This window comes from Anopheles moucheti, chromosome 2, assembly GCF_943734755.1.
Source record: "Anopheles moucheti chromosome 2, idAnoMoucSN_F20_07, whole genome shotgun sequence".
Classification (NCBI taxonomy): domain Eukaryota; kingdom Metazoa; phylum Arthropoda; class Insecta; order Diptera; family Culicidae; genus Anopheles; species Anopheles moucheti.
This window is the reverse complement of record NC_069140.1, coordinates 48,094,137-48,377,545: the sequence shown is the minus strand read 5'-3', so window position 1 is coordinate 48,377,545 and position 283,409 is coordinate 48,094,137. Positions and strand designations below refer to the sequence as shown.

The 283,409-nt window shown below is 43.4% G+C and overlaps 28 protein-coding genes across 37 annotated transcripts in view; 12 read left to right on the top strand and 16 right to left on the bottom strand.

Annotated features, from left to right (window-relative positions):
- Window positions 1-2,235, bottom strand: part of LOC128309012 (GATA-binding factor 3-like) — a 15,711-nt gene extending 13,476 nt beyond the window's left edge. For 2 of the 3 annotated variants that reach the window (XM_053045543.1, XM_053045544.1), the window contains exon 1: window positions 2,149-2,235. In XM_053045543.1, coding sequence (XP_052901503.1) covers window positions 2,149-2,222 — 74 coding nt within the window. In that variant the 5' untranslated portion in view covers window positions 2,223-2,235. Of the gene's footprint in view, window positions 1-1,959; window positions 2,090-2,148 lie in introns of those variants that run through there. The other variant, XM_053045545.1, reaches the window with a different exon arrangement.
- Window positions 2,236-6,429: 4,194 nt separating this feature from the next.
- LOC128310368 (box A-binding factor-like) lies at window positions 6,430-27,715 on the bottom strand. The gene is made up of 8 exons (XM_053046992.1): window positions 27,694-27,715; window positions 17,195-18,902; window positions 12,211-12,412; window positions 11,991-12,138; window positions 9,745-9,929; window positions 8,329-8,493; window positions 8,104-8,233; window positions 6,430-7,988 (listed from the first exon to the last, which is right to left on the bottom strand). Exons 1-8 carry the CDS (start codon window positions 27,713-27,715, stop codon window positions 7,258-7,260), a joined length of 3,291 nt encoding a protein of 1,096 aa, XP_052902952.1. The 3' UTR covers window positions 6,430-7,257.
- A 2,491-nt stretch (window positions 27,716-30,206) lies between these two features.
- Window positions 30,207-32,297, top strand: LOC128297744 (thialysine N-epsilon-acetyltransferase). The gene is made up of 3 exons (XM_053033436.1): window positions 30,207-30,423; window positions 30,508-30,725; window positions 31,909-32,297. The coding sequence occupies exons 1-3, from the start codon at window positions 30,340-30,342 to the stop codon at window positions 32,213-32,215; spliced, it is 609 nt and encodes a 202-aa protein (XP_052889396.1). The 5' UTR covers window positions 30,207-30,339; the 3' UTR covers window positions 32,216-32,297.
- Window positions 32,298-32,447: 150 nt separating this feature from the next.
- LOC128297247 (uncharacterized) lies at window positions 32,448-33,376 on the bottom strand. Its single transcript, XM_053032857.1, has 3 exons — window positions 33,131-33,376; window positions 32,847-33,044; window positions 32,448-32,778 (listed from the first exon to the last, which is right to left on the bottom strand). Exons 1-3 carry the CDS (start codon window positions 33,215-33,217, stop codon window positions 32,551-32,553), a joined length of 513 nt encoding a protein of 170 aa, XP_052888817.1. The 5' UTR covers window positions 33,218-33,376; the 3' UTR covers window positions 32,448-32,550.
- LOC128297246 (zinc finger protein 616-like) lies at window positions 33,368-35,227 on the bottom strand. Its single transcript, XM_053032856.1, has 4 exons — window positions 34,350-35,227; window positions 33,920-34,276; window positions 33,788-33,846; window positions 33,368-33,720 (listed from the first exon to the last, which is right to left on the bottom strand). Exons 1-4 carry the CDS (start codon window positions 35,187-35,189, stop codon window positions 33,510-33,512), a joined length of 1,467 nt encoding a protein of 488 aa, XP_052888816.1. The 5' UTR covers window positions 35,190-35,227; the 3' UTR covers window positions 33,368-33,509.
- A 407-nt stretch (window positions 35,228-35,634) lies between these two features.
- On the top strand, window positions 35,635-39,599 carry LOC128310585 (trafficking protein particle complex subunit 10). Its single transcript, XM_053047266.1, has 3 exons — window positions 35,635-35,721; window positions 35,810-39,010; window positions 39,099-39,599. The coding sequence occupies exons 1-3, from the start codon at window positions 35,697-35,699 to the stop codon at window positions 39,332-39,334; spliced, it is 3,462 nt and encodes a 1,153-aa protein (XP_052903226.1). The 5' UTR covers window positions 35,635-35,696; the 3' UTR covers window positions 39,335-39,599.
- Window positions 39,600-39,969: 370 nt separating this feature from the next.
- Window positions 39,970-52,327, top strand: LOC128308079 (rabankyrin-5). 2 transcript variants are annotated; one of them, XM_053045456.1, is made up of 7 exons: window positions 39,970-40,108; window positions 40,659-40,979; window positions 41,047-41,462; window positions 49,101-49,235; window positions 49,303-49,541; window positions 49,623-51,782; window positions 51,859-52,327. In XM_053045456.1, the coding sequence occupies exons 1-7, from the start codon at window positions 40,105-40,107 to the stop codon at window positions 51,992-51,994; spliced, it is 3,411 nt and encodes a 1,136-aa protein (XP_052901416.1). In that variant the 5' UTR covers window positions 39,970-40,104; the 3' UTR covers window positions 51,995-52,327. The 2 variants fall into 2 exon arrangements, with proteins under 2 accessions (XP_052901416.1, XP_052901417.1); XM_053045457.1 differs by lacking the exon at window positions 39,970-40,108 and having other exon boundaries at window positions 40,652-40,979; window positions 49,107-49,235.
- LOC128308102 (uncharacterized) lies at window positions 41,465-46,871 on the bottom strand. Its single transcript, XM_053045458.1, has 3 exons — window positions 46,264-46,871; window positions 41,999-42,231; window positions 41,465-41,934 (listed from the first exon to the last, which is right to left on the bottom strand). Exons 1-3 carry the CDS (start codon window positions 46,334-46,336, stop codon window positions 41,719-41,721), a joined length of 522 nt encoding a protein of 173 aa, XP_052901418.1. The 5' UTR covers window positions 46,337-46,871; the 3' UTR covers window positions 41,465-41,718.
- A 93-nt stretch (window positions 52,328-52,420) lies between the features above and the next one.
- Window positions 52,421-53,302, bottom strand: LOC128308118 (cytochrome b-c1 complex subunit 6, mitochondrial). Of its 2 annotated transcripts, none has more exons than XM_053045460.1 (3): window positions 53,251-53,302; window positions 52,983-53,113; window positions 52,421-52,866 (listed from the first exon to the last, which is right to left on the bottom strand). In XM_053045460.1, exons 2-3 carry the CDS (start codon window positions 53,070-53,072, stop codon window positions 52,693-52,695), a joined length of 264 nt encoding a protein of 87 aa, XP_052901420.1. In that variant the 5' UTR covers window positions 53,073-53,113; window positions 53,251-53,302; the 3' UTR covers window positions 52,421-52,692. The 2 variants fall into 2 exon arrangements, with proteins under 2 accessions (XP_052901420.1, XP_052901421.1); XM_053045461.1 differs by lacking the exon at window positions 53,251-53,302 and adding an exon at window positions 53,211-53,232.
- An 897-nt stretch (window positions 53,303-54,199) lies between these two features.
- Window positions 54,200-60,843, top strand: LOC128297379 (histone-lysine N-methyltransferase SETD1). The gene is made up of 3 exons (XM_053033010.1): window positions 54,200-54,471; window positions 54,540-59,985; window positions 60,070-60,843. Exons 1-3 carry the CDS (start codon window positions 54,200-54,202, stop codon window positions 60,241-60,243), a joined length of 5,892 nt encoding a protein of 1,963 aa, XP_052888970.1. The 3' UTR covers window positions 60,244-60,843.
- A 130-nt stretch (window positions 60,844-60,973) lies between these two features.
- LOC128297586 (mediator of RNA polymerase II transcription subunit 21) lies at window positions 60,974-62,262 on the bottom strand. Its single transcript, XM_053033258.1, has 2 exons — window positions 61,684-62,262; window positions 60,974-61,612 (listed from the first exon to the last, which is right to left on the bottom strand). Exons 1-2 carry the CDS (start codon window positions 61,723-61,725, stop codon window positions 61,235-61,237), a joined length of 420 nt encoding a protein of 139 aa, XP_052889218.1. The 5' UTR covers window positions 61,726-62,262; the 3' UTR covers window positions 60,974-61,234.
- Window positions 62,263-62,698: 436 nt separating this feature from the next.
- Window positions 62,699-65,534, top strand: LOC128310508 (protein claret segregational). The gene is made up of 2 exons (XM_053047161.1): window positions 62,699-64,445; window positions 64,533-65,534. The coding sequence occupies exons 1-2, from the start codon at window positions 62,799-62,801 to the stop codon at window positions 65,175-65,177; spliced, it is 2,292 nt and encodes a 763-aa protein (XP_052903121.1). The 5' UTR covers window positions 62,699-62,798; the 3' UTR covers window positions 65,178-65,534.
- Window positions 65,535-66,064: 530 nt separating this feature from the next.
- Window positions 66,065-66,780, bottom strand: LOC128310091 (uncharacterized). Its single transcript, XM_053046644.1, has 3 exons — window positions 66,681-66,780; window positions 66,337-66,597; window positions 66,065-66,262 (listed from the first exon to the last, which is right to left on the bottom strand). The coding sequence occupies exons 2-3, from the start codon at window positions 66,589-66,591 to the stop codon at window positions 66,065-66,067; spliced, it is 453 nt and encodes a 150-aa protein (XP_052902604.1). The 5' UTR covers window positions 66,592-66,597; window positions 66,681-66,780.
- Window positions 66,781-74,156: 7,376 nt separating this feature from the next.
- LOC128297802 (uncharacterized) lies at window positions 74,157-98,212 on the bottom strand. Its single transcript, XM_053033502.1, has 7 exons — window positions 98,192-98,212; window positions 79,276-79,363; window positions 77,518-79,189; window positions 75,828-76,001; window positions 75,463-75,643; window positions 74,466-75,174; window positions 74,157-74,352 (listed from the first exon to the last, which is right to left on the bottom strand). The coding sequence occupies exons 3-7, from the start codon at window positions 79,171-79,173 to the stop codon at window positions 74,157-74,159; spliced, it is 2,916 nt and encodes a 971-aa protein (XP_052889462.1). The 5' UTR covers window positions 79,174-79,189; window positions 79,276-79,363; window positions 98,192-98,212.
- Window positions 98,213-157,927: 59,715 nt separating this feature from the next.
- LOC128310550 (ubiquitin-conjugating enzyme E2 G1) lies at window positions 157,928-162,098 on the bottom strand. 3 transcript variants are annotated; one of them, XM_053047216.1, is made up of 4 exons: window positions 161,974-162,098; window positions 161,005-161,397; window positions 159,819-159,921; window positions 157,928-159,138 (listed from the first exon to the last, which is right to left on the bottom strand). In XM_053047216.1, exons 2-4 carry the CDS (start codon window positions 161,048-161,050, stop codon window positions 158,784-158,786), a joined length of 504 nt encoding a protein of 167 aa, XP_052903176.1. In that variant the 5' UTR covers window positions 161,051-161,397; window positions 161,974-162,098; the 3' UTR covers window positions 157,928-158,783. The 3 variants fall into 3 exon arrangements, with proteins under 3 accessions (XP_052903176.1, XP_052903177.1, XP_052903178.1); XM_053047217.1 differs by having other exon boundaries at window positions 161,929-162,039; XM_053047218.1 differs by lacking the exon at window positions 161,974-162,098 and adding an exon at window positions 161,492-161,859.
- Window positions 162,099-163,025: 927 nt separating this feature from the next.
- On the top strand, window positions 163,026-188,299 carry LOC128299841 (zinc finger SWIM domain-containing protein 7-like). Its single transcript, XM_053035959.1, has 2 exons — window positions 163,026-163,125; window positions 187,909-188,299. The coding sequence occupies exons 1-2, from the start codon at window positions 163,026-163,028 to the stop codon at window positions 188,268-188,270; spliced, it is 462 nt and encodes a 153-aa protein (XP_052891919.1). The 3' UTR covers window positions 188,271-188,299.
- LOC128299839 (WD repeat-containing and planar cell polarity effector protein fritz) lies at window positions 163,798-170,482 on the top strand. Its single transcript, XM_053035956.1, has 7 exons — window positions 163,798-164,210; window positions 166,052-166,793; window positions 166,874-167,080; window positions 167,163-167,985; window positions 168,056-169,761; window positions 169,839-170,013; window positions 170,099-170,482. Exons 1-7 carry the CDS (start codon window positions 164,128-164,130, stop codon window positions 170,188-170,190), a joined length of 3,828 nt encoding a protein of 1,275 aa, XP_052891916.1. The 5' UTR covers window positions 163,798-164,127; the 3' UTR covers window positions 170,191-170,482.
- On the top strand, window positions 170,764-171,754 carry LOC128299842 (ribonuclease P protein subunit p21). Its single transcript, XM_053035960.1, has 2 exons — window positions 170,764-171,000; window positions 171,065-171,754. Exons 1-2 carry the CDS (start codon window positions 170,801-170,803, stop codon window positions 171,279-171,281), a joined length of 417 nt encoding a protein of 138 aa, XP_052891920.1. The 5' UTR covers window positions 170,764-170,800; the 3' UTR covers window positions 171,282-171,754.
- Window positions 172,503-186,527, bottom strand: LOC128299840 (3'-5' ssDNA/RNA exonuclease TatD). 2 transcript variants are annotated; one of them, XM_053035957.1, is made up of 5 exons: window positions 186,413-186,527; window positions 184,067-184,432; window positions 173,459-173,807; window positions 173,242-173,353; window positions 172,503-173,129 (listed from the first exon to the last, which is right to left on the bottom strand). In XM_053035957.1, the coding sequence occupies exons 2-5, from the start codon at window positions 184,197-184,199 to the stop codon at window positions 172,818-172,820; spliced, it is 906 nt and encodes a 301-aa protein (XP_052891917.1). In that variant the 5' UTR covers window positions 184,200-184,432; window positions 186,413-186,527; the 3' UTR covers window positions 172,503-172,817. The 2 variants fall into 2 exon arrangements, with proteins under 2 accessions (XP_052891917.1, XP_052891918.1); XM_053035958.1 differs by lacking the exon at window positions 186,413-186,527 and adding an exon at window positions 185,176-185,280.
- Window positions 188,300-188,316: 17 nt separating the features above from the next.
- Window positions 188,317-189,319, top strand: LOC128299838 (cell cycle checkpoint protein RAD1). The gene is made up of 2 exons (XM_053035955.1): window positions 188,317-188,466; window positions 188,537-189,319. Exons 1-2 carry the CDS (start codon window positions 188,317-188,319, stop codon window positions 189,317-189,319), a joined length of 933 nt encoding a protein of 310 aa, XP_052891915.1.
- Window positions 189,320-189,745: 426 nt separating this feature from the next.
- Window positions 189,746-191,107, top strand: LOC128297098 (RNA-binding protein 7). Its single transcript, XM_053032662.1, has 2 exons — window positions 189,746-190,014; window positions 190,083-191,107. The coding sequence occupies exons 1-2, from the start codon at window positions 189,931-189,933 to the stop codon at window positions 190,791-190,793; spliced, it is 795 nt and encodes a 264-aa protein (XP_052888622.1). The 5' UTR covers window positions 189,746-189,930; the 3' UTR covers window positions 190,794-191,107.
- Window positions 191,108-191,729: 622 nt separating this feature from the next.
- On the bottom strand, window positions 191,730-193,607 carry LOC128297097 (tetraspanin-33-like). The gene has a single exon (XM_053032661.1). It carries the CDS (start codon window positions 193,244-193,246, stop codon window positions 192,413-192,415), a length of 834 nt encoding a protein of 277 aa, XP_052888621.1. The 5' UTR covers window positions 193,247-193,607; the 3' UTR covers window positions 191,730-192,412.
- Window positions 193,608-193,961: 354 nt separating this feature from the next.
- On the top strand, window positions 193,962-196,742 carry LOC128310264 (mediator of RNA polymerase II transcription subunit 31). 2 transcript variants are annotated; one of them, XM_053046864.1, is made up of 4 exons: window positions 193,962-194,146; window positions 194,888-195,361; window positions 195,735-195,824; window positions 195,903-196,742. In XM_053046864.1, the coding sequence occupies exons 2-4, from the start codon at window positions 195,331-195,333 to the stop codon at window positions 196,562-196,564; spliced, it is 783 nt and encodes a 260-aa protein (XP_052902824.1). In that variant the 5' UTR covers window positions 193,962-194,146; window positions 194,888-195,330; the 3' UTR covers window positions 196,565-196,742. The 2 variants fall into 2 exon arrangements, with proteins under 2 accessions (XP_052902824.1, XP_052902825.1); XM_053046865.1 differs by having other exon boundaries at window positions 193,962-194,236.
- Window positions 196,743-209,826: 13,084 nt separating this feature from the next.
- Window positions 209,827-210,165, bottom strand: LOC128298635 (uncharacterized). Its single transcript, XM_053034405.1, has one exon. The coding sequence runs from the start codon at window positions 210,163-210,165 to the stop codon at window positions 209,827-209,829; it is 339 nt and encodes a 112-aa protein (XP_052890365.1).
- Window positions 210,166-211,796: 1,631 nt separating this feature from the next.
- LOC128297812 (structure-specific endonuclease subunit SLX1 homolog) lies at window positions 211,797-213,391 on the bottom strand. The gene is made up of 4 exons (XM_053033513.1): window positions 213,207-213,391; window positions 213,071-213,122; window positions 212,810-213,004; window positions 211,797-212,750 (listed from the first exon to the last, which is right to left on the bottom strand). The coding sequence occupies exons 1-4, from the start codon at window positions 213,389-213,391 to the stop codon at window positions 212,115-212,117; spliced, it is 1,068 nt and encodes a 355-aa protein (XP_052889473.1). The 3' UTR covers window positions 211,797-212,114.
- A 489-nt stretch (window positions 213,392-213,880) lies between these two features.
- LOC128310604 (DDB1- and CUL4-associated factor 12 homolog) lies at window positions 213,881-217,499 on the top strand. 2 transcript variants are annotated; one of them, XM_053047288.1, is made up of 4 exons: window positions 213,881-214,142; window positions 214,232-215,354; window positions 216,192-216,380; window positions 216,444-217,499. In XM_053047288.1, exons 2-4 carry the CDS (start codon window positions 214,317-214,319, stop codon window positions 216,600-216,602), a joined length of 1,386 nt encoding a protein of 461 aa, XP_052903248.1. In that variant the 5' UTR covers window positions 213,881-214,142; window positions 214,232-214,316; the 3' UTR covers window positions 216,603-217,499. The 2 variants fall into 2 exon arrangements, with proteins under 2 accessions (XP_052903248.1, XP_052903247.1); XM_053047287.1 differs by having other exon boundaries at window positions 213,881-215,354.
- A 5,835-nt stretch (window positions 217,500-223,334) lies between these two features.
- On the bottom strand, window positions 223,335-245,834 carry LOC128309724 (GTPase-activating protein). The gene is made up of 7 exons (XM_053046184.1): window positions 245,679-245,834; window positions 230,836-232,901; window positions 229,757-230,004; window positions 229,125-229,130; window positions 228,020-228,218; window positions 225,257-225,411; window positions 223,335-225,193 (listed from the first exon to the last, which is right to left on the bottom strand). The coding sequence occupies exons 1-7, from the start codon at window positions 245,731-245,733 to the stop codon at window positions 224,566-224,568; spliced, it is 3,357 nt and encodes a 1,118-aa protein (XP_052902144.1). The 5' UTR covers window positions 245,734-245,834; the 3' UTR covers window positions 223,335-224,565.
- Window positions 245,835-255,543: 9,709 nt separating this feature from the next.
- On the bottom strand, window positions 255,544-267,640 carry LOC128301920 (adenylyl cyclase 78C). Its single transcript, XM_053038599.1, has 11 exons — window positions 267,241-267,640; window positions 265,525-265,919; window positions 265,073-265,399; window positions 263,169-263,361; window positions 261,757-261,983; window positions 260,559-260,720; window positions 258,466-260,493; window positions 258,096-258,392; window positions 257,800-258,025; window positions 256,499-256,644; window positions 255,544-256,424 (listed from the first exon to the last, which is right to left on the bottom strand). Exons 1-11 carry the CDS (start codon window positions 267,638-267,640, stop codon window positions 256,296-256,298), a joined length of 4,530 nt encoding a protein of 1,509 aa, XP_052894559.1. The 3' UTR covers window positions 255,544-256,295.
- Between the last annotated feature and the right edge of the window lie 15,769 nt (window positions 267,641-283,409).

Below are 283,409 nucleotides of genomic sequence, written 5' to 3'. Positions count from 1 at the left end.
AGCTAGCGCCACGCTCAAGGAACTCCTGGACGGTGGTAAAACAAACCGCCATACAAACAATGACACGGTAGCACTATAAACATTAAAGCCAACCAAGCAAAAAAAAAGCATCACAGCAAGCAAGCAGATCAACCTTCGCCTTTATGATCCCCAAATGTGTGACAAAGCGATCGGAATCTCATTGATATTATGTTTAATTCCACTATCAATTTCACTATCTCCATAATTACGCTGCGTGATAAGATCCAGCTGGTAATCCACTCAAATTAACTCAACTGGTTACACGATCGCCGAACGGAATATTTAACCCTCGGTAAATTGTTTGCCTACTTGCACAATGTGTTCTTTTGCTTTAATTCTTGCCTAAAAATATCCACGTGATGGATCCATCTTTTAGCATCGATTGTATTGAACAAGTAGTCGACATACAATTGCACCTATTGTTGTGCTCCTCTGCTGACAATGAGGTTATTGATCGATCGGCAGAAGAAGAAAAAAACCAGCAAGCTTCTATCAATCTCTCATCCACTCGGCTCGCATCCCTTGGCAAGTGGAATCCATTTCTTAGCTACCACACCCTTTCCACGATCGGGGCTTATTGTTGGCAAACCGAAACGCCCAACCTGCCAACCGACGGGACCAGGACCGTTCCTCCATCATGCAGGGATCCGAAAAGGGGGCGCGAGATTAAATATTCTCCCGCGGATTCCTTCACCTGCAGAAAACTGCGCAACTTGTTTGTGCCGGCGAGCGAACGGAGGTGTTTTGCTGGCGGAATTGCTTCATTTAAGGTGGCCCGTGGTCTTATCTTCGCTATTGCAACATTTACGCCGGGGAAGCACTACGGCACCGACATATTGCAGAAGGCCGACTGTAGCGACAAATGCTCATTAGGAAGGGTAAACATACACACACACACACACACACACACACACACACACACACACACACGCACATGATAATGACCGGCGGTGGTGCCGATGGGGCACGATGGAGTGTGTGATAACACGGGAACATTACCGGTGCCGGTGGCTTCGCGGGTTGGAGCAGCATGACGATACGTGTACTAGCTCGTTTTTCGTCGTTGTTGTTACCCCGTCCGACAGTCAGCCGTCGATTCGATTGGGTAGCCGGCCATGTACTTATCAACGGGTTTCATCGCCTCGAACCCTATGCGAAGCTGAAAATGGCCCTGTGGTAGAGCCCCGGTGACTCGGCACAAGTGCTCCATTTTGTGTGGCTGAAGTGCAACATCGCCCATCGCTTGATTGGATCACTCCGCACTGGAAGAGGCCAGTGCAGAGGAGTTCGTTTATGATCAGGGCCAGGGCAGGGCACTCTGCCACCCGTCGCGCACCCGTCGTGCGACTTATCAATCGAACTTCTGAGGAATGGCCATGGGGGTGAAACCGGTACCCGATAAAATGATATCAGTCAAACAGGTTGCCGGGAATCACCCAGCTACCTTCTCGCACACCCTGTACAGTGCTCCCTGTGATGGCCACTCCATCTACCCCATCCACGTCACCGTACGACGACAGTGCCTCGCATTGTCAGGCGGCCACTGCTAATGCATGCGAGCAAAAGAAGACACCCTAAAATCCCTTTGCTTCAATTAAGTGATACCGAGCACTGTACAGCGAAACCGTCCGTGGAAAATGAATTATATGACACGGCTATAAATTTCGATCCCCATGGCAGAACTCAACGCGCACGTCACCACTATCGCGGACCGACATCTTGACAACGTCTACCGCAGCACAAAGCATTCGGTTAAACTTTTCCACCCCGGCGCACACACTCGCGTGGGATTGCTCCACGGCCATATCATCAAACTACATCGGCGTGTGATAATTCTGATTGTCTTTACTACCTCGCGTTGTAGCGTTTAAAACAATACATCACAACACCATGATCACTGTCTAGATTGGTTGTACACTTGCACCGAATTTCACTCACTCTGTGCGCCTGCCCTGTGTGGTCCAACGCTCAACCCATGGCCTCCACTACTGTCGTTATCCTGTCGATAATCGACCGAACCACCCGCACGGTACCGAACCGACTATACCGAACCGTACCAATGTTGCCCACCGGAGTGATGCTTCAAATATTGTGATAATATAATATAATATAAAATTTAGCACTCACTTGTGGGCCGTTTTCGTACAAAAAAAGTTATATCTCAGTACAGATAGTGAAGTGTTGCGGTGATAAGTTAACATATCAATTTGTTGTACCTTGATTTGCACCGTTTACGCTTCGCGTACCCGATCACGGAAAGCGCTGCGGTCACGTATCGGGTGTTGGCACCAATCTTGCCGGTGCCGGATGGTGTGGTGATCCGCTGCCGGGCACCCGGTGCCGGTAAGAATCCTTCGTACCGGACGCCATCGGAACGAAATTTGTTCGATGCCGAAATGGGGGCTGTATTTTGAGGGTCGGAAAACTTTTGTCTTTAACAGGTGAGCGGCGGCTCTAGGCTGCACGAGCGCAATGAGCAAACCATTCGAAAGCGATACCTTCCTCCGGCCGGCGGACAGTTATCTCCTATCATACTAACCTTATTATTTCTTACATGCAAAAGGATGATAACTCCCTATCTCTGACAACAGTTTTATCAACCTATATCTGGGTGGGCGAAGTGGCCAGATAGGCACAATAACTATATGCTACTTCAAATGCGTCCCCAACAAATCAACGCTAGTGCACTAGACAAAGCGATCCGTTGCACACAGGATGCGGAAGTAGTGGTGGGAACAGAAATTAGCGTGAAAGTTTTGGAAAGTTGCTGCCTTACTTCACTGAAGGGTAAATAAACAGATTAGTGCTGGTATAGTACAGCTGGGAATTAACATCTCACTACTTACATCTCAGCCAGGAGCAGTGGCGAATGTAACGGTACGGGGCACACGACAAGACCGGCTAAAAATACCTAAGGCTCTGAAAGAAAAATGTGCATAATAATGTTTGTGTGATCAAAGTGTGCAGAGTGGTTAAAGTGGGACAGAAAATGGACCAAAACTGCAAAAACTGAGGACTATTACCGCATTCCAGTGTGAACTCCCTGTTGCACTAAAGCCAACTTGAACTCCACCTTTATTCTACAGTTTCTGCATCTTCATCAACCGGTCCTCAGAATTGGATATTACATACAGAAGGATTCATAAAGGACCTTATCCGTAAAGGATAAGTGGACCCTCAAAGCATGTAACACGTCCTCCTCACATCAGCAGGAGCTCAATAGCTTCGACGTTATACCTACTAGTAATTGGCACTCAATTTGCATACCGCCTTGCATAGAGACCCAAAGGGCACTGATCACGAGTCCTTTGAATCGCTCATAGTCAATTGTTGTTGTCTACCAAACCATAAATCAGACTTTTTAAACAATAATTGGTATATTGGTAAACTTTCAGTCAAAGCAGGCATGTTGACCACAGCTGTATTAAGTCCACATTGTTTTTCGTATAGAGATTAGCGGTAAACTAATTAACCACACCAGGTTGTCTCCACACCTATTTGGTGGCTTCTCAACATTGAAGATATAAACTGTTCAGATTGCCATTCTGTGTCAAGCATCCTTCACGCGTTTCGAATCCTTCCCTGACAAAATCAATATGTTCGGCCATTTCACAACAGAATCAAGCTTTAGATGTTTTAGGCGTCTGTCGTAACAATATACCGTGCATGTTTATAATAGTTAGCTCTTAATTGAAGAGAATGTGCTACTAACTACTAACTACTCCAATGAAGAGATAGCGTACAGTGTACTAGCTACCATCAATCAATTACTGACAGAACCATCCCCGGATTCGAATGTTCCATGAGTATGATGAAGTTGTTGAGCTGTTTGATTTAATGTTTATCTCTGGTTTATTCCTGAGATCCCATTCCTGGGTTCCTGGTACTTCTATGTCATGTTTAATATCTGACTAATCGGGACTCACGGGTGTGTATTTGGTAGCGGCGACAGGAACGGTACGACCTCCCATCCAAACCATTCCTATCCAGCTACGAGTAAGTAAAATTGAAATAGCCAGAAATGGCAGGTTGAAGTTCCACTGAAGAAGGAAAGTATTAGGGAAGGAAGGATATTAATACTATTCATTATCAGTCATTCATCGTCAAAAGTTAATGAAGCAGAGGTAAACAGTTCGGCACGGGATTTGATATCGGTCCTATCGTTTAGAGCTTTGACTCCGCTGGCAGAAAATTACCAAGCCGTAGTAGTAATGACATCCACTAGAACCACTTCTACCCCGTAGTCCGTTAGCTCATTTTTGTCACAGAGTGAGGGTCAGCTCGTATGAAATTCTAATACGCAACGATCTTCGGTGTATTATACCATCCGTTGAGTTACAGCCTAGCGTTTCATCGATTCAAGTCATTGGGACCTTTTCATTCGACTCCTTAGTAGAGCCAGTCTGCTCTCAATCAGATAACGAACAATTGTAACTAGTACTCAAATCCTTGTCCTTATTATTCATGGTAAACTAAAACAGTTAGTTTAAAATTATGGCATACAATAAGGGACAATAAGCGCTATAAAAATTCAACAATAACAAATAACTCGAGAACGCAACCATTCTCGACCTAAAAACACACGTTAACTTCTTCGAATAGCTTGATTACGCTCAAACTTTGTCCTGACAGTCTTCAACATTTGGTCTCGGTTTCCAGCTTTGTCCCCTTTTGCGCAAGGAAAAAATTATGACATTCAACCGCTTAAGTTCGTCTGGCTTAATCTAAGTTTCAATATTTACCTTTCCGCTGGAAGGCCATATATTCTCGGAACACGGGACATTGCTTGAAGATTCCCATATGAAAGGAGTTAGCCAACGTGCACTACTTCATATTTACCCCGATAACCATTCTTCACGATGACGTGGATGCATCCATCCAAATCGTACCGTGGAAAAAGTGTTTGATTCGTATTTTGTACGTGGTTTTTTCTTTCTGTCGTCTATGAGTGGCTTCGACTCCTGCCCGTTTCGTTGCAAGCCACAACGAACCGAATAGACTCCGCTCGTTTGTGTATTCTAGCCTTTCCTTCTGAGCCGTTCTCTCCCATACTTTGTTCTTTCACTCTTCACCTTAAACCGAGATATAGACAATCAGTGTGATTGTACGGCAGATAACCGCCAGATAGAAACCGTTCATATCTGGCAGATATGGTTTTACCAAAGGAAACCGGCCCACTCGAGGCATTTTGTCGCCTGTGCAAACAGATAAAATCGCATGCGGACAACCGGCAGCAAGCCAAACCTAAGACGAAGTGTTAGTTTCGGCCTTGCCCGCGGTGCAGTATGCGGCAACGTATGCTATAGTAAATAACATTATCAAACTTATTATCTTATAATATGATTATCGCAGATATTCATTACAATTTTTCCTGTCTACTTCCTGGCGAGTGGCTCTATCGGGCGTACCACAGTATCAGAACATCAGTTTTTAACTGCGCGTGTCAGTTCGATTACGGCAGGAGACCCAAAAGGGTCCCGACATTTTAAATATTTTACTTTTCCGTTCATAAGAATTCACAATTTAGAATTGCATCGAAAAATTATGCGTATTTTCAAAAGCTTTACGTCAAGCTGCCGATCGCTGGTGGTGGAGCTAGATTGGTGGAATGTATTGGATCGTGAAGCAATTGTTGAAGCCAACCAATGCAATTGTCCAGTGGCAGTGTAAAACCCTGCGAACCGTGCACCCTGGTAACAATGGATAAACGCAGTGATGAAATAGTGATTTTCTTTTTCTTAAAACAATCAAACCGTCCCCATTCTGCTTCAAGAGTTTACAAGTTTACAAGTGTGATTTATGGCAAATGAAGAAATTTCCTCGTCAGAAATTGTAGAAACGCTGTTTTTTAAGCACTTCACTCGCTGCTTTGAAAATTGGTCCGGTAAACCGTGCTTTGCTCAATCTCTTAGGGTTCAATAAAAATACTTTATTTAACTATGTTCCGGCGCAATTGCACCACAATCACACACACACATCAACGTTCGGAATGTGTGAGACCGTGTTAGTTTGTAAATATGGTTCTGACGGTATATAAGCGTTATCTATATCACGCCCCATATCAAAATTTCTCATATTCGCTGGCGTTACAACGCCAATGATAGAAACCGTGGTACCCACACATATGTGCGCAGCTATTCCGTATGGCAACGATGATTACAACGATGATGGCAGTGACTAATAAGAAGAATGAACAAAGGGCTGCGTTGAAAATATTTTAGGCAGTTTCAAAAAGTGATTTACTACATGCTGAAATACATTCTTCATTCTTTGTAAACCAACACTGAACGCCCCAGTAATCGAACTGAATGTCATTTAGATGCAGTGAGTTGCCGTGAAACAGATTGCCTTTCAGCCGAATCTCCTATGTTCTATGAAATTTCATCAATTATACCATGTTGTGTACAAGCTTGCATTTATTTAATCGTTGCATATCTTTTAGTTCTAAAGTTATTACGAGTCATTTTTTTTTTTAATCAAACATAACACGCATATTATACAAATCTTGAGGAAATGAATCGAAACAATCATATGATACAACATTCAACAAAGTTTCTACACCATCGTCAACGCGCTAATAATTTCAGATCTCAATTTAGCATTAACACTAGATTTCTTTATGCGTCTAACCAATTTGGAACGATTACGAAGTATCCAGAGAGCTGATTATTATGTACAATTGTTCGGCTAACCTCTGCACAAGTTGAGTGAACATTATTTACAGCTACTTATTAGTCTGCTTGCTCTATCCAGGAGCAAGCGGGTTGTACTTATGCTATATTCAATCAGATCATATATTTTCCCTCCAATATCTTAGGTTCTGATTTCATCGATACATTAACATGATTTGACATGATTTCATTAGATTGGTAAAAATTATAGCGTTTTTTTCGAAAAGTCATGGCCATTTTCGTGGGTTTCTTTTTACAATTCTACGTAATAAACGGATAAAAAAAACTATTGACAGCTCTCATCCCTTCCTACCGATATGCTCTTCCTATCAATCCACATAAATTTGCACTAACCCCAAAATGTTCTTTATGCTAGTGCAGTATAAACTATAATAACCTAATAATCTAATCGCTTAATATATGATTAACATTCGTCGAGTCTTTTGTGTTATTCAGTTCATTTGGTATCATAAGCATCCCTGAAGGCAGAGACAGCTAGACCGAAGCAAAGCCCTATGAGATTCGTTCGTCTGCATTCGTGAGGATTTTTGCACATTTATCCCGTCTATCTGGACATTGATACCACGGTTGGGCGGTTGATGTTGTGTTTACTCTCGATAACATCCTGCTGCCCGTGAACCTGCTCACTCTCATCATCTGCCAACGAAGGGCTGCGGCTGTGATTGTGTGCCCCTGATGATCCATGCTGATTATGTCCCAGCGTACCAACAATTCCATCGTGATGTAGTGTTTGCTGATAACCGGCGTAGTGACCTCCACCCAATGGTTCCATTTTGACAATCGTGGCCAGGGAATGTTGATCGACGCTACCGTTTACATCGGCCGGTAGCATATCGTAGTACAGCATGTCCTCAGGCGACTGCGGTGGACTATGATGGTATTTGGAGCTTACCATAGATCCGTTATTATTGCCATGTCCAGTACCGACCCCAGACATGCTATAACCCACAGGACTCAGCGGCCCGCCAGAGGATTGATGGTGGTGATGCTGTCCGGATACACTACCAGTGGGACTGCCTACGAACATGTTCATCGGTGTGGGCGAAGGAAGTATAAAAGCATTGCTCGCCTTGCTTTGCTGGTTGTACTTGCTGTTGTTAACTATGGCACCGCTTGATGGGGTGCTAGTGATTGGGGAAGGCACTTGCGGAGTGTAGCAGATCGGTGACATATGATTATGATGCACGGGAGATTGGTTGCTACCCTCGCTTGACGGTGATGACGGAATAAGCTTTTCAAAGGTGGAGTTTTCCCCAATCTTCATCAGTTTCATACCTTAAAGTTGAAAAAAATTCATAAATTCACTGTGAATTCGTGCAGCGACCAAAGATATTTCGAGCAGATCAATCCGAAATGTTGCCCCTAAATGCATGCAATTCGCACTGCTTACCTTCTTGCTTCTTCGGTGTCTCGGATATACTGCTACTGCTCGAATTGTTCTGGCGGTTGCTCGATGCGTTACTTGCGTTACTCTTGCTGCCATCGCCGTTCTTACTTCCCTTCGGTTTACGCTTACGAGACTGCAACAATAAATTCAAATGCCCATATTAGTTATCGTCCTCAGAATTAATAAGCAAAACAATGCTTCGCACTACTGGTCACTGTAATACTTTACCTGTATATTATCTTTCTTCATTGCCAGTGGTCGATTTACATTGTGCAGCTTGTAGTACAATCCACACGCATTGCAAACCGGCTCTCCGACCTGATTGCGACGCCACAACGAAGTGTTGGTTGTGTTGCAGTTAGAACATTGCAGTCCTACTCGTCTTGCAGAGCTCTGAGAGATGATACAAAAAATAAATGATTAGCATTGGCCCATTCTCTAACCAGTCGACCACAATAAGAAAAAGAAAGATACTTGTTAAGGGACATTAGTTAGGAAGCTACGGGACGATGAGTTGGTTAGATTAAAATATTTACTACAAAACTGAAAAAACTATATAATTTAGTACGTGTTAGGAAGAGCGATACTGTATATGTGTGAAACAAAATATTTGAAAACTAACTACTGGATTCGGGGTGGGACAGTGGGTTCCAAGCGACACAACAAACACCAGCTAAGGCTCTATGAAATCCGTTCCAAATGAAAAGTCCAAAGAAAAAACCTACCATCCGTCGACTTTGCTTCTCCTCGGTGGTGCGAGTGGTCAAGTTACTGAAGGTATAGTTGTTCTTATAGAGATCCCCGCCCTGTTCTGCGGCCACTGGAATTACAATTTTGGATATGGTAGACTTTGATTAGTTCCTCACAAACAATACAAAAGACGAGTACGATGCGACAAAAAGGAATCAATTCCAACAATGTTAAAAGACACCAATTTCGAGTACGATCAAGGTTCGAAACTAGCAATCTCCGTCGTAAGGGAGTTACAATCATAATGCTTAAGCACAACATACAACCACCAAAGAAACGACTAATAGTCTATCATCTATCAACCATTAGCATTGCAAAGTAAAACAGCTGACAGCATTGCTAATGCGTGGACAGTGGTCTCCAAATTGGCCGGGCGGGGTACATCTGGTAAGCTACTACTAGTACAAAACTGATATCCTTCTGTTGATATGACCTTCCAAGTTGGAATGGATTTCGGGGGAGCATTAGAATGATGCGACGCTTTCACCCTGTTCCCCCCTCAAATCAAGGACAAACACACACACACACATACATATATATATATACAGCAACTCATTCAAATGCAGCGTATTTTTTGGGGAAAAATTTACTAATGCAAATGTTCAAAATAATGTCCTTTTTAAACTAATTGTATCGCTGATTTTTCAATATCTTTAAAATGATCAAAATGAGAATTGACAAACAACAATAAAACTTTAAAGTAATGCAATTAGATCAATTGTCACAAAAGAAGATTAAAAACATGAAAGCACTATGAGAGCTTTAGATAAAATACGGTATGTTACGATAAAACTGGACAGGAACAAAAAAAGAATAATCAAGACGAGCACAAAATGAGCTGATATAGACGAAAAGGGAGCAGGGTAAGAGAGTAGTTAAGAAGCTCTGGTTTACAGGATCTTTTACCAAACGTCTTGGTTGTTTCACCAACGGACGATTCATGCCGTTCATCTTGTGATAGAGTCCACACGCGTTACACAAGTAGTGGCCAGTTCCGTCGCGACGCCAGAGGGGCGTCTGAATGGCGCCACAGTTGACACACTCGCGTCCCTCCGTAAACAAGTCCGCATCCAGGCCCACTGGGGTGAAGTTAAACAGGATTATTTAAGCGTGAATAATTGATGTTGTTTTCAAATCTGTTGCAACGTAACAATGTGAAATTAAACTATAACAAAAGTATTTTGCAGGAGTTTGTTTCGCGTACTTTCGTCTTTTAACGTCTGATTTGCTGTGTTTCGTTTCATGGTTGCGTCGTGTGTTTCCAGCATGCATTACTTTGCTCCACTGGCAGTTGGCGGATTCCGTTCATCAAAGGGAACAATTGTTTCGATCGCAGCATAAATTACCAGGTATACTTTGCGATGCAGAAAATTGCTAAACGTTAAGCGGTAGAAATTGCCAACCGGCCACTAATAAATGTAGCATGATGCATCATTTACCAAATGCCCTTTTGCCCCAGTCGCTGTAAAAAGCGGTAGCCCTTATTCCACCCACGGAGTTTCATGCCCACATTTTCATCTTTCCCGATCCAGTTGGGAACCGTCACGACCCGGTTCCGTGGCAGCTTTCACCGTTTGTCATATATCACGCATAGTTTCCACTACGGTGTGGGCCACGGTGAATAATTAGCGACAAGACACCATCGTCGCGCCCCAGAAGGTGTAATGCTCGTAATTCTTCGTCATGCTCCACAGAAACGCATTTCCGTACGCGGGTTGACAAACTTCTCCGTTCGCGGTCATCAGTTTCCCATCATTTTCTGCCGTCCCATCGTGTCCGACCGGAAGCTTCGTCGCGCTCGTTCGATCCCGATAAGCGAGGCGCACAAATGGAAGAACGAAACTGAGCAGTGTGAAGGAGGAACGAACGTTAGGTAAAGAAGGTCTCGAGGTTCCCGTGCGTCTGCAACATTTGCAGTTGACGAACTATACTTCATTTGAAGATTCATTCGAAAAAAAAAATAAACCAAACAACTCACAAGGTATACCTTGATCATTAAAATGCTGACATTCTTCCGGTTGACAAAGTAAAACGTTTACAATTCTTGTGCTCTACCTAGCATCAAGCAGTAACGCTGGCGGACCCGCATTTACGAATAGAATAAAAAGGCTTTCGGTTGATGGCTCGCTTGTCCTGGTTTAGCGTAACGTACAGAAAGAATGTGCTACTTCTACGGACTGCCATCAATCCGTGCTATAGATATGCAACCGAGGGGGCGTATAAATCTGCCGCACCGTGATCGTGTCGTCTGTTTGTACAGGGAAGTTTTTTTTATCGCCTGCTATAGCATTTGCTGTACGTGCAGAATGCCACAAATAATGTTCGTCAAACCACGTAGAGCTCCCGTTCAGCTTCAATACGACAGCTTGTACTCCTTTTTACACAATATTAACTCTACATAGCTAAATTAAACTATTGAAGCTAAATATGCAATTCGATCTTCCTCGTGACAACATTTAACAGCAATCGAAATCATTTTGATCGCAGTACAGAGTTCCACAACTTGTTAATTCATACAAGCTTTAACATATGTGGAAAACTTAATTAACAAGCTAATAATGCTTCTTTTGGTGGACTCAAGGGACAACCCTGCAGGAATGCATCACCGTCGCACGGTGGATGAACCACAACAAAGAAAAATAATACAAAATAGCACCGCTTCCGTTGTGTTTGTTGCCAGCAAACGAGGTAACATGTTACGTGATGATTAAGTATTGGGTAAAATTCAGGTTTTACTGCTTATCGCACGGCCCAAAACATAAACCCAAACTTGGGCCGCATCCTGCGCTGCTTGGTGTTTCCATTTGCTGCCCGTAGGAAGCGCACACCAAAAGAAACATAAACACTCACACACCAACCGCGGGCTGCGAAATGGGGCGAAAACGGTCCACTCCAGCAAACGGGAGCAGGAACATTCCAAAACATCAAGCAACAAAACAAAAACTCCGACCTGTAACGTTCACACGCCAAAGACTTTAGGGCGTCCTGCAAACGTTGCAAATCGGTAAGTGATCTCGATCGGGGCAACACAAACTCCAACGCTCCCAAACCACGCGCAGTGATGTAGCATAACAATGAAGTAATAGACTCCCAATATTCGTACTCCACTGTTGCTTCGTGGCAGATATATGTATGCTTACGTGCTGTAAGGGAGGCAGCCGCTGGGAAGTGAGTTGTGGTGGTCGTGGCTGCTGCCGCCCGCCTGTTAACCGTTGCCGGGGTGGTGCTGGACGTTGCCACGCTGTACGCAATGGTGCTGGCGTCGTAATGCTGCGACCATGTATCATTCTGCAAAAGAAAATGCCAAACATTGATTGTAAAAAAGACCCGGGGACGCAAGCGTGTTGGCTACTGAGCTACCTGTTGCGGGTAGGATGACGAGACGGTACTGTAGGGATTGGCACGCGACGTGTTAGTGCCGGAAACGATCCGCTGGAAGCCAGGAAGGGCCCCTTTCATGTACTCACTCTCCATACCGGAAACGCCGCTCGACCAAAGATGATCGGCGGAGGTTCCGTTGAAGTACTGCATGCTCGGGAACGAACAGCGACCGTACGAAGGACTGGAAGAAAAGAGAACACGATCGAAACAATGATCAAGGTTAAGTGTACGACAAGGTTACATCAATGTCTCTGGCAGACAATCCTTATTTCCACCAACTTCCACTCTGTTTGCTATTGCCGTTCCTTGGAGATCCTTGGTGGACATTGATCAATTAGAAGATATGATATGTTTGTTTGAACATTTCTGTGCTTCAAAGTGCTTTTTGTCTGCTTATTCACTTCCAAAACCCTCAAGGAATGCGAAATGAAGAGACTTTTTTACAAGAACCATGATGGAAATGACGATCGTTCCGTTCTGGATTATGCTACCGTAGTTTGGACACCAGCTGGAGTGACCGCTACGCAGAGACGCGAGAGGTTACCGAGCAATTCGCTGACGTAAATGTCCTACCGGGCCATCCGGCATAGGTTCTGAGACTTGATGAGTTGTTAGTCCGTAGGCGCTCCGGCGAATCGGGCAGTTCCCTGACTGTGGTGGTTCCTGTCTTAACAGGCATCCTTGGCAAGGATGTGAGTTCTCTATGAAGATTCTCTCCTCTGACAATCCAAAAGAGGTTACAGAGCAAATTTTCGCGACTCGCTACATGGATATTCCATCTCGAAGCCCTCGTATTCTCGTCCGCTACCGAATGTTGGGCTTAGTTGACATTGAATTCCGCCATTCGCACGCACCTGTATCGTCCAAATTCGACGTTCCCTATCTTCTATCTTCACTACCTCTATATGTCTGCTTGATGGCCTGTCTGTGGTTAAGGGCCTGTATGATCCCTGGTTAAGGGCATGCTTTCAATTGAACAGGGCTCATCTCATTCCCGTTTCCATATGACTCCATTTCCTAATTTATCCTACTCCCCTATATTTAAGAATATTTTGTTTAGCCCCTAGTGGCAGACAATTTAGACGCAAAGAATAAATAAAACACTCATATACAGCCGAACATCTTTCAGTTTTAACAATCTCTAATAGACACATTCAGCCCTCAAGCTATTACACACCAGGTTTCGTTACAACGCGCACGCACTATTCAAATTCCTTACTCATCTTCCATCAATCGACACCACAAAAGGAACGATTCGATTGCATTCCTCGCGGTAAAAGAATTCCAACTTTGCAAAGCCACTTGTCCTAGCAGAATAACAATAGCTTTCGCTGACTAGCCTCATCGACTAGGGGTGGATGTTGCGTTCAATTCGAACGTTCTGCCACTGACTAACGCTAAAACCCCCGCCCGTATTGCACATATCATCACACCCTTCTGCTGTGCGCCGACGAAGCAGGGAAGCTGTGTTTGCGCTAACGGCCTGTTTGTTTACAAACCAGCAGCCTGCAGCGGAAACCGCGAAACTTATTCCACCACCGCCCACCCATGATCATGCGCCGCACACAGGCGCAACTGCTCATAATATTGTTTTCTTTTTTTGTTTTCGTCTGCAAATTCACAAAAACCGACTGATGGTGCGCGGTTCGGGTGCGCTATTCAGCATAATTTGGCGCGAGTACAGTGGCAGCTATGAATCGATCGCCAGCCCCACACTTACATTCGATAATTCATTGCTTTGCTTTACTGCTTGTTTGTCACACGGAACAATATCACTACGGGTGAGCTTAGGCGGACCGCGCATTGATCAATCCTTCCGCTTCATTTTGCACACACGCTATGGTCAACTTATTCACTTCCACAAAATTGGGATACTGCCAAGCATTTGCACTTGATCAACGTCACGTAGCGGCACAAATCAACGCCTGGTGTTCGTCGCACCATCTATCGATGGCGACCGTCGACGAGCGAATATCAACCCGAACCTCGGATACACTGAACAAAACTCAACCATCGACCGTGCCTGCACCGGGATGCCGGACGGCCAAAAAGGGTGGGGAGCGCACTTGACCACTGGGTAAAGCGTAACTTTCGTTGTTGTCACAACTTCTGCCACCTTTGATAAAGCCAGTACGCTACCGCGGGAGCGTGACATCGCGGTGGTTTCTTTGTGCCGCCACCTGCTGCACTAATCGGTCCCATACCTAACGTGGGCGGTAGTAAAACATGGAATTTGCGTAAGGCTTTTCCCAATCTCGCCACCCAGCCCCCAAGGTGGGGGTTTGAATTCTGTGCTAGAACGCTTGCTTGAGCGTATTTTTTTTTACTTCCCCCCTATATAGAAGTTACACCTGCTTTATGACACGAGCGATTTCATAACGATCATATTTTTTAAGTGAACTTCTCAAAGTTACTAACAAAACTAGCTACCCCTTCCAAGGGTTTGGTGAAATTAAACAAACTTAAACTTATAAACAACAACGTCACACGTGCAATCATTCGAATGTGGGAGACCACCCTACGAAGAAGGGTTGGTGAACGGGCGGAAGGCAAAACATTACCACGCAGAAAGGGTGCGAAAAAAAAGTCCCCAAAGAACTAGATATGAGCCGGTTTGTCATCCACAAAAAGTCACCACAAAACCGCTCGCACACACAGTGCCCCGCTAACCAAAACAAAGCCATGACATTAAATAACCCGCGACAAATAGGGGACGGGGGGGTCTCGCGTATCTTACTTAACCGATGTGCTAGCACGTGACTGCGAGAATGGACGAGCGAAATTCTTGACATTGCTCCGATCCGATGCCATCAGTAGATGTGTTTGAAATTTGTTAATAGAATATTATGAATGAAGGCAATATTTCGCAGTACATCAGTTTTTCATCCATCATCTAAATCATTTTTCCATTATCATAAATACATTAATTTTTTAAAGTCTTAACATCATCATATGTCTTTATAATGTATGGAAATTGGGTGATTTTATAGCAAATATTTTTACCATAATATTAAATCCTCGATTTCACATCAATATTTCAAAATCAAAATCCTTGGAAAGAATGCTCATCCATCTGAAACATGCTGTACTCTCTCTCTTTCGCTCTCTTTCTCTCTCTCTCTTTTCTCTCCAGTTACGTAATCGCGATCGCGACCCCAACTGCCACATGCCGATCTCATTCGCTAGCGTCCGCGAAAAACTGCCCCAAAGGCACGATCGTTTGCAGTCGTGCCTGGGAAGACCAAATTTGTCACAACCCTTTGGACCGGACCGGAACGCATCACCGAACGGGGCAACGACGATTTAGGGTAGAGGTGTGAAAGCACAAGCACACCGCCCCAAAGGGCCTGGCGGCACGCGAAACATTGCGAGGCTTCTCGCAACATCTTCTAAGGCACGTCTGTGGCTGCGGTGTTTCGTTTCCAGCGCACTATTTTCTGTTTTTCTCTCGCCCTGTTTTATGTGCTGTGTGTGTTTTTTTTTTTTTTGTGTGCAACTTTTGCTCAGCGGGACACCTCTAGTTACGGTGACAATATTGTCGTTTTTTTGTCTTTTCTTTGCGCGGTATCATTTGGTGCAGTAATTTGATGTGATAAAGCAGTAGCATGGGAAAGGTAACGTTACTATGCACGTGGATTTGTCGATGGGAAATGGCGACCATGTGGATGTATGGGGAAAGTAGGTACATTTTAATTAGCTTTCATAATTTCAGTTCACGCTCGTACAGAGCTTGTTTGCCAGCGTGTTTGCTGTTCCCCGCAGCTCGCAAGGGCCAAACATAAATAAGCATGATATTTCACTTCTGCCCCACCGTAATCTTAACAGCCATTTATGTTCAAGAATAGCACATTTTACCGCCTGATAACCGTTTTCGGGCAAGTAATCGCAAACCCTCTGTTGAGCAATCACGGGATCGACTACACGATCGACCTCTGCCAGGTTCGGGGCTTATCAATTTCGGCACTCCCGGCCACTGCTGACTTTTGACAGATGCGATTGATGTGTTGCTACAAGGGCACGCAAAAACACACGCTAGCTTCATCAACTTTCGTACCTATTTTTCAAGTATTCCCCCCGTATTCAAGTCGGACAAAATTGCCGAAACATTGCATCGATCGAACATCGACAAGAACATGTATAGAACACATATCCGATTGAAGATTCACGGAATATTTCGCGTTCGTTATAGCACGAAGCCAGCAAAATAACTTGGCAACTGACTTAGCAGCAACGAAAATTCGCGCTCCCGGTCAGTGCACAAGGTCATGGCAGCTTTGCCAGATATGGAGCACGCTATGGGATCCGATCTTCCCCTACCTTAGTTGGCGGTCGCTATGGAAACGATCGCTCTACGCACATCGCACATCGCTACCACCATGGGAAGGGGCGAAACCATCCAAAATCAGTTTGCACCCGTACATTCAGCGCTATATTTCTTTTTTCGTCAACCGCTACAATCGAACGCTTTGTTTTCGGTTACGATGACATTCCATAAGGTTCGCCGGTCGAATGTGTTCGCTCTGGAGTCCCCCGCCAACCCTCCCTCCCCTCCCCCATCCATTTCACCATCAAACTGTTGATGGAGCCAGACAATTTCCTGTCAGCCAGTTTCAAATTTCTTCGTTCACAGCACCAGAATCATTCGAACTACCCTATATGGAACTAACCCTCTCGCATGGCGTAGGATCCGGCATGTAGGGAAATTGGATGCCGCGTCTAGGAATGTCTTTGTGCATGTTTTCTTTGTTTGAAGCAATATTGATCAAGCGATAAAACAAGCTATCATCTCTTGCAAAACAAAAACGCTTTCATAGACAGAATTCACTCATTTCCGAGGCAAAAACAAGTATGCCAGTGAGAAAATTTCATTTCTTCACACTCTGCTCGAGACACACAAAAATGTACTTTATAAGCAATCTTTAAAAAAAACGAATCAATTGTAATGGGCAAAACGTTTACTTACCCGCCGGAAAGAACGCTCGTGTTGAGTGTGTCGTACAGCGAGAGGCTGCCATCGGCACCGGCACCGGATCCCGGTTCCTGGGCACCATTTCCAACCGTGTGCAGCAGCACAGAACCGCCCGCTGTTGATCCGGCACCGCCTAGATGGCTCAGATGTTCGGAAGGGCCGGGCGAAGAGGTGGTCGTTGTCGGCGTTTGGCCACCGTTCGATGACGCGCTGGCTGCAACGGCCGCTGCAGCCTCGGCTGACAGTTGGTGGCGGTGGTACATCGACGACGCCGTATCGCTCGCTCGAGACACATTAATCAACTGAGTGAAGCTCTGCAATCCACCATCGTACTCGTCATGCGCGTGCGAATACTCGGGACTGCGCGACTCGCCACCGCTGTTGGTATGGGTGTGATTGTGTTGCTGCTGCTGGTGATGCTCCGACTGCAGCTGGTGATGCGCTGCTACCGTGGCTGCGTGATTATAGTTGATGACACTCTTGTCGTTGTTGTTGTGATAAATGCTGGCGTACTCCTTCGCTTCGTGCATCCCATGGCCATGCTGCAGGTGATGTTGCGACAACTGCTGGTGGTGATGGTGATCGCTCACCATGGCGGGCGTAAGGTAGCTGTCCACGATCCCGCACTGTTCGTCTTTTAACGTGTCCGCAATCATGTCGTCGATGTTGGGCTGTGGCGCGATCACTTCATGATGATGATGATGGTGCTGCGCGTGATGATGGTGATGATGCTGCTGTTGCTGCTGCTGCTGCTGCTGCTGATGATGATGATGCAGATGATGGTTAATCGCAGACATTTCGTCGTCTCCGCGAAGGTGTGCATCTTGCACTTGCACATGATGCTGCAGGACGGTCGCTTCGTCCATGTGGTCATGGTGGTGCGGGCCACTGCCTAGCGGAGACGCATACGAAGAATACATCGAAAGTAAACTTCCGCGCATTCCGCTTATTAGCGAGGGATCGGTCGAGCACACCAACGGGTTTAGATGGTTCACCACAGCGAGATGCCCCGAAGGAGATGAAGACACTCCCGCGTCCGGATCGCCTATATACACTGCCCTTGGAGGGGTTGGTTGCTGACGCGTAAGCTCTCCCGAGGAAGGTTCACTCGGCGGGGAGCTGGCCCGTTGTTCCACTGGTTTGTAGCTCAAATCGCACGGCCAAAGATGTTGGTACGGGGCATAGCCTGTTCCTCCGCTGCTGTTGCTAACCGTTTGCAGGGTAGAGAAACGTGGCGGAGAACTGGAGCCGGGGCTCGCTTCCTGGTGGTGATCCGATCCGTACGCCGACACCTTCACCGGATCCGACCCGAACAGTAACTTTGAGCAGGAAGTTATCACGGAGGGTGTGTTGCTGCTCGGCGGAGTACCGGCTTCTGTTGTGTTCCCTGGCAAGGCGTTCTGTTCGTGTAACGTTCGATTTATATCACTCTCACCAGTTTCCCTATCACCAACTTCACACGCACGATCGCCACTTTCTGCACGTGATACCAGCAGTGCTGCAGGAGATGCCGTTTCTGACGTAGTTCGTCCGATGTTGCTGTCCGGATCGCTATCGTTGGGTTGCGATCGCGATTCCGACTGTTTACTTCCGTTATCGATGCTTTGCTGTTGGTGTTGCTCCTGCGAGTGTTGCGTGCTAGCTTGCGGGGACACTACTACTGGCGACTTGTACGCACCCACGATCGCACCAAAACTCGGCTCTGCAGCGCAAGAGTTGATGCAGACGCGCATGCATGCACAAGAGCGAAAGAGAAAGAGAGGAAATGAAGAAAACAAATGAGAAAAGAAAAGTGACGGTAAAGCAAAGATGCGTAAGTAAATACAAAGCAGACCGCAAGAGAAGGCAACAACGAGCGCATTATGCACATCCGTCAGTGCGAAAGAGAAGCCAATAACAACAAAACGAAAACCGCAGCTAAAAGAGAACGTCAAATGGAACGTGGCTAGAAAAAAGAGAGCACGAGAAAGGGATGAGAAAGATAGATTTATTGTTACAGAGACGGTAGCAATTTTCTACACTGCAGCACATTCAAAACAGAACGGACGAGACGATGCAAATTGGAAAAAAAAAAACGACGAAACAAAACAATGCAAAAGGGACAAACAAACAAAAGCAATAATCTGTTGAAAAGCAAACACCTAACGCAATAGTTGAGTTGTCCCAAAATCTTTGGCCCTTCACGATCGGGGACCGGTTCGCTGCCGTCCCGAACAACAGCCTCATCCACGTTCGATCCTGCCCCTGCAAGAAGGCAATCCAACGACGATCGCCTCGTAACCAGCAGCACGAACGAACGAGCAACATTACTTCAGTAAAGATGCGCTTGACAAGCTGAAACCAAATCAAACAACAAGAAACCGCTACGGGTAATGGGTAATTTTTCACTACCCCACTGTTAGGTACTGCGCGAAATCCGTACGAAAATTGCCTACCCCGATCTAGCGTGACTCATCCGACAGAACATGTACCCGAATGAAACAGGTCAATATTATCTTACCCCCTAATCAAATTGTGTAACGCAACGGCACCACTCATAGCGAATGCAATATGTTTGTGCATTAGAAACAATAAATTATGCAGCCGTCGCAGCAACGTGCTCGATTTCGAGTAGTTTTAGCTCCGCCCCTTTATAATTGTGATTATAAATTGCTCGCATTAATAAATGGCGCTTTTCTCGCTATGATTTACAACGGATTGCTATGCGTCGCGCATGCAATGGAGCAGGTTTTGGACAGCGGAGAGAATACCATTCCTTGTTGCAATACAGGTTTTGTACGGCGGTAGAGTTTTTGCAAACATAAGTCTTCAAAAATACGACACTATCAGTGAAACGGACGAATTTGCGTGCCCGATTCGGTGATAAAACGGAACAGGATTTGTTTGTTTGCATAACTTTCAAGGTGCAAGGTTATCGACGATCATCCATAATGTGGCAAGCGCCATTTTTGGAACCATTGCGTTTTGAGCAATTTGCATAACGACCTACGGTCGGCGCCTAACACGCGCCTGTTGCAGCGTTCACCTTTGGCCAGCAGATTCGTCCTCGTGTACTGCACACGTATTCCACGTTGCAAAATATTTATGCATTCTTTTATTTCTTCTCGTTTCTTGTACTCGTTCCGATTTCTGCATTCAGAACTGCCAGAACTGCACAGAAGTGTGCGAACGTTTAACAACAGTTCAACAAACTTGTCAAACGTTCTTGTTCTATTGTGTTCGTTCAGCAATCGTAAGCTTTCCACAGACCCATGGTGGCAATAACCGTCCCACAGTTGCGTATAAAATGCCAACTCTTCACACACGGCACCTACGATAAGCGTACGCCAAAATGAAAACGGCCCTTAAAAACGAACGACGAAAGCCGCGTTAATAAGGGAGCCACTAACTGGTTTTATAGTGGAGTGATTTTCATGCTCTACTTACATAAATTACTGTACAAGCTAGTGCACACAACCACCCCACCCATGCCTAACGACGCCCCAGGAAACATTGTTTACCGTCTGTTTTAGCACAGTGCGGTGCGAAAGAACGCGTACTAACTAATTTCCATTTCCAGCCCGGTACAAAAAAGCCTGCTTAGGTCTACAAGTTTTCCTATCAAACCAGAACCTTTACTCTGCATGAAAATGGGTTCATGAAATTATTAATTTCACTGAAACGGAATGCTCGTTACGCCTGTTCAATGTGCTGGTACGTTCACCATGTTCACATAATGCTGTCGTGTAACGAACGGAAGGGTAAAACACAAAGGGATTGCAGGAGTAGAGCAGGGAGGGGGCCAATTACACCCATGAGAACCGGTGTAACAGAATTAACACGAGGTAACTTATGGGAACAAATTTTTCAATCCCACAACGAACCGACAATTTGTAGTTGCGCATTTTGTGCTTCAGACCTTACGGTCGCAGTATGGCCAGCACACTTAGGATGCAATTTACCATACCGCACCGTCCGCTGTTGGTAGTTTTCCACAGCTTCGCATTTAAAAAAAAGCGGCCAACAATTTCGCTGCAACGTCTACACCAGACAACAGCAAAAAAACGGCCCATTCAAGTGGTACTTGCACGAGATGTTAGAATTTTCACACCATCCACAGCACACAGCCGCACTCGAAGGATGGGTCCGTGCTTCGTCCTCCCGAATGTCAGCGCAAGCACCGACCAGCACAAGCTTGACTCAAATTTCATCCGCAACATAAAACAAACGGCTTTCACTGGTCGCCCAGTCCGTCTTCTCCTGCGGGACTTTCTCCGGGTGCGCGGAGGTCGCATTGTGAGGATCGTAAGGATAATGTGCTGGTTGTTTCCCTTTTTTTTTCATTCCGTCCTAAACACCAATAAAGAGCGATCGAAGTACACAGCATTACAGCACTGTTCGATTTCGTATAAGCTCCAGGAAAAAGAAAAAAAAAGAAGGATAACGAATGAAATATTTACGAGCGAAATTGGGCGGCCTGCGACAAGTGTTCTGCGTGTACTCTTCCGTTCACATGCAGCGGCGCACAGAAATGCGAGTCAAATCGGTGTTCTGGCGTTTCACATCATCTTCCGTCATGAGGAGTGATTTATTTTCCCGTCCGGAAAGAGATAATTTTATGGTTGAATTAAGCAACCACAGGCTTGAAACGAAAACATGTGGCTTTGTGGTGTCTCGGACATCTCCCGAATATATACTGTCTAATCGACATCTTCTAATGAAGATGTTTACCGGTGGGCGCAACCTGCAGCACCTAAAAAATTACTTTTTGGAAGAATAGTTGGTTGATGTTCTTTAAACGATCGCTGTGGTTTAGTGAAAGTTTCTCACTAATATTGCACTGTGTCGCCTTCTCTGTGATACGTTCCAGAGTCGAACCGGGCAACGCGGGCAAGTGTCAGAGCGACAAACGCATTATTTACGACAGGTTCTCGGGTCAAGAACAGCTCGTCCCGTACGAAAAAAAAAGACACATAAAAATCACTCTCGCATTTCAAAAGCAGATCTCCGTTACACTAAACAGCCATTGCCGATAGTCGAGGAGCGTCCAATAGTTGATGTTATAGCGGTTTTATGCATTTTCGGAAATGTGCAACCGAACACACGGGTTTCGTCTGGAGTTTGTCGTTACCATAATGTCACTGTGTCTTTTTTTGTCCTTTCTTCAGCTTTATACGAACGGATTGCGGGCATTCGTCTTCCTGCCGATATGCATCATTTGCCGGTCAAAACAAATAAAAAAAGTAAACACCACATTTCCCGATAGTAACCAGCGCCGTATGTATCGGTTTCATCGATTGGGTTTGGTTGTTCGCCCTTTTTCTCAGCACCATTATTTCGAATGCAATCCGATGCAGCAGCATGATTTGTGCGTAAAGAGTTGTACGGGTTGTATTCCCGCAGGAGAATAAGCTGGTGCCATGTTCCACTATCACACTGACTGGGGCTGATAAGAATGCAGAAGATTTACGGTCCATCCGAGATACGGAGGTCATAGGGCCGAGGTAAAAGAAAATTAAAACGGAAAAACAGCAACTAATCACATACGGGGTTGTTTCGGGGTTTTTTTTTGTTTTGTTTGGTTTTTGGTATGAACAAGTGGGAAAACATAGAATATTACAAACGGCCCAAATTACCGCACTGGGTGTCTTATCATGAGCAAAGTTTGTTCCCATACGTCCCATGAGTAAGTTGGTGCTGACGTTAGAAAGTTGTTCTCTAATTAATAGCAACCCTACTTTTCTGATCATATTTCACTGCCAGTCGTCCTATTTGCCGTCCAAATGATGCACAATTTCACTAATATGCGGACATAAATAAGAGCCACAATATATTCCACACCATTCGACCCATTCATTATTTGCATGAGTCATCGCATCGACCAAAGGCAAGATAAGAAGTGTTTAGCACTTTTATCACCTCCCCCACAGAGCTCGCTGTTGTTTTTGGTAAAGCCCTCAAGACCGTTTCTACATTTGGCAGGACACTGACACTGTACCCAGCCTCCGCTGGTGATAATTCCCATGGAGTTTCGTTTGAGTCATAGTTTTATTTGGTTCAAAAATTTCAACCCAAAAACCGAGTGCCGAAATATTATGCTGTGCCGATAAGCGGCAAGCAATGGGAAGGTGGCATCAGTGTTGAGGTTCGACACATAATTTTAACATCTGGATCTGCGATGATCAGTTCCGTTTGAATTTCCTTCATCGTTTGGGGGGCGTACACTGCCACAGCTCCACGTGTGAGTGTTAAGCGCCTGGCCATTTGGCCCCGCGTATTTAGCAATGTGTACCACCCCATTTGCATACTTGCTGACGTCCCGCTGCTCGTACCACCCACCAAACAACCAGGCACACGGTGCATATCACATTACGGGTGGGTCTGGTTACGATGCGCCGGGATCGCTGCTGCATGCTGTGCAGCCTGAGCCCGTTGATGATCCGCAAGCTATCCTGCGAAGCGAGCAGGAGCGACATTGGCAGACGGACCGAGCATCGCTTTTCCCTTTTCCATGTTCGCTCCTTATTGTCCCCGTGCGTGTTACGTTCGGAGGTATTTGAATAATCCGCAGAACCGATGTTTTGGCAACTGAGGAAACACGCTTCGCTGCATCTTCCGGGCCGACCGTGGCTATCCGGTTTGGTTCGGCCGATAATATTTACGATGGGCAATAAATCATTACCATTTTGTCCGGTGATCATGATGTTTGTGCTTCGTGTTTTTGTTGGTCTATGCTTCTAGATGGTTTTATATGTAAGATAACGTTATTTTCTTAATTGCAGTAATAATTTTATCATCTATTTCGATATTTGATATTTGATCATCCTGGAACTACTACAGAGGCGCATTTTCTTGAGCGGCCGCGGAGGATCCCGACCTGAAGGGGGAATTGTAGCTGCAAGACGTACTTCCAGAAAGCATTGCATTTCGATTTCATTTTTTAAGTATTTGTTTCAGCACATATCAACAATGTAAAAAACATTTTTTTTGGTAGAAATATTGAAGATTGTATTTGGCCTGTTTGTGAAAAATTAGTTAGTGCCGGTTTATGCAATAACCTTATTAAGTAGTGCACATCCAAGCCTTAAAGATCATAACGAGAAATATAGTTGCGATACGAAGGGATATGTTTTAATTTGTGAGGGTTTCTAAAGGAAGCTGTTTTATCAAAAAATTGCTTTGATATTAATCAAAAAACAAATAAAACACACAATATAGTATTATATCAAAAAACACATAAATATTTCCTCTCATACTCCAAAGCCTAAGACAGTTTTGCTAGAGGCGTTAAAACTAACAAATATGTATATAAAACAGTATGTGTAATATTTTGAACCATTTTTATTATATAAACCTAATCACAATGTAAGTTAAAATATGTTTACTTATGCCCATCATTGGGGTAGTCCGACGGTATAATTGTTACAGGCGTCGGTTTTCTCACGAAAGGACCAGTCCAAAATCCCATCTGGGCCAATCCTCCGTAGCAAGGGCTGACTAGATCTCTCGTGGTTGTTGTTTCAGTAAAGCAGAAAGAAGAATACCTATCTTTTAATGTAGCAGAAGCACGGTCACTGTTTGCAGTTACATACTAGAGACGTTTAACTACATTAGGCTAAGTATTATAGCATATTTTGAAGATTCTAATTTGCGTAAAAAATTAAATGATACTTAATAAGTCTAAATTGGTTTATTTATACATTTTCAAGTATTACTGATATTAGATTACATATATTATGGAAGACGGATAGGGGCCCCATTAGGTACCACCGCTTGGGGTCCCGAAAAGGGTAAATCCGCCTCTGGGCACAGGATCCATTATAGTTCTATAGCTTTCTATTATTAATTGCCCACAAAATAAAGACCATCGCGCAATTGTAGTTTTTAAACAAACAAATTTGTTGTTCATTAACCATTTGAAGGGACAAAAAACACCCTTATTCGAAAAGCCGCAGATTTAAGGTTGCACAAAGTGTTTTGTTTAATATGCTCCTTCTAGAAATTTGACACTGTTATTCTGATCCACACGTGCCGCCCGTGCCAGAAAGGATGAAGGACACCGATGCCACGCTTTGAAGGGCCTGTTTGAAGTGTACTTTACTCTCTCAAGTATGAACATTTCCATTTTGTCAACATACTTCTCCAACGCGTGGAATCGGGAGAAAAAGACGCAAAAACAAAACCGGAAGATTACATTAAGGAATGCAGGTTCGTCAAGTATGTAATACACGTGTATGACGAAAAAAAAAGGAATCTACTCCGAATCCAAAAAAAAAACACACAAAGACACTTCCGTCGCATCCATGACATGATTTTGGTTAGTCAGGGGTTTCGTCGCAAGCCTCAGACGACGACGACGACGAAATATCTGTAGGGAAAAAGCAGGAAGTTGCTGACCGGTAATGTGCATCACGTGTTTCGCTCTTTCCGCTCGTTTAAACCTTACCTTTCCCACCCGCTCAAAGCCTCACTTCTTTCCGCACCAAACGGTGAAGCTATTTTCCTACGTCTTTATTGCACCCACTTTTTTATTGCCACACTATTTGCGTGGCCACCAGCGGGATACGGACAGTCAGACTGGCTCGTGGAACGCATCATTCGTATATGCGAGTTCGAATAAAAAAGAAAGCAAACGTTCCGATATCCTTTTTTCCAGCTAACAAATGGTTTACAAATTTTTAACAGTCTTCCAATGTCGAAACCTTCGCCTACCTGGGTCAATCATAATATTTGCTGATGCACCATTCGAACCTGTACCAACAGTGATCAAATTTCCATCCTTCAGAATGCATTATGTTGACCTTGCAGTGCAAACAAGTATCGTAATGCTTAAGCTTAGCAACGACTCCATAAACGTGACTAGCTTTGGAATTGATCGGATTCTCTATTTTCTTGTTGGTACAATTTTAGATAACTCATTTTAAATCCACAATATTGCAATTATGATGACGTGAATTGTGAGCTTAACTGTGCGAGTTGTTGAATTTTATTTACAGGAATACGTTTCAGGGTGAAACAGTCTTTCATTTCCAAAGTTTGCCAGCGAACGGAAGCAATGAAGTTTTGAACACACATAAAAATCGATCACCCAGTAAAGTGCACACAGTAAAAAAAAATGCATAACAACGTTTCAGCCCTGTTGCATTTCTTCCCCTCTTTTCTCCGTACGCTCCGCCGCCACTTAAAGTGCATAACACAACTTTTACGACTCCGCCAGTGACGGCAAAAAGGCGTTCGTTGCAGGTTTAGGTACACTTTGCGGCTGTTTCGTCGTCGATTTACTGACACCGTCTGAGGATCATCTCGTTTGTGCGAAGTGTCCCGTCGCACATCGTAACCAGCACAGCAGCCGTTACCGCTCGCAACCCCACTCGTGCCAAAAGGAGTGCGCGAAACAAATACCATACCAAGCGTCCAGAAAACCGTGACGGTCATCCAGCATTTATGACACCTTCCACTGAACCGACGCATGGGAACTTGCGCGTAGCGAACGACAGCTTCGACGGCCACGTGTTGTAGCGCGACCGGTGGAAAGTTACATCGGTAGCGCAAAGCGCAAGTTGCGCTAGGTCCGAAGCATACGAGGCCATATTTTCCACAAACACAAACACCCGCAGACGCAGCCGTCCGTTTGCGCTCGAAGGGGCCATGCAACTGTTTTGAACTTTTTCGATTCGCCACGGCCAGCAAAGGCGTTGCCAATTGCGCTTAGTGCGATTCTAATTTCTGCCCTGCAAAAACATCAGTACCGCGCAGTAGCAACTGTAGCGCTGGAAGTAAAAATTAATATTTCCATTTTGCAACAACGTTGATCGACGGTCTGATGACGATGGGGAACCTACGTGCAATGTGCAAGCTACACGCTTCAAATGCTGCCGCAGTGCTGAAGGTGAGCCGTTTTTGCGTATCTGCGCAGCGTTTTGTAAGCTCGGTTGAAATTTAAAATTTCAGCCTGCTAAAATGCCGTCTTCACTCGATCAAATCCATTGCGGAACTGCAGTAGGATCGTGCGATCATACGCACACACTTTTTTCCAAAATCCGAACCGGAGCTTATCATCACCGGTTGTGTTGGAAGGTTTTGATATTGCTCGGAAATCTGCACGATAACACACCCAAGCTTCCCACGGAGCGATACCAAAACACGAATAGCGTATCGCGTGGTGGCCAACGCACGAAAAACCGTACAGCACCATCTCTAGCCCGCTGGTAGTACTGTGCCGATTCACGATCCGATCGTCACTGGTCACCGGTAGACGGTTCGGGTACGGTTAACCGCTCCGGTAATTGTTATCAGCCGGACGGCAGCGTTATAATCGAAGGAATTCCCTTTTTCCGAGATACGACCGTCCGTCACAGGGCGGAGGTGCAAATTATGGAGCGTTCGATAACGGAACGTCCGTTTCCGTGCGGAACGAAACTACTACCAAACGATGCAGCTTGAACACTATCAAGCTTTTAACCAACCACCGTATCACTGCTGTTTGAAAAGAACCATAACCCTTCTTTACGTACCATAACAATCCTTTCCCGGCATATTTGCACTTCGGAACGTTGCTCCAAGAGATTGGGGCAGATTTTTGGGATTTTTGACACTAGAGCACACAGCTAACAACAACACTCAATGTTTTGATTATTGATCTTGTTTATATCGACCGGGTCGAACGATGTACTAGCTAGTAGCAGCGTGTGAGCTACTGGGCAGAAACAATCACAACTATCGCGACGCGAAATACTCGAATCGCACGTAAAAGGATTCGTTACGCGGGCAAGGCAAAGGACACATCGATGTCCGCAAGCAGATCCGCACACCAACGGCAAACGGCGACGACGTCGACGGATGGAAACTACGCTTGCGCACTAATCGTTCAAACTGAACTGATCAACACAGCCGCTGTGTTGATCTACAACCCCCCGCCAAACGGTACAGTGTCGGTACGATGACGACGACCACGAACGCCGGAACTGCCACAACTACGACGCTACGACGAATCGCTCATGTAACGACCAAGAGCCATACACATACACACACACGTCGTCCCTTATGTTGTGCAGCGGTCTCGCTTTTTTGCCCCCCAACCCCACTGCCCCCCCCCCCCCCCTTTCTCTCTCTCTCCCCCCACCCCCACGTCATGATCGCTCATTACCTCCCCACAGCCGTCCAACAGGATGCGCGCCATCGTTCCCGCGTGACCGTGGGTCTTAGGCACTGGCCGAGCGCAATCCGTTGGAAAATGGGATGGAGAGTAGCGGCGATGCAAGAACCTACTGAAGCACTGGAAGCAGCACAACAAAAGCAGTCGAGAAGGCAACCTGAACACCAAAGTTCAAACTGTGGCAGTTGGGAGTCACCGTTTGAAGGACATCGTTCGATTCCGAATATGAAGACGGCATCACGAGTGCAAAGCAGAGCAACGACGAGCACGCGATTGGTACGGTTTTGTTCGAGAACATACAAAATAATTCGGAACCAAACGGTGCTCGGTATTCGGTATTCGTTTCAGCAAGAAAAACCAGCGCATCGTTTGCAGGAGACGATTGATCAATTTTAATGACGCCATTTTGTTAATGCTGTCCGGGTTTATGCGGAGCAACAGCACTAGAATGAATGTCTCAACAAACAAACAAACAAAAAAACTCAATCTCTATTACACAAATCTTCTTGCGTTGCATTCAAGCATATTGATAACGTTTTAATGGTTTCAAATTTCGACATCCTCCAGAGCGCGTTTCGAGCGTTTTTTTTTTTTTTGGTAGCCGCTTCAGAAAACGCTGTGTTATTATTTATGGTTTTTTTTTTATTCTACCGCGACCTTTTCGTAAACCTTCGCCCTATCACCACGTCCGTTCCGACGGCAGCAATATTAAAAAGCACAAAATTCCTTGCGCGTACAGATCGATCGTCCAATTAATGTTAAGGTTCAGCATCTTCCCCCCCACCCGTCACTAGTTGTGTTTGGGGCATGTTGTTCACATGCCGGCAGCCATTAAGATAATGATGAAGTGAAGGAATATGATGTTTTTTTTTTAGTTGTTTGAATCAACGCACGGACTCGTCGAGCACATTATTCATAGCCTGGGTCAGCTAGTTCAAAACAAGGCGCTTTCTGTAGTAAATTATATATATATATTCTTTTATATTCGGGAATCGAAGTTAATACAATCGCTAAAATATCCTGCTAAAATGTGTTAAGATCCCGGTGCTATCATAGAAATAGCTTAAAATGCTTGAATGACAACGCGTCCACATGATTGATGATGCGACAGTTCCTAAATCGAAGCAATCTCCGAAAAATGTTCGCCGACAACAAGCCAAACAATTGCTGTTTCCTCAACTCTTTTACAGTCCGCAGAGGGGCTGGTATTGGTTTTTGATAGTACCCTTTTGCTGATAGCAGCCAGAGCAGGTGTGATAAGCTATCGGTTGCATAACTTGTGCCTCCCACTCCCGGCCATATGATAAGCTTCAAATGTTGAACTTGAACCATGACTGTGCTACTGTTACACACTTTGATAGCTTGCCCATACACCCCAACCTCCCTCCCGGCCGCCACTGAGGATCGCTCCCAAACGGGCTGATCGCGTCCCGTGATCGAGTTTGACACATCGATAACGAGACACCCGGTGCTCGTGTGAAGGAAGTTGGCAAATTTTCCGGCCCATTACCGTGCAAACGCTGGTGCTGCTGAATCGTGGCGCGAATCGCACGTCATCGAACAGCTGTTGATAGGCTAACATGGTTCTGGTTCTGATACCGCACGGTTTGCCCTATCGGCTGGGCGGCCGGTGCATCTGCCAGCAGGCGTCACCAAAGACGGCAAACCCTGGGCTGATTAGTAGCCAGCGGGCGTACGTGTGTATTTGTTAACCGGCGGGTATGGTGGAACCGGCGGCGCAAACGGGGAAAAGCGCGGCCGCGTGCACTGATAAGATAAAATTTTAATTTACAAACTAATTTGATAGTACCGCTCAATTCAACCAGTTATCAACACAGCGCCAGTTTCGTCGGCGGCTCTTGTGCAGTTCAGTCTTGTGCCGTTCGCAGAAACGGCAGGATCTGGCCAGCCGAGCTAGAAAGGGATCTCCCCGGAACGGAAACGTAGTTTATTGCGCTTCCGCAATTACGTGCCGGGACCCGGTAGCCGGTAACCGGACCGCGCAATGGCGACGGCCCACAAGGATAACGGTGTGATCGTACGGCGGACGCAGAAAGACGATCTGCCGGAAGTGATCGCTATGATACAGGTACGGTGCATCGTTCGGTGTGGTTGTTGATTGCGTATCGGCTGCTTTTACTGAGCAAGAAGACACTTCACTACTTCGCGCTAGGAGTTGGCTGACTTCGAGAAGATGCCTGACGGACCCCAGCTGACCGTGGGCGACTTGATGCGGGACGGTGGATTTGAGGAGCGGAGCACAGCGGACGGTGCACCAGTGTTTCATAGTTTTGTGCTGGAAGCTCCTGCCGACCCGGAATGGCTCGCTAATCAGGAGCGGCTAACGTCATTGCAATCGGTCGATCCGGCAAACGCGAGACCTCTAACCCGGTAAGACGTTATTTATAAATACACAGCGCGCAATATGGTACCGCGCGCTGATGATTTCAATTCCAGTGCCCAAGCAGAGCGCAGCAGTTCGGTACGGGATGTTACAGTGGGGGTACCCGCACCGATGGACCGAGGACCGAAGGCAATAACTGTGGCCGCCTCTTTTTCATAAAGTTTCCAACAAGCGGCACCAGCTCACCGATCATTGGGCTGTGCACAGTAATGAGACGATGTGTGCGATGGTATGATTGCTTCGTGCTAGTTCTGTTTTCTGTTGCCACTGATAAGAGATTACACTACTGCCCGGCTCTGTCTGCCCGTCAGGAGCACGATCCGGAGCTGCCAGTGGTGTTTTGATTTCCAACAGTCGTTATTTCTTCTCGCTTCCTAGCCCCGCTCAGGTCACCCGCGGTTCCAGTCGTATCCCGTCTCGCCCGGCTCGGTCATGTCCTATCAGTTGGGCTTTGTTTGTTTTCTATCGTTCCCTACCCGCACCGTGATCGCGCGCTGCTGCAGGACCCGGCAACCTTCGATCCTTTCGCCTTACCAACGCCAACGGCGGCTGGTGGGCAGACGGGACGACGGTCCAGCCATAATGTGCTCGATTAGTGGTCGGTGTTTGCATAGCGTCGTTGCATTGAAACCCCATGCGAAGGGAAACTGCCCTAGGGCCGTTCAACTACGGCAACGGTCTCGGGATTCGAAACCGCACAGCTGTAGATAACAAACATGGCTTCGATGAATTTTCTCCGATGCTCAGAGGGCGTTTTGGGCGTCATTGCCGTTGCCCGGCCCGTCGCCGTTGTCAACATTTGCGCTGGACACAGCTACTTCACGCACTCGTTAGCGAAAGTTGTGAGAGAACGCGCTGGAAAACGGAGAGCTGCATGGAGAGGGTTGCATTGCCTTATCTTATCATTAAGCATATTTAACCACAATTCTCGTCCATTCGCTTCTTTCACACACACACACATCATGGTTGGTCTTCTTGCGCGTTTTTCGAATGATCGACAAGCGGTGGCGACTTTACAATTGAAGGAAAGTCAATCACAATTTTGAGATTATTCATTGACGGCATGGAACCAATTATTACTACATATTCTGCCGCTCCACCCATCGGGCACCGGTGATACAGACATTGGGTAATGCTTTTTTTTCATTCTCTTTTGTTGTATATTGATAGGAAATTGATTGGATACGCTATCTGCTACTACTCGTACTCAACATGGCGCGGAAAAACTCTCGCACTGGAAGATATTTACATCCGTCCGGCCTACCGTGGTAATGGCTATGGAGAGCTATTCTTTCGTGCCTTAGCAAAACACGCGCTGGATAATCGGTGCTCGAGAATCGATTTCCATGTGCTGAACTGGAATCCCGCCACAAAGTTTTATCGCCGAATGGGTGCGCTGGATTTAACGGAAACTGAGTGCTGGCACTTTTATCGACTTCAAAAGGATGCCATTGAACAGCTCGCACGTAATGCGTGATCGTGCCCTGCTACTGCGGGACACATTTATTGAAAGTATTAAAGACACACAGCAAAGTTAATTAAAGACAACTTGATGAACATTTAAAGATTAGTCGGCTGCATTACTAATTAAAACCGCAACCGAAATCATCTCCAATGCATTTAGATAAATAATAATCGAATATGTATTCACAGAATTCTTAACTTGACGAAAGATATTTTCCACAGCATATCTATGCTTATTATGCTATGCTAAAGCCTGATTCGCCACTTATTTATTTTTACATAAATTTACAATACATTTCACCAATAATGCATAGAGCTTCTGTATGGCACACTCACCCAAAAATTAGATTAATGCGGTAAATCTTGTGGCGGAGAGATGATCGATTTCGTATGCTCTAGCATTAATTGACACTTATTTTCGGCTTCTTTCAGCATCAGTACATTGCCGACGAGGTTTACTATGTACACTGCCACAACCAGAAACATGGATGTGTTGTACAGACAGTTGAAACAACTGGTAGGAAGAGGTTTGCTGCATCTCAACCATCCGCACAGTCCCATACATCCGTGCATAAACTAAAAAGACAAAACAGATATCATTAATCCTACGTATGCGTCACGTAATCGTAACATTTGCTACTTACTAGCAATATGAGTGAGACACCGAACAATCCTAGCAGAAAGTAGTACAACCATCCTAAACCTGGCCCAACTTTAAGGATGTAGCATATTTGACAAAAATTAATCGTTATTAGCGTCATATCGAACATACTCTGGACGAACATATTGCCCTGTGGATTTTTCTGTTTGATGTAATCGTTACGCGCCAAAGTTTCCTTCGTCTGATTGCAAAGAAAAAGCAGATAAATATATCATTTGTCCACCTTGTAGCCAGCGAAGCACCACACAAACATTTAATCTTTCTTACCTCGGGAGCTTCGGCAATTTCCATTTGGGGAATCGTTCGGTAAATTTCCGTATTCCAATCACTGTCCATTATTTTACTGTCACTCATTTGCCACGCCCTAGCCTCGAAATCTGTGTCTTGTGCCCGTCAGTGTCCTTGCAGTACTGTGGAACGAGCTGAAGCATGTGCTCTTATCATTGTACACTTATCGATACTGATTAATAGATAGATAAAACGCATGAAGGCAGGTTTTTTCAGCAAGGTGCTCTACTGTGACCAGATTCTAGCGAGAGGAACAGTAGCAAATTTTATTAATTCGTTCTGAGGACCATAATCAACTGTGGCATACGCATAAACACACGCTTCCAGTGCCACTATTAGGTCACCTAATTAGCTCTCATTAGGTGGTTGCAATTCCGTCCCCCTGCTTCATTTCCTCCGTCGCTTTAGAACATTTTAACGTGCTCATGTCTTTGCCGTGGTGTTTCAACATATGTCTTTTCATTAACGTACTGCGACCGCTAATGTAATCGCAAGAGGTACAGTTAAACGTTTTGTCGGATCGCCATTTAATGCCTTTGTGTGTTTTCTGGTGTTGCATCATGTTGTACCTAGTATTACGATGAAATAAATAAAAGTTCAACTATAACCAACAAATGTATTATGACTACAACATACCTTTGCGAAAACTTTTGATCGCATACTGGACAAGCAAAGGGCTTCTCACCGGAGTGCGTCTAAAAGGGAACAAACAGGGTTGAATTAGTTACCAACTGTGGCCTTAAAATAAGCGTAATTAATTAGACTTACCCGCATGTGTCGTTTCAAATGAGAATTTGATCGCAGCAAAAATCCACAGATGCTGCACTTCTTGTTACGTACGTTCTTGTGCACCAGTTGATGCATATAGAACGACGAATAGTGAAGGTACTGTTTTCCGCACAAATCGCACTGGTACAACTTCTCTCCCTTGTGGATCGCCATGTGGCGCTGCAGAGATGCTCTTTGGGTGAACTTTTTGTCGCACAGTTCGCACGTTAACTGTGTTTCCCGAACGTGCTTTCCATAATGGCTTGCAAGTGCCGCTCGGGTTTTGGTGGAAATGCCACACACTTTGCATATGTTTCCTTCCGTTCCACTGCTCGGATGTTTCGTTTTGAAGTGTACCTGGAAGTATGTGAACGAGGAAAATTGAGCTATTTTTTACTTTTACAAGTTATATATACACATTGCTTCTTACCCTAAGATTATGTTTACTTTCAAGCTTGGCTTCACAGATAAAACATTCAAATTGTACAGCCGTTTGCTCACTTGGTTCCGAGTCGTCATTGTTTTCCGATTCCCCAGCATTCGAGTAATATTCCACACGTGCTTCCTCTTCATCTAATTCCGCTTTCACTATGCTGATAGTGTAATCCATGTAATCGTCAGGATCATCATCATCAAAATTAACTGGGGATGTACCTTCCGATTGCACCGTCTCAATGACAAGCGTCGGTGAAGGTACTGCGGATTCCCTTGCCCGTTCATCCAGTTCCTCCACTCCGTTCGCTTCATCATGGGAATGTAGTTTCATATCGTTTATGTTGTTAAATAGTTCTCCGCATACGTTGCATTTCATAGAAACGCGAACAGTTGACAAACCAGCAATAGAGAATGTTGATTTTTTGTCGCCAACCACACGAGCCTCGCTAGGTTGCTCCAGATGTGGAACCCATTTGATTTCGTTAGCCTTGTTCTCGTGCTTGCCCTCGTCCACACATTCCTCTAGCAGTTCCTGCACGTCTTCAAGTATACGCAAGTTACCGTTTTGCAACAGATCCGTCAGCTCTTGCTGTATGATTAGTGATTTCGTGTAAGCGGCATCGTAATCGTTCAGCTTGGCATAGCAATCGCTACAAGCACCGGACTCTACTAAGTCGGTGGTTCGATGTGAAAGCTTCCGCTCAGAAAAACGTTCCAACAACTGAAATACCGTGGTGCTTGAAAACTTCGTCTTAACCTTCATGAGGTTGCGATATAAGATGGGCCTTTTCGTCCCGCAAATTCCACAAATTTCTTTCTCTGCAGACGAATTCATCGTGCGTCGCTCGTTTTGCCAACTTGTTTGTTTGTATACAATACGATTTCATGGAGTTTTGAGCTGTGTTGACGTTCGGCACAATTTGTTTGACATTTGATGTCGAAGCTGTGGACACATGAAGCGAAAACACATCACCCTGGAAAAGGTGCTATTTGAACAATTGTATTATAGTTATCCAACGATATGGCGAAGCACACTGCTCGTTAAATGATTACATTAATTAAACTGTATTTTAAAGTGTGCATTATATTCTGTTCTTGGTATTGTTGTGTCAACATAATTTGGTCGAACAGCGAGTTGTGTATCCACCCCACTGTCAAATCGCTTTGGTGCAATAGTTTATTTACATTCCTGTTGGACAGAAAGTGTAATCGTCGCAGTCCGTACGTTTGGTGTTTATTTCAAAATGTTTGTGAACATTAGGTGCTGAATACATCCGATCTGAAACAAGAACGACATCATTTCTCTCTAGCCTACTTTCCAAAGATCATTTTGCGATATAACATGAACTGTAAACCAATTCTGACGTGTAAGTAAGGGCCGTACTGGTTTGGGGATGACCACGTAAACAGAAAAAAATACATTACGTGTTTCTACTCTTTCTCATCCGACCACAGATTCCGGCGATGGTCGGGTTTTTAAAACACTCGAACCGCACATTGTGGCCGCTTTACCATCGGACACAGCGGAATGGAAACGATCGTATGGGCGTCCGGTGAAGAACGTTCGCGTCGAAGCCACCTTCAAGCCGTTCGATCAGAACGTACTCGAAAAGTACAAGGATGGCAAATGGAACATCGTGGATCACCCGGTACTGCATATATACGTGACAGAATGTAGCGACATCGAAGCATACCGGGCATCGGTAAAGGAGGAAATCGACCAATGGCTCAAGGTGCTTAACAACTATAACGTAACCGATTGGATGATTCTATTGGTCGAAACGTTGGATATGAAAAAATCTAAAAACATCCTACCCCGCACAACGGTGCTAGATAAGATACGACTAGACTTTGCCTCGAAGAATGGAGACCGATGTTTGTCCATCCTGAATCCTGCCAAGTTTGAAATGAAAGCCACAGAATCGTTTCGTTGCTTGCTGCAGCGCATTCGGCATCTTATGCTGACGGGCTACAACAGAACCATCGTCAAGTACGAAGAACTTATTCGTACGAACAGGGAAAACCGCATACAGGAGAATTGGAGTTTCATCGACTATTTTGTACTGCAAGAACAACTGGCCTTTGTACTGGAAATGCTCGGTCAGTACCCGGAGGCATTGGTACAGTACGACGAGCTAGACGCAATGTTCTCGCAGTTTATTCTGAATTCCGTTTTTGGAGAGAAACAGAAATGGCTTCACATCTTCGACCAACCACTGTACGCGTTCCACGGCATCTCGCTCAATCCAGCCAAAATGATGGAAACGCGCGAAAAAATTATCTCCTGCAATGTAACGCTGCTGGAATTCCGCAGCTACCTGTTTGAACGGCAGTGTATGTTGCTGGATGCCGCCGGTAAACCGTGGGAAATAGCCGAACGATTGCTTCCTTTTCTATTTTCCACACTGCGTGAAATCGATGCCTTGAAACTGGATACTCCACAAGGTGCTCTTGCGTGCTGGGAATTTATTTGCGCACTGGAGGTGTTAAATCTGTGCGACAAAGTTCAGGAATCGAAAGACATTTACAAATGCTCCCAGTTTTCCGCTCCGATTTGGAACTTGGCTAAAGAGAAGCTGTACATGCTTGGCAAACAGTGCGGATTACTGCCCGGATTTGTTCCCACTTCGGAGCAACTGCACACCGTGGTGCACTTGTCCGCGGGAATGGGAGACAGTGTGCCAGAGATGGGAAGCAGTGGAGGGTTACGAAATCTCGAGCCGGAAATCAGCGATCGCACAAACACTAAATCCGCCCACTCGCCGGCTAGAAAACCGAAAAAATCTGCCACAGATACGCTAAAGGAAGCACTCGGTTCTAATCAGGCATTTACAAAGCTTTACCTCGAGCTGAGTGAATTGGCTATCAGCACGTACAAGCATGTGTCACGCTTACGATCAGCCAGACTGGTGGGACTGGATCTCGGAAATTTCTACATCACGCTCAACGAACCACAAAAGGCGGTAAACTTCTTTACCGATGTTTTGCGCGAACTGAAATCGGAAAATTGGCACTATCTTGCAAGCCAGACGCTTCTCGATCTGGCTTCATGCTACCGAAAGATGGAGGACAATGTGAACTACACGAAAACATGCAGCACGATCGCATGCTGTCAGGATTTGGAGTTACTAGTAAGAACATTCTACTTTGACGAATTTATGAAATCCCTTAAAACGCTACAATCCGTGCGCAATATGGATATAAATGCGCTCAGCGTGATCAGCACACTGGAGGATCATTTCCTTGTGGTGAACGTGCGCCTAGATAGCACATCTATCGTTCAGGATGATTTCATACTTGTTACACTCGACTTGGAAAGTAACTTTCCACGCGAACTAATAGCTGAACAAGTGTTGCTATCGTTCGAGATGAACGCAAAGCAATCACTTGAACCGACGGCAACACCGGCAACGAACGCGTTAAGGGAAGTTGGACCAAAATTGCCCATAAAACTGCACCTCGATCATAAGCAGGACAATACGTTGGCGGGATCATCGGTGGCATGCGACAATCGCGCAAAGCAACCGGTGCGTCGAAGCAGTAGCACACGGCGCAAGATATCACCGACACAGCGGTCCGACTTCACCAACTGTGTCTGCAGCGAAACACGGCTCGTTTTGCAACCGGGTCGTAACACGGTTACGCTTCAAACGAAAGCTACACGCGTTGGAACCTGGAGTTTCCGGCAACTGTCAATACAAGTAGACACGGTAGAGTTTCTATCCGAGGCACTGCCATGCACGATCAATAGCTTTGAAACTATCACGAAGGCGTCCGTTGCCACAATGAATTTTGTGAACCTTGTCGCTGGTGTGGAGCAGCCGGTAGAATTAGTCATTTCGGCGGGCAGTTTCCGTTTTCCAAAGGATGCCACGGCGACCATACGCTGTTCAAAGAATCTGAAAATGAGGCTAACGGAATCTGTCGGCCTCGGAGCGGAAGAAACACGTCAACCATTCGAAAAAGAATTGGTTGTACAATTGGCCGATTTTGCTCCGTTCGAAAAGCGAACCATTGCTCTAGAAGCGATCTGTGATCTTCCCGGCAAGCGGGAAGAACGAGCGATCGAGCAAAAGGTATCTCTTCAAGTTCCGTGGAGTCGGAACGAAATAACAATTCCGCTTCACTTCATGCCGGCGCTCATAGCATCCTGCCGGTTACATTCGTCCGGTGATCGCAAATTTCTGCAAGTCGTTCTAAAAGGTGTCAGCGACTATCGGCTTGTACTGCGCGATGCACGCATGACATGTGCGGCCGAAGGAGTGACTATCATCGATATTAATCCACCCGAGCAGCAGGATACGGTAATGAGCAAAGCGCTGTCGATTTCGTATCTGTACGAGTTTCAGGTAGAGGCACTGAAGGCGGAAACCGAACTACCGATTGTAAACGTGGACTTCCGGATGCGATTTGCCGATGCCACTCTACCGGAGGAAAGCCGGAACTACCTTCCGTACAGTGTTACGTTCGACGTGATGGACTACACTACGCTGTTCACTATCTGCGCAAAGGTAGAACCGCAAGAATTATGCCGTGTGAACTCCGTGTGTCACCTAAATCTGCGCATCTCGAAAGTACATGACAATCCGTATTCAGATCTGATGTACGAAGTTCTAACCGATCAAAACATGTGGGCAGTTGTTGGTCGAACGGCAGGTAAGCATAAAGTTCTCCATTGCTCATAGGAGTCATAGAATTTCTTAACACAAATCCGTTCACTCTCATTTCACCGTTTGTCTTACAGGAGTCATATCCATGGAAGAAGTTGAAAGCCACAGCATTACTTTGGATGTGCTCCCGTTAACGGCCGGATTTTTGCCACTGCCCAACATTCGCCTGTCGAAGTACATTTCGGCGAACAAATCCAAAAATGATACCCACTCTCGTTTGCAACCGTTTCCGCCCGGGCAGATCTACAACTCGACCAAAAGCATGCAAATCCATGTCCTTGCCAGCACGAATACTGACCAGCCCCAGTAGCGAAGCGCGATCGGTGAAGTCCGAGCGATATAATAGACGTCCTACGGGGAGTGCTGTAAAAGCTTCTACATGACTCATTCCAAACATCCTCATTTAATCAATGTTTGCCTATTTATTCTGTTACATTGTGTACCAGCTTTGGTTGATTTCTGATGATTCTTCCATTTTTGCTGATGATTCTTCTTCTACATAAACGAAAATGTATCCTTCACAAAGTGAGCTAAACATGTTATCACATTGTTTGAATAAAGGAAACCAGTGTTATTTATCGAACCAGAAGCCAATGTACGGATGAAGTATATTTTGGAATCTTTGCGTTTAAAACATAAATGCACTGCAACCAATTAGGTAAATAACGAACCGATGAGCCAATGTTGAAACGTTCAAGTAATGTATCGCCTTACGTAATTATGATTAAAATCATATATGAGCATAGATTATATTAATGAGTTCTTTTCACTTGCTCCCAGCATGAAATGCAACGGCCAGATTGAAATGCTGCATCTGTCATCGATTGATTGAAAGGAGCTGTCATTCTGCTATGTTGATAGAAAGCCGAAAGTCAGCCAGCGAATTTGTGTTTTCTCATCCGCTTCAAACAAGTGTGTGCCTAAAAAACGTAGTCATGTTATTGTAGTAAACTCGGCGCCCCTCTGTACATAATTGTATTGGCATCTTTATTTCACTTCCTCGGCATTAACCCACTCGCATAACGTCCTCTCGCAAGGTGAAACCGAAGCTTTCGTGCTGTGCTCCAAAACGCCGATACGATGGGTAGGTAGATAGAATGTGTACTGGAAGTGAATTCTGTATGTGGGGTGGGTTTCTCTGTAGAAGATTCCTTCCTGCCGAATTGCCATTGCAAGACCTAACAGGTGTCACACAGGTGAATCACAGCAAAAAATAAGAAATTAAGTACCGGAAGTGATGATTGCAGTTTGTTGGACAAATGCACGGTGTTGGTGTGTAGAGAGAAACTCGCGGAAGAGTACCGGAGAAGTGAAGCATCCTCCCAGTTGACGATGTGGCATAGAAAAAGTAGTAAATCGCAATCAATGAGCATAGCACAAGCTCCGCACAATCCGTACATGCAGCAGAAGGGCATGGGAGAAACGGTGCGTGGAATGCAGAAAGGGCGTTTCTCTGTTTCCAAATTAACACCGATGATCGGATGTAGTGTTATCAAGAATAAACAAACCAAGCAGCGCTGCTAGCGGTAGACAATACAACTAGCACGTTGCACGAACATCTTGCCGTTATGATTTGATACATTTTTAAACAAAACAATAATCTGTTGATTTCTCTCCATTACATACTATGGCAGCTGCTAGCAGTGACACGGTGAAGCTGGAGAAGCATCTGAAATTGCTGAAGGAGGAGTACACGAAGCTGCAGAAGAGCTACGCCGAACTAGAGCGTAAATACAGTCAAGCGGCAGCGGCAAATGAAGATCATGATCTGTCCGGCGAGTTTAGCAGCTTCATATCGCGGCTGGTCATGACGGTGGCCACACTCTACGGAAGAACAACCTACTCCGATATTACAGTCAAACTAAAGGAAAAAACGATGCCCGCCCATAAGTTTGTGCTGAATGCTCGCAGTGAAGAGTGGCGAGAAGAAGTGCTAATGGACAAGAGTGAATTAGGTATGATTTCTTACATCATCTATAATTGACGTTAGTACTAATCGTTTCACCAATCCTCCCGTTGCAGATTGGTCCGATATGGATGCGGATGTAGGATATGCACTGCTACGCTGGATTTACACGGATGTGGTTGATTTGCAACACGATTCACTTGCACTGGAGCTGCTTAAAACGTCCCATCGTTTCAAGCTGCCCGGCCTGATGGGACTTTGTGAACGTGCGCTCGTATCATCCGTCTCGGTACGTTCCTGCGTACGGTTCTACTGCGTGGCGGAGGAAGTGGGTGCGGCGAACCTGTTAGAATATTGTTCCGGTCTCATATCGACGCACTGGGACGATCTAACGCCCCAAGACTTCGAGCATATGTCCGGTGCGCTGCTGTATAAAATGCTTAAAAGCAAAACAAAATATCCACTCCATGCTGCCGTCCGGTTACTTCGGGAAGATGTCGTATTTTTGTGTTTAGTGGAGAACAACGGTTCGGTAAGTGCATCACGCATTTTGTTTTTATTCCATTCATACCTATTACCTGTATACACATTAGTCCGTATTAGCAAAACTCGCATAACAATACAACAAATCGTTTTATTTTTGCCGCACTTAGAGTCAAGGCATAGTTTTTGAAGCATTGTCACGTGGGACAGCACTTCAGTATCACATTATGATCAGATGTTGAAACCTGTCGATCACTTACTGTCTATAGTTATTATTTTGTTTCCCTTTTCCGTTCGCTCAGTGCTTAGTGCTCTATGTTGCGAATGTATTTCATCACGTTAAACACAAATATAACAGCCATCGCGTCCGTGTGATAATTGGCTCTATCTGACACTTTCGTGGCCGAATTGCAGAGAGACCCCCGGCAAAAACAGTACATTGAATCGTCTATCGTTTGGCAACCCTCCGTATACGGCTCCTCGATATTGTGCTGCGGCGTCCAGGAACCGGATTTGTAAACCTAGCGAAAGTGAAAAATATGCATTATTGAAACGGACGATGTATTTCAGTGCCAGTTTACTTACCTGTTCCGTGTTTTTCTGCTGGGCACAACCACGGCTTACCGTCTCTTGTTCGCCTTTTAGTAGCTTCAGCTTAAAAATACGCTTCATGCACATGGTGGACCAAGGGCAGTCTACCTCATAGTAGCTGGATTCGTCGAATTTGGAGCATAGCTGCGTTTTGGTGTTATTTTGATGCCGACTCGGAGGTGCCACGGTGCAGTGGTAACATTTTATCCCCATCACATTTTCCACTTCTGTGGTCGAGTAGAAGAAAAAAAGATAGAAATCGGAAATTTATTTCATTTTAAGCGCAATCTAATTATGGACGGTTTATAAAAAATATCATTTTTGAACATGTGTTATTGTTTATAAACTGAATTTATTACTTCGTTATGGATTCATTGGTTTTAAGATTACTTTTTTACAAACTACTCGAAATCGCTCGTCGAGCTACTTTCGGAACCTTCTCTATCTTGCCGCCTTTCATAAGTGGATCGCTTTTTCAAACATCAAACTCCTCTTTGATTATTTTAACGACTTTCATATCAATCGTTGATGTTCTAGCACATGTTCTGAACCTACCGTATTTTTTTTTTTTTGCAATCCAAACATGTCTATGACGCTCTCAGTACGTGATTAAAAAGTGTTTAACGCTAAGCGTCCTCAATCGAGAGACAAAACCCCTTTTTTCATGGATCTCCACAAGTAATTCCTTGCTGGCCACGTGCGTGTTCATGCATGATGTTACAGAGGATGCAGCAAAACACTTCAACTCAATCCCAGGCAATCCCAAAAGAAGTGGACCTGTCTGAGAGAGTGCATTAGAGCAAGAATTCAATGAATGACGATTGCAGTTTCCTTTCTTTCCCTGTGTCCAACTGTAGTTCTGGAATCGCTACAGCTGACATGTGCTTTCATATGCAAGAGCCAAGAAACGTGGTACGTGTACAGTACGATAATATCAACATTTCCGCCCGGAGCACGCACCCAGCACTTTGTTTCGTTTAGTTTAGCTCGAGTGTTTCCTACCTCGCCAAGATGCCCACTTTTCCCACCCAGCACTTTAGTTGTTTGATTCATTCATGGATGAATGATACGACGTTAGAATTCTGACACACACACACACAAATTCTATTCGTCATCTTCGCGTTTATGGTTCCGGTGCATCGATATCGGAAGCGTGAGAGATACTTCGTACTAAAGTTCCACACGCTCTCTCGGGCGTATAAGACCACTTCTCTCGTTAGTCTAATGCTCTGGTAAACGATTCCTACCACTTCCGGTCTTACCAAAAGCCGTGGTTTCGAACGACTCGCCCTACCAAGCGCGGTTGCATGTAGCACTTTCTCAGGCGAAGACGATTGGAAGTCTCTGTTGGAGTAGAATTGAGGATAAAGCACGTTACATAGTCAGACAGGCGACACAAAGCACTTCACTGTTAAGCCCCGATGCTCGTACACATGTCGTGGTACGGGCTGTGAAGGGCTGCTGCATTTAAGGCAGTATGATAAAGCACCAGAGTATGTGACCATCCAGTACGTACGCCCATTTGGACCGAGCTACGTTATCCATCGGGTGGCTAATGATTCGGAATCGAACGTATGATGGCCATAATATTGGCAATAATGTTGCTTTTGGGGGGAACCATTATACAGTCGGTACTGAATCTCTAAAATATATTACAACAATTATTGCTTCGATCTTTAAAGCTAGTCCTTTTAAGTGCTTTAATAGTGGTACTGCTTACGCATGAGGCTAATTTCTCGCCAAAACTCATTATTTTTAGAAACCGATTTTTGCTTTCTGCTTTACAAACTAATGTTCGCCGTTGCCGTTTTTAGTACAATACAAAACAACCATACGCAAAACTTCACACGTGTTGATCTAGGTCGTCACTGTACTCGATCTCGCTATTCGGCAAGCTTCTATTTTAAGCGACTCGTGTTGCTATAAAGCGTACGTGTTGCAACCTTTTCGTGTTATGGATAGATCGCCCTCTAGAAGTGATCAAATAAATTCACTACGCGATCGAATGAGTGTGACTTTGAGGCAAGCGTCACGAACAGCGTCAAGTAGCATGCTGCCAGTTGCTATCAATGTTACGGCTTATGTTTCCAGAAGGTTATCGTATTCGGTTCCAACCTGCCCCCGAAAAAGGGATTGGTGTAGAAAAATCGTCGGAACACGCAGCATATACACATTTGCCACTCGAAATGGAACGTACATGGCGTACACTGTGATAGTGAGATGGTGTTTCCGTTCTTTCACTGTACGCGCGTGTGTGGAGTAAGGAAGGGTCTGAGTTCAACAACTGTGTCCCAACACAATCACTCGCCGCTGGCTGACCGTAGCCATGGCGCCTGATTAAACATTGTAATAGGGAACAGGTCACAAACCATCGCATACAAAGTGCCGCGACACTAGGTTATACGCGGAGCACAATGCCGCACACAAACAGGTTATGACCCAATTCCCTAATTGTCCCAGTTGAAGCGTGCCAAATGGAAGAGAGATGCATTTCGCTGCGGGATCGGTCATTGATTGTTCAAAGGAGGTTGCTTCAAGACGATCGATGTTAGCAACGATTGGCCAGTCTGCCCCAGGGGTTTTAAGTCGATGAATATCGAATCAAGATGTACACCTCTTTGTATCCCTCGAACTGCGACACAGTGATCCCTTTTAGTTCCCTTCACGTTTGCACCGCGCAGGAACCGAGTTTGCCTGCCGATCATGGATGATGGCTTCCTGGTTCGAAAGTATTCGTACAGTCCTGCTCACGGAAACCTGTTTTGGCCGATACTGCTTCTAGTTTGTGAACTCGTTTCCAGTGCATTCAATCACTCGGCTGACCAATGCTTTCGCGGTTGCAAAGCGTTCGCTCACAGTAGTGCAACCTTCCACTTTATCGCCGTCCAGCATCTCCATAGAGAAACATCCATGCGACAGTAAAATACGCGGAAGTCAGGGCTGTAGTTCTAGAGGAATTGCAAGGCCAAAGTTAATAATTACCAAGGAGTTTGTTTCGACATTCAGATGCTTCGGTATCGTTTTCTGTAAATTTGGCTAACCAATGATATAATAATTCGCTAGCCAACATCCAATGTGATCAATTCTCGACGGAAGTTGAGCTTGAAGGTTGAATAACATTTCTGTATGTGCTTTTTTAATGAATGTATATGTCTTCCCACGGGTGCGGCTGAGGATAGCTTCCTTTTTGGTGACATGCCTTGCGTGATGTATGCCGCCGACCAGCCAAGCGCTACGCTGATTCTGACTCATTGGAAACCCTCGGATAACACCCACTCTTTTACACATGCCACTGTTCCGGGAGAAGTCTTGAGATAGGGTTGTTAAGTTAGCTATAGTTTCATGATTCACCACATCTCAATAAGTTAATTAAGTTCCATTTAAAGTATAATAAGTGGTCATCTGTTAGTATTGATTAATGAAGCTTTTGAGTAATCTAAGTCAAGCTGTAACTATCTTTGGCCAAAAATATTGTGTATAAACAATCCCGCTAAGTTTGATTTTAGCACATTAGCAACTTCCCATTGATGAGTCATCAAACTATTTTTGGTTTTGGTACTGTACCACTAATAGCGCCCCATCTGCTGCATATTGTTTGAGATACATTGAATGTGCAACATTACGTTCGATCTTCAAAATCAAACACGATACATCTCGCGGAACATCAACAAAAGGTTGAGGAGAAACACGCTGGGATGCGTTTTGCGGGATCACTTTCTTCCCCTTTCACAAACATTACATTGATGATAAACATGGCCAAGAGGCACCACGCATAGAAGCTCGGTCTAAAACAACCGGTCAACAAACTGAACCCATCCCACAGCATCGCGACGTAAAATGGGAAAGATGAGGAGGAGTTAATTTGCATACCATCTTTTAACTGGCCTCGTTGATTATTGTGGTTGTTTTTTTTTTTGTTCGTTGCCATCATGTTTCATCACTCCCCAGGGTGTTTGGGGCAAGGAAGCTTTGATCGTATCGTAGGTTTGATAACATTGCTGTTTCCTCTACTGTTTCGATGGTGTGATTTCCATTATGCACTTAAAATTAAACAAAAACTTTTAATTACTTGCTCACTTTTCTTATAGATTCCTACAATTCAATGCGCGCACCTATTATTGCACGTTCAACGAGCAAAACTTATAAGTTATTTCTAACTGCAAATAGTACCGTTTGCTGTGCGTCTCTGCAGTGACACGGCGAAATTTGACGCAACAAGATCATCGGATTCGAAGAAACACGAGCAAAGCAATATTTACCTGCAATAAGCAATAGAAGTAACGCTACGAATACCACCGGTCGGCTGCCGCTCTGTCTGCTAAACCGGTCCATTTGGAGCACGGGCAATGTGTTGATATCAGTAGTGTGACCTGCGTTTGTCTGCCCTTACTTCCGTCTCTAGACGCGTTCGCAACCTTTGCAGCCGAACCACTGCAACGGCAGCCGATGTTAAGACACGATTTTGCCGCTCCTGCTATCGTCACGTAACGTAGAATCGTGCTGTTTTGCAGTCTAGATATTTCAAAGTACTTTGAACGAAACCAGCGAAGCAAATGGCACACGAAAATTCAAAAACCAGCAGCGGGCGGCGAAGAGCATTAGGAGAGAAATCTTGGCGAATGGTTATTGTTGACGCTTAGTGTTTTCTTCTCGCGAAGATGCGCAGCGACCCGTTGCTAAAGCCGCAATATATAACGTATTCCCGTTAGATTCACCGGTCGCTGGGTTTGCTGTAGACGCCGTTATTCGGTAAAACAATGCTCCATGCTGTATATCCAAGACTGAATCCGCGTGTCTGTTCTTTTGCAAAGTGCACCGCACGGACGGTTTTAAAATTAGAAGAACCGTGTGTGGAATGTCGCTGACGGTAAGGGTGATCTTATTTCCCCACGCCCTCAAATCGTTCGTCGTATAAAGCTCGTGTTTGCATTCGCCACACGTTTCTAAACTACATCCGCTGTACGAAAAATTTGACGTGTTCCGATCCACTAAAGCTGACGAAAGGGCATTAATGGGATGGTTTAATGATTGGTGTTCCTTTGTAAACCATAACAACCATTTAAATACCGTCACCACAGTATTATATGCACGCGCGTGGTCCAAACACACCCAACCGCTGCTTTATACAATTTCTGGGTTCCGGCGCAAGGAATTCGGAGGAAAACAGTTCAACCCAAACAAGGTCACGGTCGGCACTGCACCCGCCACCACCAACCGTCGATGTCGTGCCGCGTTGTGGCGTTGTGTGACCAGTGGTAATAAAAACAAATAGCAACCTCGCAGTGACGTGCGGTCGGTCGTCGATTTGGTGCGATTTCCTTTCTTTTTGTTTTGTTTTTTTGGTTTCGTTAATTATAGACGTGAGTTTCCAGAGACGGGTTTGCTCAGCACGGACGAGAAAAAGTATGACTAATCGACCACTATCACACGATCGATGGTAGTTGCGGGATTTTTATGCTGGCTGGTTCGTAATTTCCGCAACACTTTCGGCCACTGAGTATTTCAAATGCTTGAGTTAGACGGCTTTAGGTGTACCGTCCCGATATCAACTAAAAGACACACAGGCACAGTTACGGGTAAAACGAAATCGGCAACCGTTCGAAAACGTTACCGTCGTGCTTCGTTTCGATGCTGCGGCGATCCAACCGACGTGAAAGTCAACCATCAACTGAATCGGAATCATCTCCTCTCATAAGCTGCTACCCGGTGCAAGAGAACCGTGACCGAGTGTACGTATATATTCGTTCGCTTGGCTCTGCCCGGCACCCGGCGTCGACGTCGAACCGCCGGAGAGCAAGACGAGAGAATGCCACGCTTTGGCGTGTATGGTGGAACAACCAAAAGGCAAAAATGTAGCGAAAGGCAATCGAACAAAACAAGCACCGATAGTGGTGTGTAACGGGCGCATAAAAAAACGGACTCCGAAAGGGAGCTGTACGGGCGGCTGGATGGAGTGCTGAATGAATGGGCTTTCATTTCGATGTCGGCTTTCCCGTGCTTAGAAGCTACGTCGGATGCCCTCAGCGCCGGTGCATTGCACTCTCAGCTCTTGCCCAGCACGGAAGCGCAACATGGGTGGGGTAATTATGTTTTGAATCTTCTCGCATGGCTCCTTCCGACGGCCATCGTCACTGCCGACACACCGGACGCATTTTGGAGAAGCAAAGATGCCGTTGTCCTTCGAGATATCTCTACTATCCTTGACCCTAGTCAACGGACTGGTAAAAATGAATTATTCAAAAACCGCTGTTAGCCATTTAATATCGTGTAGTGATCATATGTAAATTCCGTTCGAGGATAACAGTTGAAGGAAGAAAACTATACCGAATGTTTGGATTTAGAAATGTTTTCCTATTGGGAACCGTTTTGAGCTGTTGACGGATAAGCGTTCCTGAACGTCGTTTCCGCATTTGGCGAGAAACTTTGTATGTTAATGATCGTTAATTTATCACGTTCTGGTTTCGATCGTCGAAATTGTTTGTGACATACAACACGCTGCCAAGGCATATTTGTTAATTGATCGACAAACAATTACACTCGATTTGGTGTTTGTTCAAGCAACATTGCCACCATTGTCGAATGGAACACCCTGAAGTGAGTGAAATGTTTCAATAACTGTTTGGTACTGTTTGTATATTTAATAGATTTTTAGCATAACATGTGTACAGTTGTGTGTTCGATGGACTGCTTTCATCGGCCCACAAGGGGATGACACATTTAAAGCATACACGTGAAAGCGTAACGCACGCACGCTTTCCAACGATTGTGCGTCTTTGTACAATTGAACCCATGCGTCGTATTATTATCATTTGGTTTGGAGTTGGGAAATATAACTGAACGAAAACACGCTTAAGCCCGACAGCATACCATGAACGAAAATGTGTGCCATAGCATAACAAATGTTAATGCTTATGAAATTAGTTTATCTGTAAATAGAAACACCAGATTAAAAAAGGTTATTAATTTAAAACACATTTAATTCGTTTTCACTGGACCGAGATCTTTCAATAGAAAATGTAAACTCATCGACTCATCTGTAAATTAAAATGGAATAAAATTAATACAACTTTGTTTTGATCGTGGTTTCTACATGCAGCTACAGGAAATTGTAAACAGCCTATCGCCACAGGGTCAGCTACCGTTAGGGCTGGCACTCATGGGTCGCAGTACAGCAATTGCACAGACACTGCTCGAAACTGGTGGAGCTGATATTAACGCCTATACAACTGAGGTAAGGTAATGCGCCTACGTCGTACTGTAACGTAATGAAATGCACCGTACTCTAATGTGTTGTTTAGGGAAATACGTTACTCATCGATGCGATTAAACGTGGAGACAGTTTTACGGCACAGTTTCTGTTGGAAAAAGGCTGCAACGTAGATCTGGTCACGAGAGACACGTCGGATACGGCGTTACATCTGGTTTGCACATACTCGGAGCGCAGCACGGACACGGAAACACATCGTGAAATGCTCAGCATCGGACGACAGCTGTTGAAGCAGCAGGCCGATCCAAACATGCAAAATAGCAAGGGCTGGTAAGTGATCAGTGGCGATTGAATATTCGTGCGGTTATAATATTGCTATAATTTTTCATTATTTTCTTTCACACATTTTAGCACACCGCTCCACGTTGCTATAATGTCCCAGCACGTGGAAATGATAGACGAATTGTTGACGGAAACCGATGGCTCGTGCGTGGATACGAATGTGCGAACGAAGGATGAAAAATGTGCCTTACAGCTGGCACTGATGCCACCCCACACTGATGGGCCACCGTACGAATTGGCTCGCCGGCTGCTGGAACGTGGTGCTCGTTCCAGTGTCATCCATCCAGAGACGGGCGACAGTTTGTTGCACATCCTAGCGAAACAGCAGCTGGAGGATGCCGCCGTCTTTCTTACCGAACACTGCAACCTTAGTCATATCAATCGGTCCGGATTGACTGTGCTACACGTGGCTGCATCGCAGGGTTTGGCAAACCTTGCCCGTGCCCTGTTGGAGAAGGGTGCACCGCCGAACGCACAGTCCGGCGTGACGGAGCTGAAAACGGCCCTGCACTATGCCGTCGAGGAAAACTATACCGATGTGGTGGAAGCGTTTATCGAATATAAAGAATCAAACCCGCCGGGCACGGTAGATTTCAACCTAAAAAATGCATTCGGTGATTCACCGTTGAGCTTAGCGTTGAGCCTTGGATACAACGAGCTGGTACCACTGTTGATCAAGGGAGGAGCAGATGTAAATGCACGCAACGGTCAGGATATGACGTTGCTTCATCAGGCCATTTTGAAGGAAGATTCAAAGACGGCCGTTTTTCTGCTCAGTCAGGGTGCCGACATGAACGCACTCACAGCAGATCAGGAATCACCTTTGCAGCTCGCCATCCACTGTCGTTTGGTGGACGTTGTCGATGCGCTCTGCTCCCGTGGAGTATCGCTTAGCGCACCGGATAACAAGGGTGACTGTCCGCTGTGGAGTGCGCTGGAGTCGGAACAGTTCGAAATTGCCTCGGTGTTGGTGCGGCACGGTGTCGATACGGACTGTTGGGGCCCCGGACCGGACGGATGTTTGCAAACCCTGCTGCATCGAGCAATCGACGAGAACAAGGAGCAGGCGGCCATGTTCCTGATCAAAAGCGGGTGTGATCTTGATTCACCTCGGCAACCGGGTCCCCAGGGACAGGGTGGTGATGAGGCAAAGGATAAAGCATCCCCACTGCATCTATGTTGCCAATGGGGTCTTCGTAATGTGCTGCATACGCTCATTGGTCATGGTGCCAACGTGAATGCGGTAGATTGTGATCTTAAGACCCCACTGCACATTGCGATAGAAAACCAGCACGAAGAGATAATCGGCATTCTGTTGTGCCATCCGGGTATCGATCTGAAGATTCGCGATAAAACCGGCAACACTCCATTCGCAGCAGCGCTACAAGTGCGGAACAATAAGGCGGCTCAGAACATTCTTGAGCGGTTGCCGAACGCGGCGGAACAGATCGATCAACGTGGACGCAATTTTCTGCATCTGGCGATCATGCGAGATGATCTTGAATCCGTATTGTTTCTGCTATCGATTCAGGTCGATGTAAATTCGCGCGTGCACGATGTTAATCAGACACCGCCGCTTCATTTGGCGGCCGCATCCGAGAAGGAAATGTTGATACGAAACCTGATCCTGGCCGGCGCTCGGTTAAACGATCGTGATGCTACGCAAAAAACGGCATTGCATGTGGCAGCCGAGCGTGGTACGGTGGGTGCCGTATCGGCGCTACTGCAGAACGGTGCTGATTTCGATGCCGTTGACGGAGACGGTAATAATGCGCTACACATTGCAGTCCGCGAAGGTCACATTGCGGTCGTGCGAGAGCTGCTTACAGAGTCAGAACTGAACGCGGAAGCGGTTAACATGAAGGGCTGCAATCCGCTGCATGAGCTGTGTCGCTGTGGCAAGGATAATACGGCCGCAGCTATCTTGGAACTATTCTTCGAATGTATGCCAAAGTATCCGATCAACAGTCCCGATCTGCAAGGCAACACGCCCCTGCTGCTAGCGTACATGCGTGGTCAGGCACAACTGTGTCGCATATTGGTGAAGAACGGCGCCTGCTTAGGAGCGGAAAACAAGGAAGGATTAACGATATTTAACTTTAAACTAGCCACCAATCAGCTGTTGCATCGTTTGCTGGACGAACTGCCGCAAGAATCCCCCTGGGCTACGTCAGAGTTGTGCCAGGAGTGCGGCACCAAATTTAGTATCACCATGCGGAAACACCACTGGTAAACAATAGCGAAACAAGACCGCTGGAGTTGGACTTCGATGGTAACAATTTTCATTTTTTCTGAATACTTTTAGCCGTCACTGTGGACGAAACCTTTGTAGCCGATGTTCGAACAACGATGTGCCAATCATCAAATTTGGCATTAATAAACCGGTCCGTGTTTGTTCGGTCTGCTTTGAAGTGCTTCAAATTGGCAGTGGTGCAGTTTGAAATGGTAGTACATTTCAAATGCGAATTACTGCTGACGCATGTGTGTCCCGGCTGCACCATAAGCTATGGGTATCATTGTACGGACTACCGGTAACGTAAGCTCCAGGACAGAAATATCCAGACAGGACAGAAATAGCGATCTGCTCGCTGTTAGTGCAAAAATCCTCTTTAGTGTATTTACAGTGGTCATCCAGAATCGAGAGCATTCTTAGCTTTTCATTATATTATATTTGTTATTTTGGAAATTATCTTTTTGTTATACAAAAAAAGATTATTTATACACGCATGTAACACACGAAAATGAAGATGTACCAGACAACAATATCCATACGTACCAGATATCAGCATTGATATTTTTACTGAAGTTTGGAAAGAACGAACCTATCTATGGCCTGTAACGATCATTTTTAATCCAGAAAACGTGACTCGTTTTTAAAACTCAATTTTATTTACTATTCTCCTTTTGAACATAAACATTTCGACGAGGCATTGTTAATATGCATGTGATTTTAAGATGCATATCTAGATTAAAGCAATTGATAGCGAAACAAACAAGTAGGATGTTCTGGTTGCTTCTGCCTTTGCCCTCATCAGCACACTATTTCAAGGCGTATAATTTACTTCATAAACAGGATAACGCCACCGAAACTGCGCGTAACACCACGTCTCGTAAATTTTGCTTCATTATTGTAAGTGCCTCACTTCAACTTCGAAAACAGGGTCTTTGAAACGCAGTGATCCAATTCGTGCAAGTAATCGAACAGCTCTTCGACGCAGGTCTCTGCCGTTTGGGAACGGCTACCGACACGATCATTGCATGCCTGGTATTTTTCCCACAATTGAGTATTGTGTCCATGTTTAGCGCACTTTTCCTGCAAAGAACAATAACACACACGGTGTAAGTTTGGCAGTGGGATAGAAACACATCCAGTCGTGAGGTGCTGTAATTGGAAGTATGGTATCATTTCGATTTCTTTGCTACACATACCCGCAACACCGTCTGTGGATCAACAATGTCTTCCTCTTCCTGGGCCTTTACCGTTGGGAAAAAGGATGAGAACCATTTCCTAGCAGCCATCGTGTCGGCCTTTCGATCGCGTTCGATATCACCGAGCAAGTCTGCGAATGTGACGAATAAAACACATATTTACTCGATAATATGACGCTAATCATTAAACACGGAATGCACTCGTAACATGCATCAATAGAAACATACTGCTAATCGTTTAGTTTAGTAGCTAAAATATTGTATTTACCAAAAATTGCACAGGAAAGCTGCGACCAGAGGATGATATAACTTTTGACAAACTCTTTTCTGACTTTTGGACCAACTTGGAGCAAGAAGAAGTGAGGCAGCAGCGTAAGAAGAAGCAACTTGACGTTTTACGCCATGTTTTCCAGCAATACTTTCGGAAGCAGCTTGAATTCGAGCAGATTGTTTTGAAAAGAAGACGTGCATTTATTAATTTTTATGCCTAAAGACCAAGCATTGCTGCCATTGTTTAGTTTGTACTATTAAAATACACATTTTTTAACTCAAAACTTAAGTTATTCAAGTATCCCTGTCAACAAATGTCATCTTACATGCTGTCCGATATCTTGGAGGCCGACCAATGTGCATGGCTAGCTGAAAAGAATCCCTGACGTACGTGAAGCGACTCTGTAAATATTTCCAACTTTAAGTCGATTTTGTAGTTTATGTTCGTGTAAAAACTCATCGTTCCCATCGGCGGAGTAGCCTTCAGTAAGTGCCAGCAAAGACCGAAATGTAAGGAAGTAGCAAAGGATAAAGTATACACTAATGTTTTGTTTCTTTGCAGTTCTGGGAACTGGTTGTTTTGATATGGACCATGTTTGTACGATGCTGAAACGGGAATCCGTATATACGGTACTGCAGCGACTATTGATGGTTTAATCGAGTTCGAGCGAACGCAACCTTAGCTGCGGTACGAATTCCAACTAGCTGGGAGGTAAAATGAGCCAGGCCAACAATAATTCAGAGGGTTGGTCTGGGCTAGCAAAACAGTTTCCGTTTTGACACTTCGTCCCTTGCTAGGTGCTGATAGTTTTGTGAGGTTAGGAGGCAGGTGGTTTACTCTTGAATGTTGTGCGCGCGTTCCATGCTCAAAATGATAAACAATTTGTTGTGCCTTCAATGATGTCGGGGTTGAAGCTTTATAATGCGGTTTTACTTTCTTTTTAGCAATGAACGGAACGGTAGAAAATAATACCATGGCAAATACTCCGCCCGTGCCTGGTGCATCGGCTGCAGGCAACATGTTGGCACAGCAAAAAGCAGCTCGCAACTTTAAGCTGCTGGTTGATCCATTCCTGCACAGGGGCACTCAAAAGATTTATCGCTACGATGGTGTTGTGCCGGGAGACCCTTCCCATCCGCCGGTTATTCCTCGCGATCCACGGAACCCATTAGCCCGTATTCGATCCCGTGTAGAACCGCTGGACATTCCTGTTCCGAGGTTTGTTAAGAGAAAAGATCATGCTGTGACAATCATAATGATATCGAACGCTTTGATTACTATGATAGGTTTAAAATTGATCAGCACTACGTCGGAGAACCACCAGCAATAGAAATCACCATAACGAATCTGAACGACAACATCGATAAGCCATTTCTATCGGACATGCTGGCGAAATGCGGAACGTTTACCGAGCTGTACATTTATTATCATCCCGTATCGAACAAACACCTCGGCCTGGCGCGTATCGTGTTCGAGCAGGTTCGTTCGGCGTTAATGTGTGTGGACAAGTTAAACGGCACATCCGTAATGGGCAAAGTGTTGAACGTATTCAAAGACCCATTCGGAGAGCATTGCAAGCGTTTGCTGGAGGAAAAAACCTCCGAAAAGAAACCACCACTGCCGCAGCCTCCTCTTCCACCATTACCTCCTGCTAGTTCCAATCACCATTCCCTCCCCAACCCGTCAGCGAGTGATCCCCTTGGGCTGAAAGCGGCGCTAAATTCGAGGCCACCCTACCGCAAAGCCCCGCCCGAACCGGACCATGTGCCCGAATCATGGGAAAAGAAGGGCGTTTCTTCCCTTGGGGAAGATACGGAACTTTGGGATGCCGACGATTTTTCTGGCAGCGCGGGCAATAGTCAGGATTCGAATTACTATAGCAAGGAGAAAAGCACTAGCCGTAGCCAATATGGTGGCGAATGGGATGACGATGGACGCAGCCGGGATGCGAAATACTACGACGATAAGGATCGTAAACATCACCATCATCATCACAAGAGTGATCGTGTACGAGATCGGGATCGCGAACGGGAAAAGGATCGTGATCGTGATCGATATCGGGATCGGGATCGTGAACGGGAACGCGAACGCGATCGAGATAGGGATCGTGATCGGGATCGTACACGCGACAGACATCGGGATCGTGACAGAACTCGAGAACGAGATCGGGATCGTACGCGTGATCGTGAATATCGTGACCGTGAGTGGGATCCAAAAAAGAGAAGCAAAAGCTATCGTGATTCGTGGTACGGTGAAGCAGACGGCTATCCCACAGGCAGTCGGTACGAGGCCGGATACGATTACTATTCTTCCTCGTACCCGGGAACCTCAGAGTACGGTATGTACGGTTACCCGGCGTCCGAAAGCAGCTACGGTACGTCTTCAGTTTCTGCAAAGTGGGCTCCACCGCAGCCACCGCTTCCGCCACCGCCTCCACCGCCAGAAGAAAATTGGGACAGTACTTCGAAACCGCCCGCACCGCCACCGCCACCGGTAAGCAAAAACAGTACCGGTAGCAGCGGTAGTTCTGCTAGCAAAACGATCATGGACGATGGCGAAATGTGGGACATTGAAGCCGTTCCGTCGGCCACCGGGTCTAAGCCAGTGCCACCGCTTCCATCAGCGTCACCTACACCACCACCGGAACCTAAAACATCAAAAGTACCGGGTGCAAATGACGAAGACAGTGGGAGCACACTCGATTTGGACACACGGATAGCACTGCTGTTCAAAGAGAAAACTTTTGGTGGAAGCTTTTTGCAATTAAGTGACGATGAGGACGATGATCGCAAACCCGAGATTAGCGGTGTTGCTGCACAGGAAACCGCAATCGTTGACACTAGTCACTTGAAGGAAGAACCCATGGATACTGAGGATGTGCCGATTACCCGTCGCCCACCAAGTCCTCCCCCACCCGTTGAATCTGCGCAACCTCCTCCGCCAATGCTTCCACCAGATGAGGATTCGAATGAGCTCAAGATTCCGAAACGGGAACCGAAAATCGAATGCCTGAAAGAGGAAGGCGCAAGCGATATTTCTTCGAGCGACGACGAGATCCTGGCAAATGATGATGATATTCCTGACGTTTCGCCACAGGATGAAAAGAAGCGGCTAGCGACGGAGAAACCTCCGTTGCCGGGATCGGATGATTCAAAGCTCGGTTTGAAATCAGCGGCACCTCCACTTCCCAGTGAGCCTGCTCCGGCAGTTCCTCCGCCTCCGGAACCGACCGAAGGGGGCAGTTTTTCCTTTCTGTATCCAACCAACAGTTACTATAACTATGCCGCACAGCAGCCCTCATCTGCCGGTTCTGTCTACTACCATGGCTATCCCACTGGGTTCCCCGGGGCACCTTTATTTAACACGTACGGCATGCCAGCATCTACCGGGATGTACTATTCGTCGGGCAAGCAACCAGGTTCTCATGGGCCCGACGATGGGCATAATGCTTTTATCGATGCTGGTGTAGCCACGAACCTGAAGGATCGAGCGCGCGGTAGTAAACGAAACCGGTATGAGGTGGCAATCGATTCCGTTGTGGAACGCGTAGTGGCAGAGCTGAAGCAGATCCTAAAGAAAGATTTCAACAAAAAAATGATTGAAAACACCGCGTTCAAGAAGTACGAAGCGTGGTGGGATGAAGAGGAGCGTAAAAACAAGGGCGACAACAAAAGGACGTTGCTGCACGGAGCTGAAATGTCCAGTTTATCGAGTACCGGCGGACTTGGTGGCGCTGGTACGGCAGCGTTGAAAATAGAGAAACCGCCCGACATTAACCATTTGCTGAGCCAAACGTACGACAACCTGGACAGCAATGGGGGTAGTTTTGTGGGTCTTGGATTGCGCGCTACCATACCCAAAATGCCCAGCTTCAGGCGTATTCGCAAACAGCCGAGCCCTGTGCCCCAGGACGAAGATTCGCGCAAGAGCGATCAGGACGATATGGTGCGAGGATCGGATTCGGAGAAAGAAACATCGAGCGGAACTACAGCAGGGCCGTCCACCACTACCGCAGGCTCATCATCCTCCGGTAAGGGAGGCGATGCTGGCGAATCTTCACCATCCACTGAGACCGGTGGCCGGTCGCGAGGAACAGCAGATGGCAGTGAAATAGCGGGTCCTTCCCGCTCGGCGGAGAAGCGAATGCCTAGCGTGTCATCATTTACCTCCAGCAGCGAAGAAGAGGACTCCAGTGCGACCGATTCGGACGATAGTCTTGAATCGGGTTCACTGTCGGACGTGGACACGACGGTCACCGCCGCCGGATACGGTGCGAAGCGGGCACGTGAACGGCGTGACAGGGAAAATCGTATCTATTCCGACTCCGACAGCGACACCGTCGATACGCATCCGACTAAACAGCGTGCCGGAAACAGTTTTGGCTCGAGACGGTTGAAGGATGGTGGAAAGGTGGTGGGCAAAATATACTCCGATTCGGATTCGGACGATGTGAGTGTGCCATTGCGCAAGGAGGTGCTTCCGGCAGTATCCACCGAGCGAAGGCGCAGTCACAGCCGCAGTCGCAGCCCACAGTACAGTGGGCTTCCGGGCGTAAAATCATCGGCACAAAAAGCTAAACCATCCGCTGCAAGACCACCCGTCGATTCTTCGCTACTGCCAAAGCTTTCGTTGCAGGAACTGCACGAAGATTTATCGCCTAGTTCTGGCGATGAGATGTTGCTGATGGAGGATGACGAGCAGCCGCCGCGTACACCGGGCCGTGAATCTCCAACCAAAGCGAAAAATGTCACGAACAATAGTGGCACAATCGACAACAACGACAGCAATCAGCACAACCACCAAAAATCGTCTTCGTTCGGTATGCTGGATCGGATCTACAGTGATTCGGATGAGGAGCGCGAGTATCAGGAAAAGAGACGCCGTAAGGCGGAATGTCTACAGCAGATTGATAAGGAGTGTGCGGAAGAGCTGGAGCGGATGGCTAAGGAAAAGGTTGCCCGGAAACCGGCGACCGAAAAGGATAAAGGAATGGTGCCGGTTCCAAAATCGTTGGCATTGCTGGATCATAAGAAATCGACCATGTTGTCGTTTACAAGCGGTAAACCGTCTAGTCTGGAGGAACCGTTAACACCGAATCTTTCGCAACCGCCTCCCACACCAGGTGCGGGTCTGAGCGAACTGCGAAAGAATCCGCTGAGTTCACTATTTGCCAGCAGTGATAGTAATGGTGGTAGTGGCGGTATTGCGGATACTGACTCCTCAACCCGTGAAGATCATCCGAAAAGCGAGCAAGCGTCACCATCGACTAGTGCGAAGAAGAGAAAGAGTGGTGGTAAAGGAACGCTCGCCGGTAAATCACCCAAAGGCACCTCCCGCAAAGGATCTATCAAGGAAGATCTTAATGGTTCGGAGCACGCTAATACTCTACCATCGTCGAGCGGGCCGACGGTACCGGGCGATTTGGTACGTTCGGATGACTTCTTTATGGCGGGCAGCGATGAGAACGTTCGACGAGCGGCCAAAGCGTCGCCGGCCTCATCGGACGGTGGTTCCAGCCAGGCCAGTCAGGTCGCACTCGATCATTGCTACTCGTTACCTCCGTCCGCGTCACCATCCTCATCCTCACCGCAGCAACAGTCCGATTCCTCGACGGCCAACACACAGACAAACAAATATGCACCTACGTCCAAAAACGTGCTTGCCCACGACCATGGCTATACGCACAATAACGATGGCGTACAGCCAGCTGCAAGTAATCTTGCTACGCTGCCGATGGTTTCCGATGCGTCGAGTAATGTCATCGTTAAAACCGATCCTTCGGTTGCTCCGAACGCTGGTCCGAATCCGGATGGCAGTGATACCATTGTGATGAAACCACCGGTCCAAACCAAGCCAAGGATTGATCGTAAGCGACCGGATAGGCAATCGCTATCCTTCACCGAATTCGATCCGACAGCGGAGGGCATCCAGCTGGAACGGTTTGTCCCGGTGCCGAAATATCGACCGCGCGAGCTGGCCAACGAAATGGGTCTGCTGTTCGATTTCCTTACGCGAGGCATCGACACCGAAGACATTCGGTACATTCGGCAGAGCTACGAGCTGTTGCTGATGGACGATGCAAGCAGTTACTGGTTGAACGCGACGCACTGGGTTGACCACTGTGGCACGGATCGTAGTTTCGAGCCGGCACTGCTGGTGCCACCGCCGACGAAGCGGCGCAAGAAGGATAAGGCGGGTGGCAGCGGTAGCTCGCTTGCCGACATTAAGCTACACCGGACGGGCAGTGCCAGGACGGAAGGATACTACAAGATTGATCCGCGTGAAAAGGCAAAGTACAAGTACCATCACCTCAAAGGTACGGCCGCGGCGAACCACTTGAGCAACCTGGAACTGGCGAAGGCGGTCACGAAGATGCAAGGCATATCGCGGGAGGCTCGTTCGAATCAGCGCCGGTTATTGAACGCGTTCGGGGCAAGTACGGAGTCGGAGTTGCTGAAGTTCAATCAGCTCAAGTTCCGCAAGAAGCAGCTCAAGTTTGCCAAATCGGCCATTCACGACTGGGGACTGTTTGCGATGGAACCGATCGCGGCCGACGAGATGGTGATCGAGTACGTCGGGCAGATGGTGCGCCCCTCGGTGGCCGATCTTCGCGAAACTAAGTACGAAGCGATCGGTATCGGCAGTTCGTACCTGTTCCGGATCGACATGGAAACGATCATCGATGCGACCAAATGCGGAAATTTGGCGCGATTTATTAACCATAGTTGCAACGTAAGTGTGTGAAGCGCGTCCGTAGTTGAACATTAACTAATCGTTAAACCCTTTCGTGCTTTTCTTCCCCCCATTCTTCTTTAGCCAAATTGCTACGCAAAAGTGATTACGATTGAGTCGGAAAAGAAGATAGTGATCTACTCAAAGCAACCGATCGGGGTCAATGAGGAAATTACGTACGATTACAAGTTCCCGCTGGAGGACGAAAAGATCCCATGCTTGTGCGGTGCACCCGGTTGCCGTGGTACTCTCAACTAAATGCGTAGATTCCTTCGGATCACGCATGCTGGGGCAACGGAATAACAGCGTGACATCGTCACTAGCCCCCAGTGCAAAATCATTATGCGCTTTGTACATTTCTTGTATCTGTATATATCTACTTTCATTAGACGAAAATGCTCATCTGCACATGCAGGTACCGGGTCGGAGCGATTCTGATACACAACTCACTCGGCTAGGCGAAACACGTACACTCTTGTTCATTTTGCGCTTGCTTTTGAAAATGTATGCTTATATACAGTAGTTGATACGGTAAGAGCAATAGCGTACAGTGCGACCATTAAGTTAATGTCATTGTTGTGTCCCTTTTTCTTTGCGATCGCCTTTACATTTATCTTCTATTTTTTATATGTTTTCGATTCCCTTCGCTAACTTTGTTGGGGAATCTCAAAAGGTGTTAATAAGATGAGTTAGTGTAAATCTTGTGTTGTGGTAATTAAAAAGTTATGAAGAAACTATGCAAACTAACAGGAGATTTAATCTTGATCATACTAGCTTAGGAAATAAAGCGTACGATTAGTAAAATATTATTAAAAATACAACTGATGAACAAAAAACACACACACACACATCCATAAGACAAAAGCCATCTAACGAGTTGTTAATTATTGCGTGTCAAGGAAATTTTTAATATTTTTGAGAACTTTTATCGATGCAAATAGAAGCTAGTACGCATTCATGTCATATATATCAATGATACTTTATTTGTTTACTTAATACGCTACAGGGGGTATATGGGGGTTTAAAAAGACACACATAAAAGGTGTTCAAATATCGTTTTCCCAATCGTTTGGTTACGGCTGATTGATTGAGAGTGTTACACATCGCACGGGGCATTTTGATTGAACCGCATCACACATCGCAAAGATGAAATCCTTTGCCACCTCGGCTGGGAAATTGTAATCATCCTTGCATCATTAACTATCACCAACCTATAGTACCGCTGCCAGTACGCGCTGCCAAGGCTATTTCATGACGAATACTGCATGTCCAGTTGGGACTGGGCTATATCACTGAGCGCGGCTTGAATTTTCTCCAGCAACAACTCGCCCTTCCGTACGATTTCTTCCAGCTTTTCGGCCGATTCTTTGTTTTCGGCTTCGAGTCGCTGAAGTGATTGGACCTGCAGCTCGATCGAACTTTCCTCGCTGGGCAGAGATTCGATAAGGGTGTCGATGTCTTTCGCGCATCGGGAGATCAGGGTGGAGAATAGCTGCGGGTAGTCTTCCTGTTGCTGCTGCACTTGTTGTTGAGGCGTTTGGGATCCGGTACGCTCAAAACCGGCAAACTTGCTCGGAATCGAGCACTGCTGTAGGATACCGATACTGTTACAGAAGTGTTCCGCTTGCTGGTGAGAGATAAGAGATTAGCAGTGGTATCATCCCGCCTATGCGGCGTTTTTCTTTTATTCGCGCTTACTTGATTCACCGTGTCCTGTAGCTGAGTTAGTCGGTCAGCCATCGCTTCGAAGACTATTGAATAATCCAGCTTTCCGACAATTTTGAAGAAAAGAAAAGGGGGAAAAGAAAAAAAACCAAAGAAGGCACACAACTAACGCTAACGAGCAAATCCACAGCCCGGGTAAGGTTCGATCAGACGCTTCGGGATGAAAATAAGGGGTCCTCCCGTACCAGACAACTGAAAACGGAATGACAATCAAAGCTCCCGCAGGGATTGAGGCCGTGTTGACGAAGAATGTACACCGCGACAAAACAACTACCCCCAGCACACAGCTTCGTCGCTTGTTCCGGAATCGAGAACAACGGGGATTTGCTGCTGTTTTGTGCCACACTCAAGCGCACCGAACAGGCATAGCTTTGTTGGCCTCGGTCTCCTGTACAGTGCTAATGCGGCTGGTTCCCGACAGTCGGTGACGTGCGGCTTCTCCGGGGATCTGCCGGGAAATATGGTGCGTGTGATCCGTTGATCGGAACAGTAGATTTTCGTGACTTTTTCCGATAAAAACAATAAAGTACAACCAATTCAGAACAAGTTGCGTTTGTTTGGTTGGTTGTTTTTTTTTTACCGCGTGACAGCTAGGAGCTGTCACTTTGTTCTAATTTCGAAATTTTACGAGCCCATTCGAATGCACCATGAATTGTGATTTAATTGATTTTGGTGGTACTATTGCAAATATCAATTTATTTATGTTGAAAACCAAATGATCTAGTAGAAAAAGAGCTTAGAAACCATATCGATCCATTTTATTTCTTTCGCAAGCATCATATAATGACCTTGGTTTGAATCGACATTCGATTTGCTTTCGAGCAGCTTATCGCGCAAGCTGCTCGATTTGGCAAACGTTCAAAATTTAACCGACATTGCGCTTCCTTCACTTGTCAAAAACGTTGAAAAACAAATTTAGCAAGCAAACGGACTTGCAGCGTTCGGTGAAAAGAATCGTGGTGGTAAATAGACAGAAAGTGTAGTGCACGACACGTAATTCCGTGATAGCACGATAACGAACACAAACTGTGTGCTAAATTTCGATTAACCAGATTATCAAACGAGGGCGAACTAACGAGTTGCAGCTGATGTTGGGTATGGATTCCAAAATTCCTAAACCTGCGTTCCTGAAAAAACCTACCGGGCCGTTAAGTTTGCCCGGTAATGCTCGTCTACCGTTAAGCAGGGATTTGCTCAATCTTCCGTCAGCAAATGCCACTATGTTTGCTAAAGTGCGTGTTGCTTCGCCGGATCATAAGAACACTGGTGGAGTGGTGAACCGTACCAAACTACGCCGCAGCCGATCGGCAGCCGAGCTAAACAGAATGGACTTTCATCGTCCGAAGTATCTGTCCAACCTGGCACCGATATCGTCAAGAGCAGCAAATATAAATGCCACTACGGTGGCAATGATGGCAACCAGTAATCTGGTCAAACCGCTGGCTGATACCAACGGTGCAAGAACGCATCTTCGCAGGAGTCGTTCCGCCTGCGATATTGCAATGAAATCGAACATGTCCTCTGCTTCTTCGACCTCTTTATCTTCAGCTAGCGGGGGGTCATCCCTAGCCGGGTATAAGCGCCAACCACCGAGCACTGGCCTCAACTGCCGTGCAGGTGTGCCAGCTAAGGTGCCAAAAATGACTACAATTCCACCGAGAGTGGCAACAACAGGATCTAGTACATTGTTTACGAAATCCTCATCACAGAAGCCAACCATTTCTACGACTACATCAAAGAAGGCGGTTCCGCCAATGAAAAGCATTCTAGGCGTTAAAACGACAGGCAGTAGCGGTGGTGTTTTGGGCGTTAAAAAGACCAGCGTGGATGCACCGAAAGCGAACGGAGTAGGTACGAAAACGGTCGCTAAAACGATGAACAAACGCATTCCGCCGTACGATTATAAAGCACGGTTTGCAAACTTAACCGAAAAACACAAAGCACTGGTCGATAAGCATGAAAAACTGCTGGGAGAACATTCCAGCCGGGAAGCGTTGCAGGAGTTGTACGACGACTGCACTAGAGAGCTTGGCAATCTGAAAAACGAACATGCGCTGCTACAGGCGGATCTGCGGAAGATAAGCTTGGAGACCGAAGAACTGAAGCAAAGCAATCTAACGCTATCCACTGCCCTTGAACAAACTGAGTCGGAATTAAGCAAATATCGAGAAAAATTCACCGTCGTTGATCGAGAAAATGTTGAGCTCCGAAAGCAACTCAAGGAGCTCGAGGAGCGGTCGGCATTTTTGGAGGAAGAAAATCTTACGTTACAGGACGCAAACGAGCGCAACGCGGAACTGCTGTTTCATGCAAACATCGAGCGGAAGGAGCTGCACAACATGGTTATGGACCTACGGGGCAACATTCGCGTATTTTGTCGTGTGCGGCCACCATTGTCTACGGAGGCGAATAGAATCGAGTGTGGTTGGAAGTATCTGGACGAGCAGTCAATCGAACTGCAAGCCATGGACGGTACTAACAAGCGAATGGACTTCAGTTTCGATCATGTGTTCCATCCCCGTACTACGCAACAGGACATATTCGATAACGTGTCGCCTCTGATACAGTCCGCTTTAGATGGATACAACGTTTGCATTTTTGCGTATGGTCAGACGGGAAGCGGCAAAACATTCACGATGGATGGTGTACCGGAGAGCTTGGGCGTCATTCCTCGCACAGTCGATTTGATTTTCAACGCAGTTAATGATTACAAACGATTTGGATGGGAATATGAGGTACAGTTTGCGATTTAGTTCTCTTTACATTATTCCAGTTCATTATGTTGCATAAACAGAACTTTTTATTTTTTTTTGCTCCTTTAGATCCGTGTCACATTCCTTGAGATTTATAACGAAATATTGTACGATCTGCTGGACACCTCTGGAACGACGAAAGATCTGGAGATACGTATGGCAAATGCGAAAAACAAAACAGAAGTTTACGTTTCGAACATAATCGAAGAGACGGTAGAATCGACCGGACGATTGCATCAACTGATGAATATTGCAAAGATGAATCGTGCCACGGCAGCAACCGCCGGCAATGAGCGTTCCTCGCGGTCCCATGCCGTCACAAAAATAACCCTGATCGGTACGCACCAGGAAAAGGGTGAAACGTGCGTGGGTTCAGTAAATCTGGTAGATTTGGCCGGGTCCGAGAGTCCCAAGACAAGCACACGCATGGACGAGACGAAAAATATTAACCGATCGCTCAGCGAACTGAGCAACGTTATATTGGCCCTGGTGCAGAGGAACGAACACATCCCGTACCGCAACTCCAAACTAACACACCTGTTGATGCCAAGCTTGGGCGGCAATTCGAAAACGCTGATGTTTGTCAACGTGGCACCATTCCAGGACTGTTTTATGGAAACGGTCAAATCGCTTCGCTTTGCCTCGCAAGTCAACTCGTGCAAGATGCAGAAGGTGAAGAAAAATAAGGCCCTGAACAGTTCATCGGTCATATAATGGCAAGTAAATTTCATGTGCTAGTTAAATATGCTTTTCGGGATACTGTTCATTTCTATATTAAACACCAAAATATATACCTTTTACAAATCTATGAACATTATATGTATGGGGACGCTAAAATGTAGGGTTAAAACAAACAAAACAATCTTTTCGAACGGTACAATTTTCCGACTTATGACAAACGATGGAAAATATGTCCAAGCGGAAGAACAATTTTATTAACTTTGTTTACATCTGTAACTTATAACACGGTTTACGACAAAAAGCAACATGCTACCGTTGAGCTTCGATGTTCGTCAACATTTATGCAAAACTGCTACACAGCGTACAATAAATTCGTGTGTTTTTAACTATATTAAATACTGCTTTCCCGCTTGCCCTTTTCATTATGGATAAGCTAAGTAGAAATATCACAAAGTAAGGAAATTTCCCCAAAAACCTGCAGCACCAGATTAATGGATAACAACAACAAGTGCATCGCAATACTAGCATTTACCTTATGCATTGCGTGAAGTAGAGCAACGTTAGGCGATCCTGTCCTTCGGTGCGCTGACCATACTTGAATCACTACATTGGCAATCAGCAAAAGTCCTGCCACGAAAAGGGCTGCTAAAGCACTGCCAAATAAAATCCATACGGTAGGATCGGTTGAAGTGCGGATGTCATGTGCTCGAACGTAAATCACGATTTGTGTCACATTAGCTGAGAATATAGTTGCGAGCATAAGAATATAGGACACATCAAAATATCTTCTATGCTTTGGGCGTGGCTGTGGATATAAAATAGTAAAGATACTTGTAGTAGAATAGTTTTTAATAATTACTAACGGTAACAGTTGGTTGATCTATATAACATCGGCCTACCATCGTGTACGATGCAGTTGTTCAATTGGTACGATTGGGTGCGATTGGTGGCAATGGCTGATTTAAAAGTACTGTGCATTGAGCATTCAAATCGTTGAAAATCTGCAACGTTAGGTTGATTGTGAAAATGATCACCATCAACACAAAACTGGCCCAGTACCGTCGCGGCGAAGGTGTATAACCTTCACCTTGCAGCATTCGCAGAACGAGCAGTGGGTACTGTGGGTGTGAAACAGTTGACGCACTCACGATTACTAGTTAAAGTTGCAGCAGCGAGAAACTCAAGTACTTACCACACACACCACAGAAATAGGTATGAGGACGATGTTCAACCAGTACATAAATCCCAAATCCGCACCAACTTGCACCACGGACTCTAGCTGATGAATGTTGACAGTCAGGATCGTGATTAACCCGGTAATGCTGTGCACATCGATCGTGGGTGTACGGGCATCGGTTATGCTCGTATCCTCACTTGGTTCTTGTTCTTGATTTATTTGTCGATGTCGCACAGTTTTATGTTGTTCTTCTAACGGAATCGATTCCATGCTGTCCTATCATAAAGAAATTATGATGCGTTACGTTGTTCAAAGGTCCAATATCTATACAAATTTTCAACTCGCTACACTGATCCTACCGTTTGAAATACAGTTTATCAAATGTTGCTCCAACCTTCAAGTGCAATGGGCTGACTGTGAACGAATGAATGAACGAATCACTACTAGGCTAGACGGAATTTGTTGCAGTTCCGATTGCATTGGGGTATGATAAGACACATAAAGGTTTTCGGCGAAATCGAACGGGTAACGAATCTTATCAAAAATTGCACTCGTATTAGGAGAATGTCCGTTATCGGTGAGCGAATGTAGGTCATTTTTTTTTTTGTTTTGGATAGATAATGCACCAAACAGTGCAATGCCCCGCTTATGCTAGACAACACTTTCGCAACAGTCTAGACCAGTGATGTCAAACTTAGATTTAGGCTCGCGAGTCGGTTTGCATGTAAATTACCGACCTCGCGTCGGTTTAGGGTTTTTAGAAAAAACTGTTTTGTGAACAACCAAAACTTTATTTCCCTGACCGTTCGATCGGACTGCTACATCAGAACTAACTATTGTCTGCTGCTGGTGTTGCATCGTCGATACCGTTTTGCACACCGATTCCCACGATTTGGGTAGATTCCGCTGACCGTGCAACACACGTGTCGATGGTGTCATCGTCCGATGCACGCGCTGTTGCTAGGTCCACCAAGGTGCACGCGTAGTTACCCGATGCTTTTGTTGACGCGGTAACTTGCTGACGCGGTAACTTGTATAATCTTCCTTGAGGGCCGGGTTCCTTGCAGTGATGATTAGCATGATTATTTCGCATTATTGTTGTTTATGTTGTCTTCCTATCGGGTTTTGCAAACAATTATAACAAGCTAAACCCCAAAACCAGGAAAAGCATCATTAAGCAGCTGGAAATAGAGGAGGAGATCTGAGACGAGCACGAAAGGAGCACACACTAAGATGGAAAACGATCAAATAGGAAACGGAATGTTTGATAGGGACCTATTTTTGACATGTCTGGTCTAGACGCCCAGTGGCGGATCTAACGGTGGGCGTAGTAGGCGGCCGCCTAAGGCCGTTCCGTCTGGGAGCCCCGAAAACAGCTGTTTAGTGGTAAAAGGTGTATGGATTATTCCCCCCAGAAGATGTACCGAAAAAAAAGCAAAAGGCGCAGTAAATAGGGGCATTACAAACATTTTTTGGGGCCTCCAACACGTCGTGGCCCTAGGCGACCATCTACTCCGTCTACCGTTTGATCCGCCGTTGATCCCTTTTCTCAACTCAACCACGAATCCGAAGATCGAACTAATAAATAAACTTTTAATAAACACACAAAAACACTGTCCACAAAATACTTCATATAAACACGTACGTACGTAAAAGCGTTTAGAAGAAAGCGTCGCCACCAGCAGATGCTGATCGCGCCTCATAATTGCATGCGGTTATGTACTGAGTATATTGTTTGCATGAATATACCGGCGAGTAGAGCTGTGCCGGTGCCCGAAGGACGTGGACACCGCTCAGCATACGACGATACGAATAAAGAGCAGTACAATAGATGTTAATATCACATATATCAGCAGATTAACTCGCGGTGTTGTTTGCCTCCCACATTCCCACGTGGTTATTCTTCTTCTTGATGACAATCTTTGTTGGGGGACAACAGAGAGCAAAATGGAAAGAATTAATCACCGTTAGTGTTTAGTGTCCAGCTCACAAAAGCTAGAGGAGCGCACGGTCATCTCAGTCGTCATTGCATATTATTTTGAAGTGCTTTTCCTTTCGTCGAAGTCTCCGCGCGCATGCGATCGGAGCCACCAAAAAGCGACCGGTTTTGTGATTTCTGACACCAAGAGAGCATCCACGAAAGGAGATAACATCAATCTGATCCGCACAAGGATCAGCCATGTTTGTAAATGACGCTTGCTCACGATATCAGTCACTGTGATGCTATTGATCAATTAGAGATCTTCTACGATTGGCTATTAGTTACACATACTATCAAACAAGGGCCCTCTCGGGAGAGCGATCGATAGAGTAAATAGCTCAGCTACTGTGGGGAGAATCCTGCGTCTCGTTTCATCCATCCAGTTCCTACAGTGCGTCTCATAACTGTACAGAAGTTCAGTTTTTTAATTATTAGCAGTAGGAAATGTGCAGTGCCACTATTTCCGAAGACATTTTGTATTGTTTATTGTTCGGTTATTTTCCAACATTCATATCTCTTGTCGTCATGGGTTTAGAAGGATGCCATACATCAATATTTTCCATCAATATTCCATATAGTTATTTGCCTAAAAATAAACTTGTGTACAATTATGGTACGCGCTGTACTGATTGGACGAACGGAAAGAGATGCAAGATCAGTCGACGGATCAAGCGCATGATCACTAGAGGGAAGGGTACAGCTATATGAAATGCTACCACGTGGTACGGAAATTTGTGCTACCGCTTCGTTGATCATGCTCTCTTGGTGTCGGAAACCAAAAATTCCATCGTTTCTGAGCGTTTTCGACGGACGGATCGGCGCCAAATACGAAAGAGATGCAGGATCCGTTTTGCCTTTTCCCCCTTCACTCTAATGCGTTTGATAGGAATGTGAAAGGAATGTTCTTTTATAAACCTTAATTCTCACATTCCGGTCACCAAAGAAATTGAATTTATGGGTATATATGGGTATGTGCCTTGCCTTGTTATCACTGACGACTATGAAAGTAAATAAACGTGAACATGGTTTGTTGCTGCATGCTACTCAGTGCCAATGCCAATCTTCTTATCCAAATTGCTGAGGACATTTGGATTGGTTAACATTATTTGTTGCGCGTACGACGTGTTTACCGGATACTGTGCGCAGCGTCACTACGCGCACTGTTTCGTCCTTGCCAGGATGAACCGAAATAATACGCCCCATTTGCCCTAGGCGACCGCCTACTCCGCCTTCCGTTTGATCCGCCGCCGGATCGTTAAGTACCACGATCGATCGTATCGGGCGTATAATTATGTTTAATTTGACAATCCAAGCAATCGCCAGTTATTGAAATGCGCGACAGCACAATAGGGTAAATACATTGATTATAAAACTTGGAGGGAATTTTCGGATTTTTTTTATTTGAAATGAGAATACTTTACCTGTACGATTGAAATCAAATGTTCAGTTTATAATGCATTGCACAAAACCGAATTGAACGATCGCGTTCGTTTCTGGAATGTTATCTCACTGACGAGGAAGAAAACAACCCATAAACGATTTAAAATAGAAAAAACGAATGATTTATTTTATTTGGATCAATCTTAACACATGTCAGGCTTTGTAGAATCTAATATATGTATATATCATTTTCTTGCATGATCGATTGTATATCTCTTTTATATTTCGTTATTCATTTCCTTTTTGTTTGTTTAGTACTTAGCTAGAAATGGGAAGTTGGTTCTGCTCGTAGGATCTACACGCGAGATTTTCAATTGTAAATTTATCATTTTTTTTCTCCTGTCTCTTGCTAACTGGCATTAAAGGGGGTCCCACATCTAAAAGCAAAATAACGGAGGAATAACGTCGCGTATTGTGCCAAATGTGACGATGTTCAAATAGTGCGTGTGAAGCGTGTTGTACGCTATGTGACTAGGACTTATCGCTTGTGTCTTCCCGCCGAATTGCATAAAACTGTCCTTAATAAACATTGCGCTTGCTTGAAGAGACATTAAAACCCAAAGCCCAAACCATCAATTCCGTTTTCGGTAGTAATGTTGCTTACCGCACCTTTGTTAGAGTTTGTCGAAAACAAGTAAACACAACTTAATTTTGTCTTTTCAAACACATGTAAACGTGTGTAACATCGTAAACCAACGTGATTGTCTGGTTACAACGCATAAGAACCGTGTTCATATCTCGTACGCATGAATTGAGTACAGCTAATTGTACGCGTTGATGCCAGCCAGTTTTAGATGGGGATTTTGTTGGTATTAGCAGGACTGACTGCCCGGACCTTAAGCTACCTGACGGCGCATCTACACATGCACTCTAAGGACCGCTAGTTAGGATATTGCTGTTTAGTTTTCATCATTAAACTGACGAGCTTAGAACGATTCGCTTAACTACTAGCAAAATTTGAGTAAAGTGGAAAAATAGAGACTTTTTTTGTTTTTGTTTTGTGCGCTTGAGCTGTGCAAATACGTATAGAGATAGTGCAGATATAAAAGTGTGCCGATATAGCTTCCGTTACTGTTAGCCTGCTTTAGTAAATGTAGAAATGTTCAAATGTTCGAAAAGCGTTTATCGAATTTCAACTAGCTTAAAATTTTGCACGTGGCGTTACGTTTAGCCTAGTAACGGGATAAGGGTGTTTATCAATAGTAGTAATTGTCCATAATGTGCGCTCATGACTATTGTTACGACATTTTGCTTTTGGCATTTATGCTCTTCACCACGGAATCGTACAGAAATAGGAAAAGATGTATATAAAAGTTTAGGAGCCTGTTGCTTTTTACTGCTTTCTGAAGCAAGTTCTGTTTCGAACGTGTCTTACCGTTACATCGTGTGCGTTTTATCATGTTCAGCACATGTTTTGTGTGTATGTGTGTATGTGTGTGTGTTTGCGTGTTATCTCTGCATTGCATGCTTTTTATCACCAGTGGGCTGTACCGATCTGCCATCTATGCCCGTATGAGCTTTGTTTGACGAATCACGTTGCATATCGACTCATTCGTCTCATGCAAACCGTCATGCATTCTGTCTGTCTGTCTGTCTGTGCGTGTACGCATGCTGTAACTCGTAGCCGCTTCAATGATATGCTTCAATAGGTAGGTTATTAAAAAAGCGATATAAAATGTCGTCCTTGCTAAAGGTTTCCTTAATTTTGCCCTACCATTTGGCGATTTCGATATTTAACTGGGGTTTTTTTTTTATTAAATGTTATTTATCATTAACAACGTTGCCTAAACACAGGATCACAAAACCGAAACAGTCAAACAACTAAACTACACCACATCTCCCACTGGTGCGGGTTTCGAAGGGTTCGTCAAACAATTGCTATAAGTTTTTAGTTTTATATACAAATAAACTGCAAACCATCTCCCTGGGTTCGGGTACGCTATAATTTGTTCCAAACGATCCTTACGCTTCTTTAGTTTCTCTTTTCACACATGCTTCCCTCCTTGCGAAAGGTACACTGACTCTAGTTTACAAATGCAATGCAATAACTACTTAAAGCATTGAATTTAGTACTAATGCTTGACGCGCCGTGTACGACTGGATGTAACTATAAAAAATGGTTCCCGTGGTTCATTTTGTGTTGCTGTTGTGGCTGCCTTCCACTTGACTGCCGCGTACACTAACGTTGTAATCTAAACTTTCCGTAACAGAACAAATCGCAAAACACGTTCTCGTTGTATTGTGATCACTTTCGGGGTCAAAACATGGGCTTGTATGTCAGACCGCATCGGATTGATTATTGCGTGTAGCCTTAGGTACATACATACAAAGGAGAACAGCAACTAGTGTGTGCAACAGTGTGTGAATTTAATCGAAGAGACTGTGTCTCCTGGCGTGATTGCATCTTGGAATGAAGGATACAAACACAACACTGCGTAAATGTATGGATAGAACGGGAACAATGTAACCATCTCGTGTAGTAAATTAGTAATTGGATTCTACTGTTAGCATGACTTGCGCATTTTAATTGTTCGCCATTTTCTTACCTTATGCGCTCGAACGCTCCTAGTGCTACTAGTGTATTGCTCTGGACACTTCAGTCACTTCACGCCTAGCGCCTAACCCTGCAACAAGGGGTGATGCGTACCCCTGCACGTGACCTGATCGTCACGCGACTTCCTTTCAACCAACATTTAATGCAAAAACAAAAAATTATAAACTTTAACACTAAAACCCGTTTCTTTGGAGGAAACTCGTCTGATTAATTAAAACTCTATCGGTTCTCTAACGCTTAAATATCGCTAAACTGCATTGGTCAGATCTATCATATGATCATATCGAACAGGTTTGCCGCACCGGGTTTCAACGTGCACATCGCAAACTTGGGAGATTATGAAGATGAGTATGTGCAGTTCGCTACAGTGTTCACGGTCCGATTGTAAAAATTACCAAATCGTCATGTAATCTTCAGTGGATGCGCGCTTTCGCTGTGTGCCATGCATGAACGAACAACCGATGTACCGTTTTACTTTCCTAAAAAAACACACTGCAAACACTTGCTGATCGGATCGAATGATCTCGTCATGTGAGTGTGACTTCTTACCATATTTAAAGCGTATTCAATTCTGAAAGTAAGACGTCTTACGTCCACGTCTGTATGGACCGTCTTGAAATGCTGTATTTTTATATGAAGTAAGATTTTATAGGAAATTGAGAGCAGAATGTTGGACCGTTTAACGAAAATCGTCTAGATGCTGCAGTAATTACCTATCATTATCAACCAGCAGATCATCAGAATCATCGTATGGAAAACAGAATAAAAGGTACGCTTTACCGTGCGCGATAGCAGATGATTGTGGCGCGTACACACACGTTGTTGTGCACGCGAGAATATTATAGTAACTCTGATGACTTGTGCTGTTTACAGCGAGTAGAAACATGGTGCGTTTCAAGGACTGGTTCTTATAAAATAATTAACTATCCCTCCGCCTGTACCCAACGCTAAAAACCATCATCCCCAGGAATGTGTTTCTTTTGGGTCGCCTATTGCACAGTGGTTTCCGTTTCCGGCTGCCTAGCTCTAACCAATTGTTCCCTTCTTTGTGCACGCCTGTGGCGTTCCTTTTTAACAAACTAAGTGGCGGTATGTCTAAAGTAAGCGTACCTTTTTAAAACTTGCCAAAGCAATGTACGTCTCCTTATGTTACTTTTGGCCCAATAATTGTGTGTGTGTGTGTGTTTTTTACTTCTTCTTAGAATTGCTCACATTTTCTCCCACGGTTCTAAGCTTATTTTCTGCGTACTACCATTCTATCGCTTAAGTAGTTAGTTGTCAAATTGACAGTTGATAACTCTAGCTGTCATAGCTGACGTTACTGTACCCACGTTACCCACCGTTACGCAATCGAGTGTTCGCGTCGGGTTTAGTGGGGAGTGGGTGGACTAATTTGTGTTTGGCATCTCTATGAAATGCGGCGCTTCCACTGTACCCTATCGACGGTCGAGGAAGCCTTCGGCTGTTGATGGCGCAGCTGGAAAAAGGCAAGTAAAGCTAAAGCAGTACTTCGAAGTAGGAGGTGCTAAGTAAGGACTAGAAATAGGAAGAATTGTAAACCATCGAACGCGAACGGGAACGATGTGAATTAGATGAAAAAAAAATAAACGAAAGTGGAGAAAAGGAAAACCATAACAGTAAAAAGGTTAGTGAGAGAAAGAGAGAAAGAGAAAAGGGAAAAGAAATTGAGAGTAGATAAGATGTTTGTGGTTAGTTTTGAACAGGAACGCAAAAACTTCGCGCTAGTGTAACTTTTCTACCAAAGCTAGTGTTAAGCATGTACAGAAGCTGCAACGGCATGCGGCTTTTACGCCGGCGAACAGCTAAGAAGCGCCACTACTTTGTGTCTACGGCAAACGGCTACTCTGGCGGAGTGGTGATAATTGTTACCGTGGTGGTATCGTTGTCGGTGCTGGACGATGGATTGGACATGTCCGACCGAAGCGTGAGACTGTCTAGCTCGGAGATGAGGCTGCCGGTAGTGGGATCCGGGCTGCCCAGTGGGCTTGTCACACCTTCGGTGACTGACGGAAGTAGCGATTCGTTGGAAGGTTGTCTGAAAGCAAAACGATTCCGGGAGTAAATACATCTGCAACAAGCCTCTTGGTACGTATGCTGGAAGGTTGTTTTGTTTTGGAATGGCAATGACACGTAGCGACAAAGACCTACCGTTCGGAGGTGTGGTAATCACCAGGGGCTGAGTTGGAACGCCCCGAGCGACAAAATCGCTCCAACCGCGAACCACCCGCCTGCGGAGCCCGCCCCGATATGCCTTTGGTGAATGGATTCTGGAACGAATGCTTCTTGAGCATGGTCTTTATGAGTATTAGGGTGTCCAGCTTCGGTATGCTTTTGACCACGCTGTTCATGTCCTCGTCGTTGATCTGCACCAGCCGGCAGTTTTCTTCCTCCGTCGGAATCCGGACGCTCTCGTGCCTGGTAAGCCATGTGTGCTCCTTGATCTGTGGCAGCGTGATGCGTTGCAGTGGATCCTTGTCCAGCATACGGCTTATCAGATCACGTAGCTCCTCGCTGATGCTGCTGCTCGCCGGATACTCCAGTGGGTCGTTCTTTATCTTCTCGTACACACCCGGCACCGAGGTGGCAATGAATGGCACATTGCCGTGCACCAGCGAAAACAGTGTGGCCCCAAGCGCCCAGATGTCGGCCGCCTTGCCATTGTAGAAGTGTTGCCCGGGCAGCAGCGTTTCGGGGGCCCGGAACGCCGGTGTCCCCGCCGTCGATCCGTTGTTCATGGCCGCATCTTCACCGAGAAACTCGTTGCAGACGCCCAGGTCGGCCACCTTCACACTGCCAGAATCGGAAAGTAACAAATTTGCCGGCTTCAGGTCCCCGTGGATGATGCGCTGATAGTGTACTGCAAGAACAGAAAAGCCGGCAGCATTGTTTACGAGCAGACGGGACAAAACAGATCCCCCTCGGGTGCCCCGGGTGCACCAATTAAGTGGGGGATAATCGGATCCTCGGTGTTGATTGTTTTCCGTGCGTGATTTGAGCGTCCAGCAGCAGCAAAACAAAAATCTACCATCGCACCGGGAAATCAATCACCACCGGGCGCATGGTCACCGTAGCCGGGCGACTATCCGTAACCTACCGACACCGATCCCAGGGTCGCAGGCCGCAGGCCACAAAACACATTACTTACGATATTCGACACCCAGCAGCACGTCTCGGAAAACATTCCAGGCACGTTCCTCGCTCAAGGGAGTGTCGGTCGGTATGCTCAACACCTCGCCCTGTTGCACCAATTCGAAGACTAGATAGAGCGAATCCTCCAGCGGATCGTCGAGCACTTCCACCAGCTTCACCACGTTCGGATGGTCCAGCTGATGGGAAACGCGAGAACGGCAGCGAAAATGGGGGATAAAAAGGATTGAAACGAAGATCCCAACGGCAAAAAGAAAAAAATAACAGGAAAAAAGGACAAGATTCAAAATCAACCCACAGAAAAACAACACCTCCGGTGAGAGAGAGGTTTGCTGGTCAGTTCGGATGTCAAGGTTCTCTTACCTTCTTCAGTACGGCAATCTCACGGTAAACCCGATCCAAGGGCGAAGTACCACGCTTCGGTCCCCGGCGCATCAGACCCGCCTTTCGGAGCAGTTTTCTTTTCGACAAGATTTTCATCGCATAGTGTGTGGAGTCTTCCTCCGAGTACGCCAACTTCACCAAACCGTACGAACCCTGAAGGAAATGGGAAAGCAGTTCAACGGGGTAATCAACTTGTGCAAATCTGCTATTCTACTGCATTAGGTTGAAATCTAATTTGCTCTCGTGCAATGGAGCGTAATCTATGGTAAGTGACACGAAAGCAGTTTTCCCGTGAAAGTTATCTTATTGGTCGCTTATGTATTATCGATTATCGGTGTATTTGAAATCATTTAAAGAGGAAGCAATCGCCTTCCTTTGTTTCAGTTATCATTAACAAATGGGACGCTCCTTTGGGTTTCATCTTGTAAATTTGAGCATTAACAATACGATGACGATAAGAAATGGTGTTTCTCGTAGTTTAATACTAATATGAATTATATCTGATTAAAGCGTTCTTCACATTAACGATTGCAGGTTTTAGTCTGGGTAAATCTGATTCGGATTCATTAATCTGAATGAATTTTTGAACTGAATCTGAATCTCTATTCCTAACATTTCCATGGCAACCTACAAGCTCCTTGGAGGATAGAATTTTGGATGGTTAAAGCATCTTAGAGGATTCATTCTAAGATGCTTTAACCATCCAAGATTCAAGACATCCAAGGAGCTTGTAGGTTGCCAAGGGGACTCCAAAATGTTTAATCTTCCATTGCGCATGAACCTCATGAACTTTTTGAGAGTAGATTCTTGGTTTGAATGACTCCTCGCAAAATTTTCATATAAATGACTCTTCTCAAAAGGTTAATTAAGCACAACATTCTTCTCGTCCAATCATTTCAATGTTAAAAGATTTTAGAGTTTCAAGGGTCTTTATCTTCCAACTCATATTTAATGGGACTCCATCACTCCATCTGAAGTTGGTATCGATTTAATGACCATTTTAATTTTTAATAATATTACAACAGTAAGGTGATCGAACAACTCGTAGAGTTCTTCATTGTAGCGGCCTGTATCATTGCCATTACACACATCCGAGGCCAACTATGCTCCGGAGCTTGTTTCTCGCTAAAAGGCTGTCATCAGTTTTGGCTGTCATCAGTACTAATACTGAAAAGGAATTATTATTATTCTGTTGTAAATAGTTGGTCTGTTATCACCTAACCGTTGGCCACAAACAGTTACAAGGTTGCATCAGGACAACAAGCACATCTGATTCTATGATAATTTACCAGAAAGTCTGGGAATTTTGAATGTTTAATTCATCCACCATATGGTCCGACTCTGGCACCTAGTGATTAGCATCTTTTGCTCGCATTGCTGAACTTAATGAGTGTTAGGAAGTTACCATCAAGAGAAGATTTTGGAATTCAGTTTTTTTTAAATATTTATGCTAATACGGACTAATAGAAGCATGAGATTTCTTTTGCTACCTTAAAAAAGGCAAATGATCAATACAGATAATCTGGCACAAGTTAAATGAAGTCTATAAATTCACGCATAACTAATGGGCTTTGCTCGAACTTTATTTGATGTTGTGTCAAAAAGTTAGAAATTATTCCTGCAAACAAGCAACAACGACGCCATCAATTATGCATTTTACCAAACTCACCTGTCCGATTTGGTCCAACAGTTTGTACTGGTTGAGCTGCAGGAAGCTGCCGGACTGTTCGATCGAAACGCGCCTCGATTCGCGCAACGGTGTCCTTCGCCGGCCACTGCGCGGGCTGCCGTACGGACTGTTGTACGGGCTGTAGGGCACATTCGGATAAATCGGCCGACTCGTTTGATCAAGCGTCTGAAGCTTCGGCAGCACACGCCCTTTCAACCCGGGCGGCACGATACCGGCGGCACTAATCTCGAGCTGCGATTCGGACCGGTTGGACGCTTCCAGCATGTCGTCATTATCTGCCAAATCGAGGGATTGAGTTTTGGGAAGGATTTTAATGTGCTGCGTCATAAAGCGTGCACTATGCGACCGATATGTGCCACCGCCGGCCACCATCGATGTGGTAACGGCACCGCCACCACCAACACCACCAGCCGCGGACTGGTTTCCCCGTGCGGATGGGCCGTCGGTGGAAATCTGCTGGCCGTGCGGCTGGTGGTGGTAGCTTTGGTAGTGCTGCTGGTAGCTATGGAGAGGCGGTTTACTCGATCTTCCCACCATCCCGGTGTTAGTGATGGACATGGCGTTGGAAATGGTGACACCAGTGGTGGTGGTGGTGGTGGTGGTGGTTACGAACGGGTGGTAAAGGTTGCCGACGGATGATGGGACGTTAGTAGCTTCGTCGCATCGATCTGCATCGAGCGGCACGTTAGTGGACACGGAAGGCATAACAACGGTTGTTGGATTAGAATGATGGTAATGCTGATAGTGGTAGTCTTTATCACAGGGTTTGGTAATGGGGTCCGCTTCTTCGCACGGTTCATGCACGGTTGTTGGGTTAGTACGGTTAGGGTTAGCAGTTGCGTCATCGTTATGGTCGCTGATGGTTATCATGGGATGGTAATGCAAAGGGTCACCGTCACCGGGTGCGGTATTACAGTGGGATGGTTTACTGCTGGAGGAAACAGCGGCCGCCGCTGCAGCTGCCGCGGTCATCGCCACAGCCGCCACGGCCGCTGCTGTTGCGTAGCGGAAACTAGTACCTGTCGCCGTACCGGGCTCGGTCTGGATCGTGACGGGCTGCGGGATGCTGGTTGACACGCGCACCACATCGGCAAATCCCCGAGCCAGCGCCATCCCCGGCTGCGACGCAGCAGCACCTTCGCTGACCACCACGGAACCGCTGGTACCCATCTCCCTGCAGCTAAAGCTATGATTGACGAATTGATTACTCTTTGCACTATCTAATGGTGTGGCCGTATCCTGACCACCGTCTCGCGTTCCGGTCGTTCCCGTCGCGGCCGTCGTGTTCGTCGGCGAGATGCACCCGCCCGCAGACGCATGCGAATCGCGTACGGATGGGGACGATGGAGAAAAATTGAGACACTTCATACTAGCACTGTTGTTATTGCGATTGCTGCCGGTTCCCTCACGGTCGTCCGCAGCATTGTGGCATTCCGCATCGACGACGCGGATGGTAACGTTGCCCGGCGCTTGCTCGGGGTGGAAGGTGGAACCCTGCAACCTGCGATCTTTGCGATCCTCCGACACGGGGACGTCCACTTCTTCAGCTGCTTTGACCGCTACTGCCGACTCGATGTCCGCTTCCGTTTGTACCGTTGGAGACATTTCGTTCGTGTGCGGTACTCTGCTTGCCATAGCAAATGGCTCGTGCCTGGCGGTGGAATGGTGTGGAAAAATTGGATTAAAATCAATCGCCAGGCTGTACGTATGTGGTAGCAGGGATGGAACCACACTCACCCGTATCTGGATACGAATGCAATTTGCTGAGTACATTGACATTAGCTAATCGTTTGATCATTCCAGTATGTCCTTCGGGGGCTGTAATCTGTAACGGAGAACGGAGAAAGCACGATGAAGTGATGCTGTTGTTTTATTGATGGTTTCCAGTGGGGCACACAAAATGGCACAACAATAGAGGTTTGGGTTTAGTATAGGCGCCATCGTAAATGGATTTGTCTCGAACTCGGTTTTTCTCGTAACACATCTTTCAACGTCTGGGTCTTTTGCTATAAATGCAGCACTCATCGGTGTGCGGCAGAGTGTAATTGATTTACCTAAAACAAATTAAATTTCACATTTTTATCCCAACGTGAGTTCTTGCTGCTTTCCCAACACAATTGTACTTTGGATATTTCTCACTGCCACCTCCACGCAAAAGTGCTTGCGCATGTAGAAATATATTCGAAAATCTTTTCCATTCCCATTTGTGCTCACTTCGCAAACGTTTTTTTTTTTTTTTTGGGCAGGGTTTCTTCCCACGGTACGCGTCTCGACAGTCCCGGCAACATATTTGCTGTGCCAATAAATGGGAAGCAAGCGCACAATCTCGGTATAGCGTTTTAGCTTTTATACCTCAGCCGCTCTAATTGAATTCATTTAGGAAACGAATCGAGAGCGCGTAAACTGCGCACTGTTGCAACGTAGCCGTGGTTCGGTGTGTTGGCACTAAAATATTTACACCCCCCCGATTCGAATTGGAAACGTCAACAACCGGAATGGGGGGATGCTCAGCTGGCGCATTGACAGTCGGATGTTTGAAATCCACGGTCACACGCGAGGCGTAGAAATGGCGTAAAAATGCGAATTCGCTACGGCACAGCAGGATCTAATTAATATGCTGTGCGATATTTGTCTTGCTTTCGGTGACTATTTGTCTACGTCATTATCAGCCAACACGCGGGAGAGAGATGAGCAGCGTTCGGGATGTTGGAGCAGCAAAATGTGGAAGAATAATCGTCTTAGATGTTACATTTTGGGATTATACAATCACAGGCGGTCTTTGGCCTTCCATTTCTGAGCTGTATGGCATGTAATTCTTATTTATTTGGGACAGGAATGGTGAAGTGGAGGGCGCCCTTGGTGGTTCAGTGATAGTGGAGCCGGGTTCTTACGCTAAGGCTGGACCTGTACTAAGTCCCATCTGGAATGTTGCACGGTACGCTACGTCATACGGATAAAAGAGAGTCGAGCTGAGCAGGAACTGTAAGGTCAAGGCTCTCGAGTTTGGTCGCCCACAAAGAAAACGAGTGGTCAAATCTGCTGTGTACACAAAGGCAACACGAACAGGGAACAGGGATTTGGTACCGGGAATTCGTCGTGCGAAAACCGATGCACAAATCATTGAAATGCTGTACTATTAAAAATAAAAAAATCATAAAAAAAAGGATGTTAATGATCGCACTTTTGATCTGACGCCTCCCATCAGGCTCAGCACAGACTTGTCCCGAACGATTTACGACACTTTCTTCCAGTCTTTTTGAAAACTGTCGATGTCCTCCGCAGCTTTAAAATGCTTTCTCAAGTGTGTCTTGGTTTGCGCCTCAAAATAACTCAATCGGTCGGGCTTCAGGGCAGTTCGGGGGATTCATTTCTTTCGGCAAGTACCGTACCTCATGTTCTTCATACCATGCGATCATGTCTTTGGCATAGTGGACAGAGGTAAAACCTAGCCAAAACAACACTGGACCAGCATGTTTTCGTATTATGGGCAACAAACGTCGATTCAAACACTCCCGGATGTCGGGATCGGTTCTCATCGTCTCCGTTGTCACTAAACGGTTCGGACATCATCCCGCATTCGCAAATGGCTTGCCACACCATCGCCTTTTTCCGAATTTTTCGGAAAAAAATATAGATTTCTCGGCTTCTTCGACGTCCTGGCTTTTAGGCACGGTGTAATATTGACTCCCCGGAAGAGTTTTGTAGTCAAAATTTACGCACGACTCATCGTTCATCACGATGCATGAGGATTGGCGACACAGCAGCTTGTCGTACAGCTTCCGAGCCCGATATTTAACGCATGAGACCTGCTATGTACTCCGTTTCGGTTTTTATTTGGTTTCTTATACCTTTTTAAATTCAATCTTGCCTTGGCTCGTTGGATGTTACTTATTGATGTACCCAGTTTTTGAGCCACATCGCGAATGGAACTTTCCTTTCTTTGCTTGAACGCTTTTGCTATTTCCCGGTCCAACTGTTGACCGATAGGACCAGGATTTCGTCATACGTTTACTAGATACGTCGAAATCGTGCTTATACTTTCGGGGGCTCTCTTTAGGATTTAGCATGTCTTGTACCAAAGTTTGTTTTTTCGCTTTCCGACTCATCAACTGGTGTTTCTCTGTCTATTTGCCTTTTGTGCGCAGTTTAAAGAAAAGAGCATCTAACGACGAGCAAGAGTGCGAAAGATACGTAACGCACCGGGCAACTTGAACCGTGACCACTACACAAAGGTACAGTGGTGGATCAAAGTAGACAAATCCCACTTACAGGCACCCGGCTCTTGCAACTGACAGTGTACATGTGCCGTGATATTCTCGCTATCCCAGTGTCAGCAGCTTCATGCGGCCATGTTGCCACCGTTTTTGGTTTCACGTTGCACTATCATTGATCGTCGCCTTGCAGGAGTAAAAGTGTTTGAACTTTCGTACCAAGTGCATGCAGGGGGAGTTCGAAAGCGAAAAAGTTCACACTGGGGTCGGTAGTATGGAACATTGATCCCGATCCGTATCAACCCGCTACGCATCGTAGTAGCTCAGTGGTGTGAAATCCAAGGTGTTTACAGATAGGAAAAGTTTTTTGTTTGACAGGAGCGAAAGAATGCACGACATGGATGCGTAATAAGACACCACCCTCATATGGGGGTTGCTAGGAGCCACGCGTGATAGCAATCGTAATTTAATCATACATTTAAAAGGTGTGTTAGTGAATCACGCTAACGATTGACGCTTCGGAGCAGATTTGTCGCTTGGAGTACTACTCACAACACGCATCCGGAGACTACTACTGTTTTCTTTTACTTCTTCTCGTGTTCCTTCTATATTTACTCCCAAAGCCATTGTTGTGGTACCGTATCGCAGGACACATTTATTCCGCAATGTGTTGGGCTTCACATTGCACACTGCCAATGACAACGTGTGAAGCAACACAAAAGAATTAATCGCTTGCCACTGACCTTTACAACCTTTTTCATTAAGCTGAACTTCACAAAAAAAAGCAAGAAACTGATTACATTGTGCCAGGTCAGTGAACAAATGCTACTACTCGCTTCTGTGTGCTTTATAGAAATTAAACCCCTACATCCTCAGGATAAATGGTCCAGGAATAGATCAATGAGTATCGTTAGGTTGGCTTTAGGGGACGCCTACGAAGATTGGCAGTCCATTTCTAGCGATGAAGTGCGTCCCTATCTTCCAGGTCAGTGGGTTTTTTTCCACAGATGTGGTGGCCACATTTTTCCTCAATCCGTACCCATGCTTCCCCGGTGCAGATGTTAAAAAAGTGTCCGTTGATCCATTGCACATCAAACCCGAACGCCTGTTGAGCATGGCCCCGGAACCCACCCGTAATGGAAAACGGCTTGGACAAGTTAATCAAAACGTTCTACGGCACCTGATTGGATGACGGCGATTCGCGATGGCATGAGTTTAATTTACGGTAGGATGGGTTGATTAATTTGTTTTCCATGAATGTAATTAGTACCCTCAATCAGTAGAGCGCATTTTGTTTGTGAGGTGCAACAAAGTCACCACACTGATCGATCTGCTGCAAACTTACCAATCAAAAGTTATTGCGAAAATATGAAAAATAAGCTATATGCAGTGTTATTTTTCACAGTTCAATTCCACCAAACTTCATTTAATAAAATCTCGGTTCAATGTCTTGCACATTTTGTACAGTACTCAACGCAAGCGGCGTTGATAAATCGCATGTAAGGCGACTGATATATGCACATACGCAGCGGCGGATCAAACGGTAGGCGGAGTAGGCGGTCGCCTAGGGCCTCGCCGTGTTGGGGGCCCCAAAAAATTTGTGCCGATTGTGCGATTTTTGAAAATTTTACAACAAAGTTAATTTATAGCAAAAAAATTAATTTACAAGGTAAAAAATTTATCGAAAATATCTTCCTTGGTTATATAAAACATTTGTTTCTATGCGATAAATTAAATGCAGAGAAGAATATCGACTTAGTGACTTTAAAGTATAAACGAAATTGTACCAGGACCAGGACACTAATTTTCCCGTTGGTCGAGAAAAATTTCTTCGAAAACTACCTGTTTCCGAATGTATAATACCAGGAGAGCATCCACGGAAGAGGAAGCACATAGTACAGCAATTTTGGTCGAAAACCACCGAAAGGTATGCAATGTTTAAACATTAACTTTCCCGTTTTTCGTGAAAAATTTCTTCGAAAACTACCAGTTTCCGAATTTAAAGTACCAGGAGAGCATGCACGCAAGAGGTAGCTCCTGGTACTGCGCCGTAAGGTATGCAAAGTTTATACACTAACTTTGCAACCAACTTGCAACGCAATACGCCGTAAGGTATGCAATGTTTATACACTAACCTTGCAACCAACTTGCAATGCAAGTTTGGTGCATGCAAGAAACTTGCAGCAAGATGGCGCGCAAGATGGCGTCCAACTTCGTACTTGCATGCAACAAACTTGCATGCAAACTTGCATGCAAGTTCTTGCAAGCAAATTCTTGCCTGCAAACTTGCATGCAAGTTTGTATGCAAGTTTGCATGCAAGTTTGTATGCAAGTTTGCATGCAAGTTCTTGCAAGCAAATTCTTGCATACAAACTTGCATGCAAACTTGCATGCAAACTTGCATACAAACTTGCATGCAAGTTTGTTGCATGCAAGTACGAAGTTGGACGCCATCTTGCGCGCCATCTTGCTGCAAGTTTCTTGCATGCACCAAACTTGCATTGCAAGTTGGTTGCAAGGTTAGTGTATAAACATTGCATACCTTACGGCGCATTGCGTTGCAAGTTGGTTACAAAGTTAGTGTATAAACATTGCATACCTTACGACGCAGTACCAGGAGCTACCTCTTCCGTGCATGCTCTCCTGGTACTTTAAATTCGGAAACTGGTAGTTTTCGAAGAAATTTTTCACGACCAACGGGAAAGTTAGTGTTTAAACATTGCATACCTTTCGGTGGTTTTCGACCAAAATTGCTGTACTATGTGCTTCCTCTTCCGTGGATGCTCTCCTGGTATCGGCAATCTGAAAACAGCTGGTTTTGTATGGAATTTCATACCAGCTAATGGAAAGTTTGAGCGAGATGAAGGATGCTTTCCGTTTCATCCATCTTCCGTACACTAGCGATCGCTCTCACAGGTTTGGTAGTATGCAATAGCAATAGTGATGGGCAAATTTATTCCACACTGCAGGTGTCACCTCTTGAAAAGCATGCTTTCCTGATTTCGCAAATCTGAAAACAATTGTGTTGTTCATCGCCTAAATCTTCAACATGAGCCAAACAGGTTTCTAAGAAATTTCTCTGATTGTTTCCGTAAAGTAAACCGATTGAAAACTGTACCTTAGGCGAAAAATCGTAGCAGGCGCTGGACTAATCAGGAATCGTAAATGTACGTAAATCGTAGAAAATGTGATCCAAGTAGTGGCGTTATGGTTCTCCTTAGCGCATACAAACGTTTATATATATAGAGTAGCTTACTAGGCCCGTTTACAGGGCTACGCAACAGAACTCTGAGATGTACGCAAGGGAGCTTTCTTTCCGAGACTTTGCTGGTGTTGTTAAATCATGTTTGAAGTACATCTCCCTAACACCGATAATGCCGTAGCAAAATTAAAGGCCCCGCTTTAAAAATTCCGCCCAGGGCCTCCAAGGGGATTGATCCTCCACTGCACATACGCACACTGGAATTAAATCTGGAGTTAAATCTTATTAGATATCAACTCAATTAGATGCTTGACGTAGAGTTTTTTGTGAGACATGTGTGAGTTAACTCTCTTACAGGAAATTTACATATTTTCTGAGATATTTAGCTTTTGAGTGAGTTAATTAAGAATGAGAATGAGTTGCTGTAGGTTCTTCTCACGGCAAAAACTACCATCTCACGCATTACATCTGATGAGTAGAAACGTTTTTTGTCGTAACCATTAAAATAAAAGAATTTCGATAAAATTAAATACTTTTTTGACCGATACAGTGCTGTGTTGTCTTCTAATTCTACCGCTATATTACTTTTTAATTCTTTATAGTCTTTTTTAATATAGTGTTTTTATTAAACCTTAATAGAGGTCTGTGATTCAGGTCTGCATGCTTTGCAGGTCTACGCACAGAAAATAGTCGTTGGGACCAGGTCTGAAAAATATGGTGGATACGGAAGCAATTCGTACCCAAATTCGTGCAGTTTCGCCATCAATTTATCGCACGATGTTTTTGGTCGATTGTACGCGGTTCCCTCTATGCGCAAAGGCTTTGGATGTCCAAATGTTGGTGAATAATATTATTGACACGTTCCTTCGATAGCGCAAAAGCTTCTGCTATCGCGATGGATGTTGTTTTACGGTTACCGAAAACCATTTTATGGTCCAAAGTCCATAAAAATAAAAATAAAAACCAAATTTATTTACTGCCTGACGAAAGAAACCTGTTTTGAACTTTTAAACTCGCATATCTTATGGAGTTGGAATGCGATAATACCGAGTCCGGGTAGCACTTATCAAGTCAGTGTTTGGTTTGAACACCTGTTAACTATTCAAGCAGTAAGTTAAAGAAGTAACATAATTATTGTAACTTGCTACGAGCTCATGCACCATACTGAGTGAACCTTCATTAGTTTTGTGATGTAAGCAATGCTAAATGTTCATTTTATTTAAATCGACTTCCGGCAACCGACCAACGAAAAAGATTAATTTTTTGAACCATTTGCAATAACAATTACACATTATTCGAATGAATAAAGTATTGCAGCTGGTGTAATAAATCAAACAAAGAAGGCTACCTGTACCAGTCACGCGCAGGACGATAAAATTCTACCTTATCTACAATACAACACAAAAACAAATATTAAGCAACGAGATGTTATAATTAATCTTTTTGTGCCCGCGTGGATATGTGCCAATATAAATACATTTACATTGACATTATTGAATATGAAGTACCATTCCAATACACTGGGGAAATGCAAAATACGTTTGCAGCGGGGTCCCACAATTATGCACAATGGTGCATCACAGTTCATCGATGTTTTGGAATGCAATTTATGGTAACACTGTGTTACTTATGGCAAATGTGATAGGGCGATAATACTAAATGAAAAGGTGATATATCAGATTGGAAAAAGCTGGTACAGTGGAAAAATAGTACCAAGAAAAATGTGCCGCTGACGATCGTTGACTGTGTGAAATGAATATAGACTTTTATCAGTGGAGCTGTTCTCTGTTCAAATAAACCCCAAGTTATTTGCTGTTAGTCGTCGTATGATGAGTTTGCGATTGGAAATTAATATTCGTTCGATGTATGATATCAAAAGGAAGAGACAATATGACTCGTGTGTAATATGTAAACAATGTGTGGAAATGTGTGAAGAGAAAACTCCAATATTCATATTTGACTGATTACCAAAAGAGTAATCTGTAAAACTGACTCTAATTATATTTAGCCATGTAACAACGTATATTGTGTCTTGTCAGTCTATGGTCTACTGCGCAATAAAGCGAAATTGGTCCAAGCTTTTTTGTAGTTTCACGGGTCTGCTGCAAATATACGAAATCGGTCATCAAACATCAGTGGCAAAGGAACATTTTGTACTTCAGGAAAGTAAACATACTTGTTTGTTCGGTGCGGAGTTTCTGTTGCACTGTACATGGTTTGTGTGATTTAAGATCCTAGATGGTATTTGCTCAGCAAACCTTAAGCATGATGGTTTTCGACAGTAAATACGTTTGAGGCGAATGATAAAGCGCACAATAGACGCTACTACAGAAATAAATATCTGAAACGCGGTTATTATATGCGTCCCAAATCCATCAACATACATTCCCTAGCGTATGTATTACAGTACAATTGAATGAGCTTTTGTACACAGCTTGGGATTATAGAGTAATCTTTGAAAAAGAACAATGAAAATGATGGAAATTTTCGTTTCCTCCTTACCTTCGCATCATAGGAGAGAATTTTATCCGTAACGAAGACTCCTTTTGCTTTAATTCTGTATATTCCATTGCTTTTTTTGTATATTCGGTATATTTGTATATTGTATATTCGGACAGCATGTATTGATTAACTTCATCAGGGAAGATTGCTCCTAGGTAATGAAATTTTAGTGTACTGGATAATGTCCTTATCCGTTCCAGCGGAAGCTTTTTTGTTTCACTTGCATTTTTGCCTTTTTCCAACTGTTATCACAAGAACATTAAACAGACATTAATTCCAATGGCCCAGGAAAAAATTGGACACATGAGCACTTCCAGAAAGAACGAAAAGATTATTACGGCCCATGCAAGGCGAAACTAGTGTAATGATGGTCTGAGTTTAAAGGATCTTCAATGTTTTATTGAAATATTGATTTCCTTAATGCAGTTCTAGTTTAATGAAGAGCAGTATAAATTATCTGCTTTTCTTAAGGCGTATCACATGACTATAGTTGTAGTAGTTAGTCCTCTCATGTTGTAAATCAACGTAACATAACATAACATAATATATCAACATTGTTATGTTATGTTTCAATTTCATTGCCTTTGTTCGTTCTCTGTAGACTGTATTATCGAGCTAATAATTATATTTTTAATAAATGAGTTGGACAGCTAAAAATGTGATTATGCATATGATATATGCTGGTTGAAGAAAATATGTTTGGTGTACAAATAAGTTTCTAGAGTTTAATAAAAGCTGACGCCAATTTCATATGTATATTACATGTAGGAATGTTGTATATCAGGACCATCAGCCCTTAAAAATGATCCATTATATTTGGTGAAAGGTAGATTTGCAATTCTTCTTCTTGATTACACGCTTCTTTGCAATCGAGGAAACCACACATTGGTCAGAATCGTTCTGAAGCACAGTGAGAATTTGTTGTAGTCAATCAATTACAAATTGCCATAAAGGATTAAAAAAAGTATGTAATTTTTGACAGACAAATCTTAGAGTAACTATACCGCAGTTTATCACAATAATTCCTCAATTTTTGTGGAAATAATATTAGAAACTTACTGGCACACGGCATACCTATTTCCAAGCATTCCAAACAAAACCGTGGGAGCGTAGCTGCTCAGTGTTAAGCGGTGATAGTAAAAATACAGCATTTCCATCATATGATACGGCGTTGTTGTAGCTTCCACATCTTGCGAGCTCCGGATTGCTTCCCATGAGCATAACAGAACTCGGGACCTGGCTACGAGCAGATTCCAATGGAGGTTCGAGACTAATTTGTCATTGGCACGCCCGACGGACGAGACATTTTACACGTTTAAAATTGTTGTCCTGCCTCAGCATTCTACGCAACGGCTTGCTGCGTCACTTGAATGTAGCCGCAGAGCTGCCCGACCGCTGGTGGTTTTGCTGCATCGCTGCAAGTGGTCAAACACGACTAATACAGTTGTCTAGTGGTTAAACGAACGGAGTGCAAACGGTGAGTTGTCTGCGAATACTCCGGAGAATAAGTTTAGCAGTCCGCATTTAGGTGATTTCTATTGCTGGCTGCAGCCCTATGATCTATGTCCATTGTGGGAATGCTGTCATTCCAACAGCAAGCGCAACCATGTACGGGTGCTGATACACAGCCGAATTGAAGGCACAGAGCAACTTCACCTACCAATTATAGCACGACCCAGCTGAAGAAACTTAATTGAACAAACTTTTCCACACACTCACACACCGAGGCGGTAAGGGGGAAAAATGCTGAAAATGCTTACCCCCAAATGATTTTTAAAAACATGGTACCAAAGCAAAATGGCAAGCGACTCGACAAGCAGGTGCGAGAATGCCGAGACTACATGGTGCTACTTGGTGACACAAGTGAAAGCTGCCAATCGCAGTTGGCGTTAATGTGATTTTAATCATTGGGGCAAATTAGTGGCCCTAGAGTGGCCTCCCATAGATATTTATGTCCAGTTTTCTAATTGTGGTCCTTTATTACGAAGAAGTCGAAAGATTGTTCTGAGTAATTGACAGGCAGCGTGATTTGCTGCTCGTTTCCTGCTTCTGTATTTAGTGATGAACGCGTCCTCAAATGGATGTATTTGCTGTCTCACCCACAATATTGTTCAAAACCTTTTTGTTAGTAGTATAAAAATTGTGTATGAATTGATTCAAAGAGAAGCTGTTATTTTTTTCGTTATTTAAAAAATATTATCAGTAGACCAGACCAACAATTGCTTACCCCACATGCGAACATTGCTTACATGAAGCGAACAATAAAGAAAGCTTTGTGTAGGGAGCATTGTTAAGGAAAATTTACACAAAATCCATTGTGCGTTGCGTAAAGACGCACTGTTGAAATAAAAAAATGTCCAACATAAGTTTTGCTACATTGACAAATTTGTCGCTGCCGTTCTTGAGCGTCTTGAGCTTGAGTTTCGGGTCGGCAGAAACTGGAATTCTAATCGAGATTCTGAGAAATGTTTGCACAGCGAAGCATAGCAAAGGATCTCTTGATAGAGCGTGGGTTAGAGATACAGCGGTTTCAGCTGAACGCTGGTATCAGCATTCAAATTCTATTGTAGGAATAACTCCCACAAAAGAACCTTGCATGTTTGCAACAAACTCACTGGAATTAGATTAATTTAGGCATCATGACAGAACATGATCGATACAATAATTCATATGAAAAAAATACTTTAATATAAGGTCGTTCCTTAAATATGTATTAATTAAAAATACATTATAAATAACTAAGGTATTTCAAGGAACCGTTTGGTCTTACGCGGTATACACAGTAACACATAACTCCCTTTACTCGTTTCGGTTCATTTCATTCAAGGTCCTTTTTCGTGAAATTACGCCCCAAGGTTAGTGTTCTTTGAATTGCGCTGACCAGCACCGTATGGCCAGGTCCGGCACGGTGCTTTCTCACAGCCGCTGCTGGCAAATGAGGTTCGGAATCAGCAAATTATGTTTCACTTATTAAAATAGATTGCCATCGGACTATTGCCCTTTCCTTGCGCCTTGTCCTACGCCTTCGTGTTCGTCAAGCATGCAATTGGCTTTTCCGTGTTTTGTTTTGTTTTTTATTATTTTACTAAATCCGACGCGGGTAATGGGTGTTTCGGTTGTTTTTTTTTGCGACGATTTTTCCCTTCGTTTGAGCACCTTTTACGAAAGCTTCCAACGGTGGTTCCACCCTTTACCGACCCTTGAACCATATAAGAGACCTGTCACGTTCAATGTGACCTCCGAAAGTTGATCGGAAGGAGATTGCGAACTCTTCATTCACTTTCTTCTCGCCCCCAACACCAAAAAAGAGCGTACATTTTCATCAAGGCATTGGCCTCTTTTTTTTTTGGGAGAGATTTTCCTGTGCGTGTGTGATTCACTACTTTTGACCACTTTAATCAGAAATCATACGTTTGGCCCACTCCCCCGAGGGTCGACACGCAACGAATGTTTTATCGACCGTGTGGGTGGGTCGGGCCAGCTCCGATGGGTGACCTTTCCATGCAGCTTACCGTTTGTGTTTCCATCCGACATCACTTGACTTGTAAGTTAAGTATTCGAATCAAGCACCCAAAAATGTATTCCATCTTGAAACTATGCACTGTCCAAAGCGCTTATTTCCATTCGTAATAGCTAGGTCGTGTAGTAGTTTGGTTTTTGGTGTGGTAAGGGTTGCTTTTATTTCGGTGTAATTTGAAATTTAAAGTGAACCACTCAGAATTCGATCCCGTCTCGGTTACACGTAAAGTTGGGAAACATGGCAAATTATGCAAAATCCACCAGGAATTGGAACCATCAAATTTGACTGTCCATTTCTACCGTACCGGTTTCAACGCGCGTGTATTCAGATCATTTTTTGTGGATTTTTTTTTTATTTTAAAAACATTCAAATACTACTGCTTGGTCCCATGGGAGACAACAGTGTTAACGACGAAACATGATTTGAATTTTCGAATGTGAACGTTATTTATGCTTTTCGTGCAGGCTACTTTTAAACCAAAAATTAATATGTATGTTTTGCTGAATGCTTTCGTTAAAATTAAATTTTTTACTTTTCCTTATAAAACACCAGGCGTCTCCTTTTTAAAATATAAAACACTAAATTTATTCAAACCTTATATTATTTCCTTTATATTAACATTCTTGTTGTATAGAATACGAAACAAACAATTATATTTTAGATAACCACCCTTCTAATGCTCAACTTTAATTATATCATATTAAAAATTGTGAAAAGGCTTAACGATGCCTGTGGGATTAGGCGTGCCATAAACAGGTAGTCCCCGAGATACGCGGTTCCTCTTTTACGCGAATTCGGATTCTTTTAGAAATTTGACAGCTGAGTTAGTTTATAGCAAAAAATCTTAACAAAAAGATGAAAAATTAGCTAAAAATACCTTTCTTTGCCATGTGCCGAGAGTTTAACGCTGTTTGTGATCGTTTTGAACCTGACATTTCGCGTTTATTATTCTTAAATTGTATTCGTTCGGTGTGACCAACTACGTGTTAAATGTACTTTTATACCCCAGCTTCAAATGGGCCATATGAGGCTCATTGAATAAATAAATAACAAAATTAAATTAAACTATAAAACATTAGTTAGTTTTAACTTATTTTTATGAATTCTTTCTAAAAATCGCCTGATTTTCTGATTAAAATAAATGCAGAGAAGGAAGTCGACTCTGTGACGTTGAAGTATAAACGAAATTGCACCAAGATTCGACTAATGCGAAAATAGAGATAGCTAGCGATAGCGTATCTCGGAGACTGTCTGTAATCGCTTTGTAGACTTATTATTTCCACGTAAACTGACGGTTAGTCTTTGCTGAGGCTATCCAGATAACTAGAAAATAGATCCATGTACTTCGGTGTATTAGATCGATCTTCCCTATTACTGTAAACTTACTAGGTAATACTCGTAGCTTATCTAGATTTATTACCATCATTAACATTAGTGCCAACTTTGCGCATATTCGTAAGTATCACCAATGGTTTTAATGCAATATCGTATAATTTGTTATTTTTTTAATGCTCTTTACTTGTATATTACTTACGAAGGGTTTCCATAGCATTATTTAATAAAGCGATAACAAACCCCTTAAGCGAGGTATATATTGTGCTGTCCTGCCAACAGTGAGTGCGTATATGTTTGTGTACAAATCGAAGAATTTGTTCAATCAGTCTAGCCAAGCGCATAATAATAAGCGTAAAAACGTTCCATTAGGAGGCTTCCTGATGAAAGTTCAATGCAGTAAAACGCTGACAACATGATAAAAAGCATAAGACAAACTTCGTTGCCATTCCGCAAATGAGGAACGCAAAGGCACATTACACGCGCATAACAACTCTTCTAAGCTTGAATTTCTCGCCGATGCAAAATTATGTCAGTTATGCGGGCGTTCTTTAGCTTGCCGTTCTGCAGCGATTTGAAGTATGTGTAAAATTATTAAATATCCTCCGGTAGCCTGGTCTCGCTGTGTGGAATAAGGCAAACAAAAAAACAACGAAAAAACTTTCCAAAGAATGTTACTTTTCAAACTCTCTGTAAGCATCCAGCACTTGGAACGTACTCTGCTATGGCATGCATTACAGTGATTTTCGCCGGCAAAGCATACTATGATGGCAAAAGTATAGCAGCATGTTAATGTGCAGTATCTGGTTCGGCTGAAATGTTATTCTTCCACTGCATTTGTGACCACGGGTTTAAAACATTCAAAACCATTTAAACGCATAACTTTTGCCCTGAAAACACGCATAAGATTAAGTCAAAAAGTAAACATGAAAATTACCAACATTTCTTATGCATCACTTACCACCCAGGATCGAGTTTATTGTAACATACTATTAAACCCCCCCCTGCAAGTGATGCTGCCTGTCGGCTAGTGAACCGGTTAGATTTGCTAATTAATAACTAACAACAATCATCACGTATACGCCCTCCGGTTTGTTAATACAAACATTGACAGCTAAATTCGCAAACGTACCGATGCTGCCCGTTATGGCTGTCCGGTAAATCAATTATGCAAACAGAAGAAAACCGGGCACTACTGTGCGCGTATTACACTGCATTCGTATATTTCTCGGGTGCACGGGTCCCAGGTGTGGGGAAAACATTAAAATGTTGCTAAGCCTTTCCAATAATCTAGTGGCCCCACGAGGAGAGCGAGAGGGAGAGAAAGACGCGATTTATTCATACCCGCCAGCCATACACGGATTAAACACAAACTCTTAGTCGTGAGGTGTGTAATTAATCCGTCGCAAGGTTCGGAAAGTGATCGTTTAATTTTAGTGCCCTGTCCGTACGAACTCTCATTCCCTCCCATTCCTGTGCAACGCTCTGCAAAACTCTTTTTGTTTTATCTGATCCGATCTATCGTCGCTCGAGGACTAAATACACGATGTTTACATAAACTGGCATGTGAAAGGAGTCGCAATCACCGCCACGAAGATTGTAAAGTGATAAAAATGGTACAAATAAATTTCCAACAAGCTATTGTGTTTCTGCCATCACCGAAAAGCAGTGCGTGTTAGACGTAGCTTTGAGTTTCAATCCAACCATTAGCCACCGATACGGGGAAGAAATAAGAGAACAATTAGCCGCGTATCATGGCACGAACGATCATGCGTGTGGGGTGTCTCTATTATCACTTGACGGATGGCGTTTTATGCTGGACGGTGTGCCTCATTGCTTAGCAATTTATGTTCAACGACCGCGGTGCAACGGTAATTGCATGTGATTGCAATTGCATTCATGAGTCACACCTCCTCGCGATTGCAGCTGCCACGCCGGACCAACCGGAATTGAGCGGCCGCAACTTGAGTGGCCATCATAAAACGTACCACGCGCACATCTTGTCGGCAATGGTCGTGCGAATGGCTAATTACCGGCATGTGTGGCCATTTCAATCAACCAATGCAACAGTGATCAACAGAGCTTATGTGTCATAATATCTTTGTGGTGGCAATGAGGCGCTATGCAATTGGACGATACCGTAGATGTCATAATTAGTCGTAGTTTCGTTCCTGTGCTTCTGACTCTAATGCAAACTGAGCAGTTTGGTCAAAGGTAAACAAATGAATACCGAAGTAATGGGATGGTTAAATTGTTTCGAATGATTCACGGTGGGTTGAGAATAATAATAAACCCACCGCGAATAGAAAACACCGGCAAAACGAAGACGCTTACCGATTCTCTTACCATGTTCATCCGGCTTTTTATGGGAAAATGTAAATTTAAATCACTTTCGGATCGATGCTTACAGTTCAAGCCGAGCCGAGCTAGATCATGTGCTTTTTTTGCGCCGAGCTTCTTGTGCTTACGCACCTTGAGCAAAACATATCTGTCGGGTGCATGTTTACGACAATCGCCAGTAGAAATGATAGTCGCCGTCGCCGAGAGCACGATGGGGTTAAGGAAAAGAAAAAGCTTCTATCACCGTGCGTGACAACAAAAGTGCACTGCTTTAGATTTCAATTAAGATTAAGCGCATCTGGGGTACCGCCACCGTCAATGTATTCGCAGTTCGCGGCCGGCGATCATCGTACGATCGTGGACGCCCGTCCGTTCCTACCATAACTGCACATTGCATCCGTTCCTGGGTGTGACAGATTTCGTGCACCGGGCGAGGCGGCGTCTCGGCGAAACGCCCGTTTCCTTGGTGGCAGTTTGCAGGTGGTGAATCGGTTCGATCGTCGCCCCGACGCTTCGACTGGCCGGCCGGCCGGTTCGTGATGTGTCGATGCGTTCGACGTTTCGACCAGTCGACAGCACGCGATCCCATGACGGTACGGCGACGGTGGGATCGCGTCGCTTAGCTAAACCGGATTAACCAGTCCGCGGGTTGAAGAATCGGAGAGCCGCAGCAAGGCCGGTGGAATCGGAATCTTCGGCGCGTTAAGTGTTTTGCAGTGCAGGAGACCAATTTATGAGACTGGCTTTCGTTTCTGAAGCGGGCAAAACAGGAAGATATCAAGATGCGTGACATTTTTTTACGGCAGCCTTTGCCGAGCCAGCAGTAGCGTGTGGGAATGCATGTGGCTGAAAATTGCTGCCGCTAGTAAATGCAAATAATTGCAGGTTTTAGGATAGCATAGGCACAAAGTGTTTCCTATTGATTTTGTTGTTCATTTTAGATGCGTGTTAAACTATCGATGGTTAGTATGAAAAATTGGTTTAACTGCTCGCTTCATGATTGATGCGAATTCTTTTATTTCAGCTGATCTATAAAAGCGATATCAGTTCTATTTTGCATATAAGTATGGTGATATTGTAATTTGCAACAAGTAGTTTTTTTCCAGCAATTTGTAATTGTAATTGCCTTATTTAAGTGATTCTAAAAACACTAAAGCGTCTTGCTTCTGGAACTGAAGAATAGTTAGGCTATGAAAGCAGCTTCGGCCTAATATTAAATATTCAGAAGCTACCATCATAGAAACAACCTTTTATATGCAATAGTAGTTGGGCAATTGGGGCAAACAAAGGTATCGCAGAGGTTTTAACAGAATGCACGTAACTTCCACGCATCGAAGAACTTATGAATTTACGGAAAGCTCATTTACTAAATAAAATCACTAAATTCAATTCACTAAATAAAATCAGAAATAATATCTGCAAGTAACATAAGATATCTATCAACCAAAAACGTTCTGAAGCTGTTTAGGAGCTTTTTAGTAGTTAAGTTTGTTTAATATTATCAGTTTTTATTCATAAATTACCTAGAGCACCTGTTTTCCATGAAGTCCAACTGCATGCTATTATTTTTCCCACTTCAAAATTGCAATGTTTTGTGATAACATAATAATTTTTTGTCGTTGTTTATTTGTGTTCTTTTATGCCCAAAACGTATACTGAAAGCTCCGATTTGCCTTACCTTGCACTAACAGAATGCCAAACTCAAAGCACATCCACTTCAATACCTTTAAACAAGCATAATTATGGTTTCCTTTTACGTACGAACGCTTGAATGGAAACCTTTCGTTTCGTCTTTCAGATTACAGCGTAGCTCCGTATCAATGTTAAATGTGGGCGATACGCACTGTTGTTCTATTAGGTGGCTGTGATATGTACCATCAGTGATCCATTTCTTCCCACCAAGTGAGAACACCGCTCAGTAACAAGCGGGTTGGGTTCGGTTTGGGCTGACAACGACTGCCGCATAATTTGTACTCATTTCTGGCACCACTCTAACTAGTATGCTAGGGCGGTATATAGTGTCGATAAACATATTTGCCGTGCCATACGACAACCATGCATAATTAACGCAACGACCGTAGGATGTGAATTCATTCCTTCCGAGCGGTTTTCCCACTTTTGGCATGCGGCTCTTATATACACATCTCTCCGCATGTTTGTGTGTGTGTTTGTACCGGTTTTTGGCCTGCGGGCTTAACCTCGTGAAGCATCTCCAATTCGGGGACATCCGTGCGGTAAGGAAGAGTGGTACTCTTCCAAGAAGGCTGCACCATGCTACGCATGTTCCAGATTGATAAATATTGAGCAGAAATTACGCCCACAATGACCACGACGATGACCCGTTGGTACTGTGGGTTCTTGGCAAACACGTGAATGTCCGTATGGGAAAGTGCGCGACAAATTGAGTATGCATCATGGATATTGCTGCATAAGCATCGACATATTCGCCCTGTGAGATTTGATGTAGTGGGGTTTTCAAGTAAGTTTCCAACAATTCTCAAAAGTTGATGCTATGGGTACATTTCACGCTTGAATGTAAGATCTCACTGGTTGAACATCTGTTAGTAATATTGAAAGGCAAAATTCATTGATAAATCAACGTGTTGTAGTGGGATGAAAATCCATATTTGAAGCAGAAGACTAAGAGACTGGGACCCTTCAGAATGAATGAGGTTCCGACGAAATATTTGGACGTCACATAACAAGCCGTTTTCCTTCTGTTAAAAGCATTGTAAATCATTCAACAAGTTAAAAATTGGCTGCATGAGTTGAATATAAAATATAAAATAAATCAAAAATATTAATTGAGTAAACAAGTCTAAATGTGACGCTGCATATCACTCACAGAAAGTAATGCTCAGCTTATGGTGCTACCAGAATACCAGTCTGCCTCAGAGTGAGCAAACCATCGATATCTGTATCGGAATCGAACCCTGCTAATTCGTGGAGGCGAGTATTGAAGAAAAAATTACCAAAGTATAAGAATGGGCACAAATTAGCAATTGTCTACCATCACAACGCCCGTTTGTTACTCGTCCACACTTTGTAGTCCGGACTTTCACCACCATTCGAATTACATTCAAATTTCAACAAAACAGTCACAATACCGTTGACTATTCGCATGCCGGATAATCGATTTCCACGGATAACAGAACCTTCAGCTGTGTACGCGACATAACTGAAGATGACTGATGGACTGATGGATATGATTTTAATATTAGAAGTTATTGCCTATAAACAATATGGAACACTTTCTAGGGAGTTTAGTTTGATAAACTCTTTATAAAAAAATTTCACGTTCCTCCCGGCCAAAATTAGTCTACCAGCAGTCATTTCTTAGGTCACGGATAATCCGACCACCGGTTTTATCAGGCGCAAATTTTGCAGAAATGATCCTGGAACCGTACTTGTGCACCCAATTCAAATGCTGTTTTCATTTTTTGTAATTTTCGAATCTCGAAGCTCATCATGATGTTGCTAATTATTTGTTTTTGTTCCATAGTGTGCATAGGTAAATATATTTAAATGAGCATCAACAGTACTAACCTGGGATTCCCAGAAGCTTCTCTACGCCTGCTTGTTGCTATCTCGGTTTAAGCAAATGGAGCTTTCCGTTTTCCCATCGGCATTCAATGCTTCAATGTTCAACGATCTGCGAATGGTAATCAATTACATAATTAAATTAGTTTAAACTTTTACAATGTAAAATGTTAACATATTCATATTATAAGTTTATTTATGCTCTTTCTTTTCCTTCCAAAAAATAAAATAGAAGTTCTTCTGAAGTTTAAAGTGTTTATGTTAAAAAGTTTTACTAAGAAAAACGGCCTTAATTAATTTTTCTTGAATAGAAAAAAAAGTTTAACTAACACAATACAGGAAAAATGAAAGGTGAATTCAATGTTCTTCTTTTTGTAATCCAACAGTATCTTGAAGGATGGCAACCAAAAATAACTGAAAGTTTATTCCTTCGTAGAAGTATTGCAATTTACTCTGAATGCATAACCACTCATGTGAAACTTAACACTAACCGACAAATCCCGCTATTGAGACAGATCACGGATGAGTATGGCGGGGTAAAGGTAGCAAAAAGATTGTTGGAATCCACTAAGCTTAACGCTAAATGCAAATAAAGATCCGTCCTATCGCTTTATGCGCTATCGTTCCAAAGCCACGCACGGTGCTGAACGACGGTTCGATATGTCTAAACATTTGAGCATTTCTTCTGGATGGATTTCGAGAGCTGTTCAAAGTTACGAACATCCCTTCATTTTCTATTTTTTGGTTTCGTTGGAATTTTACCGTTGTGGACCGTCGTTTGCTAGTGCTGCTGCACGGCTTGTTGAACTTTCAGCCAGCATGTAAAAGTTATTCGTGGCCAGTGGCAAAGGATGCGTTTGAAAAAATATTCGTGGTTGACCGAGTTTTCCAATCGGCAACCCGTCGTCGTCGTCGGGGGTTTCCACATCAATACATTCGAAAAGTTTTATAGTGCTTGTCGTACGACGCTTGGCGAATTTGAATGAATGCAGCAGTTTGGTAATCGTTGTTTTATTCGTACGGGGTTAAGCAAAGGGTGAGTTATATTTATTCTCACGACGTCCATTTGAACCGTTCTGAATGTTGCGTAGTAGTCATAATAATACTTATGTACTGATTTAACATGTACTAAGAGCGCTGCATTGAATGTGCCAAAAAACGATTACATTCTACCCGAGCTCGCGTTTCATGCTGCAATTAAATGGATTGCTGGAAAGAACTCTTCCTGCACGGTAAAATCGTACAGCAGCACTGTAAAGCAAACACTGCCACCACAAAATCCAACATGTTTGCGATGGTTGAACTTGAAGGAAGCTAGAATATTGCTACATCTTTACTGCCCTCAAATTTCAACCAGCATTGGTAACCGAAATGTTTGTGCTACCGGACCGCAAGCTTTCACTACTTGCTAGCTGGCGCTCGTTATGCCCTATGGTATGGATGGTACCGGTGCTTCTTTCTGCTATGCGATCTCAATCGCCTCGTTCTGTGCAGCACTCTACAGTATTTAACAATGTTAGAATGATTTACTGCTACGCAAACAGTGTACGTATTTACCGTCCATAACTCGCAGCCGTCAGTTCACCGTAAAAGCAGTCGAATATTTGCACCAAGCAGCACTACCGTACACATTTCCAAGCGACTCTGAGCACTTTTTCGTCCGTGGCTACAAACCTTTCAACGATTACTAGAATAAAAAAAAAACCTCAAATATTCGCCTATTTGAGAACAGCGACAATGTGCTGGAGGTGAAATATGGTTTCTCGTAGATCCAAAGGCTGTAAATAGCTATTTATACTTAATTTATATAAGGATTGTTATTTATATCGTGCGAATATTTTCTGGCTCCGTACTTTCATTCAACGTTTTCTTCATTAGAGAGTTCCAAGACAACTCAGTTTGAAAATGTATTACTTGTCCATCGCAAGCAATGTTTGCTCAAGTGAAATGCGAGTGGAAAGCACATCGTACGATTTTAATTTGCCCACAAGCGCTCAAGAATTCGACATACCAAACTTGGCCGAATGCAAAATCACCCAACCAAAGCTAATTATTGCACGAGCCAAAGTTTCCCCCAAACACATTCGCAGGAACACAAGCAGGAAGAGCGCTAATAAATTCGTTTCCATCAAACTTACCAAGATGGTCAACGGAAGGAAAGTTTTACCTTTTCTTTTTGTCTGCTCCGAAATTGGACTTTGCGTTGAATGTTTTTTGTGCCCCACTGCTAAACCACACTCGATATGCAGGGGCAGTTCATATTTTATGTGCCGTAACCATACAACAGTTGTTTGTTTGCCAGTCGGGTTGTCGGTTTGATAGTTGAAGCACCTGTATCGTGAGAATCGTTCCATGTGCTCCCAGCTTTGCTGTCCGGAAGCATCGTAAAAGTTTTTGACAGTGAAAGCTTAGGCATCTCACAATTTGCAAGTATGATTAAATTAACTTTCTGCAAAATTTTCTAACGAGTATCGGATAACGAGGGAATGTGGCGGGTAAAGCACATGATTTTCTGTTGGGAATTGCTCAAGAAAGCTATGTCCTAATGTAGCCAACATCCAGCAGAACACCAACGACCGAACTATTTCGACATGGTATGTTGAGCTTGTAAAATAAATTTTAGAAAAACTTATTAATCCATACAACAATTGTAAGCATATTTACAAGAAAAGTGACTCTTAGTCTAAAAAGTAGCCAAACAAACAAGAATCCGCTTGATTATCAGCAGTTAGTTGAGTACATGGAAGATTCCTTCTTCTCTTAAAGCATGTGTCAAAGTACTATTGACCCAAGCATGTTGCAAAGATGTAAACAAACCGTGTTTGATCATTCAACCTATGTCCAATTACTTTCTATAATTATTAACTGATGCAATGTTTTATAAAACTTTCTTATAGGAAAAGGAGCTCACGATACGAAAGTTCACTCACGTATCAACAAGAGCTTCATGTAACCACTGTTTTAAACATATAAGTTTAAAAAAGGCATTTAAGCATGAATGTACGTGGCATGGCCATAAAGACCTAAATTAAAAATTATTTATTTAGATTTAATCCTCATTAAATAATTACAGGGTTTTTTTCATATGGAACGTTCCGGTTACACTACAAACAAATTTCAGTTAAAAAGACTAAACTTTGTGTGTGTTGCCAGCATAACACTCTTGGCATATCATTTTATCTTAAAAATTAAAATTTCTGGTAACAAAGTTTATCCTATTATCTTTTTTACACTCTGCTGGAATATTATTTTCGCTTCAACTTACTTTAATCGTTTATTCCTATCATTCGATATTCATCCATTCCCATCGCAAGCACCAACTGTCAGGGGTCCAATTTTCGCGCATTGTAACACTTTTCCAATTAACTGTGACCAAAGCGCGGAAGGGAGACAGTGAAACAGGAGGACTCTCCGTTACATATTTTTTTCCGAACCGACCTGGCCGGAAGTGATTCCAACTTAAACTACTTTACCAGTCCAAAGCCACGGAAGTCAAATCGAGCTTCTATTTTTAGCTATCCACCCTTATTGAATTTATCTTCCCGGCAGCTGTGCACTACTGTCATTCTATCCCATCCCCAGCTGATTGGTTCCGGTTCCTTTACGGTTCCCGCGGGACAGCTCTTGTCAGTGCGAACCTTGATATTGTTCGCGTTTCACCTTTTGCTTCGCACTATTGTGTGTTTGTATGATACAATCGTATCATCGCGAGAAGTCTGTCAGAAACTAACTTTCCGCCACGTAACCAGCAACAGTGCCAGAGAGCAGACAACTTGAGTAAACTTTTGCTCAGTGGAAATAAAAGTTACATGGACATAACTGCTTGGGAAAGTAAGCGAGTGATTCGACAGGGCGTGATTATTAGGCGTGTACCACAACAAAAATAATAATGCCCTACCAATCTATATGCAATCACCTGCTTTCCGCTAGCACTGGCTAGATGACAAAGTTTCCTCTATCCTTTGGGTTTACCATTTACAACGGAGCGTAACAGACGGCCTTTGTTTAAGAAGGGGAGTTTTCCCAAGGAAGTGCGATACAAATTTGGTAAGAACTACTTTTTTCCATCGGACATTACCGGATTCCGGTTGCGACTGGCGTCACGCAACGCATAAAATGTTTCCATGCTGCTGACTATCAGTACCACCGTTGCCATGGTTGCAAATGAGCGTGGTAGGAAGTAGTTCGGAAAGCTGCTTTACCGCTTCATAAACTATACCGGACGGTTCATTTCTTCAACATCGCCGTAAGTGTAGAGGTCATGGTACCCGCAATCAAATGAAAGGGAAAATATTGTCAATAACCACAACGTGGCTGGTGTGAAGTTCACCCACCCAGGCTCTACATGATCCAATGACGGGTACAGCGAAATTCGTGGCATGGTGCATTGAAAACGTCTGCTGGAAAAATGGAATGTAGTACACGTAACAGTCAGACACACAATCACAAGCGGGAAAACTACTTCCAGTACGTGGGTGACAAAGATTAGCCGCATGATGGCGTATTGGCACGATAACGACAGATGGTAGATGTTTATTATACCGAATACAATAAAACGGACATACGATTACGAACCAGAGTTGTATGTTTCATTCTTAGTTGTGTGCTTCCTTTAAATAGTCTTATATATTTTTTCAATATATTTATAGATAAAGAAAAGCTCAACATATGGATAGTTAATTCTTTCAAATCGTTAGTAAAGTTATGTTGCTGCTTAAGCGTCGTATGATCACAGTTTGGGAAAACGTGTTATTGTGTGAATATCTAACCGAAGTGAAGTCGATCTCGTCCCACATTTGGTTTGTTGTAACTTAAATTAAATTAGACTTCTATAAAATTCCACCCTCACTCACATCATAACTCGTAGAAGACCTTTCAATCTCAAGACCAATCACTACGTACGTATTTGTGTCAACTGTCAGCCATGTTGATAACTGCTGTCAAAACGCTTCACTAAACGATCTTACTACTACGCCGGCGGAGAACCAAACTTTTCAATGCATCAATCCAACCATCATCGTATTAGCCAGATCGTGACCATTGTCGTAGGTCACGTGAAATTGCGCTACCTATCAGCTTACCATGTTTCCGGCTGGCATTTCGAGACGGAAAAGATCAAGATCAAGATTAGACTACTGGCAAGCCAGACAATAAAAGTGCTCGACGAAGGGCAAACTCATGCGAGACGGGGCCTATCGAACATGCAATTGGTGACACGCGACCATTACAACCATCAGGCGGAGAGGGCATCACGATGAATGTTGGAAACGATGATAGGTGAAGTAGTCAGCATCAAATAGCTGACCGCATTCGTCACAATATGAGGGAGCATACTAAATCGTCAACATTAAACAACAACTCAGCAATGATGAAAATGATGGGAATAATTATTTAAATAAGCCTTTTTTGCAGAAGTTTAGTATTATTGTTTTATCTTCCAGTGACGTACAATCCAAATGCTTAATACAAATATTTGTGAAAAAAAAAACACTCCGAGTTGCTAAATTGTTCAATCCGTGACATTCTGTTTCACACACCTGCGTTTAGTGTGGTAATATATGAATGCTAAACAAAAATGTTTGAAAAACACCACTAATGAATTTAACACTTCGGTGTGCTCGTAATGGTCCACGTGCGGTGTAAATTAGCGTAATTCACTGACGGGCAACAATGTGGTCAGCAAACAAATAATCATTTAACGCACCACTTACCATGGCCCTACCATTCGATATCAATACACGCTTGGGGGCTGTGGTTTTTGACATAATTTTTACATATTACCTTACCGGATGATATGTTTGAGATTGGCATGTTTGATGCATAAAGCAAATAGAATTTAAACGAAGTTTTTTTTTTCATTTTGTAAATCTAATGCTTCAGTTATTTTACTTATTTAAATTGTTTATTCACTAGCTAATGGACAAATTAATATTCTTTAGTTTTTTAGAATAGTCGTATATCTTGCAAGCTTGAAATCGAACATAGCAGATTAACTATTTAATGTAAAATATATTTTTTCATTAGTTTATGGATGAAATACATCTCGTGGGCACTGTAGAAGACGATGGTCACCGATAGCTCCGAATGGTCACCGACAACCGACAGTGATTTATTAACCCTAGGGGGGTTTTCTTCGCATGCAGTACGGTAGAATCCTCAACACATTGACTTCTTAATTTGCTTTCCATAAAGCCAATACTCCAAGAGGCTATGGGATGAATGCTATTGTAGTCTTTTATCATTCTTATTGATACTTCCGGCAGGGTTCTACAAGGGAACAGACGAAAGAAGTCAAATTACTAGCAACAATCATTGCTGATGGGACGGCACACTTAACCAGAAAACGTACCAGGTAGGCGGTGAAGGATGTAAACTGACTAACAACGAACCGGAAATGCTCACTTGTGAGGTACGAGAGGACCTTGGCCCATGGTTACCATTCCTGATACACGGTTAATGAAATTGCCCTCGACCTAATTTTACTGTCCCTTCGTACCTTTATAAACAAGCTCCGTGTTGGAAAATTCAACACCAAATTCAGGCCGAATAAACTCATAATGTGCTTTAGATTTGGAGCGTGGGGATTACTGTTTAATTTGTTTTATATTCGTTTGTAATAACTGTGTCATTGCACCAGTGTGACTGGCGGTAGAACATAAACTCATTTCTTATACAAGTTTTCTGTTAGACTTTGTACATTCATACATGGTTTGTATGTTGGCAATTCTCTTCATGTTTTTCATTATTTTAGCTACTTTATTTCCCATACTGATCTAGCATTAATTAACGTTGCTCTCAGACAACGGTGGTGTGGCGCTGTAATCTCGAATAAACACTGCACAACGATAATCATCTGAATGTGACACTAGCAAAAGTACTTGAGTTCAGTTTTCTATGCACACTACAGCTTGTGAGATCGACAAACGGGAGCAGTGAGTGCTTGAGAATTTCACACTCAAACTCACACTTCATCCCGGTCGTTCTCGTAAACAGATCACTTATCAGTGATGTCTGCTGGACTGTTTCTGCAAAGGTCAGCCCCGGCATGGATGGCAGCTGTAGCTCGGTATCTGGTGGTACCGGTGTTTGAACTGGAAACCCCAACTGAAAGAGCCATTGACGAGAGTGCAGCTGACGATGAGACTTTTAACTAAGCGCAAGCACTGTAATGAGATATCCGGTGCCGTCGATGAAACATTGGTGAACGGTGTAATGTTGGTGTTGTTAAGCTATGACGGGAAAGCGGATGGACTGGTGGGTTAAAGCTTCAGTTGATTCAATATCATTTAATTATATTTTCCAATATCACTGTACAGATGAGATGACTAGCTACGATTTTCATTATTTTTATGGCGTTAGGCAAATGTATCTTTCGGGCACAATTTTAAGAGAATACAGGCAGTCCCCGAGATACGCTATTATAGCGGACCGCTATAACCCGGGAAAAATCCGCGTATCTCAAATTTCCGCGTAAGTCGAATCCTGATGCAATTTCGTTTATACCTCAAAGTCGCAGAGTCGACATCCTTCTCTGTACTTAATTTATGCCTGATTTATCTGACGAGTTTTAGAAAGATTACAATGAAACAAGTTAGAAAGAAACATTTTTTAAGACAAAAAAGGTTATTTCATCCAAATTTTAACCTTTTTGCTTAGATATTGTGCTATAAACTAGCTCATTTGTTAAATTTCCAAAAACCGCGTATCTCCGAACACGTGTATAAGAGGAACCGCGTATCTCGGGGACTGCCTGTATAAGCGTAAGTTGACCATACTTCACGGTTCACAACACTAATTATAAAACATTTATATCAAACCGAACGGTTTAAGTTATAACTTTACTAATACTTCAACATATTTTCTAAATGTTGCGTTTCAAAATCTTTGAAACGTATCTGAAGCACGTGTTGAAAACCAAGTGGCTTTAGCTTTTTCTGCCATTAATGCCTTTTGTCCGGAATATCTCAACTTGAATTTCATTAGTTGAGCTCGTAACATGTAGTTACGGTGCTCCATTTACCTATCTGAAGTTTTATGCGTCTCACGCTAACTGGTGGATTATTAGAAGTTATATTCCTTTCGTGCAACACTGCTACTGACTGATTTCCATATTTTACACTCGATAGTGCCAGCGATTGAAGTTGAGCATGTTTACAGTCGTTACATATTTATCTCCCAAACTCATTCGTGTATATTTTTTGGCATCATTCTGTGCCGAAGTTTTCGTAGATAGTACTAATAAATTATGGCTCCATTTTAAGCGTTAGCTTAATGGTTATCGCCGCCAGGGCTGAATTCCTGAACGTGCACAAATAAAAACTATACCAGCATAACTCGGTCGGTTCGTGCCCGGAAGGGCATATTTGAAGCTCATAAAGCAGGCGGGCCAGAACCCCCCGGTATGTGCGAGTTGCCGGGGACCTTCATTTTCAAGCTGCCGCCACGAAGAGATGGCGTTCTTCCGTGCGTCGATGCCGCACGTCGAACAACTTTATTCTTATGCTTCGGGGCATATTACTTACGCTTCTAATCTTATTGGACAGCTCCATCGTTTACAGTACGTTGATGGGGCGCACTCTTCATTTGGAACGTGAAAGCGAACACGAAGCAAAGGGATAAATGAACGGTGGAGATTTTTGGGTTTTTTCTTGTTGCTTTTTGGTTTTGTTTTCTTTTTATGTTTTGTTTTGCAATGTCGCGTCCGCTGGTACGTCGTGTTGCACAGATTGTGTGCTAGCAGGACCAGGGTGCGGCACAATTTCTGAACGCATTCTTTAAACAAGGGTACGTTAAGTGGATAATCTGTTTATACCTGACAAGGCAATTGCTTATAAATTATCTTTTTTATAGATCTTGTAAAAGCTAATCACGCGATACGGTCAATCGATGAAGGTAAATATTTTCACAATCATTTTAACCTTGATGCAAAATACAGATTGTTTAAACAAAATCGTGTAAGCATAACAAAGAGCGTTATTTAAAGTAATTTCGATTGAGGGTGGTCATACTGATCGTTACATGCAATCTCATTTAAAATTACTCGTTCGAACTTTCCGCGGTATTGAAGTATTTTCCCCCGAAACCCTATTGTTATACCAAAACCACGGTTCCGTGTGTAGCACCGTGTTTTGTCCATAAATTAGAGCAAACTCTCACTGTCTTCCTGACAACACCCAATTAGGCTTTATCGTTTCACTTACTTGTGCCGACCGCAACCGAAACAAGCACAACGTACGGTGCAACTAATGGCTTGCAGGCCACACGTAACAAGGCTAATTCTAGGTGCATGGCATGCAACATTTAAATTAATCTTCTTACGAACGGACTTATCGCGGCTCTAAGCTTTCAGACCATTGTTATATCTTCCTTTCGCAGGTGCAAAAGGGTAGAACTATTGTTCCCTATCGTCGTACCACCTGCAAATTAGCTTCCAGCCCCGGGTTTAGCGCCATCATGTATGCATGTTCACGTACGCCTTGTTGCATGTGCTGTTCTGAGCTTTCGGTAGCAATATTTGTCTGATCATGGCCAGGAAGTATTATGAAGTAATTTAAGCACATTATCTCCATGCCCCGAAGCAACATGAAAATAACTGCTCCATTCGCTGGTGTGCCCATTTCATTCGTGCTTTTGAAATGCAAATTTGGCAGAGTAATATTGGATGGCAACAGCAACATGCAACAACTAACGCAACCGTGACATTGTACCGATTTTTTTCTTTGTGTTGATTTATCAGCTATGTTATGAAGCATATTTTCGCAAATTTAGCAAACGGCCAAATATGTAGCAAATTTATTGTAATGGAAATACATAATGCGCATTTGCATATCGGTTTGCAAATAAAAGCGAAATTCAACGTCGCACAATGTGTGTTCCATCCAGTCATTATGCAGAGCACGCAATCGATATGCAACGTGCGAGATTAACGTTTCGCGTTCAATAATATCAAAACCGTCTAAATATTTCAACCTGCTTCATCGAGCACCAATTTTGTTGGCGTTCGAGTTGTGCGCGCGTGTGTGTGCTTTTTCGTGCAGCTTTCGCAGCGAACCGTTTTATTGCCTTTTGTTTTGCGCCCCGGGCGACTTTGATCATCGTTGCGAGAGCGTTTTTGCATTAGGGGCTGAGCTTGCCAGTTTCGCATCGTATCGACACTCATCGATCGATGATAACGTTGAAATTTAATACCCATCCTAGTGATCTGGTTTACTCAAGTGGAACAATCATTTTCGAACACTCTCCCACATGCACAACCATACGAATGGTTTCTATTTTTGGAAAAATAGAGCTGGAGGAGTGTTATGCATTTGAAGCAGCCATACGATTACAGGGGAATCAATTGCATAAAACATTACTTTCCAGGTAGATGCAAATTAAGGTTTTTAAAACATTAGAAAGTTTGAAAATTGTTTAAAATTTATAAAATTTGCCGCTAGCTTAAGCGGATACGCTTTCCACACTACTAATAAATCAAAACAACTAAACCACGGTATCCGCGCTTCAAAATTGTTTTATAGCATGGTTTCCTACGGTACCACCATCCTTAAGATCATCCTGCGACCGGGAAGCATATAATTCCCACTCTCAAAAACAGCTGCAAACGGTTTTGTTTAGATGATTGAGTTTTCTTCCCGCTATTCGCCAAGGGTATTGCCCACATCCGACGAGGCTTTGGTGGGAAAGGACATCATATTCCGAACGGTACCGGATGCTAGCTGTATCCGTCGCTGTCCGTTCGATCATCCTGCGATGGCGCCCGTGCTGCTATCCGCTGCTAGCTGTTGCGCTCCATTTATTTTCTCTTCAAATCCAATCTGAACCACTTTGCCACGCTGCTACCACCAGCTGACAGTGTAATTTTCGCTCAACCTTCACATAAACAGAAGCGTAGGATAGTGGGACGAAAATGGCAACTTTCATCCCCGGGCCGAGCCGCGCTGACCTTTTATATTTCACAGTTTTTCACCGTTCGCATGGGTTCGCATGGGCTATTGGTTTTCAATTTCCCTTCGGGCAAACGTTGCACCCGGGACAGCTGCGACTAGGACTCCATTTCCTCCGTAGGCTGTACGGCTGTATGGGCAAATAAACTTGTGCCATATTATCAGCCGATGAACTTCGAAGCACGCTGTAAGCGTCATGCAGTGTTAAGTTGAAAACTTTGTTGCACTGTTTCAACGCAATCAGGCTGTACTTACTAATTCTTCTAACAACTGCTCGAAATTCACCGCAATAGCTTCATATTCCCAACGAAACATGGTCATCTTCTGTATTGGAAAAAAAAACACGCACATCATCGCGTAAATAGTAAATTACTTTTTACCGTAGATGACACCATCGGCTTCAGCACCGCTCACAATGCAGTACCATTGCCATAATGTGTCGATTTGTACTGCTTGTCGCTTCCTTGCTGTCGATCAGAAAAAAGGGGAACAAAGCAAACTTAAGGGTCAAAATGACTTTGCTTCTTGTGCAGCTTTCCCATCATTTGCGCCACCCTTGGGCGATCGAGGCTATTTTCGCAGCATGCTTCTTTGTTGCTGCCATCGGCCGCAAGCAGGCGTGTCACCTTGAATGTGTCCCACGGCAGGAGATTGCGAACGGGTCATTCTGTTCATCTTTTGCTTCTCACTTTTACTTCAGTAGTCAAAAAGTCGCTTCTTTCCACAGCATTTCAAGCTATCGCCAAGACGCGTTTATTCATTTGGGGCGTTTCGGGCACATCGGTCAGTAATAATTCCTTAAGCCCGCCAGCCAACACGCAATGGCTGCTATGTGTGCCAATGGCGGGTAAGATGAGGACAAATTAACTTGTTTGTATCGCTGTTTTCTTCACCACAGCACAGCTTGACTTATGGCACTTCGCGTACAATGTTTCAGTTCAGTGGTCGCTGAATGTTTTCCCTAACTCCGGTTTCTAGCTATAAAAAACGCTAACAATGACAATAAATTATGACACGAAATCTGCTTGCTTTTTAGTGTTGTCAAGCAAATGGGTCGAATTGATGCTTTGGATAAATTATGGATTCTAACAAATTTGAGGAGCAATGAAACATAAACACAAACTTTACAAACGGAGGCGACCGATAATACCGGCATGATAAGCGGTAATGCGGTAACCTTAGATGTCGGTAACACAGAAAGACCCGTACTAGAGTTAAAGACTGTGGCAAAGTTTTTAATATATCTATCTGCAGAGTTAACGATAGCCTTCCGATAGCGTGAGAAACCATATTTAGTTGGCTAATGTACAGTGTACTCAGCTTCATTAAAATGCGTAAAACCTGAACTAGTTCACCGTACTCAAAACTGACGTAAATATCAAGTAATTGATGTTTTGCGTTTGAAGCAAAAATAAAACTTCAGTTTTACAATGCTGCAACACATTCAAAACAGCACCGAGCGCAATGACGTTAACCGTCGCTATGGCAACACGTACAATAGAAACAAACGTTGTATAAAAAAAAATACAACTAAACTATCTATCGCTTTCTTCTGTTATCGCGTTGGATATTTTTGATTCACTGGTGGTGTTTACGCTACTAAGCGTTACGATATTTGATACGGAATTGAAATGTAACACTTTTGCTATCAACGCAAATTGTAGCTGAACAATTGATCAAAATCAAATTTAAGAGTCCATAAAACTGTGTCTATTTTTCGCCCATCTGTTGATCGATGTGCGTTGTGTCGTGAAAAAGACAGTTGGTACACCCAATAAAATACATTGCCATGACGTTTCCATGACGTTCAGATACTGTGCAAAGAAATGCAATAAGGTTACATTTTTGCTTAATTGCTATGATCTCAACTCATTGCAGGTTGAGTAGATAAATGGAGGCTCGTGAAAGTTTACCGTTCTTATATTGAGTGTATGGTATGCGGGATTTAGTAGTTTCTTCTTTTTTTGTCGGCCTAATAAGCTCAAAATATCTACACCTGTCGTTTTTGGCCGGCTTCGATTTTATCCGGCATAATTGTAACCGATTCTTGTAGAATTTTCAAACTGCATTTTTTTAATTTCTCAAATTTCATTAAATTGAGTTCAAAATTTTTAAATTACTACTTATTTGCATAAATATTTTTTGCTCTACTAAACTGATTTCGGCTAATGTACTGTGAAAGTGTCTTTTTACACATTTGCAATCTTTTCAATGTTTCTATCGAGAAAGCTTCAAACAAAATCAGCCTCATTTTGTGCAAGATCCATGACGTGCGAAGCATTCCAGATCTAGCTCGGCGATATTTCATTGCATTTTGTACAAAACCAAGAAAAGGCTTGTTTATTCTCAATTGCTTTAGTGTAGACGACGCTTATTGCTTGGGTGTTTCGATAGGTCATGTACGTGGGCAACATGTTTCAACAATCAACTGGGCGCCTCCATCGCCTTGACAGTAGATTTTTGCATATGGAAATCATTCGAAATAGCGTGGTCCGTTGATGTATTTTTTTTAACGTGGTCAGACCCACGTGAAATAACCGAGACAAAATCCCATCCGGACCGTTTCCGCGTAGCAAGAATCCGCTACGGCTACGTTCGAAAATAAGTCGATACGGCCGTTGCAACGAAATAACAAATTTCAAACGGTAATGGTTACTTACCCTTTGCTCAGTGCTCAGTTCGATTGATTTCAATATGAATATTAATTTGTATAATTATACACACTAGGCGGCCCGGAGGTATTATTAATAGCAGCGCCGTTTTTGAGGTACGTGTCTATAAAGTCAAAACAAGCTAGAAAAAGCAGGCCTATACCTCTTGGGGGTATTGTGCCGATAAAGAAGAAGATATACGCAAAATGCCAAATGAAAGATTTTTAATGGTACGCATAAAAATATTTAGCATTCCTTTTGTTTTGTGGCTGTACTATTAAAAAATTGTTCATCCAATGGTGTGTTACATAAATATTTTTTGGAATTTACTTTAAATCATTAGCTTCAGCTATTTAATTGTTATTTGAATCGCGCTCATAGGCATAAGTAAAGTGTATGTAATTATAATTTACAAACCTGCAAAAAATAAACAAACTCAAACATTCTCTCGTAATGAAACGTTAGTCAAATAATTATACCGCACATGCAGAACGCAAATAACAGTAGCCCGTAAATGCAGTATTCACGTACAAATACACCCACGAAAGATAAACAAGGAAATGCATAGCAAATATGCAAAAACCCTGGAAATATGCGCTCGGAAGCCATCGAACGGAAACGACTGTTTTCTGCTAAAATCGTTGCAATGGTTGAAACTTCCTGCTGGGTGCCCAAATGTTAAATGAAACATAAATTTACCTTAACTCATGCTGAGGTAGTTGTAGTTGGTACGTACACCGATACGTCGTTCAACCGTTTCGCCCACTTGTTCCAATGCGAGCAAAATATGAGGCAAAGTGAGGAAATATAATTCTCACCATTCATGGTTATAATTTTAAACGGATACGTAGCCCTGGCCCGGATACGGAAACGGATACGCTTGGGGACGGATGTTGGGCAAACGATGGATGCAAACGTTGCTGCTGTTCGTTTCCTTCGAAGCTGCTGGCTCAAGTACAGCAGTAAATGCGCAGCGCACGGTGCAAAAGGATTTACAATTTCGTTTGCAAGCAATGAAGGTATGCAAACGGTGCTAGACGATGTAGTGCTGGAAATGGTTCAAACACATGAATTTCCCTCGAAATCGTAGACAATTCGTGCACAAACACTGTACAGCCATCTCAATGTTTAATGCACTCGTGTGAGGAACGATTCTGCACCGGCGCGAATGTTTGTTTCAACTGCACTGTTAAAATGGCGGATCGGTTTAATAAATTTGCCTTCAAACTGCTTGGTCGCATAAAGTGTCTTTAACTAGCATTAAGAAACATTATATGCAGGCAGCTTTTAAAGCGCCATAAACTGTGCAACCATTAAAAAGTCGTATCCAACACACGGATTACGGCTCTGCTTAATTTTCGGAAATTTCGTTAGGTTAATCACCATATTAATCTTACGAGCGCAAATATATAGGCATACTCCGTAAGAAGCGCTTCTCTTGCTTATCTCGTATCTGAAGCGGCCATAATTTGACACATGAGAGTGCTGTATATTACTCCCCTATTCCCTAACGCATAAACAACGTTCGTGGGGTAGGACACGAAATCATTCATCCCGTGTAGCTGGCTTGCCACTTTGAAACATTGTAACGTAGGTATACGAAGAAACAACAACAAAAAATGCCACCAAACCACTTCTAGGTCTACCTGGTCGCACACATCGTACACGTGCTGCTGCATACGACCGATTCCGTCGGGGTCTAAATCATTCCGGGTGAGTAGATGACAACATTTCCCATCATTAAGCTTTAAGCCCGGTTTCGGATCGAGCTCGTTAGCGTGCCTTTCCTGGGCAAACGCGGCAAGTGGCGAGGAAACACCGCGGTATGATTGTGAATTAATCACATTTTAACTGCACTCTCGTGATACAAACTCGGCAACATTGATGTTCGACGGTCAGCTATCACAGTCAATGCAAAAATGGGAATGATGTGGAATTTATTATAAACATTTCTTCGTTTCTGGTCCTCAGACACAGCTCTCCAGCGGATAACTTAATGGATGTAGGAGCTTCCTTGGGGGAGGGCAGGATGGGAAACATTTCCATTTTATGTGATGGTAGGCGGAGCTCACAACGTGATCAGTCGAGTTGCTCTTGTGCTCTTTTTGTTTAATAATAATGACACGCGCAATGACAGACATTCGCAAGTTGATGCGTTCGCGCTCGGATAAATGGATGCCATTATCGTAAAGATGTGCAGTTTAGCAAAGCGACAGATTTTATTAATGGACTTATCACGAAGCCCACCTCCCCAGTGGTGGGTGAAAACATAATCACGAATGTTCATTCCCAAATGACACCTTTGAGATATGTACATTATTAGGGAAGTTTTGCTTTTTTATTTGGTTGGGTTGTTGATGGTTTTGACATGATAAACACGGCATTGTCCCATCTGATGAACGGTTATGTTTCAACTAAACTATTTTTTGTTTTTTTTTTGTTCCAATTCAATTAAAAAAAACAATTCAATTGCATTCTCTAGCGTCAGATACAATGAACTGAGAATCAAACCATTTAAATACCCAAACAGTGTTGGGATAGGTTGATCCAATAAATTAATTCCAAGAATTAATTGCTAATTCGCCGGAACAAAAATGCACACAACACACGCTTCCATAGAACCAATTAACTTTATTGGTTGCTTGCTTATTGATTGATTGTTAATTTCCGTCAGGCACACTACTGCATTGCTTTGCAATTACAGCTGCCTAAAACGGGCAGACGATGTGAGATATGCACTGGCAAGAGTGTGGCACTAATCAAAGCCACACATTTGCCAAATTCAAACAACCGCTTACCATGCACGCTGTCGAATTAAATGCATTACTTTGTGGAGTTCACGGTACAATATCGTGCCCTATTGAATCATTACACCACGCGGTAGCTTCCGCTTTGGGCCCCGCACAATCCCTCCAGCGCATCGGTTGGACCACGTGCTGCGCCGAGCACCGGTAATTGCAAGTGATTGGAACTACATTCATGTGCCACACCTCAACGCATCTTGCGCTCCGGCTCCCACACGTTGCAGGCTTTACGGAGCGGCCATAAAACGTACCATACGATCTGGGCCACCGGTGACTTGGGCAAACGAATAATTACCAGCATGTGTGTGGCCATTTCAATCAACCGAAGGTGGAATCACGTCCCTAGGTGTAATTTTATCAATCAACCTATGGCCGTCCGCACTCCACACCGGGAGCGTTCCAGCGTGCACGGAAAAATCCCTTTCATTTAAATGGATCCGCATTCTGCAACCCATGCCGGCGCACATGTTTGCCGCAATCGCGACCGACCTTGAGCAGAGCAATCGATTGAATGCATTTACGTTTTTCCTGTCCAACCGCGAACTGTGGGAAATCTGAGGAACCGCAGAATTATTCTGCTAATTAATGTGTCATAATGTGAAAGGCACCACTATGCCGTGAAAAGTATTTGCCATACCGATAAAACACATGGTCAGAAACATGAAGAGAACATATTTTGATGTGGATAGTGATTAAATAATTGGAATTATTTTCAAAGGAATTAATTATTTTTGTGTATTTTTGTATGAGTGTCTAAAGCTTCAAAAACACAGGGTTTCTCAACAGATGCTATACAATGAACTCATTATGCTGAGACATGTAATTCACAATTACAACTAACTTTACTTGCAAAATTAAGCATCGAATTCCCAAGCCCAGTTGAGTAACAGTTAAATCGTTAGCTTATTTCCAAATCTTTCATTATTATTCATCATTACCAATTGAGAAAATCCCAAGATATGTTTTGGCACATTTTAGTTCAACATGACTATTGAGTGAATTATTGCACTATAGCGGAATTGCTATAAATGGTAGCGAGCTCGCCGACTAGCGATTGTAAACAGTCGCGTACCAATGTGTTTGTAATTATTGAAATAAAGTGAAGAGTCGTCTAGTCAGCTATACTAGAAAACCCTGCAAATTATAACGGCATCACATGTGTCATACTTGTCCACCTTTTTCTACAAAGTTTTTCGGTCGTCTGTCACAATGAATGTCGCCTAATTAATTATTGACCGATCTGAAAGCTTACTAAAGTTGCACCAACGTAAAGTTCAGAACGCATGCGGTAATGGAGACAATTTTGTTCACGAGTTGTTCCTCGCACAAATCGAAACCTAATGACTTAAAGAAACTTTTACATCGTTTCTCGGTCCAAGTCAACATTGTCGCCGTTGATCTCAACGGCGTCGCTTTCAATGTCAACTTGGTTCGACACTTTCTTGCACGTTGTAATTGCATCCATATTTTCAACTATGTGTACTTCGATTTGTACTTGCTTCATTGAATCTAATAGACATCATGTTTGGAACGGCTGAATCGATCTGATTTGTGGCAGGTTGTTACCGTTGATGTAATTGTACATACTCATATATAACTTTATACAATTTGCTAAGCTGGGTGTGGTGGTAGGAAGTACTTCAATAATAGAGATCAAATTGTTTTTATTTAATGTTTATGTACTAATTTCAATGCAATGGCTGCTTCTTTAGGTGTATTACAAAAAATTTCATCATTAAATAGTTATTAATATTAACTTAGTTCGTTATTAATATTAATTATAGTTATTAATATATTAATATATTAACAAAACTTGTTGCATTCAGACCTATTTCATTAGTCTAAAAACTCGATTGGAGTGTTTGGCCTGCAGCTTCAGAATTGTTTTTACTTTCTGGCCCTAATCGTGAAAGGTGCACCGATCACTGGTTGACAGAATGTCTACGAGATATACTATTATGGTGGATCTCCTGTTGATTACGGTGAACATATGTTGAATAGTGCGACAAAATTTCTACTTTAATATTAGTTGGCCTCACGAATTGGTTTGTAATTGGTGTTATTTTGTTTAACATTTAACGCAACATGTCCCAACAAATCGAATCGAATTTTAGAAAAATAATCCTTACTAAATCCTTTCGCCTTATATTGTACAGCGAATAATACTCGTCTGATTCCGGTGTCGTCTGATTCCGGTGTCCGGCAGAAGGAAGAAGAAGATCATGTCATTAAAACACATGGACAGTTAGAGGCGTAGTAGGCACGAATTGAGATGGAGTGATAGCGTGGATGAGGCAAACATCGACATTTACGTCATAATTTACTCGCTTAGAATTGCTTGGAGGTGTAACTCGCTGCATGCTTTCAATACACTCCAGGTGGTTGTCCACCACTTCCAAGCCGAATCAATTGAAACCCATCCTTAACCAAAAGCTACACGTTACCACCGAGCTGTCAAGTACTGTCACCGAGGCTTGCTAATCTCACCGTCGAAGCGAAGTTTAGTGCACATGATAAAAACAATCCGACTCGAGGCAAATCTTCCCTACACCCGGGGACACGTTTGAATGGCTTTAGCCGCGCCCGTCCCGCCTGCAAGCGTTAAAATTGCTTCCCAACACACACCGTTCTGACCATTCTGGTCCAGACAAATGCTACCGGGGGCTTGCAGCGTAAAAGAAACGAGCAGAAAAATGCACGAACGAAGCAAAAACACACACAACTTCTCCCGCAAGGCAAGGATCGCGTTTCTGTTCGGTACTGCTGCTGGCCCGCTGGTGCTTGTGCGCCCTCTTATCCGGGTCAGCAGCGGCTGTTATCCGTAATACATGGGCATTAAAAATCAATTACAGACGCGTGCTCGCCCGCGTGCGTGATAATTATGAAATGCGTGAAAGTTTAATGGAGTGCGAGTTTTATTTGCTTTATGCAGCCCGGAACGATTAACTGGCCGGCCCGATCCCATCACGAAGGTGTCGATTTGAAGCTAGATGGTTCTGTTTTGCAGCGATACCGAAAGCATTACTTGGGGTGGTTTTGTAAATGGTTTAAGTGTGATCGTTGCTAAACTGAAGTAAACGGAGGAATTTTGCTTTTGCTCAGGAAAAACTGAAAAATATTTCGATTTACATTAAAGTGTGTAGTAACCACCGAAAATGTCACCACAGACGGCTATCACCAATCATAAACATGGAACGAAACAAGCAATTAAACTGCAATTAAGAACAAAGCGCCTACAAGCGCCAATAGAACGACAACTTTGCCACGAAACGTGATTCCCATTAAGAATTCCTCTCACGAACATGATCTGGACCAACAAAATTGATCCGTCCGTCTGTCTGCGTGGTGCTGTCCGTTCTTGTTGCTGCTTTTTCATACGTGCCGGTATCGGAACAAACGATAACAAACATTTTCCCGACCATTTCCTTTCTAAGGTACACATGAGAAAAAAAAGAACGCTCCCTGCCAGCTCTGGCAGAAATTGCCGGACTAATTATGAAACAATGCGAGCCGTGCAACAATTTGCGTCGCTCGTATCGGTCAATCTGAAGTGTTTTTAATGATACCCGGGTAAAGACAAAGTAGAGTTGGGCACATTAAGATTGATTTTCTTCAGGCAGTGTACCCATCCCCCCGCTGTCGTGATCGTGACCACCATTAGTGACGGTTGTAATGGCGCAAAAGGGCAAGAAAAGGACCTGCCCAGTGGTTAAACTTATTGGCTGCGAATCAAATATGGCAACAAGGCAACACACAAAAACTGCATCGTAAAGTGATGATAGATTTGTTTATCTCTTTGTTAGCTGCTCCTTTTGGGTCGCGGGAACAACTTCACTTCTTCCCACATGGGTGCCGGTCTGCCGCCGAACAGCCAAACGCGAACACCGATTGGTATGCGGGGACCGTCAACACGATACAACCAAACACGGATCGTGACTGCTGGGAGCAGTTTGTAAGATTGTTATGCGTGTGTGTTGGTGTTTTTTTTTTGTTTTGTTTTTTACCTTTCTCAGCATCTCCTCGCCGTCTGTGAGTGGCGAAAAAGCGAACGGATGACCCTTGTGTCCGGTGGATGGGGCGAGCAATGGTTCGTGGCGCATGAATATGCTAGCATGCTAGCATGACCGACCACCGTCATCCACCTGAAGTTACGATGTGCCGGGCATTGTGTGCGCCCGGTGAATCCCATCTGGCTTTCCGGGTTTGGATATCGAGATGGATCACCATTTTAATTAATGCCTTTTACGGGAACACGTTCGGAATGGCGCACAGTGGTGGTGTATGTGTGTAATTGTGAATATTGTGTGGGTTTTACTACGTACCTAACGCTCTGCCCCGGGCCACGTTAAACAATACGTCCGAAGGTGCAATTTTAAATAATATACGATCATGCCCATATACGTTCTTCCCCCTGTTCCCTCTGCAGGGGTGATTACGGTGAAAGGCGCAAATGGTTCCGTTTTTTTGTTTTGTTTATTGCACCCGTAAAGAGGAAATTTTTGGAAAGTATTTTTATGCACAAATATTCATTTGCTAATCTCGGTTGATCATCTCCTTTCATAAGCCATTAAAAACCTCTTTACTGTGTCGTTAAAATTAATACAGCGACTGCGGGGCTTTCACACACCGCAGAGTCATGCCATAACTCCAACTCCACTTTTGGCTATCTTTTTAAAGTCGTTAACAGTTTTTTTGCTGTTGGTTTTGTTTGCCGCGCGGCATATCTTTATAAGGAAAGACTTAAGCTGTACTTATGTAGCATAATTTATTTTAATAGCGAACCGATAGAGTGCTTTAATATTTCTTTTCGTTCCCATTTTGTCGATGAACCATCAACGGCCATGCCAGTAGCCAACGACAATGCAAAACAAATAGTGAAGGGTAAAAGAAAATGGAAATTATTATTTCCAAAAGAAAAGACCAAAAATTATCGATTGGTCCATTAGGTTATTAATCCTTACCATATCACATAAGCTCAATACATCGGTTTATCTCACAGCTGGGACGGAATGTGTTTCTCGCCCTCCACTTCCTCCTTCCCTTCCCAAACCCACTCACTAATGAGAGCAAATAAACGGAAAGTATCAATAAATTAAGCAACGATCCGGGGCAAACAGGACCGGACTCGGGACGCAAGATTAATTGAAGCACTCCGCAACTTCCACATGGGCGCGAGCGGCGAGCGGGCAACATGCGAAGTTCTGCCAACAATTAAGTTACCCTTCAACCGAACTGCCCCCTCCCCTCTTCCCATTGAAATTCGTCACCAAATCATCGGCGGTATCGGTGCGGTGTGAAAATAGCGTTCCATTTGTCCGCGTCCCCAAAGCATATCGATCGGATCCGCATGAGACGCGCACGGAACCCTTATGCTTGCGTGCGGTTTTCGAATGCTTTTACGCGGTATATAGAGCGGGTGTGCTAGTGTGGAACATTGTGTGCGCAACACAAATCACAGGTTGAATTTAATTAAAACCAACCCATCAAAAATCTACCGAAACCGAACATTACATTACGACTCCCCTCGGTGAACCATATTCGCACTCTCGGGTTTGCTGGAGTGATGATGGCCCAAAGTTTCGCATCACAAGTTCGCGCCAGCACCAGCCGGGGGCCAGCCCTGGAGAGCAGACGCAAAAAAGGGGAAACGTAACGGCTGCACCGAGCGCACAGGGTGGTGTAAATCGTGAAAATTTATGGAAATTTATTATTCGTCCCAAAAATAGCGCAGCGAAAGCGTCTGGAAAGGCGACAGTGGTGGGAAGGTTTTTTTTTTCATTTTTTGAGTGTGATTGTGTTTGCTCCAGAAATGGGCCGCGAAAGTTTCGCCTCCTTCAGTCATTCATAAATTTAAACTGTCGAGTGCACGATAATTCACGATTTGCGGCAATGAAAATATGGCATCGGCAAAGTCGTGCCGCACTATTCCGGCGAAGGAACCAAAGTTTCGATGGTGTGTGCTTATGGTCGTTATGGCCTTTTTTTTTGTTTGTTTGTTAACTTTTCAAAACTATAATTCTACTACTTTCCCCTTTTGAGACGGTACGATATGTGAGCAATCAATTAAGCGATTCTTGAACCCATTACCTTTGGTCGCGTCTTAACCGTTTAAAAATCGCTTGCTTAATCCCCGCTTCGTGTGACCCCCCTATCCCAAAAAGCGATGCACACTCGATCCCTTACACCTTTGCAACAACTTAATAACACTCAATGCACGCGCTTCACCGTAAGCAAATCGTGCCAACGCAATCGAAGCAATCGCACACGAAAGTAAGACTTTGCGGTGCTTTTGGTTTATTCTTTCCGTTGTTCTGTGCTATCCGGTGAAACCAAGTGAAATCGATCCGACCGCCAACGGAAGCGGTGCGTCCAGAAGCGGTTCACGCTCTGTGTAATCACCCAATCACGCGATATCAAATCAAGTTCACACCGTCATTGGCGGCGGCCAACGTGAGACGCGCCGGGTGTAGGATCAATGATGTAATTGATTGCAAGCTTTTAATAAAGCTTTTTTTTTAAGTTTTGCCGAACAGAGAAAAATGATTATAGGAGGAACGACGTTAACGGGACGATCGTGTCGATGGACAAAAGGAGGTTAGCATATCTATGTCGTAATGATGGAGCTAGTGCAATGTAATGTAAATGGTTACTGTTTGTTGAACAAACTTGCTCTACACCTTGGGACCATGTGCTTGTTTGAGTGATGGGAGATTACAGTATCATTTTTATTGTTTAAAGTATTACGTTCAGATAGCGCGGTCCGGTAGTGTATTGGTAGCGACGCCGGTCTTCACACGACAGGACCGAGGTAAAATCTCATCCGGAGCAAACCCCTGAAGCAAGGATTTGACAATCCGTTTACGTGGTAAAAATAAGTGGATGGTTGCTGATAAACATAAAAATTTTAAGGAAATATTTAAGGAGATGAGAAAATATAACAGGTGGGCTGATAATTGTTTGGCCTATGACAGTAAAACACTTTTTTTTGGCCAAATTTTTTTTTGTATTCAACATACGTCCCTTCACGGATGATTCACCAATTATAGCGGTCTTTCAATTTTTCGATACCATTTTTATAGTAATATTTGCACCTTGCCTCAAAAAACGTCTTTGTTTCGGCGATCACCTCTTTATCCGACGAAAATTTCTTCTCAGAGGACATCCTTTTGGGATCTGAGAAATGGAGTTAGTCACTGGGAGCCACATCTACGAAATACGGTGGGTGGCGAAGAATTTCGTGGCTTATTTCATGAATTTTTGCCATTGTTTTCACTGATTTGTGGCACGGTGCGTTGTCTTGATGAAACAAAACTTTATTTTCTTCAAATGTGGCCGTTTTTAGGCGATTTCGCCCTTCAAATGCTCTAATAACTTGATATAGTAGTCGCTGTTAATGGTCTTTCCTTTCTCAAGATAGTCGATGAAGATTATTCCTCGCAAATCTCAAAAAAATTGACGCCATAACCTTGCCAGCTGATTGTTGCGTTTTCCCCCGCTTTGGAGTCAGTCCGCGTCCAGTCCACTCAGATGACTGTCTATTGGACTTTGGAATGAAGTGAAGAAGCCAATACTCATCCATGGTAACATACTGACGCAAAAACTCGGATTTATTTCGCTCAAATAGCTCCAAACACTGCTCCAAATCATCAAATCGTTGTTGTTTTTGGTCAAATGTGAGCTCACGCAGCAGCCATTTTGCACAGAGCTATCTCATATCCAAATACTCGTGAACGATATGTCCAACACGTTCCTTAGACATCTTTAGGGTGTCAGCTATCTCGATCAGCTTCACATTATGGGTGTTCTTAATAATTTTGTGTTTTTTTTTTTGTTGTTTTCTGTAACTGTAATGTTTTCTTCTGTAACCACCTCTTTTGGGCTTCCACTGTGTTCACCGTCCTTAGGGCTCATTTTACCACTTTTAAATTTAGCATACCAATATCTGATGGTTGATTTTGGTAGAGCAGAGTCCGAAGACTCTTCATCAAGCCAATTTTTGGCTTTAACTATATGTTTCCCCTTCAAAAACTAATATTTTATTATCACGCGAAATTCCTTCTTTTCCATGATTACTCAAAGCACAAAAGTTGCGTCACACAAAATGCTCTAGCTCATTAGGTTGTGGTCCGAGTGCTGTCAAATTTGGACAGAATTTGTTTGAAGGTTGGTACAAACGAAATATGATATGGATAAAAATCTTCTAGCGCGATAAATGTGTTAGGCCAAACAATTATCAGCCCACCTGTTACTATATGATAAAATAATAGAAGGGATATAATAGATAGATATAGAAGATATAAATTCGAAAAAAATACTAAAAGTGATTTTAGATTATTTTCAAGGTAAATTATCTCAAATATTAAGAGTATTCTCATGTGAAAGTCTAAACATTCATGAAAACATGGGAACAAAATTAGAAACATTGCAGAAATCAATCCAGGATTGTGGATTGTGGAAATCAATCCAGGAAATTAATGCCTTTTCATAAAAAGAAATAAACTACGAAAAAAGTACTATCAAATTAGACGGAATAAACTATTACTTAGCGATGAAATGTTTTAAATTTCTAGTTTTGATCAAATTCCATCTCGGAGCACATCATCGACACTAACCCATTTTCTGAAACTAACGATGGATTTTTTGGGGCGGCCCGGTGGCATGATGGTAGCGGAGCCACCGGAGTCACACGAACGGACCGGACCAAAATCCCATCCGGACCAATCCCCCGAAGCAAGGAGTGACTATCCGGCTACGTGACTAAATAAGTCGATAACAGGCCAGGCCGTTCTAACGAAACAAAAAAAAACTAACGATGGAACTAGAAATTGGGATGCACGAGAAGATTACACATGGAAAACTATTGCCGAGAATGAATCAGGCATCTACGACCTGCTTAATGCGCGACCAGGTTGTAACCCTACCGCATAAATTTTCCAAGCGGTCTAGAGAATTTATGCTATGAGCATATTGCTTCCACAAATGGCAGACATTGATTCTGATTTAAATGTTCTTTATAAACCTTGCACATCATCCTTTAATAGTTTTGTGAAACAGAATAAAGGTTGTTGAAAAAACGATACTGCAACTCGTACGTAAACGCTCTTTAAGGCTAAACTGAGGCAGCTTCGGCAAAACATATCTGTCGGGTGCATGTTTACGACAATCGCCAGTAGAAATGATAGCCGCCGTCGCCAGTAGAGCATGATGGGGTTAAGGAAAAGAAAAAGCTTCTATCACCGTGCGTGACAACAAAAGTGCACTGCTTTAGATTTCAATTAAGATTAAGCGCATCTGGGGTACCGCCACCGTCAATGTATTCGCAGTTCGCGGCCGGCGATCGTCGTACGATCGTGGACGCCCGTCCGTTCCTACCATAACTGCACATTGCATCCGTTCCTGGGTGTGACAGATTTCGTGCACCGGGCGAGGCGGCGTCTCGGCGAAACGCCCGTTTCCTTGGTGGCAGTTTGCAGGTGGTGAATCGGTTCGATCGTCGCCCCGACGCTTCGACCGGCCGGCCGGCCGGTTCGTGATGTGTCGATGCGTTCGACGTTTCGACCAGTCGACAGCACGCGATCCCATGACGGTACGGCGACGGTAGGATCGCGTCGCTTAGCTAAACCGGATTAACCAGTCCGCGGGTTGAAGAATCGGAGAGCCGCAGCACACTCGGAATCTTCGGAGCGTTAAGTGCTTTGCTATGAGACTCAATTAGGGGTAGAATCACTCTTGCGCGTCGAGCAGTCGGGAAACAAGCATTTAATATACAACAACTTCAAACAACTCTCGAAGAATGGATTTAAAATGTCGTTGCAAAAAAACCGAAGAAAAGCATTTCGATCTGAATCTGCTCGGTGGATAATTTTGTTATCCGATGGTTGTTTAACCAACATGCCTACACGTTGGGTACGTCGGTTTCTTTAATTCACAGTGCTTTGTCCATTACTGTACACCAGTACGAATAATAACTATGGAAGCACACAGAGCAATTGTTAAACACAGCCTCACACAAAGCCGCCCGTAGTTTTGCGCGAATGGCAAAGAAACACACCAAACGTCGCGCGGAAACGATACGGGTGAAGCTATATCGTAGGCGAAATGCGGCTCCAATTTAACTACTTGCAGCGAACAATATAACGCCGATAGTCGTCACATGATATTGGCGCACATTTTCCACCGGGGCAGACCCTTTCACACCGGCATGTAGCACCGTACGGTATCGTCTTGCCGTGGCCGCGTGCCAGGATCATGTTTGGTGGTGGTGCCCGCGTGCATAATTTATGTTTCCGTACTTTCCGGCTTTTGTTGCTGCAGTGCGGTTAAACATATTTGCCTTGCCATTCTTCGGAAATGCATAATTAAAGATGCAGTGGTCGGGGCAGGCCTCCGGGCGGATTCCCACTCGCGGCCGGTTTTACTCGACGGGTTGGCGCGAGCTTTCATTCCCACCCCACGGCGCACTGTTGCGCACCGAGCACTAGCCGTACGGTGTCGATGAAACACGTGCCACAGCCTACTACAGGACCACCCACAGTTCGTCAGGACCTCGTTCGCCCACACCGCCCAGCACTAGTCTGAGATGAAAGACGAATTATTCACTGTGAGCTTAATTGTACGCATGGTTTGTGATGAAGAAAAACATCACTCACAGTGTATTGAGGGCATGCCGGATGAAGCCACTGCGCGGTCCTGCTATCCTGCACGGAAAGGAGAGCGGAGAGCTGTTTATTTAGCGGAAACGGTGTGGTGAGAATTTTCACTGCTCGTACGAGCAGCGATTCAATAATAAACACATCTTACTGTGCTGTAATGCAAATTACACTAATTCAAAACGGCTGAGGTTAAAAATAACGCTTCAACTGAGGGAAAAAGTAACATCACGAAGAATGGCAAATAAAAAACGTTTTACTTTAGCAGGGAAACTTTGTGCAATGCAAGAAACTGTAAAAAAAAACAAATGCACTTCTTAAGTTATACACATACACCTCACATAGAACATAATCCTTGAGGATGTATGGGCAATGTCAGTCGAACTTTGACCCAACTTGCAGGCAGTTCTGCGTAAAACTCTTCGCCCAAGTACTTCCCAAAACCATTCTTACTCTTGATGGAATGATGTTGGTGCCGTACACACACAAACATTCCAAAACTCCGAATCGATAGTATGCAGTGGTTGGAAACTGTTTTTTCTTGCCTTCATGGAACACTCAAATTGTTTTTTTAAAATTTGAACAACAAAGTTATTTGCCTTTTTGGGTGTGGAGGACATTGCGCCCACCAGTTCATACTTTGCTGTTAAGTACTTGTGAGAGTTTATTGAAAATTCTTTTCAAGTTATTTTTTAACTTAATTGCTGAAAAGCTCACTCACGAGCAGCAGAACTAATTATTTTGCTGCTTAGTCATTGATAAGTATTTGAAATCCTAAAGATCCTCATCAGTAGGGACCTTTTTTTTTCTCGACCCCTTTTTTCTTTCATGTAAAACAACACAAAATTATCCTGGTTTGATATCATTCATTGTGCACTCCCTTCGCACTTCGCACTAAATCCTCTCGACGGAGCAACATGCTTATCTTGAATGTGTTATCACCTCACTACATAGCCGACACCTTTGCAACTTCGGCCACATTACCACTCCATCTTCCTTCCGTGTGGCTCCCAGTGGCAGGAACAGGATTTATCATCAGCATGTGCATGGAGCATCCTTGTCTACCTTGTCTCATTGCTGAGGAAGCGCGGAGGAATGCACAGAAAACCCGCATGCAGGGACTGTTTGTTACTGTTAAGAGCCTTTACGTTCTGCGCACCACTTTACGGTGTGTGCCTTTTTGCAAGCAGCATCAGAAACGGGGAAGGTAATGGGGGAAAAAACCCAAACAAAAGTGAACAAAAAAAACAACAAACCACTTGCTCTGTTTGTTTTCTACACATTCCATGCTTTGCAACCATTTCCCTGTGATGCACGACAGACACGAGTGATGAGTTCGTGTCAGCATCATGAGGTGCTCCTGTCGAAGCTGAAAATGGTCATTGTTTTGATGTGTTTATAGACAGCTGCAGCAGAGTGGCACATTCATCGCAACGAGTGTGTTGTAAAGTAGGCAGCGTTAAAACGGTTTGTACAGAATGAAACTGCATGTGTATGGCTGTTATGCAAACCGACTTGACAGTGCACTGCATAGTTGTGAGCGTAAAACAAATGTCAACATCAATTTTCAAAGAAAAAGGCTTTTGTTTGTTCACTTGTCGTTTTAATGCTGTATTTTACAGAGCAGGATAATCTTAAAATGGGAAACAATCATTTTTCACTGCGCACTAATGAAAATGTCACTTCATCATATTATAATAAGTTTAAAATCTGGGTTTTGTTTTTAAAGCTTATCCTTCAGCTTAAGATTGAGCTTAATGAATTGAAAGAAACACACACACACACAAACACACACACGCAAACAAACCTCTGTCGGCATTTCCCGTTCATTCTTCACGCACCGTTTGCCGTTGCGCCATCTCGAAGACGTTGGTGAAGTAATTTCCTTTAAGCAGGGATATATAACGAGTTTGAAGCGCTAACAGCACAACAATCACAAATCCCATCAATTACCTGGAATCGAAAGACGGGAAGAAAAACATCAGGATTAGTTTAACGTTGAGCTGGTGCGGGGCGGATGGGGCCAACCACCCAATCGAAAAAGTTGCCCAAATTGGATACATTTCGCACATTTTCACTGAACCGGCGAAACAGCGAGGTAGAAACATTTTGGAACCACTCGCGTGAGGGGGAAAGGGATAATAAAATGATCGTCTCACGAAACGAAGAAGGGAAGACATTTCCTTTCTAGCAACCCACGGCATTTACACACACACACACACACTCACACTCACTTACACAGAAATGTCTTTTGTCTTTTCCAGATCAAATCTCTACAGAATTCCATGCTACACAATCAGATTTAACCAGATTGATGCTTCCAAAGCACTGCTGCCGGGCAAAAAAAAAAACCGGAACTGGCGCTGTAAAACGGTGGAATAAAATTTTAGGCCGCTATCATTTAGGCTTTTCCGTTTATTTCCTTCCCGAATTGTGTTGCAATCGATCCGCAAATCACGAAAAGCTTAAATTTCGCATTCGGGAACGAACATTTGTTTTTTGGGAAGTGGAGGAAGTGGGAAATCGTTCATAACGATTCGCATATGAAGAGAAATGAAATAACCGTTCTTCATTATTTATCTTGTCTATGCGCAAAATTTCCCAACATGTCCGTTCGATAGACAACAGCTTGGGTATGTATTTGAAAAAGATAAAGAGAGATAGCGATACAAAAACAAATCAATTCCAAAATGATGTGCTGTACGTGCTCGATCGAATGAAAACAGCATTTTATTGGATTTGAGTGGGCAATATAGAACTCTCCTGCCTGTGCCGTTTTCCATGTTGGGAAACTATTTCTACGTTCCTTTGGTGAAGCTTTTTAAAGCGGGAAGAGATATGCGAGTACATGAAGGGAACTGGCGATTATTGGACGTTAAATATTAACTGTTGTACGGTTCATTTTAATATTGCAATTGATTAGGAGCGCTTTTAATTATCTGCGTACTGTTTGATTTGTTTATCCTAGAGCATGCTTGAAAGCACACATATTAAACTAGTTATTGCACTCAATACCTGAATAGTTGTTTTTCCTTTCTTTTGTTTTACACTTAAAGTTGAAACACTAAGCACCGTGATCGACAGCAACATCTGCTCGTGCGCTTTATCGCGTACAAAACAAAAACGAATAAATATTGACACGGGGATGAAAATGACGCCCTGCCACACATTCAGCCGTTATCAAGCGGCCAACGTTCTACACAGATTTGCTTTCAATTTTTCACTCGAATGGCTTTTCATAGCGGGAAAGGTTTTTTGAGTGACAACAACAACGAAAATTGTAGGATAAAAACCACAACCCAAACACGCACTGCAACACATTGTTGCCGTACCCATCGACAGCAGAAATCATCGACCACCGACGGTACCGGTGTTCAAAATAACATGTTACTCGCGACAAAGGGACGAGAGAAAAAAACGCCTTTCTTCTTCTCCCTTTTCTAATCATCACAAACATCAACCGTAGAAACAGGTCGCGACAATGGAACCAATCTTCGCTCCTCTCGTCGGGCGGTCGCTGCCATCCCTTGGAGACGATTTGTTGACAAACCAACCTGAAATCTGTTCGAATGCGACGCAGAAAATCGATCGCTGACATTCATCATTTTGCCATTCCGTTCAAGACCGTTCCGAAGCGCCCGAAAAATATTCAATACCCTGCTGCCGCCAACGCAAAGGAAGCGTTGGGCCCAGCGCTTGAGGGCAAGTCCACTAAAACTGTACCATCGAATGAAGGTTTAGTTGTCCGTTGTGGAAAGTTTACTACAATTACGGTTGCGATTGTTCGTTACTTTTGTGAGGTTGTTGAAAGAATATTGCATTTCCTTTTAAACATAAAATGGTTTAATAATTTCAAATGATTCAGAAGCACACAGGGTAAAGCAAAATATATACCAATGTAGAAAATTGAATAGAAAGTGATAGTTTATTTTATTTTAAGGAAAACTAACTCTTACTTTTTACTAAAAATGTTTACTTTTCGAACAGTACACATTTCAAATCATGTAAAAACATTGTTTTATTCACGAAGAACGGCCAATCAAGGCTCTGACCCCGACTAGGTACCTTAAGCTATGGTACAATTCACGTTAGTTTGGTAACTTTTCCTTCTCCAAACAGCTTATTCTGTGACTGCTCGGCCGTAAATCCAGTTTTTTATAACACAAAATTGATAAATGATACAAAAAAACTGACGTTTCTTCGAAAATTCACATCGCAAATTTGAAACATCATGAAATAAGATACTAAAAACGAGGTTTTGAATTTATATAAGTTAAATAAAATAGTTCATTGCATGTACGAGTACCACTATCTGGTGAAAACTTCAAGATCGGATTTAAATTTCAATTTTCTACCGGATTTAGAGAAATTCAGCTCATCATTTCCAAAACCATTGATTTAGGAAAAAAAACGGGCTTTAACATAAGGCATACGCGCTGGCGGATAGCGTTAAATTGCGTCTGGTAAGCTTTAATGTCGTTATTGATTTGCAATTTTACCCAGCTCTTCCAGAAACATCAAGTTTCGAGAGTAACAAGACATTTTAAGTTGATGGACTGTATTGAGTTACTTGGAGCATTTTATTGCTTGATTATGTGCGTCATAAAATTAATTTTCAAAACAAAAGAATGCATTAATGAAGATTTAATAAGCTAATGCTCCGAGCAAACGTGCAGTAATGGTCTTAACGCAGCGTAGACTGTGTTTTCAACCAGCATAGAAATAAACAATAATCTCCGAGTGTCAACAATGGGCAACCAACTAGAACCATTCAACCATTTTTACCAACCGACAACCGGCATGTTGCCAATACAACAACCTCAACAACAACGAAACAAAAAAAAAAACATAACAATACAAAAGCAGCAGCAAAAAGCTACACGATGAATTTTCATCTCCGCTTCCAGGAACAACAATAAGCCCGAATCCTCACCAGGCAATTACGGAACAGCAAAAGTACCACCGGACCAAGCCAACATAATTATCCCTTGTTTCTGCCGACAACTCACCCTACCCTCCACGGTTGTGGCTTTCTCGGGGCGAAGGTTTTATTACGATTTCTTATTTCCGGAGCCCGTTCCAACCGCCAACCGCTTCATGTCCTTTGCCGCTAGACAAGTGGATGACATCCGTCCACGGGTCCAACAGCAAAGGAAAAGCGAAGTTTATGTTCTTTGGCATGGGTTAAAAGAATTGTTAAAAAAATACTAATTACAGACACACATTTCTTTATTTATCTTATTATTTTTTTAACCGGACTGTGTGGAAAACTAACTCAAAACCAAATCTAGTTCGTCCCCAAGCATTACAACTACCGAAGCACTATTTTTAGAGCTACACTTCATTCTAATTGGATAAATTTATGGAATTAAACAATTCTACCATTGTTGATGCATTATATTTGATATTTATACTATAGTTTATAATAATTATTTCTTCGTACATTTCAAACAACTAACCATATGGTTACCCCTAGCGCTTTAAAAAAACGCTTAAAACGCTTAGTAGCTGCAGTTTTGAAGAGCTTTTGAATTTGCAACTCTGCTCTAGCAGCACGCGTGAAAAGAATATTCCCAGCCTAACCAGCAATGATTAACGTAAGCATTATTATTAACTCGAGAATAATCGGAAGTCGGTCCGGGCTCTTAGCAGGCTGAAACATGTTTTATTTACATAAAACCGCGCCCTATCTTATCGCACCGGTAATGTTACACTCGTAACACGTAAAACAATCACCGGCAGTTTGTAACTCTGCTATCGAAAAGCACATCTTGTCTGTGCTAAGGAAACAACATCGTTCCCATCGTATGCTGTCTTAATTCCCCCTGTCCCTTCCTAGCACCGCACATATCCTAAACGGACGGGTCCTCCCCCCCCCCCCCTCCCCTCCCCTCTCCTCCGGTCGGTGTCACAACATAAAAGCAGGTTATTGCCTGCTGGCGGCGTGTAACGACGGAAATTCCCAGCATTTTCTACTACGCCACACGACCGACCGACGCTTGGTGCTAATATATTCCAAACCAATCGAGCGCACCATTAAACGGGAAATCCAACCGGACCACCGTACGGTTGCGTGTTTTATGCGTTTGACCCTGCAGACCCCGATAGGATTGGTAGGGAAAAATGTGAAAAACGCCGTGTTTTCACTTCACCCACACCGACCCAAGTGCGCGGAAACCATTGCGCGCGCGTCCCCTCCCCCGCCCCGGAGAATGGAAGGTTTGCGATTGATGTTGTGTTTGCTGAAACTTTTAACCTAAAGAAACAACCCTTCTTGTAACGAAGGTGTTCACTAATAGCAGCGCTAGAAAGCACAGCAATCGGAAGCGCATAATCTGTTAAGGTGATTAGGTAGTTTCGTAAGTACTCAATGCGTAAGAGTATGTGTTAAATCGAAACAAAACAACAGCAAAAAAACACAAACAAACAAGATAAAAATCTTTACCAAAGCTCAAACCAACACAAACGAAAAGTAAGGCTGAGAAGGATGCGAAAGCAACGTCTCAGAGCAAAAGGTCAGAGATGGAGTGCATATACGCTAAAGCTCATGCCATGCCGGCATAATCCAGTAGGCTATGCTTTCACGTCAATTGATTAAGTGTTCGTTTTGACGTGTCGTATACGCAAGCACACTGCAATAAAAGCTCTCCTGTCGCTGAGGTAACTGCAGTGTCAGTAGTGTGCCAGACAGACTTTCCCGGCCGTGTATGGTGCCTCGTCTGGTTGACAAGGCAAGAACTCTTCGTTTGTTTGCTTTTCTACTGTCACAAAAAAAAAATCAGATGGTATGAACTTGGCAAAGAGTGCGAGAAAATGTGCGCATATATCAAACATGCTTAGGGACGGAGTCACCTGACCGTGCAAGAAAGGCCAGGAACGAATGACAGCCGTTACATTCATTTCCGGTTCTAGCCTAGCCCAGCAGTGGATGCATTTAAAGATTACGCGAATGTTCGCTGTTCGCTTGTCTTAACATAAAAATCGTCCCGCTTATCGTCTTTTCGTTTATGTGACCGTTTCTTTAGTGTGGGACGAAAAAAGCAACTACACCCACATCAAGACTATTGGAGCAAACACAAAAAAAGGAATAACGCAATGGAACGGATGGAAAACACATTTACACAGCCACATCTATCGGCCGAGAATAGGCAAGATTTGTGGCTTTCCGTTCGGTGGGCTAATGTCTCCACTGGTCGCCAGCGTTCACCCGGCCCCGGAACCCGTTTGACCCAATTCCGTGCGTGCATTTCTGGGCGGGCTGGACGGCAAAAAGGTTTCCAATCCCTGCCGATCGTTACCCTTCCCTCTGGCGCCAGTATTTACCGGATCGTTACCGGAGCCATGGCGGGGAAAATGAATGGTTCTGTGTGTTCGTGGAATTGAGGGAAATGTTCGAACACGACCGACAGAAAAATACTCGGAACGATCCAACAATATATTCAGGGCAAAGGAAAACCCCATTCAGGGAAGCAAGCATTTTCCGACGTACCTACATACCAGATATGCCAATTACTCATTTCATTGTGTGCAGTTCCAACGCTTCCAACAAATGTGCAAAAATAAGAAACAAAAATCACCCCGGCAGTCCCGTGTCAGACAAACAAAACAAAAAAAAAAAAACAGCAGAAAACAATTAATCGAACCCATTAAACCGAGGACGACATGCTGTTCTTACGCACGCATTTAATCAACCCGCAAAACAGCAGTTCACTTCACGCAAGTGTGTTTAGCTAATTAATTTTACAAATTTGTTACAAAGCACCAACACCACCACCGGTAAAAGCACTCAACCTTTCGCCGGAAGGACCAGCACCACCAGGCATCCGGGCCTCTACCTACGCACTACGCACCCGACGGGTGTGCACCCCGAGTAGCTTTTCCGATTGGGGAATAAATTACGCTCCTATCTGTTTTGCTGTGTGCATTTGCGAGTTTGAATTATTAACGAACATGTTAATATACACCTCCGGCCACCTTCACCAAAACAATATCGCTTAGGGGCGGTTGGAAAAGAGGGGACCGTGCTTTACATGCTAATCGTAGGCGAAGGGTTGTTGTGGTGATGCCCGATGATGCTTCCCACGAACCAAAGCTCACCAGGCGGCGCTAGGCGAAACTGTTCCGTTTTACCACCAGCCGAAAATGTTCATCACATTAATTCACTTTTTCACGGGATGGACCGGGGTGTGGAGAGATGGTTGCCAAAATGGTTGCGCGCCCCCGCCAAAGGGACAAGAAGTTTTAATTTTTTGACCGAAATAAAGCTCGTCCAGATCCGCGGTGCCACAACGTGCCCTTTGAAGATGGACCACGCGCTAAAGTTGACCGCCCGAAAGGAAACCCTTTTTCGTGCGTCTTTTAGCTTTTGGGTTGACAGCGCAAAAAAAGGCCAGGACCAGCGCTTCTAAGTGGTGCGAACACATCGGGTCAGATGCGTTCTCCATCTCTTATAGCGCGTCCGGTTGCGTTTCCAGCATTCCGGTGCCGCGAAGGTGCGGGGAAGCTATTTTTCGCGCGAATTAGCACTTTGTTTCAGTTTGCTTTTTTATTTTTTGTTTTTTCGTAGCCAAGAGAGAAAGCTCTACTGCACGAAACATCTCTATTTGCTTTGCTCTCTGCCGCCTTGATCAAACATTTGCCCCCGAGCATAATTCACTAAAATGTCAACACTGGGTTCGCAAAGTTTGATCGTTTGAAGCGAGCGCAGAGACGACAGAAAAACAGTGACCACCCACAGGCGATAAAAAAGCAAAAACAAAACATTGGTGGCCCATGGGATGATGTCCCATCTGCCAATTTTGGGAACTCAGCATGGTACACACAGACACTCGTTTCCCCTTATTTTTGTTGTTGTTGTTGGTGTCTATCATCATCGGTTGCTTTTTCAACTGTCACCCGTGAGCGAAGTCATTAGGTGGCATCATCAAACGGTTTATTAAATTAAACCAGCATTCGAGTGTAAAAGTTTGAGCGCGCTTTAATGTTTTTTCTTCTTCTTCTTCTTTGTTGTGTATGTGTGTGTGTGCCTGTGCCAAAATAGAGTCGGTTTCAGGGCATTGGTCCCATCCCTTGTGCGGGCGCTTTAGATAGAGCGACCGGTGAAAAGTTGGATCGTTTGACAGTTTTAAACGAGGGCTGAGGGCTATGCATCGTATTCTTATCTATCTCGCCCTTCGCCCAGTCCAAGTAATAGCCATAGTTAGTATCATGTTCTTTGAATTGCGGAAAAGATCTATCTCCTGGAGTCGTTGGATGTATGACGGGCTGTTTTGCTAGTGGATTGTGTTTCATAAACGTATAAGTTACCTTAAATCCTGAATATTTCAAAACAGATTATGATACAGTACCAACAACTGTAACATTGCTATAATTTATGTAATCTTTCAAGAACAGTTCATTTAATCCAAATAAAATTTGCCCAAAGTTTGTTGTTATAAATATTTATATGAAAAAATAAAAAATATATCAACCCCGTACGGCGCAACTATAACCTGTAATCGTTTGCCCATCTATTGGGTTTCTATTTGTGTTCAACTGTCTGTATCAGCGTCATGTGCGTCATGCGAACTCTCGAAAATCAGCATAGCGCAGCAACGGTCGTGACATTACTTTGTGGGAGACTAACACACACAAAAAAGCAAACAAATTTTGCACACACGCAAACACGCGAAAAGCAGCGTTCCATAACGTTAAAAAGGCTTATATAGATTAAACAAACCAAAAGGAAGACGGAGCCTTAAAAAGACAATCTTGCCAATGTACCGGCGGCAAACATATCGTTACACCGGCCATTATCGTCAATATTATTACATCTGCCGGTTCACTGTCAACCGAAACCAGTTTGCCCGCTAGCGCTCACGCTTCTCTGTCGCTAGAAAAATGGCTGGCTGGCTGGAGCGGTAGGGAGGTTCCCACTCGGTCTCTTGTCATAAGCAGCACCGTCGCTGTCTACATTACGACGGTCGGTTCGGTTGCGCCGAGTTTGCATTGCATTACGCCGTTCGTGGCAACTCGTGGCTCGTGGATGCGAGGTTGCCCTGCCCTTCGTCGTGCTAAGGGAGATGCCGGTACGCGCAAGGTACCTACAGGGAGCTGCACGGTATTGTCACGTTATTAAGTGCCGTAGTAGCAGAAATTGATTATGAACATACTCGTAGCCATTTATAGCACCCACTGCAACTTGTTGCAAAAGGGGGTCCCAAATATTCCTCCATCCAATTCCAGTGTGGTTGTTGATGTGCCATGGGTTAAGGAAAACTATCACCAAAAACAAAAGTGTTGCGTGAGTTTTTCGTTTTCCTAAACTTTGTTCACCAAAAAAGCTGTTGAAATGTTTTTTTACGATTATATTTTCTATCGCTGATTCAATATCTTTCATACGCCAATGGGTTGGCAAACACTGGTGTGTGTGTGTTACACCACGGCCCGGTACAATATGGTACGAGCAAGCAAATTTGGTTTTGCGAGTGAACCTTTTTAATCGTATTATCAACTTGCGCAAAACTTTTAACGCAACACACGCCCTAACGAGCGATAAAATGGTATTTTTGTACACCCCAACAACCTTCGCATGCATGACCCGCATAGAAATCGAACAGAACCGTAACCAACCAGCAAAAAAAACCTCTTTAATTGGCATCAAATGTCAGTCCGGTGGTGGTGGACATTGCATTGTCAAATCGGGTCACACATATGGTTCCAACATAAATCACACTGGCCAGTAAGTTACCAACAGATTCTGCATGCGCCATATTGCGCCATATTTGACATTTGAAAACACACATGTTTGGTGTTGCCGTTTGTTAAAAGTGCAGAAAACAAAAACATTTCTCTCTATTTTATTTAAGCACTGTCTAGTAAAACAACGTCCTATAAAACACATCGGGGGCTACAACGAAACGAAAGAAATATTTAAAAAAAACACTATTTTGCCTTCCATACCCTGGAAGCATCTCATTTTGCAACGCTCATAAGCACATCGCCCATTTCCTCGAGCGGGTTGTTTAACCACAATGACATGAAACGAGCGTTCCGGTATGTTGCACTGACGACGTTACATATTTCTAGGCTCAACAAACAACGCTTCAACCACAGTATGTAACGCATCTTGAAAACTCCGGAGCATCCGGCACTCTCCAACCCGCGACCAAGAAGCATCTGATAATCCACTGCTACTTTGAAGATGAAGCAGCAGAGCACTATCACTTCGTTCGCCTGCTTTACAAACAACAGCAATTCATTCAAAGGAAATTTATTTCCATCCTAACCATCCCAAAATCCGGAATCCTTCCGCTTCCAACCGTCCTCAGAGCAGCAGATCGGAAGCAGAAAATGAAACTACTCGCGAAGAGTAAAGTTATTTCCTAGTTAATATCACGTAATTATTCAACCAGACTAACCACACACACAGAGAGAGAGAGAGAGAGAGAGACCAGAACTTCTCGGACAGCTTATGATGAGGAGGCATACTACATTCGCAGTTTACCATACGGGCGGTTTGGAGTTTGCTTCGTGATGGAGCTTTGCGGGCGAAGAATTTGATTGCCGGGAATACCGCAAGCTCAGCCAACCCGTGCGCAAATGAAATTGCAACTCGGTTCCCACTTTGGGCTTATCGCATTCAAAGCACTTAATGAAGGGGTTGGATTTAGGATGTTGGGTGGTCTATACGATGACAATTTAACTCCATTTCTTAATCCTACAGTTTAGAAGAGCTGTCCAGTAGCTGTGTTCACTGTACTGTTATAACTATACATAATCGTTTGTATGCATAAAGAGTAATTGGTTAAATTATCAGTATGAGTCAAATAAGTCATAACAGGGCACGATAAGATACGAAATTAAATCGATAGATGCTGTTGAGTCATGTCAGAATGATACATCTGTCCGAATACGCTCACTTTATACCCGCTTCAAACATTACCGGTGAGGCCCTTCCGCGATATCTTGGCCCTTTTGGCGATCGGTTTGTTTTATCGACAACCCTAGATTATTTGACCCTTTCGCTTGCTAATTTTACGCTTGAGAACCGTTTCATTATAGTACCTTTTAAATGAATTCCTTCATTTCCGACTTTGAGTACAACAACCATTACTTCCGGTAATCGTTAAAGGCAACATAAAGGTCCCCCCAGGACATCGTTTCAGTTACGTGAAACGTGAAACAACTATCCATTGCCTTAAGCGAATCGAATACGAAATCATTCGGAGCGTTTTATTTGCAAATCGATTTCCTTCCATCGATCACCTCATTCATTTCGCGCCAGCGTCAAAAGGGAGCGTCCCAGAAATCGTTTCTCTTACCAATACAGTGACTGTAATGAATACAATAGCGGTGATAAAAGAAATTCCATTTAACAAAAAAAAAAGCCAAACGCAACACAACATATCATGCGCCCCCGCAGCTTCACTGGCCATCATATTTCGTCACTTTCATTTGCGGAGCCTCATCGGGCCCTCAACCTTCATTCATGCGCTCATTCGACCAAATGTCTTCTAAAAACAGCTCAAGCGTAACGCTCTCGTTAGCTAACCATAACAAAGGGCTTCCGTTCCGGCGTTACCCGTGCCCGGTTAATCAGCTTCTCCAAACGGCTCGCCCAATTCTCTTGTGCGCTGTTTGTACTCCAATGACTCCATTTAATTTGCCCACATTCAATCTCACCGTGCGCTGTTGCTTTAAGATTTTCATCAAGCTTTTCCACGGTGGCACAACAACAACACACAAAAAACCGCCCCCCCCCGGAACCGTAACCGAACATGACCCGGCCCCAGCGCGCGTTCGACCAGCATGGCAGGAAGTCGAATCGATAATCTATTTTTAGGCATCACCTCGCATTGCATCATCTTTCTTCCTGTCCTGCAGCAGGTGCTGCTGCCACAGTGAGGCCAGCACTTCCGTTGACACACTCTGTTCCGGTCGGAGAAGGTCCTTATTCTCGCGTACGCTTGATATCTTTCTTTGCCTTCCGCAAGCGCGGAAACAGCGCGGCCGTGGTGGAGCACGACGCTGCCCATGTTGGCAGTTTCCGTTTTTCCGTTGGATTGTACCTTGTCCGGGTAGTGCGGGTTGCGCTACCTTTTGAACTGTCAATCGCTTCCGCTAATCTGACAGACAGACACAGCGTCGGGGGAGCAAACAGAACGCGTTTCGGATACCGAAATTACTCCCAAAACAATCACGGCCGGTTCGTCCCTGATTTGCTGCCCCAGCCCACCCCATCATCGGCCATCAGCAGGAGGGTAAATTATGTAGGGCTACCCTTTTTCTTTGATGTTACGGTCCTGGAAAATAAACAGCGTTGGCGTGCTGCTGCTGCTTCCACCGCTATCCTTTATCGTGGGATCATCCTGCAAGCATGCAAGCGATAGTGCGCAATGTAACCCTGACCATGGTTACCATAGCAATGGCGAAACTGATGGCTCATTGAACATAACCACACTGACACACCGCAGACATTTGGCGGGTATGTGTTCGTGTGCAGATGTGTGTGTGTGTTGTGTGTGTTATTTGTTTGGTCAGCATGGTGAAGAAATGGTAAGTTAGAAGAGAAAAGATACAGCAAGCTTTGCACAAGTTTGATTTGATTTGAAGTTTGTATAGAAATATATATTTGAACTATTAATATATAATTTGAAATAGAAAGTTTGTATAGAAATATTATATCATTATTATTATATTTGTATTATGACATGCATGGTGAGTAGTGTTGGGATCAGATTCACGAATCCTCTAAGAATCATGAATCAGCCAAGATTTGCTTGTCCATCATGTAACCACTCCCTCCTACCCCCACATCCCCACCCAAAGACTGGCACGGCATTCTGCTTCAGACATCCAAGGAGCATGATTCGCCATTTGTTCTGAGGATTCATGCATCTGATTCCTGATTCCTGATCGATTCCTGATTTGAATGACTCACTAAAGAGTCATAGAGTTGTTGGAAGGATTATAGAGACTTTGAAACATTAGAGTTTCTTTGATTCTTATCTAAAGATTCATTAAGTACAACACAAATGTTAAGATGTGTTTCAATAATATTTGTTTTGTGTAAATTATATTCTTTGCTCCATTTTCTATATCTCATGTACGGATAAATCTCCAACTATTCAACCATTTACTATTGCTGCGTCAGCTCGATAGCAATCTACAACAGGAACAAAGCGCCAAACACAGAAAAAAAAAACCGGTAACATTCGCCGGTAAAGAAGATTGAATGCAAAGAACATTCATCTATCAAAACGGTCGTTACCAGGTCGGACCAGTCGACAAAATGCCACCGATAAAATCAATCCACGGGCAGGAGAAACAAAACGGGATCTGTCAAATGTAGCAAGAGCCACCGCGTTCCTATCGCCATTCCTATCATCGCCCGTATCGCGATCGTGATCTTCATGGGTCACGTACGATACGTGCGCACCTCTATCCTGCCTTTCGAGCTATCAATTACGGCCCACCGGTGGAATGGTGTCTCTTTTATGTTTGCAAAGATCAAGATTAAACCGTTTCCGTGCGGTTGCACTCCGACGACTGTCGATGGCCGTGCGGATAGGTGGCGTAGAAATCATTCATGTGGTTTTTGTTCACGGTTCACTTAACGTCACTCCAACCGAAATCAGTTACGCGGTGTGAAATAAATGCTAGAAAACGCGGGTGCAATGTTTTGCATCTTTCAAATACGAATGATTTTTATTGTTTTATTAGGGCGCCCTATGGATTTATTTGCTGATTGAGAGACAATTTCTTATAGTTCAAAATTGTTTTCCATTGCATCAAACACGATTCTAAAGAATTTAATCTTCTCAACGATATGTTTGTTGATTGTTTTCGTTTGTTGATATTCTTTGATTGTTCCACTTTTTTTTTCATCGGAATGCGTTGATTGTGCATTCCGAAATAGGAAAATTTAATTTAAAAACCCCCGTGCATCAATGCCTGCCAAAACAATTCTCGCATTCGTTCGTACGGCGTTATCTGGAGCACACTCCGCAGAGGTCAGCGGGCTGCACACACTTATCAGCGCTGCTGGGTCAATAAAGGGCATCAGCTGTCCGGGAACATCAGCTGGGGCATGGGGCTAGTCAACCCGGACATGGGGCTCCCAATCAAATCTCACCGCTCGTCGGACGATGTTGTGAAGCTGCGGCTGTACTACACGACGATCGTTGTACTGTGTGACCTCAAAATGAAGCACATGGGGTACAAAAATAAAATACGCACAAAAGCAATAGTGAAGATTGCGTCATGGACGATGATGCAAACACTTAATAAACGTTGCTTGAATTCGTTTCGGAAATTTAAACTTCGACAATGAGAAAGTTCTTCCAATTATTCTTATTTCACACAGAAGGTAGCTTAGTTGCTCTGGAAAAAGGACTTTTTAAGCATGACGTAGTCTTTCCACCATTTTGTTACTTATCCGTCATACGGGACGTTAAAATTTGTTTCATTACATCCCATTTGTGGCTTTATTACATCTCGAAATGAAGAAACAGTACGTGAGATATCATTAAATATGAAATGCTTTCATCACCTTACCTTCCGTAAACTAATATCATAACTCAATTTAGATACACATTAAACCACACTGCCACCCAATCCAATGGCCCCTTCCAACGCGTACGACGTGGTGATAGACGAAAGGGATAGTTTACCAATAAAAATGATACGGTATCGACACAATTCCTGCAACCGGCGGGACTGCTACACCAACTGGCAAGTAATTAATATCATAGCTCCCATGAGAACCGCTCGATTAATGGACACCCCATTCCGTTCATCCGTGCAGCGGGACCAGCGGGATAAGGGTAGGCTCATCAGCTGCATAACCCGACAGCTCCCTCCCGGAGAGTCTTTCAGGGCCGGGGCCAATGCCACCGATCTAAGTGAGACAAATAGACCCCATCAATTACGCGCGAAGGTTACGCGAAGAAGTTCCGCCAAATATGGCGTCCACTATCACTACCCCACACCCCCGAGGGGGGTGGGGGGGTGCAGGGTGTAGCTTACGGCCAAGGCCCTTCATTAGCATCGATCGGCTTCTAGCTTCCACATCGTTGTAACATTGCGCAGCGGATAGCTTACACGGTTCTTAAGATTTAAAATTATAAGCCCATCTGTTTTGCGCTGAGTAACCCATTATTGTACCCGTTTGGACATTGCGCATAAAGGTGATGATAAAGCTATCATAGCGACAACGATTCGATAATGCCATTCTCATGTTCTAAGTTTCGTTCGCAATCAAGCGTTACTTTGCGTTACTAGCAAATTAACGGCCGATATTAGTGCAACCTTCTCCACGTTGCTGATGCTGAGTTGCGATGATGCAACATTTCGCCGCACTTTAAGACACGTGTACGGCGCTGCGAAGTAGATCGGGATTGTACGCCGACGGCTTAGAGATCGGTCTTTAGCTAATATTTATCACAACGATGAAATACTCCGCCAGCCCCCACTCCGGACCGATAATTTATTCCCGGATAAATTAAACATTATGCCAATTACGACACGCTCATCAAAGGAATATGCAAACGAGCAGCAAATGAAAGGCATTACAATGCATTCGAAATAAACTTTTGCCCAACAGGCACGGACACGGTGAATACTTTTCAGCGTTAATTTATGAAATGATGAGCAAGACATTAAATGGAAATTTGCTCGCTACATTTCATTTGAAGCAACATTCAGGGTAAACGCTGTTCCTCTGATGGTTGAACAATTAAATGGAAAGAAATCTGCAGCATCAGCACCGGAGGACCTTCCCTTGGGACCAGTATGGACCGTAGGTACATGTGTAAGCTTGTATAAGGAGTTACGGGAAAACATGCAATCAATTCTCGTCCCGTCTTCAATCTGTTTGCGTCCGGGGCGGGAGTGATCGCGGTGACCGTACAATATGGAACGAAATGCGATCTCCCGGCGAGTGCAGCGAGGCCAAACTGATGCACAAGAAGAAGATGACACTAAAGGGCATAATTGACCGCCTGAGCGTCTGAGTTCTAGATTACGCCGTACGGCACGACGTTTGCTTGCCCAACAAACGTCGCATATCAATTGCTGCGCATCATGTTCATCACGCGGACGGAATGAACGTTCCCGAGCAATTGAAAAGAATCGTCGCAAGATAAGGGGGGGTGGGCCAGCCAGCGGGTCGTATCGTTTCAATTCGTCAATTAATACAGAACCCGTAATAAATGGAGGGAGCTCGCCCGGGAGCGGTAAGTTTCCATTGAGCTCCGGTGCACCAAACACTCAACCGTTTCGTGCCGACATGTTATCTTTTGCCCATGCCCAATTGCTGGGTAGTGCCCGTTTGGCACTTTTGGGGTAAAGAAGTGGCGTACATCATGCGGCTTATTAAGTATTCAGATCGCTCACTTTTCGCACCAGCATGCACACGGTTCCAAGCGGTTCCGGCAGCTGGAGTGGATCTTTAACGTTTGTCTATTTTTAACAAACGGTTCCCAGCTGGAATCCCCACCCTACAACCACCACCGCAGTGTCTCACTTCCTTCCTTCCCTGGCTTCTTTCTACCTTCGCTCAAATATTTTTAGATCCATCCGTTTTGTGGCGGCAAGCTGATTAAAGGTTTCCTAGGCATGAGCGCGCTCAAACGGTAAATGGTATACCGTGTCGACGGCCGTACGGCACAATTTACTTTCTAACAAGTTAATTTTGGGTTTTTTTTGTCGTAGAAAAAGAAATATTTTTATATACAAGTTGCGCAAACACTAATCAGTGCGAACATTTGGCTAAAGGTTATCGGGGTTGAAAAAATAACCTTTCCAACATGCCCCAAGAAGATTAAAATTCAACAATGCTCACGCACTTCATGTGTTGTTCGATGGATTTACTGCATAACATTTTGTCATGGTTATTACACCGGCCATCATCCTTCAAACTCACATTTAACGGCCAGAAACTCTTACTGTGTGAAAACATGCACTCTAATATGTAAACGTGGCCAGGTTGCACGTCACTCAACTGTAAACGTTTGAACATGATTATTACCACATGTTTCGTATCAAAAAGTTTAACGTTACCAACTGCCCTGGTAACTCGCTGATACCGAACCTGAGATCGAAAATTCTGCACTTGCTCTCCCTCCCGTGTGTGCAGCTTTTAACTCTCACTCGTTTACTGGTACGTTTTGCTGCAACCTTTCTTCGACGATGATTCGATTTTGATGAACTTCCTAGACCCGCCAAGACGGTACGGTTTCGCGGGTAGTAGCTACTCGCTTTTATTGCTTCCGACAGTGTGGAGTGTTTTTTGTGTGATAAAACCCACTAGCAAAATGAGTTTTCCGTTTGCAGCAGCCCCTACAAGCGCAACCCTTTTTGCAGCCAGCAAGGGATGGAAAACACGTCCACCCGCGCCCGCGGGTTTACCGGGGTCGCTGTCGCGCACAATTTATCGCTATTAATCATCGATCAGGAGCAAAAGGTTACTGCATCCGGATGGTGAGAGCCGTTAGGAGAAAATTCCCGTCGGTTTCTTTCGTTTTCCTTTTTTGCTCTTCTAACCTTTACAGGGTGAGCTTCCCTTTTTTTGCACTCGTGAGAAGCGGCTCGGGAGGAAATTAATGAAAAAAAAAACCCCACCCCAGTTGATAACCAATGCCATGTGAGCTGCATGTTGAACCTTCGACCTTTCTTCCAGCGTTTGTTGATAGCAAGTGCAGTTGTCGCTTTGTGGCTGTACAAAAACGCTGTTCAATTATTTCGCTCCATCCATCACGGGGGTTGGATCACGGGGATTGACTGCACCGTGCATGGGAAGAAGAGAGCGAGAGCGCAAGCGAGAGAGAGAAGCAAAAAGAAACATCACATCCGAACCCGATCGACTAAAACAACAAATCCCATTAATTGAGTTAGTTGCTTGAAACTGACTACTGCCGATAGTGTCCTCTCGTCTCTGTATCTTTTTTTTTTTTCGTTGTCCAAACAGAACAATTGATCACCCAACGTGCACAGAAATGCGTCCAGTAATGGTGAATTGTTCGTAACAAACACACGATGCAATGTCGTCACTGCTCATCATAGCAAACAGCGCAATAGATTGAAGATTTGCTTAACCGTGTTTTGTTGCTCGAAAGCTACGTCCAATATTTGCTTAACCGAGTGTCGTTCAATCTCCGCAATAAAAAGAACGGCAAATAGTGTCATGACGCATCGAAGCGACATTTAACTGTCAATTGATATCTAGTTTTGTCTGTTTGAAATCGTTTTTTTTTTTTTTAGTGAATTATTTCACTTTTGACGACGGTCAGCGTTCGGATGCGGGTAAGGCCGCACTGGTGCAAAAGCTCTCTATTCTACGTACCACCTCGAACACTGTCGAACAATCTTCTTAAAAATAGTGATTGCGTAATTTCGAACGCTATGAATCGCTAAACACCGGGTAGTGTAGTAAATGCATGCCGATTCTTTCATCAGATAAAATCCTCACGTACTTTGGCGATATTTCGTAAGAGAAAAGCAATAATGCACGCGCGTGTTAGATCTTCAAATATTCTAAATGACAAAATACCTGCCAAACCGGGATTGGCGACCCACAACTGTCGTCCATTCCTCCAGCCTTTCGAGCTTTTCACTTAGCAGCACCAACGGCCACAGCAGGCCGGCGAGAGTATCCTTGAACGTGGAAAGTATGCATCTACGTGCGGCTAGCCGTGTCCTTGGAGGATGTCTTTCGAGAAAAATCTTGCTCTTCGCTTGCCGCTCGAATGAACGACCTGTACACCTTACACGTCGGAGTTTGTTCGTGTTTAACGAGATTATCGGGAATTATTTGCCGCACGTGAAACTATGAGCTCCGGGTACACGCCGGGTTTTGTCGCGTGCCGCGTATCTTTGCTGGTGGCGCCCACAGTCCACCAGCATTGCGCTCGAGGCGTACAATTGAAGCAATCGAAAACGGGATGCACAAAGCACGGGCAACGACGGTTTTTTTTTTGGTGCAAAATGGTAACGAACAACTTTTCCGAAAAGAGCTTGAAATCCCTGCTAGCTTGACATCCTTTTGTGCCATGTAGTAGTGCGATCATTGTCTGGTAAAGATTATTCCACGTTTGATCTCGGAAACTACTACCGGTGGACATGAATCATGTACCAAAGCAATTTAGGTTCCCTTTTGGGAAGGAAATCTGGCAAACCAGGAAAAAAGCAATAAGCTACTGATGGATGGATAGTGTCGTGTACAAAAGAACAACCGAGGACGGCTGGTGCATGAAAGAAAACAGAACGAACCACGATGGGAACGGTTTCTATGTCGGTACAGCTTTTTTGTATTTTTTTTAATTTTGCCGCTTTATTTGAATTTTGCTAGAAGAGGGACAGTATGTGCGAGTAGAATATGGCCTTTGTCCTTTTCGAATGAATGAAATCCGAAGAAATTTTCTCGGTAGTTGAGATGTCGTTAGTAGTCATGTCGAAGCTCGATCTTTAGTACACGAGGTTTTTGTACTAAAAAAAGGAATGTACAAAAGTTAATAAAAAAATATACCCGCGAGAATGAAGTAGTCTGAGTCTGAGGAAACTTCTTCACTCAAAACATCTGTCGCGATGAACGAAGCTATAGAACTTATGTAGCTCCAGTACTCACATACGCCTCTGAGACATGGAATTTGTCTAAAACTGACGAAGATCGAAGGGAAGATGCTCAGAAGGATTTTTGAACCCGTATGTGTGGAAGGAGAGGAGCCATTAAAATTACGAGCTGTATGAGCTGTACGGCGAACCCCTTGTCGTACAGCGGAGACTCGTCAGGATCCGGTGGGCTGCTCACGTCACGAGAATGACACCGGACAACCCAGTCTGTAAAGTCGTCCACATGGACAGAGGAGGCGTCGTAGGCCCAAATTGAGATGGAGTGATGGCGTTGATGCGTTCGCCAGAAAGGCCGTGATAATGGATTGGCAGACGTAGGCGCTCGACTGTAAGGTAGCGCGCTGTCAGTCCTCGAACAAGACAAACCAGATCTCACGATAAGAACAAACCCGTGTAATCATATGGAGGTGCACTGTCAACTTCGAACATCCCACACAAAATCAGTTTGGTTTTGTCTGGGATGTTTTTGACCTTTATAAACATAAATAAAATAGAATAAAAAATAGTTGTACTGAAATTTTAATTAGTTCGTTCGCAAAATGGTTTTATACAAAAATTAATATAAAACGTAATTAAGAACGCCTTTGATTATTTGACAATATTTTGATACATTATTTTAGAATGAAAATGGATAACCAATCGAGTATGCGCATACATTTGTGCAGTATTTGCTTCATATGCATAATGATATATTTAAAATATTATTTTTTACTGCAATATCATGTTTTCCTACCAGTCAAACTTGTTCCTTTTTCTATCTATCTATTTTCTAGATCTATTATTTTTTGGCTCTCTTTATGTACAAGCATCCTCTTTGATACAAACATACTGAGAGTATCAATGTTTAAAAATTTAAAAAAATAATATTGTCCCGGTCCACTTCGTCCACTGTGGACTGTTTGGTAGAGTGACAGTTCGGCTTCGTGTTTGTCGTGTTTGTTTGGCTCTTTGCAGCGTGCTGTCTGAGCGGTTAAGAGGACTCCTGGGCAAGTCAAGACCGCGAAGCGCCGGATAAATAAGTAAGTAAGTAAGTAAGAGGATGAAGTAGACAATATTAAAATCAACTTGGTGCAATTTAGTATAAAAATCTCGACAGCAATGATAATACTAAAAATCAATTAGAAAAACACGCGAAAAGTAACAGAAACCTAGTTATGGAGCCAATAATACACATTAAGATAATGATTCCACGATTTATGATAGAATACACTGAATCGCGGCAAATGATAGCGCCTTCACATGATCCCCATGTTACGTAAACTCACCTGCAGCAATCGTTGCCTTATCCGGTTGGTTTCTCGCGCTCATCACCGAACAGTGAGATTAGCCGATTAGCACTTCATTTGCTGGATTTGCCGTTGCTGATGCCCGGGGTGGTCTTCAAAAACACTCCCCGATCGGGTTTGGTTTTCCTTTATCGTACGGTGCTATTGGCGGCCAAGCCCGTTTAGTCGTTCGGATATAATCACTTCCTGATTCGCTTGCAGCTGGCCGGACTTGCTTGATGTTTCGCTTGCACGGACAACACCAAATAGGATGAAACGCAAGGGCACGAATAAAAAAAAAACAACCACACGATCGAAAATAGAAGCCCCGGGGGGGGCAATATCGAACCTCTGCACTTCTGCACCAAGCCCCTATTCACATTAACATCAAATCAATACACCACAATTGCACTACACTGTTGCTGCAGATTTACCGCGGACCGGTATATTCTTGCAATCATTTGCTTGATTTGCCTTTTTTTTGCGCCACTTTTCCTAACGGCCCCGATGGCGATAGCTCGCGTTGCTTTCTTTACTATGAAACATTCAACATACTAGCCCGCGCCCGCTAGCGGTTCTGGCACATTCTAATGAGGGTATTCCTTGCCTTTTTAATCAACACTGCCTTGCTTTGCGCTGTAAGCACTGGCCTATTTCTGCGATAGCTGCGGAATATTGATTTCTGGGAATAGAAATAAAATTAAAAATGAACGATTAGCTAATTAATATTGACAAATGGTATTGGTTGTACGCTCATGCATTTATCTTTACATTCATTTCGATGGTATTAATGTTTACATATACATATGCGCGTCGTACAAAGACGACAAAATGTTGGAAAGCGTACACCTTTTTGCGGTATCATAAACCGGATTAAACAACCGGGGCTCATTTCCATGTTCGATCGCATTTTAAATTATTCAACCCACAATCGATAACGAACACATCGCGGAGCTCGCGTTGAAATGGGGCTGTGTGTTTCTGTGGGAAAAGTACGGGAACAAAACAATGCACTGCATTGACCGAACACCTGGTACCGTGATGCAACAGGCGTGATGGTACTGTGAAGTAATTGTAACCATTTTAATATCGCTCAGTTGATATACACCGCGTGTATACGCACTTCCGAACCGCGCTATTCGATCTTGTCGTACAGTGCAAATCTGTTGAATAGTTCAATATATGTGCAAAGTGTATTCCAAGTGCTAGTTTAATTATAAATGCCTTCAATGAAATGACAAGGGCAATGGAAGGAATTTGAGAAGCAAAATAAGCGTGTTGTTTTGTGACAGTGACTATTTATATTATCTTAATTTTTCATTTTTCAGCTTGTTGAAATATCAAATATTTGGTGCTCCTCCTCTTAAGACGGGCGGTGTTTGATATTTTTCCACCGTTATATTTTCTTTCCAATGAATTTAATTCATGGTCCATACCAACAACGACTGTGTTGTTAGGTCTTCAATGGCCTAAAACATGCAGTTTTGCCATGCTGGAAAATTTATTTTCGTTTCTTTCATTCCCCACAACTGATATAAGAACATCCTCTAGCCGTTTGGCATAATTCTCTTAAGTAGTGGCGTAAAATTGAACAAAAATAGAAAGTCTCGATGCTGTATATCTCTGTATACTCTACACTGTGTGCCTCTCCAAATTTGAGGTGACAACGTGTCAATCGAAATTTCGTTACTACCGTTATGGTTTCTTTCGTGTTTTGTCCAGAGCACGCTGTCTACTAAAACCTACAAATTTATTCTTGATATTATTTTTCCTACCAAGATTAATATTTTTTTGAAGCCTAGAAATTGATTAGTCTAATTAAAAGATATAATTTCACCTATGGAATACATTCCCCGTGAGTCAATTTGTATTGCATGGGTTGACTGGATACACGAATCATGATAATAGTCCTTATTTCTTATGAACACAGCTCCTCGTTTACTACAACTCCTACACGTCTACATGCTTTTGTGTTTGAGTGATCTCTTTTATGTTAGTTATGTGCAATATTTATTACTACTGTTTATAGTAATCTCAAGTTGACAAATTAATAGTTCTTGCTTATAAAAGATCCACTATGAAACCATCCACCAAAAACCAAGAAAACAAATAATATTAACAATGAACCAAATTGATAACAGCTGATCGATTTACTAACGAAAGAAATACTAATATATTGTACCGCAATTTTTACTTTTGGACTTTATAGATTATTCTTCTAATATGCTTACAAATACAACATTTTGCATACATTATTTGAGTAACGATTAGCTAAAACATTGTTCTGCCTCTATATTTATGACCACCAGTGTAGTTTCATTTAAATTTCCATATGACCGTTTCGGAACCGCATGTACTGAACCGGTGGTGCTATGATGCAACAGTTGTTGCTTTTTTCCGTGTACAAGAACATTTATTCGATTTTTACTTTTTTTTTTTAATCAATAGGCCGACAAATCATTCCCATTGATCCCAAATGACACTCATCATTACCGCCGTCTCATTATCATTTGTACGAAAAGTGCACCTAGCCGGGCCGAAAGGAGAAAGGAAACAAATAACGATTAGCACCGTAACGTCCTTTCGTACGCTATTGCATGAAACACTTCCAAACCAACTTAAGCTTCATTAGCTCGCACGTTCCAACTGATTAGATTCCCGCAAAACCATCAGCATCGGCTTTGACCCCGAAAACCTGTACACCATAACCATTCGATCCGGGTGGGCCTTCGGATACAAGGAGAAAGAATACCCTAGCCGAACATCCTGAGATGCCAACGGACGGCAACACTCGATGGTAACGACGCCTGCACTAATGCTTCATTAGCTCGTTTCGGTGCGAAACCATTCCAAGAAACATTTACGGTCGGTGTGAATAATGGCGTATGCCGGCGATGATTTACAGCATGCACATTCTAATTATCTTGTGCGACCCCACCGCGTGGGGTAAGGGCAATGCGAGCCGGGTGGGAAAAAGGGGAGAAAAAGTTTGCCTTCCCCTATTTCCCCTCCTCCCCTCCCGCCGGTCGCTCCATGTGGCGCAGGGAAGGGCTGCGTACGGTACGGTGTGTTGTAATAGTAATTACAGGATTCATGTACATGCATGCCGCCATCGGCGGTGGTTGCTAAGCGATGGATACGATGACGAGATTAATTTTGCGGCCTTCAGAAGACAGGCTGACATCTTCAGGTTAACAGCATCTTTCGAACGTCCAAACGGTGGTTCGTTTGTTTTATTATTTGCTTATTGCATCATCTTTAATAAGCTAAATGAATTGCTTGTGGGGCAACACAATGCTGAAAATTTCCTACAACAACAGGTCTGATCTAAGGGAATAACCGTGTTATATATGTTATATATGTTATTTCAAACCGCAAGATATCTACACAGGGATCTATACAGAGAATTCAACTTCATCATCTTTTCGAGCATTCAGTAGGTTTCCGTTTCCGATGCATTGATCATGACTAAAGGTCTACTAATATTGCTTACAGCCATTGAACACTCAAGAACGATCATTACTATGAGTAAGTTTTCCTAAAGAGGATAGTCTATTTCACCTCTTTCGATTCAATTCAACGTAGTGCATTAAAGCTATCGCTAGACTCGCTCTGGGGCTAGATAATGCTTCTGAGCTAGCTCGTTGACTTGTTCTCTAGTGAGTTGTTTAAATGCACCACTAAATGTGAACAGTTCCAAAACACTCACCCAATCCTATACCTTCATCAAAAATTATGTGTATGTCGAGTTGATTTCGCACACTATTGGCAAACTAGTTTGGCAGCATCAACCTTGCATGAGATGCCGATGGAAACCCAGCAAAGCTTCCTGTCAGTATACCATTTACCTGTGAGTAGTAACATGTACCGTATCTCTCGCAGGCGTTCTGTAAACTCCTGTGCTGCCTTTCCAACGGAACATCCCTGTCAGTGACAGGTGTTTTTCGACAGGTTGATGGAAGAGTGGCCCAAACCTAATACATACTCGCAAAAGTTAGTGGTATAATTTGCTAATGCGCAGGCACTTTTGTGCAGCAAAGTGTAATACAATACATATCCATTCCATTGAAACAATTTGAGTGGGGAAAACCATTCAAGAATTAAGCAAAATCATGATTTTTTTTGTTGTTGCATAAAATAATACAGCATCATCATACAGGAAACTCATCAAAGTCAATCACTGCACTGCACTTTACATCGGCACCCTTCAAACGCGATTGCCGATTCCGCCCTCCATCCCTGATGTAATGCTAACCTATCGATCATACACTCGTGTTATGGTTTTTTTCTTCTTTTGTTTGCAAAGCGCTAAAGGTAAGATTTATTGACGTCAAAAATAGAACCTCAACGCAAAACAAAAAACAACATCTTTAACTTCTTTCCCACTCAAAATTCCTTCACCGTACACAGTTGGAGTATACAAACCCCTGATTTGCTACCGAAAACCGCTGTAAACACCACCGTGGTGGCACACACTTCATTCTTTGCTTCAAGTCGATCACAATCAAAAACCATGATGAAGCAAAATGGCACTATGGGTGTCGCGTAGCTTGTGTAGATAGTTTGAAATGTTATGGTAAGTAAAGGTTGTGGTTATGTTTTTTTTTTTACGTTAAGTTGAACCAACGTCAGCGATGTTTCTTTTCCTGCAGTACAATGCGATGCTGCTACTCGATAGCGGAGGAACAAATTTTAGTTCATTCTTATGAAAAGTACTGAAAAGCTCATGGGTTAAAGCTCACATGAAACCAATTTACACATTCATTATATGGTTACTGCATATCATAGTGTTCGCAATAAAAAATCCGATTTCTAGCATAAAAATCATTATTCGTGGGAAATGTAATATTTTGTTTCTAAAAACTTATCGGAAACAGATTAAATAGTCTTGAATGGTTCCGATGCCTTGATGGTAATTTCGACGTTGTCGTTGACTGTCATCGTGTAAGAAGGGCAAAAACGTTCAAAGACGATGAGCTGGTGGGATTAGATCGGTAAATACTAATATGAGTTGTTGTAAAACGCTAGCGAATTGAACTAAAATTATTAAACCGAACGATACACAAATTATAATAGCATAAGAAAGTGATTCTACAACACGACAACTCTGGTTCTTTAAATCACAAACCGTTTCGATGTGCAATATTCACCTATGCCGTACAAGGACACATGTTCCAGACATGAGAACGTAGTGGAAAACTGCTTCAAAGGACGAAGACCATTCTCGGAATTCGGGACTTGACAAGAGAGACGCGTACATTAAAGTCCCCATGAGCTTCTGTTCCGAAGAATGTAGCTTTCAACGATAATTTTGGGAAAGTATTAAACGAACTAGCCCCGTATGGTCATTAATGGAAAGCGCTAACGTGCTTTCCGGTAGGCGAAACAATCTTGCTGTGTTCATTGTCAAAGTGAAATAAGTAAATGAGTGTTTTTTTTACGTACGTGGTGATTGTACTGTACGTGACAAAAGTTGTAAAGCTGTTGACTTTCTCACAAATGTATTTTTAATTTCTTGGCCACACTTTCCTTAACCACAGAGACTATTTCCATGGATATGATGCCTTCTTTTTACATATTTTTATAAACAGTGGAATAAAAATACCTCGCCCTTGTATTAATTAAAAGCTTCATAGTTCTTAAATGTAGTCATTCTTAATACCTTAAAGCTGCACCAAGGGCATATTCGTGTGTGGATAAAACCCTATTTCTAGAGTAAGGTGGTGTGACGTATCCCACCCTATTGTATCGACTTATTTCTTTATTCATACCCATATATGCATGCTCTGCAAGCTACGTGGTTCTATGCACATATCGTATCCGCCGCACTGATACGAAAGCAGTCACGAACTATGGCGCTATGTATGCTGCCTTTGGCCCGGTTCTTCAGCAATGGTAAACTTTAAATTTGTGTCACGAGAATCCACCGTAGAGAACGGAGTGCTGCTGTACTCCCACCACACAAATCATGCTCTTTTCTTATTATTATGCGAAACTTCACAAACGATCGCACCGTACAGCTGCACCGTGGAAATAAGTTTGCATGCATCTGGAATTAGTTGTGTTTGATTTGTGTGCCAGTGCTCGGAGAGAAGAGTGTCAAAGAGAATGCTTCGCGTTCGGTAGAGTGCAGCAAACGCAAAGAAAAACATGGAGTTCAATTAAACCAATGTGTGGTTCGTTCACTCGAGTGTTCTATGACCGAAAAGAACCCTTAAAAAACTACATCAGCAAAATATCTATCCCTTCCCACGCAACAAAAGCCCCAAATGTAGAGATGACGGTCTGCGGTCTTCTGTGTGATGACCGTTGGCTGCAACCTTCCAAATGAAGTTTCCGTTGCTTGCCCGATCACCATAGAACAACCCCACGCGGTCAATTGTAAAACTGGGTCAATCGATTATCGTAGCAGAACGGTGCTGGATGCGAGAAAAGTGCACTGCACTGCATAGAAGCCAAAAGTCGATCACTTTACACCCGGAACCACCATCGCCACCCGTGTGTCACACGTGCGAAGCGAACACAAAAAAAAGGCCAAAGACTGGCGAGGATGCAGTCTTGAAAGCATGATGCATTTCATAGCCCCGTTCCAATATCGGGCGACGTCCTTCGCACCGTAAAACCACCACTATCCGGGGGATTTTAAGCAAAAAATAATCTACTCCGAAGAAGCAAAAGAACATCCGTGTATCAAAGGAACCCGATACACCCCCACCGATGCTGTGATTCTGTGCTTGGGGATTTGTGTGTGTGTGTGTTTTTTTTTTTTTGTTCGCCACCCTGTCATGCTTGTGCTCTGTGTGCTGGTATGTGTGTTTTGGGTATTGGTTGCTTTGGTGAAACGTAAAATTGAGCATTCTAACGCCACTTAAACGAGAACGATTAAATTAGGTCACACTTTTGCTTCGCGTTTTCGCCTGTTTGGCTTGGCGGTTCGTTTCGATGGGAAAATTTAGCAATGTTATCCTCAAAACTACATTCAGTTTGACGGTTACCACGTTTTTTTCGCTGTCAATCCTGCCACACAACAAAATTAGAAAACCATTTAATGATACACACTAAAAGAACCATTTTTCCCATCTTTACGCGGGAATGTTTGGTCATGGCTAAATGTGTTTCACATTTAGCCGCCATTTTCTGCTAACACCTTTATTGGTGAGCAACAAACAAAAGCAGCGGTCTTTTTGGGCAATGTAATAAAATACGGATGGAACGTCTTTGGGCACCTCTCGCGGGAACGGTGATCAATAACTCAGCAAATTCCCAGTATATTCACCATTTGCTTCCCACACCGGCGCCGCACACGTGAAATCCGGCTCCGGTGGCAACGCACCCTTAACCGGCCGTGGCAAGAGGTAAAGCTCGCGCGCGCACACATGTACACAAATCTCGGACCGGCATCGAAGGCCAACATCTTCGAGGTCATCCCGCGCGAGCGGCGGCCACCGGCACAAACACGAATCATATGGTTGACGCAGCGCGTTGTAGTTTGTTGTCAGTTTTCTCTTCACCGGCCGCTTGTTACACGTCTGTTTTCTGTTGCTGTTTGCACAACTTGCCTGCCTCCATTCACGCGGGGATGTAGCGCACACCACAATAACGCACCCCCGCTCTCATCCCCACGGGTATCGCTTTTGCAATCAACCCGCGACTTTAACGTTGACGATCGGGTGAAGCAACCACAATATCCCAATTCGACTCGGCACCTTAGGCTCATCCGTGTTAGGTCGGTGGAGCCAACGTTTTGTTTTACGCGTTTTTTTCTGTAGGTTGCTTTTCGTCTTGCATTTGAACGACTTTCAAAAGCTTGACGCTGTTCGGTTTCTATTTGGCCGCAGTCGACAACAATACGCAGCAAACGGTGGAGCGCCAAGCATGAACCAAAACAAAACAAAAACGAGAAGCAACCTTAAGACATAAGCGCGGCAGCAGTCGCCAAGATCGCGCCAAGAACAAGAACGAACTTTTTTTTTATTTTCACATCTTCTCTACGCTGTTCACTGCATCTACCTTTTTTGCCGGGTGTTTGATGCTGGGAGATGGGTGTGTGTGTGTATGTGGGGAGCTAATACACTGAAGAATGAAGCACGATGGAGAGAAAACAAAGAACCACAAACCGTCGCTTTTTGTTCACCCACCCGGCTTTGGGGTACTAGTTACCTGTGGCAGCCGGTTTTGTTCGCGTCTTCCGCACTCTCGTTGTAACACGTTCGCACTCGCGCGAATCTTGCACGCACGCACGCACGCAAAACACACGGACCCGTAGCGCGCGGTTTCGAACGTGGTGTTGTTTGCCGCGAAGCCAAAGCTTGTTTGTTTGCGAACAACGGTTCGACCAGCTCCGTTCAGCGGTGTAACGATCGCGCGCGTGCGTCCCGGCTTTGAAGCATAGCATTACGCGCGCCAAAAGGGAGCGAAAGAGACACGCTACATTCGCCCTCATAAACCCGAACCCCGAAGCAACTGAACGAGCGAGATGGCGAAAGATCAATCAGCATTCGGCTGCTGCGTTCTCTTTTTCGTTCGTTTGAACGTACTCTTTTGCCCTACCGGCACATCGTGGAAACGATAAGTTTTCGATCGCTGCTTGTAAACCGAAACCTAAAACAGAAGCTTTCACGTTTGAAAGCTCTTGAGACCAGCTTACATGGAAAGCTTTGCCACGGAATAATTGTGGTGATCTTACCAAATAAAGGCATTTAAAGTTTAAAATTCACTTTTCAATGTTTCATAAATATTTCTACAAGGGTTTTTTTCTAATTTGAGTGGCTGTAACAATTGGTAAACGAGTTTTGGGTGACAATCGAATACCCAGATAGCCAAAAAGTGATATTCGAGCCTCCTAAGACCAATTTAAGGACGACATGCCTAACGGGTCGCCATCCAACACCTTCCTGGTGGTAGGGCTCGCTCACGCAGCCTTATCTCGTTTCCATGCTCTTATGCTTCAGCCATCGTTTCCGGGCTACAGTTCAGCTGCCTCGTTGTTCATTCTCTTTTTCTACACAAATACCACCTCGAAAATGGAGAATCCGTTCTTCACCCGTATCGTCCAAGGCTCTTGGTCATAAAGAACTACCGGAGTACGGTATATAGTGCATTTCGTATTACAGTTGAGTCTTTGGCACCGTAGGACTTTATGCAGCCCCTAGTAAGCATGTTTCTCGATAGACATGCGCCTCTGGATTACGGTGCTTGAGTTGTCGACCGAAATTACGATCGTACCAAGGTAGGTTCCACAACTCCTTTGAATTACTACCTTTACCCTATGCGGACCCTATCCGAAGCCAAACGTTTCAATTGGGTATACGCTTAGTATAGCAGTAATACCCCACTGAGAAAACATAGGTTCTTCATCCACCCCAACCTCCACTTAATACGTTCACGGCGTACAGAAAGGGAACATGTCTCTCCAAAACTGAGCTTGGGCACAAGTAGAAGGCCACCCCATGGGAGGATGGAAGGATCTCAATCTATACCCATTGCGATAAACCTCTGAAACTAAATGGTTCTCTCTTAAATCGTATCATTCAGATGCAGATCTTCTTTATTTGTATTGAATTGTTTTACAATTGTCTCACTTGTACGCCCGATGGTTCTTACATGCCCTTCGCAGTGTTTGGGAAGGAAGCTGGTAAGGAGTGAAACAAAGAGTTTAAGTAGTGTAAGAATGTATTGCGTTCGGTCAAACATAAAACTTTTTCTTCTGTAAGGAACTAAACCGAGAATAAACCGGAAGAAACTAACTAACTAAGACACATTAGCTTAGCACTCATTTCATTGTTCGTTCCGATCGTTATGCTGTAGCCAATACCCTCTGGTTTCCTTTTCACTTTTGCTACTTTTACTATTAGTTGCTATTCGTACGGGATTTTGCACGGGATATAGTGCATTCTTCTTGCTGCGCTTCAATTGCTGAATCCACACATTCACACAATGCCAATCATTTTTTTTTCTTATTCCTAACTAAGCTGCCTTTTGCTAGAGTGCATACGCATAATATTACTGCACCGTTTGTTGAAACAACATTCGTTGTACAAACGGCACTCTGACGACTGTTTGCATTATTCAGTACCAGTACACCTTTGCCCTACTGCCGTTGGCAGTATCTTCTCACGTAGTTAGTAAGATTGTGATTATTGTGAAGTTTATGTTGGTAAGATCACATGGCTGTTTCTGAAAGCAGCATCATTAGTGGGCCAATTACGATTTCCCTACTCCTGAAACGAGTCAACTGCATTAGCTTTCCAAAACCCATTGCAAATGCCGCGTGTATTGTATTCAGCCAATACTATGGGATCGCTAAAATTCTTGATTAGAAACTGCCGCACTAGAAGTTACTTTTCCTAGCTTAACCACACACACTCACACACATTCAGCAACTGGTAATTATTTTAGGTTGGGTCTGACTTAAGTAAAGCAACATATTTTGGGCGGATAAATCAAAACTTGAAAACACAAACAAACGATGTTGATCCGATGTTTGATCTTGGCTAGGATTATCATAATGATATGAAGGTATGCTATTTACAATATAGAAGCGACAGAAGCTCTCTAAAGCATGCCAAGGAACGGCAGAAAGGTGCAGAAGGTGATCACCAACATAAATCACGGTTGGGTAAATCCAATTGTACCCAAATGAACATCTCAATTTGAGCCTAATTTCGTCACAAATCATCATTTGACTACAATAAGAACTAAGCAAATGATAAAGAAAGCGATTCCATAAATCTGCGTTAGATTCGTTGATTACGAGAAGTATATTATTATTTGTTCTGTCTTTTGTTATGTGCCCTAAACAAGCGCCACACAAACTAGCATCATTGCTCGCTCGGGTTAAGCCTGTTTGTTTTGTGTGTTTTTTTTTAATTCTTTCGCATGCACTTCGCTTCCCGCCGTAAATGTAATAAGTTGCCGTAGTTTAATGTTCCTGAGTATCAAATTTTCTTCATCAAAACGGTATCCCATTCGCACGCTTAAAAAAAAGTCTCAGTCCGTAAGCCAGTATAAGACATTCCCAATAGTTTCATATCAAACGAGCTAGAATTTTGAAGACCGGATGTAACGAGCAAACTGAAGTACAAGGAACAAATTCATGATCTTTAGCGCAATCATTGATTTCGACCATATGGGCTAAGAATCCTAAGTTTGACTTCGTTTCAGTACGAGCCTGGATCTAACAGTCAATCTGAACACTCACTGTTTGCTTTTATATTGGATTAGTTGCAAATGTGAAGCTTCATCTCATCAATCACAGTCCACTTAATATTTTCGATTCATGCACAGTTTCCGGACAGGGCAGCATATATTATTTCTACTACCCTTGTTTCTCTCTCCGGTTTTTCTCGTATCGTATTTACTTATACTCAGGCTTTCAAAGACTTTGCTCTCTTTGCACAGACGTGTCACACCAACGTTATTTGTTTAATAACACTTTCTTACCAAAGCTTCACCAAGCATGCCCGGATGAATGTAGGGGTCGTTTGTAGGAGTAGTAACAGCAGCAGCACAGATAACGGTAGTGATAGTCAATAGAAGAATAAGGGACACTAGTAGTAGACGGTACCGATACTTGATCCTTCAATGTGTTTCTTTCGTTCATTTAAGGTAAGTGTAATCGTACAATAATTAATTAATAAATATAAGACAATTTAAAAAAAAGTATTATAAATGCTACTAACAATCTTCCTGACTCTTTCGAACACACCGGGCTACCTTTCGCTTAAATTCGGGATACGCCTCTCGCCATTCCTTTGCCGCGTCCACGTTCGCCGGTGACTCATCGTTCGGATCAGCCAACATGGAAATGACCGATATTAGAATCGTTTCAACCGTATGCACTGGTAACCAGCGCTCCGATGCCTTCTCGTAGCCCCATTTATCATCACCCGGTTCGTGCAAGATGCTGATACAAACGTCTCCGTTGCGATCGATGTTCGGATGCCAGATCTCTGTCACGAATTTCATGCGTGGTGGCCTTAGAGGATACTCCTTAGGAAAATGTAGATGCGCCTTGAAGAATCCGCCCTCGCTAGAAGAAAGAATTTAAACGTGAAACCATTATTATACACAATTTAGACCAACTTTTCATTTGCTTTGCCAATGAAAGTAATTGCTCGAACGACTGGACAATTTTTAGACAGTTGAGCGCATTCGCAAGTGTGATTGGCAATGTTTTAATGTGGTTAACTATTTTGTTACAAACTTGTACCAAGGTGTATTACCTTATTTGTTCATTTTCCAACTAGTACGAAGTTCTCTTTTTCGCTTAACCAGCTTCTAGAGGTCATACCTGCCATTTCTGGCTTTCTAGACTTAATTTTACCACGTCTGGATGGGATTTCGGATCGGTCTTGTCGTGTGAAGATCTGCTCCGCTATCAATACACCACCAACCGCCCCAAGTTGTCATTGACAAGCTACGTAACTCGATTATTACCGGCGTTACAAAAATCTTCATATAACTCCCTTTTTCCAGTTCAATTGTAACTCATTGCTCTCAGTGTACTATAGCACGGTGAAAGAGGCCAGCAGCACTATTGGAGCAACGTTATAAATGATTTTCCTCATTTTAAGCACACTTGCATTCAGGATCTCGATAACAAGTGCTTTCTAATGAGGTTTAGGGCAGTCTCTTTACTCATTTTTTTTTTCAATAATGTTTTCCATCTTAATTATAGTGTGTTTCATAATGTTTGCAACATGTACTTACTACAGAGTATCCGGTGGTCCTATGATTAGCACTTCCCATCGAAAGATGTCGTTATCGTCGATTAAACCGGCCGAAAACCCTTCCACAGGATTTTTGCTCAGCTCTAAAACGATAGGTTAAAAGAATTTGTTAAGTGAAAACATTAAAACTGTTCATGTTTTACTACGAGTGGTCGACGGATCGTGTCGTAATGGTTTACAATATGTCATCATACAAGAAGCAATATTACGTAAAAAATGATTACAATCATAATATGTATACCTAATAAATCTTTTGGCTAGTGCAGTAATAAGTGCAATTTTTGTTTGCACTGCATGTAAATATATGCAATAATATTTGAAAAAAAAAAAAAAAACTTCCCACTAGTATTAATTCATGCCATTTTCATTAGCTCTCTCCCCAGCCAGCAATGGGTTGTGTTTCATCTTTTCATTCATTTTGCGTTTTCGTTTCACTTTCACGAAGGTTAAAGCGTAGCGAAAAGGGCAATGCCTTTGATGCCTGACCCTACACCCTACTACTATACTGTCAGTGGTCGGAAAACAAAGAGACAAGTCACATCATTCGCTCTTCCGCAGAAAAGAAACTGGCTTCTGTCAACAACACACAAAAAACTTTAATGCATTAGAAGACGCCGAAGACGGTCCCGAAAGAAACGTAAGCTCAGGTGTTGTCCATCTTAAGCATGCCGGTAGGGGATCGAGCGAAAGAATACGTAGGACATAATCTGACAAAGTTCAACGACGCACCGCACCCGCACGCACGCGTCCTTCCCTCGTCATCTTCCAGGGCCCTTCAACTTGTCAATTTTAAGCGTACGCAGCAGAGCTACCCGGCATTGTGGCAGAAAGGCGTCAAGAAGCCCCACCGCAGCTTGTTCTTCGGGGCGACCATCACACGTTCCAGGCCAGCGGACAAAATAAATACATGATAATTTGCTTATCGATTTACAACCCCGCAAGCTTGCATAGCTTGGCCCTACAATTTTGCAAGGGTTTACAATCAAATGGCTTACTTTTGCTGCTACCACTGCGGACCATTTACACCGGCACTTCCCATAACGGGAATTTTAAACGCACCACACACCCAGGACATCAACGAGGACTTTCCGTCTGGAAACCCCCGTCACCCATCACACATGCACACGCCCGATCCACCCACCACACCACTCTACTTCACTACTCACCCGCCAGTTGTTTCTTGAGCAGCAGGGACGACTGAGGTTCTGACATTGGATGTCCGGGATATTGGGGTTGAAGAACTGCACCGCTTCTGATCCGAAAGTTAGTCAACGAAAACAAAAATATTGCACTCCGCACAAGTATATTTTCTACAATACTTTAGGTAGCACAAGCACCAGCAGCAGTTATTGATGTTACTTTTTCTCCCAATGTTCAATCGCTTGAGCAAGCGTACTTCGTTGCCTCTTTGTCTCGCTTGGCTACTTTTCTCCCTTTTTACCTACAGCTGGTGGATTGCCTTTTTATTCTCACCACACCGCGCTCCCACCGACCCAGACTCGTTTTGTTCGTTCCACACGTTTTTCCGCACTCGACCGCGTTTAGCGATTCCCGGGCCCCTGTAGCAAAATTAACAAACAAAAATTAATATACTATTACCATGTTGCTCAAAAACAATACACAGCTTCCCCAGCGGTGGCCTACGGTACGCACTACGATATATCGAACCGAAATTACCGGTTCCTTTTCTTTATCCGCTCTGTCTGTCTTTGTCGCACTAGCGTTTGTCTCTTTTTCGCACACTTGCTGCTCTCGACCAGTTTAGCAAAAAGCTATTTTATTTCCAATTTTGACAAGTTTATAATTAATTAACGTCTCTCGAGTACCGCAATACCACACCATGCCCACAGAGAGCAGTGTTGCAAAATGTTGAAATTTTATATGCAACTTCTAGACGCTTCTCTTTAACGATTGCTTGCGCACAAGACAGCAACAATTCCACAGTAAAGCCGCTATGAGCGATTCGGAACGGCCGATATAATCAGACAGACCATCCGGAATGCAAACTCATGCAACTTTTTCAATTGGTGACAGGACAGTAGCACAGCAGACAGACAAAGGGATAAATGAGCGAACACGTGCACGTGTACCTATTGCCGAGCCAGGTGTAAAAATTGGCTGAAACGGATCCGTACTATTTGCTAAACTTGAACCAATTCAGGGTCCTGTCTGATGAGTACGCAGTCCTATTTCGAGCGAACACCAAACGGAAGTGAAGCAATTCTGACACCAGTGCTGCGAGACGGTTGCTCTCTCGCAAACCCGCACACTGGAAAGGCCATGCACAAAATCGTGGTCAGCAGTAATATAATGTTTCACAACATTATATGTGGGGCTTTGGGGGGTGCCGAAATGGGGGCTTTTTGTTTTCAAATTATTCCCCTTGTTATCTACAGCAACAGGAAGCTTTTATGCATCTATTATGCAGTAGTTGCAGCCAAACAATATGTAACAAAAATTAGAAAAAAGTTCATACTTAAGCACTTATGCAAAAACGTTTTATTGGAGCAAAGCACAATACCAATTTATGTAATATTCGCTAATTTAATTTTTAAAAATTCACATTTTAACCGGAAGTCGAGTTCAGTGCTGCCAGCTAGTGCGGGTTTTTCAAATTACCGTCAAATGTCAGTTTTCTGCATGTTTGTATAAATCGCTTGCCTGCCTGGTCGACATTGCCGAGAAATCTCCTTTTCAAAAAGCAACAATTGTGCATCGTAATTTAGTAGCTACAAAACGATTGCTTTTATAAATGTGGTTTAGCAAACAGCATTTTCATAACAAAGTAACAATGTACAGATAATAGGTGCGTTGCCGAACTTTGACTGGAAGCTGTTTTCTCCTAGAATCACTTGAACTTTTAGTGATCGAAGAAACTTTTTGTCTTTCTCCAAATGTTTTAAAGACAGTTCCACGTTTACGATTAGTTGTGCAGTTTTGCTCAGAATTGAAAAGAACCTTTCCCAATCGATTGCGCATCGTGAGCAGACGTTCGAAACATAAACAAACAATTTTTGAACGTGACATTTGTTTGACATCCAGTTGCGCTTTGGCGCTCATTTATTTGGAACATCGCCGATTGTATCGTACCAAGTTTGCAGGTTTAAAGTTTGTGAACTTATCCAACAACACATACTGTGCAGTGAAATAGTGTACCTAAGAACCGAAGTGCTACAGCATAACGTAAATGAGCTCTTTTATGCTGTTCGATGCAGTGGAGTGTTTGTTTCGAAGAATCAGTCAATCGATACGCGCCAACCAGCAAGCCAGCGTTGAATCAGCTGATCGTAAGTGTTTACATTTCACAGGATGTAGATCGGTAACTAAAGAATGTGATGATTTAAACAAGCAGTATTACTTTGTCAATGTTTTAGATTATCTCGAAGCGTATAGTTTTGTAGCTATAATTTTGGCCGGCAATGATTGTCGCGTTGCTTATGTAAACAAACACGCCGTTCTATGCTGCGGCGAAATGATCAAGGGATTCTATGCTCTACTTAGCATATGTATCACTGCATAATTGTTCTTGTTGTGCTTATATGCAAGCCTTTCGCATCCCAAAGCACCGACCGTTTCTGTCTAACATAGTTTCAACCCCAACTCGACCTCACGGTATAAACGCTTTGTATGTGTTTGCTGCCGCTGGAAAAAAAATTACGAGGGGGCGAGCGAAGTCCGCGCAGCTCGCGATCGCGATCGTAAAACGCCAAACTGACAGCGGTGTAAAGATGGCCCCCTAATTGAGTCGCGTTCGGTCACAATCAACAGGTTGCCCAAATCCAGTCCGTTCTATTTTTAGGAGTACCTTTAGTGTTTGTGTACACACGATCGTCTATGATCAACTAAAGCTAAGTGAAAATGTGTCGTTTGTCCTAGTGTACTCGAAAGTGATTTCCCATTTCCCAAAAGCATCCAAGTGTTGTGCGTCGATGGTCGGATGTGTGTGTGTATGTGTGCTAGTGCTGCTTACATGATCGAATAATAATGATCGCCAAGGGCCACTTGCTGCGGTTGTTTCATCGACGTCAGCGAAGGTGCTGTCGGTGGCTGTAGTGTACGTGAAAAAAGCATTTTTAAAGGGCCTTCCTATTCCCCTGCCCGAGACCACTGCTAACCCTTATTGGCATGTTCGAGCTCGTTTCGAATATTAATAAGCAAAGCCCTATCAGTGCTACAGCAGCAAAAGCTTCACAAATGAGGAGTGGAAGTTGAAACGACGGTGCAGTGCGAGTGCAATTGTTTACATACGATCCCGTGGGGGTGGTTGTGCAAGGTGAAGCAATCGCATCATGTTAACGCTACTGACGGAACTGCGATTTTGGTCCACCAGGGAGGACATCATCATCCAGGATACAGATCTCGGAACGACAAAGTAAGCCACGCGAACCAGAACGACCATGCTATGTGGGGGCGAACCACGGCAAAGGAGGATCACTTTGCAACGCAAACGCAGATTTCCTAATCGATTACGCCAGCAAACGAGTCGGTCACCACCGTCTGCATAATGTTGACGTTTTTTTGTGAACTTTCCCATCGCATCCATCCAAAACTGCGTCGTGCATTTTTGCATTAATTCCAGTGCTTCACTGTGAGAGAAAAACGCGCCGAGGGTGCAGTGCTTTTAATCTATTGTCTTTGTGAGATGTTGTGACGGGTCGGGTTGCGGTTTTGCTAACCTCCCTCTGGGGTAGGGTGATGGTTTCATTCCACTGCTCCTACTTTGCTTACTTGGAAAGCAACATCACCCTCCCTGCGATGAGAGTGTGGGAAGTAAACGGCTTTTATGTGTTGTAACGCAAGCCCAACCTAACAGGCAGAATCATAAAAGAGGAAAAAAAGCTGTATGCGAAAAATCAACCACGAAACCCAAAATAGCAAGGTACAAAATCGGCTTTAACGATGTGCCGCCCAGAAGGCGGATCACCCACTTAAAACAAACCAAACCCCTCACAGACCGTGCTGCATAAGGGTGCTAGGAAAGGGTGGAAATGAAAGCAAGGGCTGGGAGCATATTGTTTTCGCCAACCAACAGACAAAAAATAAACATCACCATCTGTGAGCTATCAAGATGGGCATCATTTTCACTACACGGAAAGCAGATATCCATTTGATATTTTTGGATCTAGAACATGGCTGATGTTCAGGGGTTATTCTAGTATGTATTGTATAGCTTCATAGCTTCAGCAAAATCATGTCTCAAACTCATGCCCAATTAGTCCAGACATGACAGCACCAACAATTGCTGTTTGTATATTTATATACATTTCGAACATACTTAAAGACAATGGTTGTAGCAGAAATCATTGATAACCTGCCAGAAGTGCTTTTAATTTGTAAGGATTCTCAAACTATTCAATACAACTTAGATGTGATAATGTTCGGAGAGGGGCGCCATGCGCCAAGACTCCCATTCACGGGTAAGTGAAACCCGGGGTAAATAAATTTATGCTAAATTGCAATATCAATCAGAGCCTACCAGAGGTTGCGAGTCTGCCCTGTGATCAATTCAGTTTAGCAGAAGAATGTGTACTATGTTTGCTCCTTAATGGTGTCGCTTCGACGTTATGATGTACATACCATGAGCAGAGCAACAAGTGCACAACTGCCTTGTCGCGTACGGTGCACCCTTCTTTGCATGGGCGCCGATGCGGATGCGTGCGATCGTGATCTGCAATTAAAATGTACCGTTCGTTCATTATTACACCGCCGGGATGATGGGCTAGCTCGGTCGTCGGTGGTTGCTCGGTAAAGGTCATTGCGAACGACGTACAATCATGATGTTGGCGCACGTAAGTTGCTCTCCCTGAAAGAAGCACACCCGCCTATTTTGTTGCCGCTGGCGTATTATGAGCGCCAACATGAGCGAAGTACATTGTTGCTCAATTCACATACATATTTTATCGTCGTGGGTGTCTGCGAGTTATTAAATTTGGTCTATATTTTGGCGATCGTACCTTTGCTATTGATTATTAAGTACTACAGTGCAGGAATCCAAATCTACTCTGAACACTGATTAGTACGATAACACTTCGCATGTTTAAAGTCTTTTCATGAGCAAGTGAACGAACAGCAGGATGGATGTGACCGTGGAAGATAAGAATAACAAAAAAAAATTACTGCAAAATCATAATTTGTAGACCCTAACCTTAAATGGTTATCGAATGTCTCATGTTTAACACGCTGCATCACACCGCACGGCGGCTTACATTTTAGGTATTGTGAGAAAAAATCTGAATCCAGCCGAAGTCTTCTCAGCGAAGGAAAACGTAGCTACTGCGAATCGAGGGGCCTGAAATGGAGCCTGGATAACAAAAAGCCAAACAAACTGCGACACTCGCTACGGCTGTTGGAGGACGAACTTCGCCAAAAGCGGCTCGTGTATTGCAAATGGAAGAACAACGTACTGCTACAGCTAATGCTCGCGAACGGGCTACTGGTGCATTTGTCGATAAATCCATTCACCGGCGATATCAATCGGATCTACTTTGATAAGTATCTAATTGGAAAGCTTATTTCGGAACACATTACCGATGTGGTTATTACGCAAAATCACATTCTGGTGGCGTACAATGAAAATCAGATTACCTTCGTTCAGCTACAAAAACCGACCGCACGGAAAAATAATCTCGAAAAGATCAGTCTGATGGACCCGAAGATTTACAATGTGCTGCTGAGCGGTACGGGCTCAACGACACGTAAGGTCCCGAAGCGGTTGGTCTGCAGCAGTAGCCTGAATTTGGTTATCGTGTGGACGAAATCATCCCAGAACGAGGTGTACCCATGGCGGCCAACGGTAAAGGATCAGGATCGAGCTAACCTGCACGTGTACAAACTGAACGGTGCGCGTATGGAACTGCTCTGTTATTATTGGACCGAGTACGATCCGATTTCAGTGGAATTTTCACTGATGAACGACTATCAGGTGCATTGTGTGGAGCAAAAAATTTCCAAAAAGGTACGCGCAGGACTGTTTTAGCATTCAGATTATCTGCGAAGAGAACCAAATTTACTCATCAACTTTTACTTCCACCGTAGGGCGAAGTAACGATCGACAGCTGCATCTACCAGATTAATAAAACTAAAATGCGTCGTGTAGCCGTCACTTCCATTCCCTTGCAAACGCAGGTTTGCTGTAACGCACTGAGCCCCGATCATGAGAAGCTCATGCTCGGTTGTATTGACGGTTCTATCGTACTGTTCGATGAGGGCCGCGGTATAACACATCTCGTAAAAGCCGCTTTTGTAAGTGTTGGAGCTAGCTTCAGGTGTTTCTGCTGTAGAATACGGTTTGATTTTATTGCTGTTTTTATTACCACCCTGACAGATTCCCACGTACGTTGCCTGGCACAGTGACTCATCGGTGGTAATGATCGCCAACGAAAAGTGCCAACTGCAGTGCTTTGACATTGCACTTTCCTGCGTGCGAATGCAGCTACTCAGTGAAACGCAAGACGGCATCCCGTCCGGCACGTCCGATTTGTCCAACTATTTTCTCGGCCATCATGCACCATCCATTCAGTTGGGACGACTCAACTGGAGCAAAAAGCCGGAACTGATTAACCATGGAGAAAAGTACGCTACTACGGATTCTTTCCTGTTCTGTGCCTTTGAGCAGGGGCCACTGGCATGCATTCGAGTGGTGGGTGGGTCTGGCTTGAAAGGTGACGTCCACACTTCCGGCCTCACGGCTGACGTTCTCGTGCACAAGTACATATCACTGAATCAGGTGGAAAAGGCGATCAACATTTTGCTCAGCCTGAACTGGGATACGTACGGGGCCATGTGTTTACTTTCGTTGCATCGGATAGCGAACTATATTTTCAAGCAGCCGCTGGGCATGGAAAGGGAACTCCAACTGCAAAAGGCACTCGGAAGTTTTCTCATTCCAGTCAAGTCACTGTGCTACGAGACGGAGCTCGAGTTTGGCGATCAGGTGAATGATATTACACTAAAATTCTTCCATTATCTACTGCGCAATAAATCGTACAATAAGGCGTTCAGTTTGGCCATCGATATCAATGATGCGGATCTGTTTCTTAAACTGCACGACAAAGCGAAGGCGGATGGTGATGTGGAGCTGGCCAGGGAGGCTATTAGGAAGGTAGAAGATATCAATCGGATATGCACCGATCGGAGCGATAGTGAACGTAAGTACCGTGTATGTGTCGCAAATTCAACATTGATAATCAATGCATCCCATACTTTTTCATCTTTTAGATTCTCTATGTTCAAATTCGTCCTGTTCCTTATGTGCGGACAGTTTCGACGATGATGACGAATACGAGGATGATGATCGAGAAAACCGAGTTGATGATGAAGAAGCGATTGTCGATGACGAAGATGAACTAGAGGAGGAGGAAGAAAACAGTAGTCGGGACGAGGCAACACGTCGTGTTAATGGTTTAAATGGCTCTTACCACCAGAACAAAAGGAGCGAAAGATGTATTTCAGAAAAACCAAGGCTCGATGAACTATCGAAACAACACTTTAACAACGAGGTTCGAGACAAAAGTTATCGAACGTTCTCCACTTCCTCCGGTTCGTCAAAGTCCTCACAGATACAACGATGGAGCGTTGATCATAACGATCGCACAAAAAGTAAATCAACACTTGCACATCCTCCGCTGCCGAAAACAGGCGAACAATCGGCCAAGTCGGTCCCTCCTAAGTTTAATACATCGCCAAGCAATGCTAGCAGTAGGCAGGGAAGTAATTCTAAGCCCACCACAGAACAAGATACCTTTTTTGGTCATCAAGATCGGCCTCCATTACCGTACGTTTCCAAAAAACCGTCCCAGAACAAACCGATGGCACCACCACCGTTTGCCATGCAGCGCAGCCAGACGGCTATGGCGCTGAAGTTGTCCAAACAGCAGCAATCTCGAATAGCGGAATCAAAATTGAAAGGAAAATCGTTAAGCTCCAGCAATTTATTGCTGTTAGATGACAGTCCTTTATCGTACGCGCATCCCTCATCCGGTATGGCAGCACTCGGTCCCGGAACACGATCACGACAAATTGTAAATCCCCGCGAAAAGGCTGCAAAATATTGGCAAGCAAATAGTTTGTCAATGGACCAGCTAAACGCTGCAAATGTTATGACAAACCGGGTCGGTCCCTCGCCAATGGTTTTGCCACATTATGCAGAATATGGCGAAACGACGGGTGTAGGAAACGGTCGCACTAGTATTTTACCTCCATCATATCATCACCACCATCAGGACAATGCTCACCAATCGGCATTAGCCCAGCAACATATTGTAATCGATGTCGTTCCTAAACCTTCCATGAATGGTTCGTTTACTGGTGGACCTTTATCGCCGTATGCATCGCAATCATTGGCAGGTGTGGTGCTGCCAGGGCCAGCACCAAACATACTCGATCAAACGATCGGCATACCGTTAGTACAAGATGAGCCGGACTTCATCCGACGACCGGGAGGCACACGCAAACTTCCGCCACCACCACAGTCGTCCTGGTATCCGAGCGTCGGTGCTCCAACAAGCAGCTCCAACAGCAATAACGCACCTCGCACAATCATTCATCAGTATCCGTTGATCTCTGGCAACATTCCGTCCAAGTTTCAGTTGCAACAGCAGCAGCACCAGCCTCCGTTTGAGTTGCAGATGGCAACGGCCGGAACTGGTAAATATGGTACCAGAAAAAAGCTGGACGCTCCCACCGCATCGATACTCTCGAACGGTGGTAGCAGTCATTCGAGCACCGGACAGTCGCTACAATCCACTACGAACGGTAGTACCAGCAATGGAGCAACGGGTAACGTCGGCTTACATCTAGCAGCGAGTAGCTCTGCCGGTGGTAGCAGCGGTGCCTCAACCTCATCGTCTGCTGCCACTAAGCGAGACGGTGCGGAGAAGAACAAAGTGAAATTTTCCGACACCGTCACGGTCGCTGTCGTACCGGTAAGCATTTCAAACGCTCATGATCATATTCAACGTGCGGTGCGCAGTACAAAACTATAACTATGTTCGTTGAACAGGAAATACCTCGTAAGGAGAAGTTGCTCGTCGAGAAGCTGCGTAAACAACCGATGCCACCGGGACCGGTAGGGTATGGACCATTTTCCATTGCTGATCCAAAGCGTGAGCTGGCAGAAAGTTTGCCCCTGTGCCATCCGAACGAGGACTATTTGAAGGATTTTACACCGATGCAAGGTATGGCGATATAGAAGTTTCAAAGATTTGAGAATTTTCCGTAAAAATTTGTTTTGTTACTGTTTCCTTTTTTCCACTTTCACAGAGCTTATCAGCAACGGAAATGGTGAAATGGAGAAGAAAGAGGAGGAGAAAAAAATTCCAAACATTAAGGTGGTTCACTTTGGTGTAGTTTGATAACCGTATCGAGGGGATATGGGGAGAGCCTATGGCTCTAGTAAAGCAGTATTCTCTGTTTGGTTTTATAGGTGTACTTTATCAGTGTATTTTATCATTGTAAAATTAATTGTTATCCACCCGTCCAGCATGTGTTAATCATTCCAGTTGCAGAAGAATAATATTATTATGTTTTCAGTTGTATATTTATTGTACTTATACTATGAGAGATTGGTAAAGTGTAGACGTAAAGCATGTTTATAATTATAGATGCAATAATAAATACCTCTTATTCGGTACGAATATGTCTACAAATTAAGGATCGTGTAACATTAATTTGGAACTGGATCTAAAGCCGTTTCTTAGACGTTGTTTATGTGTTTAGTGTGTGTTTGATAATTTTGCTCATTTAATTCTAAATTTAAATTCGGGAAATTCAAAATTTTAAATAATTTGGAATGTGATCGTGTCATCCAAGCGATTGTCGGATTGCTCATTAACGCGGGCAAGCATTTGTTCTTTTGACAGCTATTTGTTTACAATCGGAGGAAGCAAACGACTCGCGGCACGTAAACTATTCTATACCGTATACGAAATCAGTTGTAAGCATACGTAAAAATATTAATATAGCATGGTTTCCACCGAAAAGGAGCCGGCTTTATCAGCCAAAGACAAGAAAAAATCTTCCAAAATTTGTGTCGGTCGCGAAACGCTCGAGAGAATGAATTTTCTCTACCAGGCCGCTACGCTTATGTCCCAAACAAATCCACAACTTTCCGCTTCCTATGGAAAGTTAGCAAAATCAATTGGGAAAAAGGCTGTGATTCGGATGTACGTGAGCCAGCAAAGGTACAAGCTTTTGTTTCGTTTGATTAATGTTTTCATATGTTTGCAGGGAACCCGCGATCAAACGCACGCTGTGCGTACGATGTGGAGTTCTACTAAATCCCGCTACTACCGCGGATGTTGTTGATTTTCGACACAAGCAACTGTGCTATGTACAGGTGAACTGTAAACTGTGTGGATATGTTAAACGCTTTTATAACAGCAAAAATCATCATCTTTGGCTAGATAATCCTAGTTCCTTGGTAGAGCAAATAGAGTTCGATTAAATGTCGAAATATGGTAAATTTATTGGAACTATTGTTTAGTCCCAAGGTGGTGTCGCCAACCCAAGGTGTAGCATAATGCGTACTAAGCGATTTTAAAACCGGGTCAATTGTCGATCGGCAGATAGAAGTAAAACTAATTAAATGTAAAAGTTCTGATCACGATCGGTCAGCAGTAATTATGTATAAAAATGATATGTTGAGGAATAGGGGTCCTGTCCAAAATCCGGCTTCACATGACAGGGACCTGTCCAAAATCCCATCCGGACTAATCCTTCGTACGCAAGACTGACTATCCGGCTACGAGTAAATAAAGTCAAAGAAAGCCAGAAATGCCAGACCTCTTGAGATTGTTGTGGTAATAAAAAAGAAGATTGTTTACAAAGTTGTTTAAAAAGTAGAACATCCCCCTTTTACGGCATGTTTGTACATGATGCAAGCAAGATATACGAAGCATTTTACAAAAATATACGATTTATTTATTGAGCTACCATTTTCAATAACTTACACAAACAAACAGTGTTACACTTTATACAATCAAATGTTACATACATCAGCGCAGCTTATTTGAGACATATAAAGTATGGCACTTCCGGCGCTAATAGGCCAAACTATGATTCTATTTGCTAATTCCGTTCTCGCGTTCGCCCTCTTACATGTACGTTGCGAATCATCCGAATAAGTCGCGTCAAACGGTTGGACTTTGTATTCTAGTAATCGAACAAATTCCTGCGGATCTTAGCTTTGGCTCGTAGGAAAATGTCACACCACTGTCTGGAAGACCATCGACAACATCTTCGCATTTTCATTTGTTTTCTTTTCTTGGCTTATGCAGGGCCAACACTTTCTACGTCTCTTTACCTCTCCAATATTCGCAATGTTTGATCCCTAACAATTCTGCCGCGCTCAGTCTTTCATTTGATTTCGTATCAATAACATAGTTTGCTTACATATCGTAACAGTTTTACTAACATACTAACACGGGTAAACAATCTAAACTAATGTAACACTATGAGAGTACGAAAAAGCAATATTTTTCAAAACAGTAGCGGTTGAGCTAAAAAGATAAGATAATCAGATATGAATTACAATCGAATACCAGAACGAAAAAGGGATTGTCCTGTTTCGCAAGAAATGTATGTTTAACGTTAACTGTATCACCCATAAGTCGCTTAATATAGCAAAAAGAGAAGTTTAACAAAATACACCTTATCTATAATAGTGTATAAGCTTAGAGCACTACTGCTTAGAGCGGCTAATGAAACAAAGGCGACATTAATGATAGTTTCATTAACAGCTGATCAGCATCCTTACTCGTACTAGCAATTCGTCCGCAGGACGTAATGTTTCGCGTTCCTCGCGTCCTTTTCCCTTTTCTTTTTACGCTCAGAAGAACATGTTAGTTCCGTGTCGAATAAATCGTATAAATATCATCCATCTGTTGGGCAGACGGGATGTCGTTCGTTTTTCGCTTGATTCCTCGCAAACTCGTCGTAGGTATCGGGTGTGTGCTGTTTGAGTATTCGCGTGCATCAATCATCATTGCGACAGGCCGAACAGCTTCAGCGCGTTGAATGCGGTGGCCAGCGCAACATCTTCCGGCTTTTTGTTCATAAATGCCGCTATCATTTCCACTATGGCCGGCAGACTGCAGGGTTCGTTCCGTTGAAACGTGCAGTAACGATGCAGATAGAGCAGAGATCGTTCCGTCAGGCCACCCTTTACGTGCTGGGGTAGCTTGGAGGCCCGCGTATTCGGATACATGAACGGGGAGTCCGTCTCCACGAGCAAGCGCTCCATCGGTAGCCGGCCATCTTCGAGTAGCTTCCGTACGCCGGTGTCGGATTTGTCCTATTTGAGGAAAAACACAACCAGACAACCCCGAAGCGAGCGTGTTAGTGATTGTAGCGTTTCGTGTCTGTGTATTTACTATCTGCTCGTTCAATATTTGCTACATAACTACCTTGCACAAATATCCGGTCAGCGAGATGTAATAATCACGCTCCAGATATTTTAACGCTTCGTCCGTTGTGCCCATGAAACCGCGCACGATGATCGGCTGCGCTGGTTGGAATCTGGTTTGGCGGAAAGAAAGATGCAAACAACCATGTATGTAAATTCGACTACATTAGAATATCGGAATTTTGTTTTACTAGCTAACGGCTAGCCGTGCTACCTACTTCGTAAGTATATCCAATACATCCTCTTGGGCCGATCGTTCGTGTATGAGTATGGGCTTCTGCAGGTCGCAAGCCAACTTTAGCTGACGCTCGAAAATCTCCTTCTGGATGCATGGTTCGGAAAAGTCGCGCTGATAGTCCAGCCCGCAGGGTCCGATGGCGACGCACTCGGGTGCACTGGCCATCACCTGGAAATCGTGCCAGGTGCTCGGTTCTTCGATGATCGATTTGGAATCGTGCGGGTGTATACCGGCGGTCGAGTAGATGATGCCGGGATAGATGCGGGTTAGTCGTAGTGCTTCCTTGCTCGATTTCACTGACGTGCCAGGAACCATGATCTTCTGTACGCCTGCAACAGAGATAGAACATGCAACATTTAGTTGTCGAATAGTGTTTCTCATCAGCTGTATGGCAAAAAGCTGTAACATCTTTATTGTAGGCAAGTATCTGGACCATAAAAAAACACACACACTTTTAGGAACAATACATTCGCATATCAGGTACCTAGAACATGGGCTTTCCATGCTCTCTACAGCATGAATGAACAACAGCAGTGTTTACTTTTCACAGAATCGCGGCCAACCGAGCAAATCCACCATAATAGCATGGACATCATGTGTTTATACTCCCCCTGTGGATCTCCCTTGAGATTCCCCCCAAACCGATAGTAGCCGGTAGTAAAACTTATGCGCTTTGTGTAGCATTCGCGTGTTTGCTCGCTCCAATGTTGTGGCGGTAAAGTTTTGTCGTTTCTTCTTCCACGCCTGAACACAATCAAATAGCAAATGCTGGCGCTCTTCTTACGCTCAGCTGCAATAGCCGCACCATTGCTTCCATCCATCCCTGTCTGTGTTTTAGCAGCGACGGGGGACGTGCTTAAAAAATACGTGCATGCAAATAAGTAGTAGACGGTTGCGAGACTGACGGCTGCATGAAAAACGTGCATCCTCGAAGAATGTCAGGGCGGCCACGAACAGAACGCAACAACTGGCGGAACGGAATGAAAAATCAATGGCCTCTTTCTGTGTCTTTCACCAAGACGATTGTGTTGAGGGCGTTTTGTGTGCGTGTGTGGGGCAGGTCCACTGTTAAAGGGCTGTTCTTTCTTCGCGAGACCAGGCCGAGTGAGAACCAACCGCGTGTGTATATGCATTTGTTTCGGATATGTTGGAATTCGCATCCGAATCTAGTTCGATATTTTGCTTTGGGAGATTTTTGTTTCGACACAATGTGCAGTGTTATGGAACGGTTAACATCTGCTACAAATTTGTCGTCCGATGTTTGATGTCCAATCATGGTAACTAAAATTTAAAACCTTTGATTATCGAGTTAAGCACGTTGAACGTATGCACGGTGTGACGTTGAACATTTCAAATGCACTTGTTCTATTGATATCATCTCTAGCAACATTGCATTATTTTATCGATAATCAAAAGTGTCCCTCAACAGCTTGCAGCAAAACTGTCATTTCATTATCCCCGCTATGAATATTTTAGTCCATGCTTAGCAGCAGCAATATGGTCCCAATAACAAAAGAGCCCATGGCTGATATGAAATGTTCAGAAGCTGCTTCAAACAATGCCACCGGTTAATGTACTTATAAAGTTGATCAATATACCAAAACGTAAGGAGTTACCGATATCACGAACTATGGACCCCAGAAGAAGTAAAAATACATCCTCAATCAACCAAAGATATTCTGCACGACGATGCAGTGACTTTACGAGTGAATAATTTGAATTTAAATTCATTATTAGAGGGTTTACAGTAATAATTCAATAACTCAATAGAGCTATAAAAATGGATCTTTTTTGTGTTTGGAGCCCATCACGGTTTAGTAGTGAACGTTCTTCGAACTAAATAAGCAACAATAATATGCTCCAGGCCACCAATTATCACACCTTAATTTTTCGAACAGCATGCCCCCACCAGCACAACCGTGTGCTGCGTGGCGGTAGTAAAACAACTCATTTCGCTTTAGTTACGCATCATTTGCGACGTATTTTGCGAACCATTGAATGGGAAAATCTATTTCACTCGTCGTTCGCCGTCTTTCGGGGTCGATTTCTATTGTTCATAGCTGAAGCTACCAAACCAAAAGCAAAGCAAAAAAAACCCCCAATTGTTCAATTGTGAAATTGTTTTTTTTTTTGCGCAAAAAGGAAGCGGATTCTGTCGTTTTAATGGGCATATTTTAGCATAACCTGCGGCCTGCAGCAACTGTAGCTGCACAGTTTGCTGCGTATTGTAAAACTTTATGCCGCCTGCTGTGACCTTCGCCGTTTTGGCTTGAGAAGTGTTTATAATCGTTATAAACTGGGCTATTAACACACTAGAGGGGAAAAAATTGGTTCATTACCTTACTACCTGCCTTCATTCTATTTACACTATCGCCGCAATAGTTCGCATCATAAAAATGATACTTTGTTGTGTAAACTTGTGAGGATCGCCTCATAAATCGCACCACCACCTCCAAAGCGAACGGCGATCGTATGCAAAAGGAAGAAGAAGAATAATAAAGGCTAACCTGTCGTAGGACGGCAACATACTATCTTAATGCTTGCTGGTGATTTTTCCGCACACAGCACCATATTTGGAAACGAGGAATAACGACCATCGTCATCGGAGGATGGTGGCATCGCCATTCAGGGTTACAGCGGAGAGAACACTCCGGCTGGAGCATCGAAGCCATCCAGCAGAACCCGTTTTTTTCACGCCACAATCTGTCCCAAACGATGGCAAATGGTGTCTAACCAGGCAGGTGGAGGCCACATAAATACACACACACACACACACACACGCAAAGGTGTGCACGTTTTTGGCATGGTCGCGAACACGATGTGCATGAAAAATGTGTTGCATAATCCGCCCTCCTTGCATGCGGAAACTCCATCCATCCTACGTGTTCTGATGGTGCAACAACACCACCGCGAATTAGTGTTTTAATGCAAACGGTGGAGAGGTTTTTCACTGTTTTGGAAGAATCGAATCGCATGCTCAATGCTTTAATGCTCGCGACTATTCACTCACGTTAACAATTTTGTCCTAGTACAGGGCGTAACATTTCAATTCTAAGACCAAACGTTATCGTTCGCAAATTAAAAAGACGGTCAAACGATAAAGTGAAAGGGATAGGGATAGGAAATGGAATTCGTACCAAGTTTCACGAATAGAATAATACATACTTTTAAGGCACAGTTTTTTTTAAATTAATTAAATAAAAACTGCTCCATGTGCCATAACCATAACACCACTAACGAGAAATTTATGCTATCGATACAAGGGAGATGATCATTTCACGGCAATCATGAGGAAAATTTCGGGTTTTCGGACGAGAAACTCTTCGTGCTGCAGCAGCTACATAATGTGCCAAATGAACGGGTAAATCAGTACACTCCCGAATCCAATGCGAACATTCATCGCCCTCTATCACTTTGAATCAGTTCAAGATGGTAATTCTCAACTCGAGAAACGTATAAAGCACGCAAAGAATTATAAACTGCGGGGATGTTTTTAAACAGAAGTTTTGTGAACGTCCTGAACCTAAAGCCAAAAAGTTTGTTTATTATTTAAATCGTATTTTAAAAGTGTATTCCGCGTAGTACGCGTATACTACTCACTGACTAACTCGCGCTACCGAATTTATCAATATGATTTTGGGTGTTGTTATTTTTATAAAATGAATCATAATCAGTGGACTTTGAGTTGTCGCTGAAGGATTATGCTTAAAATTTTTATAATTGTATTACAAATATTCAAAATTTTATACCATTTCTACTACTATAATGTAGAGTAAAGCTACTACCTGTCCTTATAACATTTCACGCAGTACGTGTACTACAGGTTTATAAAGAGTAACGAGATGTTTAGCTCTAGAGTGACATTTTCGATTATATTTTATATAAGTTGGGAATTACAAAAATATCAAGAAATAACTTAAAACTTTACCATTCTATGTCCTGTTAGGCAAACCGAATGCTAAAACCTCTAGACATTAAAGAATAATAAATCAATCATGAAACGAATCAAATCACGCGATCTTTGATTAGATTAGACTTTGTCACAATGCTTATGTGAAAGGAAATATGCAAAACAAAAAGAAACGGTTAAGCTAGAACAGTTTTACACCAATAACCAAGCAATAACTTCCACAAGCTGAGTGGTGACGCAGTTTTGGCTCTCGGTGAAAATCTTTGCCTTGTTAACCCCTAACCACTGCTGCACTCACTCACTCACTCACTCACTGAACTGCATTCTGGCCGGCTTCATGGTGTCACGGTCTTGATTGAGTTTAATTTCTCAACCGTGCGTGCCTTTGTCCTCGGTCCTCGGCCGGTCCGTGCAACGTTCAACAACAGTTTACGTTCAATGTCGCCTCTGTGCTTGCTGGTTCGTATCAAACAACGGCAGGGAAATAAAACGCATCGCATCACATTCTTTTGCATCGTTTTCTTTCGTTCGCTCGCTCGTCCATTTCAAACGGTGCCATGCTGGCCACAGCGCGAAGAAAGCATGTGGTGGTAATTCTATACGCCTCCGGGTCAAAACGGAACCGGCAACACCAAGTAATCGGGTGGCATGTACGCACATAAAAATGCACTAATTTAGAAGAGAATGAATCGGGAGGTCGGCAGGCGTCGGCAGTTTTGTAAGAATTTAAGCATTCTTGATCTCTGCTGCTGTACATTTCCATCCCGCGACGGATGGAGGGTGTGCTAAACTACCAATCAATGGGGAAATTCCACGGTCTAAATTCCATTCGCTTCGCTCAATGGTTTGTATTGAGATTGTCAAACAAGCTGAGAGACAGACCGATCGCATCGGCTAGAGATTAGCATCAGCTGTCATCTTACGACGGATTGTATTCCTGAACCCTACCTAAGCTGTCGAAGGTGTCAAAGGGAGATAAAACAACCAACCAAGCCCATGGTGACAAAACACTGCAATACGTCGAATGCTTTCTCTTTGCGTGGATGCGTTAGACACGATCGGTTTGTCGCAGAAATCGATCCCAACCGATTTGCAAGAACAACTCAGCCGCGCCACTAAACAAATGCAATGCGCATGCGAACCGACGGCGGTTGTTGAGCAGAACGCTTTCTTACAGCCGCACAAACTACTCACCAGTGCGCCGAACGCTGCATGCGTCGTTGTTTTTGGGGTTGAAAATTTTGGTTTAATTTTAGAAATGCGATCATATGCGATCACAAACAACATCGCATCATATCGTGCCGGGTGGGGTTGTTGTTTTTTTTTTGCAGCGGGATAGCAGAAGCAAAAAGATAGACCAAATGTTTCCCTTTTTTTCACACATTTTGTGAAGCATTGTGCGAGAAATTTAGCAGCGAATTTTATGTACAGAATTTGCGTTCTGTGTGTTTTTAATACTTGTGACTTCAAACTCTAAAACTCATAACTAAACTCGCACAACTTCTGGAGGTACAATAGAAAGAATCTTGTTTTAATTTTTTCATTTTCTCAGGAGGACTTCAGGGGGTATATCAGTTTATCCAGTTAGAATTTCATTCCTGCTTATAATGGCACGGTTCAAATAGAACTGGTCACTGATACTTCCATGTGTAAAACCAACGCCGATATGAGTTTATTGTAAATATTTCGACGATTTATAATCGAACAATAAGCTTTCTACAAAATCTGTCACAATCTTTGCATAGCTTAAATAGTTTAATGAGATCAAATGGTCTTTGTTTACGTTTTTCCATCTGTTCCATCATCCCACAAAAACCGGAACCGGTTACGGAAGTCACGTATCAATGTAAGAAATGTGTACTGAAATGATCCTTCGATCATTATCTCCTCTGCGGCTATTAAGTTTGTTTCGTTTTCTTGAGACAATAGTGTACACTATCGCACACCAGCATCATCAATTAATCTCTATTGGAACGCACAACGGACAGTAAGTTTGCGACCAACAACAACCAAAAATCACACACTAATTGTGCATAAGAGAATGTCGGTAGCCGCATCTTACGGAATTCCGATACAATTCGCCAACGAAGTAAAAAAAAAACAGCCCATCGTAACATGTGCCGATAAAAAGAAAATCATCGTTTTTTTTTTTTGGAAATTGAAAGTGTGTTCAAACGCACACCGGAACACGGGTGGCGAAAAGTGATGCTGGCAGGAAATAAATCGCATACGGCACAACCCCACACTCGTACACGTGCGCTTCGCCACAAATCGCATCGGGCATCGTGCTGTGAAAAAAAATAATGATCGACAGGCTTTTTTTCCCCATCCTCCTGTGTGTGCATTACGATTGAAAGTGAAAATCAAACACTTCCCGTGCGGAATCTGGTACGAACAAAGCAAAAAATCAAATGTCTACCACACCCTCTCTCATCGATACAGTGACTTCACACAGTGCGGTGTAAGAAGCTGGATGGAGGCTCGGAATAATTCCAAACTATCCATTTGCTCCGGGACCAACACGTTGCCACAGCCAAGCAGCTCAATTATGAAGCACTTAAGCAACGCCTAATGCCGAATCGGCCTGCGCAGTGAGCTTTGACACGCGGAAATGGTCATGTTCCGCATGAAAACGAGAAAACTGGCCATTAACGGGCAAACGAACTGAACAAGCGATCATCAAATGATGATGATCACCATTCGGCCGGTGTAAAAGGCACGTTGAAAAAGGAGCTTTTTTTTCGTGTAGAAAAGCAATAGTACAAAAATACATAGTGGGTGGATAATAAAATGCAAGCCCAACTTCCTTTCCGCGACGATCCGAACGGAATCCAATTGTTAATGTCTTACAAAAAGATACGCGTGTGTTTGGTGTTGCACGATTTTCCTTTCGATCGGCACGATATCTCTTGTGTAAAATTATCATAAGCAGAGAAAACGGCCGAGTGTGTTGAACTTTCGAATTCGGGGGTGTCGATGCAAGACAAATGTTGTGGTTGTTGCTGGTAGGGCTATAAACCTCCACAAAAAAAAACGTGTATTTGCTGACCGAATGGCAAACGGCAAATGGCAAATTTAAAACATTATCAATTACAAACACACAATTTAGAGTTCGTTTTTCTTTCGCTGACCCCTGTCCAATAGAAATAGAAAGCAATCGTACATCAAAACGAGAGCTGTTTACACCAAATGTTCATCACCTACAATTAGCCGTCCCCGGGCCGTATACTAATTGCTAGAATGACGAATGCTTGTCGAATGGATTATATCTTCGTCACCGGCTTTTGCCACACTTCTGTTGCGTGTCTTTCGCCGCAATGGAACCGCTCCTCGTGGTCCAGCAAAGCGTTGCTGGCCTTAGTGAGCCGTCAGGCGCATCAACAAACGCTGCTGTTTATCGGTATCTGGGGTGCTAAGTGTCTGGTTTGGGTTTTGTGCGCGAGCGTCACGCATCATCTAGAGCGCTCCGAAAACGGAACGATGCATATGATTCAGACTGATTGAGCGGTTACCCCCACTGGTGGGGCAGGAAAGGGAATTCAAATAAGGCGCAGACGGGGCGCAAGATTGTCGGCACTGTTAAATGCTTGTTTTATATCTAACCGCAAAATTGTTGTCTTAGTATCGTTGCATATGTAACGACTGAGTAATCGGTCTCGTGTAGATGGGTTCTGGTAGCTTTCTGTTATAATGGCGTCGCGGTGAACACGAAACGATCGGTACCTAATCCTATCACAATTAGTGGAGCGAGGCTAGGCGTCCTGCTCTTTTGGTGTAATTATAAAGCCCTACACTCTGGTTAACAGTGTCAAGACAAATTGCTGAGGTTTGTACTGTAATAACCATTAAAAAGTTACAGATCACATTATTAATATCTGATCACCGTGTATAACACCGTAAGATAATAGAATAATAGATACACTTTATACAGGTAGTACCGGAGATACCACTACTATTGTTGCGTCACTACGAAGATTCGCGTCGAATGCCTAGTGCACCATCGTTTATACTTGAAAATTATAGAGTTGGCTTCACTTACTTACTTGAAATGCATTTGAAGTAATGTTTTAATTAAGAGCAAATATTTAAACCTAATTAGAAACTGGATTATTTCCTAATTCGTACTTGATTGAATTTTGTGCAATAAATTAACTGAGCTGTGAAATTGATAAATCAATGTAACTGCGAATTCCCGCATAACAGATTCCGTGTATCTCAAGTTCTACGTATAATAACTTCATATCCTACAGCGAGGAATTCGTTATGGATGATTGATTTTCATTTGTTACGGTATGGTATGAAGATGTCTGCCTCACCATTACAACTTCTTAATGTTTGCCCCAACCAAACGAGGAAAAAGTGAATAAATTATGATCATTCAAACGTTTAAATTCGATTAAAAAAAATAAAATATTCACAATTGCGAATTGCTTATTGATTTTGGTTTAAACCATCGATCGGTCTGATGATCGTTACTGGGTGTTGAGCATGCGAATCTTCAATGCACGTGTTGAACAGCCGGCACATTTTGGTTTGCAATTTAAAATTCCTCGCCCCAATTGTTTACGACACCCGCCCCGGGTGTCATTTGCCAGTTGACGAACCCAATCCACACGGGGGGAAGAAACACTTTGCCCACAGACAGAAGTCACGGAAACCGAATTTAATGACCACCTTCACATGAAGCTTCCCCTTCCTTTTGCCGGTACCGGAAAGTGAGTCCCCACTTCCTCCAGTCCACCCCGTTTTTTCTTGCAACACTATCATGCTTTCAGCTAGCTAACACTATCACCACTTCATGCCCAAACTTTCACGTGTACGAGTGGCCGGTAGAAAATTTCGATGGTCCCACCGGTCCCACCGTCAGCTGATTGCGTGATCACAATTGCCACTTTCGGTGCGTGGAAGTCAACTACTACTACTGCTCATATGCTCATCATGTGGGGTGGTTTTCTTCCTGCGTTTGCGGGGTACGTGCGCGACGTAACGTTACGCATGAAAATGGATGATGACCGTCGTGTGGCGTAAGTTCACGACCGTGCCCCGCGCCTGTTGCCTAGCGCGGGCACACGGCGAACGTTGTACTTGGGGGATTGATATATTGTCCCCTTCCTTAGATGTGCCAAGAAAAATATGATAAACAAACAAACGATAGGCGTAAAACAATGATGGTACCCGGTGCGCATAAAGGAAGGGGAATAGTTGTAAAGTATATTTTTACAAACAGAACGATTGTTTCCGCCCGTTTGAACTGAGCTTTGGGAGCTTTGTTCCTCGATTAAATTATTCTCCCAGCAATTAGTTTACAGCACCGTTTAACAGTACATGTTATGCAATTAGTGTTTTTTTTTCTAGTATAATCTATAAGGGTTTTTCGTAAATCCCAATTTTCTCTCAAAATCCCAAGATGTTTACTTCATCGTACATTTTACCAGAAGCTCCAAAGGAAAAATGGAAGCTGTTGTTGTTTATTTTAACAACGGTCGAACATTTTAATTTTATGTGTTTTTATATTAAATATACGAAACACAATATATTAAAAAAAGATTTTTTTATGGACCATACTTAAGATTACTAGAAATTTATTGGTGATTATGAGAAAACCCCGATTTTGTTCTAGCTCTATCGATGACGCCTATATGATGTCCGTCAATTAGAAGGTTCCATCAAAGGAGTCGTATAGGATGGGAATAGGCGAGTTTTCCTAATCGGTAAAAAATCAGCAAAAATTTCCAACAGAATTCCTTCCAGGATTAAGATTAAAGCATTTTTCTTCTTCAGTAGCATTATAACCTCAAGAGTTACCGGCCTGTTATTCCTGGATTTCTTTGACTTTATTTCCAAGTAGCTTGATAGTCAGTCCAACGTGCGTATGTTCTAATTTGTTCTAACATAAGTAAAATTTAGACAACTGTATCTTGACTGTTGAAAATGACTGAGTGAAAACAGCACACTACTCCCCTATTTTAGAGCATTGCTAGATGAACCACAACGTTTCATGCCTTTTGAATTCCCCATGGGATGTAATGGGTAAATCAATTCTAACCAGAACAAAAAGTATGCGACATTCGTCAGAATGAGGCTTCCCAGCGGAGTGAAACTTTTGCATCAAGGATAAGTGGTGAAGCGCCTAGAATAGCCATGGCCACTCCTTTTCGTGGCAGACCCCAAAAAAAAAACCACTGTCACCTTGTTTCGCAAAAGGTGTTCACTGAACCACCACCACCACCACCACATGCACGCATACGCGCGCGTTCGGTTTATTGGGTTGGCTTTCACCGCATTTTCGTGTGCGCCGATGTGGTTCACCGATCGGTGTGTTACTTCTGCGACCCTGTACCAATTCCGCCCTTCGCGCTGGATGTGGCAAAAAAAAGAAACTTAAACGCTTCTCTTGCCTGCAAGCATTATACAGTAGTATTTTCCGCCACGCCATAACCTGTTCCACCTGATATGGGCCGGTGTTCTGAGTTTGTGGTGCACACCTCGCATCCGGAGCAAAACCTTCCCGATAAGATTAGTTTTTTTTTTGCTGTTAGATAGTATAGGGCACCTACCGATGTGGTGGGTTTGTAGGGTTTGAGCAACCGATTGGAAGGCAACAAATAGTGCGACCACAACCGTGTGTCAGTTTATGTTTCGTTTTATCAATAACGAAACAGTTTTGCTGTAACTTACCGGAATCCTTTGCGCGCTGTATCACCGAATCCAGATCACGGATGTACTTCTTGTTGGTTAGGTTCGCACCGACATCGACGACGATCAGGTTTTCGTAGCAGTGCTTCATTTCGTCCTCGTGCATGTTGGCCATGATGATTAGCGAGCGACAGCGAGTCGATGTTTCTTGTGGAATGGATATTGGTTTCTTCTGTTCGGATATGTTTTCTTCACCTCTTCGCACTACACGGAAAGGGTACTCTTATTCCTCTGCAAGGGGTGAAGTCCTTTCTGGTCTTGGTGGGTCGTGTTAAATTATGTTTTACGATGACAAAAACGCTGCTGGTGGTGGGGCGGTACTGTTGCGTGCTGACTAATCGTTTCTTCCTATTGTACAGAACGGAGGTTTCATTTAATATGTTTCTACACGTTTTGTTGATAGAATGGAACTGGAGCAAAATGACATAAACAGAAAACCAAAAGCTTTCAGCTCAATGGTTTGCCACACACAACCACAGAACCTGATCGCAAACGATCTTAACCGCAGAAATTAAATAAAAACAAAAAAATCAACCACCAGACGGTGTGTGGTGAGTGACGTCGTCAAGAAAACACCGAAAACCACCACCGACCACATACACACACAAACGCACTACACTCGAAACACGCGCGCACTCCGCCGAGGTCAGATGGATTGCGGTGGGCGAACTTGAGAACCAGGCGCCACAGGAACGCAACGCAACAGTAATAACAACAAAAAAGACACCTGGCGGTCTCTATCGCGAGCGCGATGATGGTGAAGGAAAAAAATTGGCAGCTCTTGCGTCGTACCAGCAGCGGAATGGTTCTTTTCTTTTTTGTCGAGGGACAAGTTTCACTGCACGGGGTCGCGTGTTGTTGGGGCCCTTCTACTTTCACTACCGCTTCTTATCCCTTCCTTATTAATCCAATGTCGCGGTTTTGATGATCGCTGTTACGTATGTTCTAAATGTTGCGCTTCAAACGTCCTGGTGGTGCCGTGTTGTGAACGTGTCGTGGTGTTAATGGAGTTTACAAAACGATTGAGTAAGATTATAAAATTGCTGGGAAAATGGGACAAACCACTGAAGCCTAAATCAGCACAAACAAACCTATTTCGCCACGATCGAAATACTACACCAGATTGACCCACAACAGGAGGAGCAGAACGTACGCTACAAGTATACGAAACCCGCACAAATGCGTCGACGCGCGAATCGGACCTTCCAACGCGGCTGATCGTGCTATTCAGACAGATCCGGATGATGAGGCGTGCGCTCTTTCGAAGCTGTGATCGTCGCTTCCAAGAGAGCGAGAGGGAAACTAAGAGAGAGAGAACGAGAATTCGATCGCGGTTCCGCGGATTTGATAGTGTTGCTTCTGCGTGTGCGTTAGTTTCCCTAGCATATTCATCTAAACTTTTACGCTCTTTCACTCATACACCTCTCTGACTCTCTCTCTCTCTCTCTCTCTCGCTTTAACGTACAAAGATGCCTACATTTCTGTGGATCGCGACACACATGTAAATAACGATTTCTGTTTCACAAACACCAACCACGAGTGAAGTGCACGCAATGCAATGAGGCGAATATAAAAATTATAATATCGCTAAAATATAAACTTAATGGCGTAATGCAAGAACGAGACGTTTGCAGAGCGAGAACCCGATTGATGCTGTTGACGGAACGTTTAACAAGTAGGCTTGTTGTAAATAGCGTGATGAAAGTGTGACGTTTTGTATGCGATCGCTAAACGATCTTCGCTTGGTGAGATACAGCACACGGAACGGGAATAATTCTTTAGCAAAAGTCGTTTCACTTGCAAGATTTGAGAGTGAATTAAATTTGTGTGAATAATTAATCTCGTTCACTAGAAAGAGACGTTCCCTAGAAGAACATAATATTGAGCTGTATTATTGCCATCTCTGCAGAGAAGCGATCATTGAACGTCTCATTTGTAACACATTATCAGTTGCGTTCCCCTTTAGGTTGTTGTAAATGAAACATGCAATGCAACGTACAATCAGCAGGAGGATAGGTGTGTTCTTATCGGAAAGCTTGGAACTAGATTTCGCAGCTGTACATCGATTGGATGCGTGATGATAAGCGCGAATTCTTGACAGTTTCTCTCACTGCTACACAGAAGGCCACACGAAACACACTATCACCAATGGCAACGCATTGCACTGTTCTTCCCGTATGAATGTCACTTGGTGGTGTCGTCGTTCAACAACATCGCATAGGAATGTGTTTGATCGACAAAGTAATGTGGCTGCGTGTTGCTTTCTAAACGAATGACTCAACATATTTGGGGTAGGTAAAAATTTTACGTTGTATGCTACATTCGCACAGTAAACTTATGGACTAGATCTGCGGAATGCACACGCTATTCTTGTTGTTGATCTATTTCTTTATGCTGTGCACGGTACACGACACCTTCACCGACTGCAGCACACGCAGAACACGGCAACAAACAGCATCGGCAGTTTTGAGAGAAAAGGCTAATAGAGAGAAAGAGAGAGATTGAGATATAGAGAACGCACAACATATATTATGGTGCCAATACACGGCAAACATATCGCATGGTTAAAGTGATAAAATTGTGTGTTTAACTATTTTCTATTACTTAAAATTGCACAATCTCTAATTCGAAATAGTGCAGTCTTTTTAGGGTATTATTATTATTATTATGTACTTTTTATTTATTTACCTTCAATTATAAATTTTCATAGTTTTTTTTAATAAATGAAAATGCAGGCTATTGCACCGCTTTTAAATCTACCTAGAAATACACTCTACATTAGCTATACAGCTATACATAGCATATACATATATAACTATACATTGTACTTTAACAGCAGAGAAGCTAAAAATGATTTATTGCTGATAATTCGGTCTGGACCACAAAGAATCAATCGAATCAATTGTCCATCAATCCAATCAATAATCAATCCAACCAACCAATCACGTGTATAAATTCTAAAAGCTTTCTTATGAAAACACGTTATGTTTATCGGCTAGAGGTTGTTAATCTAACAGCAGATATTGTGATACTGTCGTCATGATGATCACTACAAAAAAGACGCATAAATTATTCATATGAGAAAGCGATGTACTGGATCTATTATGTTACTCGGAAAATCTGATGACATACAACACTTTCACTACTTGGTCTATGTTATAATATTGTTAGTTCTTATTTATAGTTATATTTATTTAAATTCACAGCTTATAATAAAGAAATGATATCGCTACTAATAGGGTTACTGGTGAAAATTATAAAGTAACATTAAATTAATTAAAATTAACTTCACTGCATATTGACCTAATGGCCAGTAAATTCATTATCGAGTTTCTGTAGTATTAAATCTAATTTATAGGAGAAATGTTAGTAATTATGTCTTCGTTAAAATATTTTCATTTACCACACACTATGCAATAGTGTAAACTGATCTACAGGAATGGTTGCTCTCCACGGAGTAAAATAATAAATTGGGAGCACAATGCCGGTGAGACCTATGAGAGAGAGAGAGAGAGAGAGAGAGAGAGAGAAAGAGAGAGAGAGAAAGAGAGAGAGAGAACGAGTCTAAGAAGAAGATAGAACAAGAAAACTGTTGCCAATTCAATAGCTGATGCTCCAATGCAGTCTCATGTGTAACATTAAACATAAAGCTGTATTTTGTCCAATGATTATGGATTTAATTAATGAATTTATTTGGTGAATTTTAGGATGTCTTAATGTTTTTATGTATTCTACTGCGTAGAAGTATTTCTAGAAATCTATTTTAAAAGTTTTAAATATTTCATTATGTGTTAATTTAATTTATCTTTTTCGTCTTTTTGCAGTCGATAAATCACATCTGTTGGAACTGGAATCTCTGTTCGGACAGGCATTGCTGTCACGTGCAATCGGAATAGTATACGGAAAGCAACCCATCACAGCGTACTGCAATTCCGACGGACAGTGTAGCTTCCTTGACGTGCCAGGGTCGAAATACGGCACCGTGTACAAAGTTTTCCCGGGCATCAATTTCTGTGCTTGCGAATCCTTCCGAGACTGGGTGTTGAAACAAAAGCGTCAACCCACCTGCAAACACGTGCTAGCGGCACGTTTGGCATTAATACTGCGACGGATAAAGGACGAACCACTTGCCACGAATAATTGTCTCGGATTGAAGCAACAGTTCGTTGAAGACTGTATGAAATAATTGTACTAGCTGGAAGGACCTGATCGCTACGCTACTGTGCAGTTTGATGCAAAGAACCAAGCGTTTGTTTAGCAAAGGGATTATTTTGAACCCCAAAATGGTAACCCAATCGCAGTTTAGCCAGATACAATTTCAAGCGGTGTTGAACAACTTTTCCATGCTGTACAATGTTATGAAAGCGGTGAATTTTGTCGATGTAAGTGTTAATACAGAGCACAAGCGGTTCAATGTATTTAAAATGTTCTGTTTTTCTGTTTGATTTTCAGAACTCAATCGTGCAGCTAAGCAACGATGGTATAAAGGTGATCGTGGAAGATGCAAAAAGTATCCAGGCATCGGCATACATTACCCGTGCCTGTTTTTCGGAGTTTAAGCTTGCTATGGCTAAGCAACCGTCATCAGACACTGCGGCCGATACGCAGCCTTTTATTGCGTTCGGATTAAATCTGAAGGTGTTTACCGACTGTTTAAGCATGTTTACCGGTGGGGACTACAATTCGAGCCTTAAAATGATCCAGAAGGGCACTGGAGCACCCTTGATCGTGATTCTGGAGCAGCACGGCGAGGATAGCCTTATTACGGAATGTTCAGTGCGAACCATGGATCCGTTCGACTGTATGGAGCTTGACTTTGAAGACGAACAGCAGATAGTGAGCAAAATCAACGTTAAAGGTGCGGAGTTTTTCCACCTGCTGAGCGAGATGGACCGCAATTGTGATGAGATGGAAGTGGCCATTTCACTCGATGCGCCACATTTAGTGTTCCATTCGTTCGGAGAATTACACTCGGAAACTAGTGTGGAAATATCCAACACTAGCGACATGCTTATCACCTTCAGCTGCAACGATGCAAGCCGTAATCGATACAAATTTAATCACTTTCGGTTAGCCATGCGAACGCTAGCATTGGCATCGAAAGTGGCGCTGCGTACCAACAGTGAAGGTTTGTTGGGATTGCAAGTGATGATAGAAAACAATGATAGTTCGCACATTTTTGTGGAATACTTTATCTTACCGCTGATGGCGGATGAAGATCAAACCACAATGTAAAATGCCCATTAGGTTAAGGCTCACAGCTAAACGGAACATGAAATGAGTATGAAATATATGGGTTTTACACTTGAAACACTTTACATTATATTGTATTTTTGGGTTTTTTTAATACCATCTTACTAAAATTCGGGAGTTGTGAATGTTGTACCAAACGAGCAAAGAGCAAAGAGCGAAACCGGAAAAATAACTGTTATTGACGATTTAAATCAACTTTTAACGAAAGAACACATCCGCGAACAAAAGCATATCGAAGACGGAACGAAAACGTCAGATGGACCATGATCGAACGAAAGAATCAAGGTATATGAATTGAGGAGGTAAAGTTATCCAGAGTTATCTAAATGTATACACCTTGGCTGAAATAGAGGTGTACAGGGTTAAAAAGGGAAATGTCAAAACAATTCTCGACCGAATGGCGTTCAGTTTATAATCGCTTGAAACAAACAACGCAAACCATTTGTTTTCGCGCTGAATCGATATTAGCCGCCTTCAGTGTTCCTTGTTTTGTATAATTGTACATTTTGTGCAGCCTGTGGTTTTGGTTAAAGTAGGCACTTATTGGTAACTCCCCGTGCGTTAGCCATTCGCAATCAAACCGTCTCACAACCATGGGCGAAGACGAGAGAACGCTTTGGTGTGGAAATCTAAGCGAAAGTGTTTCCGAAGAGTTGCTGTACGAGTTGTTTCTGCAGGTAAGATGATTACAGTGTACGAATTACATATTCTTGGGAAATAATCAAACTGTTCCGTTGTGTGGTAGGCTGGTCCACTGGAAAACGTAAAGATTCCCCGAGATGCAGATAGACGTCAGCGCAATTATGCCTTCATTACGTTCCAACACGCCTGCAGTGTGGAGTATGCGATGAACATATTCGAGGGCACAGCGCTTCTGCAACGTCCGCTCACACTGCACAGAAAAACTCGCAACGGATCCAACGCTAACAATGCTTTGTCTCAAACGAATTTCAACTATCCATCGGGTAGCACTAGCACCAGTAGCAGCAGCCACACGCGCAAACGTTTTTCCAACGATGCAGTACCAGTGCACTTTCCTCCAATGCATCAGTCGATGGATGGTAATACATCGTCGAATAAAAGTCCGGACGGATTAAATACATTACACGGACAAAATGACATCATGTCTGCGATGTCGATGGCACTGAATGGATCGCAGTATGCATTTACACCGGAGCTGTTAGCTCAGCTGGGCCAGCAACTTCTTGGTGCAGAACTCCCTCCGTTAGACGATGGCAACCAGCAGCAGAGTTCGTTGCGCACGAAAATGCTGCATAACGATCGATCTCACTATCGTGATCGCCATCACCAAAAACCATATTCTCGAGACGATCGCTACGATCATAAGCACGATCGCAACGATTCGCATAATCGCCGTCGCTACGATAGCAGCAGTGGACGGAACAGTAACGATTACGAAAAGGACAACCATCGAAACAACAGGAGGCGGAGATAGTGGTTGATAATTTGCATCATGGTACAAAAGAAAACAAACTTTATATAATTTAACCATCCTGACATCGGAGTCGGTATAAATATGCTATTTGTGAGGACGATCAATCGCGCGCGTGAGTGGAAGTTTTAGGAGCGTATTGTAAATAATACAAACGATTGTTTTCAAATTTGTTCTTCATTGCAATCAACTCTCCCCAAAGCCCATTGCAAGGGCCTTGAGGCCGTGTAATAAATATGAAACCTTCTCTTTTATAACATTTTTATCCAGTGTGATCACCATAGCAAAAGAACAAATCGTTTCCATGTGGGTATGCTGTATGACACGGTTTATAGTTCCTTTATTCTTTTTCAAATACCTATTTAATACAATTCTATTGAGCTTTACAAATATATGACATAGAATTGGCTTACAGTATTTTAAAGTCAGCACAGTCGTTACGTTTCCGATTTTGAACCTCGTCTCTCAATTTCATTCCTTGTTTTGACTATCTCGCGTCGTAGTGTGTATCTTAAAACATGGAATCAATAATGTGCCGACACCAGCGAGTCTATGCATGGGTCGACTTCTACTGGCTTGCATGGAAGTTGGAATATTGTTGTTACACACGTTATCTATGTTGCTACACATCATCAGGAAGATACGCCACGAAATGCATTGCGCGTTTCCGCTTGTTAAAAGTTAAATTTGATATACTGCTACTCAGCCACGAGCAATTGAGATTGTTAATGAGATACGCGAGTACGTTTTTGTTTTGTTTGCTATCTCGGTATGTAGCAAAGCCAAAAAGGAGTTTTGCAAACGATTTAAGGTTGAACAGTCTAGTTTACACGTAAATACATAGTAATTGTTCTTGCCTTTGCCGTAACATTATCATCCAGTTTTGTTCTTGTGCATATCAGTCGTTCTTGTGCAGGAAAATCGATCGCTGTCCTTGGAATCTCTTGCACCGCTACAACACTACATCCTATTCGCCGGTAAAATGAACATTTAGAAACTAGTGAGTGATGCGGATGGGGTTGAAATGATATGAACACTCAGAAACCGCGAGCACGAATCAGATGCTTAACTTAAAAGAAAGGAAGTGATTGTAGTCGTCTACTGATTAAAGTTGGAATCGATTCTTCTATAAATTTCACAAACAAAAGAGCATCGGTTGTTAAAAAAAATGAATTAGCTAATATGTTTCTTCACACAACACTGAAGTTCACCGCTCTTGTCTTTATGTGTCAAGTTAATTGCTTAACCAAAGCGCTGAGTTTTGCGCAAACTATGAACCACAGGCGATCTCTCGAGCTTGTGGGTGCGTCAGTCCAGGTAGGGTAGGAGGAAATGGAAAGCGGACACATCTTTAGCGCAATGCAGAGTGCGGTGGTGGCACATTGCTACCACCGCTCTGCGGTTTATGCTGGAATGCTGCGAACGATGAATGAGGAAATAATGTGTGTATGTGTGTATGTGTGCTGTCTCGATCAAAGCGCGCAGATCTGTACGACAAAACACGCTATTGTGCTTCGCAATTTTTGTTCTGTTTTCTGATTTTCTGGCCTTCCCGCCCGTTGTTGCTGCGTTCGCGCTGATCATACTGGTCGACCACCACCTCCCCACCCTACGTAAATTCACTATGACCAGCTACTTTTCTGCAGGTCTATCTGTCCTTCGAGCGTTTTGGCCAGATAGATGATGAACAGCTGGCTGATGGCGGCCCCGAGCGCTATGCCCGCAATCACGTAAAGGTTCCGCTCGGCCCAAACGCGCACTATTTCGATGCAACCATTGGTCCAGATCTTTTTACTAGCCGCGGCCACCGACTGTTGCTGGATGTGGTAGCCGCACATGATGTTGACCAGTCCGGAGGAAATGTCCGTCGCGTTGATGCAGCAGCTGTACGGTACGCCGCACTTTTCCACGCTCGGTGATGAGCAGTTGAAGTACTCGTTCTTGCCCCAGTCCAGGTAGCCTTCGTTGCTAAGCCCACAGCAATGGAACTCTTGCTGAGCAAAGTCGATGAGATTCTGCAGGTCTGGATCGTCCCGATAGGTGGTGATGATTTTGTCCGTAAACGATTCCTCTAGCACCGCGTTTACCTTATGCGGAAACACGAACGCCGAAATGGCAATGGCCATTTCGCAAAGGAAAAAGATCAGCAGACAGAGCGAGTAGAACTTCAGTAGGCAGGTGTTTTCGCGTAGCGCACCGAGACAACCAGCAAGACTAACCACAAACACGATGCCTCCTGCGATGATCATTACCAGCGACAGGTTCAGTACGATGTCGTAGAACGTTTCCAACTTTATCAATCCCGTCGCCTGCCATTTGTCAACGAACGCGTAAAATCCGATACCGATCAGCAATCCACCAAATAGCCAGAATATGAAGTTGAGCAGAAATATCATGTACTTTACGCAGGAACTGACGTACGTAAAGTTGTTTGTGGGATAGCGATACGGAGGCATTTTGCTGTGCTGTGTCGTTGTCCTTCAGCCTCGCGTGCGTATACCCTTATATGGGATAGATATTGCTCCAGTTAGTTGACACTGTGGAGCTGGCTTTATTCAGGCAAGATGCTGCTGATCTGGACTGCCACCAGTAGGCATTGGCTAGCGCAGGAAATCCTTTGTTTACTGTTTCGTAAAACACACTGCACAACAAACGAACCAGCATTAACTAGGACATCCGCCGATTGTGAATCATGATTTCGACGAGCTTAACACGGTGCAGCTATACAACACTAATCTAAACACCGAGCAAGAAAAATCCTTTCCACTTTCGAAACTGAGCTGATGAAAATTTGCTTCTAAACTTGGCTTTCCTGTCTTTTTTCTTCTCTCTTCTCCAGTCAATGATTTATTTGCAGGGGTCGTGTCCCAACAACTACCGAGGTACATAAAGTCAGAAGCAAATCATTTTTTTACATTTTCAATCCACACGAAAGTAAACATTTCGTGTTATTTGCTAAATTTATGTGCTTTATGTATAAATCCAATCTTCCAAATCGTTAAGGTATTTCCGGTAAAAATATTGAAACATGTATTTTTGGCGAAACTGCTGTCAAACAATTCAAGTTTTTAACGAATTCGTCCAGTTTTATAATGCTGTCAAAACCTTGCTGTCAATTTGACAACCAACAAAATCAAGCGAGTTTGACGCGTCAAAACGCAGCAAAAAGCAACAAAAAGATAGGACGACAAAAAGCGGCAAGGAAAAAAGTGCGTGTGTGCTGAAATATCAATGGAAAACGATCCTTTCGTCAGCGGGGGTTCACATTAATTCTGGATTAAACACACGCCCAAACTCCGATCGTGCTGGGCGAGCATTGCGCTTTCTACGAAAATCTATCATGAACCCATACGGTTGTGAGTACGGTTGCCTGTGTGGAGATCATAAATCAACCCGTTTCTATTTTTCTTCCTGTGTTTAGTGAACAAATTTTTGCACCAAGCTCTGTACGTTCCATTTATGTGTACCTGTTCGGTTTGCGTTCGTTGCAATTTGCTGATGAAATTCGTACCTTGAATATGTTGAACACAAACTGCGTAGCCAGCTTGCTATAGAACTTACCCCCCCATTACTGAAATTGTTGTGTTTCCTGGCCACCGGTACGGTGCGTTCCGCTGGTAGCTACTGCGCCTTGCACCTTACACCGTGCCGGCTGGATTTATGTTAAATGTGTTGTTGACATAGCTTGGACCGAACCTGGTACAAAGCTTCCCCATTTGATCGGGTGTTAACAGTTCAAGGTTTTCTATGAAAGTAGATTTCCAAATCGGTAAATGCACGAATCCTGTAAAGATCACACGGCAATCTTTCCATCATCATGCAGCTTCAGGAAACGCTCCATTCGCACAAGCGAATACGAATCAAAATTGCACTCATTATTGTGCCTCAAATCCCAACGCCTTACAGAAATCGGTGATGGTGGAAAGCTTGCCACTCATTGTTGATAGTGTACATAAACCTCACAGTGGTATATGTATTTCCTTTCTAGCACCGTACCTGTTATGTTGTAAATAATATGCTCCTGATTTTATTTGTTTTTTTCTTTCTCTTTTCTCTTCCTCTTGTCCAATGATCGCCCACATATTTTGCTGCTCTAGCTTATGAACGGCGTAACGAAGCGGATAGCAAGTGAATAGCGCTACTCCTTCCCTTATTATATCCCTCTCGTTAGACTCCCAGTGTCATTCGTCTTTTTTTAGACATCGATTTGTGCTTAATATTACCGGAAACGCTGCATCAGTGGTCCCGCTGCTGTATTCCTTTATTTCTTCGTTGTCGTTTTGAACTCTAGCTTCTTTCTGTTACCTTGCTCAAACTGGAAAGTCCTAGAACATTAGAGATCCAGTATAGATTTAAACCCAGCACACTACTCTATATCGTTAAAACAACGGTCATTTACTGCAGACCCACCTAGCCTTTGAAGTATATTTTCGTACAAGTAAAGATAAAGCACTTACCATTCATATATATATACACACATACCCACGTCCAAATTACACCCAACACACATACATATCGAGATAAAAAAAAATTAAACGCGATGGCTAATAAAATGGTCGGGAAGGGTAAATGTAAGTACTTTATGTTATTCTATGTTTCTATCTACTATCTATTTTTTTGTAACTAATCCTAACGATATGCACCAAAATGTAACTTAAATCTAACGATGTAGTAACGACTAGTGTATTGTATGTTTGTTTGCTCTATACAGAAAGTTGTGTTTCAAAAAGTTTTCTACTTTTCTCTAGCTATGTTTGCTAATGCACTTAACCCAGTCCAAATATTGGTATGCACAATCGGTACAAGTATAGCTAACTCTCTGTATTTTGCCTCCTGTGTATACTATCGGTGCCGATTTCGAATAATCCGCAACGACACGAAACTAATTGCACGTACGTCGTGTGTCTTTTTTTCTTACTCCTGACGGATTCATCTATCTTGCAGTGCCGGTTGAATCGGAAGATGCGCAAAAGCTAAGATTTCAGGTTGAGCTAGAGTTCGTGCAATGTTTGGCCAATCCGAATTATTTGCATTGTAAGTATCGTGATAAAATCCAACCTGTGAATTTCCAACCTCGAATTTACTACTAACTCTGTCTGCTTTTGTGGTTAGTTTTAGCGCAACGAGGATATTTTAAGGATGCTGCTTTTGTAAACTACTTAAAATATCTGCTGTACTGGAAGGAACCCGAATACGCGAAATACCTCAAGTTTCCCATGTGTCTATACTTTCTGGATCTTTTACAATACGAACACTTCCGGCGTGAAATCGTAAGTGCACAGTGCTGCAAATTTATCGACGATCAAGCCATCCTGCTCTGGCAGCATTACACCCGTCGGCGCACGCGGCTTACGGCACTTGGCACAACCAGCCTTACGGGATTGGCGGTTGGGGGACAGCCGGTCGGTGGCGGAGTCCAGGGCACGCTGCTATCGAACGAACCAGCCATCATGCCCAACAGTAGTAATAATGGTAGCAATAATGGAAACACCATCAGCAACAACGGTGGTGCCAACAGTGGAGTTGGCGGTGTTGGAGGCATCAGTAGCAACAATAATGGTAGCAGCAACAACGGTCCAAGCAGTGGCAACGTGAATGTGCCAACGTCGATAGGTCAGCAACAGCAGCAGCAGCAAAACGGTGCCGGAATTACGCAGCACAACGGTGTAGGTGGAGGAGGAGGGGGAGGTGGCGGTATGCTGAGTAATGCATTGGGGACGATCGGTAGCGGAAGCGGTATACCTGGCGGAGGCATCAATCAAAAAGTTCCTTAAGCGTAGTGTTCACCAAATGGTCGACCAATCGTTAAAAAATGCAATGCTAATAAGCTGCGTTTGCAAAACGTATAGGGATGTTGGTTGTATAAAGACTGTTTTTTTTTATTAACGAATAATACATAGCGTACCGTGTAGATCCTAAACATAACAATAGACACAATTAAGTATAATCCGACGTTGGTTTGTGGTTTTTATTTGATGAAGAGACCGAACTTCCGAACTTCCACCAGAAATTCCTTATTGACATGCCAGATGAGGGGGGATGTAGGGCTCTTTGCTACCGCGGATAGCACCACCAACGGTCCGGCTAACGCAGGAGTGATGCACAGATAGGTGATCGAATCTGGGACTATATATATTCCGATGATCGAAGTTAGAACTATATAGAGCTCATGTAGTTCTAGTACTCACATACGCCTCTGAGACAAGGAGTTTATTTTTCCAAAACTGACGAATCCCGCTTAGTCGTGTTCGAGTGGAAGATGCTCAGAAGGATTAATGGCCCCGTATGTGTGGGAGGACAATGGAGAAGCCGCTACAACGGCGAGCTCTATGAGTTTTACGACGAACTCACAGTGTCGTACATCGGATAAGACTCGCCAAGCTCCGGTGCGTGGCATGGCGTTGATGTGTCCGTGAAAAAATACATAAAGTATTATTGGAGTTGGTCGAACATGCTGATTGTATATTTTTCCTCAAGTTTTTCATTATGAAGCTGGTTTAATTGAACTATCCTAAAAATCTAGAAGAATACGTTGCTAGGGATGGGCGAATTGGAAAAGAGATTACCGAATTTATGAGTAAGAAAGAAGCTCAAAGAGCTCCAGAAAATAGATTTCTATTACTGCTATGCGAATTAAACGTGGACTTGAGCGAATTTTGGTTCTCAAGATTTTTTTAGAAAATGTTCTTAAAAAAATTGCTCCGAATGCGGTCCATTCTCATCTAGAAGCGACTCTCGGTACTGGTACTGGTGATTACGTGATGAATGAGAAACATTCATTGAACGCTTACAACGCTTACATATTTTATACAAAAATCACATAAAATACAAACATTCATAACATTCATGATACATATGATATGAGCTACACATTTGTATTGAAACATTTGAAAACAATTCGAAATCACGCATGCAATAGCCTTTCCTATCGTCATTTCCCAATTTCTACCAATGTTGATCGGTTTTCGGCAAGTGGAAACGTTCGTGCCCTACTGAGGCGCTGACCACGAGGTAACGAGATCTAACGGGTGTTCCGATATTAATCGGTTTGTATCCAACCGCCAGGTGAACGATCGATGATTTTTGTGAACGAAAGCAAATAACAGAGCGCGGGGAACAAAAATTACATACACACAACGCGAGGTGGTGCTGTTGCATGCCTGTTGGCTTTCGGGCAGTTTTGTTTGTTCATTAACGGTCGTCCAAAAATCACCTTCCGTGTAGTGTAATGGGAAGGAAATGCGCTCGCATGCATGGGAACCGATCGTATCCGCGAACCGGGGCATTTGCAGTTAGATTTGATGACACTCGAAAATTGAGATCAGCAATGAAATGCGCTAAATCAATACGACATAAAGTATCGCTAATGGGTGCTTGTAGTGCTACAACGCCGTGGAGATAGAAGGTTTCGCTCTTAATTAGTTTATTCAGGAAACAGTTGAAGCATTCCCTCATACACATGTTTATCGTAATTCGTTGGACATTAATTTATATGTTAGGAAAATTATTTCCTTGTTGGATCGATTATCAATGGCTTTAATCGCAAGGGAAAATATCTTCCACCTTCCATCAAGCGCGGACAGTGACAATGTTCGCTTTCACTGCTGACGGAACCGGGCTTAGCTAGTGGCATCAATGCCACCCAAGGAAAACCAAACAAAGGTCACGATAAACCCTACGATGGCCTAGACTTGCGCGGTAAAGATGACACTTTCTTTCGTTAGCATTTTTCCATTTTACCCACAATCGTCCGCACGATTCGTTTCGAATCGAACGAAAGCAAGAAACCTTGGTGTGGTGCCACGCGATTGAATATGAGCATCCGTACGTGTCTGTTTGCTGTTGCAGTAACGATGGGTGGTGATTTTTCCGCAAACATGCCGCTTCCGCACAGGAAAACCACTCGTACAGCGATGGGCCGCAGCGTCACCATTCACCTTCTGGTGGATGATGTTTCGGGGGAGAAATTCTAGCCATACGGCCGAAAGAGAAAACGGTGCCGTCACGATCTTTGTGCGAAATTCCACACAGCAGCACAGCGAGATTTTCCCTGTTTCGGTAAGCAAACGACACCGAGATGTACCGTGTACCTTCACAAGTGATATTTGCCGATTGGGATTGGGGAACGTTTACCGTCAAGTCATTTGAATTTCCAAATACTGGTCACTTTCGCCATCGGTAACCCGCTAGTGGGACAACATAATTTATCATTTCGTCGCATACATCATTAATGAAAGAAGCATTCAATTCCGCATTGCATGTTCAATTCGGTGTGGCACATTTGTACATTTTTACTAATTAAAATAGCTTGGACGCACACGTTTGGCCAACTTTCAGTTCAGCTCTGCTCATTAGTTGTACCTCACTGCGTAAGTGTCACAGTGTGGCTTTACTTGTTAGTAAACCGTTAGCATGTTTGACATGTCCATTTGTTTAGTTTACTGTTGCTTTAAGGTTTATATTGGTTGGCAAATCAGCATGGTTTTGTGTAGCCTAAAAAACGAAATATACGAAAAAAGTTAAAATTTCTTTCCAATCATTTCTCATCCAGTTCCGTTAATTAGTTTTGTTTCCATACCATGTGTTTCAATGTAGTTTTATGTTTTATTCTATTCCATTATTATTCCTCCTTTCTTTCCTTCCAGTTTTAACTTTTCTATTAAACACCGTAACACAAACATTTGTTATAACTTAGTTGTATATTTGTATATGTTACACTATTTACAGCTTTGGACCGAAGCAATGCCTGTTCAGATAAATAAATACAATGCACTTACGTCTAATGGTTGCGCTCGTTTCGTCAATCGATAATTTGATAATAAATAGCTTAACAATATAACAGTAGAGAACGCACGCTGCTTGATGCACCATTGCTGCCACTACAGTCCCAAAAAAGGAAAGAGCTCGCTTTACATCTTTTCTTACCACGCGAAGAATATGTAATCGAAATTATTTTCCTTTCGATTGAACGCCCTGTTCTACCCTCCGCTCCGTGTGTGAGAGTCCGTAAGAAGAGAGCAATATGGACAGCTCCCCAAACGCACCAAAAGACGTTTGCAATCGAAGCGCAAGTAAAATTAGGAAACAATCCCGTAGCAGCACGCACCTTTGTATTGGACAAACTTCATCCCATAACCTGTACGGGCTCCCAAAAACCTGGGCTCCGTAAATCACCGAGAACAGTTAGCGGAGCAATTGTTCTCTTTAAAATAAACACTATCGCTAATAGGTTTGGAAAATGTTGGGCCACGTCCAACGGGGTCTAAACCATTCGCCATTATGATGATGGAGCATAGAGCGGGAGAGGAAGAAGGCAAAAAAAAAAACAAAAGCAACAGAATCATCCCAAAAACCCTTTGCACGTTCGACTGATCCATTCTGATCGAGAAGACATATATAAAAGCATCCTTTTGAAGGTACCGATCAAAACAGTGGCAGAGAAACAGCGCGAGGAGAACACACAGCATTGTTCAGCATTGTTACTTTTCTTTTCAGCTGGTTAATTGCCAAAATCAACAGCAGTTAGCGTTGGTGCCGCACGTTGATGGATGCTTTCCTGTCAGTTCTTTCACCACGTTGACGCTGTCTGTTAAGCTTTCTTCGGCTAGTGTTGCCGATGACTGAAAAAATAAAACAGCAAATTCTTCCCACTACTGCTACACCGGCAATTGCTTTTTAGGCTGGGCTTTAGGTAGTTGAGCTTATCGTTTAACTGGAGGCAGCGTTTAGACCACCTGGATCTGGGTTTTTTTGTCTCTCGCTACATTGGCTGTGGCTTATCGTTCGCTGATCCTCGGCATGCCCAGCCCAACCTTCAGCAAGCAATAAAAAGACCGTTGTCCGGTCGGAAAGTGGAGATTAAACAAAACAACAATAACTTTAAAAAAAAACGGCAAACATTCCACTGCCAAGTTCGTTCCGCTGGACAGAGCGTTGCCGATGGACTGGCCAGCGCATTCGCAATCCGTTGTTCCCGGTTTAGTGGCGATGTGTGGAACGCCGCGGTAATGGAGGAAGCGAGTAGCGGTGCGACGGTTGCCGGCTTCTGGATGGTGGACGGTGTCGTGCGTTACTTCGGTGGTTACTTCCACGGGGCACTTCCGCAATACTGATTAAGTTTATTGTGTAGTAGCGTTTCCCATTGCTTCGCCATCTTCTTATATGGGTGGTTGTGTTGGTGTTTTCATCATCCGCGCCGTAATCGACCGATGCGTCCGTTGGTTTTATGCCCGTTTGGTCAAACTACGGCAGCTTTTTGTACGTTCTGCAAATAGAAATAGCGAAGAGAGGCAAATGAAAAAGGGTACAAAAGCAAAAAAAACAAAAACAAAATGCACACAATTTATTCTACGTTGACATGCATGCATTTCTCATTTCTGCATGCAGCACAACCAGTCCCGTGTGGTCATTTTTTATTTAGATAAAAACATACACCTCAATCTGCCCGGATTGAGGAAGCACACACAAGATTGAGGGAAAAAGTGCGTACCTTTATGACTTCATTAGGGAGTCGCCAAAGGAGCACTCCCCCCATTGCTTTCGTCGACAGTCGGACAACGATTTTCCCGGTACCGATCGGGCCGCGGACCGGCATCAGCATAGAATATTTAAATCACAACAGGCCTGAAATTAGGCCATACGGGGCAGGTGTGTCGCTTCGATGACGTTACTTCCGAAGGGCCTGAATTCAGCGAATGAAGGGAAGAAAGTGGAAGAAAACCACGTCGGCTTACCGGTACGGTGAACCTTTGCGCGAACAAACAAAACAATTACGCATTCCGAACGGGAGATCAATGGAAATGTATGCAAAGAAGTTGCGGTCATTGAATGGAAGAGAAAAGAACTCCTCGTACACTTGCACACATGCTAAACCCGGTACGAAGGGGAATGGTTGAATGGGAGAAATTGTGCGGATAGGACATTAATGAACGGTTATTACCTTCATTCTTGCGTACTTGCAGATGATTCTGCTGCTGTTAATCAGAGCCCTTGTTTGCTCGAAATAGAAATACAATTAAAGTCTAACCACAAGGTAAGAGCGAAGGTCCGAAGGTAACAGCAGTGTGTTATATTTTTAGGCCAAGGTGGAGATTGTGAAAATGTTTACTCATGTAATTTATTTTTAATATATTAGGTGTACACGTAGGTTTCTAGCGCGGTGTTTTTTATTTTATAGAAATTTGAGGTTTTATTGTAAGAAAATATCACACAGTTTAATAGTGATTCTCTCGACTAAAAAGCGGTATTGTGGTATCAAATCAAGGGATAGCCTAATAAGTCTGGTCCCATCCACTATTTACCAAATCGTATTTCACCACAGCAGCAACATGTAGTGGACGAAAAATTACTAACTCCTGCTTATCTTCAATTTGGCCATTTTTTTCCTAAATCATTGCATCAAACGAGTTAGCTAAACTCAATACAGTTCCCCAATCAAACTGATTGTCGGATCACTCGGAAGCAGAGTTCGTAACATAAGACACCGTTCTGATCCCACCAAAGCATGGTGGATCTCTGCTAGGGAAAATCGCGCTTTGGTGTCGATTGATCTTACTCACCCGGAATACAGTTATCACAGTTCATCACCCGTGCATTAGCAATACGATGGCCCTTTTTTTCAATGTCTCTCGAATTCATCTCGCACCCTCACAAATTTCCAATTTTTGGATAAATTTCAATACTTGATTTCCGAAAACTTGATATGTTTTCGCTAAAAAAAATACAATACCGATAAAAGGGCCTAAATATAATAATGCATTGTTAGTAACAGATGTACGAATACAATCTGATATTCCGGCTTTGATAATTTAAAGATGGCGTTAACTTTTGTAAAATGTTGGAAACTTACTTGACGATCTAATTTACTTTATGAAGGAAAAAGCTATTTGACAAAAAAAAAATCCATGATGAATGATTTTGCTATATTGAAATGCGCTAAGAACCCAAAACTTTACCTTTTGAAGATTAGTGTTTTTTTTTTTAAATTATCATTTAAACCAATGCTAAGCAATGAACCAATGTAATAAACTATACTTAACTTCCTTTCCACAATTACAAGGTACAATTTTAATGCTATCGATCAACAAGCAGCAGCTGTCTAACGCCGTACCTCTGATCAATAGCCCGCCAGCATAACCTCTCGGTTTGCGAATAACCATTTTCACACAGTTTCCCGTCACTGTAATACGCGTGTAAGCAGTGTACAACGGGGTTAAATGGTTGTGCACCGAGAACACCATGAGTGTTGGCGGGTTTGGCCGATGTGGGCCAAATTGAGGCAAACATTCCGTTAGCGTCTGGAGCGCTTTCTTCCAAATGGGAACGGATCCCACCCGTCCCAACCGGTGCCACTGCCCTTCCTTGCGATCAGACAGCTGATTGTAATGAATTGTTGTGACTTTAATTTAAAATCGATAGAAAACGTTAATGTACCATCGTAACGTATCGTTATGCTCCCGTCCCGTAGAGGCACGCTAGGTAGAATTCAATACTCCCTCCACGATGTCCAACTCGTCCACTTTGTGATGTGACGATTAATCGCTTGATTGCATCATTCGGTTCAATTTTCAGCATGGTTGAAGTCAATGTTGTAACCACACTGTGATGGGGAGTTTTATCAAGTTCAAGTTCACCGCAGTACAGTAAGATAGTTCCAGTGCTTCTTTGCTTACAATCGAGGTTAATTTCTTCGCCACACCGGATGACACTCAACCGTTGGGGATGCCAAAGGTAACGCCAAAGAAAAAGCTGTTAAGTTATGCTGCGGAACGTAAATTACGTCAGGCAGGCGTGCCGGTGGGGGAATGCGTCTAGAAACTACATAGAAATATCATCATGCGATCCAACCCGCCTCAAGTGTTGCTCCCCCCTCCCCAGAAGACGATCGTCAAACGTGGCGTATATTATTAAACAATTTGTCAAGCTGTTGCGGCCAGGTTGGCTGCGTTCTGGTTTTGCCGTGCTGTGCCGCATGCGAGAAAATGTGTCAAGATATTGGCGTACAACCGTAGCCAGCATTCACACGCCCGTGACGCCACATCGTAACGTTAGGATGAAGCAATCAGTTAAGCAGGCGTTAAGTGAAGCCACCTAAAAGAATCCACATCTGCCTTTGACGCTAACGCGGGGCTTTCTTTACGCTCCACAATGATGTCACACTCATTCCCTTCCGGTAAGGTGAAGCGACGCTAAAGCAAACGGTTATTAACTCATTTTCGAGCTAATTTCTCCTGCATTAAGCGATCCGATCTACTGTAGCTTCTAGCACGGGAAGAGTTACACACCAAAACATTTACAGCCATTTTACTGCGGATGGTGAATGAGTTTGTTGCAAAAAAAAAAACGGCTCCACTAATCTAGTGAAAGTTACAGCTAATATCAATTAATGCTAAACCGTTGTTGAAGGGCTAGTAAACAAGATAATTGCTGATGATGTTGTTAGCGTTTTACTGGTCTGCAAGGTTTAGCTTCTGTGTGGCACAAAGCAGATCGCTGTAGCCACCACTGGTGGAGCATGAAACAGATCCTAAAGCTATTTTGAGTTGAGTTTCTAATGCCCGAAGCAGCATTAAAAGAATGAAAACCATGCATGGCTGGAAAGCCTATTTCTGGCTGGGATTATAAGCAGGTTTGACGATTGGTTGCTCTCTCCAACATCACTGCGGTATGACATGATCGTCCAAGCCGGCTCAGATGATATGTTAATAATCTTCTTGGCCCAGTGCTAACGGAAACTTTCTCTTGCTTTTCGAAGCTAATTCATAACGCCGGTTACAACTGTTGACACACCGATGACATCATCATGTGCAGAAGCATTTCGCAGGTGCACGACTACATGGATTTTTTGTAAAATTATTGTTCTTAATTTTACGCGACACACAGCGATAATGAAATCAAACAAAATTAACATTTCCAATAAAGTAGTTCATCTATGCATTAACCTCAAAACACACACACAAACGATCAGTAACGATCCGATTTATCAGGGATCACTGTGTGAGATAGGAATGATGGTGGCGGTATAATTAAATTTACATACCACACTCGATCAGTGGAGCCCATAAATCTATAATTGGTAGATTGGCCTTTAATGCGTTTCTGTTTCGGGTGAAACTGGCATGAGTGAAGAAAGTAGCATATAGTCTGTCGATGTGTATTCGGGAGTGTATCATTGATTTCTCCTAGCCAATTAGCATAGTGTTTACCATCTTATCATAAAGCTCTCCTTTATTTATACACTTGCTAATAAGGTGTCATCGATTATGAACAACTCTGGCATGTTATATATGACTTGAATGAATATATTTTACGTCAATGCAAACATGTTTCATGTGGCCGATATATTACGACAAGAAGAATGTAAAAAAAAAATTTTAACTTAATGCTTGAAATTCATTCAATTTAATTTGGAACATAAAATTATTTGTTTATTAAAAAATTGCGTTTTAAAATAAAAGTTTAGTGAACCACAACGGTGACCAAAATTTCCATGTGGAGAAAAAAAAACAGATTTCTATTCTTTCCGCTCCTAAAGGATACCAATCATCACGTTGCCATCACGACACGACGCGCCTACTAGATACGCTTCGATCAAACGACTTCAACGCCAGCGCCAGCGAGGAACCCGCTCCGATTTGCCGTTTATATAGGAAGCGCACGTTCCGCACTTTGAATGTCCGCGTACGGGTTTTGGTGAGAGAATTTCATTTCATGTTTCCACCCGCTAGATTCGTTATGCAAATTGTAGCAGACCGAAAAATAAAGCCCGTATGCTTACCGATCACGTTTTCGATTATTTTCACCTTTCCGAACGCTACCAATTGAAAGCGATCCGTATCGGAGTGCGATGATGAGACGGGACTTTCTGCCCAGCCCGTGACGGCATTCGGGGAGGTTTTGTTTTGTGAAATCAAAACTACACCAGCCACAGTTAAACCGGCTGCCACTATTTATGGGACCATGGCCAATGTTTAGCTGGCGACCGCACCGGTATCATCGAAAGTGTCCCATAAGGGGGAAGCTATTTAGCGGGAGGTTTCACTTTTTCACACACCGTTACCAAAAACCGTCCGAAAATGTTACCCCGTAAACCGGACGTACTGAAAATTGGATGCCAAAATGATGGCTAAATGCTGCAGTGAAGGAACAGATAAACGCAGTCAACGTACGCACACATTCACTTTGTGCATAACAAAATGTACGTCACCGCTGGTGAATGTACTTTCGCTGGTATTCGGTTTATTTAAAGCATGTGATTTAACAGGAACCACCAAACGGGGTTAACAGGGTTTTTTTTGCTGCTTTTATTGATAATTCTTCCTCGAATGAAATGCTTCCTTGCATTGCAGTTTCTTATCTTGCTTCCTGCCCGAAATAATGAGACTGTTTCCCTTTCACTACGATCACATTCAACACATAAGCTGGTGAGCAGTTCGAAGAGGCTTCGATCTTTTCTCGCACGTAAACAAATTACTGCACAACATATGGGGGATCATTTTGGGGTAATTCGATAAGTTATTACATTGTCAGTTGATGCGCAAACTGTATGCTTTGGCCCTCCGGCCGCTTAAAGCTTGATTAGCTTAACGCATCTCAAGGTTCTTGTCGATCGTCTGGTACGACGAAGCAGCTGCCGCGACTGCGCGAGGTTCATTACATTTTATCTCCCACGTACCTTTGGATAACAATTGTGTTTGTTAGAGCAGAACCAACCACTCGTAAGAATTACCGGTTCAGACATGCTATGGTACCCGAGCTTGAGATCCATTGAGCAGCAATAAAAGAAAAGCGCCGCATGCATGTTATTTGCCCTTCTCCCCTTTTTTTTCTCAGCGATTGATAACAACACCGTGAACAGCTGTGATGGTTTGGTTGCACATTTTTTAACATGCCGCACGAAGAATATTATCACTCGCGAGTGACCAGGAAGGGAAAGAAAATCAGTTCTGCAACGCGGTGCATTGCCATTCTGGCCTTGTTCCGGTACGGTGGAACTTGTACGATAAGCCGTTAAGTGCGTTGGAGTAGAACAACATATGCACGACACATCATTCTTTGGCACGCACTGTGAGAGCATAATGGCGTTGGCATGATCTCATTCGGACTGCAGTTTCGCTTGAAGGAACGTTGCACCGGGACAATGTCATGTCTGTACCACAGGAGTATGCTGAGAACTCTATGAGTGAGTGGCCTGAAGGCCATCACTTACAAAGCAATGTTTCTTACAGCTTACAGCTAATATACAAAACAATCTTAAAAGCAATGTTGTAAAGCTATGTAAAGGATAAGTATATATCAATTCGCCATTGTCCTTTAAATATAAATCTCTAATCGAAAATTATTTTGCAGTAATATTACCATGTTACCAGTAAGTATAATTAATTTTATACTATATTAATTCACTATTCAACCAAACAGAACTATTTGAGATCAACTTTTGAGTTACTTAGCCCAGAATAGCTTTTTTAATCTATGTTCACCACGTTTCTGGTGGTGATTGGAATTTCGTTCTGAACCTGCTAGGATCGATCCGTTCCTTTTGTGGAACGATCGAACCTAGGTGCATAAAATTTTGCATTTTTGCACCTACATGGTTTGTTCGTCTTGCGAAGATTATAACTTTGGTGCTTATTTCTGTTTCTCAACGTTACATATTAAATACGTTTATAAGACATTTCATGTTCGTTTATGATTGTAATTGCAACCGGTTCGAACACCGTTTGATATAAATATTATTTTTTACATTTTTTAAAAAAAGATCGCTTAATCTTGACATGCCATTTATTTCCTTCCTTTTCAGTTTGCTTCTTTAAATTTCCTTCTCCGTTTTCCTGATAAAACATTCTCGTTGATAGTTGCGAAAAATTAATAATAACAATTTTACATTCGAAACTGTTTGTAAACCAAAAACTGTAAATGGATTACACTACAATGTTTGGTAATGATAACGAATGTATGTACAAATCATATCATGCAGAATTATTTTCATTATCTCGTGAACTTACTAGGTTCGTTCCGTTCCTTTAAGAAAAGAACCTGATTCCATTCCTTTCCTCAAGAAAATGGAACATTCCCATCACTAGTTTAATTTTTAATTTTTTACCCCAAACGATCAGCACCTCTAATTCAAATAACATTTAGCTGCAATGCATCACTAGAGGAATGGTCTAAATTTATTATCGGACCAGACACTATTTCTCTTTTAATAACGTCCACTAATTACCTATTCTTGTACTGATTCCACCTTTGAGACACCATTCCATGCCATCACATTTCAATTTCCATTTGAACCATAAACAAAGACACTTTCATTTGTCAACATGGTTGCATTTGTTTTTGTCCCATCCCAGTATGTATGCCTGTGGTAAAAGTGGAGGTTTGTGGGGGGAGTCGTATATTGGACGGAAGGATGCAATTCCGTATGACGCCCGGTTCGTTATTAAACCTTATTTCTTGCGCGCCATTCGCCGCGAAACAGTGACCACTTTCACAGTGCTCGTCGTTGCGGCTTTGAACTGAAACGCGTACGTCGTACCGTTCGTTCTTCGTACGACAAACAAATCCAGCAAACATGTACCCTTTGTGTTTGTTTTGTTTGGGCGACAGTTGCCTCGAGCGGGTACGGAACAAACCAAGTGTTTAAAAATGTTTAATCAAACATACTCCCATCACACCTGCCGGTGAACTTCTGATGAGGAAGATGTTTTCAATACATATATGCCAAGATCACTGGACCACAGTAGGCGCTCGGTACAGTTCTACAGTTGCGCTCCGACACGCCAAACACACCAAACTCTCCCAAACAAGTACACAACAGCGCGTAACCTCACCGGATTATGGGCAATGGATCGTGCTTTATTTACATCACACACCAAACTAATAACGCTCGGATGGCCCGGAATGGGGTCATCGAAAGAAGCAATTGCCAAAGCACCAGAACAAGCGCTGAAGATTTATTTTGGGACGCCGCCTTTACTCCGTCCTGTGTGCGGTTTTGTGGATGCTGCTGTCGCTGCTATTTTTTCGGGGTCACTTTTCCCGCGACGGAACACACGATCCACTTGCCGATACTTTCCGCATGATTCGAACCGCAAGAAGCGGGACGAATGATTATTAAACACGAAAAAAAATGGACAACAAAACCACCATAAGGGAATAAAAGATCGACAAAAAAGCACCCCCAATGGTGTGCGAGCTAACAAACACAATAATGGTTGGGCGTCATTATTTGCATTTGAATTTTTACTCTCGTTGAGATTGGTCGGTTGGATCGGGGAGCGTACGGATGGGAAACAATAGAAAAGGTTATTTAATGAAAAATGCTCCAAACTGTCCCGTCCTTCCATTCTCCACCTGTACACCAGCAGCGCAGTGATGCACTGATCGATTATGTCGGTGGAACAGAAGCCGGAAGAAACTGGCACAAGTCAGCAGATCGAAGCAGTAAAGATGATGCTGCGCAGCGCCGCAGCATGTGCCTAACCGACAGCAACAGCCCTCAATGGCGTATCGAAAAGGCTGGCGCGCGTGCTCCTGGCTGCAAATGAAATGCGCCCCATCGATCGGTTCCTTGCTACTACCCCTCACAATACACTCCCCACTGCCTCACCACCCCTCGCATCCTCACCCACCCCCTGAAGGTGGTCCAACAATTCACCCAGAAATGAAACACACAGAAGCCACTTTCTTTTGCGCCAAATACCGTTCCACTCAGAAGAAAAGCCGATCGACAGGCCGTCGATGACGGCGCCGAAACAATGATCGACCGGTTTTCGGACCCACCAAAGCAGGCGTGAAATCGTGCAATGGGGTATACCGCCAGCTTGGGAGGGAAAACGGAACCGTTGTGCTGCTGGTTTCACCTCCATTTGCATTGCTCGGCACGGTACGGCAAATTGTGTCATAGGGATCCTTCTCTACCCTCACATCTACTGATCCCACCCAGGAAGGTCACGTTCCACGTGCCATAACGCAATAACTGCGAGAGCAACGGTATTACCCGGTGCATTCTTATCCCATTCGGTACTACTAACTTACCTCACAAACCGAAGCTAAAATCTTCCCCGCTTTCGTCGCTCAGCACGTCGAAAAAGTCCGAACTGTCATCGACGGCATTCGGTGGTACGAATGCGCCACCGAACACGTTGTCCAGCCGCTCCTCGACGCCCATCTGGGTCGCGATGCCGTAGATCAGCCGCATCAGCACCAACCGTACAAAGTTGGGTGTGTTCGTTTCGCGCGACTCGTAATAAAGCTGTTTGAGCGTTTTCCGCGAAGGACCTCTCCGCCGGTTGGGAAAACGACGCCTTGCATCACACACGCTCGCCACGGTCAGCAGGACGATTAATCCGATCACAAACAGCTGACGGGTGTTCATGTTTAGGCGGATGCTGTCTATTTTACGTTATTTAAGTCGTACAACAATTAGCGCAAATACACTGCACAAAACTGAGCTGTGTCTTGTACGATCACTGGCACCGAAGCATAAACACACATGAACTTGATTAAACTGTTAGTAAATTGAAATGTTTGTCACTGTTTCTGTTCACTGTCGTGTAGTGTATTCTCACAAAAAAAAACACACGAGACGGGACAGGATAGATCTTTCAGCGGGTACAAATGCTTCCACCTTTGAAGATTCGGTCTGATCGTGTTGAGTGTTCAAGTTGAAATGATCAGAATTTACAACACATACACTGGATCAACCGGAAGGAAATGCTTTTAAGTGGCGGTTTTAATAGAGCGCACCGATCGTTCCTATCACACTGAGCGCTAGAGTTAGAGTGATCACTAGAAGTTATGATCCGTTCAGTGGAAAGCTTTGACAAAAAGCTCGGGCAAACTTTTCTCCTGTTTGTTTGCGCTCCCGCTCGCGAGAGCGATGGATCGTTCAGAGTTGTCGAACTCAACGCCATCATAATTATTGGGAGTGCACATAAGTTCGTGGCATTTTGATACCATTTGCTTATTACATCACATTTGTTTAATAAAACATCACTGTTAAAAGTGACTGTGTTACGGTAATCCACAGCATCGTGCAATATCGTGTTATGTCTTACCATCGTTAGGATCGCCGTATATTAATGGCCAGATGATCGTTTTTTGAATTTGGTGGGACCAGTATGGGTCGGCTACAATCAAGCGAAAAGATCACAGGTAAAGTCAACTGATGCGTTTGAGCCGAACATTGCGATAGAAATGGTTACAATACGAGGCGAGACGTGATCAGTTAATTCACAATACTCGGCCACATGTTGCGGCACCTGTTAAAACGTACTAAGAAGCAATGAAATGAGAATTCCGATCCATTGCATTGTTTGCATTAATAAATGTTAATGTACTGGTTCAGCAGTGTACTAAGTTAAGGTACTTCAGTGCCAGTTACTCTTGTATGAAATATGGAATAAAATAAGTTGCGTTGTAACCATCAAAGTAGTCGATCGTGTCTTTTATTGTACTCTCCCAACCTCTATAGCTCGGACATTACGCCTTTTCCAACCGATACAGCATCATCTGGGTATCAAGCACATCTCCAACTACGATGAAGTAAAAGGAAAGGTCGATAGAAGGATGGCAACCAAAGAGCAGTGGAAAATTACCCCGAATGATAGGTGAAAAGTAGTAGCAAACGGTGGAAATATGTTTAAACCTGAATAAATAACTAATGTATGACAAAAATGAGATTGAAAATGCTATGAACTTTTTGATACACCTTATATTCATCAGGCTTTTTGATTGATTTTTGATCTGCGCATATGGTTAAGGAGAGCTGTGTCGGAAAAACAGAATTGTAAATTGATAGTTTTAGAATTTTAGTTCCATTATGAACAAGGCGCACGTAGTAGAGAAAAAAATATTTAACAATCTTAAAAACTGCTTTATGTGACTTGTATGGATTCATTTGAGTCACATGCTTCAAAGTCGTGTAAAATTTCAAGTGAAGATAATTTCGAGGATAGCTAAGAGTCGTTATATATGAAAAATTTATTAGTCACATACTTATCCAATTGTTTTGCGATAATACCGCTCATTACAAGGGTGTTCATAACACGGGAATATCATCGAACATTCTAACGTTTAAAATTGCTAATGATTTTATATTTAATAAAATTGTGGGTATAATTGTACTGATGGCAGTTCAACATACATTGTGTTTCAAAAACATACGTAGTTTATGTAGCTATCAACGTTCTACCTATTTATATCTTGCTAGCGTTGAAACTTGTTCATTTATTGGCTCACCTTCTACCATCTTTCTTTAAATTGTTTAACCTAAATTTATGTTGAATTAAAGCCATGTGTAATCTACTCCCACAGACATCTGCATTACTGATCCTCATCCGATACGTCGTCCACCTCGAGTGGGTCAACGTTTTCCGCATCATCTACAAAATCGCTGCAACCGTTCGCTTTGCGTATTATATCACCCCAAAGAAAGTGTCCCTCACACACGGGACAATCGCCCTCGACGGGAACGTACTGACCTGGTTCTAAGACTATTTCGGCCAAACATTCCAGATGACTAACAAGCGGGCAACGTGGATGTAAGCATCGCAACACTAAATCACCTTCCTGTTCCAATTCCTTCACGTTCATCCACCGACCACATATTGTACAATCCTTCGTCGTCGATTGCGAAACGTCCTGCATTATATCATTGTCGCTTTCCGAGTCGGAACTAATCACAACACTCTCATCGGTTATTGCCGTCGCTGGAATAGCTGACTTCCGCGCAGTGTTTAGATCATCGACGACTTTCTCACCACCCATCACAAGCAGATCGTACTCATCGAAATCGTAATTGATGGCTATTTTACTGTTCTTTGCCTGATTCGTCACGGGCCGGCTAATTGTTTGTGATTGTGCCGTTCTTTCACTGGTCGCTTTCGTCTTCTTCTTGCACTTGGCCTTCTTGATTCGCCCAAAACAGATAGGCATGTGTAGGGGAGGCTTTTTTCCTACCTAAAACGATCGCAATGATTGAACCAATGATATAGAAATGAATGCTCTAGAATACATACTTCAAATTCCCGATGGAATTCATCCCCTAGCCAGCGGATTACGAGTGGTAACCGGTTCCATGGCCCAATTCTCAGCATTTCCGTAAGTATGCGAAAGTTGTATTCGAAATTAGATTCCTTACGAAGCTTTTTCTGCAGTTCTGGAATATGTTTAAGCCTTCTAGAAACGCGAGGCTGCTGCCAGGCCCATTCGAACTGAAATGGTTAGACTATGCAATGAACGTCTTTGTTTTGGAAGTAATAAAAACCCATTGTGCCTACCCGTAAAGCCGATACGTTGTTCGGGAATCCGTGTACAATCAAGACCATGGTCCTGTTACAAAGAGCATTCGCTTTGAGGTATTACATTCTATGAAATAGCCGTATAAGGCAATAGGGCGCAATAGGTCAACCTTACCATGGACCCCGGTTGGATGTTCGTCTTGCACCGCCACCGTCTTCGCCGAGGTTGTGCTGTTTGAGTCTACGGTTCGGATCGACAGTATAGCCGATGTAAGTGCGGCCGGTAAATTTAGGATTTGTGCTTTTACTCACTAATAAATAAACACCATGAAAATCTTCTATCTCTTCTACGTTATTCATAATAAAATCACATTAAGTATGAAACGATTTCTTCATATCAGCGACAACACAAATTATTGGGAAAAAACTATTTGTCTGCAAAGGGAAAAGCGATTGTTTAATACAAAAACAAAAATGCAATTTTTGGCATTTTCCATTTGAAATAAATAAACAAACATTGCACCATGGTTTTCTATCGGCCATCGTGAAAGTGAATTATAGAACGTTCTTCAATAACTAAAAAATACAGCTGCAATTATGTTTCATTGTTTCCATTTTTGTTGATCATATTACTCGTTTTTAAATTGAAAATATATCATAAATAGAATGTTTTAGTTCAGCTAACAACAAAATCGATTGAATTGTGGTGTAACTTCTGCTGGCGTTTCAATTCATGTCACGAAGGCGGTGTAATGTCTGACGTTTCCAGGCGAAAACACACTTTAGTTGTGAGGCACCCTGTGGGGAAGATTGTCAAATCGAAGTAAAGAATTTTTTTTTGTAGAGAAAGCTAGAATTGCAAGCAGTGCTCATAAATTCGTAATTTAAAGTTTACAAATCTCTAAGCAAGGAAAGTTTAATGCAATTTATTCATGTTTCAGACAAAGTAAAATGTGTGAGAAGAATAGGCATGTTTAGGCTTCGTTTCTTCGTCAGCGAGTGAGCTAAGATTGCTTGTGCCTCCGCACCGTTGTCCCATTTACCATCAACTTTTGTGTTGCTCCCCCCATTCGTGCTTCTTACTGCTGGCACCAATATCCGATCCGCTGTGGTATGGTTCCTGGTGCTCGGCGGAACACAGTCCTACATGACGGTGTCGAAATTAAAAGTGTCGTTTCGGTGTTCTGATCGATTCTTTAGCAGGGTGAACCGATTGGCTTGACGGTGTAGATACAAGCGGAGGCACACACTGAACTAGCACATCCCGAGCAGGGTTTCATCCAAGATGTCCAAAACGTTGAAACGGTCTGTGGCTGGTGAACGGCCTAGCTGCTACATTCCCGCAAGGCTGGACGAACGTCGCATTAGGCATCGGATGCTGCGCCAGGAACGGCGCCGAAAGCCCGACAAACCGGACGACTTCGTGACGTACGAAGATAGCGATAGCGAGGAGGAAACGCCAAGCCAGCAGCACCAGGTCCTTAGTACATCGTACAACTTTGTAGACTACATAAGAAGCAGAGAATCAGACTTGCACGATGAGCGATCGATAGATCCGACATACGCCAGTAGGCACATCCTGACGCACGATATGTTTCGCGAAACGCCCATCTCCTTGGGCAACATCAACAAGGTGTTCTGCTCGCAATGGCTCAGTAATCGGCAGGTCGTGTTCGGTACCAAGTGCAACAAACTGATGGTGTACGACGTCAATATGCGACGGGTGGACGCCATACCGACGCTACCGAACAGCAACGGGGCGAGTCCCGATACGCAATCCGGGATACACGCGTGTCAGATTAATCCTAGCCACAGTTTACTTGCGACCGGTGCGAGACATTCGGCCGACATCGCCCTGTACCGGTTGCCTACGCTAGATCCGCTCTGTATCGGTGAGAATGCGCATAGGGATTGGGTGTTTGATATGTGCTGGCTGGACGATCAGTTCCTGGTTTCCGGATCGCGCGACACCAAGCTTGCACTGTGGCGTGTCAACGAAGATCTGATGGAGTTCCCGGAGGTAAAGGACGGTGAGGAGGAACAGGATGTGCCAAGCTATGCGCACATTACGCCCGTTGCCGTGAAGGAATGCCGTGGGGCGCAGAAGATTCGGGCGATTTGCTTCAATAAAGAGTACCGCGAGCTTGCGCTGCTTTCGCTAAACGGCTACATGCATCTGTTCAACGCGGAAACGTTCTCACAAAAACTCTCACGGAAGTTACCCAACTGTCAGGAAAACGTGTGCATAGCTTGCCAACCGAACGGTCTGTACGCGGTAGGATGTCGTTCATACACGTTGCTGCTGGATCCACGGACACTGCAGGTAACTATCATTCTCGTTCGCGAATGGCAAACACTCAGAAGAGTACGTACATCTTCAGCGTATAGGACAGGTTGATTTCAAGCTATGTGATTGCGGCGTCAGATTCCATGATTTGGATAATCTTCTATGGTCCGGGGTGAGGTACTAGTGTGCCTAAATGCAGTTCGAAACTTAGGCAGGTCTTCTCATGCCTCAATTTAGGAACTGATAGAGGGTTCAGATGTTGATAGCCTACCTATGAGTGATTTCTTAATTTTACATAGCGAACGGTTTAATTGTATGAACCGCTCATCCATCCTTTTTCAAAACTCTTCGTTTCCATTTTATATGCCATGTATTTTGCCCAGTGGTTCCAAAAGGTTCAAACCTTTTGGAGACCCTGCGTGGAATGGTTTTTGGGGGCGTTTATTTCAAGAAAATTGAGCCGAATCGAGGACAACTAAGACGCACCTCTAATGAGAAGAGATATAAAATGGAATTTCCATCACTAATAACGTTATACTGAACGTATGGCATGTATGTTCAACCGCATCAGGTTCGTTAGAACACCACTCACCACTCACTGCGTGAAACTCAGCAACATGATAGGGTATTAATGTTGATACGAATAATAATAGGGTTTAGAACCTCGCTAGAAAACGAAACTCTCTCTGTTGAATGACAGAATGGCTCGCAGCAACATGGCCAAGTACAGTACAGTACAGTACAGTACATCAGGCAATGGAATGAAAGTTGGAGACGTCGTGTGCAGTTTGAATGTCTTGTCTAGAAAAGTGGAACAGTAATGGAAGTATTACTTCACATGGTTTTATCAACATGATTTGTTTCTTTTTGCAGGCCGTGAAAAAGATTGCATCACGCTATAGTGGCTTCGGTATACGGTCGGCTAGTTTCCAGGGTAACATTCTCACCATAGGCACCGGTATGGGGATGCTGATGTTCTTTGACATACGAGCCGGGAAATATCTCGAATCGTGCATTAATTCTTCCCGAACGGTGGTGCTGAAAGCTAGCAAAGGCTACGTGGTACGTAGGATCGCCATCGTTGTACTGCCAAAGCGTAATTGCGAGTTGTATTTCTCATTGTAGGCCCAATTTCCAGACGAAGAAATGGATGGATTCCAACAGAACAAGTACTTGCCCGCTATCTACACGCACTGCTACGACAGCAGCGGTACGAGGCTTTTCACTGCTGGCGGACCGTTACCGGCCACATTAATAGGTAACTATGCAGGTATTTGGCAATAATGGTAGTCGATAGATGTTCATACCAATGGTTTCTTCTATTGGTTAACTTGGCTATAGCAACATTAGCGCGTGTAAATTTCAATGTGACGATTACATTTGAACAGCTATGGATGGTGACATTTTTCACGGACCGCATGTATACAGTACGCACGGATCGTAGCTGAGAAATGGTTTTGCAAAAAAAAAAAATAATGTCAACAGAATCATTTCTCAGCTCTAATCTCTGTGCGACTCTGTACAAGCAGTTACAAAATGTAAAAAGCTTTTCTTACATTTTCTCTACCAATAAGTAAGAAATTAAGATTGAAGCTTTCAAATCTAACTGCAAAGTGACACGTTTTGAGATGAAAAATCCTTTTGTTTATCCGAAATGCGGTATTTTGTTTGTTTTGTTTTGTGAATCTGGCCGAGGATTAATTTAGGTACATGTTTTTTTTTTTAATTTAATTATTATCTATGAACATTTTTGTTTTGAACATCACGTACATAGGTTTGGAAATGTAGCATCACCATCGTGCGCAACATTATTCGCCCTCTTTTATAGCTATCCTCAAATGACAACTGGAATATTTAGCGCTATAAACATAGGTTTGATTCGGGCTAAATGTTTGTTCGTTTGAGAATTTCATACAATAGGGCAGAATGATACGCAAAGGCAAATGCATATAAGTTGCTTGCAACGAACGATCCCCAGTAGATGGAGAATGGCAGTCTATCGAAGGGATTTAATGTAAAGTAAATAATACAAGTAACACTATATCCACCATTTCTGATTCAAGCAAGGTGTGTAAGATGGTCCTTGATAGTTTTGTAAGTTGGTCACCACGATTCGTTTAGGCATGGTAAAAAAGTAAAATAATAGAAATTTCATAAAAATGCTAATAAAGTCAACCTAGAAAATTATGAATAAGACATTTACCGAAGTGGTAAGATCTTTAAGTCAGTAAACGTGTTCCATTTTTAATGATTTCGCTTTAACACTCTAATGGTAAGCTCTCTCTCTCTCTGTCGATGAAATTACTCCATAGCCGATTTTTCTACTTCTTTATCGGCACAACAAAAGCTCAAGAGGTCTAGAAGGCCTGCCTTTTCTGGCCTGGTTTTCATTGATTTTATTTATTTACACGTAGCTGTATAGTTTAGTCCTGCGTACGGGGGGATCGGTATGAGTAAGATTTAGACCGGTCCTGTCGAGTGAAGACCACGCATCGCTATCCACACACCACCGAGCCGCCCGATCCGTATCCGATTATTTTAGCGTTGAGTAACTATTAATTTAGCGAGCAAAATTTAACAAACCCGAAAATTCTGATAATACAGTCACAACCTATCCGAACTGGACCTATTGGGGCTCGCTTCTCCCTCCATTCTCTCTCTCTCTCCCTGGAAACCTTTGGGACTTCTCTACCATTCAAGGAGTGTAAAAGAAGGGCTTCCCTTTTCGGGAAAACTATCACGATTCGCATACTATCTTTCCTACTTACGCCCACCGTTAGATCCGTTAGTGATCGAGAATGGATTGTAAAATGACGGTGCTCGATCTGCTGGTGTAAAGGACTTCTGCAACCAGAGAGGCTTGTAGCGTATAACAAGTAGTTAAGTACACTGTATAAGAAACTAACTATTTTTTAACCTAAGGCAATAGGGCACTACAATGTAAACAACGTACACTTCGTCAACGAGAACTCTTACATAAATAGGTATATACCACCAATATAGATTAACAGTCACAATGTGCTTTGCTCCTTCCGATAAATTAAAGCTTCCGATATGACAAACTTCCTCATTACACATACTTAACGATCATGCTACGAGGGTAACCCTAATGTCCGTCCAGTTTACTGGTATTTCACAGCATTTTCCGCTCCACACTTCATCTTAATGCCTCGTCCACCTCAGGCCATATTCTCTAGAGTTCTGCGTAGACAGTGCGTAACATAATTTTTCGAACCAGCGGCAGATCAAACGGTAGGCGGAGTAGGCGGTCGCCTAGGGCCTCGCCGTGTTGGGGGCCCCAAAAAATGTGTGTAGTAGTTGTATACATAGGCCGAGTCTCCTTATGCTAGAGGGGCCACGAAGGGTACCACAAGAGGCCCCTGGCGAAATTTGAAATTGGGACAAAATGCCTCGGAATCGGCCAGTTTTGTAACTTGTGTTACCAAGCGAGCATCCACAAGTGGAAGTAACACTTCTCACCATACATCAGTATCCCTAAAAGAAAACCAACTCTGGTGATCGTCAAAGAAGACAACATGCATCCTTCCTTGTGGGCAATGGGGCGTATTATTTCGGTTCATCCTGGCAAGGACGAAACAGTGCGCGTAGTGACGCTGCGCACATCATCCGGTAAACACGTCGTACGCGCAGCAAATCGGTTGATATTGTTACCCAATCCAAATGTCCTCAGCAATTTGGATAAGAAGATTGGCACTGGCACTGAATTGCATGCAGCAACAAACCATGTTCACGTTTACTTTCATAGTCGTCAGTGATAACAAGGCAAGGCACATACCCATATATACCCATAAATTCAATTTCTTTGGTGACCGGAATGTGAGAATTAAGGTTTTATACAAGAACATTCCTTTCACATCTCCTATCAAACGCATTAGAGTGAAGGGGGAAAAGGCAACACGGATCCTGCATCTCTTTCGTAATTTGCGCCATTCCGTCCGTCAAAAACGCTCCAGAAACGATGGAATTTTTGGTTTCTGACACCAAGAGAGCATGATCAACGAAGAGGTAGCACAAATTTCCGTACCACGTGGTAGCATTTCATATAGCTGTACCCTTCCCTCCAGTGATCATGCGCTTGATCCGTCGACTGATCTTGCATCTCTTTCCGTTCGTCCAATCAGTACAGCGCGTACCATAACTGTACACAAGTTTATTTTTAGGCAAATAACAATGTGGAATATTTATTGAACATCTTTATACATGGAATCCTTCTAAAACCCCCGACATTCCATGACGACAAGAGATATGAATATTGGAAAATAACCGAACAATAAACAATACATAATGTCTTCGAAAATAGTGGCACTCCATGTTTTCTACTCCAAATAATTAAAAAATTTATCTGCAGTACAGTTATGACACGCACTGTAGGAACTGGATGGATGTAATGAGACGGAGGATTCTCTCCACAGTAGCTGAGCTATTTACTCTATCGATGGCTCTCGCTAGTTTGATATTATGTGTAACTAATAGCCAATAGCAGAAGATCTCTCATTCTGATCATTGATCAATACCATCAAAGCGAATGATAACGTGAGTATGCGATATCAATATGTTATGTACAAACATGGCGGATCCTTGTGCGGATCAGATTGATGTTATCTCCTTTCATGGATGCTCTCTTGGTGTCAGAAATCACAAAACCGGTCACTTTTTGGTGGCTCCGATCGCATGCGCGCGGAGACTTCGACGAAAGGAAAAGCACTTCAAAATAATATGCAATGACGACTGAGATGACCGTGCGCTCCTCTAGCTGTTGTGAGCTGGACACTAAACACTAACGGTGATTAATTCTTTCCATTTTGCTCTCTGTTGTCCCCCAACAAAGATTGTCATCAAGAAGAAGAATAACCATGTGGGAATGTGGAAATGTGGGAGGCAAACAGTACCGCGAGTTAATCTGCTGATTGATATGTGATATGTGATATTAACATCTATTGTACTGCTCTTTATCCGTATCGTCGTATGCTGAGCGGTGTCAACGTCCTTCGGGCACCGGTACAGCTCAACTCGCCGGTATATTCATGCAAACTATATACTCAGTACATAACCGCATGCAATTATGAGGCGCGATCGGCATCTACTGGTGGCGACGCTTTCTTCTAAACGCTTTTACGTACGTACGTGTTTATATGAAGTATTTTGTGGACAGTGTTTTTGTGTGTTTATTAAAAGTTTATTTATTAGTTCGATCTTCGGATTCGTGGTTGAGTTGAGAAAAGGGATCAACGGCGGATCAAACGGTAGACGGAGTAGATGGTCGCCTAGGGCCACGACGTGTTGGAGGCCCCAAAAAATGTTTGTAATGCCCCTTCTTACTGCGCCTTTAGCTTTGCCTCATTTCAAGGGCCTCAATGCCCCCCAAATTCATCGTTTTTAAAATTAGAGGCGCCAATTTATAATTCCGCCCTGGGCCTCCAAGGGGATTGATCATATACTGTTTCGAACACAAACGTTATATCACATGGCGCTTTTTATATACCCGTTAAAATTCTTTCAACATTGTTGCAACATATTTTTACTATTTCAAATGTCATGTTGTCCGATTGGAAAATTCCGAATATTGCAATTTTATTACATTTTACATCACTTTCTACTTATACTTTTGTCTTTATGTGTAAATGTGTAAATGTTGTAAATGTTATGTTGAGTTTTGTTGCTTTCCTCCACTTATTCCTTAGAGGAACCCGTCGGGTTGTTTGTTATCCACGCGATGTCCCTTTGCTCAGCAGAGACGAAACGGTTATTAGGGCGAAGGACGGAACGTGAACAAGCTCAGTAACTTTTCAAACATTAAATATCTAAGCAACTGGATTCATTAGTCTTTCTCAATTGTACATCGATGAGACCCTACAAAATGAACGAGGAAATGTACACGTTATTAAAATTTTTTGAACAATTAAAACTTGTTTGGATTCCCAGTGTTTAAAGTAATATTTCTTTCAACTAACGTACACCAAAAATTGTGAGCCAGTTAAATATGTTTTCAATTGATCGATTTCTTATTCTTTATCTCATAATCAGGAGTAGTGAAATACGTTTTGTAACAGTTCACTCAGTGTTTGTTTTTAAGTTATCCATCGTCTCCCCTTTATCCGTCTCTCTCTCTCTCTTTCTTCCTCTTTATCTCTTTCGTCCACTTACTGTTTAGCAAAAAAAACTTGACACATTATTAATGCATCGACAATAAAATTAATAATATTAATAATGATAATATAATTCAATATGTATATAATAATATGCATCTTTAGCATACACTCCTAATATTCCACAATTCCGTAGCCCTTACTCACAGTGCGCCACTTAAAACCTGTAACTTTTCGAGCAAATTTCCCTATCTAAAATACAAACTTTGTCCCACTACTAGGTATACCTTGCCACTGCTTGCTCGCATTTTTCCTTTTATTCCCCTTTCCTTCCTTTTAACTCCACGAACGCAGTCCACGAAGACGCAGAGTTAGCCGGTACTGAAACGATTTACACATATTACACACCTGAATGCTCTTGTACGTATATAACAACTTTGCAAAACGGCAATACAACAAAAGTAAAAACCGTGGTTGTGCGATACTTTCGTACGTGCAGTGTCCGTAAATGCTCCACACAATCTGTTCAACTAATACAACGTGTTGGAGAAGAGAAATAGAGCAGAGAAATGGTTCACTGTTTAGCTTTTCATTTAAAATATAGTTCGATTTAAGGAACCAAAATGCAAAGCTAACAACCACACAAGAATTTTACCATCTTATTCGTATTCAATTTTTGAATTTGGAACATTTTCAAACCATGTCGTCTTCCGCAAACGTGCAGCTAATGGACAAAGAATGCGTGAATGGATTTGTTGCTTTGTTGTCGAGTGTCAACGTTTGCCATTATTATTTTCTTCTCATCCGTCCCATTGCCAATGTAAGTTTTAGGTTCTAATCTTGAGATTCCGGAAGGATATCCGCGGAAGGCTCTAGTGCGTGCGGACAATACACACAATACGCAATACTATGTCGAACCTTCTCCTTTCCCTGTTTGCTCTACTAGTAACATCGCTTTACCACTCGATCTATGTAGATTACATCACATACGCTTTTAGTAATGACAGAGGGAGAGATAAGTTTGAAAATTTAGTATTTACGCCCCCCCAAGGTGGGAAGATATCTATTAACAGTAATCGTTCACCCTCCCCGTTGGGGGGTTGGTTTGAAGCAGCACGTAAATCGTAACGTACCGGTACACCGATCGGTACATTGATCTGCTGCTGATGGTGGTGTTTCGTTTAAAAAGGCTGTTCTATCTTACACTCAGGTTTTGTTGTTTTCAGGATTTGTTCCACACACCACACGCACAATGATGCATAATGTTGCCACTGAACGGATGTGCAGAGATCTCAAGGCGCTATTTCCACGTACACACACAAACACACATACGCCCGAGTCCTAATGGCCACAGTAGACCATTGTGCATTTAAATGGTGATTGTGATCTTTCCAATAGCACCACACGCAGCAATAAACTATTGTTGTAGTCGCGTCTGTTAGGTGGTGTGCGGCCAGTTCTATAGAGCCGAACATTGATTCTATACCCACGCATCTTACAATCTACTCGCCTTTCGATGCAAATGTTGCATCTTGAGTACGAATTTTCACCTATAAAGTTAATTGTGTTTATGTGCATAAGTTATTTTGGTGCTGCTTTATCTTCCCGCCTCTTGGTTTAATGACCATCGTTAAGAAGTTATTAAATTTAAAAAAGAAAATGAATAACAACTGTCTGCCTGCTCGTTTCTTTGCACAATATATTGGTGTAGAGTCTTATTATAAATTCGAATCATTTCATACTCCATCTGTAGATAGGATGTTTGTGTGTGTATGTGTGCTTTAAAAAGACAATATTTCAATATCATTTCCGTTTCGTCGGTAGTCGAGGCCGTCGAATTTTTTCGGCCTAGTTTAGGAATGCAGTTTAGAGACAAAAAAAAAAGGAAAAAAAAACAAAACAAATGACCGCGTAAACCACAATTTGAGATTACAACGCATAAGCACATAAAACCGCATCCGTGCGGATGCGCAATATACGCACTTGTCCGCAACCAGTGTAGATTAAATTATCAGATTTTAGGCTCATTAATGTATCGTACTGTAACGTATTATTAGGCTGATGATGAGTTACCCTATTTTAAACACCGTTTTGTATATAGTTGAGGCAGAATCTTGTTACCAGCATCCGCGAAGAATGTATATGTGTGTGTGTTTGTTCTGAGGAGACATGTTGTTTGTTAGTTCAAAAAAGTTACTCTACAAATCAGTTACACAACGTCTGCCTAAATAACAAAACGAAAAAAGTACGTCCTTCCGCACAGCTTTCCCGCAGTGGAATGATTATCAGACTGGAAGAGTGTACTACTTTGACACAGTTGAATGTGTGCATGGTTGTTGTGTGTAGAGAGCTATACATACATTTATCAGTAGCTAACAGATTATGAGCGAATGAAAATGCAAACAAACCCATTTCTTTTTCCCTTCTGCTCGTCTCTCAAACATAGAACATCCGTTTGCTCGGGGCGACATTCATATTAAAAGCTATGAAGGGAACCTAATGCGGAACTGAAATTATGTTCCAAAAACACATTGCCAACTTTACATATGCTACAAATCGTTAAGTGTATAGCCGGTTTAGGTGTCGATCCTTTTTTTTTCTTACAACGAAATCAACTACTGAGAGAAGAGAATGTAACGCATTCTAAACTAAGCTGTCGCAATTGTAAAACAAAACAAGAAAATTATAACGGACATATGATTTACAATTCTCTCTCGAATGCTCTATAATTTTGGTGCTGCATAATGCTGATCGTTTCATTTTTCTCGCTGCTCTTTGTAGCGCAATAGATGACACCTATCTTTGTTCCTATCATTCTTGCAGATAAACAGTGATCACCAATAATTAAGGCAAGAGAAGTTCCTCCTCGAACTTTCGATCAGCCGCGTAAAAACAAAAATCAATACTTAATAAATTCTTCGTACTATACAATAAATAAATTAAACCGTTCGCCGTATGGTTTTGTTTTGCCATACTACGAAATACAGTATATGTGTCTGCGCGTGTTTGTGTGTATGTGTGATAACTAATGGAAAGTAGAGTTTATGATGATTGTCCCCTGCGGCGGTTGACTAACACGCCACCGTCGCAGTTGAATGCGTGCATTGCCCACAACGCAGTCCGGTTGTGTGCCCATAGCGCTAGCATTGCGTCAGGGGATCACCACTGTCTGCGCTGCGCATTAGCAAATTCCGATGGGGGAAAAAGTGCGCCAGGTTGGCATCGGGATAGTGCTGGGTTGAGACACTGATCGGAGTTACACTACCAATACCACCGTTGCCATGTGTTGTGGTACAACCAGCGCTAGCGATTCCTACCGCACTGCTGTTGGTGTTGGACATGCAGGACGAATTGGCAGATTGCGACCCGTTCACGGTACCGCTTCCGGTAGTAGCTGCTGCACTTGCTGCCGCCATAACTGCCGTAAAACCGGACCTTGGCATGTGTAGATAGTTATCATCGCCGATTGGTGCCTGCCGGCTACCGTACTTCAGGTCACGCGCCAACATCGACTTGTACTTTCGGTGTATCTGTTCCAGTGTGGTGGCAATTTCGTTCAGCTTTTTGATCGTTTTCCGCGCTGCCATTGGATCTTCGTAGGCCGTGGTCGGATCCAACACCTCCAAACTGTTAATGTTGGCAATGATTAGCGAATGCAGTCGCTGTAGATCGCGCGCCGGATCAAGGGCGGTCGCGAGCTCCATTTGGATCGGGCTAGAAGATGATACGGGCGTACAACCTGCCGCATATTGGTCACTTTCATTGCAACTGGAACGAGAACGAGATGGTTAGTACACTACTTATTTGTAGAACATACACTCCATGTCTTACCATGTCCATGCACTGTTAATATACGCTCGAGGATGGAAATTAACAAGTCGGGCTTTGTTGCTTTGACAGATCTTACTCAGCAGATCAATCCACTCTTTCTCCTCCACGCAGTTTGCTGTTTGTACATAGAGGGGTCGTTGATCTTTTTTAATTATCTGAAAGTATCAGTAATGATAAGAAATTAATTGTGATTAAAACACGTATTTAAAACATGTCGGGTTTGAGGTAATAAACTCTCGGGTAGACTGAGCCATGCATATATGTATAGGACCAGGCTGATCAATATAGAATTCCTGTCACGTAGCAAAGCGTGGATCTACGTGTTCCTTCCCCAATCATCCCACGTCAGTGCAATGACCCAATTTAAAAACGGATGCAATTGTTGAGTTGCAGAGAATATTCTTATTACTAATTTGTAAAGCTGCTTAAGGCGCCTACGTTAAACTTCACTTAGAAACGCCATGAGACGCGATCGTGTGCTCATTAGAAGGAGAAAATGGAGATACGAGACTGCATCTCAATGGCGTCATTCACCAAATAAGAGCACGCGTATGGTGCGGCAGATGTGACCAGAATAACACCACTCGCCGGTTTTAATCGATATAACATTTGCATATTTTAAAAAGGTGCTGCGATTGATTTTTTACACTTTTGCATTCGACAGTCAGTGCAGTTGGCTGTTGCATTAACCGTATTGCTTTAACGCGATTTGCATTTATCAATTAAGGGTGATGATGCCGGGGTTGTGCGCTATTGACGAATCGTATCTGTTCGGTACATGAGATATAGATGTGTGCCGATTATGTTTTGTTGCAGTTGTTGAGATATTTCAATATTTTTACATGCAATGAGAATTACAAACAGTTTCAACATTTATTAAAGATGTTGAAGGAAGAACAGAGGTGTTTTTTTTTATTTTGCGGTTCAAAAGACTAAAACCAAACAATACAGCCCTGAGACACAATCTGTTCATTTCTTGCATGTTCTTATGTTCGTGCGACTTGCAAGGTACATTCATCCTTGGACGACCTCAGAAAGGAATAACATCCAACTCCATGAATGGATGCGGTATTCTTTGCGCTCTCAACCAGTGCGATGAACTCGAAGCCTTCAGCGGCCCGACAGTGAGAAGCAGTACTAACAATGAATGAAGTAGTGTGTCATGCATCACCATTCACCAGAGCGGGACAACACAGCTATGTGGTCGTGGGGAGAGGAGTTTTCATGAATGGAAAAACATTTTCCCACTATGCTGCTGTACTTGGGCGCTTGCGCACTATCAAGCTGCTATCGGTGAAACGGGGGCCGGCCATGGCAGCATAGCACTCAAAACATTATGGTGGAAAACCGCCAGCGGCATATTTCATTCGTTCGGCTCGGCAGCTCAAGCACCAAAAGCGAATATGGAGGGGTTAAGCAAAATAATGTGGGGCGGCTCCAATATACGCAAGTCGTTTGACGGTAAAACGACACACCAATTCAATTCGATGTAGCTTTTTTGCCTCATAGTTAAAACGATGCCTATGGGAAATAATAAAAGTGAAACTGCTTCAAACTGTAACACTCTTTCGCGGGGATTCAGCGAAACGGTGCGGGGTGGTGTGCTCATCGTCAATGTGTCTCTTTCTTGGGCGTAATTTACCGTCTCCGGCGTGTCTCATTCAATTGTTTTCTCAAACTATTGTTAATCTTCTTTCCTACGACTATCTCCCTTGGAACCGTGTAGTTTTGGACAGTCGGTATCTCCCCATCGTTCGCTCTGGCTTATACATTCATTTGGAAATCTTCAGTCACGGCAAAAGCTTTAACGTTTGCATGTGCAGCCTCTGTCAGCCTTTCGTGTGTAGCTCGACCCGCTGCTGGTAAATTCTTTTATTTCATTCAACTCCATTCTTATGTTGGGTGTAATGTGGGCCAACACATAGCATATGGATGCCGGGACTGAAGCATAAAGCGATTGGCGCATTTTTGCCTTAGTATTCCCACAATTATGTTGATTATATGCTCTCCTCTCTGTTACCTTCGCCCACAAAAGTAGCGTACAAAGGCGTCTTTTTGTTCCACCTACCTTCTGTTAAAAAGCTTTTAAAACATACGCTCCTACACCCTTACAGTTGGCCGGTGTAAAGAAACTTGTTTTTTGTTCAATAGCAGCTAGCAATAAATGCACTTTACAATTGAAACCCGTATGTGCTCCCATAGTATCAATATGGGAAAGATAGACGAATGGTATACAAACGCATATAGGAAAAGAAATCGATTCACTTGGCGTGTGTCCTATTGCCCCAGAGACTATTTTCATACAAAGAAAAACGAACAAAATCATTGCTTTTGTCAACCAACACGTCTAAATGATGAATTTGTAATGCAGATATTGTGATGCACCAGATATAAAACTATTTTGGCCGCTACACCTGCTTCAATACAGCACCTTGACGGTAATCTACAAATCGGCGGGTATCGTAGAGTTCGCACCGCTAGCGCTAGATCAAAATCAATATTTTTGTCTTATAATCTCCAATGAAGTTTCTGTAATCGTACGTACAATTTTCTGGTCAGGTTGAAAATTTCAAAACATAAGTTAGATGAACTTCGAGTACAGTGTACCATGCAGTAGACACATTCAACAAAAAAAGTTTTTTAGGTTTGCAAAGTGTAACATCACCTTATCAAGTTTGGAGAAAACAAATTTCAATGAAACACAATGCGATTATCTATGAAAACCTGAAAAATCCTCTACACGTTCACACGTTCTGCACTTACCTGAAAAATATTTTGCATCTTGAAGCTCCTTTCATTGAGCCGTTCGACAGCCAGTATATCAGCTAGCGGTATATCACAGATGGGTCGTTTTCCCTTGGCCTTTGCGTAACTAAGCGATTGTGTCGTCAGCCGGAAGTAGCGCTGCTTGAAGTTCCGCCTGCCAAACCGTTTTCGTCCTTGGGCGCGTTTCGTCATCATCCTACGTTGGTGTTTTATTTTCGGGAAGGGCGGGTAAGCGTGCGTAATGGGTGGAAATAGAAAAAAGATTTTTTTTCGTAAGTTTTTTTGTTCGATTTTGCATTTAATTTAAAAATTATTTTATTGCCACCATCAGTAGCTATAATTAACGGATATTACACGCTAATCATGAAGCGTGTGAAATACTTTCGTGTACTTCTAATAACAAGCAATAAAAAACAAGAAACAACAACTTCAATAATAAGCACATAAAAAACTAATATTTTCATATTTGCATTTTTTTTGCAAACACAATCGCGTTTAAAGCAGCATCGAGTGAAGCAAACTGCCAAAGATGATTGCCATAAATTGATAGCGAAAAAATAATGATGGAGATGGTACAATACACGAAGGATAAGGTGCAAGCTACCATGGGGAGAAGAACGGTGAACAGAGATCTCATCGTTTGGGACATTCCGTCTATTGGGCTGGTTACATGCGCGGTTGAGCAAAAACAATGATATTACCCAGGCAACAATGGACTCGTGTTGCTGAAGATAGGTGCTAAATGTCACAGGATTAGACATACATATATCACGGAAATACGAAAAATGCTTAACACAAGCTAACATCATTGCAAATTAAGATATTCCATATGATGAGAACTGATTAAGAGGGATGTAAAATAAAATACTTTACTATCAGGTACTATCAGGTATGCATCTCCAAGAATTAAAGTTTTACGTTTGTAGGTATCGTGAAAAACGATTGCAACAGGATGGTTTAACAAAATCAAGCGATAACATTATCAAACATAGAACAAAAAAACATAAAAAAAACTACAAATTGCTTAAAATCGACTGATCTGCTGTCAATGAAACGGAATCTAAAGAAATGTGCCAGCAACTATATTTCCAGCCACACTTACCATTCTCTTCCGGGCGGATTTTACGAAACATTCCCATCAGATAAGAATATTGACAATAGTGATGCGTATGCATTCACGCATTTGTTCACGAGGATTGTAATTTGTGATACGAATTTTGTCGACGACACACCGTCGTCGTCGATGGATAAAGTTTGTGTCCAATTATTTCAATGTTAGCATCAATCGTTCGGTAACGTTTCGCGCACATTGTAGTGCAACACAGACGATAGAGAGGTGAAGATTAAAGGAGGAAGAAAAATAGAAGAAAATATAGATACATAAACGATGGAAATGGAAATTGGAAAGAACCTTAAAGACAACAATGTTTGCAATTATACTATGGTGACATTGTTGCCAAGCTTATGATCATTAATGCACATGGAGATAGATGTCGGTTTTCTGAGTTCCAATTGGTGTACAATCAAATTTGGTAGTAGAGTTGGGGAGTGGAGTACAGGTATGAACATTCGTGAACACGAGGAAGGAACAGTGCAACGAGGACAATTTTACAGGAAATATCCCAAAGACATTTGCATACAAGAGTCACACCAGGGGCAACAGTATAGGATGTGTCAGATGTTCGAAAACGAACCTGAAGAAACCTGTACCACCTTCGCACGAATGCTACTTACCCTTCTTTCAGCACCACAGGTTCTAGTATGCTCGATTGCCCATCGCCAGTGTTGGTAGCGCCAACGGTAGAAATCACCTCTAGGAAGTGCTTAATCGCTTCGACGTGCTGCTCCGTACAAAACTTTTTATACAGCTGCTCGGTGTACTTTTCTTTGCACGGTTGCTGCGCCGATCGCGAACTGACCAGGTTACCCATCGATTGGATTGTTTTGGAGATCAGCGTTAGGGTGCGCGTCGTCTGTTCGTCCTACGGTGGTGAGAACGATGGTGAAAGGTGAAAAGAAATGATAAGAAAATTCAAGAATGAAACAAAAAAAAACAGCAAACAACTATAGTACTATTTTTGTTATTTGTGCATAAGAACGAATAAAGCAACGTGATAGCAGAACGTTTTTGGGTAGTTTCGAATTCATCAGTTTTGGAACCCGGAGTGTGTACAACAACAGCTGTTGTTTTACCAAGAATTGGCTTATCAAAAAAAAAATGCCAATAACGCGTGCCCCAAAGAAAAGATCGACGATGTTTCATTCACAAAACGCGACGGTTTTCTACCTTACAGCAGATACCCCATGAACATGGAGGCTAAGATGTGGTGAGGCATCAATGAATGAAACGACACGTTAAGAGTGTGAACGCAATACACAGCGTGTTCTTGATAAGATAAGATTATTAATCCTCTCTAGGTTTATAAATGGTTTTACTATCGTTGGCATAAAGTACGCCGATCTTGCCTGGCCGATAAGAAACGCGAGCAACACCCAAAATAGCAGGAAATAATACGCTCTTCAATGTTGTTCGTCGCTCAATGTCTATTTTCGCTGCCTGACTATTTTTGCCCCATACACCCAATCAGCTTTCCCACGTGTTAATCAATTTTTGGACAAACAGGAAGTGCGGCGTTTACTTCTTTACCCAAGATAACAATCCCTTTTACATTAGGTACAATGTTACAGCATTAGCTTTGCAACATAACCACTAGGAAGCAAATATAGTGCATTTTATTACACATATGCAAGGCTATTGTTAAACTGTGTAAATTGCAAATATTCAAGAAAAAGTAATACAAAACTGTACTCACCACTGGTTCGGTTGTCAGATCGAACAGTTTTGGTCCTAGAATTGCTGGCGCAAAGAACCGCAAAAAGATGAACCCCGACACTACGGAATAGCGTACCTCCTTGTTCTGCGGGAAGTACTTGGCGGCACATTCGCGCAGATTGTGAAATATTTCGCACAGTATCGCTGGACACTTGACCGCACTTTTCGTGATCGCTTCGAACACCTTCCCGACGTAGTCCTGCAGATTGTGCAGGTTGCCCTCGATGGCACTAACATCTTTCACCCGGGACGGATCAATTTCGCACGGTTTCTTTTCGGCAAAGATTTCCTCCACGATCGGGCGTAATGTCGCGTGCAGATAGTGCAAACCGGACAGCCGCATCGCTTCGTCCATCATCTTTGACACTAACGTATTGCCGCGAAAGATTGTCGTCGGATCGGTGAGCTTCGAAATTTCATGATCAGCCAACGCTTTTATCATCGGCGCGATCACGTTGGTGTGGGTGAACAAACGTACCAGCGGTTGCGCTACCTCCGTTTTGTTCTGACTGATCTCACCAAGAATATGTACCGCACTGGCCGTGATCGGTTTCTGATCAATCGATTGAATTAGGACGTTGTACAGCTGGTCGTAGGTCGCCAAAGGAAACACATGGTCGGACGTGTAGTTCAGCTTCAGCCGTAACGAGCCGAGCGAATTGTCGCAGGACAGCCGGGTACCGGGTGGCGTTGCACAGGTGCGCATCGGTCGTGATTGGCTGGTGCGCGGCTGCAAAAAGTACCAGGCGCTCGGTTGCACCGCATTCTGCTGCTGTTTCCCCCGAACCGGTATGCGAATCTCGCCCAAAAATACGTCGTCTCCCATGCCCGGGCTGGCGTGCTTGAAGCTAATGACGACTTCACAAAGATCCGCACCACCGAGCGGCATTACCGTGTACATGTTGTTACTGTCACTTTTCGAGGAGTCACTCCCGTAACCATCGATACACAGATCAAAGCTGAACGTTTCGTCGAACGACGGGTTGATGGTCTTTTTGCGCACCTTTGTGCGCTTTGTGATGGTTTTTTTGGTCGAGTAGTGCGCCACTACGATCGCGTACGGATCACAGAGACCGTTTTTGCGTGCCAAATCCAAACACTCCGTTAGCTTGATCGTGATCCGACTGCTGACACTGCCGCTGACCAACATACCGCCGGACACGTGCCCGTGCACGATATCTCCATTGCCCGATTCATTCGCATACAGTGACAGCAGCAAGGGCGATGTGTGGCTGGAATCGAGAAGTTTCAAAAGCGGCGTCATCTGATTACCTGGCCCACCACCGCCACCTTCCACAGACCCGCCGAGGAGTGTGTGCGCGTTGCTACCCTTTGTTGGGTAAAATAACTTTAGATTTGTACTAGCGACAGAACTATTTAGCTGAACTGACATCAACGCATTGTTGGACGCTGGGTTTGGCGAGTGGGCGGTCGGGTATGGGAGGATGCCACTGTTCTCCTTAGACTCGCTGCCCACCAATATACCACCAACGCTGGCCCCCGATGTGCTGTGCACGTTCAGATGATGATGGTGTAGGTTGTGCTGGTTTAGATGATTTTGGTGAAGAAGCTGCTGTTGCTGTTGCTGCTGATGCAACCACGACAGTGTTGTCGGCTGTGTCAGATACCGATAGTCCTCGAACTCCCCAGTATGCTGTTTCAGGTTGCCCACGCCGTCATCAATGTTGATAAGCAGGTGGGCCATACCCTGCACCTCCGAGTCCTCATCGACGGGACGCAACGGGAACCAGTGATCCTTATGGTTGTACTGGTGCAGATCTTCGCGCCGGATCGCTATTTTGCCGTACGGTTTGTCCTGCTTCAAGTGCCGATCGCGGTCCCACACGTACACCGAAAGGTACCGAAAGGGGCGCGGTATTTCGAACTGGTACTCCTCGCCAAAGAAGGGCGAAAGCGTACGCTCGATGGTGGGCGTCCGGCAAATTTCCTCCTGGTCGAGCGCGATCGTGCAGTACACATCTCGGTTTTCTTTCGATGACGTGGTACCACTATTGCTGCTGCGTCCCACGAGACTTTTTGCTTCCCCTGCGAAGAAAGAAAAGGAAAAAACCGGATTGCAATCATACGCGCAACAAATGTATCATTTCATGATTCACTTTTTGGTTTGGATTCTTAGAAACTACACTGGTGCTATTCTCCAGAAGACTCACTGGTATACTTGGTAGAGGCGCCGGTCTTCACAAAACAGAACCGGACTAATTCCACAAACGCAGGACTTGACTATCCAGCATTTTTTTAGGGTAAATGAAGTTCAAAGAAAGCCAACTAAAAGAGAATATTCTTGAGAGCTTTGCGGGATTATTCACTGTGCTGTATTGTTTGAAATATTTTACAACTCCACGTTAGTCTTGTTTTATGCAAATGATTTGGAAATAAAAACCAACTTCGAAAAATAGCTGTGCGGTTCTTGGAGTTGTTTCGGTTTAATAGCTTTCCACATGCTCCATATATTTCGCTAATAGTACAGACACATAAATTCTCACCTTGAAACCCGTCAAGCAACACTCAAATAACATTACATAAAGGTGCTTTAGATATAGAACCTCGTCGTTTGTCATACAGCAAGTCACAACGTGCTCACACCAGTAAAAAGTGGTAGTAGCGCAAAAGGAAGAAAAGGGTATTCTTGATGCGGATATGGGTTATTGATAAGGTTTTTGCTGACACGGCTAAAGCACGCGTCGACGACAGCGACGACAACTCCGACAGACCCGCAGGCGACGCCGGATTCGCTGTTTGTAGTCGTATATGTACGAAAGCACAAATACGTGATGTCATTTGCTATTGGCCTTGCCGCCGATCACACGATACACGGTTTGTCGGTAGTTGTAATGTTCAACCGGGGAAGGGCTACGGGTTTTCCGTCCCCCATTTCGTCTCGGAATTGGTAACTATCCGTTTCGGACGCTTCCGTTTCAAGAAACATTAATGAATCATTAATGCATAAAGTATTCCTTTGCTTTGCTGACTCGTGCTAACGGAATATCTTCGTTACATTCGAAATTGTTAACCGGAACGTTTCAATGATGTTGTCGCTAAAAAATTAAAGTAGTTTACAGTGTTGCCAACTATAGTCACGATCGAGCACGCGAATGGGATCAATGCTATGAACCACCTTTCCGATAGGGATTGTTCAACGGTTGTAGTAAATGATTGATAATCACAACGCCACACAGTGTGGCCCGCTTCATTAAGTTATGAATGGAACAGACATCACAAGAGCTTGATTCAACATTGATATTCTCGTGGGCGTCTGCGCATGTCACCGCCGAGTATCTGTCGCATTCGCCATTCTCAGTTGCACACTTCCTCGCGAACGAAGAAGCGCGGATACAACAATAAAGTGGCAGGGCAAATTGCACAAAAAAAAAACGTGTCCGTAACGTTAAATGGTCGGTTTGATGGCAAACGCGACATGTATCTACATACGATTGACAATAATTGACAATAAATAAAGCCGTCAAAGCGGCAAAGAAAAGCATCGTTGAAAATTTCCCTCCACTCCATCCAACGGGCGCGGTCCAGTGGGGCGAAGCCAGTGCTCGAACTCTAGGGTACGGTGTCCTGGGGAATATATTTCCCTCGCCTCTATCTGTCTGGCCATGCATTCAGCTGTCAATATTAATCTCCATTCATAACGCTGTTGCTCGCCATTCTACACCACCTACGCAGCTTCGATCGATTTCCAGTTCGGAACGGTTGAATGGCTAAAAAAAAAATCGGTAATAACAAAACGAAATACAAAAACACAAATGATAGCATCCAACCGTAACATTCACGAACGGAAGCTTATGTCGGGGAAGACTATTGCTTGGGGGGGGATATGATTTTTTTTGTTAGTTAATGTATTCCGTTGCTGAAGGACTTTTGTAGGGTGTTGGTTACCAAGTGCTTCCTCCTGGCAGTAGGAGGACACGTGTGAGAATTCTTCCTCTAAAGGTCAAACGTTCCATTGCCGGTGTGCGTCTTCAAGGTTAATGATTTTCCACAAGCTCCAGACGGGCGTTATATCTTGCACGATGATAAGAATACGGTGTAATTATATCGCGACGAAAGGGGAAAGTTAAACATTTCGCTCAGCATTAGACAACATTTAACAACAGGTGTGTTTGGGAAATGGGGGAAAAAAAACGCTTAACGCAAATGATAAACCAACTTTCACTTCATCATGTACTCTCTTACTACTTCCAAAACATTGCCCCAACTTTGGGCAATGGGACCAATTCTCTCTCTCTCTGGCAGGCAAGAAATCGCTCCCCGGGATGGGGGCATCATGTGCGGCGCGTCGTTGTTACTTTTTTCCTTGTTTTGTGTTACGCCCCAAAACTTAACCACCACTTTCCTCCAGCCCATATGTTGTGCGGTGCTCGACCACGGCACGAAGTCTTCGAACGCGTGACCTTGTGACCATCGCCTCCGTTACCGATTGCGCAAAACGTAATGGAACACACATGAGGGCAACACAAACAGTCAACCAACCAAAAAAAAAAACACACACAACAGTAAGAAACCGAATCAACTCTCAAGTGACACATTGCCCGGAGGTGGTGTTGAATGAATGTACATCATGCATGCGAAGCAGAAGATGTGTTGCATGGCTTTAAAGCATTGCCCGTCATTTGCCAAAACGTGTCTGGAAAAGCATTAACCAAACTCCTCCCCTCCCCGAAACCATTGTTTGCTTCATGGTCCATCGCCGTTCGCTGCCTTACTCTAAGGTGCAGCGGCACAACATGCCAAACAAATGTGATCGCAATGGGGCAAAGTAGTGACCATAGCTGTTGGAAATTAATCCACCGCCCGGGGGTGGGAGTGCGACATTCAAAACCTCGGAATGGTGGCACTTTAGCACCACCACCAATCGAATCCAAATAAACTCGTTACGCTCCGAAAACTGATCGTTTTGAATGTTTTCGCACGCCCGCACGTCTGTGTATTTTTCGAATGGCTGCTCGAAAGCTCCCCCTTTCCTTCCCCAATCGGAGGGTGGTTATCGAGCTGAAGGGGTTTGAGTGTTTGAAGCAAACAGAAGAAGAAGAAAAAAAACCTATTTCACCAAACCCCCATTTTCACGCGCCGCTGTAGCCCCCAACTGCTGTGTCGAACGTTTTGGTGAATGAAACTCATTAACATCTACATGCGAGCTACTCTATCCCCTCCCTACACATTCCCTCGCCCTCCTTCCTCTTGCCGTCTCACATTCCTACGCGGGGCCACGCGGGACGGTTCTTATTTAAATTACACAACTGCAGCACCGCGAGGGCGGCGCTCCAGAGTGAACATCTCCCGATCGGTTTCGGATCGGCTTCAAGACGCGCGACTGAATTGACTGATTCAACTTGAATTTTGTTTTCCAACCCAATCCAACGTCGAACCAACTGTTCACGGGTCTGAACTGGGCCCGATTACCAGCGACAGCGAGCGACAGTGGCTTATCGGACCGGAAGCGATGAATTACACTTCCCCCAACGGGGGCTGTACACTACGAGTACTCGCACACTCTGCTGGACCCGTGTCTGGACGACGCACAGCGGCAAGCCTCTGGTGGTTAGAGATAGTGTGTCACTAAAGTGTGGAGTGCGAGAGCAAAGCGCCAACATATCATGTGGCAACAATCATAGATGATGCAATACGATCGCTGCAGCAGTAGTGGATGCACTCGGGAAGGAACTGATTATGTCTTTTCCTCTTCATTTAATCTAGCAGCTAGCGCAAGCTAGTTGCATTCCGAGTGACGGGTACGTACGGCAATAATGCTGGACAGGATTCTGCTGGTCATAATATTTATCACACTGTGACACACGCACACCTGATTGTAAACCAAATAAAAATATTGAGAACTTGAGAGCTGTTCAGAAGTAAAATATGTGCGAAGTAGAGTACGGTTATATACCGGGGTTTTTTTGTTTAGCTCGCAATCAACAACAGGAAACGGCAACGGCTTACAACAGCCCAACGGGCGACCGGAAATAAATTCTTTACAGAATAGTAAATCTCACGCTTGTGCTAATGCGGACAGTAGTGAGCGTGCCCGAACCAAAACAGCCCGAACAACAACGTGCGTTTCGATGAGCTAATCGGGAACCTACCCGTACATCCAAACGCTGCAATCGGCGCAAAGAAGTGTGTTTTTAAACGGCCACACCACAAAAACATGTACGATGTTCTCCCCCCGGTGCCCCGAACACGGTGCAGGGAACCAATTGCTTTGGCTGCCAACCGGAGACACGATATAGTTTACGTTCATTAAGGAACGTTTAAAAGAACCTCGAACGTGGGCCTACTTGTCGTGCTACACAGCCGACGGACCGGGGGCCCACCATTGCACCATGGTACAAGCACAATGCACAGTACTCAAGACAGCGGCCACGAAGCAGCAGCAGCAGCAGCAAGGAAATGCCGCCGATTGTGTATCAAATTACAAGAAGCAATGGTTCGGCGGCTTCCTTCCCGGATTCCCTTGGTGTTCTTGCGGCGGGGGCGCTGGTGGGCCTTTTTTCCTGTTGCAGGGTAACTTTTTTCTTCCTCGTCTTGTTACCAAGAAGCCCAAGTAAGCAACGATTCGGAAGGGATGGAGTTTTTGTTTTTATTCTTCAGCTGTACATTCCCGACCCGGGACGGTGAGACTGACTCATTGATCAACAAAAAAGAAAATAATAACTAAATGACACATACTCACAACGGACCATATGCGTGCCTGCCATTGGAATAGTTTTCATTTTACACTCTTGGTTTTTTAATACAAATAATGGTAAAGGAGGAAAAGTTTGTCAAACGATAATTGTTTTTTTTTTTAAAACAGGAAAAAGTGCGCTAAAGTGTTAATGATTTTTTTTTTTAATTAATACTAATTGATATACATTAATCATTCCTAAAGCACATGACTGTTAAAGAAGTTTTACTCTTTGTTCCGAAAAGTATTAAAACCCATACCATTAATGCCCACGGGTTCTAGCGGGTAATAGCGATAAATGGTTCCACAATTATCATGTTTACGTTACTCCTACCCAAACGTGATGCCTTTTTTTTCTCTTCTTCCAGCACGTTTCTTACGACCCTATCGGAAGTCATCGTTCCTTCCTTGCACAAAATAGCCCTATATACGTGAGACGTCAACCTACGTACAGGAGGATGATGGACATTTGCCGTCAAACTATTTACCGATTCGTTGTAATATAAATAAAATGTTCTATTTCAAATTATGTTGCATAAAGGCAGCTGTTGATGCGAATGCAAGGTTTGATTACGATAATAGCGTCAACACCCGCGAGAGGTTCCATGACCTTGTGCTGTGATAATACCGGAAAACACGTGAGTTTTTACCTTACTACTGGCAATTAAACAAGCAAAAGTAATCAACAATCAAATTGTGTCTGTGTGTGGTGGAAGGAACTGAATACTGCAGACGCATTTCCAGATGCTGTCGCGCACACAGCACATCCATCACATGTAATATTGACCTCCCGAGTACACGACGAGCTGAAGCGTTCTGTCTAACCTAACCGTGTGCGTAATAAATGCGGAGAGGTTCGGAAGACAACCTCGGCCGTCGGAAGCATGTCTCATCGTGTCTTGCGACTTGAGAACGCATGGGAGATAAAGTAATTTCCTGACCGATAAGTGGCGCACATACCCAACCACCACTCGTCTTCGCGCAATCACGCTCCTTTTCCTTCCTTGCTCTGCTACATACTTTATCAACCTACGTTTGTATCTGCAACACTTCCGGCCGTCAGACAGTTGTTGTTGGTAATATTGGTTGAATTTGGCTGGCGTGTTGCTGTGTTGCTGCTCGTTAGATTGAATTTGCCTTAACACTACCTAATGCAGAAGATGAATTCTTCTTCTCCGCGATGATGATGATGATGATGATGATGGGTAAATGGCGTCGGTTCGGAAACGCTACCGGTGCGCCAATGTGGGTCGGTTTATCGTTTGTAACGACCACCGGAAATGACACACTACTACTACCACTCACTGCATCGTACTCACAACCAACCTGGCCCACACCGGCCCGTCGATACGTGCGCATACGAATGCCAGGCTTCAACATGATGCATGGGAATGGTAGTGGAGGAGCGGTAGCGCTGACTGTCTTCTCTCGTTTGTTGGATCAAACGGTGCCGCACGTACCTCTTAGCGACACACAGCGAAACAACACGCTTAAAGTTGGGGGTGTGGTTTCGTCAGACGATTAAACGTGGCCCACGCATGCACTCATCGTTACGGGGGACACTTCAGGTGTGTTCCCCAAAAGCAAACAGTGCCCGTGTGTTGCTTCTGGTAGCTATCTTCAAACGGTGGGTATTTGTGGAATTCTCGATCGATCGATCAATCGACCCGAATGAATGCATTTCACCGTCGACCTCCATAATCATGGGGATACTAATTCGTTCACTAAATTGATCACGAAAAGCCTAGCAAAAGGGCCACTAGCGATTGCACACGATCGCTCTCTTTATGAATCGCTTCCTATTTCGACCACACTTCCGCTGATTTCTTTTTGCGTAATGTACGACGATCGGTTTCACAAGCACGGAGGCGTTGGAGCGATGCTAGGGCAAAAAAAAAGCCCATCAACTCCTAATAAACGCAACTCCGCTGCTACGTGACATTCCGTGGGACGCAGGAAAGGCACCAACGGATGATGACGATGATGATGATGGCGCGTTGATGGTGTTAACCGTGCGCATGAAAATGATGATGACGGGGATGTGTCTGCCGCTTACGATTGTCACCTTCAACTACGATGAATCGTTACGAAACTGGCGTAGTAAGTCTGCTTCCACTGACGACCGTTTCCGGCGAATTCCTTATTCTACAGGAATTATCCGGAAGCCTTGTGGTACTGTTTGATGTGAAGCTTAATTTCGACACGCTCGATAAGTGCACATGTCCCGATGCTCGTCTCCAATAAAGGCATTTTATTTCCCACTCATAGCACAATGGGAGAAAGCAATCTAATAGTGCAGGCGGGTTGAATAAAATTCGTATAAACGCTACACAGGAGACTTTAGCAACAAGATGCATGTCTGCGCAGAAGCTACACGAACAAGATCTGCTCAATACACTGCGCCCAACATTCATGTCGATTCCAGTCGGTGCGATGTCGTTCGCTTGATGAGTCTCTCGATCGCGACACATTGTCCGTAGCCGGCTGCTCGTATACATTGACGCGCATGTGGCGGCAACCCGGGCCCGGGCTTGTGATGCTGGGGTGCTGCTGATCACGATGTCAGTAATGATGAAAATCGAAGGCTTCGGGTGGAGGAGAAAAAAAAACTTTCGAAAAATTGAAAGTTTCTTCTGCGGGCGTTGTTCATATCCGTGGGACGGACGTGTATATGGCTGTTACCTGCTGCCAGACCAGAGAGTTGGAACCGCGCGCGACAAATCTGGATTTGATGCTGTCTCCCCACGGTTGGACGTTTTCGTAGACAAGCGACCCAACTGCCCACAACGAAAGTCGTTCCGTAGCACGTTTCAAGGCACCCGCGCCAAACGGGATGGAATGAATAATCCAATATTCGCTTCGAATGGGCAGTATCTTCCTACGGAAACCGTTGCCACTAAATGCAAATATGTGTAATCGCTTGTGATTGTGCCTGGGCGTACGAAAGACTAGCCTGTTTTATGATCGATAATACCAGCTGACAATTACTAATATTCAGTCGACGAATTTCCATCAAAAAACTGCACTACCAGGATCCGCGGCGAGTCGGCGAGTTACGGTAAGAATTAAGAAATATTAGTTAAATTTACTTAAGTTTACTAGAAATTCATTCCAAAAATTCAACAATCGAAGTAAACATCAGAGTTCCTAGTAATTTTAATACATTAACTATACTTTCCGTGTACACTTTTTTAACGCCCAACAATGTACATTTTTGGATTGTACGCGCACAACGCGTTAAAATGATTACATTTTTCGCCTGCGTCGTATTGATTAGTTTTCCCACGTAAACCAAGTAACGCCAACGACACAAACAAGTTAAGTTATGCATTCGCAAATTAAATGCTTTTGCCCGCTGCCACTGCTTTAACCCAGCCAAACACACAACCGACCTGCCCCCGCCTTCTTCTGCGCGACCAACACAGCAGCGGGTAAGGAAGGCAGCGATGGAAAAAACAGGGAAAAGTGTCTTATTGCGCTTGACAACTTTGAAAATCAGTTACCGGGGCGCGGAACTCCGTTAGTACGCGACCACCAAGATTGCTATCATATAATCGTCCTACGCTCGATCGGTGAGGCGCACCAGCAGACAAGAGCCACCTTGCGCTATTGCGTACAGCAAGCGGTAAGTCCCGGTTCCGATATTTCGGAACACTTCCATCATACATGGTGCATGGCGATGGTGGGCTGGTGTATGTGCTAATTAAACCATTAAAGGTAAGGCACGTACCGCGTTTGGTTCAGATCCGCTGCTGGCCGTGGTGAGGATTCGCGCGGAGTATTGGGGGAGTGGGAGAGAGAGAGAGATCTGTACGAACATTAAAAGAAAATCTGTAACAGCTCACAGCACAGCAAAAAAAAATAGCACACTCCGCCTGGTCCAATTGGTAAAATGGCGATGGAAAATGCTTTAAAAGCCCACCGCGCATGCGGATGGTGCGTCCTGTATTCAGGTCATTCGAAGGGTACTGTTACTGTTGCCGACACCAAAGACCGATCCACCGATTGACAGCCGGTTATACTGATCGAGTCATTGGGCACAAAGGCGAATATGCCTTTGCTTATTGTTGCTGTTGTTGTTTTTCTGTGGCTTGGTTTACAGGTGTGGTAGCGAGGCAAAAGGAAGAAATGACATAAAAACGGTAAAGAAAGTACGGTAAAACCTACTTTGAAATGCACATTTAATAACTCAGCAACGGTCACTTAATTTTAGCACGTCTTCTTGGATATTATGACCAACTTATTTTGTGGTCTGTTTGGGTCAAACCTTTTCGTTTCTACAATCATTTCATCCAAATTACCAGTGCAAAAGAATTTATGAATAAAATGTTATTTTATGTCGATTTTCTATCCCATTTACTACCCTGCAACGACAGAATATCCCTTAATACAATTTAAGCAGTCTGTCCTCGACGATCGGCTTACAGCAGCGAGAAGCAATATTATGGCTCGATATCGCATCATAACTTAAAATGATGAATCATCGACAAAATCCCAATACGGCATGACCTGGACTATACAATGGTGTTTAACGCGTTGGTCGTCTGTCCACATGCACATTTGCGGTCGATCTAATGTCGTGATCTAAGTCACCAACCGTGGCGTGGTGTGTTGGCGGCATGTTGGTCTTTACATGAGTCACTTTTTTGTTGTTGTTAATAGTCTATCATTAAAACAAATAAAAAAAATACCCATACGGTGCGTCTGGTTAGCGGCACTCAGAGTTCATCAAATGATAGCTCTGTACCAGTATTGCATTGTTAATAATGTGCTTCCCGTCTGTGGAGCGATCCAACGATCGTCATAATGACAGAACGTTGATGTTGGAAGGCAGCCGTAAGCATGAACCGTGCTGTACAATTCTTTGAATTATCTCATTACATAGAAACAACGTTCAGCAGTACCGGTTTGATGTTCTGCAATGATCAACCACTGGCAGATTTTAATAAAAAAAAGTTCGACACAACAAAGACGCACAATGCCAGGAATAATATACTAATTGTATGGCTTTATCCTGCAACAAAATGTAATAATAACTAAAATATCTTTAACTGGCACTGCTTCCGGGCATTTGTGTACTATAACAGTAGTCTGCGATCTTTTTACAAGCCAAAAACAGTGTACATTTTCTTCTTGCATCACACACGCACATTTTCGGGTCATACGAGCTGGATTCTACTTCCTTCACATTTCAGACGAAGCTCTCGATATTACTTTGCCGGTCGGATGGAAAGATTTTGCGTGGTGCGTATTAGTCATGTCTGTACTAGACTCATATTTTATAATACAACCGGACGGTTCTGTCTGGCTGTATGACTAAGTATCAGTCACAGGGGAAAAGGTTTAGTACGATATCATGGAACCAGTTGTAGGAAGCATAGCAAATCAAAAGTTCAGTTTTGCTATGAAATGGATGACACGATTTTCCAATACGTATTATAATATGGTATGAGTTCGTCCTCACTTGCAAATGACCTTTTTGTTTTGTGTGGACCGATTTCACCCAGGGACATTAGGTCTTCCACGGCAATACACGTTGACGTCACACCGCGCCAGACCACGGTGCTGAAGCAGCATCGTTCATCAACGTCAATTAACATCTCTCGCACCAATTTGCCACTTTCTATTTCATTGGGATTAATTATGAAGCTACGTGCATTTCATCCCTCTCTTTTTGTTTACACGACCGTTCACACACCACTACCGACCGCTGATGACCACCGTGGAGGAAATCCCGATGAGCAGAATATGCACGTTGAAACGCAACAGTAACAACGAAAAATAGTAGTGCGAGAGACACATCTCCGCAGCACTACTAAAGTGACAATGTACCGGACACTTTCATCGAGTTTTAAAGGTGCGTGTCGGTGAGCACAGACAATAAGGAAAGTGCTTGCTAGCAAGAACAAGTTTGTAACCGGTTGCAAATCGTATAAAAAAAAAACCGATGCCAGGCATCCTTCCCTTTTAGACTTTGGCTGAGTTTATTTGTTTCATCGCGAGCTAGCGACTGGTAACCATAGCAACGCACCCCCGGTAGGTTAATTGGATGCGTGCTGGTTTTCTTAAATTTTCTCACTTTCAACATCAGCGGACAAGATTTTGTTTTCACTGCCAGCTTGTTAAATTCAATGCAGAGCGGGAAAAATTCCACCCAGGGACACTATTGTTGGTTGGAGACTAGAAAATTTACTAGTGCTGCAGCCAGGGGAGAAAACATGGTTCGTGGGAAATGGCACCGAAAAACCCGCGCACTACTCCATTGTGCATTGTTGTGTGTTTTTCCTCGTCCATCGCACTTTGGAAAGAAATGGTATTTCATCCCGTAACGGGGTACTGCTTGGGTGGATGGGTAATATTGTTCCTTCTACCATCTGCCTCTGTCGCACTGAGGCACGGAGAGAAAGTAAAATATGTACTTTAGCATTTAAAAATGTTGTGCAGGATTTACTGTTTTAACTGTCACAGTTGACACATCAGTGAAAATGAGAAGTGAAAAAGTGAGAGTGAATGAGAGAAGAAGTGCTAATGGGCATAGTGTTGGATGTAAGGCCGCGATGCCAAAGGAAGTATTTGCCTGTCCTTCCTGTTCATCGCTTTTTTTCAGCTGTCCTTTGGCGTCGCTTCCCACGGTTATTCGATCCGGAAATGGAAACCAACACTTGCACAACACCACCTGCTGTCTCGGTTGCGCACACCAACTTGATCCTTGATTTGTTTGCCTTCTGCGGTTTTTTTTTTGTCGTCTTTGGTTCTGCTGCCTCTGCACCGGAAACATGTGGGTATCAGGGAATACTTGTGCGTGTAATTAATGCAATCACTTTTTTGAACGCCTGAGGTGTTTTTTTTTCGTTTTTTTTTTATAACATTCGTTTCCACTGTGCGGGTTATTCTCGTAGGTTGGAAACAACTGTCGTTTCTTCGTAGGTGCGAGTAAAAAAATGATGAAAGATCTGACATGGAACTGGTATACTGCAATGAAAAATGTTCCAGCTGGGCACCGCGTTCTTCAATATCCAATCGATTGTACATAACTACTTCAAGAGTGTTACTTTGCACACCAGTCTCACGTTCGCTAGACAATGGTAATTTGAAGAATTTGGCTTCCAGTTGCAGTTCTCACGCGCGGTTTACAATAATCTGTCATGTGGAACATACATACATCGGGAGGTTCTGTTGACATTCAATCTCCGCTGCTGAACTCAACTCGATCGACTTACGGGAAATCAACGCAACCCCATTCATGCCCACCCATAACCCTTTCCTTCGCTTCTCCACCAACCCCACAATGCAACATAGCACCCCACTCACCCAACACCCCTGTTAACGTAACGGATCATTCGCTCTCCTTCTCACTCTGTCTTTCTCTCTGCCTACACACGCGTTCTTGGCTTCACACACACGCACACTCTGGAGCATACTCGATATTCCGCACGTAACTCACACCAATCTCTACTGCTGCCACAACCTGACCGACCACCCATTTCCCCACCCCTCTTCAACCACTTCGATTCCTGTGAGTGATTCGTTCCATCGCTGCGTCTCCTCACCCACTGTTTCATGGCACACTCAGACTGCCCGCACACAAGCAATTTCCAGTAATTCGCAAAGCTTAATCATGAATTTTGTGTGTTTGCGGTTCTACTGTACTGTAAGACACTGTTCTTCTTCTTGTATTCCACAGCTAAACATCACAACTCGTCGTCCTCCGCACGCACTGAAAGTACACATTTCCAACAGTCGCTAATCACGTACTTCCGTCGTTGCACACACAGGTCTTCTGTAGCGCCACAGCTATAGCGTTAAATTATTACCAACCTTTCGCAGAACTTTATACGGTCTTGTTTCGGTTTCAGAACCACAACACACAGTCGATACAAACGCACACACACACGTTCTTCTTCTCGATCAAATCACCACCTTCGACCCCCACCCAATCTTCACGACAATGGTTCGCTCTGCAGGATTTAAATCACTTCTGGAAATGTTGGTACACCGTTCGGCTTCTGCTTCACAATCTCACACGACACTAACAAACCAGCCAATGCTGGCCAAAGAAAGAGCTTGCTACGATTGCCGAGAAACAATACAAAACGCAACACACCACTACGGGATCAATCGCCACTTACCTATTTTGATCTTCAGTTGCTCTTCGACACGAACTTTACGTGTGTCGTCAGCCATATTGAATCCATAACTATGTGCTTCGGCGCTCCGGACGTACAGCGGGTTGGCTGCCAATGTTGCTTTCTGGTTTTGATGGTTCTTCCTGATGAAAGGCTCGGTTTATTTTCTTTTCTGATGATGCTGCCCGTTCCACACTCGAAAGCCTTTGGCTCCGTTGATAGTGCGTTACCGTGTGGCGCTTGTTCGCAAATGTACAACTCCTACGAAACACGACACGAACGTTTTGTGCGTTCGAAACGCTGGATCAAATGCTATTGATGGCTAGTGTGCGTGATACGTTAGCTCGCTCGCCTGCCTTGGCTCAAACGCTCTGGCGTTGGCGTTGCTCAGTGTACGGTGGGTGTGTGTGTATGTGTGTGTGTGTGCGCGCGCGTGGAACATCCGCTCCCGCGACCACACTCACACCACTATGCGGGCTTTCATTTCGCGCATGCTGTCGCTAGCTCGCTCACTCATGGAGATTTCATTCAACCGCATTTCCATTCAAACACGCACACTCTCGCACGCTCGTACCCTCGATTGAACCGTCTTCTTCTTCACCGTTATTCTTTTGCTTCTTCCACGGACATTGCTTTTTGATTCATAAATCGAGCATTTGCTGATCACTAACACCAAATCGATTGCTTTCCAACGGTCGCGTGTACTCGCACACTTTCACTTCACGTGAACGTTTTCATCACTGATCCGAATATTTTCACGAACGAGAAACAAACTGAAATGTGTTTGCACAGATCTGAAAGACGACGCTGACAGTGATTTGTTTTCTTGCTGCACTTGTTTAGAAGATGTTAACACTTTCCACACGACTATCCGATGGAAATGGTTGGAACACACTATTGCAGTTTAAAATTCTCTTGCCACCTACTTCCGATTGTTCGTTTGCTCTCTGGCACACTGGGATAGGCGCATGATAGTGCCATTTTAAAATGTATCACATTAATTTTAATCAATTAGTACTTTTAATCAATCTGTTGATTCCTATTTCAAGCCTCAATTTAAACGATACAAAGGGTGGAACATTAATACTAATATTAACATAAACCTCAATTGTTGTTATTAATGTTTTCTAAGTCAAATTTGCCTGTTCTTAAGCTTCTTAAATATCGTCTTTTTTACAAGGAGTAAATCTACAAAGAGAAGCCCACTGTCTACTTCTTTGGCAACTAACTAAACTTTCCATGAGCCTTTTCCACTCATTTGCAGGTTCATAGCAATGCTTCCGAAATACTTCGTTTAGATGTTTTATACCGAATAAAACGTCCTTTAAAAACGAAACGATAACTCCCCATTACGAATATTGCTTGTGCGCCAGTATAATGGTAGTAGTTACATTGCATCTTACGACTAACGACAAGCGCGGCTCATATTGAGATAAAAGGAAAAAGGCAAATTTCGTAGTGGATTTTCGTAAAGTTTTAATCAAAACAAAATGTTTAACTGCTTTTGTGTAGCAATAAAAAAGTTTGGCCATGGAACCTATTTTGCTAATCTCATTGTGATATAGTGACGTTCAGTTCGTGTGCACCAGCGTGCGAGATTGAGCGCGTATGAAATGTTCTCGCACTAACGCACACTAAAGCTGTGTCAACCGAAATCAAAGTATGCGTTAACAATTCCATGCACGCACACAGGTGTGTGGAATTCGTTACCTGCTGTTCACCCGCTCGCAGGATGTGTCAAAATTTATGATGTTTTCATCCTGTACATCCGATACTAACGATCTACTGATCGAAAATATTCGTTTGGCCTATTTAGCATCACAGTGCTATGGCAATAACATAGTGCAGAGTACCGTTTATGCTTTCCCCCTTGCAGAACGTATTATGGACACAATCGGAATGATAAACACGGTTAGAGAAAAAGAAGTATGAATGAACGTGTACTACACTAGATCTTCATACGCTGTACAGGAACACACACTCGGTCCGAGATACCATTGTGAGAAGAACACGAAGAAGCTCATTGGAATTGTGATAAAGAAACACACTCTTGTGGCATTTAAATTTCGACGTCACCCGTCCCAGCACACACAGCTACAAAGAGGAACAGAAATGACGGGGAAAAATAAAATAAACAAAAACAATCGATTTGACATAATCTTCCCAAAAGGGGACAAATCTGTTTTCTTTCTTCTTCACGACCGCACAGTTGCATCTCAACGCGCCAGTCAAAATAAACTTTCGCTTCGGCGAAGGTCATCGGACTTGTAGTGTTTTTTGGATCGAAGGCCAACATGTGAAGGTGAGGAATTTTCAAGAATTCGTGTTGCGCAAATAATTTCGATTTCCGCTCAGTCGCGGAAAGGATATTTTTGCATTTAAAAGGCTTTCCGTCGCTTCGCTTCGTGTAGGAAATTGAACTGCGACTGAAGTGTTTGGTTTGGTAAATTGTGCAGCAAATCAATGCACTCCAGTCGTAGCAGGCCGGAAGATCTAGCACACCTATTATGCTTAAACGTTGTACTGTCCAGTGGGCCCCAGGGATTAAGAGACCTTGAAAACAGACAAGTGTACGCGGCAACGTGACTGTCGGAACGAACGCTATCGACGAAGGTGTATAAATGGCAAAAAAGTAAACACACTTGCATTCAGCCCTTGCAACCGTAATTGCATTTTTCGAAGCGTTCGATGCTTCCTATCACGGAGCTAACTCCTCTTTATTCTCTCTCTCTCTCTCTCTCTCTCTCTCTCTCTCTCTCTCTCTCTTTCTCTCTCTCTCTTTCTCTCTCGCTCTCTCGGAAGTTGTTCAACCTTTTTTCGACAACATTCCAGTCGGTCATTCACGAATCCAACATTACACATGTGTGCCGTGTAGCACGAATTCCAAGGGTGCCAGGTGCAAAATGTGTCAAAGTGTCGTCAGCAGCTGCATGAGCAATTCTGAGCATTTTTCGTTGTAGGAAAACACTTTCCTAAGCTCAAATCAAACCACGGAATGGAATGGCACGAGATGGTGGGGTGCGTTTATTATGTTGTTTTCTTCTTCTTCATCATTCTTTCGTTTGCTCGTTGATACGCGGGGGATGATGCATTCATTCATGTAAATTCATTCATAGCAGAGAGCGTGTTAAGGTTTCTTGTTTGTTGTCGTCGCCCGCTTCTTACTCGCATCCGATTTCTCGCATATTTCCTCTCCCGTGACAGAAGAGTTGGGCACATTGAGTTATAAAGCGGATCTCCCTCTCGCAATGCTTTGTTCCGCTTACCAGGAGGCGGCATGTATGAATGAACAATGACCGCGAACTTCCGCTCATGCCTTCGTCACTTCCGCCCGATCATCGATGCTCATGCTTTCTCTCTCTCTCTCTCTCTTGCTTTAATGTGTCGCCTATATGGTTAGCTGTAAAATACTGATACCTTAAAATAAATATTGTTCATCTTTGCTAGCTAAAAAGAGTAGCGAATAAATATTGTCTAAAAATCATAAAAACAAGGTACGAATATTAAATAAATATCTTAATATATCTTATGCATAAGATCGATCAATTTGAACCTGGGGAATAAAATAAAATAGTTTATTTATAGCATTATATACATATGGACGCCTGAATTAAAGTGATTTGGTGTCGAATAATCGTCATTTCCAGAATTCTTTTTTGTTTTTAAAGCGAACCATACGGTATCTTATGCTTTTTCATCGCTGGTAAAGGTGTACAGAAGTGATACTCGTGTTTTCGACACCTTAAAATCGGTTATTTCGTTATAAATAGCAGTTTATAATAAAGAGTCAAGTGTCCTCAACATGATGAACGTCAAGGAGAATTAGAATCCGCCTACATGGGTGCAATCGTATTTACTTTATTTTAAACGATGAGAACAATAGATCTCTCAGACATTATTAACAATTTCTAAAGTTATGAACAGGCGCCAATGTCATGATTTCTTGTTGATCAAACTATTTTCTGTCACATATCTCCTCTTCATCATACTTCCACTGTTAGTTTCTCTAAACACTGATCGTGGCTTTGTGTATGTGTGTGCACGATTATGCTAGAGAATGGGGTGTTTTTTTGTTGTTGTCCTTCGTTCCTTTGAGCTTGCACATTGCACAGACGGTGTAAGAAATAAGCCAAGCACACATGCTTCATTTTTATTCCTGCACGTCTCAGGCCAGTAATCTGTTCCTTCCACGTACTTTTTTCCCTTCAATATGCACACATACACACACGGTACGGACCGGCAGAGACATTTAGAGCATTTTAGATGCCTTCATAGTTTTTTTGTTGGTCTTCTTCTACATGCTAAGGGTAGAAACATTACTTCCGGACCCACGCGCAGCATAGCACCATTTCTCTTCTGTGTCATTCCCAACCGATTTCCCACGCTTTGCGACTAGCGTACCCGCAGCCCGATGCATGATGCAGTTGTTTGCCTGCGTGCCTGCTTACACCGCCGTGCATCGTGCGTGCGTGCATTACTGGCGCAACGCACCGAGGGAAGCGGAATTCAAATAAGGCTCCTCCGTTGTGCTCGATCGGCAGCCTACCACGCGTGGTTGCCTGGATTCGAAACGCATTCGGTTTGGAATCGGTTGAATAAATCGGACGGATTGGTCGGATGTGAATGGGGTAGTACAGCAACGCAACAACCAACAGAACTAAGCAAGCAAGGAAAACCGGGCAATGCAATAACAAGCCCACAGCTCCAATGCCATGGCTACGTACAAAAAAAAACAAACAACAAGCACAATATACCAACGCAAATACAAAGCAGGAACAGCAGAACAGCGAACGGCAGCTGTCACCTTTCGTGTCCCTATATCTCGCATCACAACGGTACATACGGAGCTGGACCACGGGCGGAAAAAGACATCTGACAAAAAAGAGAACCAACCAACTCGTCCTTTCTGTGAGCAAACATCAACTCACCTTTTAGTCGATCGGAAGGATTGATCAATGCTCTCAAGCCGATAAAACTCGTGGGTCAGCAAACGCTCATAGGCGTTACAATTTTGAAATGATTCGTTTGATAAACGTTCAACATTGCCACTCAACAGTCTTGCAAGCGCCCAAATCGCAGCATAAACAGTTGTTTATAGGCCAAACGATTAATGAAACGCACCTGCACGCCCGCCTAGCGCCCGCCGAAATCGACATTGTTGATGTGTCCGTACGTCTGCGTCCAGTTCAACGCATTGTAGCGCAAGTGCAACGGCACTGCCAGCACTATTGCACATTGTTGGCTAGGCGCCGCACTAACAAGCGGTACGGCCTCGACGCACGTAGCCGTTAAATTGTAAAGATGTTGGGAAACAATCGAAAGCTCGCAACAGCAGAAACAAAACACAATCGGGGCTCCGCTTTCAATCAGCTCTGCGCAATGAAAATGAAGCAATCAAAACCCACCCACCGCACCAATGCGGTATGCGGTATGGAAAAGCAGCCAGAAAGGAAAACATTTTTCGCAAACAATCGATAAGACGCAGAGGAAGGACGGAACATGGCGAAGAAAAGCCCGATCGACGCGGGTCTGTGTTTCACCTTGTATCTCGAAGATGCGACTCTGCGAGCAGGCTGAAAATGGGCAAAACAAATCGGCGGTTGTTTGTACTAATGGCCATTTGCTTACAATCGTTTGTGGGGTTATTTAACTTTTTCTTTTGCATAAAATATTCCTGCTCACGGTAAACAGAAAGATTTTCTCGTTCAGACAACAAGGATATCATATTTCGGTGTCCTGATGGAACGACGTTCATAGGCGTTTGATTTTCGATTTAATCTTTTCTCCAGAAACAATCTCCAGAAAACAAATCATTTAAAATATTGCATTTACTTGTACTTGGACCGTTCAGCGGTGTCGACCAGCCAAAGGACTTCGCTAAATGACCCGTGGTCTAGGCGACGACATTTGATAAACTCCCCCTTTGGGCGGCCTAACCGTACTTTACAGATTGGATCGTCCAGTGTCATTCTAATGACATGACCAGTCCATTAGACTAATTTGTTACACAACAGTGATGTATTGTACCGGTAAAGTAAGAAAGGAGGATGTGAAATCACCATACAATTCATAGAGCTCGTCGTTGTAACGATTACACTATAGTCCTGCAACACATACGGGGTCCAGCTATCTCCTCTTTAAAACTCCTAAGAGGATTTCCTCAGTTTTAAACAACGTACTTGTCCCTGAGGTACTGTGACAATATAGGTTCACCGTGATCCTAGTCTTGACCATCGCTATAGGTATTTTCAGTTGCGGAGTCCTCCGTAGGCCAGGGGTCGGCAAACCTTTCACGAATAGGGCCAGATAGTAGAAAGTGATGAGGCCATTAAATAAATGATATCAGAAATTCTTTGCAAACACTTTCTTTTAAATTATCCAAGCGTGTCGGTTCTGTCGGTACATGTATTTTTTTAAAGTAAGGTTGCTAATTTCGCAGTACTTTTTTAATTATTTATACTTTTCTATCTAACTATTTTGCTTTCCAACGTTTCTTGACTCATAATCCTTAGAATAGTTGCGAAATGTGAAACAATGTTGCTGCTCAGTCAGATTTTGATCGCTAAACTCTGTCATCCTTAAGCATTGCCACATGGTATCGATTACCGTTACATTGAGGAGGGTTCGATTTGTGCGTGAAACAATACTTCAACATAATACCTGTAGATAGGAAGACCTGTCTTAATTGCCACATGGCTTCTGGACTTCGCGTTGAAGTAAACTTTCAGACCGACCAAGTGTTTATTGCTCGGAAAAATATGACCCAAGGCTCGCACTTTGCGCACCCCTGACTAAGACTGTAGAATAATTGGTTGATAACCAGCACTCTAGTGCTCATCTCAACATAATCTTTTGTAGTTAACATTTCGCAAAGGTAGATGGAAGTTTTCAAAGTTGCGATCAACTGACTGTTAGCTAGTTAGTTTGCTTGTTTATTCAATTTTGTTAGATAAATAAATGAACAAAACACACAAACTAGTGCATTTACGAACTGGGAATCGCTCGAGCCATTCACGTAAACATTTTATTAAGAGCAAAAACTAATATAACTTAATATACGTTAAGTCCTGTCGTGGCTACCATTAGGCTTCACAAGGGCATAATGCAAATAATAGCAAGACACCAACACTCTTCTCTGTGCGGAAGGAACGAACGATAGGAAATGGAATTGGTCGGGCTTCGGGCGTGTGACACATGCTGCTGCTGCTGCATCCAACTGCCACCGTTATCGAGCTCGATATTCCTAAGTTCCGGCCATCTACATCCGGATGGTAAGACGTGCCTTCTTTTCGTTTGCCACTGCCTCTGACGCGTTCGGCGTTCTTTTGCTTGCCGGGACGCATTCCACATCCGCCGACCGGAAAATGGTGACGAAATGGTTGTCGTCTTCGCGGTTGTCTCTTTGCGCTTGTTTGCCGTTTCGTTAGAAAGCGCTATGATGATAAATGTGTTGCGGAGCCAAAGTGCTAACCACCAAATGCAAGGTTCTGTTGCTAGAGGGACCGGTGAACGTCAATGCAGTTCGGGATGGGGTTGATGTGGCGGAGCTGGTGCGCTCTGTTCCGCTACTGGCGCTACTTCCGGTTGCTGGCAGGCTTCCGATCGGGGTGACGCTGTGTGTTTCTATTTGCTCATTGCTTTACTTCCGGCCACCACGTGTTCGTGTATCGAATTTAGGGCCACGGGGGTTACCCTGCAGCGTTTGGCCGAAGCGGTGTGCCTGTGTGTGCCACCTTTTGTTGACTAGTGTTCTATTTATCAACTCATCGGACCAATGACCCCCTCCGGGTGGTACTTTTGCGTGAAAGGGTTGGTAGAGTCTATAATTATTTCTTGCTTCCTTTGTGTGTGTGTGGTTCAATTAGCGCATAAGTGGATTTAGGACGTTGTGAAGTTTGTGAAAGCAGAAACTATAGAATTTTAGCTGAATTTCAATGCAACGCTAGTGAAGGACACAGAATGCACTTTCTGCAACAGTCGTTCGCAAATGCAAACGGGAAACAAATCTAACTATCGAAAGCGTGTCGAATTTGGACGCTTGTACAATACACGCTTGCAGTACGTCATCCGCAGCGGAACAGTGCGTAACTGTGCGCTGTTATTTGCCGTTGCTTACCCATTCGTCCAGCAGACAGTGTTGATGCGTGAAGAATGCAGCGCACTATGGAATTCCCTCGCCAACGGTCATGCAGTGTGCGAACTCAACGGAAATGACACCATCATCATCATCATCATCATCACCACCACTACCGGCGTCATATATACGGGCGATCGATAGTGCTTCCGGTGGCCAAGCATGACCACAATTACTCACTTTGATGCAAATTTGCACACTTTTCATTCTAGAAAACCCAAATCATGTCATGGCTAATGCTTTGTCAATATTTCTTCCATACTTCAACAACCCCCTGCGCATGTGTACATTGGGTGAATAATGTTTGTATTAGTTTAACAAAATTATTAACCACTGGTTTCATATTAATCCCCGGTGTGTGCCATTTTCTATTCGTCAACCGGCATGCGTGCCTTAAAAGAATAAACTGAACCGCTGTTACGAAATTCGCGAGGGAATAGTGTAACGTATACATTCCCGTCCCGCGGCACAAGAACGAATAATAATTACTTAGATACTCTAAAACCCATCTTGCTACGCTCTCCTTCCGCCCTCCCCCCCCCCCCCACACACGCTCATATTGTGTCGAAGTGAAACATAAATATTTCTACGCATCGTTCATTAACCGCAGGCAAATTGATGAAAACGATCGATATTGTGTTCGCGCGTTTATAAAATATTTTTCCACCCGATGCGTTTTGGTGGTTTCGGTTAGGACGTTTAAAAATAGAATCATTAGAAGACGAAAGAAAAACGCAGGTCCGCCGACTGGTGTTACCATGCCGTTTGCCAGCTGTATTGATGCAGAATGGACTCTATTGGACGGGAAAGCTTGTCGAGTGATATGTTGCAGTTATGTGAAAGCATTTGTTAAAAAATGTTGCCGATAGGAGGTGATTATTGAGAGATTTGATACAGTTAAAAGAAGACTGATCTAGCTAGATGTTTTAGCAAAACTACCATGAAATCTTTGTATAGTTTTTGATCTTATATAAAGAATTCGTTAGCTTTTTGTTTTTGTGATGGTGGAAAAAGGTATATAACAAATTATTGACACGCTTTCAATAATAAGAAAAAAAAAAACAAAGAGGTAGGTCGTTTGTATTGCCATGCTCTGCAATGGTTTTATGATATCTATTTGCATTATTTTATATTTTTTACTGTATTTTAAAGTTCTTACGTGGTGGAATGCAGAAACAATCACTTTATAAATTGTGTTCCACGAGTTCCATCACGTTTTAAGTTTAAAGGTTTAGAAACTCCTCATTCGCTACCGAATCCCGTGCGACTTAACATCAGAACCGGCAAGTAACAAATCTAATAAATAGCGGACAATCATAACTCATCAATTTAAGTGTTTGATTCTGAAACTGTTTGTAACTGAAATGCGTTTAAAATTAGTGGAGAAAATTGTTGCATGCGAATTTGAAACAGCCTGTATGCGAACTGTGTCTTGGATAATATAGTTCTAATACAATCCGCTAGGTGGCGCTAAATTACACACGTGGAACGCACATGATGAACGGTTGATTGTCGGAATGTATTTTTTGTTTTATTTAAATTTTACAAATATCACATGCAAAACAATAAGCACATGTGCATGAATAGTTTTGTTTTATTTACAAAAAACACAACATAAAATAATTTCATTCATTTACATTTTTTTTATTTCAGTTGATTCGATAAAAAAGCCGATCTCTTTCTGTTCCATGACGGTTAGATAATTAGTTTTTCTTTGGTTTTCTTTTATTGCACATTTTTGCTCCGGTTCGTAAAACGAAAACACAACTATGGACGGTTACATTCATTACCGTGGTTTGTATTATGCTTTCCTTACAGTAATAATAATTGCTACAAATACTGAAAAGAACAACAAAAAGCTTTTGTTGCGCACATTCGACCGGCTATACGCACGGCACTGTCCGAGACTTTAACACAAATAAGGTCGCTCGTGACAACAGTCCTTGAAAGTTTGAATGCTCTGACTATGTCTCTTAAACACTAAGCATTACCTCGTCGCGGGTGGATATAATGTTTTGATCATCACGTTCCATGTTTTTGTTTGTTACCTTAACTTAACTCAACAAAAGTTCAGTTGCAAAATTAAGTCGTAAAAGGGACCGCTACGTAGTTATGCTAAACACCGATGGTGTGCTGAATTGGATTGGTTCCAGTTATACACTTATGTGCACAATGCAAGACTTGTTTCTCGGTTCGCTAATGTATGTATGTATGTATGTACGTGAACTTAGTCCAGTCTGTGCCCTGTGAGATACGGTTAATCTATTCTAACCACACACTAATTGCGTCTCCCTAAACCGTTCTCGCTCTGCAAGCACTTTATCCTTCAAAATCGTGACACCGTCACATCAGTTCTAATCCGCTAAAATACTTTGTTCATTCGTATTGACTAGAAAATTTGGCTAAGAACGTCACAGGCATCACACACGTGGGGATGCGTCCGGGAGTCGAGGGAGGGGAAGACCAATGTCGCACGGCGCACGCATTCACAGGCCTGTCTGGTGGGATTTGGGAGGTTCCTGGTGCAATTGCCGGAACGATGGTATGTGGGGACTGATGCCGAAATCCTCCGCTGGCATGTTGGAACCCATCGACGGCGATGACACGGTTGGATACTGGAAAAAGCGTTTCAATCATTAGTTCCCGATCTTATCGCGTCGTGATTAGGCCAACCCGGCAGGCAGCTTACCTTCTTCATGGTGTAGCTACGGCCACGGACACGAGTTGTATTGCGGCGTACCGGATTGTTACACGGCGCTCTCTGATTCAATCTCACTGAGCTGAATGTGCTTCCCCGTCGCCCGAATCGGGTTCTCGGAGATGGCGTTGCGGTTGCTGAAGATAGACGAAGGAGTAGATTAGCCATCCAGTAGACAGGTGTTAAAGTTTTGTTCGAATGTTACGGGAGTTACACTGAGATCACGGATGTGTCCCATTACACTGGTGAGGAAGATTCAATTTCCAAGAGGGGAAGAAAATGCACACGAATTATCAAACAACTTCAACATACATGCGGCAGTGATATGGTTATCTTATTGGTTAGATCGCAAATATTCATTAATTTTCAAATACGATTGAGTAACTACGAAATGTACCACCAGAGATGCGTTAGTTGCTTAAGTTTTAATGGCGATCTTGGTTTATTAGAGTTAGTTATTGTAAGGATTTCTATAGTATAGGAAAACATCGGACGCAAAGCATTCAATACAGTGTGGTTGTGACAGTTTGGCAGGCAACAGGTGTAACACGTAATCGTCAAGAGGTTATTGTTTCGGTAAGCAGCAGCAATTACGTACGGTGGCAGTAAACGCATCTTATTGACGGTCAAGTTTTTCGCTCGACTCCAGCCACACTTTTCGGCTACGCGATGTGCCGATGACACCACAGAGAGAACAGAGAGAGACACACACACACATACAGAGAGAGATACGAAGAGATATTGCAAAATGGCAATATAGAGTCATAGTACCACGTGCGAGCAAGTAGTTTGTGTACGGCGCGCGAGAAAATTACCAACAACAATGCGTACACAGGTACGTAAGACGAACAATAGAACGAGAAAGAGAAAACATTGTATAACTATATAGTGATTGAATAGAGTACGGAATGGATAGCAGTAAGTAAAGAGATAATGTGAAAGAGTAGATGGAAACGTTAGGATGTAAGGTTCAAGCTATTCTACTTCCGGATATATTGAGGTTTTATTCGCGTAGATTTTCTGTTGTAAGAATTTAGTACGTCAATAGGTTGGAACGAGTAGACAGATTATGGTTAGCGAGTAGACAAATATAGACGAAAACCTAAGCGATATCTTCCTATCGGCGAACAATTCTTCGCACCGATGTACTTAGAAGTGTACTTAATCTGAGCTAATCTTCATGGGAAAAATGGACAAAAGAAAAGATCTTCTTAAAGTTCGTCACGATGTGGAGAACGCAACGCCTGATGACGCTTTGGGTCAATAACGTCAGTTGGTCAGAGAATACTCACGTGTTGTGTTTATATTACTCCGTTTGGAGGCTTGCATCATGCCGAACACGACCGCTGCTAGCGAGCTGTGCTGAGACGTTTGTCGCTGTAGAGATGGTGTCTGCGCCTGGGGGACACCGGCTGGCACGAGTGCAGGAGACGTTAATTGACTGGCCGATATGTTCTTGCCCAGCACCCAGTAGGTTAGCATTAGTCCTTTGCCTTTCACATTCACTTCACCACGTTGCTGCAAAACAAACGGGGGTCGTTGGGTCAGGTTTTGGGGAGAGATCTATACTCCACACGTCCACACTTACCACGCATGTGTAACCCTTCGTCTGCAGTAGCGCGGCCGTGTAATCCGGTACCTGAACTTTCCAATTTTCACCGGTCGAATCCATACGCGAGGCTACGTTTACCGTGTTGCCCCAGATATCGTACACGGGCTTGCGAGCACCGATGACTCCACTGACCAGTGGGCCACTACTGATGCCTACGCGCAGCTGGAACGTATTGAACGCATCCTTGTTCACCTCTTGCAGCTTCTGGCGCATGGCTAGCGCAAATTCCACCAAATCGCACACTGCTTCCTCGTCTTGTTCGTCAACGTGTTGCTGGTTGGCGGAGGGAAAAACACACATCATTCGTTGCACGAGGTCACGAATACGAAATTCTGAGCACACTTACCTTTTTCGTGGTGCAGAGATTCGATGCGGCCATGTACGTTGCACCGACCGTTTTGATCTTTTCGACCTTCTCAAACCGTGGCTCTTCCAGCAGCGAATCGAAATCGGATATGATCTCGTTCAGTATGCGTATGCAAGCCTTCCCATTCTCAATGTCCTCCGAGTAGAAGTCTTTGAAGTTCGGTATGGAGGCGAACATCACGCCGCACAGTTCGTGCATCTTGGCGTACAGCTCGTCGGTGCGTTCCTCGGACAAGTAGTACGTGGCGACATGATCCGGGAGAATGTTTTTGATCAGCAGATCGTTCAGATGGCGGTTGGATTTCATGTTCGAGAGCTCCTTTTCGGCTTGTTCCTTCCAGATGAAATCTAACCGTGACGTAACCTCCACCAGCCGTGCGTGATAGGTAACCATCGTTAGGAAGACACCGAGCAGGATCATCATCTGTGCCGCCAGCGGCATACCACTGGCCTGTATGTACTGCAAGTCGTACGAATCGAACACCCTTTCGAACACGAGCAGTATGAGGAAGGAGTAGCACGCGACCATTGCAATGGCCATGAACGTTTTCACCAGGTAGTACAGCTTAAGGGCTGTCGCCAGCGAGATCAAACAGAGCACCCAAGTAAACACAACATACTCGGGATGCACACAGGATGGGTGTAGAACGTTAGCATTTTCTGTTTGTCCATCATCCTCAAACAATTCGTCACTCTGCAGTTCGATCGGTACATCGGTGGAGTTCGATTCGATCTCAGCAAGCGTTCGATTCATCAAGTTAAGCTGCATCGCTTCTTCGAGCGCGCGTCGCAAAAATGTCACCGCGGTACTGTTCACATTTAGCTGACCCCCGGCCTGCCAGTGCGAGTAGCTCGGATTGGCCGTACTACGGTCCGGTGTGGTTTCCACTTCCTCCAGATCGCACATCATCAGTCCCATCGAGCTAGCGATCGACATTAGGATGATGGTGAGGCAGACGAAAATCGTTCGCCTGCTGCGATCGTGCACGAGCGTCGAGGAGCTTTTCTGCAGAAACTTTGGCAACCCGGAGAACTCCTCAGCCATCACTAGGATACACCCGACCGTCAGAAGAAACGTGGTGATCGACAGGGCGACGATCAGTATTGTGCAGCGTGGTATAATTACAGCCTGGCACAGTACGATAAAGATCCACACCACAAACACGCACAGCATGTTCGAGCGGAACATGTCCTCGCGCAGCTGACAGAAGGTGCCTTCCTGGGACGAATCCTTAAACTTGAGCGTCCACGTGTACAGATACTCCTGACGTATCTCCTTGTTCGAGTTGATCTGTATACTTTGATCGATAAGCTCGTCCACCTCCTCCGTCGACGTTAGTGGATCTTCCCGATCGCAGTGTTTCTTATCGCGGAAGCTTTCCGCCGCGTTCACACCACACTCGTTCAGATTCTTGAACGGGATCTCCGGTATCCAATCGGTCGTCGGTTCATCTTCGTGGATTGTCGACTTGCTTGTGCGCTTTGTGATATGGTTGTTGTTATTGTTGCTAGTGTTGTTGTTATTGGTGTGCTGTTGGGCCCCATGTCCCGTGCCATGGCTCGTTGCCGAGACTGCCGAACAGGTAGCCGTCGTACCGGTCGTGTTTGTGCTGTTGGATGTGATGCTGGGAGTTTTCGAGTCCTTCCGGAAGCGGGACTCGCCGGTGCGTGCGGCCGTTTCCTTCTCAAACTGTACCGTGCTTTGCCGATCCATGAGACGCTTCCGTGGCCGCAATGGTTCGGTTCGCTTGATGAGAAAGGTTTTGATATTCATCATCTTCAGATGGCTGTCTCGGCTGCCACCGTTGCCCGGTTCGACCTCGTACGTATCGTTGAGACACTTCAGAGTGGCCTCGGAGATATGCACGCGTCCGGGGACACCGCCCGATTCCATGTGGTTCGCAATGACGACATCGTTCGACCACACGTCAAAGTGCCATTTCTTTTCGCCCAATACACCGCACATTACCGAACCACTATGGATGCCGATACGCATATCCAAATCGACCTGCAAAGGTGAGGAGTGAAAACGATCAAAGATTGTACTCTAATTTCTGGCTATATTTTACTCACGTTCGTTTGACACCGGACGTCTTTAATGGCCTTAATCATATGAAGGCCAGTCTCGACACTACACACCGCATGATCCGGACGGCTTTTCCAGCTCTGACTGTCGAACATGGATACACAATAGTAGCAATCACCGAGGAGTTTGATGCGCAAACAGTGGTTATCCTGCAAAGTGGATGAAGTTATTATGACAGGTCTAAATTATATCAAACATCCGACAAATTAAGTATTGTAAAAAATGGACTCATTTCAAACGCAGAACTCAAATAACACATAGTAAGACCTCTCGTATCCGCTACATATAAACGGACCAGGAATTATAATATTTTATCCATTTTGGAAGAATGTTATGTCGTATAACAGAATTCTTGCTCTGGTCATACAATACCGCACATGGTCATCGAATCGAGCTTAATACCGGCCACAAAGGTAAGGTAACGACATTGTTTCTCCAGAAGGTTGAAGCAACTGACCAACCGGCAAATCAATAGCTGGACAAGATGCTCATTGTTATGCAAATGTGTCATTCAAGGATAGCCGTATATCAACAGCAGACAGCAACATAAATTCCTCCCGAAGAAGTAGGCTTAATCAATGCCGAGATTTGCTTCAGGTCAACCAAGGGTAGAATCCTTCATGTCTTCTTTACCATGTTCCCGAAGCAGCTCCTTCTGCGGTTGATGATCAATAGAATGATGAATAAAAGGATTCCACTGTCTTCAAAAATTACCACGCGGGGCGGCCCGGTGGCATGATGGTAGCGGAGCCGGTCTTCACACGAACGGCCCGGACCAAAATCCCATCCGGACCAATCCCCCGTAACAAGGACTGACTATCCGGCTACGCGGTAAAATAAGTCGATACGGCCAGGCCGTTCTAACGAAACAAAAAAAAAAAAAATACCACGCTCAGGAAATTACGATCTATTCGTCTAACCTGATCTCCATCTGATGATCATGTGGAAAAAGATATCGAACTGGCTCCAAGGCATTATACCCGAGGTTACCATTCTTCTCACCGAAAAAATTTTTGAAGAACACTCTGCCAACTGAGTTTTTAAATAAGATATTCATAATGCTGAGAACTAACTGTTGATAGCACTTAAAACACACTTGTTCTATCAAATTGGCTTTGCTTAATTCAGTGTCATTCGAAATGAGTCCATTTTCCATTAAATTCCAGTCCATTAAATTCAGCTTACCTCCGCAATCTTGTCAAACCGTGCAAACAAATCGTTCAATATCTTGACCAGCTGCTGGGCGGACGTTTTGCTCGCCAGCTCGGTAAAGCCCTTAATGTCCGCAAACAGAATGCTAACGTTGTCCATGTGGTAGATGTACAGCTTCTTAAACTGTGTATCGACCTGGGCCTGTTCCGGCGATTTGTACATTTCCTTTCGAATGTCATTGTTGACGAACATCGGCAGAACTGGAGGAGGTGCAGGGCGGAAATATAGGGAGTGAAATATAAAAGACATTAAAGTATATGCAGCTGTAGAAAGTCCATTAAAAAGTCCAAGCTTAATTATTGTGACCCGGTCGTTAGTGCATATTTGTTTTCGATTTTGTTTGCTTGCTGTTGTGTAACGTTTAAAAAGTTTCATTCGATCTCCTGTCCAAGTAGGCGGCGGTAATGACGGCAACTACGTGAAAGTTTTTCGTGAAAAATCAACCCAGTATTGTCATGCCAGTCTGACAATGCCGGAAGAGTATCTTACCGATGGGGAATAATTATGCAAATCGCGAACATCGTCAGCTAGTTAGTAAGTCAGCAAATAGTTAGCATGCAAGCAGGACGAATAAATAAGGTCTCGTGGGAGAGCTAATGCCGATGGGGCGATGGGAGTGAGCAGTGGAAATTAAAATGAGGACGTGCAGCAGGTACATTGCAAAATGCGCTCGGTAAATACTTTCAGCAGATGGCTTTAACGTTTTGTTCTGCTAATGATCGGGTCGGTGCTTGGGACCCAGCAACAGACTAGCAACGTTTTCTTTTATTTCGCCTGTTTCAGGCTCAATTGCAAGTGGAAAAACAAAAAACGTGACCTATGTCGATGAGCATTGAACTCATTCGGAACCCGTTGATATGCTTCAGACATGTAGGACAGCACTCGAGAAACAAGTGGCCCGAAAGGCACGGTCATTGTGTGGACATGAAAAACAAAAATTCAAAGGAAGAAAAAGAAAACTCAATCATCCAGCCTACAGCGTTCCCATTAATTAAATTACTATCGAATACTCCTTCAACCAAAACCCCATCGTGGAAAGCTTCACTAATTTGATTTTCGCTCACGCAGCATCCATCCATGTTCGCTTACGGCTTGCTCCAAAATGGAAGTAAAGCAACAACAAACACACACACACACACAAACAAAAGCACAGTAAAAAATAGGAGTCAAATGTAAAGCGACCAGACACAAGCCACCCGCGGTTTGGTAGTGGAGTCTGATGAAGATATCCTTCTTCTTCAGATCGATTTATGTACAAAATCGTTGTTTTTTTGTGTTGTGGTGATTCATCGTTGGGCCTTCAGTTTTTGGCACTGGAAGCGGTTCCCCTTAACGAAGGTATGCTTCGAGAGGGTCGACCGCTCGTACCGGGTGGAGCTACTTACTTGAGTCGAGCAATCGCTGCGTACGCTGGTACTCCTTTTCCGATTCGCGCTTGTGCTCCATGGCTTTGTGGGTTTCGATGAAGGCTAACCGTTGTCCGCGGTCGGTCAGATATTTGGTGTACATGCCGGCAAAGTTGATGGCCAGGTACAGCAACAGATTGGCAATCATCTGTCGAACGATGCAGCTCGGATCCTGGGACGGTAAAGAACGGAGATTTAGCTAGGAGCTTAGAGGAATCGCTTGAATGAACAGCTGAAATATCCGGGTTTCTTCTTTTGATTAAAAAAAACACAGGGAATGTTTCCAACTGGCGCTAGTAGAGGCTGTTTATTATTGAGAAGTGTCTTAGTTTGTGAACTACTCAGGATCAAGTTAATTAAAGTGCTTGCATGGAAATTCCTCTGACGGTATTGAGTACAATTTCAAAAACTCTTTAAGCATAGTATATTCAGTATTTTTTATGTAACAGGTGGGCTGATGAATGTTTGGCCTATGACAGTAAAACACTTTTTTTTTGCCAAATTATTTTTTTTTATTCAACGTACATCCCTTCAAGGGTGGTACACCGAGTATAGCGGACTTTAATTTGTTCGATACCAGTTTTGTAGTAGCATTTGTCATTTGCCGCAAGTTTTGGCCTCAAATTTTGGACAAGAAAGGTCTCAGTTTTGGCGATCACCTCTTCAACCGATGAAAATTTCTTACCAGGGAGCATCCTTTTGCGATTTTAGAAATGGAATTAGACACTGGGGGTCATATCTGGGGAATACGGTGGGCGAGAAAGCAATTTGTAACCTAATTCATTAATTTTTGCCATTGTTTTCACTGATTTGTGGCACGGTGAGTTGTCTTGATGAAACAAAACTTTATTTTCTTCAAATGTGGCCGTTTTTAGGCGATTTCGTCCTCCAAACGCTCCAATAACTTGATATAGTAGTCGCTGTTAATGGGTTTTCCTTTCTCAAGGTAGTCGATGAAGATTATTCCTTGCGAATCCCAAAAACTTGACGTCATAACCTTGCCAGCTGGCTGTTGCGTTTTTACCCGCTTTGGAGCAAGTTCATCGCGTTCAGTCCACTCGGATGACTGTCTATTGGACTTTGGAGTGTAGTGGAGAAGCCAAGACTCATCCATGATAACATATTGACGCAAAAACTCGGATTTATTTCGCTCAAACAGCTCCAAACACTGCTCCAAATCATCAAATCGTTGTTGTTTTCAGTCAAATGTGAGCTCGGGCGGCAGCCATTTTGAACAGAGCATTCTCATATCCAAATAATCGTGAACGATATGTCCAACACGTTCCTTAGACATCTTTAGGGTGTCAGCTATCTTGATCAACTTCACATTATGGATGTTTTTAATAATTTTGTGGATTATTTTCAATGTTTTCGTCAGTAACCACCTCTTTTGGGCGTCCACTGTGTTCACCATCTTCAGTGCTCATTTCACCATGTTTAAATTTAGTACACCAATACGTTATGGTTGATTTTGGTGGAGAATTGTCCAAAAACTCTTCATTAAGCCAATTTTTTGCTTCAACTGTATTTTTCCCCTTCAAAAAGCAATATTTTATCATCACGCGAAATTTCTTCTTTTCCACGATTACTCAAAACACAAAAGTTGCGTCACACAAAATGCTCTAGCCTACTAGGTTATTGTCCGAGTGTTGTCAAATTTTGACAGAACTCGTTTAAAGGTAGGTAGAAACTAAAATTGATATGGCTTTAAATTTACTAGCGCGATCTATGTGTTACACCAAACAATTATCAGCAAACCTGTTAAGTGTCAAATTACATAAAATTCTATTCATACTATGATTAAAGAATTTTCCAACAGCATTTTTTCTGTTTGGTGTGCCTTGCGTTAATTAAATCAACCCCAAATAACAGGCGGTACCTACCTTGTCGTGTAGAAATTTGTTAAGCGATGTCACTACCAAATGGCAAATGGCAGTCATCGAGCCGGCAATCATGCACCATTTGAGCGGCAACGGCAGCATCGCGTACGGGACGAAGATAATGAACAGCACGTACCAGATCAAATATTCGCGCTCGGCAAAGCCCAACCCCTCGCCGAGGAATCCCTGCAGATTCAGCAGCAGCCAGGTGCAGACGGCCGCCCAATGCAGATAGTTGTTCGCGAACAGGCGCCAGCTGCCCAGCACGCAGATCAGAAAGTTGGAAATGATACAGCACACGGACCAGGTTACCTCGTGCGGCTTGATTGTCTGTTGGGAGGGGGCAGAATCATCAAAAACGTAACAGTCAGTCAGCCGGCCATCGTCGGGGTGGTTACAACGGTGGTGGTTATCGTTATTTATTGAATCACTGATAACACGACAAAGCCCCTCACCATGCCACTGTTGAAGCCGATCCAGACCGAGGCCAGCACCACCTTCAGCACCAGGTCCACCACGTTCACCAGGATCAGCGACTTCTGGCGCTGGCGGTGCGAATAGGTCAGATAGGAACGCTCGAGCGACGGTGCCCGGAACGAGTTGGTCATGGATGGGCACAGTATGCCCTTCACCACGTTGCCGCGCTTGAACGCCGAGTAGGTGTTGTTGGTGTGCGGTGGGTTGTGGGTGCTGCTGGGATTTGCTGCTGACCCGGGCTGTTCTCCCCCGCCCGGTGGCGGTGGTGGTAATGGGTCGCCACCCTTGTTGCACTCCTGGGTGTCGGTGCCGCACTGCTGGATGGTGAAGGACGGTGACATTACCCCGTTCGGTTGTGGTTTTTCATTGTCAGCTGTTAGTTTGGTGGACGCAATGATGCATTTGAATATGAAACGTTAATTTGATTGTACAGCGTTGTGATTGTGAGTGGTGCATTAACTGCATGTTACATAGCTGGCGAAAAAAAAACTAGAGTGCCAAAGTGCCACATCAGTAACTGCGGCAAGGTTCGCTCATCACCCAATAAATTATACTTATCCTGTAGGTAGCCCAAAACTACACCAGAAAAACACCCAGAATTTCCAACAAGCTCCCAATCCAATTCGTTCGTATAGCTTTAGCCATCAGGAAAAGTAATTTGTCTTCAGGGCAGGCTTTTCCTGCCATTCATGCTCATACCGGCACGTAGTCCTGGTGCGGCACCATACATCCCGCATGGTTTGTTGTGCTTAATAGTCGCTGTGTCATCGGCACCATTTGTGTTTCTTCTTCTGCCTCCTCCTCTGCTGAACGACCGAACCTATGAGGCGTGAAAATGTCTGTCCCCTGCTAATACTATTCATGAACGCAAGCATACTGTCGCTCCGGTCTAGCTTTTTCCCTTCTGTCTCCAGCATGGCCAACCGTGCCGATCGTCAAAGGCACACAGCGAGCTATTTTTAGCACTTCTTTGGTCAAGGCACTGACGTGAGTGATAGGATGGCAAAGGATAACGGTGGGAGAGAACAAAAGAAGAAGAACAAAAAAAAAAGCGAAGAAGAAGAAGGACCTAAACCAGAGAGGAAATGGATAAAGAACATCAATATATGTTCTCGGCACCTGAGTCTGTAACCATCATTCCCAACTCCCCAAAGCACCGCGGTAGCGTTTGTTACACATGGCTGCGGGAGAACAAATTATCGATTATTCAATTTGGCCAGTCGGTTGGCCACTTCGCGTACGATTGGCAGAGTGCTGGCGCTAGGGGGATGCGACGGGATTGACTTTCCCCTGTGCGCCCACTTCGACCTCGAGTCTCTCGGCGCCCGTGCCTCTGTTCAAGGGACGAATTTTATTAATAGGCCCGTTCCGTTGTGTGTTTTTCTTTTCCGCTTCTTGTTCGCTTCCGCGAGCTTAAGCTCGCACAGGATATTACACACATAAAGACGTGCGTGCTCAGGAGCTTACCGAAGCGAAAATTATCCTATCTACGGCCTGCCCCAGCCTGGGTGTTGGGTTGGCTTGGGAAAGAAAATTTGCATCCCTACATTTGCGTCCACGCAGAGTGGTAGCTATTGTTCTGGCTCAAAGCAGCCGGTTCCTTTGGATGGAAACCGCATCGATACACGGGCAGAACCGGGTGATGATGTTGCACGATGTAAAGCCTTTGCAAGAACTTCTGTCTAATAACTCACCTCTTTCCACAGTGCCGCCTGGATCATCGGTACGACTCGGATCAATCTTAGGCAGGTCCCCAGCTCCCCAGGGCAGGTTCGGCAGGTTCGCTTCTGGTTCGCATCCGGCAAGGGAAAGTGACCGCAATCGATCGCTTCTGTCGGTGGTCACCGCTCGTGGTGTGGGTCGTGAGCTGTCGTCGGCATTGTCGTCCGGGGCTTGGGCACCGTCTCCCGGGATGCGCGGTATTTTAGCAATATCACTAATTACGACACCATTTTCCACCTGTTCCTGCTCAAGATCAATCGTTGCGGCGGGATTAACAATACCACCCTGATGGCACTGGTGGTCGCCACTTTCCCGATCCAGTGCACCCGCGGCAATGTTGCGGGCAGCATCCGGCGATACGAGCAGTTCCATCGCGGCGTGTGCACGTTGGTGAGCGTTATTTAAGCAACTGTTTAAAGGAAAACGGTAATAAAATGTGTAAAAAAAACATGGGACAGATACTCACGGGTCGATTTGAAAAGTAAAAAACAAAATCACAATGATATTATAACACTGCAAAGCGGAAGTTTTTCATTACGAAACATTCTGCTGATTCTAATCCCAGGAGAAACGTGATATTGTTGCTGTGGGGAACGTTCGGCATTTGTTGAACCGTTTTCCTAAGTGCAAAGAAAAAAAACCCCTCCAGACACACGCACACATACACAAAAAGAGCCCTTGGATGGGTGAATATTTCACAATAGGAACCGAAAATCAATATACATCAATAGGGATGACACTGTAAAACGTTCGCTATCACAGCACTTGCTGCTGGAAAGACGATGAAATCTGAAGCAGCAACGACGTGAAATTGTGGAAATGGGTTTTAATATTACACTAAATGTTTAAGCGTTTATGTCTAATTTATGAAAATGTTTGAAGTTTTATCTACTTCATCGGAATGCTTGTCTTCGTAATACATTTTTTATTTTGGAGAGACGGCCAGGTCGTATTGATTATAACTAGTGGTAGCTTAATCTAGTGTACAATTCACATTCGTTTAAAGTCATTTCCTCCACTAAACAGTAAAAGGTCACCTTATCCCGGGTGTACTCGGCCGAGTTGCTGCGTAAAGTTCCGTCATCCTATAGGGTTGTCCTTTTTTCTCGTGAGAGTCTAGATCGTGATTGTGGTTGTTTCTTCTACGGCCAGATTTTGGCAAGTCGTTCTGGTGGTTTTACAGCGGTCGACTTTGCTTTATAGTATTCACGCATGAAACTCGTACGTACTTTCATTCATACAGCATAGGAAAGACGAGGATACACAGACAAACCATTAGCCTGGCAAAATTAAAAAATTACCCTGAGGTAGGCTACATCCAAACCACCCAGCAGATCTCGAATTGGGGTATCAAGGGATCTTGCGTCCAACAAAGAGTATCTTGCAGGTCTCATATTCCATATGCAGGACCTTAAGATCCTGTCCTGTAGTGGAATCCTGTCCTATACCCTGGAGATGTGAGCCCAATGCGAAACGGTTAGACCTAAGTCAAGACATCATTCGAATGAATACTCGATCACCAGAGATGTCGGAGAACCAAGGCTTCAAGGAAACCCAAGGAGTGATGGAAGAAACCCACAGAGGTGCTCTTGAGGTAGGATGAGCCTCCTTCCGAGGCACCCCTTTTAGTCAATTGGTCTGCTTTTTCATTCCCCATTATACCGCAATGAAACAAGCCAGCCAAACAAGGAAAATACGAAATGATTTTTCAAACAACTTTCAGTATTTCTTTCACAAAATTGTCTGGGTTTTAAACAGCCTTCACGGATATCAATGCTTCGATAGCACATAAACTATCAGAAAAAATAACATATTCGTCCGGAGGACTAGGACTTATAACTAATATGGGGTAAAAGATTGCGGCGATCTTCGCTACTTATACCGAGCATGACTGGCATAAAGAATAAAATAAATAAGACTAAATTAAGAAAGTAGTAAATAAATAAGAAACGTTGATCGAGTACCGAGTGTAATTAGAAAGGCAGTAAAATGTTTGAATAAATGAAATACAACATCAGTTTAAAAGAGCTCAAGCTCAAAAACGCACAAATAACATAAATTAACTGAACAAAGCAATAAACAAAACGACAGATCAGTTGACGACATCCACGAAAAACCCTCACGATTCTACATATATTCCCTATGTTTTGTTCCCCATCTATCCTGCGGTGGTCATACTGTGGTTTGTTGTTCTTATGCCGTGACAAAGCTTGCTAGAACGTAAAGCAATCTAAATGCTAACTGTCTTTTTTAAAGCTATTTATGCAGCTTTTTGCTTTGATATATCTGTCCAGCGTTCAGGACCAGCGTTATGCCGTTACGACAGGTGAGCGAAGGATGTAATCCACTGCCTTTCATTCCGTTTTTGCACTTCACTTTCAACGGATCGTTTGGCTAGCACCACACAACCGGTGGTGGCAGTCCGGTGTCCGGTTTACCACTGGCAGACGGTTGAGCAAATTACACCGCGGTAGCAGCACTTTTTATCCAACGCTCCAGCGCCAATTCGTTCATTGCTGCACGGTCATTCGAAAGTCGCACTGCCACACGACGCCAATGAGCCATCGCGCGTACGGGTTGCAACCGGTTGTGCCATACACTGTTGATTCCCATCCCGAAAGTTCACAGTATTCCTGCTAGCTTTGTTAGCAGTCGTGACTTAAAGCGGCGAAACCGCGTCTCTAGAGTACGTCAATCCGCTTATGGGGAAGGCACATAACAACCCATCAACATCAAGCTATTCTTCTCGTCTGTTCTAGCAAACTCGTTTAAAATTGTATTGACACAGGGACGTATTTGCAAACCATAACCTTTTCCATTCGCCAAATTTAAGATCGACGAATGGAACGCAGGAAATGATGTGCACCGACGTGGTATTCAGCAAAAGGAAACGCTTGCATAACGGAGTTTCTGATTTTCTTCGCAATTTTTCGTTTGCAATGCTGCCAGCTTTTGCCCTCGAGGGAACGTACCCGCACTTCAATTTACAGATCGATGCAACCGGTTATCTATTGCGAGGAGTTAAGAAGAAAATGATACAGTAAAAATATTCATGCAACACACAACGTTCCTTAAGGATTTTTTGTTGCCAAATTGTAGCCTCTCTCGTTTGGAACGGGCCCTAAACACATTCCATTACTGGGCGCTATAGCACTATAAATCTATGCCATCAAACGGCCGCAAAGGGCTGCATGATTTCCGAGCCATTCAATCAACCGCTTTCATTCGATTTCCGAAGAATGTTTGTCTCTTCAGGGGAGAAAAAAAAAGAACATATAACCAAAGCCACATAAACACGAAAACTGGAACCTTTTCAAATGTTGCCCACGACTCGCGTTCGCCAGCACAAACAAAACATCTTTCGCCGCTGTGGCGTGAACTGTACATCCTGTGAAACCGGGCAATGGTCCGTAAAGAGCGTTGAGCGAATAAATAGCCCTTTGCCACCGTGGCCGGAATCAAATCGCGTGAAAGTCCTAAAACAAAAATAAACATAAACCTCCGTGAGCGGGTTTTTTTTGCCCCGCGGGGGCAGTAAGAGATGTTTGGTTGGTTTGTTCTGGTTTTGTAGCCCCAACTTCAACTCATTCATTTTTACTTTCACCGCCACGGCACACGGGGACTTCATCTTTCCCGCAAGCTTTCCTATCTATTGGGGTTGCGTTTTTTTTTTTTGATCGTCCTTCGGAGTTTTCGCCTTTTTCCTGCAGACACTCGATACCACCGGACAAAGCACGGTTTTACGAGGGAATCAATTTTCCATTCGATGCTGGTGTGACATTTTTGCTAAAATACAGCATCTTATTCTTTGTGGTGTTATGTGCAATGGCACCAAAAGCTTGCCACGCACATGCAATGTATTGGTGCGAATTATTGTCTGTGCAGTTGCATCGTTTCTGGACATCCCTTGCAATACTTTACAAACAACAGGTAAGCCAAGCTGATGGCTGATGGGGCTATTTAAACCGTGCGAGCTTTCGTTTGTGAACTAAATGCGTATCATAAATGAGCATTTTATTGATTACTTTCCCTGTACAGCTCGGAACCATCGCTGATAGCGTACGGTCGATCGTTCCAGCAGTTTAACGCGTGCATTCGCACAATTCACAAGAGTACGGTGGGATGTTTTATCTTGTGGTGTCTTCTTTCTTTCTATTTTGTTGCTCTTGTTTTTCGAACCCTTCAGTTGAAGATCGTCCACAGGGGACCCATGTTTTATCGCATCTATCATTCCCCATGGACCGGGCAAAGGGAAAAGTTTTGGCAACGCTGCATTGACGTTGTTTCATTTCTAGCCCCCTCCGCCTATATTAAATAACACACAGCACGGCTTAACACTAGAACCGCCGGACTATGCAACCTTACTAGAACCGCCATATGGGACAATTTTGTCCCATTTGTTATGTATAAATTTTTAGACATGTTTATTATTACCTAAGGGTTTCTTGTGGTTAAATAATTAATAAACATTATAATTAGGAATAATAAAGCATTATTAGCAACTTAATCAATAAGTAAAATTGAATTGAGATCATATCAATCGCATACCAAGGATATCAAGGCCATGTTTTTTTACATTAATATAACATTTTAGGACTTTTAGTGATAAACGCTTTTAATTATTCCTTATAGGGTTGTACGATAGTGAATCTAAGCTTATAGCTTTTAGTTTTTTGTACAATTAGGGTGATAAGTAGGGTTTTTATGATAAGAAAACAAATCTTTTGTTCTACTCTATGTGACTCCCTTTAGAAAAATTCGATGTCAATATAGCTCTAAATGACCAAAAGAAGAGGCCAAAGCTTTTTTCGAAAGCAAAAGCAAAACCTAGATTAATTATTTTAAGCATCTGTAACACATATTTTGGTTTCTTGGTATCAGGACATTATATTACATTGCTTCATCAGAACCTGGCTCACATGAAATGCATACGTACGAAGCTCTTTGAGTACATTTTTTACAGACTGGTCTATTGCATGTAAAGCATTCGTTAGCATTTTTGCCCTCGGGACAAGACATTTGAACCTGGCAACGCCGACGAACACAAGTTCTGGAACACAATCTTCAAGCTGGTTGTTGGATGATTTACCAGATGAGCATACCAATGGATCAAATAAATCGCAGTCAGAGGTATCGGCCAGAGGATCCCCTTCTGATTGATCACTGGAAATGTCGTTCAGAGCAGCGATATTATTTTCGGGTCGTAAACCACGCTGGCGCACCATATTTAGATACTCTTGAAAGCGCACAAATAAAAATTTCACCTTGCAAACACTTGCAATGTCCTAAGTACACCAACAGGCAAATCGAAACGTGAAGGCTACTTGTTTGGAGCTGCAAGTATTGTGCTGGGGATCCCTATACGCAATAACCAGCAGTTGATGCTTTGAGTGGAGAGCTGGGGATAGGGGCACTCAGACCAACCAGTGCTTCCAATAAAATTGCGGTAGAGTATACAAAAATGGTGCTTACATAGATTAGCCGATTGATGATAGCGCTAAAATAAACACATAGTAAGCAAATGTGAAAGCAGGTATGTAGTTGAATACTTTCGCGCACTTTTATTGTTCTATTCGTATTGACATGCCTTGTCACGAAAACGCATACACGCTAGTGCTGCCAGACTTGCAGAAGCACATCCATCACTCGTTGCAGCAGGAATATCAGCCATCACTACGTATTTTGCCTATGGGACAAAAATGTCCCATTTGGCGGTTCTAGGTTGGAAATGATTTTTTTAAAGTACTATATGGGATACACAATTTTTGATCGGCGCATTCGAAAGATCATTAAAAATAAATAAAAGTCACAAAATTTCAATGAGTTGACACGACGGCAAGCGGAACAACACACCTTTTTCGAGTGCGATGGGACAAAAAAGTCCCATCGGCGGTTCTAGTGTTAAGCACTTTAGCGAGCCTCAGCCACGAACATTGGGCAGAGCAACGCAAAACCCGTATCCGATCTTGTGAAAACGAATTAAGCCTACAGTAACAATGCCAACAATGTACAGTGAAGCAAGTAATAAAGTGTCCATAAAGTAGGATGAAAAATGCGCCACGAAGAATCACGCACATGTCATCGTGTGGAATGGACATGATAAAAACGTTTCATAGATCCTTTTTTTTTTTGGAACGGTTCCATGTTCATGGTCTGGAAATAGTCATCATACGCTAGCGCAATAATCCGTTTGGGGTCGAGATAATAATGGGGCAACACGTTGGCTAACAGTCTAACAAACCATGGTGCCCGCAGTTAAGTCGGGCAAAAAATAAATCCACTGAACTGATGTTGCTTTATAGCTGCAAGCTAGAAATATTGCTTTTATTTTCTTTACGTATGCATACCACTATGGAAAGTATGAGTTTAATGATTTCTTCATATTCACGACCATGCTGTATATTGCTAAAAACTACTGAAATCTTAATCTAAAGTACAATTCACATTAGTTTTAGAGACATTTTCTTTTCCGAACCGTGAAGGGAGCCCATTTTATCGTAGTCGGTCGAGTTTAATGATTTTATAAGTGATGGTACAAGTGTACCACATTAGCCACAGGAAGCGATAATGTTTCATTTCATTTAATGGTAGAGAGGTCTTTCTTCAGCATCTTAATTTAACTTCTCACACACAAGTATAAACTCTTGGAAAACCGTCGTTGACTAGTTTTATATTAGCGTTTTTAATGAGATTGTAAGAAATTCAGATTGCCAAGGGATAATAGTTCAATACCTAGTTAAGTGACCAATTCCGTTCAATTACCTATTCAATCCAATGTTGTTTATTAAATATCATTCGTTAATTTCTTGTGAGAAATTTATTTTAAATTTAGTCTAGCTCTCTCAAAACATGATGCGAAAAATATATAATAATATAAGGTCTGTGTAGGATAGAGATCGAGTAATATAGAGCAATTTGACAAGTAGTCAAAAGTTCGTTACACGTGATTTGACGTTTGGACGCCCTTTTCCATTTAAATGTTTTGTGTGTAGTTGTGTTGATTAATTCGGGCCGGTCATAGCAACAACATTTTTATTGTTTTAAATTTGGTTGGAAAGTTTGAGTCGCTGTTTTTCGATTTTAATCCGGAATAAGATGTGCAGATCTTATTGGCGATTGGTGTTAGGTATGATTGGTGTTCAAGGCAAGTGAAAAGGCAAAGAATCGGATTTTGTAAAGCGATCATTTGTCAACGAGTAGGTGAGACTCTTCATTTATGAGGTTGAGGATGAGGCTTATATCCTAAGGAATCTTACACTGGCGACCAAACGTCAAATGAAGTCCAAAATGGCGAACCTGTATCTTGGCTATTACGCGACCTCTATTCTACACAGACCTTGATAATAATCGAATAGAGGAATAAAGGGAAAAGGAGTATACAACATGCTGTTTCAAACGTGCTACGCAGTCTCTGTTTATTCCTTTCATAATCCGCGCTAAGTAAACATTCGGTCAGGTAATAAAATGCTACATAGTTTTCTTGCGATTGTATGAACCGCTTTGCAGATTATGCGGAAAGAAATTATAAATTCATCACCGAGGAATCTAATAATCGGCCAACGCGGCAGTAAATTAAATGTATGCTTTTACCATCTTCCTATTCGCTCCTGGAAACATCTGGCACGATGGACATAGTAACAAACGTGAGGAACGTGATTTGATTCCCAATTCGTTTACTTGCATACATCGCAACGATACATCGTAAAGAACCAAAAAGGAATGACCTTGAGGGTGTTCAGCATAAGAAAAGGATGCTTTTAGATGAACTTCTTCGTTGTATCTTTACTTTAAATTCCATAGTAACATTTAATGTAAAATTTTTTGCACTAAACTTTAACGATAAAATCATGCTAATAACGATTTACAACAAATTAGGCAACAATATCCACACGTTCATTGTTGCGTATCGTTCAAAGTATAAATCGTTGAAAGAAGGTCTAATTTTGAGGACAACTGTCGACACAACATACTCCCAACAGCGATAAGGAATATTTTTGCAATAAGCACCGTATAATGGTTGTTTGTCTGTATCCATTCAAATGGAGTACACTTACTACGTTTGGGATGATGCACAGAAATGGTAAATTATCCCATTGCATTCTATTGATTGCATTTGCCTACGGTTTGGAGCAGCAATGAGTGCGGTTTCTGACGATCAGTGCCATAAGGCGACTTGCGACCGGACTGTAATAACAGGATAATAATTATTTAATGAAATAATGGTGGAACGCAGGCAGAACACTGCCTGTCTGTTTCAGCAACGTTATGCAATTGACTGTATGAGTATAATACTTTTCAACCATTGACGGTTCGGGCAATTCGTTGGATGAAACACCACGTAACACAACTGGTGAAAATGGTAGGAGCAGGTCGAAGGTCGTGTGTTGGTGGATTGGGTTGGGAATATCAAAACGAAATACCTGTAAACCATAAGTATTCAATGGTAACATTATTACCCACATCTAACACTAGTTAATTTAATTCCAATATCATCGAGGGCTTTCTATTTTTTCGTAATGAATTAAGCGATCATTTCGAATAGAATTTAATAGCTATAATTAAAGTAATGTTGCCACGGGTTCTACTCTGCAAAGAGTGATGTAAAGGAAGCAAATTTTCTGCTTATTCCGCTTGCTTGTTAGTTTACCCTGAATAGCCCGCTGCACCTTGGCCGTTTATGGGTGGTCGTAAAAATCTACCGGCCTTTTCTCGATTTGAGCCGATAACGACGTCTCGCGGCCCCTTAGCATCCGTGCGCAACTGTGTATCGTCCGGAACTACACGCTTGCAATCGCTCGGGTTTTCGCACTGTTCCACACCTGATTCGCGGCTGTCCATGACGCGACACCGTGGCAAGCGTTGAGATCAACATCAGGTTTGAGCGGGTTGAAGGTAACTGCGTCAACCGAACTAATGAACGTACGGTGAACGAACACCGGAAACTCTCGGTGCCATCCATCCAGGCGAGTGTGTCCTGTGCGGCCGTTAGCGTGGCATTGGAGGACGCGATCATAAAATTTAATTAGAGTAAAATGGCTGTCAGTAGCGTCTGATGACATCAGTCTGCGCCCTATCTGCGGGCATAATTATTGAGCGCATTCCCTGCGGTAACCTGGATGCTCACGGTGCCTATCATGTTTCCTCCTTTTCTACACATCCTTTAAGGTAATTTATCACACTCAAGCGAACAGCGTTGCCCTTCCGGAGTGAACTTACAGCGGCATAGCCCCCTGATGGTAGCGATGGTTGCCGTTGTTCACCGTACGAGGTGTGATTGTTAGCAGGGCAGGGCAAGTGAAGATTAAGTATGTATCTACTGTTACCTCTATAAACAGTGGTTCGTATTAAGCGTTACATATATATTATAGTTATTGGGATTATTCCGGATTCAGGTGGCAGTTTTGTATGGTCGTGCATGCAATGCGAACGGTGCTTGGCAATACTTAAGCAATGAAGCAAAAACCGATACGAAACAGAGAGAGATTTGTTGGTTATTACAACGACGAAGTCATTGGTGGAGTAATGCGATCTTCAAAAAATATCAAAATTGTAAATGACTCCAACCAAATATTAAACTGATGGCGACTAGAATGTATTTACCTCCAATCCTTAACATAACATACGGAAACGATAAGTTTAAATTGTTTAGCGGTATCGTGGTTTTGTTGCAGCTCAATGTATGAGTGGTGGTGTCCACAATACAAAGATGTCAGCCTAAAAATCTTTTGAATCAAAATGAATTTCCGGCTTACCAACTAATCAAACTAGATAAGATAGTTGGTGTATGGTGAAGGAAAACACCCAGATAGTGCGCTATCATCGATCGATAAGATAAACAACATCGAACCATCAATTAGTCAGCCAGCGGGAAAACAAAACAGACAACGAACACACCTATAGGTTGTGGCATGCAGAGCCTTTTTACAAGTTTTGCATGCTATTGATTCACTTTAACTCTTGCCACTAGCAAAGTTGGAGTGACATTTTAGCCAAATCCTCAATTTTAACCCTTTAAAGGAAACATCCAGCGCATAACAAAGTCCGGCTTAGTTAAACCTTTCCCCGTCATACTGAGAGTGAACCTTTTTCTGCAGCTAGCAAGGAAATGTGCCATAGCCCGAATCGAAAAGGTTTGCCTATCGGAAAAAAGATCAATACCGCGCCCAAGATAGCAGGCTCAGGGTCGATAAGCTTGACAGGATGTAGCAAATTAGCGGGCGGTTTACAGGACAGGATGGGCGGAACAGAGAAGGAACAAAAACCCCCAACCAGCACAGATAGCGACGGAAAGCCACTAGAGAACGTGAATCTCCACCAGGAATAGTAAAACAAAAAATAAAATACACAGCACACGATAAGGTGTACATGGATGGACGCAAAGTTTACCACCACGGCACACAATATACATAGACGCAGACGTATATAGCACGCGACGAGGGTGCCCGGTTGCGGAAGGACCACATCTCTCATCGTGGAAAACACAGTGGAAGGTGGAAAAAAATCGGGCCTCGGTGATGCATCGATCGACCACCGTCAGCGGAAAGTGTCAAGCAGCGACCGGCGTTAGATAAATTATTTTCAACAAGATAAGGCAAACGATAAATTTTCCCTTCACGCCAATCGATCCCTCGTTTGGCCGTTCACTTATCTCGAAACCGTGGGCCACGTAAATCCCGCCGAACGGTACGCGAATCGTTGTTAATCGAGAATGGTTTATGTGTGGTACACTTGCTTGCCGTTAGGCTGGAAAATGGGGATCCAAAACTGGTGATCATTTTTTTTTTCTTCCGTAAAGCTTTAGAGTTGTGTCGATGTGTTGAAGTTTTGGCCCAAGATTGATGTGATAGCATCAAGTCATGCTTCAAATTAAGTGATTGGCATTTCATGACTGGATGTTTACCAAAAGGAAGACACTAATTACGAGTTTTAAAAAAGAAATGACAGATCTTGTATTTGATTCAAATCGATTAGACTGTGAATATTAATAAATTCACTCAAGTTGCATTTGAAATGTACAAAATGTCTATATATTGCTGTATTTTTAATCAAAGATCTGTTTAAAATTGAAAGTATAGTTAAAATATAGTTAAAAGATTATTGATTTAGTAGTAGATTACTTTAACCGATTCTTTTGTTTTTACTCTATTTATGGGAATTTTAATACCCTCACATACAAGCATTGTTTTGGTGATTCTATTCGGATTCTACATTTAATTTAATGTACATAATTTTAATATTAATAGTAACTTAACGTATACTATTTTATTAGCTACTTAGTTTGAAGTAACTAGTTGGTAGTTACTTTTATTAGTTTATTAGTTAGTTAGTTATTATTAGAAAAAGTGTTCATAAGGCGGTATTTAAAAGGTGAGTTAACCAATTCGGGAAGATCGAACATGCATACAATACACCTGGCGCCTCCATTTACTTCACAGTAGTACAATAAAATAAGGGTTTCCTCGTTGTAAGTTAACCTTTCACTGCAATATATTATAGCTGATTCTTTTTCTTCTTTCAGTATAATCACAGAAATGTACGTGAAATTTTACATTAAAATTTTCCAATTGGTACAACACAAAAAATGAACTGATGAGACATCACCACAGACATGAAATAGACATTTTCTATTACCGTCTTCCGTCAAATTCGAAATATGTTTCCGAGAATAACGAACCATTCGTTTTTTCATTCGGTCCACGAATCCACCAAATGTTGAACTGCATATGTCAAAAGTGCATGTTCACGTCTGACTGCTTGTATGCATCTGTAGAATGTCAACAACATTCAAACACCTGTCAATCAAACTGTTTGCACGATGAAGGATGTAGCTCTGTGTGTATGGTTTGTTCGGCATTTGGTTGCGTTATATAAATGACATTAGAATAAAAAAAAATTAAAAAAACGTAATTAAATACCTGCATTTATGTTTCCGTTTAGAAACGGGGTTTGAGGGGTATTAATCAAAATAGTGCATTAAGTACACTAATGGTGTCACATCAATTTCCTCGCTCATAACATCATTTCTTATGCAACAGTTTAAAAGCTAGTGAACTTGCAATTGTGTTTGAGAGCCACTAACATTGTGACAGTGGATAGGATAGTAGAAATGTATCAGATAAAACGATAAAAATGTTTACCACAAAGCTATTTTGTATTCAACGTCACAATAGATTTTATCTGTTTTGACAAATTGCGTGTACGGCGCCCATGCAATCGAAAAACACTGACAAGTTCTTATCTACTGCAGAAATACAAGAGGAAAAATATTTTCCACCTTTCAACATCTCCATCTCCTGCTGTATGTCGTCGTGCTTTAACCTTTTTTCGTGTTAAATGGGATGATAAAATGTTTATCCACCCATCGAGACGAGTGTGATAAGAATGTTTTTCATTTCTTTGTGTGTGTGTTCGTTTTTTTTGTTTGACAAAATGTAACGGATGTGAGTTGAACGGAGCTAAAGCACTTATATCAAAGGAAAGGAAAGTTGCACGAACTGTATTAAATTATACGTCATCTGTATGCATTGCTCGTCCCAGCACAAAACGTTCCCGTGCAGGAATGTCATTTGTTATCGGACACATCGACAGACTTCTGGCGAAGTGCAAAAACTGTCAATACTCGTTGTTGGAAAGTGAAAAGAAACATTTTTTTTTCGTATGGGGTAGTCCTAGGGTACACGGCTAAAAGTGTCCGATGCGGAATCTCGGGATGGTTGGAGTGATACAGCATCACGCTTTCCCGGGCATGAGTGTGCGAAACGAAACAATCCTGAGCGTGTGGAAAGTAGCTTCGATGCAGGAAGCGTCGGAAGATGCCTAGATCGTCGATCACGTTCAAGCATTTACTACCCGTCTGCAGTCTAGACGCAGCAGCTAAGTTTCTTTCACTTTCAGCACATGGACAAATGGTGCTGTCAATACTAAGAATACTTACATTGGCAAAGTGAGAACAACGTAGCATGCTTTGGTCTACTTTCGGAGCTGAAGTATGAAACAATGCCTTCTGAATCTTGTGTTGTTGTAAATTAAATAGATTTGATGCAGTGGTTTCAGTCAATAAAATAGGACATTAGTTCCATGGAGTACGTTTCCAATGGGGCAATGAAAATTAGCTTACTTTAAATTATACTGAGACATAATGCATCTCTTTGCAAAAATTAACTCTTTCTCATATACAATCCAAAGTTACATGTATTTATTGCATGTAGGTTAACAAAAAAAAAATTACCCTTGAAACCTTGCAGAATTTATTGCGAAACTTTTTTCTAGTGCTTCTGAGAGAGTAGTATTTCTTGTGTAACGATTCCCAGCACAAACGGATACCATACATCTCTATTTCTGTTTTCCTGGCCACACATATCGACCGCCACTGTAGGATATTTCTACCACTTAAATTAAGCTTTCGATGCAACTCTAGATTGCTCATCTTGGCCGGTGATTCTCAACAACCTCATGCCCGCCCGGGTCAACCTTCGCCGGCATCTCAGCAGCTTCATCTGGCGGTCTTATCTGCAGCGAATGGCGGTCGATGTGGGTGGTAATTTATGAAGCGAAGGATCAAATAGAATTATGGCTACGTATGTATCACACGCGACCGGCTGGATTGAGAAGCACCATCCGGCACCTTGTATGTCTTACTGCAACTATCGTCTGGCTGCGGCAAAGGGCAGATGGAAGCTTCCGTGTGAAATTGTGTTTGTTGTATGTCGGGTGGGTTGTTGCTAGCATGTCTACGGCGCTTGTTATATGGCTTTTGGAACAGTAAATAAAATTAGGTACTTAATCAGTAAACACATTAGGGGAAACATAATTTAGCCACCTCAAATCGACACCACTGGCGAGAATGTGTGCCACAAGTGTAGATCAGTCGTTTGCTCATTAGAATAGTGCGTCATACTGGTATCATTTGTTTGTTTAGAGTTTGTTTTTCTAAATGTACTCTTCAATGGCGGCAAGTACGCCGTAGTGAGTATTAATTTCGTTCAATGGTACATCAATTGTTCGTATTGATAATTTTATCTTATGATACTCTAGATATTGTTGTATATTACTCTTATGCCAACTACTTTATTTCATGCAACTTACAATACTCAAGGTTACTTCGATACACGTGATACCAAAGTGAAAAGCACGGCCTCCTAGAGTCCATTTCTAATTGTCGCTCATTGACAACGACTCATATCTCGCAGATGCCATACATGACAGATATAAAGTTTAAATTCAAAGTGTCAAAGTTCAAATGCTAAAGTGACAATTAGAAAATTAATTTGTTAGCGCTGAAATGGTTCTGAAGCAATAGACGATTCTTTAATTCCCTGATAACGTATTAATCTAGCTTCTATTTGAATATTCTGAAAATCCTTGATCCTTGATCTTGGAGGATCTTGATCCGATCTTCTAAACAAAAAGCCTTCTGAAATTCTGGGCCCGCGGTGGGACTCATTTTATCATTGTAATAGTTTTAATATCCAGAAATGTAATATAATTTAATGCCATCTCCCAAAACTGTCCGTGGTGTAATGTTATGGCACTAGTATGATATATAAATACTTACCCGGATTTTCAGTTTATTTACATCTCCTGTTTTCGTTAAATGTTTTCCAAACAAAATTTCAAGTCCTTCCGCTTCCACAGCAACAACATCCTTGAAAACTTTCACAAAATTGGCAACAGATCAAAACCCATGTGTGTTTTCCGCTAACTTATGCCTCCCTTTCAAAGATAGCTATAACCCCGCCAGCGTGTTGTTTGACGCAAAAGTGGTAAATTCTTTGCAGCAGTAAACTGCAAATTGCCACAGTCAGAATTTAGTGTTGGCAGTAAACTCAAAACCAATCAATGTTGTTGATGACCAATCCTACACCAGTGGGTGCAAATTGGTGTAAAACTTGGTGTTCCTCTTTACATACTACGCACCAGGTAGAACCACAGAACCACCTGCAGTAGATCAAAACAGCGATGGTTCCTAAAGTAGCGTCTGAACAGTGGACGTCAATATATTTTGAATGATATCCTTTGGCAAACGAAGGAAAAAAATCCCTGACCTATCCCTCGGAAGGGAAAAATAGAATTAATGAAGCACTTCCGTTCGCGAATGTTTCGTAGCCAATCCAGCAACCTGTTGCCAAGATAGAACCCACCGTCACAGTGCACCGATGGGATGTAAAAACCCGCAGGTTGATTGATCTTTCCGTCACTTTGTTCCCGATGAGTTACAGACCGTTTCTACCAACCGACCAACGCACGGGGTATCTGAAAACCGTACCGAACCTAGGTTCGCGCGTCCAATGATGGAAGTGCATTTGACGTTTATTTATAGGAAAATTGCCACGCAAAACTCAACACTATATCCACATTCCGCGCGGGCCGACCATTTCGCCGCGGCTCGCGCTAAACTTCCTCATTTACGCCCGCACACACACACACACTCGCGGGGCTTTGGCATTATTACGTTTTCCCATAATAATTGTTTTATTTACATGGTAACGTACCAATCCCCGGGGAACCTCGCGCGCGCTCGACTGTGCTGTGTCGACGGTACGATGGAAACGTGTATTTATAATTACACTTTACTTCATTTGTTTAGCTTTTGTCTTACCCATTACCGTACCACGGTGGATGTAGGACGGTTGCCGGGTTCAACGCAAGATGGAGTTTGGATCTTGAAATGGGTTCGACTTAATGAGGATTTCCAATCGTTGCGTTCATTGACTCGTGGCGATATCGAATACGCATGAAAGGAAGTGATTTAATTAAAAGCAACCATTGTTTGGCTAACATTTGACTTGCAATCTACTAATAATTGTTGAATCGAAAATAGGAAATTTGAGTTTTGAATAAAAATATTGTCACTTTCTCCATCTTCCACGCCTTTCACACCATCCGCCATCCTACGCCATACTCGATGATCCCAAAGGGAAAAGGATTAAACAAGCTGTAAATTGTTGACTTAACAACAGCTGCAGTCATAAAATCACTTTGACGGTACATTTTATCATTGTTGTTTGCACACACAAAATAAAACAAGAAAAGGGACGGGCAGAAGGACACCAAAAATATATCGAGCTGGAAAGGCAAGACAAAACCGACATCAGCATGAAGAGAATTTCGGCAACGGGAAGTATACTGAAGTGTTCACTGT

What these genes read in the sequence shown, in the direction of transcription:
- LOC128310368 (XM_053046992.1), bottom strand. Translation starts at nt 27,715, where the DNA reads ATGCCGGGAAAGGATTGTTATG. An exon ending in ACGAGCGTTCTTTCCGGCGG is followed by an intron (nt 12,413 to 17,194) that starts GTAAGTAAACGT and finishes CTTTTCTTCCAG; the next exon opens with TCCTTCGTACGGTCGCTGTT. An exon ending in GACGTTTGGTAAAAGATCCT is followed by an intron (nt 8,494 to 9,744) that starts GTAAACCAGAGC and finishes ATCATCTCTCAG; the next exon opens with AGCTCTGCAAGACGAGTAGG.
- LOC128297247 (XM_053032857.1), bottom strand. Translation starts at nt 33,217, where the DNA reads ATGAGTGACAGTAAAATAATGGACAGTGATTGGAATACGGAAATTTAC. An exon ending in AAATTGCCGAAGCTCCCGAG is followed by an intron (nt 33,045 to 33,130) that starts GTAAGAAAGATT and finishes CTTTGCAATCAG; the next exon opens with ACGAAGGAAACTTTGGCGCG. An exon ending in GTGTCTCACTCATATTGCTA is followed by an intron (nt 32,779 to 32,846) that starts GTAAGTAGCAAA and finishes TTGTCTTTTTAG; the next exon opens with TTTATGCACGGATGTATGGG.
- LOC128310550 (XM_053047216.1), bottom strand. Translation starts at nt 161,050, where the DNA reads ATGTCAGAACCTCAGTCGTCCCTGCTGCTCAAGAAACAACTGGCGG. An exon ending in GCTCAAGAAACAACTGGCGG is followed by an intron (nt 159,922 to 161,004) that starts GTGAGTAGTGAA and finishes CTATCGTTTTAG; the next exon opens with AGCTGAGCAAAAATCCTGTG. An exon ending in GGACCACCGGATACTCTGTA is followed by an intron (nt 159,139 to 159,818) that starts GTAAGTACATGT and finishes TCTTTCTTCTAG; the next exon opens with CGAGGGCGGATTCTTCAAGG.
- LOC128299839 (XM_053035956.1), top strand. Translation starts at nt 164,128, where the DNA reads ATGTTAACGCTACTGACGGAACTGCGATTTTGGTCCACCAGGGAGGAC. An exon ending in CGATCGGAGCGATAGTGAAC is followed by an intron (nt 167,986 to 168,055) that starts GTAAGTACCGTG and finishes TTCATCTTTTAG; the next exon opens with ATTCTCTATGTTCAAATTCG. An exon ending in GGATTTTACACCGATGCAAG is followed by an intron (nt 170,014 to 170,098) that starts GTATGGCGATAT and finishes CCACTTTCACAG; the next exon opens with AGCTTATCAGCAACGGAAAT.
- LOC128297098 (XM_053032662.1), top strand. Translation starts at nt 189,931, where the DNA reads ATGGGCGAAGACGAGAGAACGCTTTGGTGTGGAAATCTAAGCGAAAGT. An exon ending in TGTACGAGTTGTTTCTGCAG is followed by an intron (nt 190,015 to 190,082) that starts GTAAGATGATTA and finishes GTTGTGTGGTAG; the next exon opens with GCTGGTCCACTGGAAAACGT.
- LOC128310091 (XM_053046644.1), bottom strand. Translation starts at nt 66,591, where the DNA reads ATGGAATCGATTCCGTTAGAAGAACAACATAAAACTGTGCGACATCGA. An exon ending in CTATTTCTGTGGTGTGTGTG is followed by an intron (nt 66,263 to 66,336) that starts GTAAGTACTTGA and finishes TCACACCCACAG; the next exon opens with TACCCACTGCTCGTTCTGCG.
- LOC128309724 (XM_053046184.1), bottom strand. Translation starts at nt 245,733, where the DNA reads ATGGCTGACGACACACGTAAAGTTCGTGTCGAAGAGCAACTGAAGATC. An exon ending in GCAACTGAAGATCAAAATAG is followed by an intron (nt 232,902 to 245,678) that starts GTAAGTGGCGAT and finishes CTTTCTTCGCAG; the next exon opens with GGGAAGCAAAAAGTCTCGTG. An exon ending in ATCTGACAACCGAACCAGTG is followed by an intron (nt 230,005 to 230,835) that starts GTGAGTACAGTT and finishes TCACCACCGTAG; the next exon opens with GACGAACAGACGACGCGCAC.
- LOC128297812 (XM_053033513.1), bottom strand. Translation starts at nt 213,391, where the DNA reads ATGAATAACGTAGAAGAGATAGAAGATTTTCATGGTGTTTATTTATTA. An exon ending in ACAACGTATCGGCTTTACGG is followed by an intron (nt 213,005 to 213,070) that starts GTAGGCACAATG and finishes TAACCATTTCAG; the next exon opens with TTCGAATGGGCCTGGCAGCA. An exon ending in AATTCCATCGGGAATTTGAA is followed by an intron (nt 212,751 to 212,809) that starts GTATGTATTCTA and finishes CGATCGTTTTAG; the next exon opens with GTAGGAAAAAAGCCTCCCCT.
- LOC128310585 (XM_053047266.1), top strand. Translation starts at nt 35,697, where the DNA reads ATGAACTGTAAACCAATTCTGACGT. An exon ending in CTGTAAACCAATTCTGACGT is followed by an intron (nt 35,722 to 35,809) that starts GTAAGTAAGGGC and finishes ATCCGACCACAG; the next exon opens with ATTCCGGCGATGGTCGGGTT. An exon ending in AGTTGTTGGTCGAACGGCAG is followed by an intron (nt 39,011 to 39,098) that starts GTAAGCATAAAG and finishes TTTGTCTTACAG; the next exon opens with GAGTCATATCCATGGAAGAA.
- LOC128297802 (XM_053033502.1), bottom strand. Translation starts at nt 79,173, where the DNA reads ATGGCAAGCAGAGTACCGCACACGAACGAAATGTCTCCAACGGTACAA. An exon ending in TGTTGGACCAAATCGGACAG is followed by an intron (nt 76,002 to 77,517) that starts GTGAGTTTGGTA and finishes CATTTCCTTCAG; the next exon opens with GGTTCGTACGGTTTGGTGAA. An exon ending in GCTGCTGGGTGTCGAATATC is followed by an intron (nt 75,175 to 75,462) that starts GTAAGTAATGTG and finishes CTGTTCTTGCAG; the next exon opens with TACACTATCAGCGCATCATC.
- LOC128310604 (XM_053047288.1), top strand. Translation starts at nt 214,317, where the DNA reads ATGTCCAAAACGTTGAAACGGTCTGTGGCTGGTGAACGGCCTAGCTGC. An exon ending in TGGATCCACGGACACTGCAG is followed by an intron (nt 215,355 to 216,191) that starts GTAACTATCATT and finishes TTCTTTTTGCAG; the next exon opens with GCCGTGAAAAAGATTGCATC. An exon ending in AAGCTAGCAAAGGCTACGTG is followed by an intron (nt 216,381 to 216,443) that starts GTACGTAGGATC and finishes TTCTCATTGTAG; the next exon opens with GCCCAATTTCCAGACGAAGA.
- LOC128299840 (XM_053035957.1), bottom strand. Translation starts at nt 184,199, where the DNA reads ATGGCCAACATGCACGAGGACGAAATGAAGCACTGCTACGAAAACCTG. An exon ending in ACAGCGCGCAAAGGATTCCG is followed by an intron (nt 173,808 to 184,066) that starts GTAAGTTACAGC and finishes TCTCTGTTGCAG; the next exon opens with GCGTACAGAAGATCATGGTT. An exon ending in GTATTGGATATACTTACGAA is followed by an intron (nt 173,354 to 173,458) that starts GTAGGTAGCACG and finishes CCGCCAAACCAG; the next exon opens with ATTCCAACCAGCGCAGCCGA.
- LOC128298635 (XM_053034405.1), bottom strand. Translation starts at nt 210,165, where the DNA reads ATGAACACCCGTCAGCTGTTTGTGATCGGATTAATCGTCCTGCTGACC.
- LOC128308118 (XM_053045460.1), bottom strand. Translation starts at nt 53,072, where the DNA reads ATGGCTGCTAGGAAATGGTTCTCATCCTTTTTCCCAACGGTAAAGGCC. An exon ending in ATCCACAGACGGTGTTGCGG is followed by an intron (nt 52,867 to 52,982) that starts GTATGTGTAGCA and finishes TGTTCTTTGCAG; the next exon opens with GAAAAGTGCGCTAAACATGG.
- LOC128299841 (XM_053035959.1), top strand. Translation starts at nt 163,026, where the DNA reads ATGAGCTCTTTTATGCTGTTCGATGCAGTGGAGTGTTTGTTTCGAAGA. An exon ending in CAGCGTTGAATCAGCTGATC is followed by an intron (nt 163,126 to 187,908) that starts GTAAGTGTTTAC and finishes GTCTTTTTGCAG; the next exon opens with TCGATAAATCACATCTGTTG.
- LOC128297744 (XM_053033436.1), top strand. Translation starts at nt 30,340, where the DNA reads ATGGCGACGGCCCACAAGGATAACGGTGTGATCGTACGGCGGACGCAG. An exon ending in AAGTGATCGCTATGATACAG is followed by an intron (nt 30,424 to 30,507) that starts GTACGGTGCATC and finishes ACTTCGCGCTAG; the next exon opens with GAGTTGGCTGACTTCGAGAA. An exon ending in AACGCGAGACCTCTAACCCG is followed by an intron (nt 30,726 to 31,908) that starts GTAAGACGTTAT and finishes GTATATTGATAG; the next exon opens with GAAATTGATTGGATACGCTA.
- LOC128310508 (XM_053047161.1), top strand. Translation starts at nt 62,799, where the DNA reads ATGTTGGGTATGGATTCCAAAATTCCTAAACCTGCGTTCCTGAAAAAA. An exon ending in GATTTGGATGGGAATATGAG is followed by an intron (nt 64,446 to 64,532) that starts GTACAGTTTGCG and finishes TTGCTCCTTTAG; the next exon opens with ATCCGTGTCACATTCCTTGA.
- LOC128310264 (XM_053046864.1), top strand. Translation starts at nt 195,331, where the DNA reads ATGGCTAATAAAATGGTCGGGAAGGGTAAAT. An exon ending in AATGGTCGGGAAGGGTAAAT is followed by an intron (nt 195,362 to 195,734) that starts GTAAGTACTTTA and finishes TCTATCTTGCAG; the next exon opens with TGCCGGTTGAATCGGAAGAT. An exon ending in CAATCCGAATTATTTGCATT is followed by an intron (nt 195,825 to 195,902) that starts GTAAGTATCGTG and finishes TTTTGTGGTTAG; the next exon opens with TTTTAGCGCAACGAGGATAT.
- LOC128308102 (XM_053045458.1), bottom strand. Translation starts at nt 46,336, where the DNA reads ATGGACCGGTTTAGCAGACAGAGCGGCAGCCGACCGGTGGTATTCGTA. An exon ending in ACTTCTATTGCTTATTGCAG is followed by an intron (nt 42,232 to 46,263) that starts GTAAATATTGCT and finishes ACTCGACCACAG; the next exon opens with AAGTGGAAAATGTGATGGGG. An exon ending in AGCAGAAAAACACGGAACAG is followed by an intron (nt 41,935 to 41,998) that starts GTAAGTAAACTG and finishes CACTTTCGCTAG; the next exon opens with GTTTACAAATCCGGTTCCTG.
- LOC128308079 (XM_053045456.1), top strand. An exon ending in AATGGACAAGAGTGAATTAG is followed by an intron (nt 40,980 to 41,046) that starts GTATGATTTCTT and finishes CTCCCGTTGCAG; the next exon opens with ATTGGTCCGATATGGATGCG. An exon ending in TTAACGCCTATACAACTGAG is followed by an intron (nt 49,236 to 49,302) that starts GTAAGGTAATGC and finishes TGTGTTGTTTAG; the next exon opens with GGAAATACGTTACTCATCGA.
- LOC128301920 (XM_053038599.1), bottom strand. Translation starts at nt 267,640, where the DNA reads ATGGAACTGCTCGTATCGCCGGATGCTGCCCGCAACATTGCCGCGGGT. An exon ending in AGGCGGCACTGTGGAAAGAG is followed by an intron (nt 265,920 to 267,240) that starts GTGAGTTATTAG and finishes CCAAACTAACAG; the next exon opens with CTGACAATGAAAAACCACAA. An exon ending in ATCTCTGCACCACGAAAAAG is followed by an intron (nt 258,393 to 258,465) that starts GTAAGTGTGCTC and finishes TCCGCCAACCAG; the next exon opens with CAACACGTTGACGAACAAGA.
- LOC128299838 (XM_053035955.1), top strand. Translation starts at nt 188,317, where the DNA reads ATGCAAAGAACCAAGCGTTTGTTTAGCAAAGGGATTATTTTGAACCCC. An exon ending in AAGCGGTGAATTTTGTCGAT is followed by an intron (nt 188,467 to 188,536) that starts GTAAGTGTTAAT and finishes TTTGATTTTCAG; the next exon opens with AACTCAATCGTGCAGCTAAG.
- LOC128297586 (XM_053033258.1), bottom strand. Translation starts at nt 61,725, where the DNA reads ATGGCTGACCGACTAACTCAGCTACAGGACACGGTGAATCAA. An exon ending in TACAGGACACGGTGAATCAA is followed by an intron (nt 61,613 to 61,683) that starts GTAAGCGCGAAT and finishes ATCTCTCACCAG; the next exon opens with CAAGCGGAACACTTCTGTAA.
- LOC128297246 (XM_053032856.1), bottom strand. Translation starts at nt 35,189, where the DNA reads ATGAATTCGTCTGCAGAGAAAGAAATTTGTGGAATTTGCGGGACGAAA. An exon ending in ATTTGAAACGACACATGCGG is followed by an intron (nt 33,847 to 33,919) that starts GTAAGTCTAATT and finishes GTTCCCTTTTAG; the next exon opens with ACGCACTCCGGTGAGAAGCC. An exon ending in GATCAAAAGTTTTCGCAAAG is followed by an intron (nt 33,721 to 33,787) that starts GTATGTTGTAGT and finishes TCGTAATACTAG; the next exon opens with GTACAACATGATGCAACACC.
- LOC128299842 (XM_053035960.1), top strand. Translation starts at nt 170,801, where the DNA reads ATGGTTTCCACCGAAAAGGAGCCGGCTTTATCAGCCAAAGACAAGAAA. An exon ending in AAAAAGGCTGTGATTCGGAT is followed by an intron (nt 171,001 to 171,064) that starts GTACGTGAGCCA and finishes ATATGTTTGCAG; the next exon opens with GGAACCCGCGATCAAACGCA.
- LOC128297097 (XM_053032661.1), bottom strand. Translation starts at nt 193,246, where the DNA reads ATGCCTCCGTATCGCTATCCCACAAACAACTTTACGTACGTCAGTTCC.
- LOC128297379 (XM_053033010.1), top strand. Translation starts at nt 54,200, where the DNA reads ATGAACGGAACGGTAGAAAATAATACCATGGCAAATACTCCGCCCGTG. An exon ending in CTGGACATTCCTGTTCCGAG is followed by an intron (nt 54,472 to 54,539) that starts GTTTGTTAAGAG and finishes TTACTATGATAG; the next exon opens with GTTTAAAATTGATCAGCACT. An exon ending in TTATTAACCATAGTTGCAAC is followed by an intron (nt 59,986 to 60,069) that starts GTAAGTGTGTGA and finishes ATTCTTCTTTAG; the next exon opens with CCAAATTGCTACGCAAAAGT.